The following is a 241,444-nucleotide window of genomic DNA, read 5'->3' on the forward strand; positions in this document are numbered from 1 at the left end:
CTCAGCCCTCAGAGGCTATTATGTTGGTTTTCCTGTAAGATTAACCAGTTTTAACACATGGAGATTTTATATTACTGTCAGATGCTCATCAGGACTTCCGGTGGAAGGGAGAGTGTACTTTGAATTGAACATAGGCTCTTCCTTTTCAGGTATAGTTGCAGAAACCAACTTTTTTCTTCATCACCATGCTGCTATTCCAAAGGTCAAGGGAGTTAATCACTACAGGTAAAATCAAATTAAAGTGTATAAAACTCCAAGTCTGTGCTTGCAATCTTATGTGGTACTAATATTGAATAATAAGTAACACATTAGACTTGTGCTACATTTTTGTTTGTGGGGGTTTTTTTGGTGGACAGAAAAAATATTTACGGTAATAATGACTGTGAAAAATTAGACTTGAAATGGTTGTATTTTATGGAGAAGGCATTCAGGAAATTGGATAGTGTTGATTATATTTACATCAATCTTCCACTTAAAAAAACATGTAAGAGCTATTACTTTATTAGTAGGAAAAAGTGAGACATTTGTCTCTGACTCATTTAAAACCCTCTAACACTGCAAAAATAATCCAAGTTAGATTCATTAGATCTGAATTCATATATAAAGAAGCCATAATGATAGTAAAAATGTAGCTGTAATATATGGTAATTTTAGACTGCATTATGTAAGATATGTAACTCTGCTCCCTATACACAAACAAATGGATTATATGCAAAGTGGTTGCATAACTTATTTATCTTTATTTTAAACTGCTTTGCATATCCTAAAACAATTTTGCAATCAGAATTGTCAGCCCACTAAGCAGCAAGGAGTTTGTTTTGTTAATTGCTCTTGTTAAACCTAATTACTGTTGGGTGGAGTGACTATGAAGGGGAGGAAGGCCCAAAGACTGACGGGGGTGGGGGGGGGGGCGGATTTTAGGAAGAGGTCCAGTGTTGGGATGTGCACGTGTGTGAGGGTGGCCCAAGGCAGCCCCGCAAGAACTACATTTAATCACTTCTGCGTGAAAAACTATTCCGGTTTTTACTAGGTCATCAGAGGCAGGTTCTTCCTTCTTCCATAAAGATGCACATTTTTATGTCTGTGGCTTTGCACCTGGAACATTTCTTCCATTCCATGAACAAGGGTTGAGCCGCAGTATATACTTTCTCAAGAAAATAACAAAGTATCTTTAAAAAAAGAGAAAAAACAAAGTATCTCCAGAGCTTACTGCAAGGCCTCACTCACAGGCGGGACTTGAGAACCATTTTTAATCCATTCACTCGGAGCACATTAATCAGCCATCTAATACACCGTGTTGAGTGCTGGGATTTAAAAGACGCCTGGGATTGCCACAGCCAGGCGGGTGAAGATCAGAGACAGGTCCTCGTTCAGTGCAGTGGGTTCATTGGTAGAGCACAAGCAGAAAAGTGGTATGCATGAAGAAATGGAACCCAGAGGCACAGTGTGAACTAAAAGCAAGGTGTCTGTGGCCATGCCTGGCCCTGGGGCCATTTTCAGCCCCAACTTCTCAGCCAAGCACATACTTCAATAAGCCGGCATTGTATGTTTTTGATCTTTGCTGGTAGAGACCCCTGAAATTTAAAATGTTTCCAAAAATGTCCAAAACCACATGAATGAATGTGGAAGTTTAATGCACATTAAATGCAGACCTTTTGTATTAGTGTAAACTAGTTGTCAATGACATAGAGGTCAGTAAAGGAAATAAAGCTTTGATTTGTTTAAATATATTCTGGGTATGACATCAAGACAAATTGGTGTCACTTGTCTGATGAATGAAAAGCTTTGTGAGAACGTTGAGTTAAGCAGTGAGGTACCTATGATTAGTCCTTTTGTGCTAGGTAAATGTGTTTACTTTTTTCCACTGGTATTTATACTAGTAAATGTGTTGCACCAGATAAATTAACTTCCTGAGTCCATCTTTCAGCTTGTTCTCCTCTCTTTGGAGCTGACAAATGGTTAGAGTTTGACACAGTTTATCAGTTAAGCCCCTGCTGGGTGATGAGGCGCTTGCTCAGACCACTGCAAAGAAAAAGTGTTCCCTGCAGCATTTCGTTCCTAGTCCTTCTGTCCTGAGAACAGAGCATCACTCAGGTACTGAATTCCGACGGCTGTGAGGAGTTTTATTCCTGTAGCACCTATGTTTTCAGACAGGCTCCTTATTATTTCCTGGTAGGATGACTATAAAATTGCATCAAATGAGACCCAATTGTCAATTTTATCAGAGAGGCCAAATCAAACCTATTTGGTGGCTGTTATCACCCTTCTGACACAGAAGAGTACTGAAAATGCCTTATATTTTCCAAGTACTGAAAAAATCACATCCCCCCCAAATGATCATAATCCAAGACTGTTTTGATGGGTCAAGACAGTAGGCAGGTGCCTTCTTCATTTTGTACCAATGCTTCTCTATTTAACATTCATTCATACAAATGAAAGGTGATAAACTGGAGTTAAATAACATAAGAACTTTGAAAGGGTCAAGTGGAATTTAAAGTTTTACTTTTTCACCTTTTATTAAAATATTTTTAAAATAATAAAGAGAATGGTGCAGCACACTCCATTACCCAGTTCAACAACTATCAGCTTAAGACCTGGTTGATCTGTCTACCACAGCCCCACCTCAGATGTTGCAGCAAATCCCAGAACGCATATAATTCCATAAATATTTCATTGTGTGTATCTGAAATACAGGATTTCTTTCCAAAACAACCAACGACACATTCTTGTTGATGGTTGGAATTACCATTAATTCTAAAGTTGTTGTTTTCTAAGGACACACTCTTTAGGCCACTGAGTAGTGAAGGTTTGGAAAAGGTGGCTCTCAAAAGATTTTTCAGCATAAAAAATATATATCCTCAGGGCCAAAATTGAATGGCAAAGATAATTTTGCTTCTTTGGTCAGTTCTGGAAGGAGAGCACACACATGCAGGCAGGCACCAAACTGGCATTTAAAGCTCTGTTGTCTAGATAGAATTATATGGTTTGGGGTGCTGGGTGAGACTGAACGCTTTGCTCTGAGTGGCTGGTGGTGGCAGCGTAATTAGTGAGCAGTCAGCTAGAAATAGAATCACTGAGGCATATACTCCAACACATGAGCACATGCAGATTTGGCAGCTAGCAGTGAGTTCACAGTGGGATGCTAAGTGTGCCCCGTGCCACTTGTTGAGCTTAACGCAACGTGCGGTTTAGTCACTGGTGTGCCCTTGAACGTGATTAGCTGTTATGACAGTCTAAGACCCCAGAGTTACTGATTTGGACACAGCCTTCTGTTCCACCAGTCCCCTTCCTGCCAGCATCCCTCCTCCTCTCCCCTCAAGCTTTGAGGAAGAAGGGAAAAGTAGAAGAGGAAAGGGGGTCCAGATGGGGAGAAAAGAATGCTGATAAGATCCTGTAGGAAGTAGGTCAGGTATTTTGGAGATTAGAGTAACGTGCTTCATCCCTGAATGCAGGAGCCTGGGACAAGTGGCACACAATTAGGAGGAATTAGAACAGCAACAAGTAGCTTGGATTTATCAGCTTTAATTGTCTATTGTCAGGACACAGCCCCCCTCCCGAGGATCATGGTGGCAGCCTGCCTCTTAATACTTCTAATGGACGTCCACTGTGGGATTATCTCCCCTACAGACAGAGCCTGTTCACTTATTATCTATCTATCTATCTATCTATCTATCTATCTATCTATCTATCTATCTGTCTGTCTACCTACCTACCTACCTACCTATCTATCTATCATCTCTTTCCTGTTCTTTTAAAAAGGAGCTGTTGGGAAGGCAGCCTCCAAAAACACTGAGCCATGGTTTTCTCTGTGATTCGTCCCCATTCTAGGCTAATGCGGTGCTGCCCTTCCGTCCCCAGGGGTGTACCTTAAGGGGGAAAATGCCTATTGAACATTAACCCCTCTGCCCCAGCTTCCCTAGTGAGTACTTGTAGGAAACAATGGGCTGTAGATGGAGACCGATAAGCCAGGGCTGATGGCTTCAGAATCTCACACTATCTTCATGTTAAAAGGTTTCCTGGCTTATTCTTAGTCAACGTGAGAGAGTTTGTCAAAAGATAAGGTGTCTATGAAATGAGGTTTGTCATTGTTTTACTGCTCCCTTCCCTTCCCTTCTCACCTCTCAACTCCTCCGGTGGAGAAGGCTGCATTTAAAGGGCCAGTCACTGTCTGGCAGTGAATTAGGTTAGTTTACTGTTATTCACAGCACCACCAGTTTAGCATTTAAAAGGACTTATGATAGGCATGTACCCTCCCCCCACCCTTTCTTAGCTTACCTGTACCTTAGGCCCAGCAGGTACTTGCTTAACAGTACAGGATGATTCAATATAGAGCTCTGGCCTCTCAGCTGGAACTCTAGAGAGCCAAATTTTGCCCTCTGCCTGAGCAGTGGCATGTCTGTGGGTTGGCATCTGCCAGGGTCGTGGTTGTCCCTGGGATCCAGATACCAAAAGGAGGGCCAGGAGAGATGCCCTTTCTGCTTCCTATTTGGTCCCCTGCTTCTCAGGAGGCAAGTGAGGTGCTGGCTGCATCTCGGGTCTTCCACTCTGGCAGGCGGCACACCAAATGTCCTTGGAGCAGACCTGGAGTGGGGAGGTCTTTCTGTCTTTAGACAGACTACTAAGGTCCTCCTCCCCCCAGCTCTTTGGTGGGGAGTTTAGGTGATTTCAGCCGTTATCCTTTATTCTGTCTGCTCTCCAAACTCAACCTGGCACATAAAACTCAAGCCGCTGCGATCTTGAAATGGTCATTCTCATAGTTGACAACCATTTCTTCCCTGATCCTTTGTTTAACATTCCACAGTTTCTGGGAGGCACCAGGCTCAGCGCAGGGCACTTGGTTCTGCCCCTGCCCACGCAGGTTCTCCCTGTCTCACCAAGCCTCCCTGGTCCACCTCGGATTTTAAGCCAACTTGCCCGTCTTTCACCTAGCTATGACCTCCCTCTTTACTTCCATCTTGAGTCCTCCCCTTTTCGGTGAGGTCTCTCCTCCCTTCTGAAAGGTGAGAGAAACACACATTTGCCCCATCTTCCTTCTGTTGGGCGGAAGCTCCTCTCTCTCTTCCCTGAATGAAGGGAAGGGGGATGAGAAAGCCAAGTTCCGGAGTTTACACCTTTCCTGTTGCTCTCTTTTCCTATCACCTAGCTGTCCATATCTTGCCTGCTGTTAGTTAGTTTGGACTTACTCCTTTTTCCCACTGATGTACAAGTAAGAGATCTTTTCTGGGTTCGGAAATGACCTGCCTTCTCACGTCCTTCCCCACAGCCTTTTCAGAAATTTGAATCCCTCTCTTGTCTGAATATTCATGGAAATAAAAAAACATGATTAGGAAGAAGCAGCAGCAGCATTGCAACCCTGCCTTGGTTTCCCCACATTTCACGTGGAAGTATTTCTAATTTTTGTTGTTATTTGTTAAGTTGGTGGGTGTCCAACTCAGTGACACTTAAAAAGATGTAAATGATTCAACAGAAGCACAACTGCCAGTCTGAAGGTTGTGGGGGGAAAGACATTTAGGTGTGGGGATAACGGGTGGTCCGGCAAATGCTGAGATCCCAGACATCGTGTGGGTTTATAAAGTCCTCTGGATGGCACTTCAAGATCTTGGTTCATAGGGAGGGGTTCTTTAATTTACTTAGTTTTAATTTCCCTCGTTTAGGAAGTCAAAACACTGACCTCATTTCAAAACACCCACAGCCCCCTAGGATCGCCATCCCAATGTTTAGGCCCTGGGTGTATATGTCCAAAGTGTGGGGTGGAGAGCTGTGTCGCCAGAAGGAAGCCTTGTGCTATTTTTAAATTGATGCAACACATTGAAACATATCATACACATATCACACCAATGACACACACGCCGCATTGTAACATAGCATGTGTCATACATACATTCTCTGTCACTCACACATACTTGCTCTTCTTGTCTGGCTTCAGAAAAGGAAGGCAGCCAGGAAGCAGAGCCCAATGATTTGAGTTCAAAAGGCTGTTAAAGTTTAAAAACCAAGTGTCCCTCTCCTTCTCAGCCTGGCTTCGAGACATGTGGGAGGGCTTCAAAGCCCTGGTGCCCCTCTTTTAGACCTCAGGCTTGCAGTTGGTCCCCAAATGTTTACCAGCATGAAGATGCCTAACTTACAGGAAGTGGGAAATGGGTGTGGGGGGTGAGGGTGGGTGGGTGGGTAGGGAGTGGGGAGAAGAGGGTGGGGGGTGTTCTCTTGATGTGGTTAGTCTGTCATTGACCTTGTTTGGGTATAGCAGGAGTTGAATTAGAAAATGAAAACACGTTTCATCTTGAGCACATTTCATCCCATTTTTTACTTTCCTTAGGAAAAAATAATCTTTTTTCCTCCAAGTGAAGTCAGATCTCCAGATTTGATACTCATTCTCCTTTCATTGTACAACAGTCTTCTCCTAAGGTCATCTGGCCCCAAAGTTACCATTCCCGACAGGGCCGGCCAGGACTGGTAGCTGACACTGAGTAACAAGGGCTGGTTGAGCCATTGGGATGATGCCATCAAAGGGAACAGATAGGTGGGGGTTCTGCGAGCCCAGCTATTTGGACCATTCATGATTTGCTGCTATTAGGAACACTCTTAATGAGAGAACTCTGCCTGAGAAATGCTGATTAATAAAGGTGACTGAGGTGGGGGGTTTTGCTCTGGTCTTTTAACAGGGATGGGAGTAAGATAGTGACTGAAAATGCACCAAATTATGACTTGAAAACAAACATTTTGAGACTTAAGTCTCCAGACAGTGGCAATCTCAGAGAGCTCTGTCTGCAGAGCATGCTCCCCCAGTGCAGCCTCTCCCCACTGCCGTCAGCATTCTAAGTGTGGTGCTTGGGCCTTCTAGAAGGGGTGAGTGCAGTTCAGAAGGTCACCCCCTCTCCTTGCCCTTTGACATTTTTGTGCTGGGCAATACCTCGATTTGACTATATGAACAGACTTTTCCTTATTATGGGGCAGGCTTCCTTTCCTTTATTGCTGCTTCCTTTTTTGCATCTTTCATTTTAATTTATATTAACGCCAATCCTTGAGTGTTATAATTGCAATTAAAAAAACCATTTGATGTGGCAGAGGGAGGGTTTACATTATTTTAGACAAGAAGCGAACACTGGAAGAATTTTATAATCCAACACTCTGTGTCTCAAAGTTTATTTTCCTTAAGGTTCCACTCGTGGCCTTCTCCTGCTCAGCCCGAGCACCTGGAACTGATTTTAGGGTTGCCCGGCTAAGCCCCACACTGGTATTTGAAGTCTGCACCCTCCCTAGACTCAAGCCCATTTCTCCACCTCTGAAGGTGAGTGCAGGCTGATATTAATTAACAGTGAGTTGATTCACTGGCATCTTCCAGTCATTGAAGTAAATATTTGACTTAAAATAGCCTCTTCCCACCTCAAATATCCAACTTTTTGCCTATTCCCTTACTCCTTCATGGTTGAATCACCAGTGCTTCTGTGGAATATGCAGCCTAAGAACTGAGTTTGATTCTAAAAGGGAAGTGAGATGCTCTTTCACATCTGCCGGCAAGACTGTTTGAACAGCAGTGCGGCCTGCCGTATGACTACGTTGTTTTTCTGTCCATTGTGGCGCTGACTCAGCATCAGTCAGTAAATCCTCTCAAGAAGCCTGGATTTCTCTTGTTTAATTATCATCTTGGAGCTTTTGGAGTTCTCTCAGGGACTGTTCACTCAGTGTTACACATCTGCCGGCCGAGAGCCCTGTTTCCTCTTGGTGTTAGCGTCCCCTCTGGCAAACTGTGCAATAACAGGTCACCGGGCTGTAAGCAGAGAGTGTGTTACTTATGTCCCCTAGTGGGAATTTAATTGTTCTGTACTGCAGAGATTGTGGAAGGACCTGAGACACAAAAACCATTTCCCGGCACATAATCTTTTGCCTCCCACCCATCTCCTCCCCAAAATTCTAGAAAATCATCCTGAAAAGGAGAAGTTTTAAAGATAAACAGACATGCTTTTATGATTGAGTTGGGATTTTGTTTTGCTTGGTTTGGTTTCTTCCTGTAAACAAATACTCAGATGTCCACTTCATCGTATGACTAAGTTGGTATTATTATGTCGGGACTGGGTGTGTATATGTGGGTGTGTGTGTGTGTTGGGACGTGGGTGTGTATGCACACATGTATTCAGAATGTTAGAAAAGACATTGCAGCCTATGGTGGAAGGAGAGATGGTGTGAAAAACAACCACCTATATGAGGCAAGCAGGAAAAGTGGGAGACTGTTGTCAGTGATCTAAGCAGGGACTGCAAAGGGGTGCCTGCTGTAAATGGACCCTTTGCATCATTGTTTCTCTGAATTAGAGGATTCCTTGCTGAAGGCACAAGACCATTGAAGGAAGTAAAGCATCTGGTTTGTTTTGTAATGAGAAGCAGGAATGCAAGGTCTACGCTCTTAATAATAAACAAACAGGACATTGTATGCCATCATCACAGGATGTCCTTCCTTCAACAAAGGACTGACTGGGGCTGGAGGAAAAGCCGGACAGGGCTCAGAATGACAGGGCGCAGAGCGAGCCCCACTAATTACTGCCTCCGTCTGCCCTCCACTTGGAGTGACCAGTTCAGCGTTCCCTTTAACTGGAAAGCGATTAATGCACTACACACTTACACACTTCTCGGAAGTCTGGCTGCGGGTTTCAGGGGGGGAGAAAAGGCAAAGAAATGTTACGCCGTGGGATGATAACTTTTTCCTATTTCCCTATTTACTAATTAGTTGAAAGAGGGAAGTTAGTCCTTCCAAATTTGAACACATTCTAGCAGGAGAAATGGAAGCTTACAGGTCTGTGCGTGTGTGTGTGTGTGTGTGTGAGAGAGAGAGAGAGAACGTGTATTTCATAGACGATAGACTGAGGGCTAGACGGCTACATTTTTTTACATTAGATGCAAACAATAATTTCACTTGATCTTTTCAGATAAGTTTTGTGTAACCTGTAACTGTGGATTTGAGCGGAGGAACTACAAAATTTTTAGGTTTCCCTTCATTTAAGGAATGTGCGCCCCCTAAAAAAGCCGCAGCAGGAAGGAGGGTGGTCTGGAGTATTTAGAATACAATACGGCCCCAGTCAACATCGAGGTTAAGTGCTTGCAAAGGGAAGCAGGAAGATTTAAAGTGAACGTTGAAATTCACACGCGACGAGAGGAAGCTGTCGGAGGCTCGGGATCGGGGGAAAGCGCTGGGCTGGGCCGGGCTGCGCTGGTCCAGGTGAGGCCACGCCCCCACTGCAGGCGCGGGTGTTGAGTCAATCAGACAAATGGGAAATCTGCAGCTGGGAGGGGAGAGCAGCCGCCGCGCTGGTTAACACAGACTGAAAGTGCTGCCGCGACACTCGGCCCTCCAGTGCTGCGGAGAGGCAGAGCAGCGCGCAGCACCTGTCCGCCGCCGCCGCCGGGAGCCGGGACGCGGGCGCCGAGCGGCCGGAGCTCAGCCGGGAACCGCCGAGGTGCGCGTCCGTCCCCAGCCCGCGAGGGGCCGCGGAGGGAATGTGGACTGTGTAGAGAGATGAGCGATATTTATCTCCGATGTTGGATATTTGCTTGGAAAAACGTGTGGGTACGACCTTGGTAAGGAACTTGATCTTCTTGGTAAATCTGAAATTGATCTGAAAACTTTTTTTTTTTTTTTTGCTAACGTAGTCGCAGTAGAAACCAGAAAGGCTTCTGCTTTAAGGCACTTAGAACTGTCAAACATTTATAAGACTTTTTCCTTATGAATCATTAACCCTTTCAGTTCTAGGCATAATTGTCAATTCACTGAAATTTCAGTAGTGGCTTCTGGCTGTTCCCATCAAAGTAACTATACCGGGCTGATGTAATTTTTAAGTTTTATTTTGACATTTACTTGGCATCACGACTGTACATGTTGCAACTAAATAAAAATATGCCGAGTATTTAAATCGTAACTGAGGGAAAGACAACTTCACTACTGACTTTTTTCAAAATAGCATCGCGTTTAAGGAAGAGCTAGAAGAATGTGGAAGCCACCCTGAAGGACTTACACAGTGTCGTTCTGTGTACAGTGCAAGGGGGACACGTTCTGACATGGAGATGATACCCACGTTCCTCTTTTTATCGAGCACGTTTATGTGGGAGAGCGTGGCAGAAGTTGTTTACCTTTTTTTCTCTCTGGAAAACGCTTTATGTGCCGGTGAGGGGAGACTCGCGGGAAGATCCTTACCCACTTACAAGTGGAAGCAGAGCGAGTCCTCTGAGTCTTCTCTACTTGTTATAACTTTAGTTACAGTAAACTGTAGCATATCAGTGACTTCTGGGAATTTGTATACTTTCAGATTTAAATGGAAAGTGCTATTTGTAGCTGAGGGCTCCTGAAGGAATTCTCTTTCGGGAATTCTGTTGAACAGTTTTATGTTTTGATTTTGCTTATTCAATTTGGCGTGAGATGCCCACAAGTCAAAAGACGCTGTGGAGCGATCTGCTCCCTCACCCATTTTTCCTCCTCTTTTCCTGTGGTCCGAACAATTTTGAAAGCTGCACCTCGATGATGCTGGCAGGATGCAATCCTTTCCAGACTTGAGAAGATGAAAGAGAGCATGCAGCAAAGGGGGGGGGGGGAGCAAGTTGTTTTGAAAGTTGTTTTGCGTCGGGAGCTGGTGGGAAAGTTCAGTCTTCCCCATTTGGAAAAGGCAGGCTGGGTTCCGCTCCTGCACCACACGCGCTTTCCATTTTTAGCTTCATTCACAGGCAGACAGAGCTCCTTCCTCTTCCTCTCCTTGTTTGTGACACTTTTCTGAGGCAGCTTTTCCACAGCACTGAGGGTCTGGCAGCCATGACCCCAGGCGTTCTGGGACACGGGACTTGAGCGCCCACAACATTTTTCAGCCGTGAGAGGTAAAGCCAGGGATTGTTCAGAGGTGATTCTTTTTATTTTTTTAAACCCAATCAAGTTGCCACATTCTTCTTCTTCTTTTTTTTTTTAAATTTTTAGTAGCATTCTAAAACCCTGCTTCTTCAAGGCAATCTTCTTTATACTGCTTTTTGGCTCTTACTCAACTGTACCAAGTACTCCACATCTGCTTTTAAACTCTTCAGACTACTGTATTAGTCATAGCCTCTCAGAGGGAGCCACAGGACAATGGGGATTAAAGGCCTTGCCCTTCTCTTCCAGGCTGCCCCAAAGTGTAGCTCCAGCACTGTGAGGTTTCACGGGTTGGCAGAGGGGACCGAGGGGACCATGAAAATGGACATGGAGGATGTGGATATGACGCTGTGGACAGAGGCTGAGTTTGAAGAGAAGTGTACATACATTGTGAATGATCACCCCTGGGATTCTGGAGCTGACGGAGGGACTTCGGTTCAAGCAGAGGCATCCTTGCCGAGGAATCTGCTTTTCAAATATGCCACAAACAGCAAAGAGGTAAGTCGCTGGTTTACTGCTGAGGAAGATGGGCCTCTGGGGCCAAGTCTCTCTACCTGCCCTTGAGGCCTCCTATATCCTTGAGGATCTGTAAGTACCAGTCAATAATTGATTGCTTGCTTCATATCTTTCATTGCTTTCTCTTTCCCCAAGTCAGTCCAGGCCCACTTCCTCAGCCCGCCACTGTTCCGCAGTAATTAGCAAACAGTTAAACCTTTTGGCAAGTTGACGTGTCTTGGCAAAGCCCAGCTGCAGCACGGGGTGGACAAAATTGTCCGTGAGCTCGGAGAAAGCCGCTGGCCACTCGGCTGCCCAACCCTAGTCCCCCAGGTGTACAGTAGCTTTGGAGGGAGAACATTCTTTCTTAGAAAAGAGTTTTCATGTTTCTTTTGTCTCCTTTGGGTCATTAGATGGCTTTATTCTTTTTAACGAGCCAGCTTTATTGGCTGGGTTTCTAAAATTATTCTCAAAACCCCGAGGTGTTTATGAACTGAAGTGATGGCATAAACCAAGAAGAGGGTCATGTAAAAGTGTCCTCTGTGCGGATGACTTCAGAGCTCACCACTGTTTATCTGAGGCAGCTCCTTGGCTCTGGCTGGGCTGGCAGGCTGATTCCTACTGGCCTCTGAAGTGGGTACACTCTTTGTTGTTTCAAAGGGGCTGAAAACCCCAACTTGGAATGAGCAAAGGATTTGTGTTTACCCTTTTATATAACTATTATAGCTAGGCATGATGTTTAGCTGTGAAATAACTTGCAGAACCACCTCTTGTTTTGAGCGTTCAGCTACCGCAGTTGCTCTCACTAGTGTACTGGGCTGAGTTGTAGGAATCGAGAGCTCAACAGACTTCCCACCACCAGCATGACCACAAGCCACTGTCGATTCTATTACCGCCTTCAGAGAGCAGTGAAAAGAGGATCCTTTGCTGTAGGGACCCATAATTTGATACTGGGACTGTTCACGATAGCTGTGGCAAATTACTCTCTTCCTTTTCGAAGGAACAACATTGGAAGGATCCAGGGAGCCTGTTTGGGAAATACTTGGTCTCTTTCCTGTTTGTGTCTGAGTCCAGTGTTTTTGGTAAGGGGGAGACACAGTTGTCTAAAATTAAATAGAGCAGTTCTACTTTGAGTTTCACTAAAAAGCACCCCTTTTCCCCCACTGATGGGAGAATGGAGGCAGATTTTATAAAAAGCAAAATTTAAATTGTAGCTGTATACAAACATTACTAAAAATGTAACCCCAGAGGTCAGCCTTAATTATACCTCTTTCTTCAAATAACACTCTTCTCAATAGAAAGTCTCTTAATATGTGGCCCCTGGAATCAATGCAGGATTTGTCTGGGTATTTAAAGTTTGGCTGTGGCTTTAAAGGTACAGTATGTTTTTTCCTGTATCAGATTCGACCAAACATTGATCGATTCCTGCCTTCATTTGTGCCATATTGGCCTGTGCAGCCCATTGGGACTGAAATAAATCTCTATTTCATGGGTCATCTTTGCCTTTTAATTCTATAGTGCTCTTATCCTTATTTCAGCACAGAGCTTAAGTTTTTCCACTTGTATCATTCAACTTAAAATCATACAGATAAATTTAGTAATGCCCTTGAATCATGTAGTCCAAGGTTCAGAAAGATGGTCACTTATCCAAGGTATAAAGTTAAAACCAGAACCAAGACTTGGAGAAAGCAGAGTCCGTCTGACTTCCCCAGCCAGTTAGTGCTTCTTGATTATGCTACACTGGCCCCTCTTGGTGTCACTGTGGTTTTATTTATAGTCTGAACCTATTTCAGACTGATCCTTCATTAAGCTCATTTAGTTCTTTTTTTTCTCTGAACATGTAACTCCCTTTTTCAGTATGTCCAGCATGCAAAAAAACATGCAGTGCCTATATTCCTTAAGAGGGTCTTTCAAAACTAAATAAGAGAGCGGGGTCTCTTAATCTATTTCCCTGTATTTTATTTAACTGAAACACTTGACTAAACTAGTACATCTTCAGTTCCTAATCTTGAAAGCAACCAGGAAGCCAAGTTAAGTATAATAACTGTATGAGGCTTACTCTGGAATTTGTACACATTTTTCTTCTTCTCCCTTCCTTTCCAAACTTTGGGAGAAAACCGCTCCCTTGAGGTGGTGAAGAGGGCTGTGGATATGGGCCATGAGGATGCAATTGCTGCAAACTGGTGCTCACCCAGAGACCTCCAGGGTTAATGAGCTGTTTACATTATCATTGTTCACTTAGTCCCACGAGCTGTGGAAATAGTCAAAAAAAAAAAAAAAGCTTTTGTACATGTAGTTTTCCTTTGACTGATTTACCTTGCCCTTTTTTAAGTAGCAGAAGATGTCACACTCAGTGCTGTTGTGCTGACATGCTGGGGCTTTTTGAACAGGACCATTTTTTCATTATGAATTTGTGCAGTGTGTCAGCACCTTTTTTTTTTCTTTTGGTTTAAAAACAAAACATACAAACCGTATTTCTGATCTTGACCCTCATTTTTAGATTTGGTTTAGAATCATTCTGCACCTTTAATGAGACTGTTCTTACTTCCTATTTCCAGAACTCAAACCAAATATAGACATACTATTCAAAACTTTTAAAACTTTTTTAACTGATGCATTATTCTATTGGGGGATTTTCCCCTTGTCCTCCTGAAATAATTTTCTATGAATATTTGAATACAGAAATATCCATTTAAGCATTTGTATTTGAGAAGCGGTACCCTGAACTGAAGTGGCTTGCATTCTAGAAGTGCTGTGGCTCTGAGCCTGACTCCCCAGTATCATGCGGTGATAAACAGCAGACAGACGAGGGGGACTGCTCGGGGGCCACTTTGACTGAAGTCCATTATTCACTGAAGCCATCTATAAAAAGTATCTCGCCACAATGTGCAGTTCCCTTTTCTTCCCACTCCCTTTTATTGGGGAGACAACGTACTGAGGCATTACCACATTTTCTTTTATACAAAGATAATTAAGGAGGAAACCTTCCAAAAACATCTCCATTCACTCCACCCCTTTTTTAAAAATGGGGTGCATTACAAGCTGAAGTCTTGGTCCATGACAGAGTTCTAGTCATCTCAGTGCAGATAATCCTTATAATTGTAATCGAATGAGGCATTTTATGGGGCCGGGGGGGAGATCACTAGTAATTAAAATGATATTAATGTAATCTGGAGTGAGGGTGCTCAATAATCACATGTAGACCTAAATGATGTTTCTGGTTAAGACCCACTACTGTGTGTGTGTATGTCTGAATACTCCCTATAGGAGGAAATTGCTTTAATAGCCCACAAACAGAACTTCTGTTCTCTTTGCTATTAGATTTTTGTTTCACACCCCCCAATCCACCCTAGGTTGGGAAAGCTTCACTTTGTCTAGAAGCCACAGACCTCAGGGTGTGTTCTGCAAACGAGACCGCTGACAGAGACAGGTCTGCTCCTGTGGTGGAGGGGTCGGCTCTGCATAGAACCATGACATCAAAGAGCTCCTGGGGGACAAGAAGGGTTGAGGCCAGTGTTCTCTCGCTGATAGGTTTATAGAAGGCACACAGCAGCCTGTCCCCAGCAGAATTCTTTAGGACCCTGGTCAGTTCCAGTGAAGTTTCCTTCCTGAGCTAGGTGAACACATTCTTGGTCTTTTCAGTGCTGTGAAATCTGGGGCACACACTAGGTTCCTCTGTATCGTGGACTTAGTCCAAGGATAGAGTGTTGTTGGCTAAGATGCAGGTCTAGCTGGATCTTTCTAGGGCCAGAGGGAGAACTGTGACCTTCCATTTCCCATTTTTAAAAAAAGCCTGATTCCTGCTCCCCTTCACAGCTACCTGGCTGAGCACTGTAACCTTAGAGCTGCAGCTCCTATGTCCTCTTTGAATAGTGTCTCAAGACATGAACTTGAGATGAAGCTGTTTATTGTGCATTAGAGTACTGGACTGGGAATGGGTGGAGATGACATTAGACACATAATTCCTTCCCACCTAAAAATTCTATGATTTTGTGTCTATTTATCCATATGTATGAGTTTGTATGTATCCTATAGCTTGGTGTATAATAAGACATTAAAATAATATTAAGGTTCTGTCCCACTTCTAAAGATATTCTAATTTGAGATTCTTTCATTTGTTTGGGACTTAAGGATTTTCGTTGATCTCTCTCTCACCACACTCCTTTCTAGTTGTTCTCCTGTCTTGCCTGCTGTATTGCACTTGTAAGATTATAGATGGAATGGGTTACTTCCAAATAGTGCCTTAGAGCTTCCCCAGCGATTTGCCCATATTGCTGAAATAGGGATTGGGTGGCTTGTGTCTTCTGCAAATTTCTAGTTGACTTCTTTTGGCCATAAGAAAACATTGTGTGTTTTTCTAATGTAAGATTGGTAGCTGAAAACCAAGAGATCCGTGGTTAAAAGAATGGCATTCAGAAGGAAAACCCTGACCTCAATGTAATGCTACTTGTTGGCAACCAGGCTCTGACTCCTAAGACACTGTCTGCAGGAGACTGTAATTTAAAACAAAGTTGATGAACCAGTTGAGCGCCTTTCCTAAAATTACTGCTTTAAAGTGGATATGTTGAAAATATCAACTGCTAATTATTGGCTCACCAACAAATGGCATTATTTGTTTTTCCTGTTTGTCATTTTAATATCATGGAATAATCACACAAAGTTGAATGCCAAATGATTTGCGTGCCATAAAGGTCAATTCCATGAATTTTTCAGATTAGTTAGGTTCAGTAACGCATCATAAACAGTGAGCCTCCAGACAGGTACGTCTACTCAAGCTTCAGTATGTATTTTTATCTGGGGACTGTTCTGAGGTACTCCTGTCCCCAGTAGCTGTACTGCCAACAAATACCAATAATGACAAACTGTTATTGAAAGGGCAGAGAGATGTAAATGAAGGCAGAGGAAGAGGATGAAATGAACATCTGCTTTTTTCACCTGTCTGCCAGAAATTCATGAAAGACCAAAAATAACACTCCAGTTCACCAACCTTGTTTCAACTCGTGTTAGGTGTAGAAAAAAAATTTTTTTTCTGTCTTTCCAGTCTGGGTATGTTCCAATGGCTTGTATATTGAATAGTACTTTTAAAAAAAAATTATTGGCTCATGAGTAATGCATATAAGAAAAACTAATGTACCCCTACCTTTTAGGTATGCTTATTCTATATGCATTTAAACAGGTTTGAATTCTTGACATAACTTAATGAAGTGTCAGTGCATATCATAACCAAAATTGTATATTCCACAGCGAACATTAATTGATTTTATATTTGGGCCTACCATTTCGGGTACACAGTTACACAGGAGCCATCAGATAAAAACTGGAAAGAAATGTTGTCTTTACCTCCTCTCTTGGTCCATTTCGGTGTGGTATTTAGTAACTAATTTGTAGGCTCTTTTGGATGAGAAGGAAAAAAATGGAAAAGTGAGTGAATAAAAACCAAAACAAAGCTGCTGTAAAGGACTACTGTGCAGAGGGGTTTTTTTCGATAGTGATGAATTGCTTCCTGATTCGCGGTTGGTGATTTTTTTTTCACCCCTCTTAAAGAAATTTACGATCAAGGAGGAACTGGCGTAGTTGACATGTTTCTTAAGTAAGGCTCTACAAAGTCAGAATTCGTGGTACATCCAGTCTGAGAAGGCCATTTCCTCAGATCTTAGAACCCACAGGTCTCAGAACCCACAACTGTCCTCAGTATAAATTCCATTTCAAAGGAGGACTTCTGACCACTGTTAAGTAGAACATGCTAGAGAAGAACAAAGTCACTTGAAAGATCTGTCCTCATAAAGAGAACTTACAAGCTATGAAAAAAAAACTCATCTGGGTTGAAAAAAATAGAATGGTGTTTGGTTTTTGGTTCCTTAGGCCTTTGTGGAACAACCAAAGAGCATTATTTTGGTTTCTGAGGTTAAAACTATTTTATTCCCCTCAAGTGCACTGTGTTTATGGTTTGAGGGAGAAGGAGAAATAGGAAACTAGGAGGAGGCTGAAATAGTCTAACCTTGACCACCTAATTCTGCAGTATCTGATTCCTTCTCCTAAAACAGAATGGTCACCCTCTGTTCTTCTAGGGTAAAAAGTAATAATAAATATAAAGGGCCCTCAGTCAGGGGAGAAATAATCCTCTAGACTATTTTAATGCTTGGTTGAGTATTCGGTAATGATCTGAGAGTTTAAAAATGGGCTTCCCCTAAGGTGAAGCTCATTATTAATTATATAGGTGCCACATCATAATTTCATCATTGTTAGTTGCATTACTACCTGACAAATCAATTCATTGAAATGAAAGATTGGTTGATATTTTACAGTTGAAGTCATTGTTTTCATGTTTTTACCTCGTTTAGGTTATTGGAGTTGTGAGTAAAGAATACATACCAAAGGGAACACGTTTTGGACCTCTAATAGGTGAAATCTACACGAACGATACAGTTCCCAAGAATGCCAACAGGAAATATTTTTGGCGGGTAAGTATGGAAAATTTTTCCAGATTCATTAAGAAAAAAAATAAAGCTAGAATTGCTGGGTCACTTCCTTTTGCAGCTTGTACTGGGCCTCACCACAAGCATTCAGGGTCCCCACGGACACAGCGTATTCTAAGTAGGTGTGATGAAACCAGCTAGATGTTTGGCCCTGGAAACACACCGTGTGTGTAGTTGGGGATGGAGATGGACTATGTGTGAATCTCAATTTTTGCAATTCATAGAGCTTTGTGATGAAAGGAAACAGTTTGTTACTTGCCTCAAGGGTAGGCTCATTTGCATTTCTTTGCAAGGAAGTAGTAATGAGTCACCAAGCCTTAGATTTCACCTCATCTTGATTTTTAGCTGAGTTAACTTTAATTGAATGGGAGCATAATCATAAATGAAATATCTTGAAAGTAAGCAACACCAAAGAAGGATAGGTAAAAGATAGCACTGGGGAATGGAGATGGACCTCAGGACTAATCCTGTTTAAATTTGCACTAAAACAGTCAGATTTGACAGTATATAGATTGCATCCATAACATCAGGAAAATGCTCACAATCATGCAACATGATAAACTTTCTTATAACATCCAGTCAAAAAGTCTGGCCAATACAATTTCCTTTGGAATATCAGGGTTAGAGAAGACCTCAAAGGTGAAGTAATTAGATGGAATCCTTGAGCAAAAGACCCTGAATTAGAAGTGAACAGAGAGGAACAAACCAAACGGCTTTCCATCTTCCCAAGACTTTCTGTGGGATATTTCATTTCCTCAATTAGGGAATAAAGATACATTCATAAAATTTAAAAGTAATTTCTTATGCATACTTGCATAAAAAGTACACAACTATTAGGGAATCATTATTTGAGTTCTTTTCAGAAACAGCTGCATGGTAACAACAAAAATTGGATAATACTTACTTTGGTCAGTATTTACCTAGAACACTTACACCTTTTGAACAAGTATCTTGATAAAAGATATACTTGGGGATCATTCAGAAACTGTTCCTATGAGAGATTTTTTTTAAGCCAAGAAGGCTTGTGTTTTTAGAAATGTGTTATTCTATTTTCCAAGCAAAAGTGAACTCTGAGAATTGTGTGCTTAACTATTTTTATTTAATAACTTTCTCAGGCTTAAAATGTATGACTTAAAATGGGCAAAATGGAAGTGAGGGTATTTTTGCCTTTATTGCTATACAGTCTTCTCAGAAGGGAGCACCATAGGGGTGTGTATTCTTGGAGTCACAGGTCTGAATTAAGACAATCTAGTGTAAGTGTCATTAATGCCTGGTCATTTTGACAAGGGCAAGAAATACCTGAGACCCACCTACTTCTGTCCCAGTTCCCTGGTTCATTAGAGATTCACTATAGGTAACTGAGATGCTGTCCTTGGGAGGATCGATTTGAATTAGTCTCTTACACGCAAAGAATATTGTAGGAGATAACTTCCCACATGTTGTTAAAAGCATCCTGATTTTGCTGGCAGGAATATGAACATCTGTTGTGAGTAAAGAAAAAGTTCCATGCAAATTACACAGTCAAAGAAGAGAAGGGATGTTCAAGTTGAGAAACCAGTGACATTTCTTGTAACTGTACTATGAGTCAGCACGTTTTTAATCGTCTTGATAATATATGGAAATGTAGTGAGGTGATAGGGAGCCGTGTTCATTTGACGTAGGCATTATTTTATTTTCTTGTGGGTGTGTGTGAGAGAGAGAGAGTGTGTGACTTCATGGCATCGATATTTCTGTTTTTAAATGAGGATACAGTAAATCGTAGCCTGTGGAAGGCTGACTGGAATCAACATACCCGTAGCTTTAGAAAGCAGTTTCCGCCCAACCAAGAGTGCAAGAGCGATGGAACCCCATGTTCCTGGAAGTTTGCACATCAGAGTAAACAAACTTGAAAACCCCTCTTCATAGCAAATTCGCCCAGCCTTGTTCCATTTTCTCTTAACAAAACACACCGCAAAAGCTCTCACAAGCTGCTTTGATGAAGCCACATGTATTTCCCCCTTCACAATTTACAGGAAGTTACTCTTAAAAGAAAGTGATTCTGGTGTTTACTGCCCGTGTTAAAGGGACAGAGTTCCTTTTTGTCTCTGATAACGTTTGAGTGAAATACAGAATCAGTTTATAGTCTAGCAGAGTATGTGACTAAGAACAAAGCCATAACCTGCTCTCCGGTTAGAGCAAAATTTATGCCATGAGCTGTGCCCTTCTCCGTGGAGACTGCAAGTTGCAAATTACCAGGTACTGATCGGATATGTAGAAAGAAATTCCTTAAGTCTGAAGAAAAGGTGGACCATCTTAAAAAGAGTGGGAGAGAAAAACTTCTTGTGGAAGGGTAAGAAGATTGTTTATGAAGTAGTCCCAGGAAGAATGTACATTTTAATTTTTCCTGTTCTTTTTACCTCTGCCTTTTTTCCCCGGGGTGGACTGAGTGCATCTGTTAACCAGAAGTCGTATTACTATAAGGCAGACTTTGAATTCTTCATTACGTGTTGCCTTTAAAGAACGACATAGTGTCTTCCTGTTCTTTTTCTGAAAACATATGCCTATGGCTCTGAGAGAGGTGTTTCAGCCAGCCTCTTCACAGATAAGAGGGTTTCCCTCTCCCCTCCTTTGGCAAGGCTGAACATGTTTATCAAGAGGAAAAGTGACTCCGAAGTAGACTGTCAGATGCTGGCTTCTGTCCCGGTGTTCACTTTGTTATGGCAGGTGAAGTTCACCTCTGCCCCACCCAGTGCTTCCACCAAAAGGCAAGGTTCCAAGTATTCATATGAACAAGTGTTACTTCTGGACTCAGAGGCTTGGGGGTGGAGGATGTTTGCATACTTTAAGCCTTGGGCGGGGGTGTAGGAAATGGCAAGTACAGAGGCCATAGAAAAAGTTGAGAGACTCGGTTTGACGTCTTCAGTCGGGTTGGTCTTCTACCCAATGACTCAAAGCATTAAAAGTCAGCATAATCAGAACTCAAGTCAGTAAGCATCCCACATTTGCCATTCGCTGCTGTAGCAAAAGAAGAACTCTGGCGGTTTGATTGGTCTGAGCAGCCAGCTCCTTAAATGAAATTTTGTGTTTCATTCTTCTGTTATTTTTCCCACATGAAAAGATGATAAAAAACTGAAATGGAAAGGTAACTGACAAAGTGTGCCTTGCCTGTTTCCGCCCTTATTTCTGCTGATTCAAGACCACTCGGCCAGACTGATTTTATTCTTTTTCTAACTAGGTGATAGGGGACCAGAAATCACACAGGGCGCTTGCTGGGGGCTGATTTTCTTCAACCTGTCTGTCTTTTGCTTTGGCCAGATCTATTCCAGAGGGGAGCTTCACCACTTCATCGATGGCTTTAATGAGGAGAAGAGCAACTGGATGCGCTATGTGAATCCGGCTCACTCTGCCCGGGAGCAAAGCCTGGCTGCGTGTCAGAACGGGATGAACATCTACTTCTATACCATTAAGCCCATTCCTGCCAACCAGGAACTTCTTGTGTGGTATTGTCGGGACTTTGCAGAAAGGCTTCACTACCCTTACCCTGGAGAGCTGACAATGATGAATCTCAGTAAGTGGATTATAGAACAAAAAAACAATAAATGCCAGTCATGTCAGTTCTGCCCCTATGAGCTAATAACATGTTGTTTAATTATATGGCCTCACCTGCTGGTCCAAGTAGGTGGCTTAAACTAGGCACTGAGAAGAAGGGGGAAAATTTTAGTGCCTGTTTCCCGGTATAGAACTTGATGATTTAAAAAATATTAAGAGCTGCTTTGAGTGTTTAATTCAGAAAGTGAAGAAGAAGTATCTGTCCAATTCTAATCTACCCAAGAGAAGGCAGGTAAATGTGAAGTAGAGATTGGTCCTGACACTGAGTTTGCAAGGTACAGCACCCCCCTCATCTGTGGTGTTTGTGGGAGCTCCAGATGTGCACTGACATCTTGTACAGGTGCACACTTGGTCATTAAGTTGTGGTCTGATGTGGAATGTAGGAGACTGGTTCTAGGAAAACTCACGGCTATAATTTTTCGTGTTACTCTAAATGAATGACAAGATTTTATATATCTTAGCTTCCTTCCTTTGTCACCTGATCAGTTATCATAGTACCTGCTTATCGCTTGGTCTTAACAAATTCTCAGTTCCTTAAGTTTATAAGCTTTTACTTTTTTATTTGGTTGAGATTGCTGTCATTACCTCTCTGCAAAGAGCTACTTCATTTTAGTTACTCTCAGGTCACCTCTGCAAACGACTTGAGAATTACCATAAAATCCCAACCTATGGCAACTATGATTGTGTGTTTTCAGTTACACTACTAAATAATAGAACATTTTTAATTAAAACTTTAAAGTAAAATGTGAAACCTTTGGGTTTAAAAGTTGCAGCACCTAAATGCTGACATTTTTGTAACTTTTGGTTTTGAAATCATTTCAAACTTAAGGAGAAGTTGCAAGAATAGTACAAAAAATTCCCAGGTACCCTTTACTCAGATTCGTTCATCGGTTTTCCTATTTTCTTTATCTGAAAGCTAAATTGTTTTAGTTAACACTTTTGTCTTTGAGACTTTTGGAATGAACATTAATAATAATATAAGTTAGAATTTTGACTTCAAAAGGAGGACCAGTTAACAAACCATTAATTTATTTTAGGGGTAATTCAGCTCTTTAGCTATTTAGTGCTCATCCCACAGTGTCTGCCTGATCTATACTTGTAGTTTTCTGAAAAATGAGAACCATAAAAAAATTAAGGATCTCCCGTGCATGATCCCTTTCAGATTTGTATGTGTGGTTTGTACACACATGCATGCAGACACAGGTGTACACAATGCATCCGTGAGCTTCATGAGGAAGGCTTAGTATGTTTGGAAATAAACTGGCTTCCAACATGGGCAGGAAGGGTGTAACCAGGTCCTGGCCAATCTTTTCCCTCATCTCTCTGCACTGCTCCCAAGAATCTGTAATGTCCCTGGTGCCGAGCATCCCGAGAGCCATTCAGCTATTTCACCACCTGTATGTGCTGAGCCCAGTGCTCAGGGCCTGGTGGTAAAAGGCACCTGACATTCCAGCAGGTAGCGCAGGGGGAGATGTGCTGCTTCTCCCAACCTCCTCGGCATGGCAGGTCACTTCCTCTCGAGGGTCTCCTTACAGTCCTGAGCTTCATTCATGGATTCAGAGAAAGACTCTTAATTCGTCTTTTAAACAGTAACTCCATTTGAGGTGATGCACCCCCGTGACTGTGCACCAACCACAAAAAAGCTTTTTTGGGTACGTCCCTGAGTCTCTGCCAATCAAAGAAAGATTTTAATGGTCCTGAATTTTTATTGAGCTTTGCACAATGAAAAGCGTTGCACAGCATTTTAAGATTCAATCCCTTATCCTTTGTGTTCAGAAGCAACATCCTAGTATGCTATGAAATGACACCTTTCTTCCCTCAAATGTCCCTTTTTGTTTATGCAGATTTTTTTCTAAATTTTCAAGTACCCTTCCATTGTCCAGTAATCATAGTAAAGAATGAGGGTTGACAACACCAGTCATATTAAGCCAAGACTCCTACTGCCACTCGTGAAACCAGTTGTCTTAGGTGTGGTAACTGATGATTGAGACTCTGATCAGGAAAATTTCCACTATTTCATCAGGCCTAACAGGTAGATTGTGTTGGCAAGTGAGTTGTTTTAGGTCTCCATGTTTCAAGCACAGTAAAGGTCTGTGCCAGAGTCTCCGTGAGGGCTTTCAGTTGCGGTGATGGTTCCGCCAGTGGAGTGTTGAGAGGTTAGAAGCAAACTGAGGCAGAGAAAAATAAGTAGCCAGAAATCACAAATGGGTATTTTTTAAAAAACAAAAGGAGTCGGAATTATTAACTCCTACCCCTCCCAAGTTTTTTTTTTTTGGTTTTTTTTTCTATCTACCTAACTAACCCATCTAGAAAACAGTTGACCAAATTATAGACTTCTAAATGTTAATCTGCTTTCTCAGTTTCAGTTGAAAACAGACTTTGTTTTGCCTACTGAAGAACTTCTAGGTTCTTTCTTGTAGTCGTGAGGGTTCTTATTATAGATCGAAAATGTGAGTCGGCATAATTAAGCCACTCAGAGCCTTCAGAAGCAGTTCACTCTTGAAATGACTCCGTCCGCCTACAGCCATTTAAGATTTAAGAACAAAAACAGATCTTGATTTTCTTTTTCATGTTAACTCAAGCTGCTGCTGAGTGGGAGAGTCAGAAATGACAGCAGCTCCACTGATTACTCAGCCGCTCAAGGATGATTTTCTGAAATGTACCTTGATGGGGACCGCACGATTTCTCCCGTAGAACATCTCAGGAGGGGCTAACGCTACCCTCTGGGTGCTGTGTTGGAAACAGATGTAAATTTGTTTGTGCAAAGGTGTAAGAAATAGCAGACATTCTTTGTGGATTTACTCTGTGCCGGACGCTGGGCTAAGTATTTTGCGTAGAAAATGAGGAATTCCAACTTTCTTGTTTGTTGGCCCAATCATTAACTTTGTTTCAGTTCAATAATCAAATTATTGGAGCGCTTACTAAGAACATCTAACTAAATAGAAGGGACTATGCTATGGATGGACTTAAAACGTCTTGCTTACAGCTTTAATTTGTTGAATTTTAGAATTAAGGAAGTATGGAAGCCACTGGAAAAATTAAGAGACTTAGGTGGAATTTGCCTCGTACAAAAGGCAGAAAAGTTATGATGGTGAAGTGTCTGTGTTTTTACTTTATTTGGGTAACATCTTCCTTTTTTAAATGGGGGCCGATGCGGACGCCTCCAAGTCATTCTTTCTCGGCCTCCATAAAATTCCTTCCTGTGGCTGTGAAATAGACGTCTTGCCTATCAGTTTCCCAACTTGGTTGTCTCTCTTCCTTTACCATTTCAGCTTTAAAAAACAAAAGTGACAATTTGAACTTCCTGCCTGCTGGGCCTCACTGAAAGACTGATATTGGCCTGATAAGGAGATATTTATTTTGGTTTAGTGGCTTCAGAAATCCTTCTCCCTCAACAAGCTTTCCATCACTGCCCCCATCACCTCCTTCCCTGATAGTGTCTCCTCGTGTTTATTCTGGGGCTGCCGGCTCACCGGGGAGTGACTGATAACAGCTAGCAGTAGATAACATTCTCAGAGGGGCTCTCCAACTGGAATCGAATCCCTCCAGCCTGTCAGCCTAGAGAATGGATTTGAAGAGCTCAGAATCTGGAGCTCCACAGAGTTCATTTCTAGACCTATTGCATATCAAGTCTGGAGTTCTTTTGCAGTTGAATCAAACAGGGTTTTTTTTTTTTTAAGATGAAGAATGACGCTTTTACAGAGGCTTCAACCTCATCCCCAACCTTCCCTCCTCCAGTGCCGGGGCTGTCCTGCCTCTGCACACGCAGCAGGGGCTGCTGCTGCCTTCCGCCTCCTCTGCCCGCTGGGGCAGGTGTTCACGTCCGAGAGATCGCTCTCCATAAAACCGAGCGCCAACTAGGCAGCATCTGTTTTACTTTTGATTTCCAAGGAAGGCTGAGCAGGGAGTTTTTGGTTTCCCCCTCCTCTGACTGGTGTTTTCCTGGGGGCATGGTTTGTTCTGTATGTTTGGAGGGATAGGGCTGGCGATGGCCCGAAGAGTCTGGAAGTGTCCTCGTTGCTGCTGTTCCTGAATAGTATGTTTACCAAGTCATAATATGCCGTCTTTTCGAATAAATGCTTTCATCTTAGCTGCCTGTTTTCTTTGGTGCTCTAAGTAATTGGACTGGCTCAAGAAGAGCCTGTTGTGGTTTGGCAGAGAGACTGGGTCCTGCCATGTGATTCCAAGGACAGCATTGCTGGGAGCCTGGTTAGACCAGCAAAGCCTTGACGAAATACTTGTGTTGTCAGCAAATCGAGAGAATGGGGTGGCATTGACGTGTCTAATCTCTCTATTAGGCACAGGCAGTTTAAACAGGGTTTTATCAAATTTGCATTGAACAGGAATGAAGGCAAAACTTGATGACTGCTTATTACCTGAAATGAGTCTTAATCTTTCACATCTAGTTTGCAGGGCGTGCTGATTTCCTCAGAATGACATCTTTTAAGCTGTGACACCCCCACCCCAGTATTTTTCCGCCCCATTTTGATGGAAGCTCTCCTCTTCTAGCTGGAGCAGCACTTTTCCGTCCCACGTTTCTTTGCTAGTGGAAACGAAATAATCCCAACGGCGCCGTGTGCCCAATCAGTGCTGCCAGTGCCCCGTGTTGCTGAGGAGGAAACGGAGCAGTTACGACTGAGTGGCCCTGAGCCCTCTTAGAATGAGAGGGCGTTGAGAAAGCAGGTGTCTCTCGCTCGTGGCCAGCTGGTGCTCGGGCTTTCTCAGGGAGAGAAGGGCTTTGGCAATGTCACTTCAGGTCTCTGCGCCCCTCTGGGTAACCGTCCTCTCTTCTTTGTTTCAGCACAGACACAGAGCCATCCAAAGCAGCAGAGCGCTGAGAAGAGTGCCCCCAAGTACAGCGTGAAAGAGATCCTCAAGCCGGACCCCAACCCCTCCAAAGGAAGGGACTTCTACCGTTCGAACATTTCACCCCTCACTTCAGGAAAGGACGCTGACCACTTCAGGAGAAACGGGAGCCCTGACATGCCCTTCTACCCTCGGGTCGTGTACCCAGTCCGGGCCCAGCTCCCGGAGGACTTTCTGAAAGCATCCCTGGCCTATGGGATGGAGAGGCCGACGTACATCGCTCACTCCCCACTTCCCTCCTCCACAACGCCCAGTCCCTCAGCGAGAAGCAGCCCCGACCAAAGCCTCAAAAGTGCCAGTCCGCACAGCAGCCCAGGGAACACTGTGTCGCCTCTGGCTCCCTGCTCTCAAGAACACCGAGACTCTTACCCCTACTTGAATGCGCCCTATGGCACCGAAGGTCTGGGCTCTTACCCTGGATACGCGCCTCCCCACCACCTCCCACCAGCCTTCATCCCCTCCTACAATGCCCACTACCCCAAGTTCCTTTTACCTCCCTACGGCATGAATTGTAACAGCCTGAGCACCGTGGGGGGCATCAACGGCATCAACAACTTCGGCCTCTTCCCGAGGTTGTACCCTGTCTACAGTAACTTCTTCGGTGGGGGCAACCTGCCTCACCCCACGCTCAACCCGGCCACTCTCCCGAGCTCGCTGCCCTCGGAAGGGTCTCGCAGGTTGCTTCAGCCCGAACATCCCCGAGACGTGCTGGTCCCAGCACCGCACAGTGCCTTCTCCCTCACCAGGGCCGCTGCCAGCATGAAGGACAAGGGGTGCAGCCCCACCAGCGGGTCCCCCACTGCGGGCACGGCTGCCACGGCAGAGCACGTGGTGCAGCCCAACGCTACCTCAGCAGTGACGGCAGCCCCCGGCAGTGAGGACGCCATGAGTCTCATAAAGAACAAGAGGAACATGACTGGCTACAAGACACTTCCCTACCCCCTGAAGAAGCAGAATGGCAAAATTAAGTATGAATGCAACGTTTGCTCCAAGACTTTCGGCCAGCTCTCAAATCTGAAGGTAAGCCTCCAAGTAGAGCGGTGTGATTGTCTGCTAGTGTCTGTCCCTGTGAGTGCATGTGCACCTTCGTGTTCAGCCCGCTTTCCACAGGCGATAAATTTCATTTTCGATAGCGTGAGATCCGGGCCGGGAATAGTTGATGTGGGTTTGACTTTGCTTTTTTGCCTCTTCTGGCTGTGTGGCTTTGGACAAGTTACTTCCCCTCCCCTGAGTTTCTTCTGAGTAATAAGAACATGGGGTTTGGGCTGGAAGATCAGTTGAAAGTCCCTGCTGGCCTGTGACTTTTTGTTTCTTTAGTGCAAACAAAACAAAGTGTTCTGAAAACCTCAGGGCTTTATTTGTTCTGTTTAAAGCCTTTATCTCCATGCTTTCCTTAAGTCTCTGCATTGTAAACGCCTGAGTCCTTGAGCAGAAATGTTAGGTCTTCCAGACAACTGAGAGCAGAGCTAACGCATGCGGCTTCTTCCCAGGTCCACCTCAGAGTGCACAGTGGAGAACGGCCTTTCAAATGTCAGACTTGCAACAAAGGCTTTACTCAGCTCGCCCACCTGCAGAAACACTACCTGGTACACACGGGAGAAAAGCCACACGAATGCCAGGTGGGCAGTATTCGGGGGTAGCACTTTTGACCTTTGTAGGAAGTGTCTGAGGGCTTGCCCTCCCCGGGTCCTGTAGCCCAGCGATTAGCCAACAGGAGAATTCTGCCGGGCTGCGGACCGATAGCCCTGTGCCTGCTGTGAGTGGAGATGGTGACGCAGCCGGTTCCAGTGGGCGGGAGATGGCAGGGGAAGTAAACAGCACCTCGTGGGCAGTGTGGCCACATCACCCTGTTTGCTTCACGCCACACCATCAGTGCCACAGGGAGGCTTCTCGCCTCCCAAGTTGCTGGCGTGGGCTTGTGAGCTTGCCCTTCCCACTGACGACTCTTAATCTTCTGGTCTCCCCCTCTCCCTTCTCTGCCCCCTTCCCCACACTGCAGGTTTGCCACAAGCGATTCAGCAGCACCAGCAACCTCAAGACCCACCTGCGACTCCACTCCGGGGAGAAGCCTTACCAGTGCAAGGTGTGCCCTGCCAAGTTCACCCAGTTCGTGCACCTGAAACTCCACAAGCGCCTACACACTCGGGAGCGGCCCCACAAGTGTGCCCATTGCCACAAGAGCTACATCCATCTCTGCAGCCTCAAGGTCCACCTGAAGGGGAACTGTCCCGTGGCCCCCACCACGGGACTACCTTTGGAGGACCTGACCCGAATCAACGAAGAAATCGAGAAGTTTGACATCAGTGACAATGCCGACCGGCTCGAGGACATGGAGGACAACATGGATGTGACCTCTGTGGTAGAGAAAGAAATTCTGGCCGTGGTCAGGAAGGAGAAAGAAGAAACTGGCCTGAAAGTGTCTTTGCAAAGAAGCCTGGGCAACGGACTCCTCTCAGGGTGTAACCTGTATGACTCGTCCGACCCATCCCTCATGAAGTTGCCTCGCAGCAACCCACTACCTCTGGGGCCTGTCAAGGTCAAGCAAGAAACAGTCGAACCCGTGGATCCTTAAGATTTTCAGAAAGCAACAAACGTTTTGTTTTTGTTTCTTAACTTAACACTTGGCGAGTCAGGGCACCGGTAGCAAATCGCTTGTACATAAACCCAGTTCCGCAGAGCTGTCCTGGTGGCAGGTGCCTTCCCTGCGTCTCTGGAATTAACGAAGGAACTCCAAAGTTACTGAAATCTCAGGGCATAAATGAGGCAAAGACAATATATATACATATTATATATACTTATTTACACCCTATCTATATATTTGAACCTGTGTTGTGAATATGTTTGCATAGCCTTCCCATTGCTAAGACTATTGCCTAGCCATAATTATTTTTTCAATGATACTCCTTCATAATTTATTATACAGTTTATCATTCAAAAAGCAATAATTAAATACGTTTACAATGGCTGGAAACAATTCCTTGTAATCTGAGTATACATGTTATATTTCTGTCTCGTGGCCATGCTTTGTAGACAGTTCCCGCACATCTGTCTAAGTGCCTGAGATTCAGTAAACAAATCCGTTGCTTCAGTCAACGTCCTCTCTCTGGGGTCCTGGTTGGAGAATGAGGTTTTGGTGTTGCCAAAGTGGAGCGGTAGACGTGTTCACTCATAGGATCATGTTGTCTGAACAGCGTTGGTATAACTCGGGTGTCTGTGTGCAGAATTACCCAGTGATAACAGCAAGAGAATAAAGAAGAAAGGGAGTCATGTATGTTTTTGTAGATAGTTCAGTGTTGTTTCTCCCAGCTACAGATTTACTAGAAAGGTCACAAGGCTTTGCCAACTGTCTCCCTTTCCAAAAAACCAGGGTCACCCCACCCCCAAAGTCATGGTACCATTCAGAGTGGCCATGTGACTTTTGTATCCCACCTTATTATCTGAAAATGTGAAGAAGACAAAATGCCATATTTAAAACCACTGCAAACCCTTCCGAAGGCACAGTGTGTGTGTGTGGCGAGGGGGGGGGGTCTGGAGGTTTGGGTCAGGGTCATGTTTTCATTGTTGGGGCTTTATTCTTATGTCAAAATTGCACAGACATGGTGCTCTACCAGGAAGGATTTGAGGTAGAAAGGCTCAGGCCACATTTGAAAACCAAAAACCAAAAATAAAAACGGGTATTCTCATTGTCTTGGGGTAAAAGCGGGTAACGAGCATTCCTATCCCCAACACATCAATTGTATTCTTTCTGTAAAACTCAGCTTGTCCTCAGTATTTGTGCTTTTACATTTTATGGTTAATTTAATTGAAGATGAAAGGGCATTGCAAAGTCGTTCGACAACAATTACCTCATTGAATGTGTCCAGTCGAGCAGGAAACGATGCCTTATCTCACGATTTGCTGCTCTCGACGAAACGAGTGTGCTCCAAAAAGGTGGAACCCGCGCCGCTCTGTCTTTCACTCTGCTTGGCCCAAAGGTTACATGTCAGCATTCCAGGTGTAGCGAAGAATGGTGTATATTTATAAATCTATTTATACCACTGTACCATGTGTATGTATAATATATTTATAACCACTTAAATTGTGAACCAAACCATGTAAAAAAAAGAAAGAAAACAAAACCCTTTCCGAAACTTTGTGTAACACTCGAAGACCTCGTGATCATATTGATGAGCTTGGGCACCCCTAACTCTTGTAAGAGACCCCCAGACCTTGGTGCAAAGGTGGGGATTGCATAACAACCAGGGAGAAGGAGAGAGATTGTTTTTCTCGCTGTTAGGAACGATCCAAGGTGGCTTTGCTTTTGTTTTGCCACATTATGATTATGCGGTTCCACCGAGGTCGTGGAAATAAAAATCCATGACTGCCCCTTTACCATATAAACGTTTCCTTTCCTTCTCACCCTCCTTCCCAAGTGGTTGCTGTGTCACTGAGCAATCTGGTTCATATGTATTCAGCATTTTGTTCATGGCAACTGCTGTCAACCTGCAGAATAGAGAAACAAATTTGGGATAACCTAGGGAAACCTAAGAGCCTTATTAATCTGTCCCTATATGTAGCAAAACTGACAATCTTCTATGGACCAATGTTTGACGAACACAGTCCTTAATTGCAGGTAAACCAAAGCATCATCACACTGACAGTGCCACCAAGGACCTTCTGTTCCCAACCCCTCCTTTGTTTGCTGCCCCCGCCCCCCCCCCCACTTTCTCATATGGAGGACTTTGAGCGAGGCCTGCGCAGCGGCTCCAGACTTCCTGCTTCTCTGCACTGTCTGGCTTTCCCTCCCAGGCCAGGCCTGCGCAGCGGCTCCAGACTTCCTGCTTCTCTGCACTGTCTGGCTTTCCCTCCCAGGCCTCTTACATGTGAAATGTTGAACCCACAATCAACAGTGGTTTGATTTGTTTTTCCTCAAAGTTAAAACTGACCAAAGTGATGGGCTTTTTTTCTTTGCTAGAACGACAGACTATCTTGTGTTTACATACGGTTTACGTTGTTATTTATGTGCAAATTGTCAAAATGTAAATTAAATATAAATGTTCATGCTTTACCAATGCTTGTCTAGTGTCTTGAGTGAGGGGCCAGTGAGCGACATCTTCACCACACCAAAAGGCGGCCCCAGAACCGGTTTTGGGCATGACTCCATTTGTCTCTCTCCTGTCCCCTCCACCAGGGCCAGCACATGGGAGTGATCTGACAAGTCGATCTGTTCTCTTTCCCGTAACTCAGCGGTGTAAGATTTTTCTTTAATTGTGAGCTATAAAAGCGTTCTCTCTGGAAAGCATCGCGAACATTAGCCAGTAAGTGGGGGGAGACTTGTTTACTTTGACTGGACTTTTTTGTTTTCCTCTGTTGATGTGCACGTCTCTGGCATGGTGGGGAGGTAAGGCAGGCTAGGGTTGGTTCCAGAAAGGCCTTCCCAGCCTTGTGCCAGTGTGTAGGTAGACCCAGCCCACTTACGGGTGGTGGGGGGGCTCTGGGGAGCTGTGAGGGGACACTGCCCACTGGTGATGTCACTTTTGCCTCAGTAGCTGGCACTGCACAGGCCACAGAAGGTAAGGTTCGCTGTGCCTCTGCGGAGTCTTCCGCTCTACAGCCTTCTAGAGTTTTTTCTTCACAACTTAACTTGGGAGGTAGGTTTGCCACTTGTGCATTCAAATTCAGGAAAGCTTCTGTTTTACCAGAAGCTGAGCATCATTAGTGCGAAACCCAGGGGTCCTGGCAGTGTGGCCACGCGGCCCCCAGGGTCATGGTGGGAGGGGACCTACTTGTGCACGGATACTCTAGAAATGGACCTGTTTCCAGGCACAAACCAATGTGAGTCTCACTTGATAGATGTGAATAGGAGATGCTTTTTAAAAAGTGTTGGTGCGCTCAGTAAAAAAAAAAAATTTAAAAGCCTTTTGCAAATGGTTTTCATGCTTGCCACGCCATCCATTGCTCAGTTCGTGGTTCCATGCGCATGCTAACAGCGTGCTCAGAAAATAATGCTCCTTCTTACATGTGGACACTCGGAACTGCCCAGTTTTTAATGTTTCTTCTTTATATTCACTTAAACATCTGTGCCAAGAACTTGAAATGCGGCCAACACGTAACTGTGGAGTTAAGAAAACCAGAACCCTGTTGTCATAAATGTGCCAAATGGTGCTGGTTGAACTACTAAATTCTACAGAACTATCGTGGTAATAATTTTTCAAAACAAAGACCAATAAGATCCAGAGAGTAACAGTTACTGTCATAGATCATAGTTCTTTACTTGGCAAAGTATGTCTTTCTTTCCTGGAGAGTTATAGATCTTGGGAACACTTGAGGACTTGGCTGTTTAATGAAACGTTACATGAAAAGACAATATTCACTGGGACTGCAAGTCTGCCGGCTGGCATCCACACAGTTGGATCGAGGCTGCATGCAGCAGTTTGTAAAAGGGCAAAAACAAAATGGAGAAATCATCTTTTTCTGAATCCTTAAAATAAAAGCTCTGTTAAATAACAATGCATTCAATTCTCCACTGTAATGGAATGTATAGAATATAGGGTTCCACAGGAGTTTATGGGCACAACTCTAGATTTGGGGGGGGGCGGTGATGAGGAAACCAATTTAGAACCTGTTCATTATTTAATCCTCTGTGTGTGTGTGTCCTTTTTAAATAAGAGATAATAGGAAAAGGCCAGAGCAGAGAAATGAAAGTAATGTAAAACCAGGCCTGTAGGGTAATCTAGTCTAGAGAGGAAGGCTACACCACAGCAGATGCTGGCAAAAACAGTGAACGAATAGCAGAGAAGTTACATAGGACGTGATCCCTGAACCAATTCAGAGGGCACTTTCCTTTAGGAGACTAGAGTTCTTTATCCATAACAGGTCCATTATCATCTTCTGGCCAGAAGAAATCAGATTATTCTGAACACTGGCCACCTCTTTGGAGCCCGTGTGAGCGTACATAGCAATGTGAAAATGACGTTCCAGGGCCCAGGGATAAGCCTTCCATCGCCTTTTTTCGAGTCCTCCGAACTCCCAATTCCATTTGCTCAAAGTTCTGCTGAGGGCTGCTCCAAAATGAGACATGATTCTAATCTCAATGCAGCCTTAATCATGTAATTTACACACACAAAAAAGAAACAAACTTAGCAAGACTTCAAGAAGTTATTTTTAACCTGATTTATGCAACTACTCTCCATGTCTAGCTTTACTATAAACTAGCAAATCCTCTCTGAGTTCACTTTTTCTTCCAGATTTCAAAGGAATGAGCCTAAGTTGCCAGGCACACATTTCCTGCTCTTTGAATTTTAGACAGAAGCTTTTAGTAGCATAAATGTGAATGTAGTCAGTCGCCTTGTAGTTTTCTCCTACCCCAACAAGAAAGCAAAGAAGTGATCGATTAAGTGCCAAAGAGTGATTTTGGTAAGAAAGTCCTCAGTGCGTTAACCAAAGTGCATTGTTTTCATAGAATTGTGGCAAAATTTCTCATCCAAGTGTCTGGAGGATTCACCTGTGGGTGATGGCAACCAACGGTCCTACATCGCTGGTGAGAGGCAGAGCAAAGGAAATGAGACGGAACCATAGCAGAAGGGACTTTAGTTTAAGTTACAAAGACCAGTACTGACCTTTAGGGTTTATAACACAACAGGGTCCTTTCCGTGGCAGGGGGTGGGGTATGGTTTCATTTTGGGGGAAGCCTTAGAAAGCAGTCAGGCTGTTTGGGAGCACGTGCTGTGCAAGATATTCTGGCAAGCCCTTCTTAGGTCTATGATTCAATGATTTCTATCAACTTACAAATGATCGTGCACCTGGGGATAAGATAGATACAAGGGTATGGTAGAGAGGGTCCCTTCATGTCTCTGAGGCCTCCAAGGAACTATATATATGGCTATATTGCATGTGTGCACATGGAATATATGAGCTCTGTCCAGAAGGCATCCAGTCATGTCCTATGAAAAATAGAGACGTTTGTTGAAGAAGATACAAGATACAAGAAACATTGTACATCGGACAATGACGCCTCTGCCCCCTTCAAAGTAGGCACCTTGGGACCTCACAGAGTTCTCCCAATTGCCATCACCTGCTACATTGTATTTCCCTGAATTTCACTGATGGTCTGACATCTCTTCCCTTTCAAAGGTAATTTTAATTTTGGGAAATGCCAGAAGTCACAGGGAGCCAAATCTGGGCTGTAGGGAGACTGAGTCACCTGAGAGATCTGATGTTTTGCCAAAAAACCCTGCACCAGACGTGATACATGAGTGGGCGTGTTTTCCTGTTGAAGCTCCCAAGCACCCATCGCTGCAGCCTCCTGAATCGTCTGAATAGTTTCTGTGGAGGAATGTTGGAGCTTAACGCAAAACTTGATGCAGATTTGTTGTTTTACTTGTTCCGTCATTTTAAATGCAATGGCCACACAGTACACGTGCTCACTCAATGGTGTCTACCACTCCCACTGACTAGTACGGTGTAGTCAATCATTGTTCACGCATGCACATTCCAGTCCACTCTCCTTGGCTGCCAGGTCACATCAATGCCACGCAAACCATTCCTATTATACTAACAATGTCTGGATTTTTTCTGGACAGACCTCGTGTATATGAAAGGCAGATCTAGAGGGCTTGTCTAGTTCTGAAGAGTCCATGATACCATGAAATGAACTATGCTGTATGTTTCATAAAATACTTTAAAATATAATCCACATTGAGTTCTCCCCAGGGATCCTGGAAAGGGGTGGAAAATGAGGCATGGTACCCCTCTCACCTAGCATCGGGCACAGTGCAAAGCAGCCTCCAGGCAAGCAGCCTTTCCACGCTGCTATTCCATGGGAAGGGAAGGGACCCTCTTCACCTCGCCTCCTCCCATCAGCATGGCTTCCCTTGGGTACTGCTTCTCATCCACATATGCAAAGGGAAACCCTGAGTCCCCTTCCATGAAACCCTTTTTTGCCTCCCCAGTCTCAGCATAAGTAGCAGACAGTGAGTTGTTGTGAGACCAGCCAACTAAGGATCACTAATGGGGTGACTTGATTCCTTCTATGGTTCCCTGGGCTACAGTCTAAAAAAACACCCAACCCGAGGTGGGAACTGAGACCATGAGCTCTCACTGTGGGAGACAGAGCAGTGACCCATGGGTTTAGATACCTAGATTTCCTCCTGGTTCAGCCCCTGGATACCTGTTCTCATTACACTAACAATGTCTGGATTTTTTTCTGGACAGACCTCATGTATATGAGAGGCAGATCTAGAGGGCTTGTCTAATTCTGAGGAAGAATCCATGATACCGTGGTGTCATGGTACTGTGACACCATGAATGAGCTGTGCTGTATAGTTCATAAAATATTTTTAGATATATTCCAGGTAACTGCATGCTCTCAAGAAAGCCCTGGAACTTCCCTGGGCCTCAGCTTCCTGATCCATAAAATAAAGAAGTCATCCCTAGGTTGTCTTCCCGTTCTTTCAGAAGTATTGTATCTCTCCAGAAGCTAAGATCCCATCGTTTTCTTCTGTTTCCTTTGGGTTTGTTTTTCTTGGAACTCTGAGTGTTGCTATGGGCAGGTACTTGTTATTTAGAGAGCAGATGTCAGAGAAAATGGAAATGAGGAACAGGATTGTATGGAAAGAACTATTGTGGCTTCTTTTGGCGAGAGAGACTGGGTTCACAAATGTCCTGCTAATTTGTGAGAACCATGAACTTGCCCCATTAATTTGCTCATCTGAAAGGAATCAAGATTCTTTAATGGAAATGATGGGTTGTGCTGAAGTCAAGCTCTGCTAGAACTCTGCATGAATTCTAAGATATTTAGTTTAGTGGGTTCTGGTTTTTATGGGTTTTTTGTGTGTGTGTTTTTAAGCAAAGGCATACTTGTAGGAAGACTGGGAAAGATTTAAGTTCATTACCACACACAAAAGGGGGGAGGAGAAAATTACTGGTAGCTACAGAAGAGAATGAGAATCCAGAGGAGAACCTGAGGAGATGTGGAAAGGAAACAAAACGGTTAGCAAAGCAATCAAGGCCTCAATACTGTTTTAACGGTTCAAGGTTTAAAAAAGGGAATAAAGAAAAATGAAGCAGAGAGAGGGAGGAGGAGAGAGGGAAAGGTTAAACCAAGACAGAAACTGTGAGTAGATAGATGTGAAAGGGGCTGAAAATAAGTGAAAAGTGAAAAATTGCTTTATGAATAAACCGTTAAAAAATAGTGAGTGAAAAAGCAATTGTGCTTCCAGTCATTACTGAATCACAAGCTCGTGGAAGCCAGAGGCTGACCTGAGCAGCAACTCCACGCTTAACCTACATTGCAGCAGCTGGTGCAGGGCCGTTCCCGTGGGCGGGCACCGTTTTCTACTTGAGTGTCAGTTTCATTGTGATTACCCTCCTCACGGACCCATGTGGGCCACCTTGCTGCCTGGCACACAAAAACCGTGACTTGGCCATTTCTCCAACCTGCTGACACTACAAGGCAGGTGACATCCTCCTGAGGACACACAAGGCACTAACAACCCCGGGAGTGAGGGCCAGGGGAAGATGAGCAACCCTTCTGAGGAAAGGAGAAGCGGGGAATTAATGAGGCCTGAAGCCCTGGCCTGTCTCTGCCTTTTTCTGAAACGTGATTTCATGCTCAGTGCTCCTTGTCACTCTCGGTGGTGTGTTCCCACAGGGACACAGGGTCTTCTGTGCCATGAGCTGACAGAGCACCCTTCTTGGGGTTGCTTCTGGGCTCAGGGCTAGCAAATGATATGCCAATCATAGCAGCACTGCCCCCTTCCCAAGCACACTTGAGGAAGCCCTGGAAGCGCTGGGAAGTGAATCAGTTCTATCAGTGTGACCTCGCCTACCAGCCTCCAGGAAGAGGAGTGAGGAACAGAAGTGCCCAGGCACCTATCAGAAGCAGGTCAAGCATCGGGAGGAATGGCTGGTGCAAACGGTTGCAAGCTATTTCCAAAGAACCAGGGTGGCTCCCCTTTTCATTCCAAGCGTAAAACATACTTCTGTGTTGGAACTGCTGGTACGCACCTAATTTTTGATTGTCTACTCCAACAGAAAGGAGGTAGGAAATGGGTAGTCACCAATTCCAAGATCATTAGCGTGGGAGTGCTTTGTGGGTCAGCACTCGCCCTCCCCAAGCACGCCCCTGTCTCTGGCAGACTCCAGGGAGGCAGGCGGCCCACCAAGGCAACATGGCCCAAGTAGCTTGTGAAGCAGCTAACCCCCATGCATATGGCTGGCTGTACAAAGAATGAGGTTTGATTTTAATGCACCTGTTTCATTCTTAATAATCAGGGTGAGACTGTAGTTCTATACATCTGGCCAATGGGCTGAGCTTTTCCTCAAAACACATCCTGGTACCTGTGCTTGCCGTTCCTGCAAAAAGTATCCGGCCTTGTGTCAGTGGAAAGTTTAAGGCAGTGTGCTTTCCTCCTTGAGTTTTTTTTCTTGAAGGAGGTAGGCAGGGCTGGGTGTTGAGTATCTCCCCCCTAGAAATGGGAATATAAAGCACGGACGGTGAGGAGAGCTGCCCAGATGCCCAAGCCACCTGAAGAGCCCCTGCTGGACCTGGAAACGGAGCTTCCTGAACTCCCTGACTGCTTCCTACGTGAGCAGGTCAGACAATGCTGCTGTCGCCAGGGTAGGGCCCGCAGGAGTCACTGATGTTGTTTGTACTTCAGGCAGGCTTGCCAAAACAGCAGAATTTTATAGCATTAAATTACTGTCTTTATGGGTCAGGAGCCTGACTCTTAACTAGCTCTGCAGACATTTCAGGAAAGAAAGAAGGAGAACAGGCCGTCTTGGAGAACTGTGGTCTACTCCGGCCCATTACTCTGAATCCACCCCACTTAGAACTCCACACAGACTCACAGGCCTCTGAGACCAAGCTCCTTCCAGATGACCTTTTATTGAAAGATTTTTATCACTCCAGGGAGGTGGCCAGTTCCTCTTCAAAGTGCCAGACTGAGTAGTGTTGTGTGTTAGCAAAAGGGTGGGTGTCAGGCTTCAGTGGCTCTGTGTCAGCCTCAGGTCAACAGTGTCCCAGAAAGGAAACCGAGGCACGGAGATAACCACCCCTGCTACCCTGTCAGAACAAGCCTCAGAGGCCCAGCAGCTGCAGCTGAAGGGCACGGCGGTCCTCAGAAAGGAGGCGTTGGGCAACGGCAAAAAATTCAGATGCTATTTTAGATAATGTGTCTGTGAGTTCATTCCACTTTAAAGCACAGGGCGTCTGTGTTTTCTACAAAGGAGAGGAAACATATAAATGGAAATATTTTCTGCTTCAAGGACACACTTAACAAATAAAACTTTGTTACTTCTGAGTTTAAGAAGGCAGGTTCTCTGATTTAAATACGGCCCCGGTACAGTGAAGCAGTGTACCTGGGCCAGAGATGAAAGTTGAGAAGGAGCAGTCTGCTCTACCTTTTTGTTGCAGGGCCATGTAATCCCAAAAGGCACGGTTCCTCTGAGAATTATCTGAGGACTTTCAGAATGCCCACCTGCTATACAGCTTTTGCGACCAACAGAAACCCTGCAAGATTTATAGTCAGGTTGCTTCAAATTGGTAGTTTTTGTCTTCTCTGGTTTTGAACTACACGTGGATTCCAGACTGAAACTTACATTATCTGAAGCAAACCATTCAAACCATCTTAGATAGGTTACAGCTGTTTCAATCCTCCCTCCAACGTTAGTGTGATAGTATAATATATTATTGTTCATCTATATAAAGCCTGAAGAATTATATGCTTTTAAGAGGATTGGTTAAAAAAAAAGGAAGGAAGAAATCTTCTAAAACTAGCTGTGTAACTTAGAGCCAAGAGAAGTGTCTCAGATGAAGCTCCAAGTCTTGTTCGCACTAGAGAAAGGAGAGTTTGGAAGTGGGAGGTGGAGATGGGCATATGCTCATACGCACTCTCGACCCCGGCTCTCCTTGAAGGGCACGAGGTCCATTGGGCATGGGGTTGGGGGAGGGGCTTCTCCAAAAGAGAAGCATCTGTTTCTGCAAGACCAAAAAAAAAAAGAAAGAAAGAAAAAGAAAAAAAGGGCTGAGGGTGCACAGACTTCCTTCCGTACTTGGGTTTTTCTCCCTTCTAAGGGGTGTTTGAAAGTTTTTCCTGTGCTTGTAACTGAGCAGAAACCACATCACGTCTTTTGTCGCCGTCTTTGCTCACCACTGGAGACCCTGGTGGTTAGAGAGGGAAAGTCCCTTTTGATGGTGCCTGTGGGGGTAGAAGGTGTTGGGGGCCTGGTAGGGGGTGGTGGGAGAGGGAGGGGAGGCATCATTAAGGTTTCCTTTCTGGCCTAGACAGTGCACCCACCCTGGCCAGGCGCTGACATCTTCAGAGCAGCAAAGCGCTTCATTTTACGCTCCTGATCCTTTCGAGGCAATGGGAGAAAAAGTCATCAGACAAAGGAAAGAACTTGTCGTTCAAGACCTGTGTCTCTGGGAAGCCCAAAGAGTGACCACCACAGTCTCCTCCATGTAGCCTGAGACCAGCTTGTGCCTGACTCCCTGGCACCTGTTCCCGAGGGGCAGAAGGGCGAGGGATGGGCTTGGGACACAGCCCCGTATTTGGTCTGAGTGGCTCCAGGGCAGTCTCCGAAGTAATGTTTCTACACTTTTTTAACCGTGATTTTTTAAAAACAACAAAACTGACCCTATCCTAGCCATTTTTAAGCATGCAGTTAATGCCCCCGAGTTCGGTGGCACCGACTATAGGCACACCGTCTTGCCACAGATCTCTAGAACATTTTCATCTCGCAGAACTGCAAGTCTGCACCCAGGGAGTAACTCCTTTTCTCCCTCTCCCCCTCGGCCTCTGTGCAGTGCCAGTTCTTCATCCTGCCACTAACCCTGAGCGCTTTTCTTTGGTTAAACCTATAGACCTAATTTCCATACCAAGGCCTGTTTCGAGTTCACGCACCAGCTGACCTGTTTGGGGAGCAGCTCAGATTCACTCTGCCATGAATATTCATCACGTGCTGTGCTCTGGTTTACAAACGCCTGTCCTCAGCACGCCAGCTGGGCTTCAGCAGTTTATGGAGCTGTTATTTGAACCACCAAACCAGTGAGGAATGAAAATAACAATCAACTCCTTGAATGTTTACAAGCCTCCCGGCCTGTTGCGCATGTAATTTAGAGCTGCCATCTTGTCTCCTCTCTCTCTCAGTGGAATGGAATGTCCTCTCCAGCAACTCGGTGACTGGAGGACTGTGGGGAGGAGAAGGCCCTTCACCTCCAATTTTCTAATGGAGCCTGAGCTGCAATCATCTCTGGGGGCAGGCTGTTTGGATTGCGTTGCCCCGCGACACTTCCTCCTACGAGTCAGTCCTAAACAAATCCTCCCTGTAGGCGGTCCCCTGAGCAGGGGCAGGTAGTACTCTCTCCCAATGAGCACAGTTTGTCATTCCCTGAAAATAGAGTCGTTCCTCCAGTCCGTCCAGTTTCCACCCCTAGCTGGTGTGGGGACAGGAGGAAGGCCGGCCTTTCCTCTTCTCAAAGCCACATTCCAGAGGGCGTGGTTCTGCGCCAAGTCACCGGCCGGCTGGCACTGGCAGGCGGGCGGCGCCTGGTGCCCGCAGCCACTCTGGAATGTCTCTGGTCACTTACAGCGTGACTGTGTCTCTCCATAAATGACACTGGCAAGCTTCAAGGCCCAGAAGGAGGTTGCCTTGTTTTTCAAGAGACCATGCTCTCCCATCCAGAACAAAGCCCCCGGCCTTTTACTTCTTACACAACGCGCTTCTTACCCTGAGAGAAGAGAAGTCCGGGAGGAAGAAAACACAGGAGTAGCTTCTGGAGCGCACGCCAGTCGTCCTGCAGACTCCACCAAACACCCTGGACAATTTGACCAGGCTGCTTACGGATGAGCTTTCTAGAAATTAGCCGGGCCCTTCTTAGAGTGACCTTCCATCTCCTCTCACTCTTACCTTGAATTTTCCCTTCTTTGGTTCATTTTCTTCATGAGATTAATGAAGAGAGTGGCAGACAAAGGTCCAAAGAACAGATGATTCATGAGTCATGTCTATTTTTGCCCGTTTTAAATGGCATTGTTCCAGTAGAAGAAACAGAAAGTAAAAATCTACCTTGCATACTGATTTGGGTGCTTCTGTAATACACTTAGAATTATGAGAAGAATGCCTCCCATTTAATTCCTACTGTGTAAGCAAGTTACTGTCACAACATTTTCTCCTATTATCCTCGCAAATGCCCTTTGAGGCCGCCCCATTTTGCACCCCAGGAAACAGAGGCCCAGAGAGATGGAATAAATTAGATGATACAGGGAAGAACCTAAACCCAGAGCATATAGAAAGTACCCCGAAACAGTAACTCTTCTTAAATAATGTGCTTAATGTCGCCCAATTAGTAACTCTGACTGGGACCTTCCCAAACCTTGTCTGATCATTTCTCTCTCCACCCCAGCAGGCTTAGTCCGCAAAATACAAGAGCTATAGTTTCAACTACACTCTGGGAGCCCAGCTTTATTACATATTAGCTGTAAAATGAGAGAGCTTGCTGAGAAGGTTCACTGAATGTAACTCACACAGCCTCGCAGTCTTCGGACCCATTTCCCCCTGGTGGGAAGAATGCTCGGAAAGTTCTCTCTACTGTTCTTCTTACCTTGAACTCCCCTTATCAGATTGTCTGATCCAGCATATGAATGCTGAGATCTGTGTGCTTGGGGCCGGGAGGCGAAAGTGTGTCTCAAACTATGGGGTTTTCATCTTAATAGAAAAAGATAAAATAGCATTTTTATTTATGTATTCACTCATTTGTTCATTCGACATGTCCTGGCTGCCTATTATACTTCAAACATTGGGCCAGGCTGGAGGATGAGACTCCAGTATGAATAAGAGCAAGACTCTGATTTCAAAGACTTACTTGCCTGTGGAGAGAGAGCTGTGTACAATTTGATTTATGTTATTGGCCTCTTTTAAAGAAATTACTTCTATTATGTTCTGCTAAGATGGATCAAGCTGAATTGGAAACATTAATACCTAACTTGCATTTTATAGCACTTAATTGTACAGGTATTTTGGGTTTCTTCTGCATCTAATTTACCTTTAACTCAAAAAGATTATTTAATTAAGAGCAGCGTACATTCTGACTGTATTTGGATCTAGATGTCCAACAGAGAATTCCATGTTCACTTTTACATTTGTTTTATTGGCTACAATATAATATCAATGAAACACATTGTTGAGTCTGGCTATGCCTGCAAGGAAAAAGTTTTAAATTTTTTTTATAAATCAGTGATAATTTAGGAGTAGGTGGTTGATTCCTTGAAATAGAACTACAGAATCATTTCTGTCTAGGTCTTCAGAAATGTGAATTTCTGGATAAGATTATAATAAACAAAAAGAACTCTAAGTATTTTTTAAACATTATGTAAAACACCCTGTGCTAAGAAGTCCTAGGTTTTACCTTTAACCATCCATGTGTCACATATGGATCCGTAAAATCGCACCAGCCCTGGCTGGCGTGGCTGAGAGGATTGGCTGCCTGCCTGCAACCCAAAGGGTCACCGGTATGATTCCTGGTCAGGGCTCGTGCCCGGGTTCTGGGCCCAGGGCCCCTACTGGGGGTGTGCAAGAGGCAATCCATACATGTATCTCTCACATCTATTTTAGGTGTTTCTGAAAAGATGTTTCTCTCCCTTTCTTTTCCTCTCCCTTCCCCTCTCTCTCTCTCTATAAATAAATAAATAAATAAATAAACAAACTCTTTTTAAAAATCGTGTCAGGTCATTATTTTATTTCAAAAGAATGCACCCCCAGAACAACGACAGTAACGGTGTGGGGGTTGGTGCCGAGAGATGGAGCGAGCACTCTCCTGGGCGGCGGGCAGCTGGGGGAGCAGGTGATCCCGGGCCGGCGTTGCTCCTGGTTTAGCCAGTCCAGTGACTTCCGCAGGAGGTGTAACCTCTCTAGGTCTGTTTCCACATCTGCAGAATGCAGCAGTTAAACCTGATGACCTCTATGCCCATTTCTACCATTCAGTGGATGTAAAAGCTTGCTGCTCGTTTAACACACCTGTATTATTAACATTAGAAGGTCTTGTTGAAGCCTCGGTCAGTGGCGCTCCCTTCTGAGCACCCTACCCAGCACGTGTTTTAGTCAGGGTGGCGAAGGAAAACAGGGTGGCCTTGCCCTGAAGCTCTTGGCTCAGAGTTTTGGGAGGTATTGATGACTCAGCACGTGGCTCTGCCCCCTGAGGACCAAGGCTGCAGGGGCTCAGGCGAGCTGCCAGCCCTTCAGGGCGAGGCCGGAACGTGAAATGTGGATCATTTAAAACCACTCAGATTCCAAGACTCTTTGCTCAGTCTTAGGAATGTCAACCTCCATCCTTTCGTCAACTGCCACCTTGGATAATTAAGCTCCTCAAATTGTCCTTGCATGTCAGTGCTCTGTGGCACCTGCACTTCCTAGTCCTGGTGTTGGGCAATTTACTTGTTGTCTTCCAACCCATGAACCCAATGACAAGCTCTTATTTGTTGGGGCTAGAGATGAGCATGAAATGGGATATTCTTCCTAGACCCAAAGCGTCTGCTCTCCCTGATCATTAAAGAGAAAAGAGAGAAGGAGCAAGGAAAACAAGCAATCCAACACTCTTCCCAATTTGAGGACAAGTGAAATGAACTAGCTCACAAACACCGGTGTCGATACTAGAGTCACTGTAGGCAGGCAGGGGTCTTAGAAAATTTGGAAAGCTTTTGTTAAGGTTAACACAGCACTTATTTGTATGGAAAGCTCTTGTTTTTAGGGGGTAGTGAGTTGTGCAATTGCAAAGCTATATAATCTTTGAGCTATGAGATGTCGACATAATTGTATTGAGATCAGCCAATCAAACCACACATTTCGCACTTCCAGGTTATAATGAGTGCTCATTAAACATCATGATAACAACGCCCTCCTTGTTTGCTAACAATGGGGCATTCTCTTCGTGTATCACCGGTGACAGCTGATGCAGCACAGTTGAAGTCTTACACTTTTGGGGGGGTTATTCCAGAGCTGCCATAGGGTCAGAGAGCATATTTTTCTCCTCTTGATTTTTTTCTCCTCGCTCTCCTCCTTCTCCTTTATTATCATCCTCTGGACTGAACTAGATTTCCTGAGGAAGAAATGTCTTCTTACTGGCCAGTCAGGCACTTTGGACGATGCCAAACTTTTCCAGGTCACTGGGACACCGTTGCGTGAACTGGAGTCAACACTTAACAAGTGGAATTCCAAGAGCTGGAGACATCTGTTTGCCTCCCAAGGTGACCAGTATTTTCTGAAGAGTTGTTTATTCACCTTGAAGAGGTAGCCCATGGGGTTATCTCTTCTCTGTGCCCATGTAAACAGAAAAATACCCTACTTTTGGAGCGTGTTCTAAACATCTGCTTTTAGTTTCCTCTATTTTATTGTGTTCGTGTTTCTGATGACCGACTGGTACCCTGTGATTTTAGGGAAGTCACTTGACTCTTGAATTACTTTTTTCCTAAAGTATGACTGGTATAATTAGGATCTTTCATTCATTTATCTGATATTTATGAAACCCAAACGATGTTCATTTTGTGTTGCTGGAGTCACAGGACAGCACAATATCTGCTCCTGTTCTCTAGACACTTCAATCATATTGAAAAGGTACACATTTATACACAAAAACAAAGCTAACAGCACGTGACAATCCATGATGATACAAAAAAGACAATGTTACGTGTACAATGGTATTCACTGCAGCATCGCTTGTTACAACAACATTTTGGAAACCGTCTAAAAGACTATTAATAGGGGATTGAGTAAACACATTATGATCATATATACAACAGAATACCACACAGAAATTTTGAAAATGGATGGGGTGGCTGCACCTGCCCTAAGCTGGAAGAGTTCCAAAATATGGCCTTCGGAGAATAAAGCAAGTGTGTGCTGTGCTACCATTTATGAAAAGAAAAGGTAGAAATATGAATGCAAAGTCTTACACATGCATTGAATATCTTTGAACAGATACACAAGAATCTGGAAAAAGTGAATGTCTTTAGGGAAGAGATAGAAGGCTAAAAAATGGGGTAGGAGGAAGACCTACTTAACCTTTAATATTCTCTAGCCTCCTTTGAATTTTGGACCAGGTACATATATTATCAAAAATTTAAATAAATATAATATTTAAAATGTGCCCTAATCTTCTGGTCAGCTCTCCACAGTGATGGCTGGTAAACATTACATGAGAGAAAAATAGAGAATTTTTTCATAGAGGTCTGAAACTTGGGGAGAGTTCTCTGCAAGAGGTTTTGAAATAATTCTACCATTCTGTCCCTTTCAAGTCAGTTCCAGTCGGATGCTTCTGACACATGGAGTGAGGCAAAAAAGTTTGTGTAACCTCACCCTCCCTTGGGCTTGGGGTTTCGGCCACTGTGTCAATACGAGTGTCCAAAAGGTAGTGGGGCAGCCCCGAGGGAGGGGCTTTGGAGAACATGGGGGAGCAAACCAGAAGTACTGTGGGCAGAAGATTCTTTGTTCCCTGGAACCCTCTCTGACTCCGTCACACTCATGGGTGTCCTCTGTCACAAGGACACATGTGGCCAACAAGGGCACTGGCAGCCCTGGCTCTTGTTATCAGGTAGGTTAGGTTTTTTTGGTTTTAAGTTCTTCCTGGTACGTTCCCAGAGAGTATGGGAACTCATCAGATGTTTGTTACCATCAATGACAGCTCTTCCTAGACTGGTAGAAGCTTAGCAGTAGGAAGGACTCCAGAAATTGTCCTCAATAGCCTCACTTTACAGTCAGGCCACGGGCAAAAGTGACCCACCCACAGGCACATCAGGCATCACACAAGAAGCTGGGACTCCACCCTTGGCTTTCTGAGTCCAGTGCCCTTTTTATGACACCACCGTTGTCATTGTTGTCCTGGGTGTTCAGCAGGGGCAATGGCAGGCCAGGACTGCTAGCTATTCCTTCAAAAATGACTAAACACTGAGGGCAAAGTCAACAAGTTGGGCTCTGGGCTTCCCTAAGTGCGGGCTGCTGAGGCAGGTTTCAGTGCAGGAGCAGGGTGACCGGGGTGGGGGGCTTCCTCCTCCCGGGGAGAGAAGGTGGGCGATCACACAGACCTCCCAGCAAACAGGCAGGACCAGTACTCTCCAGGATACCAAGCCCCACCCCATCGCCACCACAGAGCAGGTCCAACCTAGGAGTGTTTGCGTAAAAACTTCCACCCCAAAACATGCTTTACATCAATTTTTGTCAATGATGGGTTATATAAAACCTACAGTCTCAGATCTGGAAACCACACTTCAGAACTAAAGCAAAACCACACTTCAGAACGTAGGGAAGATAGACAGCTTTTGTCTCTTTCCTGTAGGAAAAAAGTAAAACCTCAGTAATTATCCTAACCTTAAAAAAAAATGTAAGAGCCAAATGGCCTCCTCATTTCCATACCATTTCTCTTTTTTGCTGCGTACGTGAGTTCCCTTTGTCTATATGATCAAGTTAAGTCTCTGGGAAATAGAGTTCACTGGGTCAGGTTGGCAAAGGAGGTCATCACCGCTGCCGCTGACCTCTAACCCAGCTGACCAATCTCAACTCTGTAGCTCTGACACCTCTGACTTTCCATGTTCTAAAATGAATTTCTTCTTTTATAATGCTTCAGAAAATGTACTCTGGACTTACAGTTTATGAGCACAAGAACCAGCTTATCTCTGTCTGGGCCATGAATCACTGCCTCTTCCCACCCATTTCCACAGACACCCGAGTTAATTCAGGCTCATCTAAGTCCTCCTGCTGTTTTCAGTGGGACTTCCACCACCCAGGCAGCATGAGTCAAAATGGGCCATCCCCTCATGCGACTGCTTGATGAATTAAGGTATTTGTTTGGAGCTGAATGTCTACAATGAAAACTACCAACCATCTTTGTTTTCTCATGTTTTGACATCCCACAAACGGAGCAGCAGGCAGAGCGCCTCTCTGCTCCTATAGAGGAGAGACTTTTCTTGACTATCGTTCGGATTTCATTAGAAGCTTTGCAAGTTCTACCCTACATCCAGTGTCCCAGGTCTTGAGGAATAAAAAAGTGTCAGCACATGAGCTAATCTTCATTCTTCGTCTCCAGCCACAGCTGCAGGGTTCTGCTTGTCTGCCTTTGTAAATGACTCAACTAACAGAGTGGGGAGAAAAACTGAGCGAGTAAATTATGCCACATCTTCAGGCTTTGTCCTTTCAGGTATTGGATCGGTGTTTAATTAGCAATTCAACACTGCACTTCCTTGCAGATGAGTTTGTGTTTCATGAGATCATAAAATTAAAGAGGTCTGCTGAGCTCACTTTTTGCCAGCCCCTGCCCCTGGCCTGACTGTGATGACTCTCATTTCTGACTCCTCTCTCCAAGACTTCCTTATGGACAAGGCCTCCCAGAAGGGGCAGTGTGTTCTCACTGCTGCATCTGTCAGCTTTGGATGCCTTCCTTGTCGGTTCATCCCCATAACTATTGCACTACTCTCTCACTCTCTTTTTGTCTTTTCTACACTTATATTTGCCAGACATGAGCAGACCATCAAGTTGCCACTAGCATTTACATTATAGTTTTGTTTTGGGTAATGGCCATTGTGTGTGTAGACACAAATAGTCACCAGATACCCCCATGGCTTCTCTCCTTCTCCATGTTCCCTCTTCTCTCTCTCTCTCTCTCTCTCTCTCTCTCTCCCTTTTCCTAACGCAGAAAGAAGGTGAAGAAAGGGAGGGTCCTCTTGTTCTGATCCTCTTGTTCAGATCTTCATTCTTCTGCCTAAAAATAAGAGTTATCGTTTACCAAACACTTTATCAATACCAACACACGGGACCCCCGGCAGAGGCGTGCTCATCCCCATTTGGCCACACGGGTGGTCTGTGCTGCTCTGCCTCTTGCCATCTGTTCGAGGCCTGGTCACTTCTCAGGCAATTTAAACACATACATACATACACATATTTAAGTTCAAACAAAATTCATTTGATCTAATTTGGATCTATGAATATTAATTCCCATTAATAAGCTGACACAGAGCTCAGAATAGAACACAGAAATGGTATATTTACCCAAACCATATAAGTTATTTTGATGAAGGCCTTTCCCATTCAGAATACTGGCCTCTATCCACCTGAAAGGGTTTCATAAAAGTTCAGGCCTAAAACTCAATTCTTGGCTTTTTGGTGGAGCCTCTCATTCAGAGTCACTTCAATTTTATTTACTCTATTTATATCATTCAAAAAGGGCCAGGGATCTTCTTTCCTATCCACAGAAGACTAGAGACAACAAATCAAAAGGCAGGGCCAGAGGAAAAGATGCCAGAAACCATCCCAGAGTGGGTAGCAGATAGCTGATAGCTGGAGAAAGGGAGAAGAGTTTTCGATGGGTGTAAATGCAAGACCAGTCCGTGGAGGAGAGTAAAGCCGGTCCATAGCTTCCCTGGCATCAAAGCAAGACAGTTGTTCATCATCGTGTCCCTAAGTCACCAAGACAAGGCCAGGATCAACTGTAACAAGATGAAGAGGTTGAGGTTCAAGATTTTCCAAGGAATTTCTATAAATAATAGTTGAAGTTTTATTGCCTGAAGGATATCAGTAACACCAACAGAGCAGAGATGACTCATTCCCCAAGGTTTCTAGATGGCCAAGTTTTACTTTGTGTATTGACATACAAGTTATCCCAGAGATAAAGCACACAGCCACTATTAAACTAGTTTCTGCTAACTGTAATTTTATATCATCCAGTGACAAGTTCTCAGGTTGTGACACATCGATTAGCCTTCACTTCATGAACCTCTAGCACATGACGACCATTTCAGGAGACCCTGACTTTCTGCTCACACAAGTTTCATGAATGATTCTGGCAAGAGCAGGAGTCAGACTATCACTGTGGTTATTTTGCGTACACAGTGACTCAGAATCTTTGGGGAGGGGGGCGGGCCCTGGACTGTACACAAAGATCCCTCCCTTTTTGCATAATGATACCTTACTTCCTGGACTATAAAAATATCATTTTACTATAAAGGAAGAAACTAGATTTGTAGCATAGTTTTGTGTAATGGTTTAGTTATATTAATTCCCCATGTTCAAAATGAATCAGTCAGCTATGAGCTGACTAAATTAAATGATAGATATCAAAATCAACAGAATCGCTTAATTCACTCTTTCAACTCACACACAATCAAAATATTGACATAATCCCCACCCCTAGTTTTTCATTAAAGAGCATTTTAAAACTTTCTGTTACGGAAATTTTGAAACGTGCACAAAAGTAGAGACAATACGTATAACGAACTTTCAGATACCCATCATTCAGCTTCCACTCTCATGAGTGTTTTGTCCATTTTAAATAGCACACCTTAGTGCATGCGCATGGAACTCCTGCCTTAATTTTCCAGCAGGCTGGACATGTTTGGGGCTGGCCTCCCTCGGAGCAGCGCAGCCTGGCATCCAGCCATGAGGTGTGATTGGAAAGCTGTCAAAGGCTGCCTACTTACACTCTGAGCTTCAGTGATGTAAGAACATCTCTGATGGATTGGTGTAGCCCTAACCAAGGCCAGCTGTTGAAAAAGGATCCTGGAATTCCACCCTATGCCCACCTTATCCTCGGTCACAAAACCTTCCATGCGGGTGGAAAAGGAGAAGAGGAGACTTTGCTTGGGGTGGTGGTGCACAATGCAGTGTGCCGGTGGTGTTTTGTTGAGTTGTACACTTGAAACCTGTGTGGTTTTTCAAACCAACGTCACTCACTCCTTAAATTCAATGCAAAAAACTCAGCATGAGCACGGAGGAGCCTGAGTCAGTGACCCAGACTTGGGTCTGTTTTATTTGAGGAAAAACAGGTCTAGATAGAACCTGTAGCTGGCATTGCAACTCCAGGGGGAGTGACAGTGTGTTTGTGTGTGTTTGTGTGTGAGTGCATGTGGGTATGTATGTGCCTCTGTGTGCTTTGTGTGTCTGTGTATGTGTATGTGTGTGTGTGATAGAGAGAGAGAGAGAAAGAGAAATATCAATGTGTGAGAGAAACATTGACTGGTTGCCTCTCACATGTACCCAACTGGGGACCTGGCCTGCAAACCAGGCATGTGCCCTGACTGGGAATTGAACCAGCAACCTCCCGGTTTGTGGGGCGACGCCCAATCCACTAGTCAGAGTGGAGACACACTAGTGTGTCTAGCGGAGACACACGAGTCAGTGCAGAGGACACATTTTAACATGAAGGGGACTGCAAGCAGCAGCAACACATCCCGACAGCTCTGCATCAAGTAAGAAAACCAGAGCATTTAGACAAAGGAAGCATCTCGGTTCTTAAAATTATCACAGGAAGAGACAGATTTATTGGCAGGATGGCGGCTCAAGTCTTACTGATTTTAATGTTAAAAGATCTGTAATCATTTTGTAGCTCAGACTGGTAAAGCAGAACATAATGGTCATAAGTATATAAAAAGAGAAGAGATTTTAGGGAGGTTTATTCATATCTTAATTATTATATCTATAGTGCGAGTTTGCAGTAAATTTTTATTTTCTTCCCTTTTCTTTTTTAAGTTCACTTTTTCTAAAATAAAAGTACATTATTTTCTGTTTAAGAAATATAAGGACAAGAGGAGCTTTACTTTTTAATATTTTATTTATTTCTTTTTAAAGAGAGGGGAAAGGAGGAAAAAAAGAGAGGAAGAGAAACCTTGATTGGTTGCCTGTTCACGCCCCAACCAGGTATCGAACCCTCAACCCAGATTTTTGCTCTGACTGGATGTCGAACTGGCAACCTCTTGGTTTGTGGAATGCTGCCCAGCCAACTGAGCCACACCAGTTAAAGCAGGAGCTTTCTTTTTTTAATCCAAATGTCCTGCTATAGTGGAACCTACTTCTTTTCTCATGGCAACTACACCCTTTTCTCTTTCTCCAGGTCCACACCATGGGTGTGCCCCCACTAGAGGGGGCACTCACTACCAACACTCATCTTTAAGAACTCTAGAAAGTGTGGGGTGATGGCCGGGTGGGCAGCTTTGGTGGCAGACAGTAAGTTTGGGGAGCAGGGAACGCAAAACGCCATGACCAGGGCAGATCAGGAGGCGAGACTGACGACAAGAGGAGAGGTGGGAACTGAGGGCAGAGTCGGGGCTGGTCACACTCGACAGCGGCTCTCAGACGGTTTGCACAACCACCCCGTGCAGAGCGTAGACAGAGTGCAGACGCCTAGGGCTCACCCCAGTCCTTCTTGGGAAGATTTGGGGTGAGCCACGGGGATGCTCAGGTGATTCTAACCTGAAAGAGCCTGCGGCCCTCGCTTTAAAAACTGCTGCACATGGTGAGTCCACCCACATGTGGAAGAAAACGCAAGTTATGATTTCATAAGATCACACTCACTTCCACTGGTGAAACACCCTACAGCAGCTCGCAAGAAACCCACTCCCTCTGGTTCCACAGAAACTTCTTGTGAACTTGGATGATGTAATGTGTCTCGATGGGCGACAGTGTCATGTCGATTCCGGCCCTACACGCTCCTTGGCTGACAATCTGAGGGCGGGACACCGTGACTTTGACACATGTCACCCACCAGCCTCTCCTGGCTACATGCTCACCATCAGGACACCTTCCTGATGGGGTCGTTATTTTCTCTTAGTGCCCTCCCTCTGCTGGGAGGGTCTTGCAGGAAGATGTAAAATGCTTTTTTCCAGCGTGTTGCTCCTCGACTGAAGTGTACAGAGCACATCATCTCTGCCGCACTGGGTAAAACCCACAGGAAGGGTGCTGCTGCGAAGCGCCTGCCACCAGGCCTGGCAGGGGGCCACAGCCCACACGCAGACTCTTTCCTGCTGCTCAGCCAGGCACTTCTGAGGCCTGAACTATGGCAAAGATGCCGAAAACCACTGACTATGGAGCTTGGAGGGGCCCATCCACTTCTGACACTGGGTCATCAATGACCTCTCCCTAGAATTCCCTGAGCACCTGCCGCCACCTTTGTCCTCCTGGGAGGTAAAGATGAGACTCTCATTGAGGAGCATCCACTCCAGGTGGAGAGCAGAGTCTTATGGAAAACAAGGTTATACACTTCTCCAGTGCCCGTACTTCTTTTTCAAAGCAGCTTCCAAGAACACAGTTGTTTGTGCAATTATCTTCTCACTGGGCAGTAGACCCCAGGGGCTGGAAATGGTGGGTGAGAAAGGATTGGGGGCCAGAGTGCTGACCACCTGGAGCCCTGTAGAGTTTGGGACTTACCCTGCAGACAACAAACTCACTGAATGTTTCTGAGTGAGAGAGTCACATGGGGCCTTCCTCCTTCCACAGAGAAGAACAGGCAGTGAGGCTCACGGATGGAAGGGCCATCTGCAGACAGTGGCCAGTGGAAGGCTCTTCCAAGAGGGAAGCCTTGACCTGGACCCCGGCCTGCTCCTCCCCAGGACTGTTGTAGCGTTCTGAGCCACACAGGGGGTGTGCAGCCACTTCTGCCCCGGGAGGGACAACACTCCCAGGGCTGTTTCTGATACTCCAGAGAAGGTTGCATAGATACATGTATAGGAATGTTTATATTCATACGTGTGTTCCTCAGCACATACACCACCACCTGGAAGTGCATTCCCTCCCCACGAACTCTTTTAGGACCTCAGGGTGCCCATCTGTCCCTAGAACGGCTCATTTTCCAAATGCACACTCCAATGCCAAGTTCATGAGGGCACATTTCCATCTGGCAGATTATCTGCCGGCTCTGGCTCCGTAGATGATTATGTGGCTATTACAAATACCGGGTCTAACAATAGCCACAGTAACAAACATGTTCCTTGGGGTCCACTGTGTTGATAAAATTAACACAGCCAATAACACAAGCTACACAGGTAATTAGGAAGAATATTCCGCCTCCCCCTAAATCCCATCTTCATCGTGTGAGTGTAAATCACCACTTGAAGGCTCAGCCTCCAGACCACGTGCTGGAGCAATGTCAGAAAGCCTCAGCAGTGGTATTGGGGGCCAGGGGCCGTGGGAAGTCACGGTGGAGGTCTCACCCTAGACGGGTGCTGTCCAATAGGAATATAAGGAAGACACATACGTGATTTTAAATTTTCTAGTAGCCACACTAAAAAAATGTAAAATGAAACAGGTGAAGTAATTTTAATATTTCATTTAACCTAATGTACCCGAAATATCATTTTACCATCTAATCAACACAAAAGTGATTAAGAAAATATTTGAGATTGTTTTGTTGTCTCCTTGTATGCCTCAGAAAGCTGCTATACATTACACTCACACAGCCCATTTCTCTTCGAACCAGCCACTTGCCAGTGTGGCTACAGGCTGCCACTAGTGGACAGTGCAGGTCGCACTCTCTGGGAACAGGCTGGTGTGTCCCTCTGCTGGGAACATCCCAGGCCAGCCCTGCTTTCTGGCACTAACCCCAGGAATTTAGTACTGGGAAGAAAATTCAGGGAAAATGCCCTCCACTCGCCCCTCCTTGTGCCAGCTGAGCAGAACAGACTCTCTGAGTAGAGAAGGATCAATGATAAAAAAGTGTTGGGACAGAGGGAGGAGAGAGGAGGCATGAAAGCCCTTCATGGGCCCAGAGAGTTTGCAGAGCTCAGTCATGCCAGCAAGACCCTGGGCAGCAGGGATGAGGGTGGCAGGCCCAGGCAGGACAGAAGAGGAAGAGGAAGTAAGGCAGGGAGGGATTACCGACTCCAGAGGCCTCCTTAGAGACAATTAGTCTACCCTGGGCTCACGGAGCTTGCCAAGGAAGGAAGGAGCCTCCAGGCACACCACGGACAGACTCGCAGGAGGGATAGAAGGAACGCCACTGAGCCACCCCAGGGGCTTCCTCAAACTTGAAGGTTTAGGTGAAGCCAGGCAACCAGGGGGGACAAGGCCTGCAGTAGGGTGGGGTGGAGGGTGGGCGGGGGGATTCTAGCCTCCCTCCAGCTCCCATCAATAAAATTTGAAACGACACATTGTCCAACAATCCAAATTATGCCAGCTGATTCCAAGTGATTAAATGCGACAGAGGTATGTAACAGAGTGGCTGCCGGATTCCCCCGTCTCTGTATCACTGAAATGAATCAGCCCTGAGACTCTGAGTAATGCAGGGCCGGGCACCGCACGCGGGCCGCTGTTTCCTAAACAGAGGGGGCCTTTCCCAAATCTGGCAGGTTTAGCCTGGGATTGGAGGCAGGTAAAAGTACTGCATCATGCACCACAACCACAAGATTTGCCTTCTGCTGCTGGTGAGGAATTTCCCTGCCAAAGGCCACGAGTGTGAAGGGACGCTTTAGAGTCAGGCCTTTAAAAAAGAAGGTAGAGTTCCAAGGTCACGAGGTATTGACCCCAGGGAAAGAGGGACTTCAGGTCAAATGTCAGCGCATAAACTGTCAAGAGGACGCACCATGCATGACTGCCCCCGCCAGTGGGCCATGAGCCCTTCTGCATAGTTGATCCATTTGGATAGCTGCCTATTTTCTGCCTAATTTCTGTAGAAATCACACAATTCTAGGCTTTGAGCTTGTAAAACGGCCATGTGACCGACGGCCAAGGAGACTCGAGACAACCTCGCAGAGCTGGGGGTCCCACCCAGAGGCCCTCCAGGGTGGTGGTAGCCGTGCACCCACTCCAGGCCAGATTGCATAGAAGCCACACATATGGTAAACAAACAGGAGGGAAATGTGTTCCTCCTGGGTCTGCCCCACTCATTTCTCTCCCACAGAGGAAACAGCCCACTCCTGGAGTTCAAAGCTTCCCACCCGTTCGGGAGGGAGCTGGGACAATATGTATCGGCTTAGTGGGCTCCCTCTACTCCAGTTGTGAAAGCCCGCATCCTCCTGAGCAATGGTGAAAATGAAGTCTGCCGCTGACAACAAAGAAGCAGGCCAAAGGCAGTCTAGCTCCAGGGAGCCTGGCCGAGCTGACAATTATCTCTTATGACATGGCATGCATTATGGTGACGGCTTCATTGCTGGGTATTACCTTCTATTAAAAAGTATCTTGAGTAAGATGTTTGTGGGGGCATCTCATTCACGCCTCAGGAATCTACTCTCAAATTTTTAGTGAAGTGTTGTTTTTCCTGGACATATTATTATTTTTGTTCTTGTTGTGGTTGTGATTATGTTAGCTGCTAGTTGACAAGGAGCTCTTTTTATTAGCCATTGCTCACAACCCCATTGCTCTGAGGTACACAGTATGGGGTGATGCTCATTCAGGACACAGAGAGGTCAGGCACCCCGAAAGGGTGTCTCCTGGAAAGAGCTCCTCCCCTAGACTATGGTGCTGGTACTTCACCAGGGTCAGGGATGCCACAGGTAGTCATCCCTCCCCCTTCCGCAGCCACCTGGCCGGGACCAGTCTTAGAAACGGTGAGCAAATGAAGAAAAGCAGTATGTGCAGAGTGGTGTCAGCTCCACCTCTGGGTGCAGCCCTGTTCCCCTGCCCTGGGTCAAGCTGGTGCGTGGGTCCCTGGTGCTCTCTGTATGAGTGGCCTGCCTTGCAGCAAGGCAGACGTGATGGTCTGGACTGGCTGCATCCCAGAATGAAGAGTCAGAGCTCGGAAGCACAAATGTCCCTGAATTTGTTCTCCAACTAAACACAGTGAACCGCTGCCACGTGGCTCTCCTGCCAGCACCTCACTCAACACGTCTGTCAGCAAGTGTTACCTTTACTCCTCAGCCAGAGCCGAGCATCTGCTGAATTCTGCCAGTGACATCTCTCAGTCACCCAGGATAAAACAAATAAATAAAAACTTAAAATTGTTTTTTTAATTAAAAAATCACATGCTTATTGAAAAATAAAAGACAGAGCTTATAAAGTAACAAATAAAAACGTGCTCCCCCCACCGCTACTCTCCATCCCTCTCCTCAGATGTAACACTGTTAGCCTTGGCTGGTGCAGCTCAGTGGATTGAGTGCTGGCTTGAGAACGGAAAGGTTGCCAGCTCGATTCCCAGTCAGGGCACATGCCTGGGTTACAGGCCAGGTCCCCAGCTGGGGGCATGAAAGAGGCAACCAATCAATGTATCTCTTGCACAGTAATGTTTGTCTCCCTTCTCTTTCTCCCTCCCTTGCCCTCTGTCTAAAAATCAATAAGTAAAATCTTTTAAAAAAAGAAGTAGTAGTTAGCAGGCTGGTGTGTAACATTCTAGACTTTTCTCTGCAACCCAGACATATTTTCTTTTGTTGTGATTATCATCTTTAACCCTACCCTTACCTTCCTTCTAATATACAATTAGTCATCAACTCCCACTAATTTTTCACATTTGTCCGATCTTTCCATCCCAATTCCCATTTCCTTACACTTAAAATATCAGTGCTCCAAAGTGAAACGGGCCAGGACTTTGAAAGTGCATGGCTTCCCTTCTTTGCGTCTCTGTCTGCCCAAATGAGACAACACTTACCTTTCGAGGCTGAAGAAAATGAGTAAAGTTGTATAGTTATTTCATATATTAAAACCTTGGTTAGGGGGAGTGGAGAGAAGAGGACTAGATGGAAGAAGTTGCAGGGATTAGCCGAAGAACGAATCTGTATAACCACGGACACAGACAACAGTGTGGTGATGGCCAGAGGGAAGAGAAAGAGGGGGCTGGGGGGCCAGAGTGGGGGAATGGAGACACCTGCAATAATGTCAACAATAAAAATAAAGAAAAAAACATGATCAGATTAATCTTTTTAAACACTCCTTCCATTTTGATAGTCTCTCGCTCAAAACCTTTGAAAGGCTCCCCTTGTTTATAGTACAGAAGGCAAACAGTCTTTAACTCACACATCAACTTCAGTTGATTGGTAGTGTCTGCTTGAGAGGTGGCCCTGGGCCTGGCGGGAGACAGTGCAGGGCTAGATTAGCAATGTCTGCTATGGGAGCGTAGGTGGGAGTATCTGCGTCCCTGACCTACCGAATCAAGGCAAGACTTACTTCATGTCCTCTAGCTCCTTGTAGGATTTGCTCCATACAGGTATCTTTCTCTCCCTCTGGACCAGTCCCATGATCTTCCGCACAGAAACCTCCCCCCAGGTATTGCAACAATTGGCTTACTTTCTGACCCAATGCTCAAATGTCATCTCCCCAAAGAAGCCAAACACTCCTTGTCACATTGCCATTATGTTTTCTTTATAGCACTTTATCTCTGTCCGACATGGTCCTGTTTACTTATCAGTTCCCATGTTTATTGTCTGTCTCCCTCAAAGAATCTGAACACCTGAAGGCAGGCACTTTCTCTTACTCAGCTGTGTGTCCCGAGAGCCTAGACAGTGGCCTGGTGCCAACAGGGGCTCAGCATCGTGTGCCCATAGAGAACAGAGATGTCTTTGATGACTGAGTCCTGTCTTCCCTAGCAGACCAAATTGAAGCCAAGTTCTGAACCTGATTTTCCTTAGTACTTGCCACGTGGAGCCCAGCCTGACATGTATAAATGTGCTCAGCAAAAGCTGGGTTGGCTGATGTCTATGGTCTTCAAGGGGGGACCCTACTAAGACATTTGGGCCCATGAACTGCAGCAGATTCTGCGCTCCGTGGCTGTAGGTCCCACCTGCGTCCACTTTGCCTTCACTCCGGCCTGTGATTTCTCTCTGGAGCTTCTCCTCAGTAGATTTCACAAAGTCACCTGTTGCTGTGTTTCCTGTTTCCCAGAGACACCCAATAGAGTGCTAGATACCTGTGCTATTCACATCTTGACTCTAATGCTTTTCTGTCTTCTGCTTTAGCATCATGTGTCAGCAGAAGTGAAAGTACATAAAGAACTTAGAAAATGCTGAAGTCTATGCCTCAGAGAAATAACACAGCCCTCGGAGAATCCTGCAGGACAGAAATAGTGGGTGAGTTGGAACACCCCATCCTGTTTGCCGATGTGCTCCCTATGTTTAAATACATGTTTAGTGGCCGTTTTCTACTCCCAGATGTATTGTTTCAATTGAAGTTTTTTCCTAAGTTTATTTATGCTGAGATAACAAAACACCGGCACTGAAAAGCACATTATGAAGGGAAATGTTTTCATGTTCTGCTACGCCAACAACTGTTTTCACTTTTTTTCATTTTTCCCTCCATTATCCCTGCAGACGCAGATTCTTTCAAATAGTTATAATAAGGCTCGTCTGAGAAAGATAAACATTTTACTGCTGAGGCCAGTAATAATACATGCAAGAAAGCATCAGATATTCTTAGTTTTTATAATAATAGGCTCACTTTTTCCAAATGCCTAGGTTTTAAATTGCTGGGCCTTAAGCCAATGCCAGAGGAATGAAATATTAAGGAAGAATGGAATGCCCAGTAAAGGACACCCACACCTTTACAGAAAGACATTTACCTGTTCTTGTTTTAGGTCCCAAAGGATCACGAAAGATAAACCACTTCCCTCTGCTTGCTCCCACAGGAGTGACTTCCATGGGGTTTGAATGCAGCCGAGCCTCATTATTTTCAGATTCCCTATTTGCAAATTCATGTACTTGCTCAGATTGATTTGTAATCCCGCAGTCAATACCACCGCACTCTCGCAGCCATCTGTGGACCGGCACCTGTGCAGAGCAGTGGGAAGTCTGAGCCTCCCGGTGTGCACGTGCCCAGCTGAGGCGGAACGAGGCGATGCTCTGCAGCGCTCACACTGTAAGCAAGTGACTTGTCGCCGTCTATTTAATTCCACGTGATTTGCCTCTTTGTACCCTTCTTAGTAATTCCACTGTTCCAAAGGGCCCCGAGCATACTGCTGATTTGCTGTCCGGTCCCAATGCAAGAAGGCTAGGACACCTCACAGAGAAACGTGTTACATAAGATTTGTTCAGGCAGAAATTACAATGCTGTTGACTGTGGGTTCAATGTTAATGAACCAACAATATATATTAAATAAGGTGTCTTGAAACAGAAACACACATCACACGAAGGTTTGTGTCGATCAGCTGATGAAAATGCTGGGACCAGAGGCTCACGGACTGAACTCCGCATTTCCCCAGCAGCAATGGTTCAGTGTTTGCGAATCCAGCGTTCCCAGAGACTTTGAAGAACATAACTGCCGCGGATAGTGAAAATGGACTGTGAAACTTTGCATGCATGTGCATTTTTTTGAGAGGGACATTGAAAAAGTTTCTGTTATTGCTTTAAACCTCTATCATCAGGAAAATAATGGGCCTCACTTTCCTTTTTCCACCATCATGGAGCCGGTGCAGCGGCGGCTGCTGGGGACAGGACTTCTATAACAGCCATTTCTGCCGCTGTAGGTGGGGTCTCCGGAACCAGAGGGAGCACAGAGCTCTTGTTAAAGCTGAAGGTGTTTATGCTCAAGATGAAACAATTCTATATGGACAAAAGATGTGCTTGTATGTACAAGGCAAAGAGCAACACAGTGATGCCCGGTGGCAAACCGAACAAAACCAGAGTCATCTGGGAAAGGAAGTGCGTGCTTGTGGAAACAGTGGATGGTGCCCGCTGAATTCCAAAGCAACCCTCCTGCTGAGGAATCTGTGTAATGCTGTGCCCTCATACACGTAAACTTAGTGATGCGTAAATAAATAAAAGTGGATTTGTTCTCTTGGGGGAGGGGGGAGAAAAGAAAAATAATGCTAGTCCTCTTGCAAAACCATTGGGTAACTCAGTGACTGGGTGGGTCAGCACCAAGACCTCACTGGCTGCCATCTTGATCTCTGCTCCTCCTCGGGAAATTTTAAAAAGGGAGTGGGGAGCGGCTTTCTAGGCCAAGCAAAATCAGCTGTGCTTCACAGGCTTGGAGTTGGGGTGCACTAAACCGGCTTGGAGGAATGGTATGTTCTGAGACTCTTAGGAAACCAGATGCTCCCATCTCCCTCCTGTCCTTAGGAATAGATATCCTTTTGAAAAGAAAAACCAGCATGTAAAACTTAACAATGTAGTAACAGCTGCTGTTCACTGAACATTTATTAGGAACTAGTATTGTCTCACACAACTCTTACAACCACTGCAGCAGAGAGGGAGTAACTAGACCTAATTAGTAGATGAGGAAACGGAGGCTTGCCCAGGAAACCCAGCTACGGCGGGGGCGGGGCTGGGCCCGGGGCTTGGCTGCGCGGGACTTCAAAGCCCACACTCCTAACCACTAGGTTCTACACGAGCTGCACAGGTGGGGTGGTGACTGTTTGCCCCATCCTCCACCCAAGTCCCTGACTATTAGGAACTCCAGTGTGCTCGGGGTGTGATTCACTTTGCAAACATCTGTCCTATTCGCTTCTCAGAAGCCCGTCAGCCACGGCAGAGAGGAGTATGACCCAGCACCCAGGGTGGTGAAGAGTAACTCTTTGGCTGTTCTCAGATCATGTTGAGGTGGCAAATTCTAGGAGTTTCTAAAAATAGCATTGGGACTTCTGCTTTGCTTGAGAAGGGATTATACTGACCTTTTCGCCTACAAGGCCCACCTCTTGAGGGTGACAATTTCACTGCTTTGCATGACATTTGGTTTCCCTCACATGTGGCTGGTAGGATTATACTTACAGGAAGTCGGAGAGAACCTCTAACCTCCTTCTGCGCTATTTATTGCTTTTCATTCTTTCTCTTCTACTCCTCACCCCCACTTTGGTTTCTCAAGTCCTTGAGACTCTTCTTGAAACCCCTCCCTGCTCGTAGCCACATTTAGTGCCTTGTGGGGAGCGTGTGCCATGGGAAGGAGAAGGGGGTCTGGTGACAAGGGCCTGACTTCTACTCGCTGAGCCGGGGGTTGTTCTTTCTGCTGGTCCCCGGGGCAGAGGAAGGACTGCCCCACCGTCCAGCCCCCGCTCTGTGGGGCAGGTGCTGCCTGAAGAAAGTCATTTAACAGCATCATGGGCCTCCATGTCCCGATCTATAAAAAAACGAGGTGCTCACACTTACCAAGTGCAAGTGGTGTGAGGACCAAGTGCCGTCGGTAGGCGCCTTGAGAGCAGCAGGTGAAAGCGTTTGTATAGGTCAGCGTTGCTATGAGCACGAGTCTTCTCTTTGGCTCTGAGCTTCCCTGCCAGTTCCACTCCACCGAAGTCACTCTTCAGGGAAGAGGAATGTTATCCTGTGGCTGAGTTACATGTGAACTAGAAACAACTCTCAGGACAGAGTCCGTACGTCTTAACTTAGGGTCTGTAGAGCTGCGACTTCTGCTGCTAGAATACCCACGTTAATGCTATAGCCTGCACATAAGCTTTTCGGACCTGTGGGTAGCGTTTTCAGAAACCCTTTTGACCCAGCACTGACGCCTTTATGCTTATGCAGTTAGACTTATTAAGACACTACCCATAAAGTAGAGTTAGACGGAAATGGAAATCGTACCCCAGTGCTCAAATCGTGGGCAACCAAAGTCATTGTAAACTAGTTCCCCCACCCTGTGGGGAAAGCCTAGCTTTCTCTCTCCTGTGCATCAGGCTTACACAGAGCCACCCTTGGGGTCCGGCTCTATTCCCAGCAAAGCTCTTTGCATGCTTCCTTCTTCCACCAAGAGCACTAACCCTGGGAGGAAATTTCTCATCAGGTGATTCACTCAGTACCTTTACCTTCCCAACATCTCTTGGGCAATTTTTGGCAGGATTACAAGAGATTCTGGAATATTTTCCACTATGATTTGGCTTTCAGACTGAGAGAACTGCTGGATTAGAGAGATTGTGATGGGATTATGGTGCCTACCAAAAATATAAAGAGCATGGGCTTTGGAGACAGAAAGACACAATCAAACCCCTATTATAATACATACTTAGCTGTGTGTCCTTGGGCAAACCTCTTAACCTCTCTGTGCCTTAGTTTCTTCATCTGTAAAAGTGAGTTCCTAGGTGGACATGAGGTTTAAGAGGGAGACCGTCTGTGTAATGCATATTCGTGATGCCAGGAAAGGAAGGGAGGAGTGGCTGTGATGGGTGGCAATTCTAACTTTGAGAACCTAATTTTCTTTTTTTATCACTTTGCCATGTGAATGATGCTAGACTCATGCCAGAAAACCCCCAAGTGGGCATTAATTTTTCTGGGACATGCTGGCCTTACCGTTTACTTGACTAGTAGGCCTGATGCCTCTTGTTGGCTCCGCCTCCCTGGTGGTGTTTCTCCCCTGAATTATGCTTCTCTCCTGCTTCCTGCAAACATTCCAGAATTCTTCAGGATAAAGCATCTGCTCCACAGTGCTGGAAGAGAATCAAATCTGCTGGCTGAGCCCACCCTGGCCACCCGCCTGAGCAGGGCCGTGGTCTTACAAGGTGGCAGCGGCAGCTTAAGGTGCTGCTCTGAATTGAGCAGGGCAGCGAGGCCGGCGCCGCAGGTTCTCCGCTTTCCAACTCCGCACCAGGCTGCATTCTGGATGCACGTTTGAACTTCTGTGTATTTTGACGCTGTCATTTAAAAAATCTAGCTACGTAATAAACTCACTAATTAAAAAGAGAAACGCCGCAGCATCTTCGGCCACAGCGGTAGGCCCCGGATCTCGATCACGAGCGCACAGCCTATGGCGTTACAGGCTGGACCCCGGGGTCATTGAAGAGCGCTTGAAAGCTTTTCTGGGCAGAGGGCTGCTCCTCCGGGCTGTAGGTCCAGATCGACCATCCATCCCCGCCCCAGGTCCCACAGCCCCACCTTGGGTGGCTCAGACGTAGAACCAAGCTGTAGGTTTGTTGAAATACCTTCTTTCTAGGAACTAAAGTGAGAGATGATCAGTGGTATGCACTGGGTGTCTGTGATTCTCTCTCCCCAAAGTTCCTATGTTGAAATCCTAATACCCAACGTGCAGTAGTGGGACCGTATGAGGAGGTGTTTCGGTGGAGTCCTCACGAATGCATCTGTGTTCCTACAGGAGACCCCACAGAGCTCCCTCATCCCTTCCACCACAGTGAGGAACCAGAAGTCTGCCAACTGGAGGGAGGCCCTCACCCCACCGCGTGGGCGCCCTGACCTGGGGCTCCCAGCCTCCAGAACTGTAAGCAGTAAATTTCTGTTGTGCATAAGCCACCCAGTCTGTGGCATCTTGTAATAGCTGCTCCAACGGCTGGGATGAGCAGCAATGATGAATCCTAAACTGAGCCTCCACTGAAAGAATATTGGTACGAGGATGTGTGATGTGTTTGGGGAAGAGAAATGCAGTACTCCACACGTGCATGCATACTGTATACATGTATGACAATCATTAGTTTTCTGATTATTTCTGTAATTTATTTCAGAAGAAATTCTGGAAAATACAAAAAAGTTCAAACAACCTGAAGCTTCACAGTCCAGTAAGAACCCTGGGTGCTGAGTGACAGACGGCTACTGAGAAGCACCCGTGCAGTAGAACGGGAAGAGTATGCCTCAAGCCTCATCCCTTACTGGCTCTGTCGTCTTAAATGAGTAATTTGACATCTCTGGACCAAAGTTTCATCATCTATGATGGGAGCACATTACACAGATGGATCCTGAGGTCTTTCTGGCTCTGATGGGATGCTGGATTCCGGGAAGGCAAGCGTCAAGCAGGACATGGAGAAGCTCTTAATTCTGGCAAGTGGCTGGGGCTTCAGGTCAGAAGATCATGCAGAGACCACGTGATCCTGAGAACATTGGCTTCACTCGAATATATCCCGGAGCCTCTTTAACCTTTGCTTGCACATCCTCCCAGGTATCTGGAGCCTGTTGCAATCACCTCATGTGTCAAAGGGCACCACTCAGCCTGGGCTCAGGGGAGCTGGGGTGATCTGTGGTCCTGTCACCAGATTCTAGATTCCCTGGAGTCTTAGGCAAGGCCTCCAGTGTCCCTAAGCCTCAGGTTCCCCATCCATGAAATGGGGGAAATACAGCTAGCTGCCTTCCCTAAGCCAACCAAAGTACTCTCTCAAATGAGCAAATGTGAGTAGATGCATTGGGGCAGGGAGATCCTAAAGCGTGTCAAAGAGATAATGATCGTGTGTATAAGTGAGTTTATCTGCTAAGTGAAAAGTAGGGCTTCGCTGTGGGCTTCATCCTGTGCTCAGATAGGGACAGTCTTGTCACCAAAATCAAGAACTCAAACATCAGCGAACTTACTAAACAGGTGAATGGGAAATAGGCAGTTTCAGAGCTTGGCTTTCGGTAAATGTTAGCATTACAGCCACAAAGCAGGCCGTGCTTCGAGAGCAGGTGGGAGACGAGAGAGGTTTCCTGGCCCCTGGCCTTCACCTTGGTCACTGACTCAGTGCGAAACAGCGCCTGCAGGGAGGGGGAGATTTCTCATCCTGGTTCACAGATCAGCCTGCGGCCACAGTGGAGGCAGCGAGCTGAGTTCACAGCAAAGGATGACTAAACAGTCTCCTCATCATTAATAACAATAATACTTGGCATTTATCTAGTTCTTTATGTTTTCAGAGTGCTTTACAATCATTAATTACTTAACTACCACTCACCAACACCCCGCCGTCTGCCTGCTGTGCTGAGCAGACAAAAGAGCTAGGCGGGGCCTGACTGTTTGCCAGGGGATTACAGAGCTGGGGAAAGTGAGGGCTGGGGCATGTGGGGTGAAGGCAGCGTAAGTGTGTGTTGGTGGGGGATATTCACGTCAGGGCCTAAATTTGGAAGGAGACAGTTATGAATCAGTGCAAATAGATTCGAGTGTATTCCTTGCAAAGGTTGTCAAGCACACAGGCAGGGGCATGATCTGCCCTTGAACAACTGGCTTCAGTCCTGAGTGGATAAGGACAGTGCCTCACAGAGGGCATAGAATTCCCCTAAAATCGAACTGCTCTGGCCCCTGTCAAGTAAGTTGATACAGGAAATAGTTTGCCTCTGTGCCCTGGGCAGTCCATTTAAAACCTTCTGCAAATTATGGGTTTTTGCTCTGGCTGGTTAGGTCAGTTGGTTAGAGTGTCGTCCCAATAACACCGAGGTTGTGGGTTCAATCCCTGGTCAGGACACAACCAATGAATGTATAAATAAATGGAACAACGAAATTGATGTTTCTCTCCCTCTCTCAAATCAATAAATAAAATTTCTTAAAAATATGGGTGTTTTTACTCTCCAAAATGTTCATGCATCTGGGCATTGTTTCGAAACTCCCAGGTTGTACATACAGTGAAGACATAAACTTGCTAGAATTGTTTATCCAACTTGCACTGGCTACACGGAGATTAACCTCCCTGCAAAGGGTTAAACACAGGGTGTCCCTGGACACACAACAGTGATGCTGATGGAGATGGAGATGGAACCTGGGGAGGTGAGCTTTCTCTCCCTCACTTGTCTCTGGAACTTTACGTGAGGGTGGGGAAATACAACTAAGCAGTTTGGACTGGGTGAAGCGGCAGAACCCACAAGTGTTTTCAATGAAGCTGATGTACCCATTGTCAGCTCCCCACTTACATGGAAATCTGATAACTGTTACACTGAGAGAGTAAAACCAAAGTCATGAGCCAAATAAGTGACCAGAAGAAAGCGATTAGTCATCTTTCTTCATGAGTGATCACAATACTTCTGAAGCTTCTCCAAGTATAACTTGCAATTTAGGGCCTTGTCTAATGACAGGGCCAGCTCTTCTTATTGATCTCCAGACTTCTTAGTAAATTAAATGGCAGGTACACAGGAGGCAAGGGACAGGAGTGTGGCAGCAGCCTCACAACTCCAGCTGTCAGAGTGGGATCCTAATGAAGCCTGGGGGGTCACTGGGCTGCCCAAACCCCAGGACTGAAAGCCTGTGGCTGGAAGAGTCTTCAGGGGCCTGTCCCTCGTGGTGAGGTATGCGCAATCTGCTGATTAGCCTGGATTTATGGCCCTCTGCAAGACCTGGGGTTGTGTCTTGTCAGATCTCAGGAACTGAAAGCAAGACAAGGGCTTGGCTTGCACTTGGCTGAAAGACCCAGAAATGATAATAATAATTAACACAGCTCAACTCCACTTGCACAATAAACAATAATTAATGCACAGAGCAGCCCGGGGAGGCATCTAAGTTTGGATTATGAGCCTTAGTTTGCAGACAGGGAAACTGAGGCTAGAAGGTTAAATGGCTCTTTCAAAGCCACACAGGGAATCAGTATCACACCTGAAATTAAAATTCGGGCTTCCCTGTGTCCTGGTCTGAGAGGCTTGAGTTACACCTGCCCATCAACGAAGACTTGACAACAACAAAGAGCTCACACACACACACACACACACACACACCCCAGAAATGACACTTCTCCAAGAGTTCAGGAAAAAAGATAGGTGACATGTGGGGTTGGCCTGCCAGGCCAGGCGAAGCCACCTCCTGCTGCTGGTGGACAGGCCCTGAGCCAGACAAGAAGTGGCCATGCTTGTCTGCCCTTCAGAAGGAAAGGCAACATTCCTACCAAATGTAGTTCATGTAGATATCATCAGTCTGCTAGACTTTCTTTCCTCACCACCCTTATCTTTGTACTTTGCTCCAAAGAGCTGATTGAGTTAGTTAATTGTCTAAAGAGCTGAAGATGTTTTCCCGATAATTCAGACACTACATGGAAATCACCCCTCCCCCTATTTACCATGCCCAATTATTGCTTCAAGATTCCAAATATTGCTCATACATTCAGTCATTCAAACTCATTAGGACTACCCCATTCATATACTCATATATCTTGATAAAGTCAACAAAGAATAAACAAAAAACAGCTGCCACGCCAATTACGTTTTCCAGGAAGATCATTTCTACTGCAGTTGCTAAACGGATACTGGCCCTTCAGTTGTCAGTGACAGGACCTCCATTTGAACTGGCTTCAATGGGGAATTCCAGGGGCAGCTTCAGGCGGAGCTGGACTTCTGTGAGCAAACAGTGTCATTGGCACCTGAGTGTCTCCTTCTCTCTCTCTCCCTGCCTCTCTCTAGGCATTGTCCCCTGAGGGCAAAGGAGACAGCTTGAGTTCGGGCTGATGTCCCGAGGTGGGGCAGCCCTGGAGGTGGGGAGTGGCTGGCGGAGACCCCTTCTTGACCGCACAGGCGCAGAGCCCTGGGGTTGATGGTGGTGGGCCCTTTGGACCCCCCGCCCCCGACCCTCTCTGAGGTTACTGGGTCCAGTGGATGTATCCTTCTTGTTGTCTAGGCCTAGGTCACATGCTTGTCCATAAAGCCTGGGTACAGGGATAGCCCCCCCCAAACCACTGAGGTCAAGTATGGGGGAAGAGTGGTTAAGAAAATCGGGGTGCTATTTGCAAATGAGGGAAAGGGTGTATGGCAGGTAAAGGCAATTGATTTCTCCTGTCTAATGTGTTGAAATTAAAAGTCCACATTTTACCCCATACACTAGCAGAATATGTTTTTGAATGCTCTTTTTAGTCCCACTCATAAAACCTGAGCTTGACCCTCAAATACCATTTATTGCTAAGGGACAACACCGCTTCAAGGAACTTAAACACAAATGTGCTTCTCCTAGGAGTCTGAGTGTCTCCAGCTACTCAGGGTGCCATGGTTGTGGCCCTCAGGACCACACTCCGGAGCTGGGAGAGGGCACCAGGGCAGATGGGAGGGCGGGCAGCATGCCAAGTCACCCAGAACCTGGTAAATGTCACAAGCCCTGATTTTAACATAACATTTGACAAAATGTTCTCCCATACACTTCTGCATCATTTGGTTTTCCTGAGGAGCACAGATTACTTTTGTAATTAAAAAGAAACCAAAACAATCCACAGAAAATAAAGATGTAGGCAAGAGGGCAGGATGATAAGAATGCAGCCGGGAGAGTGTTGGACTACCCCAGGTATGAATCCACACCCACAGCATGTCACTTAAAAGCTAGTGTTAAATTGACAGTGTCTGAAAGACGTCCTCTTACGGCTGAGCTCCCGTATCCCTGCCTTCTCACTGTCGGCAATGTCTCGTGTAGCCTGGATACCCCACGTTCTCCAGCCCTCGAAGGTCACCCCTGCCTGAATAACCCATGTCAGAAAGTGCATCTATGCCCTCTGCCCCCTCTCGCTTTCTGGGACTCCCTGGGAAACTGTCTTTGCTCTCCAGATCACCCTGGTTTTTCTTCTTGTTTTCACTTCTGCTCCTCCTGGTCACCACAAGCTGCCTGAAGGCACCAGGATAACAGAAGGGAGTCACAGAGCAGGAAAAACCTTCGAGTACCCAGCTGCCCCACAGGCCCTCCCGGCCACCTCCGGCTTTCCCTAGCTGCCTCTCACTGAAGACCCGTCCACCGCCGTGTGGCCAGGATAGATCTCTCTCCTGGAAGCTCGTCCCATGAATCCTAGCCTTCCACTCAATGACTTAGAAAAACAAAAACCCTGACGAAAAGGGTTTATTATAGAACAAAAGGACAAATTAACCCCAAGGGCTAACTCCTATTTTTCCCTAGAACGAGAAAATCACTCACAAATTAAAAATGGCAGTTTTGGGGTTTCAACCATGTCAGGGTACAGACTCAGCCTCCATACTAGGAAAAAAGAGTTGGCAAATTTGAAAGTAGACTTTTTGGTTCCCGTCACATTAGGATGAAGACCAAAAACAGTGTGTCCGTCCAATCTGAGACAGTGAAGCTTGGGAAGGACAGCCCGAGTCCTGGAAGACGGAATGAAGCTCCGATTAGCAGTACCGAGAACCCAGACCAAGCGGCAGTGCACCCCCACCCTGGAGGATCAGAGGCTTGAGTTGCGATTAGGAGATGGGCTTAACTTCAGTTTGGGAGGGAAACAAAGAGCTGCGGCGTCTAACTAATTACAGGGTTATCGGTGCCTGCCAGCCACGTGACCTACTGCTAAGTGACAGGGCTAGAGCCGGATGTTGCACCAGAGGCCACCGGTGAGGTCAGATCACTGGCCGGGCCTGGTGGAGGGCTCTCGGCAGGTGAGGGGCGTACAAATCCTTTCACGGGTCTCAACGTGCTTCCCTTGGGTTGAGGGGTAGGGATGGCTGACACGTAGGAGTTGTGTTCGAGTGTCTGAAGGACTTGAAACTCGCCCTGTGTTGTTCTGGTTGGGCAAAATTAGGCACAGTTGGTGAAAGCTACTGGGATGCAGATTTTTGCTCAAAAGGTCAATATCAAGAACTTGCTTGCTTAGTTCCCACGCGGGGGCAGCGGACGTCTCAGTGAGATCCCCGCCTGCCTGGGAAATGGCCTGGATGACCCGAGTCCCTTCCTGCCCAGGAGAATGAGTTCTCAAGGAAAACAATAAGAAGGCATGCACCAGCCCTCGGGTTACACGCAGGCCCAGTGCTAGGGCAGCAGTATGCGCAGGGCCTAGGGAACAGGTCTAATTTTTTTTCTCCCATCAGAAAAAAAATGTAGGGACCACACAAAAATGATTAAATTTTGCCTAAAAGAGACAAAGATGTTGACATGTTTAAAGTTACATTAACAATAATTTTATTGATATTACAGTGGGAGGGGGTGCCCAAAGCAATAGCGTCCAGCGTCCTTGAAGACATTGCTGCGGCCCTGGCTTCTGCCTGAGGCTGGGGTGCGTCCAAGTCCTGACTCCCTGGAGAGGCCCCCTTCTGGCTTGGGGTGACTCCAGCCATACACTGTTACAGCCCACCTCCTGACCTACCCAGTCGTGACCCGTTCCTCCCACCATTCTGTGGGTCTGGACATGACCTTTGCCTGTTTGAACACAGGAAGACCACTCTCCATGTAAGCGGCAGCCTCTGGGGCTCATTTTGTTGCATTGAAAATGTTGCTGGAAACGATGGCCTAGGATGGCAGGACTGGATTGAAAGTGGACTGACATTTAGCTGGTCTGCATGGAATCAGGAAGGATAACTTAGGAAGAAGTCTCAGAAAGAAAAAAATATGCCACGCACTTATTGACGTCCATCCTGCTGGACATCCTTCCCAGGGCTCTGTAACTGTGTTTCTTTTTAATTGTGGTAAAATGGACATATTTACCGGTTTTTAAATTTTTATTTATTTATTTTTAGAGAGAGGGAAAAGGAGGGAGAAAGAGAGGGAGAGAAACATCAATGTGTGGTGGCCTCTCACCTGCTCCTTAATGAGGACATAGCTGCAACCCAGGTATATGCCCTGGCTGGGAATTGAACCAATGACCCTTTGGTTCACAGGCCCATGCTCATTCCACTGAGCCACTCCAGTCAGGGCTATATTTGCTTTTTTAACCATTTGTTAATATACAGGTCAGTGACATACAGTGTTAAGAAACTACCACACTTTCATACCCCAAACATTTTCATCATCCCCAACAAAATCTCTGTACCTATTAAACACTAACTCCTCCCTCCGTCTCCTCCCAGTCCTTGGAAACCATGACTCTACCTTGTGTAGCTCTGAAGTTGCCTATTCTGGATATCACATATAAGTGGCACCACACATTTATCCTTCTGACTTCCCTCACTGAGCCCTGTTTTTCAGAGTTTATGCAGGTGTAGCACATGTCAGAACTTCACTTCTTTTTGTGGCTGAACGTTCCATCTACTGTTCACCTATTCATTTGTTGTCATTAGATTGTTTCCACCTTTCTGCTGTTGTGAAAAATGCTGCTGTGCACATTGGTGTGCAAGTATCTGTTCGAGTCCCCATTTTCAATTACTTTGGATATAGTTTAGTAGAGTTGCTGGCCACAGAGTGCTCCGTATCTAACTTATAAAGACACCCCCAAACAGTTCGTAATTGTGTTTTGATGGGAGTGCTCAGCCTCAGATAGCTTTCTCGAGTAGGAATAGTTACACCTCTGAGCTAGGAGTAGAGATGAATAATTGCAGCAGCTTGTCAGTGGGCCAGAGGACCAGAGAAAAGCAGGGCTGAACCTCAGACACCCTGCTGACAGGCCACCCCAGACACCTTCCTTGTCGGGGTGGTTGTCACACGGAGAGAAACCCAGGGAAGCACCTCACAAGCAGAGCTGCTCACACTGCTGCCCCTCAACCAGGCGGGCACAGCGAGGCTGGCCATCGCCCTGGACGGGGAAGCGGCTTCCTCAGACAGCGCTCTGTGTCAATGGCATTCATTTATATAGTTTTAAAATTACAAAATATACAAAGAGTGCGTGAGTTGAGATTAAACAATAAAATGCTGCCAAATGTACCACTCAGGTGAAGAAACAGAACATGACCCGGCTGCTTGAGCGTCTGTCTCTCTTCCTATGCACATTTTCATTCTCCACCTCACAATCTAGTCCACCGTTGCTTTCCCTTCCCGTTGACCACATACACATATAATCCTACATAATACATTGTCCAATTATGCATGTGTTTTTGAAGCTCCCCTAAGTAAAATCATCTGGTATGTATTTTTCAGTGACTTGCTTTTTTCATGCATCATTATACTTTTGAGACTCATTCATACTGAAATACATAGCTGTGGCTCATTAGTTTGTACCTCTGTGTTGTGGGTTCTGTTTCATACATATCCTTAATGTACTTATCTATTCTATGGAAGATGGACAACTTTAGTTACTTCCTACGAGTTTATTCTAATTTAGGTTTTTATCCTCGTGGTATTGGCACTAAATGATTTTCATTGTCTGTCTTTCCACATGTGTAGGCTGTCTCCAGACTGTAACCACGAAGTCAGGTACCAGCTCCCTTTTCTTTTGGTAGATTGGTAAACATTGGGTGGTCCTACACCGTCACCCATACTTTTTTCTGAGAACCACCTCTCTCTGACCCAGCAGTGAAATGTCTACACATGACCCCACCCTCCCATCAGAGCTGACTGGGCCACAGGCAGATGTGAGAGTCACACAGGGCCAATCAGATAATCTCTTGAGAATTTTAAACTGGTGTCAAAAGAGAAACTAGTGTCTGTTTCTTTGTGGTTGGCTGGGTAAAAGTGGAAATTTTGGAGCCTGAGTCTGCTGTTTTCCCTACCCTGTAGGTGGCAAAAAGAGGGCAGGGCAGACTAGGGTGCAAATGAGGACTGAGAGGTTGGATAGATTTAAAAGGTGGGGAGGGATGGTTGGGCCAAGAGCCCTAAAAAGCCATCCAGGCCTCAGCCCCAGCCTTTGCAGATCTCACTGGCCCTTGGGTCCTATGAGATCCCCTGTTGAGTCCCTATAATAAATTGATCTTTTTTGGTTTAAATTCACTTCAATTGTTTTCTATGACTTGCAATCAAAGACCTTATCTATTCGATTTGCTTCTTCCCAACCATTCAAAGGCACTGCAGAGCTAGCTGTCCAGAGACCCCTATTAACCTGACAAGGTTAAATACTTTCCTGGTGTAAAGACAGGAAATTCTTCACTTCCAGAAGCACTGTGTCCAGAGAGTTAAGCAATGAGGTGGATTTTTAGCTGCCGTGCCAGTTTTATGTCACCAGGGTATAAAGTATCTATACTAGTTAGTTCTTACAAACGACTGACTGAATTTGCTCTTAGCTTCCTAAAAAAAAGACACACAATAAAGATACCCACACCCACTCCGCACCCCCCCCACCCCCAGTTATTCTCAAGTGGTTGGAAGTTACCCATGAATAAATTAATTTTACAGATAATCCTCAAACCTGATCTAAACTCTCAGCCAATAGCTTCCTCCCTGCCTTTCACCAGAGGTGTTGATAGGAAACGAGTGGACTGTGAGAAGCTGAGTTTATCTCCTTTATTTTCCTCACACACCTCCAGTGGTGATGCTAATGAACAATGACACTGGAAAAAAACAAAGGTGGCAGGAGGACAAAGAGAAGACACAAAGGCTTGGATGGTTAAAGCACTAGAGAGACGGGCATTGTCTTGAAGTTGGAGGTCTGGGGAACACTATTGAAAGGTGGAGAAGAGGAACAACGGGACAGGAGGTGGGGGTAGCAGAGCTTGGTCAGGCCCGGCCACCCAGGCCCCCGGTCCACACACACCTCCCCAGCTTGGATCGCTGCATTTACGGGACAACACCTCTCAAGTTCCTTCCAGGTACTTGAGATCCTGAAGGTGCGGCCCTCATTAAATGGAAGTGAGGCGGGCTCTCCTTCCTAAGTTTGGTTTTGAATAAATTTTTTATCAGTCTGTGCAGCCCCTGAAAGCATTGGAGTTTTCATTCTAGCCCTCTGCCTGGTGGTGAAGCCAGGCCACACCCCATCTCACTTTAGAGGCAGCCATCGGCTTTGATGTGTAATTTGAGGCAAGCTCTCTTCTGTCTCTCTTTTCTTTTTTCATCAGAAACCACTGCACAGCCACAAAGGACGGAGAGCTGGCTGCTCAGCAGCGCCATCTTAGAGAGGGGTGGGGAAGGGTTCAGCTGCTTAAACCTCAGCCAACTGAATCAGATAATCCTTTGTTGTGATATTTCAAATGTAGCATTTCCAACTTGCTCTCAGAAAAGGTTAGGTATTCACTGCCCAGACCCTGCATTTGGCAGCTAATACCAGAACATAAGATTGCAAGCAAAGAAGAGAGCGGTGCTTCATTATTCATGGAAACGCTGCTGGGTGCTTCGGTTTGAGCGTTTGATGAAGAGAAAATGGACTCTGAACTTATTTTCCTTCTTGTGAAATCCTGACACAGCACTTCTGGTTTCAAAGGAAGCTGTATGAAAAGACCAACGGACACCCCACAAAATGAGACTACCTCAAAATCAAGTTCACTGACTAAATGGGATTTAGCTCGAGTTGTATTTTGAAAAGAATAAACCAGAAACGAGTCTCTGCTGCATGGTGCCCACTTCGATCCAAACAGTTCTGAAGTCCAGATGCAAGCTGTCACTGGGGCATCTCTGGAGAGAGCGTGGGAAGTTAAAAGTCAGTGTTTTTGATTAATTAATAATCATCCTCAGCTGTGCTGGCAAATGATAAAAACAAATTGTCTGCCTTTAAAGTGAGGGTGGAAGATGTGTGCTTCCCCAGAACCGAGGGGGAAGGAGGAAGAGCCCTGTTTCGGCCTAGTCTGCCCTTGACTGGTCTGCTGGTGGCTGAACAAGAACGACCTGCTGTGCCTACAAACTCAGGACTACAACCACACACAGCGTGAGCAGTCAGGGAGGAAGGTGAAGGAAGCCAGTGCCTAAGGGCTGGGCCCAGGTTTTCTTCTAGAACAACCCAACTGAGCATTTGCAGGATAACTGTCTCTCCGTGTCTGTCATTGTGAAAGTCATACAAGCGTGAGTCAGCGGGTTCCAGCTGAGTGAGTGTGTGAGTGAGTACTGGGATGGGGTGAAGTTTTATCAGTAGTTTAGAGGCAGAATGCATAGACCCCTCTCCTTTTCAAACCTACCACCTATACGCAAAGCTGTGACTCGATGTCACTCTTTCTTGAAGGCTCCACAGCCGCAGCTGGGTGTCTGCTCACTCCCACCCGAGCCTGGAACTCTGTAGCTATGTTTCCCCGTACAGGACCTATTACAGTCACCGGTCTCTCCCCCAGCGTGGTGATCTCTTCTCTTTCGGCAGCACCTGGTGCAGATTACTTGCTGGAGGAGAAAAACAACACGGGAAGGTGGAACCTATGGGTGGGTCTGCTGCTGGATGCTCTGCTCATTCTGTGGCTCCACGGTGGAGGTTCAATCTTCCCCAGTGACTGTGACAGTTTTGTCCTCCTTTCTCTCAGAACTGTGATGCAGGCTCTGATTAGTTTTCGCCTGGTCTACTCTCATGGTCTGCAAGGAATCCCCGTCTCCTACCTGCTTCTACTCAAATCCATCCTACACACTCAGCCCCCCTTGATTCTATAGTGTTCCAGCCCCGCAACTTCCCACGGCCCTTCATTCCTCACCAAATAACCTGAAAACGTTACTCCCAACAATTCAAGGTCCTTCACACTGTGGATGCAGAGTAAGGATTCCATCCTAACCTGTACTCCCCAAGGGGTCAGACATCCAACCAACTGCTTCTCTAAAAATTCACTCTTGACTTCCTACTTCCACCCCTAAGGGAAAACCCCACTCAGCCTTCGGGGCTCAGGTCAAATGCCACTTTCTTCATGCAGTTTTGATTTCATTAGGGATGTGATTTTCCTCCTCTTTATCCAGCGTTCTGCCCCAAGTCGATTCCACTCTGCATTAGAGTCTTCACGTGCCGGTCTAATTACTAGATTGGAAGAAGCATCTGAGGGCGAGGGCAGGAAGGCCAAGTTCGCCTTTGCCTCAGAGTCTGCAGGACACTGCTAGGAACCAAGCAATCCCACCTGCTGCTGAATTACGTTCAGAAGGAGCCATTGGCCAGGTTCTCCTCCTGCTGGGAGTCTGCAATCTCAGGCTGACAGGGGCCAGGATGACCTGGAAAACCCGCCACTCCAAAACAATTAAAGATTCACCTATATCATGTTTTGTACTGCTGCATAACAAATCACCGCCCATTTAGTGGCTTAAAACAATGACCATTTATTGTTTCACAGTTCTGTAAATCAGAAGCCCAGTGCGGCACGCCTGGGTTCTCTGCTCAGGGTAACACAAAAGGTATTGGCCCTACTGAGTTCTTGTCTTGGGGCCCTGGGGGGACACCGCCCACTTCTAGCTCTTGTTGGTGATAGAATTTAGTTCCCTGTGGACACAGGACTGAGGTCCTGTTCTGATTAGGTCAGGCCCACTGGGATAGCAACTTTCCTAAGTTCATGATATCATCATGGGAGTAAAATCCATCTGTAGAAAAGGGGAAAAACTCCCCTTTCCCTCCTCTGGTTCTTTTGGCTGATCAATAGTCAAATCAACAAGAGAGAGAGAGACTGCAAAAAGAAAATCAAATTGAATTTCATGTGCATGGGATCCCACACACATGAGAGTCAGGGACCCTGCACGCACCAGAGGTTCAAAGACAGGAAAGGAAACTGAGTGTACACGACATTCTGAGCTCAGATTGGGGTGAGGCACTTGGGGGCTTCAGAAAGTCCTCGCAGAGAGAGCACATGTTCAGTCATTGGTTTGCCCTGCTGTATAGATAGGTCAAAAAAGGTCATCTCTGACACCTGTTATTCTGAGCAAGGCTTCCAATTCAGATTCCTCTAGATAGTTAAGAGTGGGGCGGGGGGAGATACAGAAGTTTCTCTTGAGCCCATAGGATCTCTGATGCCTTTAGCTCAAAATAATCCATATACCAGTAAGGTATGTCCTGGGGTGGCTTGTTCTGAGCCCCCACACATTGTACTCATGAGGTATGCCCACAACAAAGAAGAGCAGGAGGTCTTGAGTCCATTTTAGGATTTGGCCTAGCACATCACCTTAGGCATCCATCTGAGGCATTGTGAGAGAGCCGGGCCAGATCAATTCTGTGAGCAAATGGTGGCTGGAGGGAGCACGTGTTGACGAGCACAAGGGGGGACTTGAAGAGAAGGGAAAACTTAGGAGTTTTTGGAAAGTTGCTCACTCCGCACAGTGTATGCAGCCATGGTCACGTGACCACTGTGTACACTGTGAGCAAGACACGACCACTGTCCTCAGGGAGCTCACAGGCCAGCGAAAATGCTAGCACAGTCACGGCGCTCACCTCGTCGGTTTTCGCCCTCTGGAGGATCGCTTCACTGCCCGGCATCGAGTGTCTAGAAAACCGTTGTTTCATTTGTCTGTTTTGTTTGGTGGGGGATGTTTCAGACCAGAGAGTAAATCTGGTCTCTATTACTCTATATTGGTCAGAAACAGAAGTCCCACCAAAGCATTTTGATCCTACAATCAAGAAAAAAATTAGAGCCTGCATTGCCATATTTATATTTGTAAAGTACATGCACACATATTTGTGAATATGTATAGTAAGTACCAGCCATGTTTATTACTGTTACTACTAGTAATAGTAAAGCTTAATATCCTTCATTTGTAGATTAAACCAGGTATAAATAGAAGTTAAAATATTTTCTTCTCGCATTTCAGTGGATCACCTGTGTACACTGTAGGTCCATAGCAAAAGGCCTCAGAAGTCCAGCTCTGTGAACTTTCTGTATGAACTGAAAAGCCTATCCTTGCTGTGAGTCACACTATACACACAGTCCTAAAATCAGACAGGAATAGAAGATTGACACACTTTGGCCGATACAAACTAAAGCTCAGGTTCTACAGAAACAGTTCTCCAAAAATAGAGATTGAAAACGTTTCATCCCATGAGGCAAAACTCCCGTTATCTTTTCTCTTTACCTCGGTCAGGCCTTATTTATAAATCGAAAAGCTCCCTGAGTATTAAATGTGTTCTCAGCTCTATATTAGGTAATGTGGGTGGATGCAAAAGATCTTTGAATACCAATGCCCACCTTGAGTTTAGCTGTATTTGCATCCTGCCTGCGCCTTGGGTGAAATGCACCCGTGGGTGGGCTTTGACCACTTGTACCTGAAAAAGGAATTGGGCACCAGGATTGGGCCTGCATTTCCTTTCTGAGACTTGAGAAGATGCCAAGAGACCCCGCTCCCTTCTTGTCTCAACCGGCTGTTTGACTGGGCCCTCAAGCTCGGCTCACAAAGCAGCAGCAGAGAGACAGCAAGGGGAGGTCAGGCTGGAGAGCCCAGGCGAGAGGGGGAGCTCAGGGTGTTAATCACTTTCACTGTGCTGCTGCTGCTGCTGCTGCTGCTGCTGCTGCTGCTGCTGCTGGGCTGGGCTGCAGGCCCCCACGCTGCAGCCCGAGGGTCAGTGTAGCAAACCAACAGGAAATAGAACGGTCAGCAGAAATGGTTAGAAAGAAACCTGTTCTTTCTCAGACAGGAGCTTTATCTCCACCCTGGCCCACAGCTTCAAAGGGCAGCTGCCTCACAGGGACAGTGTTTGACCAAATCTGGTTTGTATGTTTGAGATAAGACCATCCTCGATCCCTCAGCCTGAGTCCTAGAAGGCCCCATTCCCACCAGTCTCAAGGACCCTTTCTCTCCTCCTCCGGCAATTCGGGCTGTTCCGGCTGTCCATCCAGGCGGACTCCCGAGGAGGGAGTCGGGTCGGGAAACCCCGGACCTGTCCTCTACTTGGACAATTTTGGAAACCTTTGCATAAGAACAAATTGTACAAGCCTACATGTGTGAGGCTGAGGGAAGAAAAAGGGAAGAGCGTTTTCTGCTTATGACTGGCACCCTGTTATTCATCGGCTTGGGTGTTTCAGCTGAGTTTTGTGGATTAAGAGGCCAAGTCATGTCAGCACCAGAAACCTCTCTGGTCTCAGTCATATGTGCCACCCCACCTTTTCCCCGCAGCCCGTACCGTTCCTTTAAGAGAACCCTCCCTGTTTCGCACTTTCGGAGTGAAGCTGTTCTGAGTGGTGTCTTGGGTCACCAGCAGCTCCCACTGCCCAGCAGAAGCTGAGAAGAGGTCTGGGTGCTCCTCTGAGTCCTCCACCTTCTGACCTGGCCTCATTCCCTCAGGAGGGCAGGAGGCAGGACTCACTGTGAGAGCCGTGCTCTGTGTCGGGTGGTGGTGGAGCGTCCATGCCGCCCGACGGTGCAGGAAAGCAGTGTGGGTCACACAAAAGCCATGGGCGGCTGTGTGATGTGGGAGACAGTAAGTGCAATGTTCCCACACTGTCAGCCATGATGACACTTAAAAATGGCTGGTGGGCGGAGGAAAGTGAAAGAAAAAGAATAGGGGGAACAGAAACCAAAGTGAGACATGTAGTGAGATCAGGCAACAGCAATGGCCAACTCATGAACTGAGGCCAGGGACGGGATAGGCCTGGGAGAGACTCAGGGAGAGGCAGGTGAATGAGATTGTGGGAGGGAAAGAGAAATCAGACCAGGAAAACACAAGGCGACACAGAGAAGAGACATGATCATTTGTTGGAGGAAATGGCAAGTATTCTGCCAACATGTACACCAATGGAGAGTAGTAGAGGCCAGATCTAAGAACACCCCTGGGCGCAGCGCCTTCCAAGTCCCAAATACAGGACAGGTCCTCCCCTGACAGTGAAATCTGTGTCTTTGCTTGCTCAAGGCCTGACTATGTCAGGCAGAAAGAGCCTGGGAGGAAAGAGGGCGGATGTAAGCCGAGAGCAAAGACCAGGGAGACGCACGCATGCGGTCACTGCCCTTCTGTGAGCTCATCCTCGCGCAGACCTGCTCCAGGCCCTGTGGCTGATGCAGAGAAAAGAAGCCATGGCTTCTGGCCTCAGGAAATCACCCCCCAGGAGAAGGGACAGGATGTACACACACAAAGCAATAAATAGCAGCGATATTATTGGGATTGCTCAGGTGAACACGGTCCGAGAACGCTGGTTGAAAGAATAAATTAATAAAATAATAAAAGAAGTAAAATGCAGAGAAGCTTTCTTGACAATGTCCCCTTGTGGAGGAAAAATGCAAAAATTTAACAGTGATATTGGTTGAATTGGATACAAAATTTTAAGCTGGGCCCATAAGGTTGCCTGGGCTTGACTATAGCATAGTACAGGGGGTACAACTTCCCAATCCAGCCTTCCAGTAAGTTGGGTCTGCCTAGGAAGATATTCAACGTCTGCCTGAAAAGATGTTCAACTCAACATCTTTTTTTTTAAAATTGGTGCTCCTCGAAGTCAGGTTCAACACTAAAAGGCAATAAGGAAAGATCAGCTAGGTGGCCCTACAGGAGGCCAGCTTGCTAGCACAGAAGCAACGCTTGCTGTAGTCTGGGCAGATGTCGGAAGACAGTCTGAGATCAAAGTTCAGATGAATAGCTGGCGTTGGAGGGAGGCCAGGAAGGGGAAGAGGCCGGTTGTATACATGTGAGTCAAAGAGCTGAGGGCACCCAATGTGCAGCTGAGAAAAATGGAGAGTGAAGGAGAGACTAATTACAACAACTAACATTTATTGACTGCCGACTGCGTGCCAGGTGCTGTCTGAGCACTTTCCATACATTAGTTTACTTAATCTTCACTACCACTCTATTTAGTATTCATTATTACCATTTGTCCTTTACACATGAGGAAGCCCAGACACAGGGATCAAGCAACTACACAGCAGAGGCTGGCTGGGGACTCTCGTTAAATTCTACACAATTCTCTGAAGCCAGGGAAAACTCGACGTCTCTGTTCCTTCATGCCTTGCTTTGTTATGAAGCTACATTAACTTTAATTTCTGTAAACGTCTGTGATTAACCTGTAACCCATTTGCAGAGACATTGTAAATGACAAAGCCTTTGTGAAGAGACTGGCTGTGTTGTCATTCTGAGAGTATTAGCATGATTGCGGCAGCCTTTTTTCCAGAAACACTACAGGCTGCTCCCTTCCTTGCGCAAGACCGTGAAGCCATCGAGAAATTTACGGAGGCTCATCAGGGGCAGGACCCTCCTCTGTGATCTCAGCAGACAATGCCAAGGGGCTCTTGTCTCAAGAAAAGAAAGGTCTCTTTCTGTTTTCCCTTTACAAGTCTGCAAGGTTGGGGGAGTGGCACTCTTCCATCTTATAAGAAGGTTGCCCACAGAGAAGAGCAGTGAGGTTCTTCCCAAAGCTTCTCACACGGACCGAACCAGGGAACCCAGCCGTCTCAGACCTCAGATTTGGAGCCTGAGAAGGAGCAGATAGACAAATAGACAGCAAATACATCTGTTTTCACAAGAGCCTGTTGTTCTCTGTACTAACTGCTATAAAAATGACATGAAACTAGCCACACATTGGTTTTGGTTCTCGTGACTAAATCAAGGAATGGCATGATGGTGCTGTGTCATTAGAAATGAAACCAGTTCTTATACAAGAGAATAGGGTCGACATTTTAATAATCTGAACGATTTCATAGAAAAATCAAAGCTGAAACTTCAACACCCCAGCCCCGAACACCTGCTGCTTAAGTTTGGTTCTGAACCAGTGAAACTTCTTGTGACGAAGACACGCAATGGGCCCCAACTTGCCCAACGTGCACAGTGGCCAGGGAAGTCCTTCCACCTGCTCCCCTGCCAGGTGGGAACCTCAGCTCAGTCTTGGCTTTGGCAGGACGCACTGTATTTGGCACTTTCAGAAAACACACAAGGTACCTCACATTTGATCTTTATTTTTTCAACTATGTAACCATATATATTTTAGTATAAACAAATGACCTATGTAGGTATATGAATTTGACCTTCCCTAAAATACTGTCACCCACATATCTTCAGGCAAAGAAAGTGAGACTTGAAGAGAGGTTGATGTACCTAGGCAGGCAGAGTGAGGTTCTTCATCTATATCTGCATTGTTCCAGTTTGGCCTCTATCACCACAATAATGATGTTGATGTAGCAAACATACATAGGCTGCCTCCCCGGGATCTGTTTTCTTCTTCTCCCACCACAGAACCCACATTTTCCCTTGAGGGAACCTCCACTCCAGCTTCTGCCCCATTCTCTAACAGGTGGATATGCACCCACCTTCCAGGGGGCGCCCTGCCACGTGTAAGCCAATCAGAATACCCATCGCCTGGCCGTGGCGATTGGCTCAGGAGTGGGTTTATGGCCAGATGCAGGAGAATGAGGTCTAAGGAAATGTTTGCTAGAACTTCTGGGGAAATGCCCCCTCGGCCCTCCGTTGGGTTGCCAGAGGGAAAATCCCTCTTTTCCTGAACGGTGAACTGGAGAATACGAGGTCCAGAATTCCCTCAGTCTCTGCGTTACCAAGAGAAGTGCCAGCCTGCGGATGAAGGCAGCCCACAGAAGAAGCAGTGCTCTGGACAAAACAGCCACGAGGCTAGCCCGCTGGGGAGTGTATCCATTCTCGACTGTGCTCTGGAGTTTTCACGCTGTGAGACAACGCAGTCCCTGCGTTGGCTTAAGCCAGTATGAGTTTGCGATCCGTCCTCTGAGAATTCTTAACCGGCATAAACCACGTTTATAACCGACATCACTCCCAGCAGCACCTGCTTGTTGTGCTGGGTTCTCGGTCAACAGCACAAAACCCGTTTGACAAAAATGACCAATCCTTCAAAATTAATCAGCGTTTCTGGAGCACACCCATCTCTGGTGCCCGACTTTGTAGGGAGGACTCCTATTTTTCTGTTCCTAGGGTCTGGCTCCCTCACTTTTCTGCTCTGTGTTGAATCAGTCTAGGCCCATCTCCTTCCAAGTCCCTCCACAGGGACAAGAGACAGCTGCACTCTGCCGGGGGGGGGAACCAGCAGGGGGTGGGCAGCCAGCTGCAGACCTGGGGCATCAGCGCCATCAAGAAAAGTATGTCAAGAAAAAAATTTTGCCACCATGTATTTTTAACATAGTGTAAAATCAGGTGGGAGAAGGGGCTTTGAACAGCCAGCTATATAAATCATTATGTCACCAGTTCCCTTTCAGGACGTGGAATCCCAAGAAATTTTGGCACCCCTCTGAGGATCTTTATTTGCTAGTGGTTGACTCTCATGGACGTTCCCAGACTTGGCATCAAAGATTATAAAGTCCCAGGGGTCCGAAAATCTGTGATAACTGGTTTTGAGTAGAATTTGCAATTCTACTCAATCTCAGTTTCTCTAAAAAATTCTGTCATTTCCACTTCGATCAATATGACTAAGCAGAGTAGAAACTCAGGTTAAACAGTTAAAAGAATCCTGTAACTAACTACCCTGTGTAGAGAAAGAAAGCATAAGCAAGCGTTGGTGGGGTTAGAGGGGGGGGGGCTCTTCCTCCCCCTTTCCCTCACACCCCATTTATCAGCAAGACTTGCCATTTCCATACATGTTGTGACTGACTCATCCATTTCTCCCCATTGCTACGATGATTGTGTAATTCATTCACTCAACACATGTACGTTGAAGGTGTGCTGTGGTCCAGGCATAGCTCTGGTGGCTGGGAGAACAAGGCTGTGGCACGTGCACCACGTGTTCCAGCGACTCTTCTAGCTTCGGCCACTTGTTGGCGCCTTCTCACCAACTGCCCCCTGCTTTCTCTTTTGCTCTTTCCTCTGGTCTCCTCATAGTAGCCTACAGGATCTTTGTTTTTAAACAGTAAACAATTTTTCTATTTAGAATTAGCCAGCTGGACTCAGTTGAGATGATCCCAACTTTGTTGGCAACACCCAAAGCCTCATAGTTAGGACCAGTCAAACCTGTGACTTCTCTTCCCACCCCAGGCCTGAGCAGGGCGTTGACCTTGGCCTTGTCAATGTCCTAGAGCTTCTTCGCAGCCTGTGTGCACTGGTGCTTGTTGGCCTTGAAATCCACAATGAACACGACTGTATTGCTGTCTTCTATTTTTCTTCACAGTTCTTCACTGAGTCTGGAGTCAGGGGAACTTGGTGGTCAGGCTTGTTTCTCCTGGGGGCGCTCTTTTGAGGATGTCCATGCTGCCTTCGGAGCCACAGCGTCTTCACCAGCTGAGGGAGGGGCTGTGGACACCTGTCAGCACCGCTTTTGGTTGTCTTCAAAGCCTTTGCTTTGGCTTTGGGAGGGGCAGGGGCCTCTTTTTCGCTTTCAGTGCCATCTTTGTGAAAAGGCCTGAAGGATCTTTTAAGAACATCAATAGTCCCTGTTTAAAACCCTCCAAGGGCTTCCCGTCACTCCTGAATCAAAATACCAAGGCCTCCTTGGTCCTGCTAGGTGGCTGCCCACCTCACCTCAGGCCTCTTCTCACATCTCGGGCTTGCTCCTCAGTCTCACTGGCCGCCTTGCAGACCCTCAAACATACTGAGGGCTTTTCTCTCCTCAGAGCTTTCAGTCTGCTCTGATTTCCTCCAAAAACAGTGGCTCTCAAACTTTTTTGGATGATAATCCCCAGTCAGAAATGTGTTTTATATCACAAGCCAGCAAACACATCAGCCTATACAGAAAGGCAACACTAGTGCCACGCAACACGACTTCCGTATTTTCATGCCCCTTTGAAAAAAGTTAGTCAGGGCCCAACTAACCTGCAGTTTGAACACATTTCTCCCTCTGCTCTTTAAATGAATGACTCTCTTCAGCTTTTAACCTGTAAGTTAGCCACTCACAGGGGGTTTCTCTGGACCAATTTAAACTAGGCCCCTGATTGAGGTGCCTTCATCTGAGCCCCTGTCACTTCCCTTCACTGCCCTTATTAGTTATAAATACGAGTTTCCCCCATGAGACTTGCTCATTGTCTCGCACATCACACGGCTCCTGAAGGCAGGGACTTGGTCTGCTCCGCTCCCCAGTGCACGTCAGTCTCTGGTTCAGTGATCAGCACCCGCGTAGAACACACATATACATTCACTGACCGACTAAGTGATGCTGAGGTTTGGGTTTTAAAGTAAGCCTCTCCAATGCAAGGAACCAGGGCTGCTTGGAGAAATGGCTGCTTGTGGGGCGAGGTCAGGAAATTCACACGTAGTGGCAGAAAGTAAAGAAATGGTCAAAAACCGCAGGCTGGGGCACGTCAAAGGGACACAAGAGCCAACCTGAAAGAGCTTCCAACACACAAAGCTGGAACGCTTTGGGCAATAAAATAAATAACCTAGTATGAGATTGTAGCCAAAGCATTAAATGAATATCCACGAGAGTCTGTACTGATATAAATAAATGATTGTCTACAAAATATATGGGGAGAAGAGATAAATCTTTTTCACAGAAGAATTTCAAATAATTTTTTCATTGTATCCCTAAAACCTAGCCTGGAACATCACAAATGTTCAAAAGTGTGTGATGAATCGATGAGTGACTGTATAAACACACAAGTCCTGCTGTAACTCCACCTGAACTCCAGGACCACGGGGTCCCCCAGCGGCTGACAGGATGTGCACTTTTGCACATGGTGATGACGATGTTTGAATCATGTGAGCTCTTCTGGAAAGCACGTACAAGTTAGCATTGGCTTTGGCCCTAATGTTCATCCACAGGCACTGAAGTCATATTAGGACAGAAGCTTCATTCCTGGAAGCATTTCGTGATGTTATTAACGGACAGGTCTGCTGACAAGCAGGAGCCAATGGCATCTGCCCTGCCCCCGCCAACCACCGGTTAAACCCAGCAGAGCTCATACACTGCGGAATGGATGGTCAGAAGAGGCCTCAAGCTTTCCCTACCGTCTCAATGCGATCTCCAGAGTATAAGGGGACAGTCAGAGGGCACTGCACTTCCCTGTAGGCATCTACTGACACTCCCTCCTGCTCCTGAACAGTCAATATATTCTCTTGCCAAGGGAACCAAAATTTTGCCACTCTGCAGCTGCTTTTTGGGGATAGTGATTTTAAGCTTTTTTATGAAGAAACAAGACTTAGAGAAAACCTCTGACCTTCACCCCTTTCCTGCCCAAGAGTTTCAGACCAAAAAACCTGCTTCCGGAAGGAGAGCTTGGGTTGTTCACCTTGGCCTAATTTGAATTGAGTATGGAAACAGGAGGGCCTCAGGCAGGGGCCTGTTAGGTAAACACCTGTGTGCCATTGCTTCTGAGTTGCCTGGCGAGAATTTCCCTGCCTTGTCTGTTCTGCTCTTCCCCAACTACCTGTAAATGGCCCATTCTCACTGCCTCCCCTCCCACTTTTCTCCTTTGTCCAAAATGTCATATATAGCCAAGGTTGCCCCATTGTCTTTGGAATTTTTGTGTTTTTGTGAATTTCCCATGCATATGTATTCAAATGTGACTTTCTCCTGTTAATCTGTCCAGGAGACTTTGATTATTAGCCCAGCTAGAAGGACTTTAAAAAAGTGGGAGAAAGAGTATTAAGGGTTTTTTTTAGTGCCTACACTCACATATAATCTTGTTTATGAAACAAATTCAAATTTTGGTGAAATCATACCCGATTATGTACCTATTAACAAAAATAGGATAGACTATGTGTATTAATATGTGCTATGAATATGAAATAATCTCCAACATAGATAGAATGAAGAGGGAACTACAGACTAGCATGAAGCATACACTACACTGTGCACATCCCACAGGTTCAGACATGCCCAGCTGCTCTCTGACGCACACACAGAAGCTGGGGAACAGAGGGAGTTCCATGAAGGGTGCACAGGAGGGAGGAGGTTTCCACTGTACGCTCGTATAACCTTTCAAATTATACTTTTACAATGTATTTGAAGCTAAAAAGTTAAAATAACTCTTAAAAATGGTTACAGAGGAAGAAAAGTTTACAATAATCTTTCCGATTTTCGCTTGGATTCCCTTTGGGCTTTTTGCTTTCTGCAAGATCTGTAACAGGCAGGCGACTCCACCTGCCAAGACTTTGCTTTTAACAGCATTGTCAAATGAGGCTTGACGGGAGTACACAATGGGATTGGAACAGAAAGGAAGCAACACACAATATTGTTGATATATTGTAAACTAGAAATCAAATTTTTAAAATAAATGTTATATTTATTTTGTAAATAGTATATGTATCACATTGTAGTTTTGTTAAAAAGCATTACTTTGTTGCATGTAAACATTTAAAAATTATCTCCAGCCCTGACTGGTGTGGCTCAGTGGGTTGGGTGTCACCCTGCAGACTGTAAAGTTGTTGGTTCAATTCCCTATCAGGACCCGCACCTGCGTGATGCCAGGTCGCCAGCTGGGGGCGCGCAAGAGGCCACCGATTGATGTTTCTCTCTTGCATGGATGTTTCTCCCCCTTTCTCCTCCTTCCCTTCCCCTCTCTCGAAAAATAAATAAAATCTTTTTTAAAAAGAATGATCTCCAGACCATTAATAATGGATCATAGTAATACCCTAAAAACATTTGTAGAAAAAGATTTTTCAAGTCTCTTTGAATTAACACACAATAGATTTGGATTTGGCAGTTAAACACCAGAGACCTTAAATAAATAGCCAATCGATTCACTATAAATATTTCAAGATCACATTCTGCTTTTAAGTAATTTTCTCCTTTCTTATATTCCAAAGCAATATGGTTTCAGCTTTCAAAGATAACTACTTAGTTCTGAGGGAATTAATGTTTAAGCTATGTAGCTACAAGTATTTTGAGCTACGTAAAACTAGAATGTATTTGCAAGATGGTATATCAGTCACATTTCAGCTCAATTTTTCTTGCATAGATTTCACTACAAAGTTGTGCCAAATGTTAAACATTTACATTCAGCCCTGGCTGGTGAGACTCAGTGGACTGAGTGCTGGCCTGTGCACCAAAGGGTCGCCAGTTCGATTCCCAGTCAGGTCACTGGGCCAGATCCCTGATAAGGGGTGCAGGAGAGGCAACCACACATTGGTGTTTCTCCCCCTCTTTCTTCCTCCATTCCCCAGTCTCTAAAAATAAATAAAGAAAATCTTTTAAAAAACCATTTACATTCAGCTGCATTAAAACAACAAAAAAGCTTCACAGAAGCGAAGACGAAATACCTATGACCAGCAGCTACGGCATCCTCTGGGTTTTGGTGTAAATGCAGAATTTCAGGCCCAGCCCCACCTCCTCATGACAGATCTGCATTAAAACAAGAATCCAGGTGGTTATTCCTGTGCCTGTAAAAAGTTCCAGGAGCTTCTGGGCTAAGAAACCTTAACTATGTTCAAATTCAGGATGCACTACTTAGTGAGCACTACATGTAAGCCTTAGTAATAGAAACAATGTGACCTTTTAGGAGACCAACCAGAGTCGCCCTTATCGGAAAAGACTGTAATCCATGTTCCCAACCTGCACCTCTTATGAAACATCCTTCTTCTTTTCTGAGTCCATCTCTCCACTTCTTCCTGGACCATCTGTTACAGAACAGGGCCGAGGCGGGTACGATATACCGAAAGCACCCCCACTAGGTTCGCATTGTCCGCCACCGGAGGAAAGATGCCTCTCAATGCCAGAGATTTGTGAAAAGGAAAGGAAATGCTTATTTAAAGCTATACAGACTTACAGTAGTGACCCAATGTCTTCATTGAAATATTAAAGTCTTTTAGGATGCCCACAGATACACACAGCCCTTCTTTCTCCCTCTCCCCTAATCTGGGGTATCATATCGCAGGAAAAGAAGTAGAAGACCATGATTCAGGCCTCCAGCACCATCAGCTGGGTCATGGGCCAGGATCTCCAGTTAATCCAAAGCCATGTGGCACCCTCTCATGGCCCACTAGAAGTCCTTTCACCTCTTTTCATCTAGGCAAAGTCTCTGCTGCTTCCTAAGCCATGTAGCAAAAGGGAGCACCCCAAAGGCACGTGGTTCTTTCCTCCACCAAAGCTGCAGGGGTCCCCATCCTGGCCAAGGCCACGTGGTTCTCTCCTCCATGGCTGCCGTGTCTGAGTTTAAATCCCAAACCAACCTCCCTCTGCAGCCCCATTTCCGACTCCTCCTACAATCAGTTACACCTGCCAGCATTCCTGTATTATTCCAAGTTCACTGGGCTGCCATCATGAGTCTGGGCAGGTGTGGCCCCATGTCATGGAGCCAATCTTCCCCAAGCTCCCACGCAGGTGCTGTAACCAGGGGGAGCTGCCCCCTCAGTTGCATCTTGGGTGGAAGTCACTTCTATCCCCCTGGCTCAAAGCAGGGCCACAGCTATTTAACATATCTATGCAACCAGTTAAAGGTTATAGATGCGTTGTTAAATGATCATGCCAGAGGTTAGCTGCAAAGCTGTTGCTGTATAAAACAGCTCTGCACGTTCCTGCTCCATGTGTCCCTTCCCCCAACTCACACCTGTGAAGGGGAAGGGATGAGGACATCCTATATATCTTTCTAATATTTCCTGGACACCTTGAGTTCTAGACCGCATTCCAAATCCCTATCTGGGGACCCCTTCCTCCCGCAGGACCATCAGATCTTTCTCCACTGGGGCTTCCCTTTCACCAACGAACATGCAGAGGTCTCCCTTATGCACAGAACAGGAGCACACACACTTTCCTCTCCACTATGCTAGTGGCTCCGCAACAATGTCTCTTTTTCCTAAATTTCTCAACAGTAGTTTGCATGCAACCTGACAGCTATTGCCCAGCTCCCTGGAAGGTCTCCAGTGTTTAACTGCCAAATCCAAAGGTCTGGTCCCCTTCACGTCCCTAGTTCCCCAAAGCTGATGAACTCTTTCTTTAGCACTCCTGTCTCTGGCATTGGCTCTCCTTCCTCTCTTCATCCCCAGGCGTGGGCATTCCCCTGGGCTTAGCCCAAGGTCTTTTCTTTTTTACTGAGGGAGCTAAAATAACAGTAATGGTAATAATAAGTAAATAATAATAATACTTTTCCTCCAACCTTCTAAGTTCTTTTGGCTGGGCTAATAATTAAATTAACAGAAAAAGAGTAACAGGAGAAAATAAAATTTCTAATACATGCACGTGGGAACTACACATAAGCATGAACATCCAAAGACAATGAGGCAGCACTGGGTATATGAGACACTTTTGGATGAAGGAGAAGGGGGAGGGGCCAGGGAGTTACATTTCAGAAATGAGAATGGGCCCTGTAGTTGAAGAGGGGAAGGAAAATTCTTGTTGAGCAACTTAGAAACAATGGGACCCGGTAGGTGTCTAGCTTAGCAGGTGCTTGCCTGCAGCCCTTATTTGCCGTGCTTAATTCAAATTAGGCTAAGGCTGCATCCTAAGATCTCCTTCCAGCAGCAGGTTTTTCTGTCTGAATCTCTGGGACAGAAAAGAGGGGAGAGTCAAAGTTTCTTTCTGAGTCTTTTGTTTCTTAATAACCAGTTTAAAATCAGTATCCCAGAAGGCAGCTGCAGGGTGGTTCCTCTCGGGTCCCATCACTACCCTCAACTTCTGCTCTCCCCTCCCCCACCCTCTCCTCTTTCAAAGCTCACCCCCACACAGGAAACTGCCCAAGCAGTGCCTTCAGTACTGGCCTCTCCGGAGCTCCAGCAGTCTTGTATCATTTTCATTTATTCAGTGTTTAGTGAGCGCCTAAGATATGCCAACCACATTGTGCTCAGCCTCAGCAAACACAGCAGACCAGATCCAGCCCTGCCCTTGTGGAACTGACAGCTGCCGGGTAACCCGGATACTCACCTCAAGTGAGGTGGGTGCAGAGGAAAAGGACAGAGCGAACTAGGGGAGGGCAGAACTGAATCTAGAGCAGGAAGCAGGGTTTCCAGATAAAATACGAGACACCAAGTTCAAGTTGAATTCCAGATATGTAAGAAATTCTTTTCAGTATAAGTATGCCCCAAATACCGCATAGAGTGTATTTATACTAAAAAATTATGTTATCAGAAATTCAACTTTAACTGGGAGTCTTATATTTTTATCTCCTATATCTGGCAGATAGAAAGGAAAGTCCTGAGAAGTGGAAAGGATGAGTAGGAATTAGCAAGCAAAATAGGGTGGTAGGAGAGGGGGGGAGTTGGGGAGACAAGAGTAGTAGAGGCAGGGATATTTCATGAGAGCTTCACAATTCTGAGAATTTGAAAGGGGCTGGATTAGTAGAGCTGGATGATAAAGAAGAGGGAGAGTATTGGGGAATAAACTGGGCGGGGGGGGGGGGCGGGGGGCGTCAGATCTTGCAAAGTGTGCATTATAGTAAGGATTTGGAGTACCATAAAACCAAGTGGAAACCATTTCAACATTTCAAGCAGACTTGAAAATGGACCTCAAATGATTCTGGTAACAATTCCAATGTGGAGGGTGACTGCACACACCACCACCAAGCAGTCCTCCGGAGGTGAGCAGTTTAGTCCCACAGACTGCCCTCCCACCCGGCTCACTTCAGAGCCAGCTGTAAGCCCAGAACGTTGCCTATGCTTCTGACCCACTAGCTATGGATCAGGAGTTCCCACAAACCCCTCCTCCTTGGGTTCAATTAATTTGTTGGAGCCGCTCACAGAACTCAGGAAAACATTTTACTTACTAGACTACCAGTTTATTGTAAAGGGATGCAACTCAGCAACAACCAGACGGGAAAGACCCATGGGGCGAAGTGAGTGGGAAGGGGTGCCGCTCCCACCATTCTCCATGAAACCACTCACCCAGAAGTTCTCCAAACCCCCTCCTTTTGGTCTATTACTGAGGCTTCCATTGAGGGATGACTGATTAAATCATTGGCCATAGGTGACTGATTCAATCTCCAGCCTCCCCTCCCCAGAGGTGGGTGGGGAGGGGTGGGTTGGGTTGGGGGTGGGGATGGGAAAGTCCCAACCCTCTAATCACAAGGTTGGCTCTCCAGGCAACCAGCCCCCATCCTTAAGTGCTTTCTGAAAGTCACCTCATTGACATAACAAAAGGCACCTTGGTTGCTCTCATCCCTAGGAAATTCCAAGGACTTAAGGACCTCTGTGCCTGCAAGAGGGCAAAGATAAATATATTTCTTATTATATACAAATCACAATATCATAGGATCCGAGCTGAAGTTTTGATCTTTCCGGCTGCCAGACGGAGAAAGGAACGGAAGGGGCAGGAGTGGACGCAGGAGCTGCATCCCTGAGGCTACCGTGGCCGGACAAGAGAGGTCTGCCTCCTGGACTCCGCCTGCTCTAAACCTCCCCGCCTGCTGCTGCAGGGTCCTCATCTCGAAAGGCCGCTCTGAGCTTAAGCTCTAACTGCTAAGAAGACTCAGTGGCTCTTATTGCACACCAGATAAAATCTCATCTCCTTCGCTGGGTACTCATGGCTTTCTGTTGTCTTGTCAGAACCAAGTATATCCTTCCTGCCCTATCCTGTCCTCTCTCTGGCAGTAACTTATGTTCCAGCCAAATTGCACATCATTTTCTCTGAGCTCTTATGCATGTGACTCTCCCTGGCTCACTGTCACTCACTTTCTTCCCTCTTTTCCAAATATCTTGAAGAATTCCCCTTTCTTCATGCTCTAGTTCAAAAGGCTCTTCTCCAAGCCTACTCAGAAGTTAATAGAAACGTATACATTCAACAGGTGTCTGAATAAGGTCCTGTTACGTGTCGGGCACTGTGAGCAGTAAGGGGAGAAGAGAAGACGGTCTCCGGCCTCACATGGAGCTTACGTTCTACTGAGACCAGAGTAAGTCAAGGCCACTGCAGGACATGGGGAAGAGTGTGGACTCGGAGCTAGTGCTGGTGCTAGAAGTTACTTAACAGTCCTGTGCCTGCTTTCCCTGGGGGATATATGTCAGAAACTGTCTCGTATAGCTCTAAAACTAAATGAGTGTGAGACCGTGTAATGGCTTGGGCCCGGGAATGAAAAAAAATATTGGGTGGCCAGAAAGCCAAGTTTAGACCAGGTGGCCAGAAGGAATACCGATGAGCTGATTGCAAGAATTCCACCACCCCTCCACTTCTGCTCAAAAACAAACAAAAAAACTGCAGAAATTTATCTCCCTTCTATTTACTTTTCCTACCCTGGCATGGAAAATTCTAAAAGCCTGTCTTTGCTTGCAAGCCCGAGTTGTTCCCAGCTGATACAAGTAGCCAAGCAGAGCCAGCCCCAGCCAGTTCAGAGGACCTTCCTTTCCTCTGTGTTGTCTCCCTTGAGCTTGAGCGTAAGCTTAATAAAACCTGTCTGGAAATTGCTTTGGAGTTTCCTGGAATTCTGTCTTGGGAACCCAAGAAACCCAGCACTGGTAGCATTTCATGGCACCCCAGGTGGGCCCCCTTGCAGAGAGACAAAATGGGGAGAAGACAGGTAGGGCTCATTGTGTCTGAGGACCAGCACCAGAACCTCTGACTCAGCATCTGTGTAGCCAAAGAGTGAGCCCACCGCCAACCCTCCTGGCTCCTGTCCAGGCAGATTTTGTTCTCTGTCACGTTCTGTGTGTCTGTCTTGCCCTTGTGTCCCTGAAAGCGGGTTCAAGTCCCACTGCAGTTAGACTGGCCCAGAAGGGCTGACCAGCGGAGGGATTGCTGTCGTACTCTAAGCATCTGGAGTTAAGGTCCCTGAAATCGGGTGTTAGTGCCCCTGCAGACGTTTTGTGTTTGGTGAGCCTCTCGGAGGAACTTTGCTGCAATTTTGTAGACATCGGCACAGCAGTTAAAAGCCCGTAGGGTGCTGGCCACTTCCAGAGTCCCATGAAAGGATGAGTCAGTCATAAAATGGGGTAGACTGGCACTAGCACCCCGTCTTTCTGTCTACCTGAAGCAAATGCCTGTGCAACAAGGAACACTGTGCAATTGAGTAAAACCAATCGCTCACCACCCTTTCCCCACGGCAAACTCGGTTTAGGTTTTCAGCCTTTGAAAGACCTCTGTCCCATTGTCTGACAAGTCTTTATCCGTCTTTCTCACACCTGTCCCTTCTACTTTGTGCCAGCCTGGCTACTATAGTAGTCCAGGCGAGAGCATGGTTACTGAGACTAAGTGGTTGTTGACCACTTAGGTGGAGGTGCTAAGAAGTGAATGTACTCGGGGTATAGTTTAAGGTAGAATCATTGGGATTTGCTGGTGGACTAAATATGGACATGGAAAGAGGAATTAACGATAACCAGGTTAGAAATTAAAAGGTAGAATTTATTAAGATAGGAAAGAGTGGGAGAGGTACAGATTTGAACAGAAAGTCAAGTTCTGCTTTGACCAAATAAAGCTTGAACTGAGACAGATGCCAAGCAGGTGGTTGGGTGTAAGTCTGGAGCTCAGGGGAGAAGTTAACATTGCAGATAACACATGGACCACGTTGAAAGCCACAGGATGAGCAAACATACTGAGTGTAGATAGAAAAAACACTCAGAGCCTGAGCCCTGGGAGAGTTCGACACTTAGGCGTCAAGAAGAGAACCATCACCGGAAACTGAGAAAGGGGTTGAGGCGGGAGGAAAACCTGGAGGGTGTGGCCTCTGGAGATGAAAGTGTTTCATGAATGAAGGTGTGACCAAGTGTTCAACGTTTCTGGGAGGTCCAGCGAAATACCATCTGGTTAGCTCCAAGTCCATCACTCTCTCGGCTCCATTTTCTCATAGTGCTTTCTCATTGTAATTTTCAACTCTTACAGCGTCTAGTTATTTTTGTCTTCTCTCTTGTAGAGGTTCCTGAAGATCAGGGAACGTGGGTTCCTCTCAGAACATCAGCTGCCCTGTTTGCTCAGCAAATGGTTGAATAGATGAATCACACGGAATGCTACAAAACCTGGGAAAACACACCTACCACAATTAGCGACTGCAGCCCGTTAGACTGAGGTGCCCTGAATGCTTCCCTTTAATGCTAAAGAGTGGGGTTTGTTCTGCCTGGAATGAACAATACCCACCTTACATCTCAGATTATTGCTAATCACTATCTGTCTGGCATGTCTATGTCTTACTCTGTTTCATGCATGGTATAGTCCAAAACTACCTTTTTACCTGATTTATATATATTCCCCCACCCCCACCCTGGCCATCCATCACCTAAGCTCCAGTTGAAAACCTCAGATGTCATTGGTAACTTTTTAATCACACTTGCACATCAGCATCATTATGGCTAAGCTGACATTTCATATTACATGGTAATTAATTTCAAAACCACAAAAGGGGCTACAGAAATACAGGTACTCGACATGACCAAATCCACAGGGGAGGTGTGGCTGCGATACCACACTCAGGAAAAAGGCAGGGCGTGTCGTTTTTCCTTGGGACTGCATAAAATGGATTGGATATAGTTACATAGGTCAGAGTTACTGTCTCTGGAAAAGAAAGTTAAAAACCAACAGTTTTGAGTAACAAGAATATCAGCTGTCTTGTTAACAAGACATAAGCTTTCAGCAACAGAACTCATATTTGGGAAATGTGCACTAGACGACAGAAAAAGACAACGTGATCACATCCAAACCAAGTGCACCATCTGCCTAGAGATCAGAAGTGCCCACCATGGGCGCCAGCACCACAGAAAGCCACCCGTCTGCGCAGCCAGCCTCTCTGCCGGGCTCAGGCGCGCGTCTGGGGCTCCTGGGAGTCGCTTCCCTCGCATGGCACATTTCGGCTTCCTGGCTCTTCTGGCTAGCTTATTTGTGGCAGATCCCTGAGAACAAGCGTTCACATTTGACTGCTATCTATTCTCATATGTAAGGGCTGAGGAGGGGTTTTCTTCAATCCACTGGCCATTTGCCTTAGTTTTTATATGTAGATAGATGTTTTGTAAGCACTTACGGTTCCCAGTCCCTTCGCTAAATCTTCCTCTGAATGTGCCCTTGTCTAATTACAGCATCACTGAGCAGCCAGATCACCCACCCAAACTGGCATTCTGAATCCTGAACTACTGCAGCCCCCGTACATGGCTTGGGGTTGTATCAGATACTCACTACACACTCGATGAATGAATCTCACGAGTGACCCTGACAAGATGGGACAGATCTGGAGAAAGGCACGAATGGGCTACAGGTAATTTGTTTGGAGTCAGAAGATTGCGAGCTTCTTTCAAATAGAGTTTCAGAAAAGGAGGGATTATGCCTTATGCTATACATTCTAGGTCATTAGGATCTAATGATATATTGCAGTATTTCCCAAACTACTGTGCAATTTGATGTGGTACTAGGGAGAAAAAATTCCTGTAACTAAGAAAGCTTGGGAAATGCTGTATTAAGTGTTTCAATTTAAGTTTAGAACTTCTCAAAGCCTTGGACATGGCAATGTGCTTTGGACCCTGAAAGGGGGATATACTATACAGCTTTGCCAAACTTTTATTCAACTAATATTTAATATATAGTCCACCATGTGCTAGGCACAGTGCTAGGTCACAGGAATACAACACTGAGCCAAAATGAGCTGCCCTCTGCTCCTTGGGGGTTTATGCATAGTGTGAGCACCAAATACCACACAAATATTTATTATAAACTCAGTGAATGATATAAATGAAAAGTTCTCCAGTGGTTCCCAAGTATTAGTGTGAAAGAGATACCTCCTCCACTCAATATAAAAGACTGAAACCCAAACAGTGCTCGTGAAGCTTTTCGTGCACATGGTTCTAATTGTCTACCTTAGTCTGAAGAAACTTGCTCATCGAATATATTTCCCTTGCTAAAAATGCATTACATTTTCAGAAGCAAAGTCCAGAGGCAAAAGCAAGACAAACCACTCATTTATGAAAAGGTCAGGAGTAATAAATACCTCCAGATGCTTGACGAGAATAGCTCCAGCTTCAGGGACTGCTGAAATGACAGTGATGTTGAAACGTAAGGTAGGTATTGCGGTCTATGCTGCCCCTAAAATGAATATGGACTGACGCAAGGATCTGATCCACAGTGGTTCCTACTGAAAGTAGCAGATTTGAGTAAGCACGTCTTCATCAGCAATGCAAACCTGAACCAACTGCACTTGGTATATTTCTAAATGACAAGGTTCTTATTTTTATAGATATGGTGTTTTTAACAGGAAGATACAACGATGTTAAAGTGTCATTGAACACTCTCGAGTTAATTTTTTCTTCTTTTTATACACATTTGCAACTAAGTGCTAGACACGCCACAAAGAATCAGAAAAGAGAGGAAACAGTCTGGCTGTGTTGTATTTACCCTTGTGATGAGGGGGGTGGGGTAGCTGGGAAACTAGAGGAAAAGCTAAATTAATCGCGTCCAGAAGACACCAGCTGGTATGTCGAAGCTGCCGTTTCCAATCTTCAGATCTGTCTTCACGGCACTGGTCATTCCAGAATAATATCAGTTAACCAAAATTAAGTATTTAAAGACCTAAATACTTAATGAACCTTCTACTGACCTAAAAATTGAGTCCTTTTTCACTATATGGTTACTACACAGGGTGGGGCAAAAGTGGGTTTACAGGTTGTTCATATGGAAAATAACGTGTTAGTAACACAAGAATAAACTGTTTCAAATACTCAACTGTAAACCTACTTTTGCCCCACCCTGTGCTATGCCTACTAGATTCCACAATATTATATTTGCTAATTAAGTGTGCAGAATCAAATTCATAATGTTTGAGAGAACCTAAAGGATTCTTTTGTCAGACAGTTATACTGTAAGTAAAATTCTGGAATTACAAAGTATCATTTAATCCCCAATTGTCTGAAAAGAGGCACCTCCCTCTTCTCTCCTTCCCAACGCCCCATGGGTGATCCTTAGTATTTTCAAACCAGGAGATGACTGTATTTAGAAAACACTTAAGGGGATGTAAGAACTCAAAACAGGTATTTTGACTGATTGCATCCTAGCAATTAACTGTGAGTGGGACTGACTACTGAAGGGGACCGTAGTCCTACCACCCTAAAGCTGCCTTTCGGGATACTGACTTTGAGCTTGTTACTAAGAAACAAGTCTTCGAAATGCCCTTTGAATGTCCCCCCCTTTCCTGCCTGAAAGATTCAGGTAGAAGAACCTGCTTCAGGAAGGGAACCTCAACATAATCACCTCAAGCATTAGACAGGAAGGATCCAAGCAGGGGCCTGTTGACTAGATGCCCCTCTGTGTAGCCTCGTTTCTGGGTGGCCAAGCAAGTCTGCCTGCCAAGTAGGATCCCCTCTGCCTCAACTACCTGCCAATTACCTTCCTCCCTCCAAACCTCAGACCCGAACCCCTCCCTTTCTTCTTTGCCCCAAGTGACATATATATCTAATTTTGCCTTGCTCTTTGCAGTGTTCACGCTTATGCGAATTTCCTGTGCACACATGTTACAATTTTGGTTTTCTCCTGTTAACCAGTCTGTGTTGATTTGAATAGACCAGCTAGTAGAACTTGGAAAGTGGGAGGAAAAGTATTACCTTTTTAGCCCCCACGCTATAAATATTGTCACACTCAATTTTTTCCCGTCATACCCAATAGTCTACACTTCTCCTTCAACTATGTTGGCACATTTAACAGGAAACCCAACTTACCTCAGACCTAAATATCAATAGTATGGTAAGTAAATAATGAGACTCATTCTTTGGCATGATCCACATAACCCTTTAAATTTTTTTAAAACTTAGAGAAAAATTTACATCATATTACAGCCTATAAAAATTAACATACTGCAGAAAAATAACCATTAAAAGTTACTGTCACTCACTATCAAATCTTGTGTACTGTTTTACCAATTCCTATCTAGTTCCAGTGACGGGGGGAGAGGGCAATAAACATAACAGGACTAGTCCATTCACGGGTTCACTGCAGAACTGACTGGAAGACGTCTATGTATCTCCACGCGGTAAATACTGGTAGGTCAATTCTATTCAGTTAGTGCCAGGCTACTTTGGGTCACTAGATAAATGAGGTGTTTATCAATTCAACTCTATCCATGGTTAGAACTAAGATCACCTAAAGGCAAAACATTATGAAAGACAAGCAATTATCTACTTTATTTAGGCTAAACTTATTCCTGCCTGGTTAACAATGCCAATAATTTTAAAACGCATTTTCTCTTTCCTGGAGGAGTGGTTATTACCAAGAATGTGTTAAGCATACAGAGATCTGTGGCCATCTCCAACCCTCTTGTCTATGCTCTCTTGTATCCGCCATAGCTTCTCCCTCTCTCTCTAATCCTCACTGGAGGACATGGTTACTGATTTTAGAGGGAAGGGAAGGAGGGAGAAAGGAAACATCGATGTGAGAAAGCAACACCGATTGGCCGCCACCCACGTGCACCCCAACCGGATAGAATCCCCAACCTAGCTAGATCTGTGCCCTGATCAGAATCGAACCCACGACCCTCTGGTTTATGGGCCAACACTCCAACCGAGCCACACTGGCTAGGCCTGTTTTCAATCCTTACCTGAGGATGTATTTATTGATTCCGGAAAGAGAGAAAAGGATGGAGAGAAAAAAACATCGATAAGAAAGAAACATCGATCAGTTGCCTCCTGCAGGCACCCTGACTGGGGACTGAACCCACAAATTAGGCATATGCCCTGACCAGGAATCAAACCCATGAGCTTTTGGTTTAGGGAATGACGTTTTAACCAAACAAGCCACACCGGCCAGGGCCATAGCTTTTATTTCTTGGAGAAACTTTTATGACTGGTATGAGGCTAAGGAAATTTCAGTGAGTTCCCTAATAGGTTTATATAAATTTCATTTCCAACTTCTGTAAATAAAGACAAACAGAAAATTTGTTTAATTTTTTAATAAACCATAAAATTTAAATATTCAAATAAAAAGAAACAAAAATAGATATTTAAGCCAGTGCTAATTTCTGTTTCTATTCTCCCTCTAGGTATCAAGAGGCCTGACTGACCTGGGACCAGAGTAACAGAGTTGTGACATTGGTGTAATAACAAACAAGTAAAAATAGGCAATGGCCTGATAGAAACTTTCAAATCTGGAAGTAAAGGTCATTAGAAACCCCTGTGAGCCCACTGCAGAAACCCTGCAAGGGTCTTATCTGCAGACAAGACTCCTTCCTGTGCCCCCCCACTCGTTCACAGCTTCGCACTCCCCGGCATCTGGACCCTCTCGCTCGCTCACTGACGCTCACTGCAGTCTGTCAAAACACCAAGGGGAAAACCCCCAAACTGAATAGGCGGATAAACACTTTTAATGTGAACAATCATATTCAGATCAGCCTCTTTTGAAAAAATGCTAGTCAGTGGGTTTTTTATCCTTCAGTAACTCAAATATCATTTCTGCCTGCACTAAAGTGACACTTTTCACTGCGTTGACCTTAGCCAGTTATTGGCCACTTGCTTCCACTTTTTGCCGATCACATTGGTGCCCATTTTTCTATCTGATTGAGCCACATGCCTTCCATTCCAGAATATTTGATCTTTGACAAATTTTATCTCATTTTGTGAACAAGTCTGCTATTACTCACTGAAGGGAAAAAAGAAGCAGTGAGCACCAGCCAGATCTCACTTCAATATTCACAATTTTTATAAGAAAAACATTCATTTTTATTGTGCCATCTAATACCATTATGGTGTGATATTATGCCTTTTAGCGTACCCGTGGGTACACATTCAACACGGACAGGAAGCTGGCTCGGAAGAAGTAAAGTATGATACACAAGTACTTTCGGCTGGTAGAATTCCAACAGTGCAGTAATAAAGTGCAGCAGAATTTCCCCCATACTGAGTAAGAATCCAGTAACTGCCGAACATTTTTGGTAGAATTAAGGAAAAGCGACTACAGTCAGATCTGTAATCTTTAGACTTTTTTAAACTGGCTGCCAGGGACCACAGTGAAACATTAGATCTGAAACCAGTGAAAGACACTAGCCCAGAAAGGGATCAGTTTTTCCAAAAATGCGAAATTACCCTATACGGCTGCTGAGTATGCTATGATCACAGGTTTACAGTGGTAAACAACAGCAACGGTAAGTGATAACATTATTTATACCTTCAGCATGTAAAGAACACGTATTTAAAAACCGGCAGCTAGAAATTCTATGACAGCTCCTGAGACAAGTTACCCTATGCCCTACATTCACTCCATGCCAGTGACGACCAGTCTGAACAGTGACACACAAGAGTAAAAACAGTGATTTACTGTGTGCAAGTCAGAGAGCACTGAAAAAGTGACAAAACTGATGTTATTAAATGACAAAACGTATTTCGAAGCTTTATTTAAAAATCTCTCACTGTTCATTATCAAAGTTACAAGATTGTTTGCATACCAATAGACAGACTGTAAACATAGGAAATTTTCATTAAGGAAAGATGGGTTTACTGTAATTTGATCTTTTACAAAAATTGCTGCAAGTTATTGATAACAGAATTTCTCTTTTACTTTCTTAAGTCTGATTCTCTTGAAAATTAAACCAATGTTTCCACTCCCTCGAGCTAAAGTTCAACATGGTCACCTTAGGAAATACCCCTGTTTATTTGTTAATCAGAAATACAAATTGAGTGGCACATATTTCCATTTTCTTCTTAGGCCAGAGGTTTCGGCTTCATTATATTTTACAAGAAAACAGAAGACTCGCAGGGGTCCTGGGAAGCCTTTCATGTCGAAGCTGAGGTTTAATGACGGCAGTGGAGGGAAGCAGAGGTGATGCAAAGTAAGACCAGCCCGAGTGCCCTTATCAGACAGGGAATCTTTTTCCTGTTTGGCTCAAAGCGGCGTTTCTGGTCAGGTCGCCTCCACCGAACCTGATTGAAGCAGAAGGGTGACATGCTCTGGTAAATCCTGCTGAAAGGTGATTCCATTCAAGCCAATAGCCGATCCTTCAATCTGTTGGCTGTGGGATGATACTGATATGAAGAAAATTATCCGGATAGCTCAGATGTTCACTCAGCCACTGTAGAGGCGTTTCCAACATTGGCTCAATTCCATGAATCAACACTTGGTTCTGTTTTTCCCCATCTGTTCCAAGAAAGAAATCCAATAATAATCAATGTGACTCAAAATAGCTGAAGATAAAATAATCTGCCTTTTGAGAATCCTTAGTGAATTAGATAGATTTTACAGCTTCAACAGGCTAAACCTGGCCTGTCTCCTAAGCAGGAAATGTGGACATGCATGGAGAAAGTTCAGATGTTGCACTATGTATCACCCAAAACAGAAACCTGAGGGTTACAATGAATTCTGACAAAAATTCTGTTGCTATATATGAAAGTAATCATTCTTTCTTAATTACTGTGCTTACCTAAGATTGACGTTAATGAAACTATAGTGGAGAAAACAGCCCACTGTACCCACTGACCAAAATGTATTTTAGTTATACATTAAAAACTGTACTGTATGGCTGGTGTTTTGAAATCATGGGCACACGAAGTAGGTCAACACATATTTAAAATAAAAAAATAGATACATGAGTAGAAATCATCAAGAATAAGATCTGTTTACCTAAACATTTCAGGTAAATGTTTAATAAAACAGATGGGAGCTGTAGGTTAATTTTTAGTTGAGTTTTAGAGACATTATTGAAGAGTTCAAGTTTTAATGAGAAGGAACTTAGAGTCTGACTCAAGGATTTCTGTTTTAGAGTCATGAAACCTGATTGATTTTCGTTAACACCCATTTGCTAATTAAAAGGGTACTGCAATTCACACTTCTTTTAAATCAAACTGTATTACAAATGAAAGGTTCATTTTACATCTTTTACGATGATTTTGGTACGGTGTGCTGACGATCTTTAATGTAAACAGAAGCACCTAGGAAAAGAAAGGAAAACCAAACTCCTCTTTTGGAGGAAAACAAAGAACCTTCAAGAAAACTGTGTCAATTCTTTAGCACGATTCTTGGTTTGTCTCTTTTAGTCTCTTCAAAATACAACATTTCAACCTCTCAGCTTCCTGGAGACAGAAGACAAGAAAGAAACAGGGAATTCATGGAACCACATGAGAGGGAAATACCCTACTTTCCCCCTTTCACTCCATTCGAAATGACTTTCACATGCCTAGTGCTCTACTGTCTGGGCAAGGTGGGCTGATGGACACGGTGACAGCGCCTGAAACAAGAGACTCTTTTAAAGAAACATTCAGACTTCCTGTTAGAGGCAGCGCGCGGTCCTGGGACGTGACAGTCAACTGACCATGAGAGAGGATGATGCAAAAGCATGACAGAAAATCAGTTCCCCAAACAGCCAAAGAGAAGTTCCACACCTCTATTACCCCAAAACTCTGAATTGCTGTGTCATAGATTAAAACAATTTTGGAAAAAAGACATCACCTCATTACGCTCCTAACCTAAACAATGCTTCCATTGTTTTGTATGCTGATCTTTGCTGCATCTATGCATGCTTTTTACAGAGCTGTGACCGGGGCTAATACAATGATCGGTTTCTGTAACGACGACTATCATCTTCAAATAGAAGACGAGGCCAGATACAGGACACTAGAGAAAGCAGTGTTTAGTGCTTTGAGAAGATTTTTAAAATGTTGGTATTCAAATGGATACACCCTCCACTATCTGGAATGATTCATTCTCTGTAATTTCTGGACTGCCAAATTTTACTGTATTAAATCTTTCTTAGAATATTTGAAAACATTTCCGGTGTAGTTCTCTTTATATTCTTATTACATATTTCTTTGAAATATTTTAATATTCTCAGAATCTTCCTCCTACTTAGCACTGAGTCAAAAACGAAAGAGCAGTGGTGTAAGAGTAAAAGTTCCTTATCTGCAAAGTTTTTCCTTGGGCCAGAACCACTTTTGGATATTCTGAAACTAAGTAGAAGAAACAAGTCATGGCTCAGTGTCCAAAATACTGCGCCCGAAGGTTTTAAGTGTGGGAGCAAATGCAACATGGCACACTCACGCACAGAGCATCTGGAAGACAAAGGTCCAACGCTGCTACACAAAAGGATATTTGGAGTTCAAGTTATACAACTGAAGTTGCAGAACATAATAAGAATGATTCAAATACTCTGTACAACAAACCAAATAAATCACATCACCTATCACAAACCTTAATAGACACCATTGATTCTCTGCTTTAAATTGGGGCTGCTTTAGATCCGCAACATAAAAGGGTCACTAACTACATCTGACCAACGAAGGAAGTGGATCTAGCACCATCGTGTCCTTCAACGCAGTCTCTCTCCTATTCGTTGCTGTACCCCCGGTGCCTACCACGGTGCTCGGCACTTAGGAATCAATCAATAAACGTCTGCAGGGCGTGTGCAACTTTGCTGCTGGTAAAATACACTGCCAAAATCAATTTTTTAGAACAGTTTTTGATGGCTAGCACGACCATGTGGAAGAACCCTACATACAGACTGCTTTGGTGATTAAAGGAAGAAAAAGTCCACGTTTCCAGACCAGCCAGGTCTATGTGCTATCACCTAAACCCATGCTACCACGAGTGACAAAGCGTGACTGCACTGCTGGGGCAGAGATAAGTTCCCCTCACCTCTGTAGCTCTTCTGGCTGGTTAACAAGCTCAAACAATGTACGGTAGATTAGCAGGAGAAAATAAATTTAATATGTAAATTAGGGGAATTCACATAAAACATTAAAACTCCAAAGACAGTGAGGTAACACTGCGTGTATATAACATTTTTGAACTGAGGAGAAAAGGAGGGACAGTATTAGATTTCAGAAGTGAGAATGGGTGATTTATAGGAGGCCAAGGAAGCACATGGCAGCCAGTTCTCGGTAGGCAACTCAGAGACAGCGGAACACGGCAGGGCTGGGGCGGGGTTATCTACTCTAATGCCCTTGGTCTTCCTGACCAATGCTGGGGTGTAAATTCTCCAGGTGATTAAGTCAAGGCCCCCTTCCTAAAGCAGGAATCTAAGAAAAAGTTGGGGGGAGTAAAAAACACTTTCTGAGTTTGCTGGGCTTTACTGACTTCAGTCTGGAACAATCTGTATGCCAGGGTGGCACACTGTGGGCATGCTCGCTCCCTACCCCCACAATACATTCTGGCAGTGTCCGAGAGGATGAAATGGAGCAGTGCAAAATTGGCAGATGTTTCTTTTTTCCCTGACAGTAGAAAGGAAACACTTGATGATATTGCTAAAGTAAATAATGTTTTTGGTAAATATGTCTTTCTGTTTCAAAATGTGAGTCTAGAATTTAATACTTGGGAATAAGAAATATGTCACTACAAAGCAAATGACTCAAGAGAAAAATGTTACTCCACATTTCACCCACTCAGATTTTTTTAGAAGTTAGTCTGATGGTTTAAAGTAGGCAAGCGTTGAGACAGTAAGTGAACTAGTTCTACATGAAATTCTCTCTTACAAGGCAATTTTGGGGTAACTTTGATTCTGATATATTTTCAAACTTAGAGAAAAGTTGCAAGGATAGTATAAGAAATTCACCTTCACCCATTAACAGATTATATTTGCCCCATTTATTTTATCATTCTGAATTATTTTCTGATTTGAGAGTAAAGTGGAAACATTGAGCCCTTGACCATTAAATATTTTAGTGTATACTTTCTATTTTCAGAATAAAAAAGTTTAACTTTAATGTTTAATCCTCACCTGAGGATATGCTTATGTTACCACTGGTATTTAACTAATTATTAATAAGGAAAGGGGAGCAAAGGGACTTAGACACTGAGCTTCATAAACAGAGGAGCATAAGCCTACTTGGTAGCCAGGAAGCTACAGCTCCACACTCCAGGGGACCACAGCACTGTGCTCCGCCAAGGGGATTAACTCTCCTCCCTTCCCCCACTCAGGTACCAGACTGTTGGGGGATGCAGAGGGAGAAGCTTGACCAAAGAGGCCTGTCAGTCTAACTAGGGGGTATAAATCCATCCAAAGCCCAGGAAAACATGGGAAGTTCAACAGCAAATTTGAAAAAGCTTCTGTTATTTTCTAAGCTCAAGCTAATATAAACTCAGAATACAAAGAAGTTCTCTCTCTCCCTCCTGCTCAACCCCAGGTCACCTGTACTTGCCCTATGCACTCACACATCATCTCTCCATAGCCATGTGGCCTTAGCAGTCACGTGGCCAATGGCCATGTGGCCTCCACACACAGGCTTCAGGGGGAAGCCTAAATACTGCAGCACAGCAATGGGCTGCAGCTGGAAACACATGCTACGCCAGCTGCATACAGGACTATTCTGTACTTTATTTAATACAGGGCAGAGGCCTTCAATTCTGGCCCTGCTGAAAACCAGACTGGACCTTTTCCACGGTGAGACGGACAGAGATGGGACATTGGGAAGTCAGGAGGGGGATCCCCTTACTTTTACATCATCAATAAAGTTTACCACGAAATCCCATCCTCCCATGTGGGTCTCAGGAGATTCTTTTCCACGTGAAACTGCAAGAACTTGTTTCCCACCAATTACACTTAAAGAGAGGAAGGGAGGGAGAGAGAGACAGGGGGAGAAACATCGATGTGAAGAAGAAACATTGGTCAGTCACCTCCTGTATGCGACCTGACCAATATCAAACCTGCATCCTAGGTATGTGCGCTGACTGGTAATCAAAGCAGCAAACTTCCCGGCTACAGGATGATGCTCCAAGAGCTGAGCCACTTGGCCAGGGCAAAATACAACATTTAATATTGATATTGGAGGAATCAAAGTTGTGCCACCCTAAAACTGCCCTTTTGGGGATACCGATTTTAAGCTAATTATTAAGAAACAAGACACAGCTTGGCTGGTGTGGATTAGTGGATTGAGTGCTGGCCTGAGTATCAAAGGGCCGCTGGTTTGATTCCCAGTCAGGGCACATGCCTGGGTTGTGGGCCAGGTCCCCAGTTGGGGGTGGGGAGGAAGGGACAGGAAACCACACATTGATGCTTCTCTCCCTCTCTTCCTCCCTTCCCTTCTCTAAAAATAAATAAATAAATTCTTTAAAAAGCCAAAATTCATAAGACTCAGAGTGGTTGACCCTCCCATTTCCAGCCCCAAAGAGTCAGATGGAAAGACCTGCTCCAAGAAAGACATTTTAGTATACTCACCTTAGCTTACTTTAGGACAGGAAGACTCCAAGCAGAAACCACCCTCCACCCTGTCGCCCTCCTATTCTGAGTGGCCTGGCAGAAATGCATTGGGCATTCTTTTGCTGCCAGTTAATTGTCCGTTTTAATTTTTAGAATGTAAGACCACCGTTCCCCTCTTTTCTCTTTTGTCCAAAATAACATATATACTCAAATGTGCCTTGTTGTCTTTGGAATTTTCATGCTGATGTGAATTCTCCATGTGCATGCACTAAATTTTCATTTCTCCTGTTAATCTGATGTATGTTATTTGAATTATTAGCCCAGCTAGAACTTTGATGGTGAGAAAAGTATTTTTTGTAGCTCCCACAGTATAATACATACTATTATGTAATAATTTCAAATTTTATCAATGATCCCAATTATTTTTACTTCAGGCTAAGATCTAGTACAGAAACCACACACTGCACTGAATTTCCATTTCTCTATACTCTGGTCATTCTTAGTTATTCTTAACCTTGACAATTCCAAAGAGTACATGTATGTCATTATTTTATGGAATGTCCACATAGCAACTTTTAAAACTAATTTTTCATCTTCTAAATACAAAAAAGTCACTCATAAATCCTTTGGGTTTGTGATTTAAGGAAAAGGACAGAAACAAATGTCAAAGAAATGTTTTTCCTTTACGTAGAGATGGAATTCAATTCACTTAGATCATGTATCAATACAAAGACTATCACAATAAAATTTCATTTCTTACATGTATCTCATTTATAAATCCAAGAATTATGAAATAAGGTAAAATAAAAATGTACCATAGTTCTGTATTATCACCAATATCATCATAAAAACAAACTCAATTCTAAACTAGCATCTACTTTAAAGTACTTTAAGAGTTGTGGGACAGTTCAAGAAAAATATATTCACAATGATTTTGGTCACATAATTAGAATGGTAATAACTACACATAAAAGCAAAAAGGAAATTCACATTAGCCACACAAGTCATTAATGACAATTATGAACATAAAACAATTATGGTAGCTTGCTATGTACATATAGAAAATGACACCTGCATATGTGTGAATATACACATACATATACACACATGCACACACACAGTGATACAATAGCATAAATGAGACACGAAGGAGAAAAGGCCAGTTGTGCACTGACAGCTAACCAGGAGCTATGGAGACGGATGGACTGGAAGGCGGGCAACCTGAATTCCAACTCTGGAAATGAGGAGCTCTGTGCAGGCCTCCTATCTCTGAGGGGTTTTCTTTACATATAACATGAAGTTGTCTCTCTAGACCCCATGATTTGCAAATCTGGCTGATGATCAGAATAATTTGGAAAATTTTTAAAAATACATGAGCTGGATGCTTCTCCACATCTTCTAAATCAATCTCTGAGGTCAAGTTTGCTTTTAAACGGTCCCCTGAATAAATTTTATGATAATAGGAATGTAGAGTTTTTCTTCAAGCAAAGTGTTAGCAGAAACCCAATGCATAACACAGGCAAAGGGCAGGCAGCCTGGGTTGCTGCGGGGTTGAGCCGGTCTCTGCAGTCCTGCTGCTCACCGACTTCCAGCCCTGGCGGTTTCTGACGTCACTCCGTGGGTCAGCTGTAAACCACCGATCCAGTGGAGGATCACGACTGTGCCATCCAGTTCTAGCACAAAATTCTGTTAGGCCTACACAGCAACATATTTCTTTCAGAATTCGAATCAACATAATTCACTAGTTTTCAATTAATAGGCAAGTCACTTAACCTTCTGAGTCTGTTTCCGCCTCTGATAATGTGGATAGAGAATTCTAATCCTCAGAGTTGCATGGAGGATTAAACAGCATATCCAAGTAACAAAGTCAGCACAGGGTTTAGACACAGTAGGTATTAAAAAAAAAGTGAGTGACTCTTCCTCATTCCTCCCTCCTGCTCACTCCCTAAGAAGTGTCAAACATGTTATTAATAGTGAAGACAGGTCAGTTTTTAAAAGGTCAGGGTTTAGTAAACAACAAGTAGACCTTCATTGTAATTCTGTTCTTGAACACAGAGTTAGAGAATAGTTTTACTGCTAGTATGCAAAAAGCTGTGAGACTCTGGCCTTGTGTTAATATACTTGTATAGTTTGCATATTATTATTCAGTATGGCACATAAATTTTATGAATGTGTTAAGAAAAAAAAGAATGCCAATAACAAAAATCCAAAGACTCAAGCATTATGCAAACAAAATGACTGACATTTAAAAAAATTCCTTAAGCACCGTAAACCCTCTGGATTAAGCTGGCAGTGCTCTCAACATGTGCATTCAGCAGAGCACATCATGACAAGTCAGATGAGCCCTACTGTACTGTGATTATGTTGCTTAACAGGCCTTCCATAGGTTTTTTTTTTTTCTTTTAAATGAAAACTTTCTGGGGGAAGAGGTGGTACTGACTTCCAAAATCTTTGCTATAAATTTCAAAAATATCATTATTTGAGAACTCACATTATGTGATGCATCTGTCTTTTGGAGATGTCTATTAGCAATGGCTCAGTCTTCCCCAACCCAATCTATAACACATTTAATCCTTATTTTAAAGCTACCTTTCAACAAGGAATATGACCTAAATGTCTTTAAAAAGAGGTCACTTGAAATTCTAGAGAGATGCTAAATATGCAAAATCTCTATTCCAAGGGAGCTAAAGAAATAGCTGGTATATGTTCATGGGAAAATGCTTTTAATCAGAAAATTTCAGTTTAAATAAATAACTTTCTTTTTTAGTTCACACTCGTGAATATGCAATAATAGAAATCTAAGACCAGACACTGTAACTATTGTTTTTAGCTTTGTGGCTTCTCATTTACATTTTATATGATTCAGCAGAAAATGACTTGATTCACTCTTTTGGAATGCACAGTGCTGAAGGTAAAACTTCTAAACAACACTGAATACTTCTGAAAAAAGTTTAAAGCAAATCAAGAGATGAGCCGTTTGGTTACCACTGGTCTGAACAATTTTGTTCTGTCTGACAAATTCTTTAACCTCTGATATGTTCATTAGTAAAACGCCAACTAATTGAATCCATCGACATGAAAAACCACAGGCTGAAATGTGAAGTGCATACATCATGTTGAAGGATTTTGACTCAGCCTCAGCGGTAATAGTCAGTGAGGTCAGGTCAAAGAGGGTTAAACCAAGCCAGGATATAGCCAAAGGAATACATCAAACGCTGATTTTAAAAGGGCAATTAATCTTAGACAGAAATGCTTCCTGGGGAATGAGATCTCAATCTTAAGAGCACACTACATGATGTAGCAGTAAAAATGAACATATACAAGCTTACAGAGCTTTTATCCTATGATCACAAACAGAAGGAGAGTGCTGTTTATCAGGGAAATACAAACCCATTTAAAAATACTTACATTAACTTCTTCCGGAGCTATACTCACCAGTACAGGTCTTAATGAACATACAATATCACAGTTAATATATGCTACATATCTCTTTCAGTGTATATACTTTATATATTTTTTACTATGTCTGCCTATAATATTTCCAGAGCCTCGACTCTTTAACATTTTATACAAGACTTTCAAAACATGGCCATGTTAATTATTTGACTTCTGCTTACAATCTCTGTATTTCTTAATGAGAACATAAACCAAAATTTACACTAAAAAACAATCCCATGTAATTAGCTATAATTAGAAATAGAATACTGTATTAAATTAAGTGATTATTAAGACCATTTAAATAAATTAAAAGCCTCCTGACAAAATAAAAATGTGGTTAAAAGTTAGAAATTAAAACTTGAAGTTCATTTTCTGCCTTTTCCTCCAATACAACTTTGAAAATACAGATTCAAGTGTTTTGTTCGGCTACGATAAAATGACCCAGTAATTCTAGTTGGGTATAATAGGGCCCACTAATTTTTGCCAAGTGTGAATAGCAGAATAGTTTCATTTAAAATATGTGATAATTAAGATGTTTACATATGGCCAGACTGAGATTGCACAGGACTTACTCTAATGAAGAGATGACTAGCTTGTAATCGCCTGCATGTGTTACTATTTTGCTAGGGGAACTTTGTTTTTAGTGCTAAATATGAAATACTAATTGTGCCAAGTGTCTGTTCCTCCTTTTAAAAAGCCATGTTAACTCATTTGACTTACTGAGGTTTAGGTACAGAACAATAATTGAATGAAATCAGAGGCATCTTCTGACAGGTCCAGTGATTTCATCTTCATTAATGGAGAATTTAAAAAATAATCACTTTGTTATTTCTTTGATTTCAGAAGACATAGGTCAATCACTTAAATCATTAACAGATTAAATCATTAACAGATTCTGGATTGCCAGTATTAGCCCATGTTACCCATGTGTTGGGACAAAGCACAGAGATGAAGGGAAAATAAAGCAACCAAGGCAAAGAATATGATTCATTTTAGTTTTGGACTTTGATGACATAGGATCAATTCAAGAAAGAAAATATAATTATCAGGTTAAAATTGAGCCTCACCAGTTGCTTTTGTCCAAACTTGAGTACAGAGGATCTGTGCTCATGAGGGCTACATTTGAAGAGCTTCTCGAATTCCCACTATGAATACTATTGTCATTTTTGTAAACACGAAACATGTGTCCCATGAGGAAGAAACATGATGAAGAGCAGAGAGTGTGAGGATGAGACTGAAAGGGTGAGGCCCCCACTGGAGTCCCGTGACCTAGTCCCACATGTTGGGCTCCCTATAGCTCAGCACAATTACAAAAGGGCCTTCTGCCCTGGCTGGTGTAGCTCAGTGGATTGAGCGCGGGCCTGCGAACCACACGATCGTGGTTCGATTCCCAGTCAAGGCACATGCCTGGGTTGCAGGCCAGTTCCCAGCAGGGGACACATGAGAGGCAACCATACATTGATATTTCTCTCCCTCTCTCCTTTCCTTCCCCTCTAAGGATAAATAAATAAAATCTAAAAAAAAAAATAACAAAAGGGCCTTCTTCCAGGGACCTTCTTCTGAAGAGCTGCAAACTTCAAATACATGTGCGCTGTTGCTCAGTCTTCAATGAAAACTTTCACTAGCAGCAACAGTTTCGGACCTCTACCCATAAGACTTTTACCTTTAATATATTTTAACAAGTAAATGATAACAGAGCTGGCCACAGTAACTATGGAAATAAACTTAGTTTATTTCTTGCTTAACAGAGCCATACTTCTGGCATTTCTAATCATGTCCAAAAGTTAATTTCTGAAGAAAAAGTAACTGTCATGGAACTCTTGCCATGATCTAAGGTATAAGCAGCTACAATATCAGTTTATATTCAGAGTTCACCATACAGTTACACCTCTGTGCATAGGCTGGCCATCAACCAGTATCTTTCTTTGCAAAGTGAGTTTATCAAAAAACCAAGACAAGAAAAAACATTTACTTGTGAAAAATACTGCCAAAACCATAATAAAATAAAAAAGTTAATTGTAAAATCTTGAAATAATATGATTATAAAATCTCATTTAAACAAACTTTTCATTCATTTAAACCTTACAACCATCCTCCATCCTATAAGGCAAGTATTAGGAAACACCCTCATTTTTTAGATAAGAAAACTGGATGAAAGAAAAACAAATCCCACTGAAATGATATTCCAAATCAAAAAGTGTGAAGGTTGAAAGGGTTACCTGAAAGACAAATTCTAAATGAATGAAGAAAAAAAAAGAATGACTGAAATTGTAAAACCATTACTGTTCTTCCTCCCAAGCCCCAGTTCGGATGACGTTTGGAGATGTGCAGGTGTCCCGTTTTGGTGGGATGAGTTGTGCCACCTGAAAGGCTGCCTCCCTGGGGGACAGCACAATCATGCCACCAAAAGTGACTGCTGCTGGTCCGAACCTCAAACGGAAGGATCTGCCTTGGATGAGTAACATGAGATTTAGATATTTCTTTGCTCTAATTGCTTTATGTCTGAAAAAGTTATTATGACACCAAACAGTTAATTCATTTTACAGACACAATCTAATCTTGTTATAGGCAAAGAGGATAAATGTGACTCTATCGTCTTTTCTTACTTTTTGTAAAAACTATTCTGACTTTTCATTAGGCATATAAAAATAAAGCAATACAAGTCAGAATGCCTAAAAGGAGTATTACGGCTCCCCTGGCCTAAAGTTGTTAAGATTATCTTTCAATGTGCTGACCAAGCAAAAAATAGATCAAACTTAAGTCACTTAGTTCCTCAGTACTTTCCCCACATTTCTGACCTTACTGAAAATGTTCTGTATATTTATAGGAAATACACAGAAATTTACGGCTTGTCCATCAGTAAAGAGAGTAGGGTCTTTTAGATCAAATATTACCCCTTAAAAACCAGCCCCTGGGTAACTGGTGAAGGAATCTGCCTCTACCACGGTCAGATGGTGTATGAGCTGCTTCCTTCCTTTTCATCTAGTTCGTGCTTGCCTTTACAGCTCATTCTTCACTACCTACTCCAGAGTGGATAAAACAGAAATTCTATGTGCCTCCTACTGTTCTTTGCATATCTCTATTCCTATACATATCACATCTGTGCATCTTTCTGTCCACTCCAACTGGACCAAAGTTTCTTAAAAGCAGAGACTATGTCTTAAGACATCTTAATATCCCCAGTACCAGAAATTGAATGATGAATAATGAAATCTACAACACGAACTGGAAACCAAAAACTAAAATGGTGGTTGGGAAGGGTCTCAAACTATGTAAGTTCCCACAAAGTAGGGCAGAAATGGAAAAGTAAAAGGGCAAGTGGCCATAGGACTGTTATTTGTTGCTAAGAGAGATGCAGGGAATCTTTACTAATTTGCCATGGAATGTAAGCCTGTCTTTATACATACACTCCATTCTGAAATATCAGTATGAACTCAGGATTAAAATAGCGTAACTGTTACAAAGGACTGACCAACTGGGACTTTGAAATAAATTTATAAAAGCATGAATAGACATTTTAATTCTCATAAGCCTAACCTATTAGGTTTTATGCATTAGAAAAGTGGGAAATGAAATATGACTAGGCAAAGTTTACAGTTGTTTTGTATCGTTCCAAGTTAAAAAAAATTAAAAAGCTATGGGTTTTAACCTTTGTTGGTTTTTCCTGGTACACTGTTTTTAATAAGCAAAGGAAAAAAATAGTTTACTTCAGGTCTGGTACAGAAGCCTAGCTCTCTGAGTCATTTAAGTTAAAACTGACACCACAGAAAAAACTTACCTGAGCTCACCTTTGCTTACTTCCTGTTACCTCTAACTTGGGTAACTCCTTCAGTCACTCATAAAACAACAACCAAAGAAACACACAAAGCACCTCCAGTTGCTCCACAAGAGCAGTGACCTGAAGCACGTCCTCACGACTATTAGAACCTTCTACCTTCATGTGATGAAATGAAGGCAAAATTCCTTCACGCTGAATCATTTCTTTTAAGGAATAGCAGACAATGGTGCCATGTAACTTTTAAAAAGTACTTTCTCTATTCATCATGTGATGACAGCCAATTCCTATCCAAACACACCCAATCTCAAAGTCTTTTGCTTTCAACCTAAGCTGGGTGCAGATGTTTCAAAATGCTTCTTCATGTTTAACAATGCCACAGGTGTCCTGAATAAGACAGTAAACAGTTCTTGACTGAAATGGTGACTTGTTTTGGATATTCCCCACAGATCCTGAAATGACAGTTATTTTCCAATATGACGCAACAAAAGGAAGAGGCAAATAAAAGTTTTCCCAAAGATAAAATACTGGTGTTAGAAATGTGGCCTCCTCCTGGTAAAAAAGGTACAAACAAAAGTAGTTTGAAAGCATAGGTGCTATTTATATCATTTCAATAATGTGTGTGTACAGTGTGCATGTGAGTATGTGTTTCTGGATAAATACGAGCATCTGACAATTTGGATGCAAAGAAGACTGCCACACAAAGATATCCCACCTATAGCATCTGAAAGCACCAAAGAAGGAAATTTGAAGGAAAATAAAGGAAGTCATATTGTGTACTCTTCAGAAATAGATATTTCTGAAAATTTAGAAGAGAATAAAAATTTAGAAGAGAATAAAGAATCTTTAAAAGAATGGCCCGCTGCTTTGGCTCAGTGGACTGAGTGCCGGCCTGGGAACTAAAGGGTCATTGGTTCTATTCCCAGTCAGGGCACATGCCTGGGTTGCAGGTCAGGTCTCCAATAAGGGGTGCAGGTGAGAAACAACCACACATTGATGTTTCTCTCCCTCTCTTTCTCCCTCCACTCCCTTTTCTTTAAAAATAAATAAAATCTTTAAAAAAAGAATCTTTAAAAGAATAAAAAGCCTCACACATCTGTGTGCCTTTCCTGTGCAGGGTCACGCTAATCCCGCAGGTGTTACAATCTGGGTGCAGGAATGGCAACAGGGCATCGGTCGACCCACAGCGTCTGACGGCTTTTCATCTGAATGCCTTAATGTCACAGCCACCATTTTAATAAACTCAACAAGGGTGGTCATATACAGGAGCTCTAAAATAACAAAATGAACAAAATAAATACAGTAGCAATTCAGTTCCTAACATCATGCCAGGAAATGCTGCAAGAGAGAACTGTAAGTAGGTGAGATTAGGTATTGAACACAAAACAGAATAAGGAGTTAGGAAAAGGTAAATATTTCAGAATATTAAAGTAAATAAAAAATGAAAAGACTGAAAAAGTGAAAACAAAAATAAATGGCAGCATAATACACTGGAAAAACACAATGAACCAGGAGATGGAGACTTGAGGTCTAAACCTAGTTCTGTAATAAGTAGCTAAGAGACCTTTAGCAAATCATCTAGAATAAATTAAGAGAATGAACAAATAACTCAAAGGTTCTTTAAAGATATCAAACACAAAACTAATGCCCGACAAATTTCTTCTGGTTCTTCTCCACTGAGGTTTCTGCATCGCTCTATTTGTTGACAAGTATGCTGCCGGCTGGGGGACAGACCCTTACAGCAGAGCGGTTTTCCCCCCAAGGCTTTGAGTTTCACTGTTGTGTTTATAGCTTAAATTTCAATTACTCTTAATTGATAAAGGCATTTTTTCAGTGTTCTTTAAAATACTACAAAGTACTCAAAAAGTGAGAAAAATACAGTGCAGAGAAATGTACATGCCCTCCATGTACATCTATCTTGCAGAAGAGATGTAATTGAAAGCCAATGCTTACAGTGGGAAGAAGTATGAAGCTTACGGGTCCCATCTCTGTTAGCAATAAAAATGATTAATCTCTTAATTATACTTCAAATGGAAAAAACTAGTCTATATTCTCAAATCTTCAAGAAAGTAGCAAAACAGACATTAAATAGGCTTTTAAAAACAAACCAACCAACCCTTATACACAGCATGGAAAAAATAAACTGGAACAGCCAGTATCCCTAAATCAATAAAAGTTACTGAAAATATCCCATGCAAAATTTCTGTAACTTGAATTCAAAAATAAAAAGTCTATTTAATTATTTCTGCAAGAATACACAGGAAAATGAGAATACTGGTTATCTCTGTATTAGGGTTTAGTGAATAAGTTAGGAAAAAACTTTTTCTATCAACTCCTTTAAATACATTTTGATTTTAGAACTATATAAATACATGTATCAGAAAACAATTTTAAAATTATTAACTGAATATAAAACATAAAAACTTGGATAAACAGGACTTCACTAAATTTAAATATTTTATTTAAAATAAAATAAACAAACAAGACCCAGACTAGGGGAAAATGATTGCAAATCACGTCTGATAAAGGACTTGTAACAAAACAAATAACCTATAAAAGCACACCCTACATCATTAGTTATTAGAGGAATAAACACTAAACGCACCACGACACACCACTACACAACCACTAGGATGGCTAGAGGCAAAAGCGTAAGTTGGCGAGAACATGTACAAACTGGAGCCCCCGTACTTTGCTGGCAGGACCGTAAAATGGTACCACCACTTGGAAAAGTTTAGCAGTTTCTTAAAAAGTTTAACACAAACTTATCTTACTACCCAGCCATTCCATTCCTAGGAATCTATCTACCCCAGAATTATGAAAATATTTGTCCACTCAGTGATCTGTGTGGAGTGTTTATAGCAGAATTATTCATAAAAGAAAAAAGGTGGTAACAGTCCAAATGTATATCAACTGATGAATGAATAAATAAAATATGACATATGTACTCAATGGACTACTATTCAGCAATAAAAAGGAAGAAACTACTGAATCAGGCTACAAACTGGATGAAACCAAAAACATGTTAAGAGAAAAAAGCCAGTTGTGATTGTGTATTTCATTTATGTGAACTATCTAAAAGAGGCAAATTACAGAGACAAACATCAGACCAGAGGTTGTCACCAGTGGGCCAGGGGCATGCAGGTCAGCTGCAAACAAGCACAGTGGGACTACTGAGGCAATAGGAATGTTCTAAAACTAGATCACAGTGATGACGGAACAACTCAATAAATTCACTGAAAATAAAAGTCATTAAACTGTCAAAAAATATTTAATTAAAACCCTTACTGAAAACTAAAATTATACAGCAACAAAAATAGATGAAGATTTGAAGATAGCAGTATAATCAATTTCATGTTAACTATGCCATGATTTAATAACCATAAAGAATGTTTCAGGTAATGACACAAAGAATCAGTAATTGGATTCTGAGGATGTGTAAGGCTCCATCAAAAACCTTTACTATATAGTCTAGTAGAGCACACTGATGACACATGACAGTAAGATGTAAAATGTATTTATAAACTCTTAAACCAATAAAACCTGTTTGATTTCAATAATTGTGAGCAGTGGTCAATGATTTAATTTTTTAAGATCGATCTCTTCTGGCACTGGTTCTGTTGGTACTTCAGATGTTCCTCTCCTGCTATTTTAGACGTCCCGCCCCACCCGCCTGCCTGCACTGAGCTCACTCGGTGCAATTTAGAAGCGATAGATCCACACTGAAATGCCAGGAAAGGCAAGTATATTTCATTAAGAAAAACAAAGTAAGAAATTTTATTTTATTCTCTCTCATTCTTTAGGATGAAGAAACACACTGGAAGATTAAAAATAACGTTTACCAGAACTGAATTCACAAATGAGAGACCCAGACACCAAAGATATGGCAAGAGGATGATTTAAGAACAGCGTATTTTATTTTGCCAATGAGAGTCGATTCCTTAATTCCTTATTTTGTTATAGTGTCAATAATTTATAAAATAATACATTAAATTTAAGTGCTTCTGTTTCAAAAGATTTTTTCCTACAAGATAATGAAAACATGTTCCTGCAGTAGTACAAGCTACTTATAAATGCAGAATGCTTACATTACTGCGGTAGCAAAGAGCAATGAAAGAAATGCTTCGCGACTGCCTGGTCACATTACCTTCAGGAGCAACTGCAGAAGGACAGACTTCTCTGAGGAGATCTCCTAATGTATGCAGTTGTCCATCTGTGGCCACAGGACGAAACAGCTTCTGAATGAAAGGTCGTTCGGTCGTTGTCTATTTGAAAAATGAGGAAAGAATTCAAACAATTAAGTCTTTGCTGCTATGAACTACAAACTAATACAAGAGACAATTAAAGTTTGCATTAGACTCCTTCACATAACAGTAGAATGAGAAGCATGTATCACAAATGTGGAGTTGTTGCCCAAAGCGCTTCACATCAAGTCAAGTCGACCTAGTGACGAGGCAACCACCAGGCAAACCTGGAGTGCGCAACGCTCCAAAGACAACTGGCCCAGCCTCTTCAAAAAGGCTTCCAAAGGCATTAAAAAAATAAAACAATATAAAAACATTAAAAGAGATTGAGAAGATATAACAAAAAATATAAAAAATAAACCTTTACTAAATACTGGGTTGGAGAAGAAAATTTTAAAAATCAGCTATAAAAGACATTTTTTGGAATAACAGGAAATGAGGAATGAACACTAGATAATTTTATTGAATTAATGTCAAATTTCTTAGGTGTGATAATGATTAGAGGGATAATATCCTTAAATGTTAAGAAAATTTATGTTTAAGTGTTTAGGGGTGAAGTGCCAGGATGTCTGAAACTTACCTCGGAAAGGGAGGAGGGGAGGGGAAAAAGCAAATCTACAAAAATGTCAACTGGTGAATCTAGGTGAACAGTATGTATGGTCTTAATTGTTTTATTGTTTTAACGTCTCCGTATGTTTACAAATTTTCAAAATAGATACAGCATTTCCACTGACAACTGTTATTAGCACTATGTCATATTGCACTGCTAATAATCTCAATGTTTTACCTACTTTTAAAATTAAGCCTCACTCTCCTAAACCACCTCTACAGGAGCACGTCAGTGCTGGCGGGAGCCTCAGCAGGGCGGAGAGCGGAGTGGCTCTGGGGTTAGTGAGTCTAGAACAGACGTCTCGTTTATGAGCTGCATGGTCTTGCACCAAGTTTCTTTGGAAATCTGGACACTCTCTCTCTCTCTCTATTGTGGGAATGACTGAAAAAGTGCCAAGCACTGAATCAGTAAACAAACAAACAAACAAACAATAAAACACCCTCTTCCCTGTAACTGTTATTTTAAGATAGTAATTATTATTCCAAACTTCCTGGAGTGAAAAATTATAGAAATCTGTAAGTACAAAGTAATGCCTTATATGTTATAGGAAAATGATATCAACTATCTAGCCATCACAGAAAATTTTTGTTTTTATCCTGGAGGCATACCTCAACTTCTTTGACATAAGTGATAGAAATTTGGTAAAAAACAATCTGGTTTTAAGTACAGACATAAACTAAAATGTAAGAAAAAAGAGGCATGGTGTAAGTATGGGAGCTGCCTTTCTCAGCTCTACACTATACAGTCAGTGGGTACATAATGTTAAAAATGACATTTTAATAATACATTTGAGTGTTGTGGCAAGTATGAAAAAAAAAATAGAAAATGAAAACCTTGATCATGAACATGCATTGAATATAATACAATTCACTGCAATAACTGAATTCTATTTTTTGAAAGTATGATTGATATACTTTAATTTAGGAAGCTTGTACTTGTCACAAAGATGAAACTGAGAACAATACCACGCACAGTCAAGGACTAACTATGTGAAGATAATAAAGGTTAGGGGACTTCAGAGCAGGAGGATATGAGTAGGGGCCTGAAGTAATAATTTAAAATAGCCACCACCCACTTAGAGCTTTCTATCTTCCAAGCGCTGAAGAGGCTTTTAAGACATTTTAGCAAAGGAAGTGACGCTATGAAAGAGGCTCTTCCCCTGAAGGTTAATGGAAAGCAGCGCTGTCTACAATGACTTGGTTAAGAGGTAACATCAGGATGACCAGTGAGAGGCTGTGTGAATAGTGCAAGCTTACGTGATGACAACTGGGACTGTGTCAGTGGAAAAGGAGGGGCAGGTCTGTACCCCCAGTTAAAAAAAAAGCTAAAATGTATTATCCTTACTCTGACTGGAAAATACTAAGGTTTTTAGCAAAGTCAAAGAAATCTTTTCAGGATTCAATCACTCCCTACTTAGTGACAAAATTGTGTGACATATGACTCACTATTATAAATATATAATAATTATAATAGTAAAATATATAATAAAACAATAAGCCAAACTGGAAAAGTCAACTAGTCTTGGCTATGTTGTTGAAATCAAGACGTTCTCCTCTACCCCCACTCCTAGAAAAACGGCCTGTAGCTTCTCTCTCTCCCAAATCGGAGAGGTTATCACAAAGGTCTAACAATTTTTATAACGATGCTATTTGCTTGAAGGGAGCAGGGAAGCCCCAGCACTAGTAACATATCCTAAGTGAATTCTGTAGACTGGCAACCAAGCAAACTCACAAGAAAGGAAAGTGCTGCTTCTCACACAACAAAAACTTTGTTTTAAAAGATGAAGATCCAAATACCCCCAAATCTAATGAATATCTTAATACTGATTAGCGTGCCTTTAAACACTTATATTCTTATTCTTAAAAATTATTATGCTGGGAAACTGCAAGTAGGTATCTGAGTACATCATGTCAAACATGGAAAACACTCAATTCGGAGAGCCACCCCTAAAACAAAACCGTGCCACGACAGACCACGCATTCAGGCCACAGCGGTTCGTTATGGGAATGGAGGGTAAATTCATGCAAACTTCTCAACAAATCTCATTACACCTAAATTGGTGTTAGCAGAGAAAACTAAATTATACCAGGAAGTATGTAAAAGCTATCTTCCTTTTGAATATAGCAAGAATTTTAAAAATACAAAAAGAACACAAATTCTTTAAACTTTGATTTGGTATACATGAAGCCAGACAACACTAACAATATCAATAGTAATGTGAATCTTGGTCTTTCAGGCAAGAAAGCCACTATAACAGGAATGTAGCTAGTGCTTACTTAATCTAGCCATTTATTTGTAAATATGCAAACTACTTCAGTGACTTCCAAGAAACAGCATTACCCTCTCAGGAGAAATAGTGTGACTTGGTAAAGTCATCTTTGAAACTGCCCTTGTTACTTTAAAAAAATACATTAGTCATTTCTTAAATATAGCAAGTGGAATGTCAAACTGGGGTGCTACTGGCTGACTGCTCCCAATCTCTTCTTTAGTCATGCGCCCTCACCAATGAAGTGCCGTAACTTTTTCCTATATGGAAAAATCACGTTGATATTGGAACTACATCAAACAGAACCAAATTTGTCTTAGGTTAAATTTGTAACATTCAGTAAACCTTGAACACATTTTCTTAAACTGACAGTTCAAGAGTGACATACATTCTTACAGATTTCTGCTACAAGTACAAATCAACGCAGGCTAATGATGATATTATCAATTTCATACCTAAGAAATAAAATAAAGAGAAAAGATCTATTTCCAGTACAAACAGATTAGCCAAAGTTGACAACACAAAAAAATGCTGACTTACTATAGCACACAATGTACGAACTTTAAGAGTAACAAGCACAGTCACATCACTAAGGTCAACTCTGATTCTCATGAGTTACATAAGATACATAAAGTAACAAAGAATACACGGAATTATTAAAGAGCATAGTCTTTGCAGTAAAAAACTCTAAAGTCAAGTCCAGGTTCTGTCATTTATTATGGGACCATAAGCACAATTACCTAACTTTCCTGAACCTCAGTTTCCTCAACTGTAAAACAGAAATGATTATACACACACACACACCCATCTATACATGAATATGAATGGAGGTAATATCTACATTGCAGAGTTTCTGAGATAAAAATACATGCACAGCAAAATCATATTACACATGACTTATACATATGTCCTAACACAGAGATCACCATCACCATGATCAACAGTTTTAATGCTGTAATGGATATTTTATCTTAATACCATCCCAATTTAGCAGACATTTTATGTCCCTTCAGTTTTAATCTGTTTTCTCTAAGTTCACTTGTCTGTATGCAATTCAGCTTCTGTTGCTAATGTATTCTGGCATACGGCAAGAGAAAAGAAGGCAGTCATTTTACAACTATATTTTTAAAACTACTCCAGAAATTAACAGCCAGAGAAAAATTTATTAAAGGAAATACTAATAAACTGGGCCTCATGAAAATTAAAACAACCAAATAAAAAATCCTTTGCTCTGCAAAAGATCCTGTGAAGATGATGAAAAGATAAGCTTCAGACTGAGAGAGAATATCTGTAAACCACATATACATATAAAAAATTCTAAAAATGCAACAGTAAAAAAATAATAATAATTTGCTTCCAAAATGGGCAAAAGAGAGTGAACGTTTGGTCAAGATGGTGGCGTAGGTAAATGCTATACTCATATCCTCCCACAAATACATTAAAATTACTATTAAAGTACAAAACAACCATCATTCAGATTTCCTGAAATCTAGCTGAATGGAAGCCCTACTGCTAGGGATTTAAAGGACCAGCCACATTGAGACTGGTAGAAGGTGCTGGCCCTATACCCATGAGTGGCAGATAACAACTGGGAGGGGTATCTTGGCCGCAGAAGTCCTCCCTGAGGAGCAAATGGTCCCAGCCTTACATCAGGCCCCCCAGCCCACGGTTCCAGGAAGACAAGTCCCCATACTTTCTGGCTATAAGACCCAACAGGGATTGTGGCTGAGTGAGATGAAGGAATTCTGGAGTCCTAGGCAGATCCTCTTAAGGGTCTGTGTGTGGACTTACACAGACTCCCTCTCTGAGCTCTATCGCTGGGATAGCAGCTCAAAAGGCACCAGGGACACATGGGGAGGAACTAAAGTGTCTGGCATCAGGGTGAGAGCTAGAGGAGCAGCTTCCTCCCAGACAGAAGTGTTGGCAGGGGACATTGTTCCTGTTCTGAGTCCCCCTCCCACAGGGCTGGCTGGCAGGTAGGTGCTGTATGTCAGACTCCACCAACCTGGCTATCACTGTTTGCTCTGCCCTGCTGATTCCCTGAGACCCTGCCCTACCCAGCCTATGGGCCTACCCAAGCTGTTTCCAGTGGGTTTTCCATAGAAATGGCCTGTCTTGGCTCATGGCTCAGACTTTCCTAAAATCTGTCATACAAGCAGTATCTGGCTTCAGCATACCCTGTACGTCATGGTAAGTGGCCCTAGGCCTGACACTAGCAGCAACTGGTCTTGGTTCTCAGCTTGGCCTTGCCAGGGCACCTCTGAAACTAGCACAATTAGCAACCAGCTGCAGATCGCTCTGTAGCTCAAACCAGGTGGCCCTGGGCAGAAGAAAGGAGGTGGTTGACCTTGGCCTGCACTCCACAGGAGGCCCCAGAGCCAGAGTACCGGGTAGATCTTCAGACCATGATGAAGCACCACCCAACTACCTCTACCAGCGACACACTCAAGGGATGGTGGCAGTGGGCACCAGAGCCCCACTGATGTAAGTACTGCTCAGTGGGGTGAACCCCTGTGCACAGCTGATCTTTCATGGTGGTCAGAGGTCATTGGTCAGAGACAGTCCTTGCAAGCCTATCGGCCTGGGATAAATCCCTCCTGTTGACATGCAAACAGCAATCAAGGCTCAACTACAACAGAAGGGTGCACACAGCCCACATGTGTGCGGGTACCCTAGGAGTGCTCAGCGTGGGTGATTGGAGAGGCTGTGCCACTACAGAACAGCTACTACATCAGACCACTCTCCCAAGCCCAGGAGATGTACCAGCTCTACCTAATACATAAAAACAAACACAGGGAGCTGCAAAAGAAACAAAGAAATGAGACAAAGAAACGTGCTCCAAACGAAATAGAACAAAACTCTATAAAAAGAACAAAATAGAAATAAGCAATCTATCAGGTACAGAGTTCAAAACACTGTTTGTAAGGATGCTCAATGAATGTAGTGAAAACTTCAATAGCATAAAAAGGACATGGAAACCATAAAAAAGAACCAGTCAGAAATGAAAAATACACTAACTGAAATGAATAATTTACAGAAAATCGACAGTAGAGTGGATGAAACCAAGAGCCAAATCAGAGATTTGGAATATAAGGAAGCGAAAACCATCCACGCAGAACAACAAAAAGTAAAAAAGAGCCAAAGGAAATGAGGAGCCTCCGGGACAATTTCAAGCACATCAACACCTGCCTCTTAGGGTGCAGGAAGGAGACGACAGAAAACAAGAAACTGAAAACCTGTTTAAAGAAATCATGACAGAAAACTTCCCTAACCTGGTAAAGGAAATAGAAATGTAAGCTTAGGAGGCTCAGAGGGTCTCAAACAAGATGAACCACCCAAAGAGACCCACATCAAGACACATCATAATTAAAATGCATGGGTTAAAGACAAAGAGAGAATCTTAAAGCAGCAGTGGAACAGCAGTTAAGTACCCACCTGGTCGCTCTCATAAGATGTGTCAGCTGGTTTTTCAACAGAAACTTTGTGGGCCAGAAGGGAGTGGAAAGAAATATTCAGTCATGAAAAAAAGGACCAACCACCAATATTACTCCATCATTTAGACCAGGGCATAAAGAGAGCCTTGTAGATGAGAAAAGCCCAAAGGAATTTATCATCAAACCTGTATTACATGAAATACTAAAGGGTCTTCTTGAAGAAGGAAAAAAAGATAAAAAATATGAACAATAAATGGCAATAAATATATATCTATCAACAACTGAATCTAAAAAAACAAAATAAGTGAACAAGCACAACACAGATACATAGAACATTTTGACTGTTGCCAGGTAGGAGAGGAGTTAGGGGAATGAATAAAAAAGGTAAAGGATTAAGAAGTACAAATTAGTTGTACAGCAATGTAAAGTACAGCATACAGAATACAGTCAATAATATTCTAATAACTATGCATGGTGTCACATGAGTGTGAGATTTAAAAGATGTCACATAGTAAATTATATAATGTCTAACCACTGGTGTGTACACCTGAAACTAATATAATAGTGTATTGAGTTGGCCAAAAAGTTCGTTTTTTCCTGTAAGAAGGCTTTAGCAGTGCTTAGTTGTTGTTAACTTCATTCAAAACAATTATGTTACATTGTATTGTGACAGCTGTCATATCAGTGTGCATTAAAAAAAATTAGTAAATTTTTGTGTAGCCGTTTTAATATCGAAAATGGAAGAAGATACACAACATTTTTGGAATATTACGCTTTATTAATAACTTCAAAAAAGGTAAAAATGCAACTGAAATGCAAAAATGATTTGTGCAGTGTATGGAGAAGATGCTGTAACTGATCAAATGTGTCAAAAGTGGTTTGTGAAGTTTTGTGCTGGAGATTTCTCTCCAGACAATGCTCCACAGTCTGGTAGACCAGCTGAAGTTGGCAGGGACCAAACTGAGACATTAACTGAGAACAATCAGCATTCTACCACATGAGAGCGAGCCAACATACTCAAAATATCCAAATCAATAAAGTTACTGGTAAAAATGAAAAATGTGTCTTTTATTTTACAAAAAAAAAAACCAAACCAACAAACCATATGGACTTTTTGGACAACCCACTATGTCAAGAAACTGAAAACTAAAAAAATAATTTAAAAAATTTTTTTAGATTTTATTTATTTTTCTTTAGAGGGGAAGGGGAGAGGTAGAGCAATATCAATGTATGGTTGCCTCTTGCGCATCCCCTGCTGGGAACTGGCCTGCAACCCAGGAATGTGCCTTGACTGGGAATCAAACCATGATCTTTTGGTTCATAGGCCCATGCTCAATCCACTGCTCAATCCACACCAGCCAGGGCTGATTTAAATTTTTAAAAAATGGGCAAATGAGACATTTCACCAAAGAGGATAAAGATAGCAAATAACCACAAAAAATTGACCCATCATTAGACATTAAGAAAGTATAAATTAAAACAACAATGCAATATCACTACACACCTATCAGTATGTCTAAAATTAAACACTTGCAGTAAAAGCAAATGGTGGTGAGCATATGTAAAATGTAGTTTACATTTATTTTTAAAAGCATTAATTAATTAATTAATCTATAGAGGGAGGGGAAGGGAAGGAGAAAGAGAGAGAGAGAAACTCAATCAGTTGCCTCTTACATGCCCCCAACTAGGGATCTGGCCTGCAACTGAGGTATGTGCCCTGAACAAGGATCGAACCAGTGACCTTTTGGTTCACAGGCCAGTGCTCACCCAGTCAGCCACACCAGCCAGGCCTGAAGGAAGTACTTCAGTGATACAGCTGGTGCAAATGTAAAATGGTATAGTCCCTCTAGAAAGAATATGGTAGTTTCTTACAAAACTAAGCATGAATTTACTATATGACCTAGCAATTATACTCCTAAGTATTCCCAGAGAAATGCAAGTTTATGTTCTCAAAAAAAAAAAAAGGCCAACAAAAAACCCTCCAAACTTGTACATAAACGTTCTTATCAGTTTTACTCATAATATCAAAAGCTGGAAATAACCCCAATATCTTTTGATAGGTGAGTGGTTAAACTATTTGTGGTACATTCATATCATGAAATGCTACTCAGCAATAATAATTCTAAAACTTACTAATACATGCAACAACTTGTGTGGAACTCAACAGAATTACATTGTATAAAAAAACCCAAACTCAAAGTTACACACTGTATGATTCTATTTACATAATATTAGTAAAATGACAAAATTTTAGAAATGAACAAATTACTGGTTGTCAGAGGTTAGGGTGACGGGGAAATGAGGTAAGCAAGATAGGTAGCTGTGGCTATAAATGGGTAGCCTTTGTGATGGAACAAAACTAATGGAGTATGAGGAGGGTTTGAGGATTGCATTAACGCCATCTCCTGGGTAGGAGACTGTGTTATGGTTACAGATGATGTCACCAGTGAGGGAAACTGAGCGAAGGGTATACAGATCATCCTGCATTTTTTGTTACGACTGTATGTAAAGATCATACGTTAATTCATGTAAAGCATTTAGAACCACATGTAGCAGGGAGTAAACGCTCAGTAAGTGTTGTTACTGTTCTTATTAAATGTGACGACACTCAATAAAAATTTATGAAATGCTAGTATGTATTTTGTATTGAGTTGTAATACAAAACGTGGAAGATTTTAAGAAGATACTATACTCATTTTGTAGTCACTCTCTCACTACATAACATCACTATTAATTTTGTTGTTTTGGTCACATACATTATATCAACATAAAATATTAGAAATGTGCTTTTTGTTTAGAAAACAACAATTTTTAGATAGAAGGGTGCGTATCCTGCTCATTGACCATGGAGTCAACAACCATCAAGAAGAGGAAGAATCACGTCTGACAGTGAAGGGGGATTCTACTCACTGAAACCCAGTGATGAAGAGCTGTGAAGGAGGGCGAGGTGGGAGCCTGAGCCGGGAGAAGGGGGCTCGCAACCGGGCGGCAGGCAAGGTCTGTGTGAGGACCAGGTGAGTAGGAAAGCAAGAGGCAGACACAGCCCCTTCCTCACCAGCCAGCAGAGAGAACAACAGCAGTTTGTTCTCTCCCTCAGGAGGGCGCCAATGTCCTGTCCAACCCAAACCCTGTCCCCAAATCGCAAGACAACAATGACACTGTCCGAGATGAGGGGACCATCATTCTTTTCCGGAAGCACAAGGTGTGCGGGGGGTGTTTCTACAGTTGGGGAATGGCAGACAGTGTGTATTCTACCTCGATAACCCAAGAGACTATGAGCAGACATGACGTCATTGCATTAGTCAATGACAGTATTTTTAAACTACACAAAAGTGGAACAGCTTTGTTTAGGAGTGGCCTATTGCCAGGACATGCTCTTTCCAGGCTGCAATAGTTTGAAGAAAGTAAAATTCCAGGCAAAGTTGGAGCATTTCAAGCAAAGTTGGAGCATGAGTATATCCACAATTTTAAACTTCTGCAAGCATCATTTAAAAGAATGAATGCCGATAAGGTAATTCTAGTGGGGAAGCGAGTGAAAGGATGTTTCTAGGACAACCCGGATTTCACTCAGTGGGTTAAGAAATTCAGTGATGCTAAGAGGGGAAGGAACATGATCCTGTAAAGCACAACAACAGCAAGATGCAATTCCTCCCCTGACCCTGGCAAACAGATCTTCAACCTGCCAAAAAGACTCACCACGCAAGCTCCCCCACGGTGTAAACAACCCAACAGCAGGTGCAGCTAAATCAAGTCCAGCATTTAAACCAGGACCCACACCTTCTCGTCCCTCATCAGCTGAAAGAGCTTCATCCAGTAGCTCAGCATCCAAATAGGCTAAAGATTTGGGAACACAGGTCATGCAGATTAACGAACAAGCCCATTCACTAAAACTTGCCCTCGAAGGTGCGGAGAAGGAAAGGGATTTCTACTTGGAAGCTTGACAAAGACTGAGCTACTCTGCCAACAGCAGGGTCAGGAAAACGACAGCCTCATGCAGTGAGTAGTGGACACCCTCTACCGCCTTTGCGGAGCACAAGAGCCACCCCAAAGAGCGGAAGCAGAGGTACAAGCCCATGAACAGCAGCCCCACCAGCGTGAAGACTACTGACCCATCTTGGCAGCTCCTGACACTTTCATTTTGTGTGGGAGCTTTTCTTCTGGAGAACTGGAACACATGAGGCCTCAAGCTCAACAGAAACCGGTTGTTCCTAGTCTGCCAGGAACACCAACGCACTGTCACACACATATGCCAGCCACTGCACTCGGTCCCATTTCCTTTGCCAAGACATAGCAGTCGGCCATTTGGCAACCTCCCTGAGAGAGACCATGGGGTCACACACCTTCAGCTTCACCACATGGCTGCGGTGAGATGGGTGCTGCTCTCTTCATTTCTTTCCAGAACTATTCTCCCCACCCTGTGACCATCACCAACACCCCCTTGTTATCCTGGTGCGAAACAATGGTAATCTGATACATGGTATTTATATTGGCATTTCTGAACCCCGTGTCACTAAATGTCACACACATTTGTGGTGCCTTAATGTTTGCAAGGCTAACCTCTGAACATAAATCTGGTAAAATAATAAACTGGAACAAAGGAAAATAGTTACAAAAGATAAAAACATAAAAATTCAAAAAGGATGCAACCTTAAATATGCCTGGTAGATGCGTGATGACTCTTGAGGGTGTGAAACTTACAAACGGCCTTAATTGGAAGGAGGGGGTGTGCATGTGTGGTGGTGGCTGTGTCTCCTATAGACACAGCAGGCAAAACCTGATGATGATAAGGGGCCCAGGTTGTTAAACAGTTTGGAAGGAATCATCCTAGAAGTGGTCCCCAGGTTCTGGAGCTCCAACCAACCACCTGCATCACTGTAAACTGAACCCATAACATCATTTACTTCAATGAGCCTTAGATGGGCATTCTGTTCTTGGTTGGACTGAAGAAACAAATGCATTGATACTCTACATATGTTGTATTTTTTTTTAGGTGTAGCAGTAAGTTCTGATGTGATTAGCTCTTGTGTGTTTACACTTTGCTTTTTAAGTCCTCTGAAATAGTCAGAATGATCTACTACTTTTATAAGCAAAATTTATGTCATTCCCAAGAGCTGCTTAAATATATCAAAGAATTCACTTGTTAGATTTGTAGGTGTTTTTAATTTTTAAAAATCCTCACCTGAGGATATGTTTATTGATTTTAGAGAGGAAGGGGGAGGGAGAGAGAAACATCGACTGGTTGCCTCCTGTATGCACCCTGAAAAGGGAATCCGCGACCTAGGCATGTGCCAACCAGAAATTGAACCTGTGGCCTTTTGTTGTGTGGGAAGACACTCTAACCAACTAAGCCATCTTGTTAGGGCTGTTGGTATTTTTTAAAAAGCTCAGCTATATTGAACTATAACTGGAATGATCAATATCTATTTATTTATCATTAAAGAAAGTAAATATATTTACTTCATTTCATTACATAACTAGCACTATGTGTTTTAGAAGAATTAAATCTGGAAAAGGAATGAATTAAGAAATATCAAGAATTGAAGAAGATTGCTTTCAAATTGTTTTACAAAAATTGCTATATAACTAGCATAAATTGAACTGAAAGGCCTTAGAAAAACTAGATTTTACAATGTACAAGTCTAATAACATGCAAATAACTGTAAGCATGCTGTCCGCCAACAAAAGCTACCTCCATTAAAAATTCCACCAATTACTAGGGCTATCAAAAATCAGTGTATTTTCATTTGCCACACAATTTTAAATTAGTCGACTTAATTTTAAGTTTTTTATTAGTCAACTTATATTTATTATATTTGAAAAGCTTTATATACTAAGTAGTAAAAGCTTCATTAATACCAGAATGGTAACAATCATGAATACTAGTAAAACTTTTCTTATACATCCTTGTTAAAGAAAACAAAACCACAATACTTTACTTTTGAGAATAACATAGTTGCTGATATTCCATCAATAGTGGTGACAGGCATTACAATGATATAAAAATAAATTGCAATGATGTATATTTTATTTCATATATATATATATATATATATATATATACATACACACACACACATATATATATAATTGTTGTTCAAGTACAGTTTTCTGCCTTTTACTCCCATCCCAGCCCACCTCCTCAGTCCTCCCCACCTCCCTCCTGTTTCCACACCCCCTTTAGTTATGGTCCATGTGTCCTTTATGCTTGTTTCTGCAAACCCTTCCCTTTTCCCCCTGAAATTCCCTTCCCCTCTCCCATCTGGTCCCTGTCAGCCTGTTCTCCATTTCAGTGTTTTCAGTTATATTTTGCTTATGTTTGTTTTGTTGATTAGTTCCTATTAAAGGTGAGATCATATGGCATCTGTCTTTTACCACCTGGCTTATTTCATTTAGCATAATGCTTTCCAGTTTTATTTATTTCTTAGGCTAAAAAATATATTTGAGATTTCTTATGACAAAAGCATGCATATAATAACAAAAACTAGCAACACATATATAGCCTGTGTTAAAACAAAAATAAACAAACAACCAAGCTCATAGATACAGACAACAGAATGGCAGTTGGGGAGAGAGAGGTCAACTGTTCTTTTTGTTTCAACAAACTGAAACAATTTTCAAAGAGGACTAATCCTATTGCAGTCTATGATATGAATTGGAACTGGTGAGAGACCAGAGAATTGGGGAGTCCTAGTTTGCTTGAGAAATAATGAGGCTATGAACTTGGATGGTGGCAAAGAAAATGGAGAGAATAGACATAAGGGATGTGAATAAATGATGTGAAAATAGATTTGTGTCATTGATTCATTCATTTGTCCACTCTTACTTTAATCCATCTCTTTCATTGTATCAAGTACCTGTTAGAGGTACTCAGCAAAAAACTAGTTTCTGCTGTCACAAAGCTCTCTGACCAACCCTAAGTAGCTCCTCTAATTTAGCAGCTTAAAAATCAGTCCCACTCCCTGAGTGTTCACAGCCGCCATCGGGAACCACAGCCTTTCATATTCTGCCTCCTAGCCTGTTCCCAAAGCTCCTGGTCTCTGATCACATCTTACTTTCTGGACCCTGGTTCCACTCCACTCCCTCGGCAGCGCTCAGGCTCTCCTCTCTGGCTTCACTTCTTAGATTCACTTCCTACTTCCTATTTTGTGTTAGGGCTGATTTCATAAATCCTTGGCTAGTCTAGCCAAGCCCTGTGGTCTTTGCAACTAGGCACAGTTCTTGTGGCTGCCTTCCGCCCCCCAAACAGCACAGCACTCAGAGTCCAGCTGTTACAAACAACAACAACAAAAATAATTATCCTAATAGTAGTATCCCAGCTCAGGGACTCTGACTAATGACCAGAGAGGGCAGGGGTAAGTTATATCATAAATCTTTATTCATCAAACACTTACTGAGCACTTTCTAGGTTCCCACTATGCTTATGGGATGAGCACAGTGGTAAGACGAGATGGGATGAGAAACACACATATAAACAAATAATTGTAATACAGTATTCAGTTATAACAGAAATATGTACAAAGCACTAAGAGAAAATTTTAAAGCCCAAGCACATGCACGCATGCACACACACACACACATTCCCAGAATCTCAAGTGCAAAATTTACTTCTGGGCTTTTTGGCAGCTAGAGCAAAAACAAAAATGAACCTGCCAAAATCAAAACTGGTTACATAATTTCATTTTCTAAGAGAGGAAGACGTGCCTGTAGGTCGAAAGGAAAATATGCTGTACCAGTAGGTACAAAGTAAAAACATGCTAAGTGTGGCAGAATGTAATGTATTAAAACAGTAGGGAGTCTCAAAAGAGGATGAAAACAAAGGAGGGAATACAGAGGTCTTCAAGGTTTCAACTTAAAATAGGCAGTATTTTTTAAAATAGAGAAAGAGATAAGGCATAGTTCAGCACCAATCCTTCCCTTTCATAAGCCCCCTCCCCACTAAAATATTCCGAGGGCAGCTGGAACATAATAGTGTCTGTGAGAAATTAGTGGACAAAGGAAGAGAAGTGGGCTAAGAGTTTAACAATATAGACCTTGTAATGTCAAATGCAGTGGGGGACTGAGAAAGGCTTAACTGGAATCCCAACCACAACACAACTGACTGAACTATGGCAAATTACATCAATCTTTGGGAGTCTGTTTCTGAATCTGAGAAATGGGCATGTGTATCTTTAAAAGAGCACTGTGATCATTAAGTAAGATGAGATCCATAAATCATCTTATGCAACAGGTGCTTAACAATTACTAGTTCTTTTCATTCCTCCCTTTTAAACCATGGTTGAGTGTGGAACCACTAACAAAGAGAATGAAAAAAAAATTGGTGTTGAATCAGCAGTTCCCTCTGAAGTCTTGTTAATCAGAATAAATATGTGGCACAAATAAAAACAGGGGTTTACACAGGATATGCTCCCAGACTTTACCAACAGACACATGATATGGGCTTCAAACTGTCACATGCACATTTGGTCTAAGATATATTCATGCATGTCAAATTTTGCACCCCACGCTATTCAAAAGAAGCCTCATATTAAAATTAGCTTAAGAATATACACAATTACAATACCTCATTAAGTAAAAAGAACAGACCATTTTCAAATGAATGCTTTTAGACCTTTACAGTAAACAGTCCTTCTGGTTGTGGGAAGTGGGGAAACAGAGGGGAGCAGGGTGGGGAGTCTGTGCCACCTAATCAGACCACTTCTCTCCTTCATGTAAGGAAACAGGAGGCTTGAAAATAAGCACCTTCTGTAGCTGCACCAGCAGAGTCTGAAGTCCACTTTTAATATTCCCGACAACTCTAAAAAATAATAATTAACATTTGAAAAGCTGTCATTATTATAGTCAGGGACACTTAATCCTCAAAGCAGTAGTATTTTAATTGAGACTATGATTAAATGAAAGCACCCACCAGAATTATATCCACACATCTGGTTTGAAGTTTATGTTTTGTCTTATTTAACTTGTTATACTTATTGTAATTCTGTCTAGACAATGCCAAATGTACTTTGTCACATAAATAGTTAAGGAAAATTTTCTTCAAATACAGGCAACGGTTTGTGTCTTCATATCCTTTCATTGAATAAGATGTGTTGCAGGGAAACACCATTTTCCTTTCGGTCAAGGCCGAGATCAATTTGGTGCTGTTTAGGAGGCAAATCATAAAACAAGATATATCACTTTAACTTTTTCATATGAAATCATTAGTAGAGTGGCCAGAGGAGAAGCTTCCTACATAAATGCCAGACTGATTTTTTAGCAATAATTATCTAACTTTTTCTAAGGTTTCTTTAAAAAGATTTCAAAATCATACCAGGGGAATCAGTTTAAATTTCATTATCCATGAGAGCTTTAAAATATCTTTGCTAATTTTTCCAAAGCTATACTAAAAAGGTAGGCTAATATAAGAGAAATGTAATTAATAAACTTTTCTATTGAAGAATCAAATGACACTTTTATATACGGACACTTGCTATCTTTATGTAAGTTTACTTACATAAAATAAGCAGTACTTTAAAAATGTACAAATAAATCAAAGTAGCAAGAAGAAATAGCTGAGTAAAAGAGGTCATGACAAACTCAGAATTCAAATTCTGTTCTCTGGATGCGCAGTCAAGTGTCTTATTCACCAGAAAGATGTTTCTCAGCCTGGGTTAGGATGTAAAGAAGTTCTACAAAGATCCCCAGCCCTCTGAGCATGGTCTGTGGGTTTTACCGTGAACGCTAAATAAAATGTATAATATGGGAATGTTAATAAGGGTTTCTGACACAAAAAAAATGGCCTTGGATTTGGCAATGGTTTCTTAGATATAAAAACAAAATCACAAGCAAAAAAAAACAACAAAAAAAGCTGGACTTCATAAAAACTAAACATTTTTGTATTTAAAGGACACCATCAAGAAAGCTGAAAATCCACAGTATGGGAAAGTATTTGCAAATCATATACCTAATAAGAGATTAGTATCCAGAATATACAAAGGACTTTCACAAGTTAACATAAAAAAGACAACACAATTTAAAAAATGAGCATAGCAATTAAAAATATTTCTCCTAAGATGATGTAAAAATGGCTAGTAAGCACATGAAAAGATGTTTAATTAGTAATCCGGGAAGTACAAATCAAAACCAAAATGACATGAGCCTTCATACCCACTAAGATGGCTATAATTAAAATGACAGAAAATAGCCCTGGCTGGTGTGGCTCAGTGGATTAAGTGCCAGCCTGCAAACCAAAGGGTTGCTGGTTTGCCTCCCAGTCAGGACCCATGCCTGGGTTTCACGCCAGGTCCCCAGTGGGGGCAAGTGCGAGACAACTGATCGACATCTCTCTCACACATCGATGTCTCTCTCCCTCTCTTTCTCTGTCTCTTGCCCCCTCTCTATAAATAAATAATTAGTTAATTAATTTAAAAGCGATAGAAAAATAACAGTATTAGCAAGAATGTAGACAAGTCGGAATCCTCATACATTGCTGATGAGAATTTAAAATGGTGCAGAAACTTTGGAAAACAGTCTGGCAGGTCCTCAAAAGATTAAACAAAGAATTACCACAGTAACTCTTTTTTTTTATAATAACCCAGTAATTCCACCCCTAATATTTACCCAAGAAAACTGAAAATATATGTCCACACAAAAACCTGTATATTAATGTCTACGGCAACCTTATTCATAATAGACAAAAGGTAAAAAAAAATCCAATGTCCATCAATTGGTAAATGGAAAAACAAAATGTTATGTCTCCATAGAATGGAATATTACTTGGCCAAAAAAATGAATGTACTGAAAAATGCTACATTATTGATGAACCACAAAAACGTAATGCATGTGAAAGAAGTGAAACATAAAAGGCCACGTATTATACGACTCCCTTTCCACAGAATGTTCAGAATGGGGAAATCCACAGAGCTAGAAGGTAGATCAGTGGTTGCCAAGGGCTGGAGGAAAGGGAGAATGAGGAGTGACAGCTGAGAGGGTACGGGGTTTCTTTTTGAGGGAATAAAAAAACATTCTGGAATTAGAGCAGATCCTTGAATAACAGTGTTTCATTATAGTACTAATGAGATGCTGGGGAATTTAACTGGGGAATTTATTCTTTGTATCAATTAGCCTAAGATAAAATTGGTTTTATTACACATTGTTTTGCTTAAAGTTGCAGAACCTATCAAATGCATTAAATGAGGACCTACTGTATATAGTAGCAATGGTTGCACCAACTCTGTGAATATTTTTATTTTACATAATCAATGAGAGTACACTTTAAAAGGGTGAACTTTATAGTATCAAACCTACACCTCGATAAAGCTGTTATTAAAAAATAAATATAAGTAAAAAGTCCTCATGTGGGTAGTAGGGGGAGTGTTTCTGGGTTGACAGCCCAGAGTCATCACAGTTTGATTTGTAATTATCATATATGTTTGTTTAATAAGTTTTTCAAAACAATGATATTTCAAAAAAAGTTTTTGAAGGAAGTCAAGAGCTCCTAAACAATAAGGATCAGGGAAATATTCCTGTCCTTATCAGTTCAAAACATCAGAAGTTTTTCTTTAAGAAGTTGTATAGCATCATGGCAATTTTAAAGTTGTCTGTGGGAATTTAAATAACTTTGTCTTAACTGTTTAGCAAAACACATTTAAAATTTTTGTTCTGACACTTAAAATGAAGCCAAAAAGTTTTGAAATTACAAAATGCTAGTTTAAAAGAGGGAAGGTTTACTAAAATAGATTCAGAATTAAATAATAAATTAAAAGGCATTCTATCTTACCAAATACAGTGTCTGGGTCATTTAAAAACGTCTTTATTGATACACTGCTGCCCAGATTGTAGGCTCATTACGTCTTCTGTTTCTGAGCTTCCCCAGAACCCTCTTTCCCAGTCAGGAGAGCAAAGGGACTCCGCATCATCCTGCTTCTTCCTTATGAGCTCAAAGTTCTGATTCCCACCCACACTGCTGTGACCAACACCAGGAGGGCTGACTTTGCAGGGAGAGCAACTCTTCCTCTTGCAAATTCATGAGTGACAATCTGGATGATACAGGAACAGTGCTATGAATGCAGTCAGGGCTTATAGTACTGGTATCATAGTTCAATTTTATTACTAATTACATGGCCTATCCTAGGAGGTTTATTATTTATAATACAAGTCCCTATCTCCATTAAAAAAGCCGAAATCAAAATTTTGAAACAGAGTATACGGAGAGGGCTGTCTATAGAATTCAAAGTAGGTTGATGTCCCCCAACAGCATTTTATTTCAAAATAATCTAACATCCTCAATACAGCAAGTCCAATCACAGTTTCTTTTTCATAACAGAAGTCTTAAAATGGCATAAACATGTTATTTAGTACACTGAAGTGGTGATTTTTAAATAGGGTTTTAAGAGGATTGTATACATCAAAGATTAATTCTTGTGTAATTTAAGTAACAGTTTACCCATCTGAGAAAAAGAAGACTATGGAGAGGGGCTTGAACAGGCGGCATTCTGCCCCACAGAATTTGTTAGCAAAAAAGAAGATGCCATGTGGCTAACAGCTATAATCACTGCACTTATTTTAAAGTCCTCTTAGGAACCAGGTCTTAAAAGATGATAGACTTGGCCTCATGAACAGTTATCAGCCAAACTACAAAATAAGTGAAAGAGTATGGCATTCCGATTTAAAAGACAGTGCTTTACTGAAGGAACAATAAAGTTCCTTAAGTAAAGCAATATTACTTGTTCCAAAAGCAGCATCATTATTTCTCAGAATTAATTACAATTAAAGGAAACCTTCCTTATCACAGAATAATTACAGTAATATTTAATGTAACACTGTTAAAACATTCCAAAGTAATAACACTATTCATTCACATGTGCCATGGCTTAGGAAAGTATGGAAGTACAAAGTTTTAAAGACTTTAAAATGATAATGTGGTAGGGAGAAAAGCAAATTTGTTAGTTCTATTCCATTAAGGACTCCTCAAACAATGTAGAAACGAGTTCAAGTTACACTTTGATGTGCTGATCCTTTCTAAAGCTACTCTACCCTGTTTTATATGAAGCATCTGTCGCTAAAATGAACACCTAGTGAAGAGTATGAATGCTGCGTTACATGAGCAGACGTCAGAACTGTCCCAAGCTGATTCTAGTTACTTTAAACATGTACATTCACCGAGTCAGAAATTAACTATGGCTTACCTCTCAGAACAGATAATTACCCTCATCATCATGAAAAGGATTTTAAATGTAAGCTAATAGAGGTATTTTTCCTTTAGCAAAGTTCTGCTTTTAAAAGTAAACTTCAAGACTTTAATTAAAATAGGAAATGCTTTATTTACTATGTAGTAAAAACACTCTTTAGGTTAGCAAGGCAGAGAAAAGGTAGGACAGAAAGATGAAAAAAAGAGGAAGAGAAAAGGAAAAAGGGAAAGGAAGACTAAAAGGATACTGAAATATATTATTTCCTTCAAATTTTATACTAGCAGGAGAAATCCTTTCCTTTAACAAGAAACAGCCAATATACCTTTTACCTATGCTTTGAGAAATTTATATAAAATGTTAATAAACACTAACTTGGGTTTTTTAGTCTTTAGTTTTGAAAACATGCCATTTCTTTAAATATGTTAATTTTCTACATTTCAAATGTAATTCCACACAATGTTTTGAGCCCAAGTTTAATATGATGTAAAACATGGTTAAATGAAGTTAAATAATAAATATATATTAGTTTGATTTCTCACAGTTTTGTGTACGTTCCTAACTCAGCCACATATCTAATATACAAACCACTCATCAGTGAGCCCAATCATTTGAAATCTTCAGCTTACTAATTCATATCACAGCTAGTACAATTTTAATTAATTTGTTTTGAACACAATTGTGTCACGACATATGCATGCAGACAGGTGACTTCCATGAAAAGATCACACCCAAGGTAGACATATGGTCTATTCAAATATGGTTTCCAAATGTAGATCCAATTCTGTTGAACTTAATTATGATCAGACTCATCACTCCATTAACAGAGACCTCTCTCTGTCCCTACATTCCCTCAGCAATACACTCAAACGGTGGCTCTTTGAACCAGCACTGACCCTCCTTTAAATTTATGGCCTTTTTTGAAGCAGACCTTTGAGAGATACATCCTGTTTAAGACAAGATATACAGTACTCTGTGAAATGCTACCAAGGCATCAAAGTAAGATAATACAACTGAATGTCTAAACTGGGCTATATTTCTTAACTGAGAATTAACATTTTAATATATCACAATCTGCAAAAGAAGCACCCTGACTAAAGATGTGAGTTTCAAACATGTGTATAAATATCTGTATCTATATATAATATCAATATAATTCTAATACACATATATCAATACATATATACCTGCATTTATATCATCTCTTTAGTACTTGTCTCATTATTACTAGCAATCTGTGTGGATCACAAGAACGTATTATACAACCCCCCACAAATCCTTAAAAATTCAAAACAAACCCAAAAAACCAAGTATGACCCAACAACAAAGACATACTTCACCAAAAAGTATGATATCAGAATATGAAATGTCAAACAAAATTTTCCAGGATCAGGTCAGAAATAAAGAATAGGACACTGGCTTTTGTATTTGTAGTTGTTTTTTTCTTCTAATATTCCTAAATAATCATCCTATATGTCACCTACTTGAAATTATTACCAAGCAGTTGTTTTAAAAGTATGAGTAATTAGACCAAATGCAACTCTCATATTTACCCAAAAGAAGGAACCACTACTAAGAATCAAAGCCTAGTAATTCTGTTCTTAACAGACAGGTGTTGTGTGTTCTAGCATGTTATATGGAAATCATTTATGAGAAGGACAGAAAAAAATCAGAAGGTAGTTTTCACTATTGGAATAGATAAATGATTAAGCAAATTTCCTAACACCACGAAATTGTCGATACATTAAATGACCACCCTAAGGGGAACTATTTCTGGATGTTGGCATTCTCTGAGATGAAAAGAGACTGAAAAAAATGTGATGGTAACAAAAGAAACCAATTTGGTTTGAAGGCATGAACATTCTTCGTCTAGGAACCAAACTTAAGCTTGCAAGTGCCAAGACCTTACTAGGCCAGAAGTAAATCAGGAAGCTAAGATCCATGTCAGGGCAAGTCGGCGAAAGATGGGAAGACCGTGGGTCAATCAGTAAAGCAGCACCAAGATTCTGGCTGACTGTCCTCAGGTGTAGCTTATCTCTGGCATACACTGTATCACCAGGTTGACAATGCCCCCAAGAAATTCAAACGTTAACTGTAATGTGAGGTGCTTTAATAAATAATAATAAACCCAGAACTGAAAAATATGTTCTTAAAAAGAGGTATATACTAAGATCTTATTTTGTAATACAAATACTCTAGAGTACTTTAGGTATGAACAGCTCTATTTTCATTTTAGTCAACAGTTACAACTTTTTAAGCCATCTCACATTTATCCTGAGCTTGTGTTAAACTTCAAACTGACCAACTGGAGTCTAACTCATTTTTACTATATCTACTCATGGTCTCAAAGAGGTAGGTGAAATTATCAAAAGCAGAGAATGAGAAAAAAATACATACCAATAACTGACAGTAAGGTTAATCTTTACATATGCTAGAATACTATAAAAAACACTAGGCATCTTACTACAATCAAGAGTTTCTTCGTGGAGGAAGTTAATCTGGCTTCTAATATTATCCCACAGTACTACATGCTTAAACATGGGAGTAAAGTGCATTCTATCTCTAAGTTTGAGAGTTCATGTTTTAATGTGATAACCAAAAATTGCTTAACTGTTAATTAGAAAAAGGACATTTTGTAAATAGAAGAAAAGCAAAACCACATAATTTTAGCTATCTGTTTCAATCTCTTCACACTGAAGGCAGGATGTTATGTTTTTACTTTCTGTCCAGGCATCTTCTCTGTTCAAAGAGAAAAAGGACCAACGGCAGAAAGCAACCAGAAGGGTGGAGTGACAAGGAGCCTGAAGTGCCTGTCAAAAGTGGAAAAACAGTCTCAAATGGAAAGTTAAGATACAAAGGAGTAAAAAAATAAAAGTAATAAACTTAACAGTATATCGAACAGAATACTGACTAAGAGTGTGGGCTGTGGACCCACTCTGCCTGGAATCAAATCCCAGCTCCTCTGCTTACTAAGCTGAGTGGCCCTGGGCAAGTTTCAATGACCAATCTTTATCTCAACTACCACATCTATAAAATGGGAACAGTACTAGTGCATACCACAGAGAACTAGGGTGAGGATTAAATAAATGAATACGTGTAACATATTTAAAATAATATCTGGCACACAGTACTCAATAAACGTGCTTGTATTGTTTGTCTATAATTACCAGCAATATTTTTTATATTGAAAACACTGAATGAAACAATGACCTAGCTCAGCAATTTTTAACTTTTTTCACTTCACGGCACAAACTAATTATTAAAATTCTGTGGCATGCCAAAATATTTATTTTTTTGCCAATCTGACAAAAAAATAGGTATAATCTTGATTCATTCACACCAGATGGCTACTGTTGTCCTGGCTGTTCACATTTTCCTCTAAAGGAAAAGAGGTCAATGCCTGGCTAAATAGTCAGATATTGCATATGTTAAAAATTCTTGCACATGCTGGTTGAAAATCGCTGACCTAGCTTGGTGAAACAAATTAGCAAGGAGAAAATACTGATTTCATTTAATAACATTTTTAATAGTCTGGGATAATTTTGCATTATTTTTATTTTTCTAGACTAAATTAAGGAAAACATTTACTATCATATTATCTGTTATTTTTAAATTAATAAAGCAAGATTTTAAAAAGTTCTAATATTTGTTCTCATTCAACACTTTAAAAACAAAACAGCAAATCATGTGCATCAAAAAGTTCCCATTTCTATATTTGAAAATTGCTTAAAAATACACCTGCCAAATAAGCTAATAATTAATAGTTGCTTTCATTTTTCAAAAATTCACATGGGAAGCAATTTAAATCTAAAACCATCTCATAGCGTACTGGCTAGCTTATTTTTATTTATTAGCAAGGACAACCAAAACTTGCTGTGTTAGGCTGCCCCCTACAGGTCTCAATATACCAATTTCTTTTAAAAGGAGCCTATGTAAGGAATATCATTTTAAGTTTTAAATTAAGGATATTAATACTAATGTGCCCTGAATGGTATAGCTCAGTGGACTGAGTGCTGGCCAGCGAACCAAGGGGTCACTGGTTTGATTCCCAATCAGGGCAAACGCCTGGGTTGTGGGCCAGATCCCCAGTTGGGAGTGCGCAGTAGGCAACCACACACTGATTTTTCTCTCCCTCCCTTTCTCTCTTCCCCCCTCTCTAAAGATAAATAAAGTCTTTAAAATTTTTAAAAATATTAAAAAAGAATATGCATACTATCGCAAAGTATTATTCATTCATGTCTTTTTCACTCATTCACGCAGCAAAGTCTCTAAGAAACATCTATAAAGATACAGAGAGAAAAGAAACAATTCCCTGTCATCCAAGAATCCACAGGCAAAAGCTGCAGAGAAACAACATAGATTTCAACAGATCGATGGTAAAACACTCCAAAACAGCTTAGGAGATACCTACATCACACCACAGTGCTGCACACAGACAAACAGCGAGGCCGGAAACACAAGACCCAAGTTCCACTCCCGTCTCTGTCACCAAATATTTAGTTGAACCCTGGGTAAGAGTTTTGTGCAAGTTGTCTCATATCTAAAATTAGGAAGGTAAATCACATGATTCCTAAAGGCTTCTTTTGGTTCTAACATTCTATAATTACATTTGTCATAATAGAAGCTACAAGAAAATGTTTTAACACAAAGTTAAGAGAAAGATGAAATAGTTTCCACATGGTATGAAGAGTTGGAACAAATATGAACAAACCATGGAAGACTTCTTAGGGTCAGTGACATCTGAGGTGAGTTCAGAAGCATTGTGGAATCCCTGGCTAGTGTGGCTCAGTGGACTCAGTGCCAGCCTGCAAACCAAAAGGTCGCAGGTTCAATTCCCAGTCAGGGCATACGGCTGGGTCGCAGGCCAGGTTTCCAGTACAGGGCGTGCAAGAGGCAACCACACACTGATGTGAGTTCTCTCCTTCCTTCTCCCTCCCTTTCCCCTCTCTCTAAAAATAAATAAATAAAATCTTAAAAAGAATTAAAGAAGCACTCTGGGAGTAGAGGCTATTATTCCTAGAAGGAGTGAACACTGTAAGAAACTGAAGCATCAAGCATGTTTGGGGAACAACATGTGATGGTATCTAGTCGGAATGTAGCTGTGTTTTTTGAAAATCAAACTAGTAAGAAGCAAAAGGGCAAATGGTAAGAAGGAGATGAATACAAATGGTGCTGGTACATTACAACATACAATTCTAGGAAAGGATCAAAAGTGATTCCAAGGTACTGAGTCTAAGAACTTGAAGGACAGTGGTTAAGAAACAGGGAACTGAAACAGAAAGAATAGGTTATGTGAGTACCATATTTTGCCATGCGTAATGCAAACGTTTTTGCCTAAATTTTTGAGGGGGGAAAATAAGGATGCATAAGGATGTATGGGTATAATGTTTGCATGCCATGGATATAATAATCCTGTGTAAAACACGCGCAAAAATGTGGGTGTGCATTATACACAGCAAAATACAGTGTTGGGTAGTGACAGAAACAGATTCTGGGAACCAAACAGAGTCTCACAGAGAAGACTATGCAGAGACCAGATGGTGGGAGCTATTTGTTAGCTATGTTCCATTAGGCATAAAAATAAAAGCCTATAGGAAGCACGACAAGCCATCACTGTTGCTGATAAAATGATTCATAGCAAAACTGAAATGATTTAATTCAATAACACCTAATAATAATTCAGCAAATAACTGGCAAATTATTTATTATGTACCAGGCATAACACTGTATTAAAAGAACTACAGCCCCGACCAGTGTGGTTCCATTTGTTGGGTGTCGTCCAGCAAAGAGAAAGGTCATGGGTTTGATTCCTGCTCAGGGTACAAGCCTGGGTTGTGGGTTCAGTCCTTGGTTGGGGCACATAAAAAGGCAACCAATGTTTCTCTCCCTCTCTTTGTTCTTCCCTTCCCTTCTCTCTAAAAATAAATAAAATCTTTAAAAAAATAAAAGAACTACATACTGTCTTTATAACAAACACATAAAATAGTCTTATCCCTCTCTAACAGATGATCAAGTCGAGGTCCAGAGATGTGAGGTGAACGCCTCAAGTCACACAGTTAGTTGAGATATAAACTTAAATTGTCTAAAGAAAAACTTCTCTAGCTTAAAAATTTTCAAATTTTCATTTTATTAGGGAAACTATGTGGAAGTAAATTCCAAAGTAATCAAGAATATATGACTTAAAAAAGTAATCATCTCTCATTTATGACAATATTCATGTTCTTAAGCAATTTACTGAGTTAAAAACTTGATATTTAGAAATAACCAGAAAGAACAGATCTCTTTTCAAAAACCTTAGAAAATTCCTCAGTGTTTATTTTCTTTCCTAACTTTCTACAAAATCCACCTACTTAAATTTGAAGATTAATAATTATTAGAAGTGATGATGTTATCAGTAATGGTGGGATAAGGACCTTAAATATCCATTTCTCTGTAAGAGTAATGAAGACACTGGCAAAAACTGTCAAAAATCTGAACTTATCTACGACAAATAAGCAACGGCATGCGTAATTTAAAAAACTGCTCATAAAGAAACACCAGGACCAAATGGCTTCATCGGTGAAGTCTACCAATTATTTAGATTCAACACCATCAGAAGTGTTAAATCTTAACAAACTCTCAAAACAGGAGTAATAGGGAACTCAGTCTTATAAAGGGTACCTGTGAGAAATGTACCGGCTAATATCATACTCAATAGTAAAAGATTCTAAGCTTTCCCCTCTACAATAAAAAAATAGATGCTGCTTTTCCACTTTGTTTTGACACTGTTAACTACGGGTTCTGATGGGCAAGTGAGGCCAGAAAGAGAAAGAAAAGGCATTAAGAATGGGAAGGAAGCCCTGGCTGGTGTAGCTCAGTGGATTGAGTGCAGGCTATGAACCAAAGGGTCGCTACTTCAACTCCCAGTCAGGGGCCATGCCTGAGTTCTGGGCCAGGCCCCCCGTAGGAGGCATGTGAAAGGCAACCACACAAGATATTTCTTTCCCTCTCTTTCTCCTTCCCTTCCCCGCTCTCTAAAAAATAAGTAAAATTTAAAAAAAAAGGAATGAAGATCATTGGAAAAAAGAGTGAAACTATCTCTATTTGTAGTGACATGATCTACATAGAAAATTCTAAGGAACCAGTAAAACAAAATATTACTTGTAATAAATAAGCTCAGTAAGGCTATATAATACAGGATCAATATACAAAAACACTAGCAATGAACAATCCAATACAGCCATACCTCAGCACTTGTCACTATCAGACCTCGTCAAACCCTGTCCTCAATGCATTCTGATGAGCAAAAATGTTTCAGCACTTGGTGCTTGCTTGAGGCTTGTTGTGCTCACTAGAACTCGTATGAGTCACAATACTGCCCCTCCAAGTGAAAATGCTCTGACGCGCAGTACTCGTTGGCTTTGGTATTTGTTGAGTTCCAGAACAAATTAATGAGTACCGAAACACCACAATAAAACATCGTTGAAACAAACTGAAGACTTCAATAAGTAGAAAGAAACCCTGTCTGGCCCTGAGTGGTGTGGCTCAGTGGCTTGGGCACTGTCTAGCGGACTGAAGGGTTGCCCTCTCGATTCCCCGTCAGGGCACGTGCCTGGGTTGTGGGCCACACCCCTATTGGGGGCATGTGGGAGGCAACAGACTGATGTCTCTCTCCTTCCCTGTTTCCTTTCCTCTCTCTCTAAAGTTAGATAAGTAAAATCTTAAAAAAAGAAAGAAACCCTGTGTGTGTTCATGGATTAGAAGGCTTAATATTGTTTAAGATAGCAATACTGAAAAAAAAAGATAGCAATATCGCATAAATTAATCTACACATTCAATACAATTTCTGTCAAAATCCCACTTGCCTTTTTTGCTTAAACTGACAAGTTGATCCTAGAATTCATATAGAAATGAAAAAAATCCAGAATAACCAAAATAACCTCAAAAAAGAAAACATACTTCTTGACTTCAAAACTTACAACATAGCTATGGAATTCAAGAGTGTGGTATGTGGTATAGGACAGATATATAATCAATGGAGTAACAGTGAGAGTCTAGATATAAACCCACACATTTGTGGACAATTCATTTTTCAACAGGAAGGTCAAGACCATCTAATTAGGAAAAGAGAAGTCTTTTCAACAAATCATGCCGGGAGAACTAGAACACATATCCACATTCAAAAGAACAAAGTTGCATACCTGCTTTGCATCATATACAAAAGTTAACAAAAAATGAATCAAAGACCTAAATGAAAGAACTAAAACTAAGATTTTTGAAGAAAGCACAGGAGAAATTCTTCATCACCTTGTATTAGGCAATGGTTTCTTAGCTATAATTTAAAAGCATAAGGACCCTAAGAAAAAAATGACCTGGACTTCACCAGAATTGAAAACTTTTGTGATTCAAAGAACACTACCAAGAGAGTAAAGACAGCTCATGAAATTGAAGAAAATATTTGCAAAGCATATATAAAATAAATATTTAGTATCCAGAATATATCTTTAAAAAACCCTTACAACTCAGCAGTGAAACAACCCAATTTAACAATGAGCAAAGGTTTTTAAAGAGATACGTCTCCTAAAATATACAACTGGCCAGTAAGTTCATGAAAAGATGCTAAAATCAGTAGTCATTAGGGAAATAAAAATCAAAATCATGATGAGATACCCCTTCATATTCACTTAGGATGACTACAGCAAAAAAGATGTACAATAACAAGTGATGGCAGAGACATAGAGAAATTCGAACTCTCATATACTATCAGTGGGAATGTAAAATAGTGTAGCCAATTTGGAACAGTTTGGCAGTTCTGCAAATGGTTAAACATAGTTACCATATGACCCACTCATTACACTTCTAAGTATATACTCAAGAAAACTAAAAACATATGTGTAACCCCAAACTTGTACACAAATGTTCATAGTAGTGTTACTAGTAACAGCTCCAAGGACTCCCGGCCAAAATGGAGGCATAGGTGGAAACACTGTGCCTCCTTGCACAACCAACTTTAAAGACAACAAAGTTTTAGTAACAAAAACACAACCAAAACACAGAAAATTGAACTGTACCAAAGTCCGACAAAAAGGAACCATTCATCCAGACCTGTAAGAGGGGCAGAGTCAGCGGCTGGCGGAGAGGGGTCCCGGCAGGAAAAAGCAGCCGGATCAACCCAGGCACCCAAGTGATGGTTGGCAGATCCCAGGCGTGGGGTGGCAACAGGTGGACCCAGTGAGGGCACAAGGCAGCTGGCTGATCACGGTCACACTTTCACACACAGATAAAACAGGCAAAGGAGCAAGCAGTGAGACTTGGCTCATAGGCTTGGGCCCCAGCGACAGGAATTAAAGCCTAATGGCGCCGATTGGAAAAACTCTCGGGGTTGAGGTGCTGGGAGAAACTCCCAGGCTCCCAGAGAGTTTGTTGGAGAGACCCACAGGGTCCTGGAGGGTGCATAGGCCCACACACCCGGGAGCCGGCACCAGGGGGGCCTGGTTTGCTTGCAGGAAGCAGCAGAGGGGACCGAAATCCAAGAGAGCGTGGAACAAGTGCCACTGCCCCTTCTGACCCCACCCCCACATTCCCAGCGACTGGGTTGCCCAGTCCTGGTGAACACCTAAGGGTGTAAGTATGAAGGTTTGTGCCCCTCATACTTACAGGCATAAACAGACCAAAACATTATGGCTCAAGCAGAAGAACAAATCAAAGCCCCAGGGCCAATACTTTTACGTGACCAAGAGACAGCCAACCTATCAGATGCAAAGTTCAAAACACTCTCACATGAACAAGTATAAAGGACACATAGACAATAACTAAGGGTGGGGGGCGGAAATGGGAAGGAGGCGGGGAGCATGGGGCGGGGGGGGGCGGGTAGGGTTGGGAATATAAGACAGAAAGCTGTACTTGAACAAGAATTAAATAAAAAAATTATTTAAAAAATAAAAAAAAGTTCAAAACACTGGTAATCAGGATGTTTACATAACTGGTTGATTTTAGTCACAAATTAGAGGAATAAATGAAGGCTAAACTAATTGAAATGAAGGGAAAATGCACAGAAAACCAATAGTGATAGAAAGGAAACTGGGACTCAAATCAAGGGAGTAGACCAGAAGAAAGAAACAACCAAAGAGAAGGAATGAAGAAACAAGAATTTTAAAAAATGAGGAGAGGCTTAGGAACCTCCAGGACATCTTGAAACATTCCAACATCTGAATTATAGGGGTATCAGAAGGGGAAAAGAAACAGCCACGAGTGGAAAACTTATTTGAACAAATAATAAAGGAGAACTTTCCCAATCTGACAAAGGCAATAGACTTCCAGGAAATCCAGGAAGCTCAGAGTCCCAAAGAAGTTGGACCCAAGAAGGAACACACCAAGGCACGTCATAATTACATTCGCCAAGATTAAAATGAAGGACAGAATCCTAGAAGCAGCAAGAGATAAGGGGACAGTCACCTACAAAGGAGTTCCTATCAGACTGTCAGCGGATTTCTCAAAAGAGACCTTACAGGCAAGAAGGGGCTGGAAGAAGTACTCCAAGTCATGAAATCCAAAGACCTACATCCAAGATTGCTCTATCCAGCAAAGCTTTCATTTAGAATGGAAGGGCAGATAAAGTGCTTCTCAGATAAGGTCAAATTCAAGTTCATCATCACCAAGCCCTTATTATATGAAATGTTAAGGGACTTATCTAAGAAAAAGAAGATAAAAAATATGAACAGTGAAAGGACAGCAAACACACAGTTATTAACAACCACACCTAAAACAAAAGCAAACCAAGAGGACAGCTAGATCAGGAGCAGAACCACAGAAATGGAGAGCACATGGAGGGTTAGCAACAGGGGAGTGGGAGGAGAAGGAACAGAGAATAAGTAGCACAGATGGTAGACAGAAAATAGACAGTGGGGAGGGCAAGAATATTATGGGGAATATAGAATCTAAAGAACTTGTGACACATGGACATAAACTAAAGGGGGAATGGTGGGGGAGGGGATATACAGGGTGGAGGGGAATAAAGGGGGGAAACAGGACAACTGTAATGGCATAATCAGTAAAATACATTAAAAAGAAATTAAAAAAATAACAGCTCCAAAGCGAAAACCACCCAAATGTTCACCAACAGATAAACAAATACACAAAATGTGGTATACCCACACAAGGGAAGGCTTTTCAGTCATGTAAAGGAATAAGGTACATGCCACAAGATGCATGGACCTCAAAAATCTTATGCCTGAAAGAAGGCGACACAGAGAGGCATATGGTGTGATTCCACTTACACAGGGACAGAGAGTAGATGAGTAGTTACCGGGGGCCAGGGAAAGAGGGAATCGGGTGACTAATAATGGGGGTGGCAGTTCTTTTTGAGGTGATGAAAATATTCTGAAATTAGTGATAATGTTTACGAACCTCTGTGAATACATTAAAATCATATATTTTAAATTAAAATTACATTTGTTATCTAGCTGTTCTGTTAAATTTTTTCTTCAGAAATTCCTAAGCTCACACCTTATACTGCCATTCTAGTTGTTTACTGCTGTCTATAATAATTTCTTTTCAATTCCTGATCAGTACCTTGTGGTGCTGAAGGTGCTTAAGATTCCAGCTCTATACAATGGAAAATAATATAATAGTTATGCATGCAGTACAATTAAGACAGGCTTGTCTGATAACTACATATAACACTGTAGCTATTCTTGTACTGTTCTAATTACTGTCAAGATATGACCAGAGATTGATGACTAAAGTATGAAATTCTGTCAAATAAGGGGAAAAATGGAGACAACTGGACTTGAACAACAATAAAAAAAGCTAAAAATAAAAAATCCTATGAAGTAAAATTAGAAAAGAGATTAATGGCAATTTAGACTAGGGAAAAGGGTAAGAAATCAATCCAAAACAAAGCAGCAAAAAAATTTTTAAGGTAAATGCTAATGTTGAGGTAAAACCAAACAACAAAAACAAAACCAATACAAAACCACCCAGAACCTAAGCATATCACAAGAACCTAACCTTACAAGGAGGGGCTTAAGCTGATTAACTTAATTGGGATGGGATAATCACGTAAGAAATTTCCAGGACTCTCCCCAGTCCATAATCTGATCGATTACTTAATTTTTAAATTTATGGACACATTTTAAGTGTAGAGTTCAAACTGTAACAAACTGTTACAGTTTTAAGACCACGGCCCCAATAAGACATAGGACATTTCCATCACCCCCCACACAGCTCCCTCTTATCCTTTATTAATCCACCCACTTCCTACCCTTCCACTAGGTCCTACTTTCTGTTCTACAGATTAATTTGTCTATTCTAACTTCAATAATTCAATTTTTTAAGTAATTAAGATTCCAACTAATTTCAGAAAATAATTTTGAGAGTTAGCATTGAAATACAATGCAGAAAAAGAAAATTTTAAATTAAAGTTAAATGAAACCAAATAAATGGAATGTTGAACTCTATTTCTTTATTCCTTTAAAATTCAAATCATAATGCTCCAAAAGTCTCCAATAACTGAACCAATCTATGCCCATAGAGCATTAATCTCATATGCAACTGCTGAAGTGTCAATAAACATTTACCTTCTTGCAAAAAGGTATTATTTGATACTACACGCATGTGCACATACTATTTTGATAGATTTGTACTGTAGTCACAGTTCCACACTGCTCACTAGCTGTGTGTCCTCGATCTTGTCATAAACTTCTATCTTTTAGAAAAGATTATTTGTCCTATCTATACAAGAATGTTGTGAAAATCAAATGAGGTAGTATGAAAGTCTTTTACAAAATATAAAGTGCTATACAAATATGAGATGACTTATTTTTATACATCTCATATCATTTCGTTCTACAACTTTATAGCAATAGAAGAGAACGGTAGTTACTGCCTAACAGAAAATCCAGACCAGAATTCATAGTAAAAGTGTATGATTATGACCATTATGCATAACTTATTATACACCCCAAAAGACCATTGCTTTCATAGGTGACTAGGACGACCTAGTCTGTTCATCCAGTCTGTGTATTTATTGAGCACTTACTATGTGTACGGCATTGTGAGAAGCATAAGGACAGAAGCAAGGGTACAGAGGCTCAGCTTCTCAGTGCTCACTACAGATTTCTCCACAGCTGTTTAATAAATGTTTAAGATACTTGGGAAGAAGTTAAACTAACTTCATAAACTGACCTCAGATTAATATCTATACAAAAAGATGAATGAATGCTATGTCTTCAACTTGCAAGTTACTTATTATCAAATTATAATTGTTATCTTCACTTGGATCAGAAGTGAAGTTATTTTAATAACTGACTATCCATGTTATCCATACTTTGTCTTTAAACATGAGATACAAATTCTGTTTTTAAGCACAGATGTCTCAACATGTAAGTTAAGAATTAGACACCTTTCCTCAAGGATTACTGTTATATAATATTTTACATATAAAAAGACAACTATATAGAGGGGTTCTGGGAGCACAGGAGCTTACTGATTCCCCTTCTCCCCTTTACTCCCAATTCTATCTCCTACCCCAATGATTTTCAACTGGTGTGATGCATGAACTTTTAAAACATCAGGCAATACCTGACTATTTAATCAGCGGCACTGACCTCTTTTCCCTTAGATTGTCAAATTAAAAAATGACAACAGCCAACACAGCAATAGCCTTCCTCTATGAATGAATCAAAATTATAGCTATTTTTTGGTCAGATCAACAAAAACTGTATTTTCTGGTGTGCTGCGAAATTTTAGTATATAATTCATTTATGTGTGCCATGAGATGAAAAAGGTTGGAAATAGCTGTCCTAGCCAACATAGCAGATCTCCTGAGCTAAGGCAGCTGCTGGGGTGAGCAGGCAGGTGGGGCCTACGTGGAGGAGCTACCAAGCCCTGCAGATGATCTGCGAAAACCTTAAAATCTGTAAGAGCTCACAACAAAAGGCCAGATGGGGGCAAAGGTAGATAATGCTTTACTTCCTCATATAACCAAAAGAAGAATAACCTCCAATTTAAAAACAAAAAACCAGAACTGCCAAAAAAACCAAACTATATAGAAATCTGATAACCAAGGAGTTAAAAAAATAAAACATTCAACCAGACTGGTAGGAGGGGCAGAGATGGGCAGCCAGGGCGAAGAGGTTGCGAGGCAAGGCAGCAGCTGGAGGATCGGATGGTTTCACGTTCGTGTGGGGATAAACTGGGAGGAACAACTGGGGAGCGAGATAGACCGTGAAACCCAGGGTTCCAGTGTGGGAAAAGAAGGCTTCAAAACTTCTGGCTGTAAAAACCTGCGGGGATTGTGGTAGTGGGAGAAACTGCTGGTTTCATAGGGGAGTCCACTGGAGGGCCCCGAGGGGCCCTAGAATGTAAACAAATGCAGCCACCTGGGAATCAGCACAAGAAGAATGCAATTTGCTTGTAGGTAGTGGGGGAAGTGACTGAAAGCTGGGCAAAAACCCAGCAAGCGGCACTGTTCCCTCTTAGATCCCTCCCCCACATATAGCACCACAATGCAGCAAAGTGGGGTGCCCTGCCCTGGCAAATACCTAAGGCTCTATCCCTTGCAACATAACAGGTGTGCTGAGACAAAAAAAAAAAGGTCCAAATGTAAGAACAGATCAAAACTCTAGAAAAAGAACACAGTGACGAGGAGACAGCCAACCTACCAGTTGCAGAGTTCAAAACAGTGGTAATAAGGATGCTCATGAATGATTGAGTATGACCACAAAAGAAGTGGAGGCTATGCAAAGTGAAATGAAGAAAAATACACAGGGAACCAAGAGTGAAGGGAAGGAAACCAGGCCTCAAATCAATGATTTGGAACAGAAGGAAGAAATAAACATTTAACTGGAACAGAATGAAGAAAGAAGAATTCAAAAAAATGAGGAGAGGTTTAGGGACCTCTGGGACAACTTTAAATGTTCCAACATCCAAATGACAGTACTGACAGAAGGAAAAGAAGAGGAGCAAGAAATTGAAAACTTATTTAAAAAAAAAAGAGAGAAGAAAACGTTCCCAATCTGGCAAAGAAAATAGACATATAAGTGCAGGAAGCTCAGAGAGTCTCAAACAAGTTGGACCCAAAGAGGAACACACCAAGACACATTGTAATTAAATAACCCAAGAAAAGGAGAGAATCTTAAAAGCAGCAAGAAAAAAGGAAGAGAGTCACCTACAAAGGAGTTCTCATAAGACTACTAGCTGATTTCTCAAAAGAAACCTTACAGGAAAGAGGCTGGAAAGAAATATTCAAAGTCATGAAAAGCAAGGACCCACACCTAAGATTCAACAAAGCTATCTTTTAGAATGGAAGGTCAGATAAAGTGCTTCCCAGATTAGGTCAAGTTAAAAGAGTTCATCATTACTAAGCCTTTGTTATATGAAATATTAAAGGGACTTATCTAAGACAAAGATCAAAACTATGAGCAGTAAAATGACAAGAAACTCACAACTATCAACAACTGGACCTAAAACAAAAACAAAAATGAAAACTAAGCAAACAACTAGAACGGGAAAAGAATCACAGAAATGAAGATCACATGGAGGGATATCAATGGGGAGGGGAAGAACGGTGGAAAAGGTACAGGGAATAAGAAACATAATTGGTAGGTACAAAATTGATGGGGAGGCTAAAAACAGTATAGGAAATAGGCCAAAGAACTTCTATGTATGACCCATGGAAATGAACTACGGGAGGGTAGGCAATACTGGAGGGAAGGTGGTATAGAGTGGAAGAGGATAAAGGGGAAAGAAAAATGGGACAATGGTAATAGCGTAAGCAATAAAATATACTTTAAAAAGAACATACAACAAAATCTGAATATATAAGATGTATCATGTTCTTATGTGAGAAGATTTAATAAACCTAAGAAGGTGAATTCTATCAAAATTAAAATAGAAATGTAATGTAGTTCCCCTAATAATTGAATAGGAAGCTGCAGAGAATTAAATGATTTAAAAAGTCAAATGGAAAAATTAATGATGAAGAATAACTATGAAAAGGATGAAAAAGGGGGTGAGTTTTCCCATTATATATCAAAATAATATAAAAATAATTCTGGCATGAGAATAAACACAGAGTCCAGAAATAGATCCCAGTAGTCAAACTATTTTAATGTAAAACAGAGGTGGCATTTTCATCCATAAGAAAATGATAGTTTATGTAAGGAGTTAATACACTACGGCCTGAAAGCCACACTGCACCCTTTGCCTGTTTTTGTAAACCAAGTTGTACTGGAACACAGCCATGCCCATCATCTGCAAACTGTCTATGGCTGCTTTCAAGCTACAAAGTTATGCAGCTGCGACAGAGCCCATCTGGTCTACAAAGCTGAAAATATTTACTATCTGGCTCTCTAAAAAAAAGTTTGCCAATCTTTAGTTTATATAATAAATGATCCTATTACAGCAAGCCATCACCTGGAAGAAAATAAAGCTCTACCCTTATATTTCACACCATATTTAAAAATAAGTTCCAGATGAATTAAAGATTTACATATTTAAAAAATCAATCTTACAAGCAAATATAGGTGAGAAAACTATGTATAATCTGTAGATGTACGGGGAGCGGCCTTCTTAACAAAGAAAGAAATCCATATACAACTAAGAAAGAGATATACTTGGCTAAATAAAGAGTTAAAAACCTTTTTATATAAAGATACTTTCAAAATGAAGACAAATATTATAGTTGTGATTATTTTTATAAAGTGTTTTACAGAAAAATGGTTAGTATATACAAAAAATAACCTCTATAAAACAATATAAATAACCTAGAAGAAAATACAACACGAGGCAATTTACAGGAAAACAAATCCACATGGCCAACAAAGGTGAACGCACGCGCAGACTTACTAAGTATGAGAGAAATATTAACTAAAGTACTAAATATAAGGTAAAAGTGGGGTTGTCTCTCTACATGTCCAAGAGTTATTACGTCAGCTATTGCTGACAGAGATGTAAGGAGAGAAACATACTTTTGTGCCTTGTTGGTAGAAATCTGAATTCATACATTTTTGAAAAGTAATCTGGCAACATTTTTAAAAAGTTTATATACTCTACCTTTTGACTCAAAAATCCATTCTTGGGTATCTATACCACAGACCTAAAAGAATACATATGTAACACTGTTTACTGGTGATAAAAACTGGAAACAAATAAACTGGAAATTAATTTATCAATAAGGAATACTAAGCATGTTATACAGTATGAATATCCACTGAACATAATACAGACATGAAAAACAAGAAATTGAGTACTACAATCCAATAACAACAACAACAAAAAAAACCAATCTGATTTTAAAAATGGGCAAAACATCTGAACACATTCCAGATGAATCACAGACTTACATGTAAAAGTCTTTGTATATATTTCTCCAAAGATACATACATATTCAAAAAGCAAATAAAAAACACTCAACATCATTAATAAGCAGGGAAATGCAAATCAAAACCACAATGAGATACTACTTCCCACCCATTAGGATGGCTACTTAAAAAAAAAACCCGGCAAAAAACAAGTGTTGGTGAAGATGTGGAGAAAATGGAGCCCTTGCGCATTGTTAGTAGAAACATAAAATGGTGCAGCTGCTATGGAGAATAGTATGGCAGTTCCTTAAAAATTTAAAAATAGAATTACCACATAAAAGAAGGTTTTCAAAAAAAAGTATTCCTATACACATTGTAATAGTTAATTTTATATCAACATGGTTGGGCCAAGGTACCAAGAGATATTTAGTCAAACATTATTCTGGATATTTTTGTGAAGGTGGTTTTTATGAGATTAATACTTATTTTTTTTAGATTTTATTTATTTATTTTGAGAGAGAGGGAAGGGAAGAAGAAACAGAGGGAGATAAACACCAATGTGTGGCTGCCTCTCGTGCACCCCCTACTGGGGATGTGGTCCACAATCCAGGCATGGTGCCCTGACTGGGAATCAAACCTGAGACTCTTTGGTTTGCAGGCCAGCACTCAATCCACTAAGCCACACCAGCCAGGGCTAGATGAGATTAATATTTAAGTAGATTAACTCTAAGTAAAGCAAATTACCCTCCATAATGGGGGTGAGCCTCAACTAATCAGTTGAAGGCCTCAAAAATAAATCTCTCCCCACATTCTATTGGTTCTGTTTCGCTGGACAACCATGACTAATACACCCATGTTCACAGCAGTATGGAGTATAAGTATGAACATATTTAGTTCGTATTTAGTCACAATAACTAAAAGACAGCTGCAACCCTAGTGTCTATCCACTGATAAGTAAAGTGTGGTGTATATACATGCTACAACATGGATGCACTCTGACAATATGTTAAATGAATTAAGCAAGTCACACACAAAAACTTTATGATTCCACTTATATGAAGTAACTAGAGGACTCAAATTCACAGCTGTTGTTTATAGGCTAGAGTTTCAGTTTTCAAGATGAGAAGTGTTCTAGGACTGAATGCACAACAATGTGAATGTACTTACTATTACTGAAGTATACATTTATAAATGGCTAAAGATAGTAAATTTTATGTTACATGTATCCACAATAATTAAAAAAATTAAAACAATTTAAAGAAAGGTATTATAAATAACTCTAAAAAATTAAGTAACATGTGATCAGCTGTCGAACAGAGAACAGTTATTCTATCCTGCTAAAGATATTAAGTATTTTCTGCACAGTTCAAAATGTATTACAAATTACTTAGTGCTTCTTTTTGAAATAACAAAAAAAAAACAAAAGTAAAAGTGATAATATTGTTTATTGCCCAACTGGAGTCCTTCCTCTTGTCCTTTGGCCTTTCTGCTAGATGTTACCATAACTAAAGTAGAAAACACTGAAAAAACAGAATTATAATTTCTTACCAAAACCCTCGCAATACTGGAGAAGGAGGAGGAGGAATCCTAACAAACAATATTGTAATTCACCACACATTTCTCCTCACTTCAACTTTATCACAAAACAAGTCCTGCCCTGACTGGTGTCACTCAGTAGAGTAATTGCTGTTCTGTGGACTAAAAAGGTCAACGATTTGATTCCCAGCTGGGGCACATGCCTGGCTTTTGGGCCAGGTCCCCAGTTGGGGGCGTGCAAGAGGCAACCAATGGATATATGGCTCACACATCGATATTTTTCTCCTCTTTCTCCCTCCCTTTCCCTCTCTCTAAAAATAAATAAAATTAAAAAAATAAATGTAAATTAAAAAAATAAATTTAAATGTAAAGAAAACAAGTCCTGTTTATCAGCTTCATGCTTTTGTTTAAAACTAAAAGCATCCTCTGGGTTTATTTTCACGTCTAGAATAACATAGGTGCCCTCTGCCTACCAAGTTCTTCTCATCACTCTCCGACTACCTAAATTCCACCTATTTGTCACATCTCACGAGATGTAACACTCCATCGAGGAAACCCTCTCTGCCCTGTCAAACTAGATCCAGTTCCTCAGAGGAATTAGACTTCCACCTCACTATGTACCTCTCCTCCACAGTACCAATCACAGCTGTGACTTTGTATTTGCTTATGTGCTTACATGGCTGTTATGTGGTATTAAGCACTACCTGGATCCCTAAGCACAGCACAGGGCAGCATGCAAATGTTTTTGAGTAAATGAACTTACTGAATTAATGTATGGATAAGACAAACTTTTCTTATACAAAGTACACTGGTAGGTTAACATTTATAAATCCACGCTTTTTGGAAAATAAAAATAATGTGCCAAATACTCGTCCTGCAAGCTAAATACCAATGCCTGAGGACCTCACAGTCACTATACAATCTTTTTAACAGATATCTTCATTAATCACTATCTGTTTACATGTGCTATTCTAAACAACATTTTAGTTACATTTTTGAAACACTTCCTGCCATTAACCTCATCTCTAGAACATTGGCTAATACGAAGCACCTGGATTTCAGGCACACAAACCTGAAACTCACACACCAAACTAAACTGTTATGTAAATGACAGAAATGACACATTTTGGTCTGTAAGGGGTATCTAGACTACTTTTGAATTTATTTTACTTTTACCACTAAAACTCTGTCACTAGATTATAGTCATTTTGAGCCCATGATAATTGAATTATCATGGGCACATGAAAAAGAACCAAAGTTGTCCAACAGTCTGTTAAAAAGTTGGCCTTTAAACTATATCACCAGTTAGGAGATTTTCTAGGTTTCTATCAACTTTATTTGGTCGAAGTGGCTTTCAAAGTAAAATCGTATTTTGCAAAGTCTCACCTCGATCTCAATTCTAGCACTTCCATTTTTCATCTGGGTGCTACTGAGGAATTGACTTGAAAGTCTCTCAGCTTCAGTTTCCTTTCTATAAAATCAGATAACGATGCTTATAGCATCATAAGGCCCTTTTGAGGCTTCAAAAGATAAAATGGGCTTAACTCAAGCATGCTCAGTGCCCTTCCTTTCCACCCCTTGCTACAGAGGAATTCTATTAGGATTCTGCAAAGAAAAAAATAACTACTTTAGCAAAATTATGACCTTCATCTATCTTATTAAAACCTGGATTTTCAGGCTTTATTTGAATTTATCTTACTATCTTAAGGTTTCAAATAGTACAGGGATTTATGTCTAGCATGTTAAAGAGAAGGTACAGGTTAATCAAAATGCAGCCTAAGTAAAAGCTATATAAATCAATGGAGTATGGCAACCACACAAACAAACCAGCTGTGAAGGAGAAGGCAACAGAAATCTGTGTCACTGTTAGATCACATAATTAGGAAAACGGAAAGCAGAGCCCACCTTCCTTTGGTTAGGCAAGCACGAAGAACTAAAAATACAAAATAGGGTATGGAAAAAGCCAGGCAATGAACAGCTGGGAAAAACTAAGGCTCCTAAATTTTTATACTCACTTACCTATCTCACTTGTAAAATTTTAACAAATTCAAGTATGAACCAAACTAGAAATGGGTAAAGCCAACAAGAAAGTTATGTAAGTCAGTTGAAAACCTTAGGCTCTGTCTCCTATTTGGAAAAAAAATGCACATTCACCTCGATACAGGGAAGATCAGGCAGTAATCGGCACGAACGTGGGCCCCACCTGGCAGACACATTTCACCAGGCAAATTCTGAGGATTCTCTAGCTTCCCACTTTCTGTGTAATTATAGAACTTTATAAAAACCATTCTCTCTTTCATACACATTCTCTCTTTCTGTCCCTCCCCTCTCACATTCTCTCTCTCTAAATCCTTCTGTGTTGTGACACCACAGGAAGAGGTATGGACACAGCTAACAATTTTCCCCAGAAGAGAATGTAAGTGTGAAAAAGAAGATCTCCTTTCTGTACACCTGCACTGTTATTCTGACAATAATCCCTATATTAAGTAACAGTATAACACACTTTTCCTATAGGAGCTTAAAGTATTTACCATATAGAAACTCCAGTGCAGTTAAATACACATGCCAGAACCCAACCATCTATATAAGTGCTGGGAGGTATACATCTCAGATTGGTTCCAGAACTTGTGGGGATGTCTGCGATGTACTTTATTCAACTACTCCACAAATAAGACACTTTGCTAAACTCTGAGAATTCATTACAGCACATTACTATGGAGGTCGTGGTACAAAAGAATAGCCCCAAACTAACTATGAATTATTAAGGAATAATTTACTGAATTAACAAATATTCACAAATGCCTACTACATGGCAGGCACTTTTTAGACCCTGGACACACGGCACAAACAAAACAATTACTCTGCCTTGATAAAAAGATGAACTGGCTGAAAAGTATAAATTTCATTTTTAGTAGTCAGTAAAAGTCATACAGTACCATAAGGACTTGAGTCTGTGCCATATAGAAAGGACTCTTGTACAAACGAGGAATCTGCTCTGAAACAGGAGATTAAATGTGTTGTTTTTTTAAAAAGAGCATCACTGATAAAATGACATAAATTGGTCACACAGCTTCTTTCAAAACAACTGCCACCAGATGTACAAACTCCCCCAGCCACGCCCTTTGGTCGTACAGATGAGGACACAGAGGCCTAGTGAGACTGCGCCTGTGAAAACAGCTGTCGGTGTCAGGCCCCGGCAGAGCCGAGAGGCCTCCTCCCAGCTCCGCGCTCTTCTAGGAAACAACTTTCCCAGAGTAACTGCTTCATCCTTTCTGTCTCCCAATATTGACAACTTTCTGAACTCAGTGACGTTTACATGTAGTTACAAATGTCAAACTAGGACACTGAAATAAAAAGAGGTGAAAATTAAATGAATAAGGCAAAACGGTGATCTTGATCATGCATTGTTTTCTTAAGCAACCCTTCCAATAGCTCTTTTCTACCTGCTCCTACTCTTCTCCCATCTTTTTAGTTAATGTTAAGTGTTTTTCGTTCAACTGCCATAACAGCACTGCCCTTGTTAAAACCAGCATACATCTAAAATCAAGGAAACTGCTCCCTTTTCCAGTTCTAAATTATTTGATCTATAAAGCCTTCTTTCATCTTCAAAAGTATGTGATCCTTGAAACTTTCAATACCCCAGGATTCAATTAAATAAGTACTCATGAAGCACTTACAGTGGACAAAACCCTGTGCTAAGTCCTACTACACAGATGTTTTAAAAAACATTTGACCTTTCCTCAAACATGTTACTAGCATGTTGAGGCTATTAGTGCATCCAGCCAGGGTGCTAAGTAGATCAAGAACTATCTAACTTAGGCAAAGCACCAAACCTGTACGGGCCTAGACAGAGAAGTAATTCTCAAACTGTGTTTCAGAATTTCTATAAATAGTCACTGCTACAATTACGGGCCCGAGAGGAGAGAGTCAAGCCACCCAAGTCAACCCCACTGGTCCCCATCCACCCACCCCTTCTAAGCTCAGAGTCAAAGAGGGTTGTGGCTTAAAAAAAATGTGAATTCCACCCAGAAAACTTAAGGACTACTCTAAAATTCTATGATAACCTGTTGTTTTTAACCTATATTTTAATCACCATTATTTATGTCAGTGATGGTAAAGAAATTCCTTTAAGACTTACAGACTACAAAAGAAAAATCTTACCCACTACAAATACTATACTTAGTCCCTAAAACCTGACTCTATTTTGGCTTTTCTCTGTGAAATAACCAAAGCATATCACTACTGAACCTAGTTCGGAAAAACTCCCCTAAAGCTTCTTTTAAGGAACACCTAGGTGGTGAGAACATAATCATCTAATGTGAGACCATTCTTTACTCAGTGCACAACTAAGCTTCCTGCAGTCTCTCCTGATTTTTTTTTAATGAAAACACAGGAACTGTTCTATTTGGCCCCTGTGGAACAGAACAATTGCCAAAATTGTTAGGCTCCTCTTCTTGGCAGTGAGCTCTACTCCTTCTCTATACAGAGAAGACGAAGACTTTCCCGTGTGAGCAGAACAAATTTCCCTTCCTTTCCCTAACAGTTCTCTGCACACCTCTCCTCTGTTGGCTTAACCTTTACTGGTTAATTCCAATTCTGAACTGCCATGCCTCACCGATTATTTTCCTTCTTATTTGTTAGACACATTCTCCGATAAAATAACCTAAGAATCTTTTCTGTCTTAGCCATCCCAATAGTTCACTGAATGTTTTATGACACTGCGGGTGATCCACGGCTTATGATGCATTATCTTTAGATATCACTGAGTGATATTAGGAAGCAGCTTTATGGAAACTATTATTTTTTTTTACTGTAGGTAAGGTGTAAAGGATTTTGCCCTACCCCCGCTAAACAAAACTTGTTTCCTATATAACGCCCAAGAAGTTTAGTTTTCCCAGACAACCTAGTAGATTACAAAAAGCTAGAGGTCAAATTTGCAGGTCATTTTAACAAATTTAAGGGTTTCACTTATTCACAACCTATGTAATTTCATGCTGAATTGCCATTTTGTTTTTGTAAAATGTCTCAGATTCTTCAAGATGTGATAAAGTATAAAGAAACTATGGTATTTTTGAACCCACTGTGTAATAACTGTGCTTAACAAAGACTTGTGGAATTAAATTTTATTTTCCTATTAAAAAAGGAAGCAGAGGAGGAGTGTGACTAATTAGATAATGTGGTCTTATTCCATTGGGCATTTTTCTCACTTTATGAATCTGTGAACTAAAAGTACTCTACCTGTCATTATGTTAATGAAATCAATGAAAAGTAAGCTTAAGTCAGAAACACTTCTCATTCTTTGAGTATGCTGGGATTTTTGTTTCCTTGTTTTCATTTAGACAATTTGTTTCCTTTACGTGATAATTGTACAAAAAATTAAAAAACAACTATCAAAGCAACTGTGAATACAGACTGTCGGACACTGACAACGGCTACAAAGACGAGTCATGACGTTATCTGAGTGCAAATGCAAGTTCTGCTAGAACAGAGTTTATGTTTTTGGTATTATATTCCAATTCCTATTCTTAACTTCATTTTCATAATAGGTAACTTGCTTTCTACAACACCATTCATTCAACAAATACGTACTATTTGCTGTATGAGAAACATGTACGAGTTTTAACGTACTCTGCGGAAACATGGAGTTTCTGCGCCCCGTGAAAGGGCGCTCGATGTAAGAAGCACCTACCACCTACTCCACTGCAGGACAATGAAGACTCTCGGTTCTCCTGGTCTGTGGTCCTTGCTCACAGCCACCACAAACACTGCATTAGCAACAAGGTACCCCTGCTCCCAGGGGAGACACGGGGCTGGGTTACTGCAAAGCTCTGGTCACATGTCCTTCAACTGATCAATATATAACTCTGTTTTATGTGTGTTTTGTGTAAAGACAGCACTTCAGCACTGTGCCTGGGAGCTATTTTTAATATCAACATCACCAACAAAAAGCAGAAAACGTGAAAAATGCAGCACTGAGTAGAGTCACTTGTTCACAGTGTGAGAGAAGAAACAAGGTGGCGACAGCGAAGCTGAGAATGTGTGCACTGGGCAAATCAAATTCTTTGTCCTTCTGCCCAGGTCACGACATACAGCACTGCTGCGTGCTGGCTGCGGGGTTACAGACGAATTTTAGCAAGCAGGGAAATCTGCAAATACAGACTCTGTGAATGATGAGGACCGACTGATTAGGATTCAACTATTTCAGAGCAGTCACTCATTTGACTGCCTCCAATAGAAAGAAATCTGGAAAGTCCTAAGAAATACTATTCAGTTACTATGCAAACTTAAAAGAGTTTTGGACTAGACTGCTTTAAGAAGTAAGATGCCTGAGGCTTTTATAAGTCATTACTGTTAAAAATGTTACTTCCTACCTGATATATTCTAAAAGGGATGTAACGAAATCCATTTTCTTCTGCAGGATATTCCATGAGTTTCCGATTGATGGCCCAAAACTGGTCAAATCTGTCTGTAATGATAAATTATTAAACATGAATAACATTATCATTTAATACTTCACATGAAGAGATGAAAACTGTTAAACATTTACCTCTTAGAAGTTTTTAAAAGGGCATCAGCTGTATGCTATTCTTTTCTTAAGCTTATGATTCTTTGACTAAATATAAAGCAAGATAGAAAAAACTATTTTTACATTATTGTTTCTTCTTCCTAGCTAATTCACATAAACATTTTTTCTCGTAAGATAAACCCTAACAGATTATGACTACATGTGTTATCGAGGCAAAAGACATCAAAAACTTCAGACGGTGGACGTCTTGACAGCCTTTGTTCCACTCCTACTGTCTAAACTACAAAGGCAACAGCTTCGAGTGACCTAAATTCTAACCAGAACTTGGTTAAAGAAACAAAGTCAAAGTACCAAACACAGTAAACATGAAACAGAAAAAAAACCTGACAAAATTATAGGAAATCATTTGAAGCAAATGTGAACTGACTATTAAACAATACCATTTTTAAATTTTCAGGTTCAATTTTTTCCCAAAAAACCCACTTTACTTTGTCCATGGGTCCTTTATACCTGTTCCTTGATTGGACCCTTCCTCTCCTTTCCCCTTACTCCTCTTCCCCCTCCCCTCTGGTTACTGTCAGTTCGTTCTGTATTTCCGTGTCTCTGGTTCTACTTTGCTCACTCAAAGGCAAGGGGGGTGGAGTGGGGGACGGGAGAAATGGGGGGTGGGGGAGGACTGAAAGTGGAAGGTAGGAGTGGGCAGAGCAGGGGAGGGTAGTGGGGGGAAATGGGGACAACTGTAATTGAACAACAATCAAAAAAAGTTCACATAATAATTAGAAGCAGGAAAAAACCCACTTTACTAAGATATAATTCACATACCACAAAATTCATCCCTTGAAAGTGTACAACTGGGTGTTTTTTTAGTATATTCAGAGTCAAGCAACCATTACTAACATCTAATTTCAGAAAATTTTCATCATCCTCAAAAGAAATCTGTACCAATTAACTGTTATTTCCTTTCCCCTTCCCCCATCCCCTGGAAATCACTAATCTCAACTCTACTCCAGAAATTTCTTATAAATGGAATCATACAATATGTGGCCTTTTGCATCTGTCCCCCCCGCCCTCAGACTATGTTTTCGAGGTTCACTCATGCTGTAGAATGTATCAGAACTTCATTAGTTTTTATGGACAAATAATATGTAATTGTATGGAGATATCACTTTTTTTTACCCATTCATCAGTTCATGGAACATCTGGGTTGTTTCCGCTTGGTGGTTTCTATGAACATTCTGCACAAGTTCTTCTGAGGAGGCACATTTTCAATTTTCTTGTACATATACCTAGGAGTGGACCTGCTGAGTTAGAGGGTAACTGTTTAACTGCCATATGGTAATTGTGTCTTGAGGAACTGCCAAACTGTTTTTCAAAGAGACAGCACCAATTTACATTCCCATCAGAAATGTATAAATGTTCCAATTTGTTCACATCCATGCCAACACTTGTTATTGTCCATCTCTTCTATTACGGTCATCCCTAGTGGGTGCTACATGGTATCTCCTTATGGTTTTGATTTAATTTCCTTAAGGATTAATTATATGGAGCCTCTTTCCATTACTGGCCATTTTTATATCTTCTTTGGAGCAGTGTCTATCAAATCTTTTGTCTCCTTTTTAACTTTTTTAATTGTTGTATATCATTAGAGTTCCTTATGTATTCTGAATACAAATCCTTTATCTGATAAAGGATAAACATTTTCCCTGTTCTCTGCATTGCTGTTTAACTCCTTAACTCACCCATAATTCTATATCAAAATAAATTATTTTTCTCTCAAATCAAATCTCTGTACAGCATATTAACAGCTCCAGAATTTCAGATCAGTTTGGTATTAAAGCACATTCGCTACTACAATACTAGATTTGCCTCAGTTCAATTATCTGGCAATCTATCCATTCCCCTTAGGCCATCAAAACCCTATAAAACACAGTTTGTTTCTTCTTACACCCCTGTCCTAGGAGACCGTGGCAGGCTCTAGGCCTTCTCTACTCTCATTCTCAACTCCAGCCAGGGGGAAGGCTGGTACTACACTAAAACCGGTAGGACAGGAGATTGACTTAGAATCCAGTTAGTTTAGTAAAATTTCACAAATGGCAACCAAGGTCCAGGTTGTTATGAATTTAATACACAACCAAGACCAGACTCTTGGTCTTCTGATTCAAAGTCCACAACCGTTTCAACAGTTGGAACCCACAAAACTGCATCCTAGTGTTAAGAGGAGCCCCTCTGACCACAGTTCTTTCATATATGAATCAATTATTCTTTCAATGTTTTTTACTCACTGTCTCCTCATTAATGACCTCTAGCACCCACCTACAATGCATGCATAATACATGCTCTTGGGTCAAAGAAGGAGTAACAGAATATTATGTACTGAATTTTTTATTGGAACTTCTGGGATCTGCTCTGGCTGGTGTAGCTCAGTGGATTGAGCACGGGCCTGCAAAACAAAGGGCTGCTGGTTCCCAGTCAGGGCACATGCCTGGGTTGTGGGCCAGGTCCCCAGTGCAGGGACATGTGAGAGGCAAACACACTGATAGTTCTCTCTCTCTCTTCCCCTCTCTCTAAAAATAAATAAATAAAATATTTTTAAAAAAGTTCTGCATTCTATTCCTAGGTCTGCAACTACATAGCTGGTGTTCAGAAACAAATCAATTGAAAAGTCTACCCTAATTCACTCAGAGATGAAACCAAGGCATTAAATAGTTTCTAATGTCTCTTCTAAAAATAAAAGTTTATCATTAAGACATACTCTTTTCTTAAAATAAAACATGTTAAAAACCACAAGAAAAACTTTATAAAATGAAAGACTTATACTGTTCTTAACAGGGAAAAAGAAAAGAACACGTGGGCTAAAGCAGTGGTTTTTCAGCAGACAAGGGTTTGCTCCCCAGTAGGTCTGAAGACACTTTTGGCTGTCACAGTTACACACATGTATGTTACTAGCATCTAGTCGGTACAGGTCAGGGATGCTGCTAAACACCATACAATGCACAGGACAGCTCCACACAACCAAGAATTAACTGACTCAAAATGTCAACAGGGCTAAAGAAAGGAAAGCAATTACAAACATACAATAAAAAGCACAGAAAGGTTATTAGTAAAAGTTTTTACATACCCATGTGGCCAAAAAGAAACAAACAAACCAACAAACAAATCCTGGAAAAAGGAACATTATTGTGCCCATTATCAATTTAATGACTCAATTCCAAAGTCACCCTTCAATATATGCACTGCTACAATTTCTTTAAGCACCTCCACATGACAAGCACATTCAGCCTTCTCAGTTCTGGTGCTAAAAGGACACTGCAGGAGACTGGGGCTCCTGACTGTGCAGGCACACTGAAGGCCCCTTGCCCCTTTCAGCAACCTGATTTCCTACAGACACCCACAGGGGTGGCCCGACCACGGTTCCCCACAGAGCTACCACTCCCTCTGCACACCATGACACCTGTTACCGGTGGCCTGCACTCCACATTGTCCTGATGGCCCGGTGACGACAGACCACCTCTAATCAGGGTAAAATAGTAAATTTTCCTACTAATCCAGTGGGGAGTGAGGTGAACTTGACCTTCTCCAATAAGTTCTAAACCCAGCCTTGGAAAGGGGCTCCTTTTAAGTGTGACCTTTGTCTGTTGGCCACAGGGAAGCATATACAGTCACATTTTGGTTACTCTTTTATCGGAGTCTAATAATTCAGTATATACAACTTACCCTGTTTAACCCTCTGTGTGCTTTCTATCTCCAGACCGAATCCAGTCTGACACAACTATGTTTAAAAGGAATGACATAATAAAAGATCTGCAGTAATTAATACTAGCATTTAATCTTCTTATAAAAATGTTATGCTACTATATAAAAGTAGGCATTTTCTCAACAGTACAAAAAAACACTCCAGCCAAGAATAATCTTGTTAAAGGCAAAGTTATTAACAAGAAAGACAAAAATAAAAGGAATTCAAAGAAAATCAGTATTGAATCTGAGTGTATAGCCAAATGTTTTCACACTGAATTTTGTAATATTAGTATCTCTTCTATCCCCTAGTCAATAATTAAAGTAAAACTAGATATTCCTACCTTCCTGCATACTAGTGGATGAAGAACACAGTGACTTTTTACTAACCAATATTTTATATTTTAAAAATTAAAACTAGGCTGTTAGCTATTGTTAAGTGGTAAAATTGGTTATTTGTTTTACTAGCCATACAGCAGTACTGACAAGTAAAAGCAGCATGGTGATTTTAGCTGTTCATTAAACTATAAACGTAAGTAAATGTACATAAATTTCAACAACTTTCAAACTACTTTATATCCAACTCTAAAACAATAAAAAAGCATCTAGTGGGAGAAAAATTAAACCTATCAGCAACCTAACTTACTCAAAGAACGGAAATAGATCCCGGGCTGGTGTAGCACAGTGGATTGAGCATGGGCTACAAAACAAAGGGCCGCCAGTTCGATTCCCAGTCAGGGCACATGCCTGGGTTGCAGGCCAGGTCCCCAGTGGGGGCCACGCAGATGTTTGTACGTGACAGGCAACCACACATCGATGTTTCTCTCTCTCCCTCCCTTCCCCTCTCTCTAAAAATAAATAAAGTCTTTTTAAAAAAGAATGGGAGTAGAGAACTTACATACTTCTCGCCAGAGCTATTAATACTATGACTAATGAGTTGGTTTGTTTTTTAAACTTGACATTCATTTAGGAAGGCTACCAGATCAAGGATCACAAAATTGAAGGACAGTCCTATAAAAAGTCAATTATTTAAAATAGAAAAATATTAAAAAGGGATTCTTCAAAACCCTGGTGGACACCAAATTTTCCTTACTCTGTTGATTAAGCTTTGATACTGGTCTTAGAAGTTAAAAAAAAAAAATCCAGAAAAAATTTGTAATCAATGATCTCCCTAAGAAGCATATAAGAAATAAGGTTCATTACATGTTATTCTTTGTTCCTCATCCGAAACAACTGAAGGAAAACAGCAGCAATTTTAAAGGATGTATCTATCCTTTCACTTGAGCTCCATGAGAGTTAAGACCTGAAGATGAAAGAATTTTTAACATTCTTGCACCACAAATGATGTATAGGTGACACGGAGGACATCTCTGTCATGCTTCTCAGCCACAACACGGTCACTGGCTGAAACCCTCCAACTACAGAAAAGGGCCTCCACGTGCATACACTATCCACTTCCTGCCGTTAATGTCTGTGATGTCAGAAAGAACAGGTTTACAACACCCCAAGTATCGGATCATGACAGCACATAAAACAGACTTTAACTTTCCTTTGAAGAGAAAAGCAAATGGTTGAAAATCACAATGAAGAAAGCCACTCTTCACAAAACTTGCATTTATCAAATTATTCAAATCACCACAAGTAGTGGATAATATATATAGTATTCTGACCTGAAGCTTTCAAAATATGTAACAGACAGCACATCCAACTACAGACCTATTTGAATTAGTTTCTTCGTATGTCATACGCTAAATATCTTTGAAAAACAAAATAGGAAGGGAAAAAAGAAATAGCAATTACTGGCAGGGTGCCCGATGCAGGTGTGACCTGTGTATTTTGAAACTCATTTGTCTTCCGAGTCGAATCAAATCAAGAGAACCTTATGTTAATAGGACAGTGAGGCCGAGCCATGGCAAGAAGCGTTCTCTTACGACAGCACATCCACTGGGGCTCAGATGCTGCCCAACAGAACTACACTCACAGGTCTCTGAGTCCTTCTGTTTCAGGTTACAGAGGGACACCTGTGACGACACCCTAACCATAGCAAAGAAGCCTTCAAAGGCTTCAAGGGCCCCTGAAAATTCACCATGAAGACCGAATTAGGCAGGATCAGCGTGAGGGCCTCTACATTAAGACCAAGAGGAGTACCGATCCTGGAGAAGGCTAATCCTTATATCCTGTTCATAAACACTGATCTTGGAGGACTGCACCCTGGGGAACTCACTGTTTGACAGAATCAAATGAGCAATCAAAAGAGCAATTTTCCTGCAACCCAGGAAAATTCTGACCTTGACTACCACTGTCTCAGCAAAAGACATTTGTTTACTCCTTTGTCCTACAGAAGAAATGCTACAAGTCTGGAACACTGGTATCATGGAGAGTAATCAACATATATATTTATTTTTAAAAAGATTTTGTTTATTTTTAGAAAGAAAGGGAGGGAGAAAGAAAGGGAGGGAAACAACAATGTGTGGTTGCCTCTCATGTGCCCCTTACTGGGGACCTGGCCTGCAAACCAGGCATGTGCCCTGACTGGGAATCGAACTGGTGACCCTTTGGTCTGCAGGCCAGTGCTCAACCCACTGAGCCACACCAGCCCGGGCAACAACATATATATTTAGAGTGCAATTAATTCTCTCTGTATTCACTGCTACGACTTTCATCTCTCAACTGAATCACTGTACGTACAGACTCCCAATTGATCTCTGTCTGCCCTTCCACTTGTATCTCTGCTACACACATCCAGAATGTGCCTTTAAACACAAGCTGAAATGTATTATTAATGAATATACTTCCAATCACTTTTCTAATGGGTCATAAGGAATAATGCTTTATGATGTACTTTAATAATATGGTTATTTAAAGTTCAGTACTAGAATCATTATTTTAAAAAACAATCTACTGCACGTCCTCCTCATTGCTGGCAAATGGGACAAATTGCTCCCTGCCCAAACTCTGTGCACAAGTAACCACAAAGTCAGTAATAACATATTTCGATCCCAGGAAGCAGGTTCTTTTCAGCCGCCGCTCACCCTCCTGGAATACAGTGTTTCCCACATTCATCTCAGGTCTGCCTACCAATCTGCTTACTCATTAAGCTTCACGTTACCCTGTTTATCTTTTCTGTCCCTAGAAAACATCAAGCTCATCACCCTACCACAATTTTAGTGGCTTGAAGTCCCCCACTTTTCTAATCTTCATACAGCAGTTTTTTCTCACCATTCAAATCTCAAAAAAGTGTCAACTCCTCAGACATTTCCCTCATAATTCCAGATGAAGCATTATTCTATTTTCTTCTAAACACTTATCATTATTTGAAATTACCCTACTGTTTAATTATTAACTATCTCTCCCCCCAAACTAAACTATAAGTTCCATAGGAGTTAGGTATTTGTTTTCAGCCCTATAAAGTTCCTGGCACAAAGTACATGCTCAATGAACTTTTGTTAAATGACTAAATAACTAAACAAATGACTGATTTAGGCAAATGGAAAAAACAAAAAGTAGAAACCCCAAATGTAGCATAGCCCAGTGGAAAAAGCAGACACCCTGCAGCCCCACTGTCTGAGTCTGCTGCCTAACTTTGCCATTTACCTTGCAGAGTTTGGGGTCAAAAAAATTAGAGTGTAGGTCATGTGTATCCGAGGGATACATTCATTGCTAGTATGTGCTGAAATGCAAAAAACAAACCAACCAACCCCCTGCATATTTGCATATTTATATAAAATACATATTTTAAATTTTACTTAGTCTAGAAATTATTAAATGAAGAAATATGAAAATATAAAGAATAAAAATTTTTCTTTTCAAATAATGGAAACACAGATATTGTTAAAAGTTACAACCAAAAATGTCTTTAACATTAATCAGCAACTTCAATAAGTGGTTTTGCAAAATGTTTGTAACAGACATTGCAGACCGTGTTGCTGTGCTCAAGGCATAAACACTTTCCACAACACTTGCAAAACTATTTTGATAAGCAACTCATTTTGGATGCATAGCAACTAACACATCTTTTGGTTATAACACATGTTATAAACTGATAGCTTAGATGTTGTGACTTAACATAAGTACAAACATGTAGCCAGTTATGACTTTGAACTTAGGTACCCAATATATGTAACGATATTTAAGAAAAGAGTTTGTTTGTATCTCTCCTCAGGGTTTAGCATCTGGGTAAGTTTAAGCAGGACAGTTTTAAACTCTGTGTATCAATTTCCTCATCTGTAGGGAAGGAAGAAATGAGTAAATACATACAAAATACTTACAGTAGTTATCTGGCACAAAACAAGTACTATATGAGTGTCTTGTCTCTCAGGCTGACGAGGATACTAAGCTTCCAGATTCAGCAACAAGGTAAGCAAAGGGTAAAAACAAGTATGGGAAAGTGTTTCTGCCTGAACCTCATCATCACAGGATTGCTGAAGGGTTGAGTCTGGCTCAGGACCAAAGAGTCTGTACCATTCACATCCAATTGTATGTGAATCCCACCTCCTGGAGTAATGCAGTTGAATAACCTTTGCCAGATGTGGTGGGGAGAATAAGAGACATAACCCAATCCCGTTGCAACTCTCTACAAAGAACACCAAATTCCCTTCAGGTCCCATTTTGCTTCCTCCAATCCTTTCAACTACCACACAAGGCCCTATCTTACCATTCTGTAGGAACAATTTAGTTGCCTAAATTTAGTTACCTTTCATCAATTTCAACAGCACTAATCTTCAGCTATATCGTGAAATAGTGGTAGGGGCAGGAATGGTGTTCCAAGAACATCTAAGTCAACATCTGGGGTGTCCTCCGGTCTTGGCAGGGTGACCTGAGTTCCACTTCTATGACCTTTAAGATCTAACAACCATTCCATCTCCACCCCTTGCTCTCCTAACATGTCTTAAAATATTAGGGAACAGCAGAGTGGAAAAAAAAAGGATTTTCTTGTAAATCTAGGAAGAGGCTCACAGTTGTTATACCTTTATAGCACCAGTCTACAAAGGGAGCCAGTCAATACTAGTTACTTTACAAATGGTTAAAAAAATACTGCTGGAAACATAAATGAACCTAATGTCATGAAGTACTGAAAAAGCAGGCTGTAAATTTTAATTTCAACATCACAAGCCAATAAACCATCACTGCAAGTTACATCTTTAATGTATTCCAAGTCAATCAGTAACTGACTTATTTTTAAGTAGACAGAATTCAATTACTGTATTCCAACCAATTAGGAAGTTTATTTCAAATTTATTTTGAAATTGAGCCAGTAACAACATAAGAGATTCAGAATTCAAAAATTTCACAATGTAAAAAACCCCCAAAACCCCAGCTATTCTATGTGCTCATCTTAAAAATAAAAATAATCTTAAATTATATTGCAGTCTTTACTTACCCTGAAAGACAATCCGTAAAAAGTATCTTGTTTGCCAAAAAAGATTTACAGAGCTGTGGTAGAGTGTCAGGCCAAGACTAATTAACTATATGTATTCCTGTATAAATCACCTGTAGATTTATAACCAATAATCTGATTTATTACGACTGTAAATTGAGAAAATGTTTTTTCTCTTAGGCTAAATTACAGTTTACCACTTTCTCAACTCAGTCAGCCAGAAACAAATTTAAAGAATAATCAAGCTCATTTTCACTCACTCAGAGAGCATTCCAAAGTCATGAGACAAAAACAAAAATCTGTTTTAATTTCCAAGAGACAGAGAAATAGATATTCCATATATTCACTGTCTCTTTGTGGTTTACTATGCAGGATATTGTCTTTTCCGATGCAAACCCCTCATGCTTCTGGTGAGAAAATGTAAATGAGAAAATCCTATTAATAATTACTCATTGACAAATAAAATCCTTTTAGAGAAAGAGGAGGCACCAGTGCTCACTGGAGTAATGCAGTTTCTCAGCATTAGGTGCTCACTTTGATCACTTTGAGGAGCTTTTAAAAAATACTAATGTCAGGCTCCCACTCTAGACCAATTATTTCAGATTCCCTGGCAACTGGACTTTGGGAAGCTCCAAGACGATTCTACTATGTAGCCAGAGTTAATAACCTGCAGATATAATAGAAAAAATACTCTCATTTTTGAATCAGAGATCTAGGTTCAAATCCTGATCCCACCTCTTACTAGCTTAGCTCTGTGAACTATTTCCTCATTTTCGAAGTTGATAAAGCTTATCTAATTTTGAGGAATCACTGAGATAATGCATACGAAAGTATCGAGGCCTCAGACACTACAGCAATTTAGTCAGGGTAATATAATTCCAGGTCAATTCTGTTCTATTTCAACTCCATCAAACCTGTCTATGGCAGGAAGAGGAAAAATACTTCTTTTTAAAAAGTTCCCAATTTGCAAACAGTTCATATTACAAATATCCAGTTTACTTCTGGGCAAGGAAGGAAACAGAAGGGGTAGAAGAGCTGACAGAAGAAGTATGCTCAAACAAGTTTCTACTTTGTAGGATCTGCAGAGTTAAATCTATCCAACAATATGCTCCTATTACGTACCTGCGTGCTGAGCGGTCTAAAGACTAAAATACAAACAAAACAAACAAAATAAAATACTTGCACGGCAGGCTTTTTCCTTCACTCAATATGTAGTTGGGGAGGCCAAATTGACAAAAATAAAATCACCACAAGTGTTAACAGGTCAAATTGGTCTCTCACCTTGAAATTAGTAGTGCTTGATGGTTCAAGTTTTCCCCCGGCCTGCTCCTATCTCCTCAAATGCAGGTGACTAAATGACAGATACTAACAAGCACGTTAAAGGTTAGGCTGGTAAAGAAGTGGTACTGAACAAAACATGCTAGAGTAAAAAGTTGTGGATTCTAATTGTAAGAAGACCTCAGAGGTCACTTTTATTAATAATAACACACCTGAACAAAAGAACCTAGGCGTTTTGAAAGCCCAGTGTGGGTTTGACATGGTTTCCACAGCATGTTACAGGAGGAAACGGCAGCTCACAGCAGGCACCCACGTTTCACTGTGCATAACGCACTCCTGTGTGCACTGCACCCCCAAGTTTTTGGCCAAGCTTCCAGGAAAGAAATCTTTTGTGTTAATTTTTAATTCAATTTTTATTTATTTACATTTAGAAACAAAACTGATTATCATATTCCTGGGTACTACTTTGCAGAGAGGTATCACTGCTTTTTAGAGTTAAACTTTTAATGCATTAAGTATAAACTAACACTTATATAGAAATTGAATTAGTACTACCCGTGTACATTGCACATCCTTATTTTCTCCTCAAATATTTGGGCAGAAAGTGCACATTCTATGTGACAAAATGCAGTAAATATTTGCCTGAGCTCACTGAGCCAGTCGACTCTCAGGGACACCACCATATCACAGAAAATCTGCAGCAGTAATTCTATAAACAGAAACACTACTTGCTTGGTAAAACTCCAAGCTGAATCAGTTCAATAACTTATGATTAACAAGAATCTGGGGAACCATTCATGAATGGAATGTTTGTATTATCAAAAGTTCCTGAGTTTTATACTTCAAAATTCATGGTAGTGACAGGTATAACAATGAAGGGAACCAAAGTTCTGCCATCCCAAAACTCTGCCTTTTGGGATATTAATTTTAAGCTGAATTTTAAGAAACAAAAGATTCATAAAGAACCCTTGACTTCTTCCCTTTCCTGCCCAAGAGATTCAGATGGAAACATCAGGTCTAGGAAGGGAAACTTAGCATATTCACCTTACACCATTAGAGAGGCAGGCTCCAGGCACTGGCCTAGCAGCTAGATGCCCCCAGGTCCCACTGTTTCTGGGTTGGCTAGCAAGGACTTGCCTGCCACCTTTGTTCTGCTTTTCCTCAGCTACCTGCAAATTGTCTATTCCTTTGAAATCTCAGACCTCTGCCCTCCTTTCTCTTTTGTCCATAATGGCACATAAACTTCACACCACCTGATGCAATTGGGGGTCTCATTTTAGATGGCACCCCTGACTGTGCATTCATATAGTAAACTTTGTACATTTTCTCCTGTTAATCTGTCTCTGTCAATTTCATTACTGGCCCTGTTAGAAGAACTTAGAAGGTGAGAAGAAAAGTAATTTTTTAGTGACCACAGTAGCTTCATCTTCTTTGGCATTTATACAAGGCAAAACTGAAGAGTTAGCAGTCACTGCTACAGAAATAATATTTGCTTCAACATGTTCACTAAGTCATAATTTTTTGATGAGAACCAGGGAAAATGCACTGTGGTAATCAACTGAAAACATCACTCAATTAAGAACTACCTCTTAAAAAAAGACAAGGACAATGATGAGTGAAACTGAAAAATCATAGTTGAATTTTAGCCAGTAGGACTACTGAGGTGTTAATTTATTTTAACAACTCACTGATTGCCAAAACAAAGTTGATTCTTAAAATTATACGTACACCTCAAAAATAGAGCCCACTGAATATTTTGTAAACTACACTTTATAACTTCCCGTAATTAGTTTACTTTGGGTTAAATATTATTTTAAACATATTCAGTAGCTTTTAGTGATAAGTGATATACATAATGTATTCTATAAGGCACAAAAATTTAACCAGAATTTCCAAGAACTCTAAGTGTAAAAACAAAAATACAGGTTTTTAAAAAGATTTTATTTATTTATTTTTAGAGGGCAAGGGAAGGAGAGAGGGAGAGAAATATCAATGTATGGTTGCCTCTCGTGAGTCCCCTGCTGGGAACTGGCCTGCAACCCAGGCAAGTGCCCTGACTGGGAATCAAACCCTGATCCTTTGGTTCGCAGGCCGGTGCTCAATCCACTGAGCTATACTAGCCACACCCAGAAATACAGTTACTAAAATTAGAAATGATTCTACTTGTATTTGTCAACTTATTCACTTACAATTTAAATATCCGAATCTTACACAGTATTCTTTTGAGTGTATAGTAACATTCTTTAAGTGTAACATCATTCATTTGATTGATAATAATGGGAGGAAAACTTCTAAATGTAAAGCTTTTCCCCTTAACGAGTCTATGAGAAAATGTAAGACATGTATTAACATAAATAAGAAGACAGACTGAGAAAAACAGCCACAGATTCTTGAAGTTTAGTTATGAGTATGCCTTATGGTAATCTGAAATAAAGTGAACTCTTGTTGATTAAATATTTTATGGAAACTAACTCCAATTTAAAATACTTTATCACTGTTAATGATAGAAATAAGCTAGGTGTTTAAAAAAAAAAGGCCAGGGAATCAAAAACAGTCTGAATCCTAAATGGACCCTGTGGGAAAAAATGCTTAAGTAGAAAGCCACTTTGAAGATAAAAATTAGAACTTGACTAAACATGCTCCATCTTAGATGAACAAATGTATTTATTTTGTACTCATTTTCTTTAATGGGCTGTTTTTGGTGTTTGGATTAAAACCTTGCAGGTCTCAGAATGTTAATGAAAACACTAGCATATGTTAATATTTAAATATGATTTTCACATAAAAGAATTTCTGAATCTTCTATCATTTTCAAAGCAATAAGAAACATGCAATGAATAATAAAAAAATGAGCACTATTATCGAATTGCACTTACTTCTTTGGTTCAGGAAATGACACCATTAATACAGAGAATTCTGGCATCCAGAACTCATTCCCACAGCCACTAATCTGGACTGGTCTGCCTAGGCAGAGACGGAGTACACAGATCATCACAGATAGGGCGGGAGGTTGGGAGAGGAATGGCTTAAATTCCGAAGTTCTCAGTAAAGTAGTCACAATGTCTTTGTTAAAAAGTGTGTGAAATAGGAAACTGGGAACAGGTCACACACTGGCTAGCGTTAACTGCAGACCGCTGAGCTATTTTGCTCATCTGGCCACCCACACAGATAATGAGAAATGAAGGGTAATGAATGGTAAGGAAGGACGGGGTACAGACTGGGTAAATTTAAGTGAGAGGTAAGAGAGACATTAGTGTTACTGCCATTTGCAAAACTACATCAAGTGCCACGTGGAAAGAAAGCTAGAGAGGGAGAGGAAAGGAAGCAAGGAAAAGACAACACCTGTTACTTCGAAAATGTAATCACAGTCTTACTGAAATGGTAAGCATACAATTGATTCATTTCTCATCTAGTAGTTACCTCAGCAAAAATTTTATTTAAAAAATAATCCCCTTGTCCAGAAACAATTATGTCTAGGTTTACATATAACAAAGTTAACTGGTTAAAATAACTTTAATTTGTTTATATGCCAAATTTATTTTTTTAAAGAATATAGTTTCAAATATAGTCTAAATAGTCATTATAACAACTGAATGTACTAGTTCTCAAGGGCTGAACTGGTGAAAGAGATGAGAAACTTTATAAATGGGCTGGCCCAAGCTTCACACCTTCAAAAATATCTTGCAAGGCTGTTGTGGTTAACAGTAATAATTCATGTGAGATGCCTAGGATAGAACTCGGGGATCCAACAAGTGGTCACCGCTGCGCTAAAGGAGAAGCAGTTTTATCCCTTAACTACATCACCTCTCTTCTCAGCAGAGCTCCTCCAATGGGATGATTCTGCCGTTAAGGGTGTATTTGGCAATGGCTAGAGGCATTTTAACATCAGGATCCAGACTGGGGAGCAGTGTGCTACCAGCCTCTAGTAAGTGGGCGGGGGATAGGAACACTGCCAAACATCCTACGGTGCACAGGACGGCCCCCTCTCTTCCCCAACACCAAACAATAATCCAGTTCGAAATGTCTATAATGCCAAGGCTGAGAAATGCAGCTCCAGAGCAGTGGTTCTCAAACTGAATTTAGTCATCGCAATACCTGGAGGGGGGCTTGCTGAACTGCAGGCTGCTGGGACACACCCGGAGTTTGGTTCAGTTACCCAAGAGCGCATTTCTAATCAGCTCCTAGATAACGCTGATGCTTCTGGGCCCCTGTCTATACTCTGAGAAAACTGGGTTAAAGAAAAATGATGAGGAGCTAACTGACAAAACAAATATTAGGTAAGTAAATCCATCTTGGCTATTCTCGCTCTCTTAAGGAGAATCATGAAATTAAGTTTGAAACAAAACATTCATTCAAAAACAAAGTAAGTTTAACTCTATTATATGCATATATACATTGGCACATGTCTTGGCATTGATTTTTGAATCAGACACCAAAGTAACAACAGCAAAAAATAAACAAGTGGGATTATATCAAACTAAAAAGCTTCTGCACAGCAAAGGAAACCATCAACAAACAAAAAAGCAACCAACCAAATGGGAGAAGATAGTTTGCAAATGATATTTCTGATAAGGGGTTAATATTCAAAATATATAAAAAACTCATAAAACTCAAAAGCAAAAAAAAAAGAAAAAAGAGAAGAAAAAGAAAAAAGAAAAAACCCCACTCCAATCTGATTAAAATGAGCAGAAGATCTACAAGGACATTTTCCCTGTATGCCCACGGAGGGCATACAGATGGCCAGCAGGTACATGAAAAGATGCTCGACATCATTAATCATCAAGGAAATGCACATCAAAACCACAGTGAAATATAACCTCATACCAGTTAGAAAAGCTATTATCAAAAAGATAAGAAACAAAGTGCTGAAAAGGCTATGGAGAAAAGGGAGCCCTTGTGCACTGTTGGTGGGAATGCAAATCAGTGGGGATACTACAGAAATTAGTATGGAGGTTCCTCTAACATTTAAAAGTAGAACCACCACATGATTCAGCAATTTTACCTTTGGGTATTTACTGGAAATAGAAAATGAAAACACTAACTAGAAAAGATGTATGTTCATTGCAGCCTTATTTACACTAGACAAGATATGGAAACAACCTATGTAGTACATGTTTACAATGGAATATTATTCGGCCATTTGTGACAACATAAGTGGGTCTTGGGGGCATTATGCTAGGTGAAATGAATCAAAGACAAATACTGTACGATCTCACTAATATGTGGAATCTAAGAAACAAAAAAAATAAGCTCACAGGTTCAGAGAAAGAATCATAGTTGTCAGGGATGGAAGGGGTCAAAGAAATGAGTAAAGGGAGTAAATAGGTACAAATTTCCAATTATAAAATAAATCAGTCCTGAAGACCAAATGTAACACATGGAAACTATAGCTAATGATACTGGATTGCGTATTTGAAAGTCACTGAGAGATCTTAATAGTTCTCATTACACGAAAAAAAATTGTTTCTATCCATGTAATGGAAGTCAACTAGACATGGTGGTGACCATTTCAGCAATATACACAAAAACTGAATCATTATGTTGTACATCTGAAATTAGTATTAAACGTTAATTATACCTAAATCTTAAAAAATAAAACAATATTTAAAAATAAAAAACATTTAAGAATAAGTTAAACTATATATGCATATGTAGACGTTTGTGTAAATTCAAACATTAATTATGTTCATGACTCCCAAGAGTGAAAATCACTGATCAGACAGACGTTTGCATTTCTCCCATACAGTATACCATCTTAGTGAGAAAAGTATCTCAAACTTTCCCAAACTTAGAATAAAAATGATAGTATGTTAGCACAAATTTTTCAGTTTTTTAACTAGATCAAATATAAATAAAAGATATAATAGTATTTTTACTGTAGATGATTTGAAATTTTATTTAGAAGGGCAATACAAACTAAATCTTTGTATTCCCACAACACAAGCTCACCAAAAATATTTTTAATTATTCATCAGTCTGCAGACTGAAGTATCAATCTGCTCATACTCATTTATACATACATCAACTGAATCTCATATACAAAATGTTATTCCCAACTCTTGATGAACTCTGGGACATGTACCATTCACTATTAAGAGACTCTTCCCAATAAACTTACGTTAGTATAATCTGTAGTATATTATGAAATTAACTGTCTAAATGGCTTCATCAAGTTTTATTATCCGTGATGTTCACTGCCAACTACACCCAGAGCACTGTAAAAAGAGGTTATGATCCAAATTATTACCAAATTTATTCACTTAAATCATGTAATTTCCAACATCAGTATTTCTCCAGAAGCCTAGTAAAGTACCCTTATGGTTTTATATTAAAATGCCAATACATAAACTTTTGAGATTTCCATCATTATTTTTAATTACAGAAAGTGAAATACCGAGAGATTGATTTAAAACATGTAATATAGTAAAATGCTTGTTTGTTCCACAGTAAAATTTAACTGAATGCTCAAGCAGGTTATAAATTTGTTTAAGAAAATTCCTCAAAGTTGAGGATTCTTGAATGCCACACACACAGCTTCGGACTGAACCTATTCACCTTACTGTACTGCAAGCAAAACAACAGAAATGGCAAGCTGCGGTGTGCAAAAAGAAAAGCTCATGATGATTAATGGATACAGGGAATTGCCAAACATCCAGGATATAAAGGGCTTTTCCATGTCTCAGTGCCGTGTATCACTAGGAAGATTAAAAATAAAATAAAGATGGTACTTACTGTGAAAGTAAACAAATATGAAATTAGAAGCTATAGAATTTGATTCAAGTCTACTACTTTCTCCCATCTACTGGCACCAAAATATTAACATGTGACTCAATACATCCCCACATGAATGTCTCAGACACATTTCAAACTTTTGAACCCAAAGCTTACGTTCTCAATTAAGCTTTGTTCCCCATCCAAACCTACTCACTACCTAGTTATTTCACGTCACAGCATAAAACACCACTATCCAGCTAGCTGCCCAAGTCAGAACCCAGGAACAATTCTTCCCTTTCTTTCACCCTAAACTAAGATCCTATCTACCAATAGATTCCGTCAATTCTACCTCTGGGAAAAAAGACCCAGACTCATTGACTTTTCTCCCTCTCTACTGTTGTTACTGGTACAAAGTCCCTGTGCCCAATGCATCAAAAGGCCAAAACTCAAAATACCAGACCTTGAAGTAAGGAAAGGCTTAATGATTGAGAAGACACTAACTGAGAAGATGGGGAGACCTAATCTTCCAATCCATCACCTGAAAATACAGAGTTCAGGCTTCTTTCACGTGGAGGGAAGGGGAAGTGAGAGGGGCAAGAGGCGACTGACAACCACAGACACCTGGGGGCCACCAGGGGTCCAAGGAAGGTTTTGCAGGAGGTTCCTGCAAATCTTCGATAAACATTCACTATTTTTTTGTACATACTTTCCTTATCTCCTCAGTACAGGCAGCTTCTGTTAAGAGACTACTTTTGTAAAACACAAGCTGAAAGCAGAATTCCTCTAATGATCTGCATGTCTATATGCAAGACTAAGCAGAGGCTGTCAGCCTAAAGGCCATGGGAACAAAGTGGGCCAGAACAAGGTGGCGTCAGAGAGGCCAAGCATTTCCTTCTGGAGCATTATTCCCATCCTCGAGGCCACCATCCTCTTATTCCTGGACCTACTTACTACTAGTGCCTGATCATTTCCACCCTTGGCTCTCTCTTTCATTCTCCATTCAGCAGCCAAGACATTCTTACATCACATTCTACAACATCACTCTTGCAGAGCTGAGAATCTCATGTCTTTCTTTTAGTTAGCTGTGTTTCTACTACAACACCACACATATCTGGCAAGTTATCAATTGCCTTCCACCCAAGTCCTACTTAAAAGGGCTGGGAGAAAGGGGAAAAAAGAGAAATTATGAACACTACGTATTATTCCAAGAGGTCCTTCTGTAGTCAACTGTGAATAATCATCAGAATCAGGTATTTGAGATTACCACTTTATAGCCCTTGAATTTGAGTCTTGTGAGGTTTTAACACCTTCACATTCATAAGGAAACTCCAGCTTGCAGAGAAAAGTGACCTGTCATGGCCACACAACCAGTAAGAGCTGGCAAATAAAGATCAGGTCCAATGCTCTTCTCTGAGCAACAGATTCTCATTCAAGTATTTACTCTACTACGTGCAACTGATGAAAACAAAGCAATGTAATTACAACCCAACTGTCTCTGCCATACAAGCCTCCAAAGAGCTAGAACCACTGAATTTATCTTTTATATCATCTACCAAACAAAACTTTCAAAAGGCTATGACTTAGTATAAAAATCATCTTTAACTAGCTGCTTTGTCCTTTTAAAAATCAGTTTTAAGTTAGAATGATACACTAACACATACGTAATTTCTTTAAAACATAACTTAGCTCAGAGAGATGAACCACACTTTACAAACAATGTTTACATTAAACATATTTAGCAGCCAAAACTTGCATTTACTTGAAGGTCTACGGAATTCATGTAATGCCAAATTTTCTTGTTTGGTATATAAAGAAAATTAAGGCTGAAAACTAACTCCTACATTATAAATATTTTTAGAGGTTTCCTCAAAGTCTCTAGCTTATAAGAAAAACAGCTTGACATTTAATAGAAAATAGCCTGCACATGTGAAAACTGCCTCATAAATGATAAAAATGCTACTTTCTTTGTGTGTGTGTGTGGTCACTAACTCTGTTGCACAGGGAAGTTAAATACTTTTATATTTAAAATGAAAATCCAAAAAAAAAAAAAAACCACTGAAAGGCAGAGTTTGTCTTAAATGAGTTTTCTTGGTTTCAAAAGCTTTTCTTATTTCTCTTTCACAGAGGTCTGAAAAATTAAAATTAGCATTTGAAAGTATTCAAAAATTGTTTAAATTGTTGTTTAGTTATTATGTTCTACAGGTGCAGTTTTGAATAATAAAGTTACCATCTTCTGTATCTCAATATTGACCAATTTGCAATTATACTAACCAAAAAATGAAATATCTTTGACTTCACAAATTAAGAGAACTTTGTTTTGGATGGAAAATTCTTAAACATAAAATCTATTTCAGTAAACAAATTCAAACAAGGCACTTTTCTTATTTTATACTAATATTGAACTATTCACAGAAAGCTATTAACGTGACTTCCTTATAGTATTAGAAAGGAATAAAATGAAAGTCATTCAATCAATACTTATTTTGTCTACTCTATGTGAAAGACTGGAACAGGTGCTGGGGACACCCAAATGTGCAAAACATTACAATCAAGAGACATTCACACTCTCACAGAACACATAAAGTACAAGTACTCCAGGATGTGATGAAACACAGAGCCAAAGCACATACACACGGACAAGGAGTCACAACAGTACAGAAACGACAGCTCTGCCACCACGCATCTGCAAGCCCCACGAAGACAGGACCCACGCCTGTCCTGCTGCTGGGGGGTGACTACCAGCTCCAAGTCTAGAGTCAGGCACATGTTAGATGTTCAGTATTTGTTGGCCAAAAAATAGGGAAAGCTTCACACAGAAGGCGACAAAAGAGATGAGCAAAAAAACATAAGTAGAAGTGATACAGACAAAAAATATGGGAAAGAGCATTCTAAGCTGCCGGAACAAATGAACTACTACTACCACACCCACCTTTCACCAATGTCCCTCAATGTAGATAATAACGTTTTCTACAAACAACTTTCACCCAGCTAAAAATGTCCTAAATGAATAAACTCTCAAGGTCTCCAGCACCCACAGGATACCATAAATACGGTTTTGAGTGTATAAGCTGTATCATTATCAGTACGAAAAAAACCCAAACATCATAGCTACAAAAATAATTTATAGCTAAATATAAAAATGGAATAAAACATATTTTACCACATATCAGCTTAAGTCAAATTTAATAAAACTGAATTCAAAAGTAATTTATAAAATTTAATAAATATATGAGCTAAAACAAAAATAGGGCAAAAGAAATTTTATTCCAAAAAATATTACTGAAGGCAGTATTAAACTAAGTCTGATATATTACATCAAGTTCTGAATGTGTGACATTTTGAGTCATGCCTTAGGTCAATAATAAACATGAGCTGTTAGTTTAATCAACCTTATATGGGGTGACAAATATTTTCTAAAAGGGTCAACGATAATAAACATTTTAGGCTGTGGGCCACATGGTCTCTGCCACAACTATCTAACTGATAAGCTGTGTAGCATGAAAGCAGACCTAAACAATACATGAATAAATGCGCAAGGCAGTGTTCTAATAAATCTCTATTTACACAAACAGGTGGTTGGCCCCTTGTTTGCCAACCCCAGTTCTAGAGTCTCTAAGTGACTTCTCGATAATTATGTTTATCAAGACAGCTAGCTTCCTTTCAAAAACTTTCGCATAAACTTTATTAGTGTTTAATTAAAGCCTCTAAAGACACCTGGAAGAGAAATAAATATTCTCTTATTTCACAGATAAAGAAATTGAAACTAAAGGAACTGAGTGATTTGTCCTAAAAAGCTACTAGGTAGAGCTGGTACTCACAAACCAGGCCTTCGTTTTCACAACTCTTAACCACCACCCTCCCCAGCCAGCCCTTCAGTGCCCCAAATGACACATTTCAGTCTTCTTTAGAATCCTCTGCTGAATCCCCAAGCAATCTATGGCTGACTCCTCACATTCACAATAGAGTTCAAGAACATCATTTCAATTATTTACTTCAATTCCAAAGCCAAATTATTCTAAGATCCCTGTTCTCTTTAGAAGATTCCTGTCTTCTTCCATTGAGGCAGTCTTCTGATTTCACAAGTCTCCTAAAATGTCACTTCATCTTCAAATAGGTAGCAAGGAAAAGGGAAAAGCATATCTTAAGGGACTGTAAACCCTTTTAATCATCTCATAAAAATTTGTGTATTCCGTAATATTAAATGAGGTGAAAGGCCTTGTGCCTGCCTCTGCAATTATCTAGTTGATAAATACCACAGGTACAAATACGAAACTAAGGAGCAACTCCTTGTAACTCGGGTCAAATCCAAGAAACTTAAAAATGAGAAAATTTAATTTGCAGTATACAGTGTCATAAAATGCACCTTTGTATACTGAAGTCACATAATATTCTATATTTTGTGCAATGAAAGTTTAATACCTACAAACAACTCTTTGACATGGCAATAATATAGTCCAAAAGATAAAATCAGAGAACATCTTTCAAATTAATAGTTCTTTTTTGGGGGGTAGGGGGAGGCTTCTCTTTTATTCCCCTGCTGTCATGAAAGGGAACTTTATATTACACTAATGCCCTGTCCAAAAACCACCATGAAAAATGGACAAAATATAGGCAGTCTGTGCTTTGCACAGTAGCATGGGACTGGACAAGTGACTGCGCAGGATGTAAACATACCAAGTGATCTTAACAGTTAATGGGAAAAATTACGATTATTCTGTGAGCTTTAAAAAAACATAAAGAACTCTGATAATTATGAATGTATAAAAAATGAGAAAAATAATTAAGACTAATATTTAGTACACAGTAATTTTGCACATTAGAAGCACAAAGAAGTGTTTTATTTCTTTGGGGAAAAAAAACTTAAGTGTGTTTGAATAGTGCTTGCTTCCTTGACATGTAACTTACAAGAAAGCATCTTTCATAAACTGTGGTGATCTGCCCTAAGAGTCTGGATCAATTCTTAACATATTACCATTTGCGCTTTCAATGTTATGAAATATCTGTCCCTTTAGTGAGTTTTTTTTGCCAGCATCACTTCCTCTGAGATGATGTAATCGTCACAACCACTTTCCACATTTACGTGGAGAAGTTCACCTGCAGAATTTCCTGTGGCTGCTATCTAAACTCTCTGAAATGGCAGTAGTGTCCACATTCTCAGTTAGCCATGTCTTCTCTAATTCCCTTAGATTCTATTCAAATTTCACTCCCAGAATTATCACTTTTTCTTTCTACATTTTCACCTTTTGGGGCCAATTCTCTCAATTATCCAGTGACAAAAATTGTTTCATGGGTGTATCACTGGAGACAAGGTAGCATCACATGCTTTGCTGTCTGTGGATGAAAGTAACAGATGCATAATGATGATTCACTGGCAGACGGTGAAAAGTGACTGATCACTGATCACGATGTGTATGTATTGTTATGTAATGATTTGTGGATTGAAGAGCTAGCACTAAAGTTTGCACTTTATGTAATTATTCAGTTAATACCTACCATGGCACATGAAATTTGAAGCATATTCTTGGGAAACTGGTGGTGTATTTTCCTTTTTTTTTAAAGTTGGGGTATAATTACCATATAACATTATATTAATTTTAGGTGTACAACACAATAATTCAATATTTGTATATACTGCAAAATGATTACCACAGAAAGTCTAGTTATCATCAGTCATCGTACAAAGTTACAAAACAATTTTTTTTCTTCTGATGAGAACTTTTTAAGATTTACTCTCTTCACAACTGGGATAGTATTATTTAACTAAAATCGTGCATACTGGACTTTTGCAAAGCAAGGACTTCCTGTACACAGAACTGTTTGAAGGTACTGGAGGGCAACCAGTGCAGACAGGATTAAGGAGCTATGATCTCTTAAAAGATGAAGAATAAGTGAATTGCAGATTGTCCTCAGTTTTCCCTCCAGTGTATTTTCTAAATCCCAGCCAACAGAGAATCTAAGCACAAAGCAAGTCTTATAGTTCTAAGTAAACAGGGGTTGGAGTTCACGCCCTACCCAAATGGAGGTACTTTGGTATGCAAACAGAGTATTCAACTGCAATTCCAGAAGGATCAAGATTATAAGAGTAAGGGTACTTTTTCTAGAAGCTAAACACAGGGAGTTTCTACTGTGTCGTATGTTATGGGCAAAGCAATCAGTCTAATGCTGAGGAATCTGGAAAGAGAGAGATGTTGGGAGGGTACAATGTATGGGGATGACTAAAGGTAGCTTTTTTGTAAAATTTTGTGTCTAGAGACTGGAATCTAAACTTGTACTACCAACCCTAAAATATAGCCAATTATGGAATTATAGTTACTTTCATACTTTATACAGGGTTACTATGAAATCCAACATTGCTGTATTTACCATTATGTAATCCCATCCAGAGCTGCTTGTGATCTTTTTTCTGCATTTCATTTATTACTTGACTTTTGTGCTTTAAAGCATCAGCTTCTTTCACACAAGACATAAAATGAGCTTCAATTGCATCCTTAGATGGACAGTGCAGAAGGTCCTTTTCTGGAAAACCCTACCAAAGGAAAAAAATATTCATACATATATATATTAAAAACAGTATAAAATTAGCTTCTTAAAGAACTGCAGCCCTGGCTGGTATGGTTCAGTGGACTGAGTGCTGGCCTGCAAATAAAAGGGTTGCCAGTTCAATTCCCAGTCAGGGCACATGCCCGGGTTGTGAGACAAGTCCCCCAGTGTGGGGTGCGAGACAGACAACCACACAGTGATGTTTCTCTCCCTTTCTCCCACCCTTCCCCTCTGTCTCAAAATAAATAAATCAAATATTTATCCTTTTTTATTTTTTAATTGTTGTTCAAGTACAGTTTTCTGCCTTTTACCCCCATCCCAGCCTACCTCCCCAGCCCACCGCACCTCCCTCCCATTTGTAACCCCAGCTTGTTATTGTCCATGTGTCCTTTATACTTGTTCCTGCAAACCCTTCCCCCTTTCCCCTGAAATTCCCTCCCCTCTTCCCTCTGGTCACTGTCAATCTGTTCTCAATTTCATTGTCTTTGGTTATATTCTGCTTGCTTGTTTGTTTTGTTGTTTAGGCTCCTGTTAAAGGTGAGATCATATGGTATTTGTCTTTCACCACCTGGCTTATTTCACTCAGCATAATGCTTTCCAGGTCCATCCATGATGTTGCAAAGGGTAGGAGCTCCTTCTTTCTTTCTGCTGCATAGAATTTCATTGTGTAAATATACCATAGTGTTTTGACCCATTCATTTATTGATGGGCACCTAGGTTGCTTACAGCACCTGGCTATTGTAAATTGTGCTGCTATGAACATTGGGGTGCACAGATTCTTTTGGATTGGTGTTTCAGGGTTCTTGGTGCACTGTTGGTGGGATTGCAGTCTGGTACAACTACTATGGAAAACAGTATGGAATTTTCACAGAAAACTAAAAATGGATCTGCCTTTTGACCCACCAATTCCACTGCTAGAATAAATCAAATATTTAAAAAAAATAAAAAGAACTGTATTTCCCCAGATTTTCCAATATTTTTAGAAACTACCTCTTACCTTCCAAATAGAGAGATTTTAGTGTCATTCCAAATACTTTTTTAAATGAACTTAAAATATTTAGCTACTGGCATATTTTACACCTTTTCCAAATTATCCTCATATGATATATGTACTAGTATTATAGCTATTTTACAGATTAAAAAAATTAAAGCTCAGGAAGTAGTCACACTGCTTGCAAGTGATAAAGCTAGGGTCAGTCCAACTCAGATTTCTAGCTCTTAACTGCTATGCAATACCACTTTCTCCATAACACCTAAGTACTTAATGATTATATTTGAAAGTTACATTATAGAAAAAGATGTTGTTCTATAAGTCCTTCAATAAAGAGTCAAATAATAATGGTAGAAATAGCATTAAGTCATAGCCTACACCGTTACTATATTAATAGAAAACATTCAATTTTTAAGTCATGGAGAGCTCCTAAATAATTTAAAAACTTACAGTAAATGGTCCACCTACTAAGAGAAAAGGCACTTGGCTACCTACAGCAATTTCCTACAGTATAGTCTTTAAATGCAAATAAACAGTCTTATCCTCCTCTCTTCTCATAGAGTCTGAGCTAATAGTTTCTGCTGAGTATAAAGTGAGCCACTATATAAATGACCCACTGGTCACAGTGGCCTGGAACAGGAGGAGACAGGTGAGACAAATGAGTTATTTCTCCCAGGTACAAGGGATCCCAGATTCACAGTGCTCCTGCAGTCGAGGTCCATAAAGAACTAAGGGGGATGCTTTCAGACACAGGAACAAAAAGGCAAAGACCATGAGAAAATGAAAAATTTCATAAAAATGAAAAGATAAAAGAATATGACAGGCAGAAAGGCAAAAGTAAAAAATGGGAGAGGATATGGGTAGTAACATGGAGAGAGGGTCCCTGCCATAATTAGCTTTATAATCAGATGTATTTCCTTTGCTTCAGCTAGATTAAGGGGATTTGTCCTGGCTTCCTGACCAAAACAAAGAATTAAATGTACAAGATCTGTCCAGAAAGTATACAGCCACGTAATACCAACAATAGGGACATTTACTGAAAATGATACAAGATACAAGAAACATTGTACAAAGGACAACGATGCCTCAGTCCCCTTCCAAGGAGGCACCTTGGGATCTCACACAGTTCTCCCAATTGCTATCAGCTGCTCTGTCGTATTTCCTTCCACCTCACTTTACTTGATGGCCAGAAATCTCATCCCTTTCAAAGGTGATTTTAGTTTTAGTTCCTGCCAGAAGTCGCAGGGTGCCAAATCTGGGCTGTAGTGGGGCTGAGTCACCTGGGTGATTTCATGTTTTGCCAAAAAGCTGTACCAGATGTGATGCATGAGGGAGCGCACTGTCACGATAACTCCAATCACCAGCTGCCCATCACTTCAGCCTTCTGAGTCATCCCAACAGTTCCCACGGAGGACTGTTTAAGCTTAATGCAAAATCTGATGCAGATCAGTTGCTCTACTCACTCAATCATTTTGAATGCAATGGCCACACAGTACACATGCTCACTCAACAGCATCTACTGCCCCCACCGATCAGTACAATGACATAGTCACTGTTCACACATGCACATCCCAGTCTACTTTCCTTGGCTGCGAGCTTACACTAACACTGCAGAAACTGTTCTTGTTATATTACTAATAGCTGAACTTTTTCTGGACAGACCTCATATATATCATAACAATTCTATTCAAATAAATTAGCATTATGACAGTTGTTTAAGAAAATTGACTTTGTTACACTTGATCCACAAGTTTAGAATAGCTCTTTCAGATACTGTATAGTTCTCTGTTCTAATTATCCACATTGATTATGAATAAATGGCAAAAATATGAAAAGTTCATATTCCAAAGAAAATATTATTTTTATATAGTGTGAATTCATGACCTATTAAGCTTAAGCACTGTTAGAATTTGTTAAACTGTGTATAAGCTAATTATGGAAAAAGAGAGTTAGGATCTCTCAAAACAGTTTGGGAAGTTGGGTGGGGGTGAGGGGGTCTCCCACCATTTTTTTGTTTTGCTTCAGAGTAGGCTAAGCCTCTCAATGGCTCCTGTAACCAGGGAAAGTACAAAAGTTTTGCTTTTCTTAGACTTCCTCTGCTTTAAAGGTTTCTAAACTTAACCAATGCTGACACCTGTAACTGACAGCTAATACTTACAAATGACCACTCTTTATAGCAAAAAAGGGAGATTAATAGCAAAAAAGTATGGATATGCAAACCTACCATTCAAGAGAGAATGCTCTAACTCTATGCAGGAAGAGGGTGAAGTCTTTCATGAAATAAAGTCAGGGGGAAAAGGAGATATCTGATTAAGCAGCCAAAGCAGTTGAGTTGTGACAATGAATAAAGCGCCAGATGTCTCGGCCAAAGCCCTCTCAGCTCCTACTCGTGATATGCTTCTCTTTTCCATGATTAGCTAGGGATGGAGATGAAAAATATTTTCCCCTAAAATTTCACAATAAAATTACAAGCAGGCTCCTGATTCATTACATTTCTAATCTCTTTTTACATATATTAACAGTTGTGTATAAGTGCTTATCTTTTCAGTCCAAACAAATTCTTGTAAATAAAGATGAGTTTGACCAAGTTTACTTGCTTTCATGAATCTCCCATGTCAGAATGCCTAATAAACTAAAATTTTACTTTTATAGAAATGATCTGAAAGGTTCCATTTACTTAGATATTAACTGTGTCCTTTAATTAAAATATTAATTCAGACAGTCTGGAATATTTCCAAATTAGAGAAACCAAATAACACTAAACAACACTAAACAAAAACTACCTACAAGGTCAGTGGGGAGGAAAAAAGCCTTTCAATCTATTAATAATACTGCTGGAGCAAACAACAAAAAAAATGGAGCAAAACAACAAAAAATTTTCATTATTAGTAGAAAGTCTAACTTTGTATCAAATACACAAAGGCTGCCAATACATAGTGTTGTGGACTCAAGCCTTAACACTCATAAAAATGTGATTGTACTTGAATATGGGATGTTTAAGGAAGCAATTAAGTTTAAATGAGGTAATAAGGGTGATGCACTGATCTAATAGGACAAAGTGTCCTCAAAAGAAAAGACAGCACAGAGCTCAGCGAATGCTTACCAGAAACCAAACCCACTAGACCTTGACTTGATCTTGGACTTTCTGGCATCCTGAATTATGGAAATAAATTTCTGTTGTATAAGTCACCCAGTAGTTTGTTATGGTAATCTATGCAAACTGACATGCACAGAGCAATATAATTTCATTGTCGATTCACCTTTAGTCTAGACACAGCATTCTGACAGGGAAAAGATGAGGCTATAGTTTAAAAGCTTACTTTTGTAAAATATAAAAATGTTATGTCCACAATCACTTTGTTGTGTGTTTATGTGGAAATGGAAAAGGAGAATTTTCAAATATTTCTTCCGACGTATCGTTTTCAGGATGAGAAAAGAATACACTATGAAAAAGATGCTAACAGAAGTTAACTGTATCAGTGCTAAAATCAGCACTGAAATTTTTTAAAACTTTCTTGACTTTCTTAAATCTCCTAATATTACCAAGATCCAATCTACAAACTTCCTTGCAACCAATTACCTCCTTTCTCAGTACAATCTAAGGTATATCTTCCATCCTGTTTTTTATACCTTTGAAACCTAGCTCAGTTAATTATTCCCCTCTTTCTGTAACATTATCTTTGTAACTACTGTTTCCCATTAGTTGTTCTTAAAAATAAATTCAACCCCTAAAGTAAAAAACAATAGCCTTCCCTCAACCTCAATATCCCTCTGGCTAGAGCCCTCACTCTCTTCTTCCCTTCAGAGCCAACCTTGAAACTCAAGCAGCTGGAGTTCAGCTCTTTCTTACCTGTGCGATCTGGCTGCTAACCTTATCACTCCACTGAAACTGCTCTCTTCAAGGTCAACAAAGATACCTCTCAGTTCCTAACTGTTTTAAGCCCTCACCAAATACCTAGTAACATCTCTGACACTTCTCCTTGAAGTGTCATCCTCGAATCTGTGTTACCACACTTCCCATTCTCCTCTTATTTTTTTCTCACTCTCATTTGCAACAGACTATTTCTGGCCATGCCCCAAATGTCCATATTTTTCAAGTTTCTGGCCTTAGATCTCTTTGCTTTTTTCATTCTATATACTCACCTTGAATGAAGCCTACCTACTTCCATACCATGAACTAATGAGTCTCAATATCTGTCTCCAACGAAGACCCTTCTCATGACCCTAGAACCCATACAGCCATTAATCTAGTAGATATATGTTTGGTAGGCATATGAAACTTAACAAATCCAAAAGTAAACAAATTCTATTTCCCCTCGACTCCTCCTCCCTTTCTCCCACACCCACTCAAGTTCTACTGAGTCTACATCATAACATCCGGAATCATTCACTTTGACTTTTCCCAGTGCCACTTTCCCAGTACAAACTAACAGCTACCTGAACTTTCTGAGAGCCTCCTACCTGGTTCCCACGCAGTCTTTTCACCCTAATTTAATTCATTTTTCACATGTGGAGTCACAGTGATCTTCCTGAAATGAAAATCTGGCCTCCTCACTCAGCAGCTCTGTTCTACTTTTAGGATATGACCAAACTTCTAAAGTCTTCAGTCCTCTACCAACCTCTCCAGCACACCTCTCCCATTTCATATACTTCATCCCGTTTCCCCATCCCCTCACACACATTCTCTACTCCAGTGATCCTGAGTAGCTGTCCCCGCCCAAACGTTCTTTCAGCCATACTCTCTCATCTCGGTGCCTCTGCACAAACTATTTCCTCTGCCTGGAAATCCCTGTCCTTGACCACTTCCGTGCCTACCCCTAAAAATCCTCCTCAATCTTCCAGTTGTATTTTGAAATCACTTTTTCCAAGAAATTTCTTACTCTCCAAGTCCAGGTTAAGTCCGTATACCTGACTCTGTAACGTCGTTTATATTCTTGTATCACATTACTCTTAGAGCTCCACCTGGCAGAGATCATGACTGTTCTCACCTCTGTGTTTAGTACGTTGTGCTTCCTCTCTCAATAAACTTCTAAAACAGTCAAATTTATTGGAATATGGTTCACAGATAGTGAAATACAGAAATTTTAAGTGTAGAGTTATCTGAATTTTGACACTGCATTAACTGTCAGCCCAAACAAGGTACAGAATATTATCATCACCCCCAAAGTTCCCAATAATGTATTATTATGCTTATTAGATGTTTATAAACAAAACTGTCTGTTCAAGTGAAGGATATATTAGGAGACAATTACAGCAATATGAATTTCATGTTTACTTTTGTAAATACTGTCCACAAGAAATACTAGGTGGCCCTGGCTGGTGTAGCTCAGTGGATTGAGTGCGGGCCTGCGAACCAGAGGATCACGGTTCGATTCTCAGTCAGGGCACATGCCTGAGTTGCAGGCCAGTTCCCGACAGGGTACACATGATACATTGTGTGTCCTCGGCAGAGGCAACCATACATTGATATTTCTCTCCCTCTCTCCTTCCCTTCCCCTCTAAAGATAAATAAATAAAATATAAAAGAAAGAAATACTAGGTGAAGACAGAAAACTGCACCTGGCTAACTAAGCCACATAGGAATACACAAAACAGACACACCTCAGAAATGGACCTGCTACCTCAACTCACATCATGAGCTATCCACATCCGATATTCCAATTTTATCTAATTTCTGATACACGTCCTTTCATCACTTCCCGATAACTGACAAACAGCTAACCCTTTCAATATTCATTTCTACAAGCAAATTTCTAGTCTTTATTAGCATAAAGTACCATATTTTTATAGTATCTCTTACCCAATTATCATGTATAAACTGTATAAGCTGTGCTTTTATTAGGTCCCTATCTTTTTCATTTGCTACTAAAGAAGTTTGGGTTTTTGCTCCTAACACATTTTCCCCATAAGTCCTGCGATTTTTAACAGCACAGTCCTCCTTAGGAAAACATATTTGGCAGTAGAACAAAACTAACTGCCTGTTGAACTGGTGGGGGAAAGTCATCTTTGCCTTTTGCCCGATCTTAAGAGTGAAACATTCGTTGAAGCATCATTTACTGTGATTTTCAGTTGCAGGCTCTTCATATTTACCATTAAATGGAGGAAATTCCCTTCTCTTCAAAAGCTTGCAAACCATTTTGATAATAAACGGGTACTGAATTTCGTCAAAAGCTTTTCCTACATCTATTTAATATGACCATATGATCTTTTCTATCTTTTTCCTGTCGATGTGCTGAATCACACCAATTAATTGGTATTTGAAAAGTTGAATTATCCTATATTCCTGGGACAATCCCAATACAGTCACGGTGTACTGTCCTTTTATATACTGCTGGATTTGATCTGATAGTTTCTCGGAGAGTGTTCACATCTATATTCATAAGGGATACCAGTCAGCAATTTTTTTCTTTTAATATCTTTAACCCATTTTGGTATCACAGTTATTCTGGCCTGTAAAGCAAGTTGGGAAACATTCCCTTCTCTTCTATTTACTGGAAAAAGTGTGTAAAAATTGATATTTTTTATTCCTTAAAATTATAATTCACCAATGAAACTAGACAAGAAATTTTGTTTTGTGAGAAAGTTGTTTTTAATTAGAAATTCATCTTTATACATTATGGGGCTATTAGTATCTGCTACTTCTTATGTCAGTTTTAGTAAATTGTATTTCCATTGAATTTGTCCATTTCTCAAACTTGCTGGCATAAAGTTGTTCATACTTCCTACCATCCTTTAAACAGCTGTGGGATCTGTAACAATCCCATTTTTCAGTCTTGATACCAATCAAGTGTGTTTTCTTACTAAAGGAGAAAGTTTTAAATTCCCTCTAAACTCTCCTTTAGGTGAATCACAAAACAACAAACTTTAGTATGTTGTGTTTCCATTTCCATTATCATTTAGTTGGAAATACTCTGAAATTCCCCTTGTGATTCCATCTCTGACCCATTGCTAACTGAGGATTTAGTGGCCCTATCCTTTAAACAATTGTGGTCATTTATTTTATAGTACCAACATTATTAACCCTTCCTTAAAATTATATTACTCTGTGCCCTGGCTGGTATGGCTCAGTGGACTGAGTGCCAGCCTGCAGCAAACCAAAGGGTCGCCGGTTCTATTCCCAGTCAGGGCACGTGCCTGGGTTGTGGGCCATGCCCCTGGTAGGGGGTGCACAAAAGGCAACCATACATTGATGTCTCTCCCCTGCTCTTTCTCCCTTCCTTCCCCTCTGTCTAAAAGTAAGTAAGTCTTTTTAAAATTTTTATTAGTTTGTTTTAAATAGTCCCTTCTCTTTCAAAGTTGAGAGGTAACATTTTAAACATTTACCATTGCCAGTGCTCTCATTCCTACTTGTAGTTTCTTTCAGTCCTTTAAGATGTCATTCCATTGTCTTTTAATCTCCACTGTTTAATAAGAAGCCAGCCATCATTAACCCTACTGTTCTCTTAGGTTATTGGTTTTTTTGGTGGATGCTTTCAAAGCTTTCTATTTAAAACTGGTTCTTTCTCAGCAGTTTAATTATGATGTGCATGGCTGTAGTTTTTATATATTTACTTGCTTGGGATTTGCTGAGAATCTTTGACACACACTGATTTTTTTTCTACCAAATTCAGAAAATTAGTAACCATTACTTTTTTTTTAAGATTTTATTTGTTTGTTTGTCTGTTTATTTAGAGAGGGGGAGGGAGGGAGGAAGAGAGGGAGAGAAACATCAATGTGTGGTTGCCTCTCACATGTCCCCCACAGGGAACTTGGCCTGCAACCCCGGGCATGTGCCCTGACTGGGAATCAAACCAGCAACCTTTTGGTTCACAAGCCGATGCTCAATCCACTGAGCTACACCAGCCAGGCATTACTTTGTAACTGAGATATAATTCATATGCAATTCATTTAAAAGTCACCATTTGAAAGAGTACCATTCAGTGGTTTTTCATACATTTACAAGGTCGTGCAAGCACCACCACCTAATTACATGTTGTCATAGCAGTATCTCTAAGCAGTCACTCCCCATTCTGCCCTCGCTCCAGCCCTTGAAAACCATGAATATACTTTCTGTTTCTATAGATTTGCATATTCTGAACATTTCATATATAAATCAGATAATATGCAGCCTTTTGTGTGTTTTCTTTCTCTCAGCATGATGTTTCAAGGTATACCATGCTATGCTATACAATGCTATACTATGCTATACCATGTATCAGTAATGCATTCCTTTTCATGGTCAAGTTATATTCCATTGCATGAATTCACATTTTATTTATACCTTCATCAGCTGCTGAACATTTGGGCTGCTTCCACTTTTTGGCTAATATAACTAACGCCAGTACGAACATCATGTACCTGTTTGGGGGCTCACATGTTTTCAATTCCCTTGGGTAAGTAACTGTGAGTGCAATTAGTGGGTCACATGGCAAGCCCACATTTAATCATCTAAAGAACGGACAGACTGTTCTACAAAGTGGCTGCATCATTACATTCCCCACTAGAACATGAACATGAGAATACCAATCAGTCCACACCAACTGTCCACCTTTTGATTGTAGCCATCTCATTGGGTGTGTAGGAGTGACTTGTTAGGGTCACTCTCTGCATTTCCCTAATGATTGATGACACTGAGCATCTTTTCATGGCCTACTGGTCATTTATGTGTCTTCTTTGAAGAAGTATCTACTTAAATCCCATTTTTTACTGATATCAGGAATGAAAATGGAATATTGCTACAGATCCTACAGTTATTTAAAGAATAGTAGGAAATACTATGAACAACTTTATGCCAGCAAGTTTGAGAAATGAATAAATTCAATAAAATTCAACTTACTAAAACTGACATAAGTAGCAGATAATGAATAGCCCCATAATGTATAAAGATTGATTTCTACTTAAAAACAACTTTCTCACAAAGTAAAATTTCTTGTCTAGTTTCCTTGGTGAATTATAAATCCCTCCTTTGAAGAAATATCTGTATAAAGCCCATATTTAATTGGGTTATTTACCTTTTTATTATTGAATTCAGAGTTTTGTGTATACCCTGGATACTAGATCCTTACTAGATAGGAGTTTACCAATATTTTCTCCTATTCAATGGGTTGTGCTTTCGCTTCCTTTGCAGCATCAGTGTTTTTCCACTTTGATGAAGTCCAGTTTATCTATTTTTTGTTTGGTTGCTTGTGCTGTGTCGTACCTAAGAAATCACTGCCTAATCAAAGATCACAAAATTTACTCCTATATTCTTTTAACTTCAGTGCTTACATTTAGGTCTGATTCATTCCTACTTATCTTTTTGTAGGTGTCAATTTCATTCTCGTGCATATGGATATCCAACTGATCCAGTACCAGCTGTTAAAAAAGCTGTCCTTCCCCTTCACTAAATTGTCTTGATGCCCACCAATAAGTAAATATGCAAACTAATCGACAAATAATCAACTCTCACCTATATTCTTAATCTATGTGTCTACCCTATGCCAGTACTACACAGGTTTGTTTACTGTAGCTTTGAAATCAAGAAATGTGCCCTGGCTGGTATAGCTCAGTGGATTGAGCGCGGGCCTGTGAACCACACGATCGCGGTTCGATTCCCAGTCAAGGGCACATGCCTGGGTTGCAGGCCAGTTCCCAGTTCCCAGTTCCCGGCACGGGACACACGAGAGGCAACCATACATTGATATTTCCCTCCCTCTCTCCTTCCCTTCCCCTCTAAAGATAAATAAATAAAATCTTAAAAAAAAAAAGAAATGTGAGTGTAATCACTGTTTCTTAATAATATTTTTTTAGTTCATTCTCTCTTTTCCCTCCTTCTAGGACTCCAAGTACATGTATGTATGTAGACTGCTTGATATTCTCCTAGAGGTCACTGGGACTGTGTCCCTCACCCCCCTTTCTTTTCTCAGTTCTTCACATTAGATAATTTCTATGGAACTGTCTTCAAGTTCACAGAGCCTTTCTTGTGCCCCCTCCAGTTCATGTTAAGCCCATCAAGTGAATGTTTCATTTCAGATATCATTCTTTTCAGTTCTATAATTTCGTGATATTTTAAGTCACTGAGTTTTTGATAGTTGTTTTAATTCATTTTTGCAAATTCCAAACATGGGTTATCTTAGCAGCATTTCTTCCCCCTGATGTGGTTCAAGTTTTCCTGCTTGTTTACATTCTAGTAATAATTGATTGTATGCTGGACATATAAATACTGTCTTTCTTGTTGAGTTTTTTCTGCCTGGTGCCTCTCCATGATCCTAAAAAACAAAGCTTAATATTTTACTGTATTAGGGCAGATCCTGAGCAATCTTTATTCTATAATAGGTGTTGGCCAACTTTTTTGGTAAAGGGCTAGACAGTAACCGTATTAGACATGTGGGCCATACATTGTCTACACCAAGTGCTCAACTCTGCAGTTGTAGCCCAAAAGCAACTTATAAATAACTTAGCATGGATGGCTGAACTTTAATACAACTTATATTTATGGTCACTAGAATTTACATTCCATATAATTCTCATGTGTCACAAAAAAATTATTCTTTTGATTTTTTTTCAGCCATTAAAAAGTATAAAACCATCCTTAGGTCACAGGCCATACAAAAACAGCCAGGGGGCCAGGTCACAATCTGCCAACACTGCTCTGAAGTATGCTCCTTACTCCTACAGCAAGTCCTTTCTGATGTCTCAGATAAATGCCCAACATGTTAACTGTGTCTCCCTCTACTGTGGATGGGCTGGGATTTGTCCCACTCTTAATCCCCTAACTTGTACTCTGTACTGGTTGGTCCTTGAGGAATATCACTCATACATGAGAAGCCCAGCCCCCAGCCAAGTGCTCTTGGGAACCCTACACTTACACATCTGCTCCCTCTTCTCCAATACCTTGTCTAGCAAGTTCTACTGGCTTCAGCAGTCCAGAAGTCCAATCTCTGCATCCTCAGATCAACAGAACTTCCATGCCCTGGTTCAGTCCAACTCCCCATGATATAGCCAGGAACTGCCCTTAAGCTCCACTGGGCTAAATGGGGGCTCATCTTGTTTGTTCCCTTTCTCTCTAATGTCCAGTGCCTGAAACAGTTCTACTTCATACATTCTGTCCAGTTTTTTAGCTGTTTATGGCTAGAAAAAATCCAATCCAGTTACCTGTCATAGTTGAAAGTACCTATTAACCTCAATAAATATCTGATGATTAAAGTAATGACTTAAACCATATTTCATAAAATTTTAAGTACATGTGACTATTCATGATCTTCACCTCCTAGAGTGTGGGCAGAACCTGTGACTTGAATTTACCAAAAGAATGTAGTAAAGATCATATATTACTTCTGTGATTAAGTCAGATATAAAACTCCAGTCTTGCTACCAGACTAGCTCTAGGGGCTCTTTTTGCTGCCCCAATGGACTAACTCAAATGTTGGGAAAGTCTACATGGTGAGCTATTACAAGCAGCCTTTAGGTGCTAAGTGCAGGCTCTCACTGACAATCAACAAGAGCTGGCCCTCAGTCCTACACTCACAGTGAATTCTGCCAGCAAACTGAGTGAGCTTGGAAACAGATCCTCAAATCTCCAGGCAAGAATGTAGCCCAACTAATACTTTGTAGTCCTGTGAGATCCGAAGCAGAAGATCTAGGTAAGTCTCACCCATGGAAACTGTGAGATAATGTTTACTGTCTTAAGGTGCTACATGTGTGGTGATCTATCACACTGCAATGAATAACTAATATCATACACTACTGAAAGATACTATAAAACAGCCACCAATATTTAGAACCAACAAGCACAGATATCAGAAGCATCAGAGAGACATTTCTTTATTTGTTTGTTTGTTTGTTTATAGAGCGAGGGGAAGAGGAGGAGGAAGAGTGGGAGAGAAACATCAGTGTGTGGTTGCTTCTCATGTGTCCCCTACTGGGAACCTGGCCTGCAACCCAGGTATGTGCCCTGACTAGGAATCGAACTGGTGACCCTTTACTTCATGCACCCGTGCTCAATCCACTGAGCTACACCAGCCAGGACAGGAGAGACATTTCATAGTCTCTCAATAACACAGTAAGCTATCTCAGGCCACAAATCTCATAAAAAAATTCTTTCAAGAAAAATAAAACTATAAAGCTTATGGTAGCAGATACATATTTTCCAAAATTCTAATTTTCACTTAGAAGTTCAAATTTTGTCACTGACAACATATACTGTCAGTTATTTTACTGGCAATGTGAAGCTCACTTTGTTTACTTTCAAGAAACTGCCTGATAAATACCCAAGTCTAAATAACCACAGTTTGTCTATCAGTCACTCTTTTAAATAAAAATTGGTGTTTCATGAAAAAAGTAGCTTGTTCAGCTTGCAACTCAAAGAAGGGCCACAATGTTTGGCATACAGCAAGTGTTTTATGTGCACTTCCAATAGGAAATTAAAAATACATGTACTTAAAAGTCAAGATTAATAATAATTAGTAATCTGTACTGCTTCAGCCAGAACAGGCAGCGTGTGGCAGTGGAGACAATTACTGTGTGGTGCACCGCCTTGCTTTGGGCTGAGGTGCCAATGCTTACACCCACCAGTATTTTTACAGATCAGTATAAATGTCAACGGAGTGGAAAGGGCAAACGACATCTTAATATTATTAAGGAAATAGTTTGACAAGATTTTGGAAACTCTCATGGGCCCACAATCCCCTTTCAGAACCATTACATTACTCCAATCCTAACAATTCTGAGACTTTCCTATTGTTATTGCAACCCTCCACTCATTCAATCAATAATTACGGAGGGCTCAGCAGTGCCAGGTAGGTACGTATCCTAAAGCGTCCGAGTGTCTCTGTGGCACTCACTCATATACCCCAAGCTCCTGGAACAGGGCCTGGATGGCACACAACAGACTCTCAATATCTGTTGAATGAATGAATAAATAAGTAGCCATGATATATTTTAACATAAATTTCAAAGTCTTTTAGAGTGCATCCACACATACACACAAATTATTGGCATTACTTTTCAACAGTGGGAAAGGTGTGTTAGGACATATGGACCTCTACTCTTATTACGCTTGCAGTAGTTTTATCTTCACGCCATTCTGAACTGAAGTAGGTTCACAGACGTGAGTTTCACTTTGCATGGTACCGTGGAAAGCAAAACTCATGTGTATCAGAACCACATCCTCACTCTGTATGGTTCTGTGGTAACTAAAATCCTTGGTAACATGGTACTATGCAAAACACATTAGTGCAAATAACAGAGAAATAAATTCTGGTGACTCACAAATTCAGTTTCAGAAGACGGGAAGGAAATATCTTAAAAAGAATGAATGAGCCTCCTTCGGGCAGTGACTTTGAACACATCCCTATGGAAAGCAAATCGAGCACCTAAATGACTTTTCAGATTCCTAACATGCCTCCTTCCCATTATCCACTGCCATCTCGAATCAGTGCCTATTAATCCAATAATGGAGGTGGTTCAATCCTTCAGAGGTGTTTGTGACTTCTAGAAGGGTGAGGGGGGCGTGGAGAATCAGGGTGGTTTAAAGGAAAGAGGGACCAGCACTTTATAAAAGAGATGAAATTAGGTTACAATAAATCTAGCCTGGTCTCTTTAAAACTAGAAGAATTAAGATCTCTCAAAACAGAATTAGATCAATTACACAGACTTCTGTGTCCTAACCTTTCTCTCAACTCAACCGAAAAGGACTTACAGTTACCCAGTTTTGGGTTTTCTCCTGCCCTACTGCCATGCCCATATCTACTATGAAGATTTTGTTCTTCCTATTTGAGATTTATTTTTAAATGAATATCAATATCGCCAAATATTACAAATTTTAAAGGGCACTTGGCTCCAATAAGAAAAGGTATTATACATTAAATGTTTAAATGGTTCTGCCAAGGGTTAGGAAGAAACAGAAAGGTACTTTATAGATCAACACTAATGGCAACTTAGCAATTAAAATGTGCCATAGCAAAAGTAATAAACAGCTTCACTTAAAAAAATTCTATTCTAGGTCTACTTACTAAGTACCACAAGTGGGGCAAACGGGAAATGCTATTTAAACTATACCTTAAAATGTACTGTGATGTTCCAAGGAAGAGCTGAACTTGATGCAAGAAGATCAAATAGCAAACCAATTGGATAATGCCTAAAAATGAAAGAGTATATTTTAAGAAAGAATAAATACTTAAAAGTTATAACTACAACTCAAAAATAAATTTCCAGCATGTTTTAACATCAGTATCAGGGGACTTAAACCACATATTACAGAAAGGTGACATATTACACCATTTCTTGCCTGGGCTGGTACGGCATAACATTCAGGCACCAGGAGGTTTTTCTTCTAATCATTTCACTCCCCAGGGAAGCCTCAATGTACATAAGGACATTGTGCTAGGGCATCTTTTATCAGCTATGGGCGCTGTTATGTTGTACTACTGTAATACCTACCTAATCATCACTCTAGTCTTCATGTTGGGCAATCAGTTTCTTAAAGCTTATTTAAATATATTTTCAATTTTTAAAACAACTTAAAATTTTAGAAAATTTTAGGAATTTGAAAAGAACTGCTAAAAGAGCATGCAATTGCCTATTTTGTGGTTATTACTATAATATTAACATCATAGCATATAAATTTCCAATCTCTTATGCACACATATCTAAATATAGATTAGGCTTTTCCTTTCCAAACCACTATATTCTGCTTTTTTTCATATAACAATAAGTCAAAATTGCCCAAAATTGCCCAAAATTACTGAATAATTCATTCTGGAATTTGGAATCTAATTCCAAAATTAAAAAATAAATAAATAAATTTGGGGTCCTGACTGGCATGGCTCAGTGGGTTGGCTACCACCCCACAAACCAGGTCACTGATTCAATCCCTGGTGAGGGCACATGCCTGGCGTGCGGGCAGATCCCTAGTTGGGGGCATGTGAGAGCCCGCTGATGACACTGGATACGCGATCACACATCAGTGTTTCTCTCCCTCTCATTCTCTCCCCCTTCCTCTCTCTCTAAAATACATGAATAACTGAAACTTTTTAAATAAGAGGTTTCCTAATATTACCCTTACTCACAGTGAATAAAATTATTTAGCAATAAGAAAAATAATACAAACCTCACAAATTTCAATGGACAAACCTTATTTTTAAATCACCCATTTAAAGAATCTAAAGTAGCTTCAATCAGTAAATTGGAATTAAATTATAGTCCTCACAAAGGCAGAGAGAGGACTGCGTGGTGCTGTGTACGGTCAGCCCCACTGTTTCCCATCATCAGTGAATTACTCCTAGACTCAAGAGCTAAAAAATTTGAAAATACATCTTCCCTCAAAATGAGTGACCCGATACATTCTCTCACCAAGATTCAAATGTTGGCGAATACTACCTGTTTGCTTATGTCTACATAATATAGTTGTGGAAAAGCCATCACTCATTAGAGATTATACATTTATTTAGAATGTATTTAGGATGAATGCCCTGCTAGTAAAATAAAACAGTGAGTAGCTTTAGTCACGTGAGTTGTATTTCTTAATAATAACCCTTAAACTTCTGTTTGAGGGTCGGCATCTACTACAAATCTTTCATAAACAGAAATTAATACTGACGGAAATTTTGGACCACCTAAATATTAATAGGATGTTTCTCTTGAGGATATTCTGATACCAGAAAAAACTGGCCTCAATCAAAACCTAAAATAAAAATAATTAAAAAACAAAAAATATTAAAAAACAAAAAATACTTGTCTCTAGTGCAACCTTAAAAATATTGCACTAGAGACAAATTATAGATTCTATCCAATTGTGGTTCCTCTCTCTGAACTCTTAAAATTGTATAAGCTCTACATAATGCTCTGTACCTTTACAAAAGAGACCTTGCTTATTAGTCTTCATTTTTTTATAAGACTGTTTCTTTTAGGTATCCACAACTAAGTTAAGAATGAATGTGGCTATAGTTAAGTTAACACAGTGCTTTGCAAATTCTACACAGTCCTGCACATATAATTATAGAATCCCTTTAGCAAACTAAGCAGTGGATCTATTGAAGGGATTCACCAGCGATCCCATAAAATGGCTAGCGGTCCACTGTTGTGCATTCTCTGACCTTCACAAGGAAACTGCATGCACATTCCAAAGTTAAATAAAATATTACCTTAAAGTAATTGATAATGTCATATAAAATCAAATAAAGTTTTTAGAATAAATAATAAGTATTTGGGTCAGAATGACAGGTTAATGTAAGAAGACACATAATCATTAATTATTTTTTACCTTCGACATTAAAAAAATGACTATAGGTGCACAGAATCTGAACAAAGTGGATAATAAATAGCTGTGGATGCATAAATCAGAAAGCCACAGAATAGTGAACCCCCAGTATGCCACGAAGATCCAATGGACCCAATTTTAGGTTCCGAAATTTTTTTTTCTGAGAAGATTTATTTTAGGTTTGATACTTTGCAACTTTCCTTCTTTCTTAAAAAATCTTCCAAAAATCACAGAGAAAACTCACTCAAAAACAACAACAAAAAACCACTCCATCTAGTAATTTGCATATGGATCCACTGGACCCTTTTATAAATCTAAGATATATTATGGGATCTAGGTGATCTCATTTTTTCCCTCTATCTCGAAAAATTTTGACATTTCATCATTCTTGGAATTATTTCATCACTACTTAGCAATTACTCCCAGCTGTGCTAAGAAAAGACTAGCATAGTAAGAATTTGGAAGAATAATGACACGCCTGAAAGGATGATACAATAATGCACCCCTATTCCATTTTCTTACTGTGTGACCTAAAATATCACATCATAAACATTTTTTCAAAGGATGCAGACCCGATCTTTGCAGTATGCTCTTAGCTATCACTAATACAGTGGAAAATTCAAAATGTTGTATTTTCCACCTAGAATGGAAAAGCAAAGAAAGTTGCGAGGAAGATGTTACACAATGATTGGCTGAATCAAGATTCATGCGGAGACAGCCATACTTTGGACATGAGTGACAACGGTAAAACCAATCATTTCAGTGCGATCTCAAGGCTATGAGTCTTTAGATGATGATATACTAGATAAATTTTATGGAACTCAAGAACTAATGAATAAATAATATGTTTCTAAAGACATATGGCATTCTTACCCACTTGGTCATTCAACAGAAAGGTCTATTTGAATGTACAACTAGTGAGCAATTAGCTGCATTCAGAGGATGTTGCCCATATAATCAAAAGCAGGAAAATAAGATGAAAATATAAATCTGTTGTACTTAAATGCTTATTAAAATTTCTAATAAAGCTGTTACACACTATTCCTTATTCTCACCGCTCTTAGTTATTTAAAATAATGATTTAAATAGATACTAAGGGTTAGGGTGGAAATTTAAATATTACAATTTCTAAAACTTATTTAAATACACATAAGTATTATTAATAAAACATTCTAAAACATAAAAACTTAGGAGTAAAATAATTATTTACTTGTTTCTATTGTCAAATTACATGGCTCACGTGTGACTCAATGGGGATGTTTATGTCAGAATAATTTTGATGCGAGGACATTAACTCCAAAGAAAAATACTATCTTAATTAACTGGTTCTAAGATCGCTTGTTTCTAAAGAACCTATTAACATGCAAGAACATCTCTAAAAGAAAACTGGCAAAAATTAAAGGTACTGAATTTCTCTTATATTATAAAATCTGATTTATACCAAAGATTTCAAAATTCCTAATTTGCACATCTCCTCTAAACAGATAATCTAGAGAGTTTTTTCAGGAGAATCCTAACCCACAACATAGAAACCACATAACCCATAACTAAAAGTAAATCACAATGTAGCCATTTCTCTGTTAGGTTGTTACTCCTGCCAACATAAGCTCAATTTAATAGCAAAGGAAGTGGTAAGGACCTGAACCTGGAACACATCCCAGAAGAGGATCCAACCAGCTAAGGGTTTGATCTACTGCCCTAAAAAATTGATTGCACCAGAATATTCAGTGTTATGTCTATTTTCACATTTTATTCACTTTCTTTCTCTTCCTTAAATTGCTCTAGTCTTTTCTAAATTCATTCTCAAAATGAATATTTTCATTTTTCTCTGCATAATGTTTCTCTTTATCCTTCCATTGGTGCTAGACTACGGGATCCAGCAGAAGGAAGGCCTGATTGAGTGTGGCTGCCAGAGTATGCGAATGTCTCACACGAGATGGACAGCAATTTGAACACTGCACCTAAAATGCCACATGGCAGGCTCAAGTGTGACACTGCTGTTACCAAATTACATGTTTATGACTTTGGAATAAAAGGGGCATTATGTGTGCCAGACCCTGCACACACATACAACTGGCACACAGCATAGTAACAGAGGATATGGTCTGAGGTCAGCCAAGGGTGGCCATTCTAAACACCTGCAATCAGAGAGCAAACCAATGTGCTAAGGTCAGCAATGAAAAGAATCTTCCCCATATAGTAGAAGACTATTGTCCCATTCCATTTCACTGAGATGCATCCTATTCATAAGTTTGCCATAGGTTTAAATGAAATGCAAACCAAAATAAGTTTAAAATTGTAATTAGTTTTTCCTTACCCCACCTATGGTACAAACAACAGTAGACTAGCACTGTTTAACACTTTCTCTTTAAAACAAAAAAGATTTTATTTATTTTTTTGGGGGGAAGGGAGGGGGAGAGAGAGAGGGAGAGAAACATCGTTATGAGAGAGTAACTCAATCAGCTGCTTCTTGCACGCCCCCAACTGGGGACCAGGTCCAAAACCCAGGCATGTGCGCTGACTGGGAGTCAAACCAGAGACCTTTCAGTTTATGGGACACTGCCCAACCTACTGAGCCACACCAGACAGGGCAGTTTTACATCTTCCCAAGCCTATTCTTATGTACAAAAAAGTATAAAAATAAACAATAACCAAGGGACTACTACATGTAAAAATGCTAAGTAAACCACATTTCAAAAATCTGGTTTACAGAATAATTTTTAAAATTCTACAAATTTATAACCTTAGAAAAACAGAAGATGAATAGTATTTACAATAGAAGATGTTAAAGTTATTGTATTAAAATTTACTTTTGAAATCACATAGTACAGTATTAATTCTGCATCATTCTGTTATGTCTGTTTAAAATAAACAAAAGTATTTGGTTCTTTCTTTAAAAATTCAAAAAGTAGTTTCAACTTCTTTTCAGCAAGTCCTGAAAATAAGTCAATTTACATAAATAATATCCTACTAGAGATACTTGTTTTATAGTTGACAAAAGCAACTTTTCTAAGTTTTGTGCCTGAATGCTTAAGATCTAAACCAAGTATTAGGTTATACTACCAAAGTATTCTTTGGAAGAACCAAGAACTGTTCTCTTAAAATAAGTCTAATATAAAAGTAACAAACTTCGAACACATGAATTATGGTAACAAGAAACTTTACTCTTTAAAATGCAGTGTTAGAGCACCCTCTGCTGACTAATCAACTCAAATAACTCTAAAAATGAAAAAGAGAGATCCTTACATTTGACTTAGTACAGTACTTTCCCATTCCCCAAATAATTTTAAAAAGTTAAATAGACAAAAGACTGTAGAAGATAAAGTACTAATCAGATAAAATCTCCTTGGAATCTCTCTACAAATCAATGATATATTACATATTTGTTGCAAGTATGACACTGCTCTTAAACATTTTTCTGTTCTAATACAGAAAATTAACATAAGAAAGAAAATATAGAATTGGAGAAAAAAACAACTCACAAATGGAATATCAGCAGGTGTAGTGGAAAGAGCTCTGTACTAAGACTCTCAAAATCTGGTCCTACTTATTTATTTGAACAAGTTATTTTATTTATTTTACCCTTGGTTTCCTCAGTAAAAGAGACTAATTCACTCCCTAAGCAAACACTGATGTAGCATCTCCTACATGCTACTGCTCAAGGCACAAAGCCCCAGCTTAAGCATCTCACGTAGATATTTAAACAATTATAACAATAAGTACAAAAAGGAAAAGGAGTTTAAGAGGGAGAAGGAATATCAGTACATGCTCTTCCTTCCTTCTTTTTTTTATTTTATTTTTTTTTCTTCCTTCTTTTTTTTAAATGAATTGTCTAAACTGGTGTTTGATTTCCTTTCTCACCGAAATTTATTTGAAACTCCAAAGAATCAAGCATAAGAAAGATGCTATCACCCTACTCAAATAAATGCTTTTTAACTCATTTAAATACTTGTATGTTCTCAAAAGCCCAAGTCCTACAAAGTTTCAATAGTAGCTGCTACACAATTATCCTATCCTATGAGGCCTACTGCTTAATTAAACACCAGGTAGATAGTATATTTCCAGGAAGATACTTCTTTTTAACACAGTAGAAAATTACTATTGTTGGGAGCAAAGAGAGGAAAGATCAAGACAGCCCAGATGTCCTGGATTACATTCATGCCCCTGAAGTTATTCATTCCTTAAACATATGGAGTACCTAACAACACTAAAGTAAAGTTATATCCAAAGCCATATGTACAATGAGCTTATTAATAAGCCATAACTATACAAGTGATATCATGCATAAAAAGTTAACACCCCTAAAATGAAGATCTCAACACAATTACTTTCATACGAGCTCTCTAAAAAGGAAAATAATTTCACTCTTTAATAAAAGACATTCAAAGGGATACACACTGACAAAGCAGGAACATGATGTATGTAAGTCAAAAATATTACTCTGTAGAAACAGGGGTCACAGGTGCAATACAAATTATATCAAATACAAAAAATAGCCTCCACACAGGACAGATCAGAAGAGCAGCTGGATAACTTAACAATCATTTACTATAAAAGCTAATTTGAGGTTTCCCGTCTTTTCTAGATTTTCTCAATTGGGGGTGGCTTTGCACCCCACACAAAACACTATCACTACTAGAAGGAATGTTTACTAGCACCAGTGGGTAGAGCCCAGGGCTGCTGCTGCTGCTGGAAAAACCCTACCATACACAGGGGAGCCCTCGCACAACAGAAATATCCAGGTCAAAATGTCAACGGGGCCCTTGTTAAGAAACCCTGCTTTCCAGTAACAAAGCCTGGTGTCAGTCACATGGATTCTTACAATAATCTGTAACTAGTACACACAAATCAATAGTTATAATATCCAACTATAATACAGTTAGATCCGTCAAGAATATAGCTATATCCTATTGCTACGCACCAGCCATCTCTCCCCTCCCTTCTTCCCCACTGCTCTTCTGATGCGTACTCCTCTCACACTTCTTTTATGCCACTTCCCCTTCCCAAGCCTCCAATTCTTCTGAGAAATTGAAACGGAAAACACTTAATTAGCTTGCCTAGGGCTACAGTCTTGAGTCTAATATATGATCATGAAGCTCAGTAAATCAATTGCTTTGATTTAAATATTAAAAAGAAGCTTGCCATCCCTTTCTAGACCCACCTCAGCAGGGCAGAGCAGTGACCCATACATAACTCAGTACAAAACTTCCCCCTGTATATTTCTGAACCATTATGAAAAATCTGCTCACTCCTCAGCACAGGATGAGTTCCCAAACTTCCCTCCTGGTTTCTAAGTAATCCTTGGATTCAGCTGCACTGATTAAATACCTGCTGGCTTCCTCTTATTTAAGCCTCTTTTAAAATTCATTGTAATACTCCTAGATTCAGAGAGCAAGTCCATTGTTAACCCATTTCTACTCTTCATGTTTCATTTAAATTTTGATTCAGTCGGTATCTATATGGCAGCATTTCAACACACAGCAGCATATATTAGACCTTTTTCCATTGTCTTCTCTGTGTGATTTCTCCAGTTTCATTAAATACTTTTGGAAGCACAATGAACAAAACTTCCAATAACAGAGGAAGTGCAAAAGACACCATCTATACATGGATAAACACAGATTTAGGATTTATTTTCAATACATTTCTTAAAAATAATGTAATATCAAAACTATTTTCACACAAAAAGGAAATCAATATATTTAAATACTAAACCAAGGCTAGATAAGACGTGCGTGTGGCACAGAGATCACCTCAGTATGGCCATCGGTTTGCGAGACGCCACTGACGGTAATCACAGGTACACAAAGGTCTGCGGAGATTTTGGAGACAGACATGAAACTGAGTAGCGTCACGGAGTGCTTGTTCATAGAGCAGTTTTAAATACACTTTCCAAATCGCCCCCATAAAGAAATATATTATTATGCTATATAAAAATACATTAAAAATATACAAATCTGTCCAGTTGCCCACGCATCCAAGTAGAAGGCAGAAACACTTTCAATAAAAAAATCTAACAATAGTTCAAAATTTATTGGAAAAAAGAAATAAAAATAAAAAATTAAAAACTAGTTTAAAATTTACTATATTATATGAACTTTATAGAACTCTAAAAATATTGCAGAGCACTATACCTTAAGGTTAGCATATACTCAATGCTTAATAATGCAGAAGAATTCACTCACCATTTCAGTGGTGTGCCTTCATATTCAAACCACATCTCACTAATGTCTTCTTGTCTCATAACCTTCTGAAAGTGCTTTTTCACTTTGTCAGTTACCAACGTCAAATAACTTACTCTTGGCAAAAGTAACTGAAATGAAAATTTGCAAAACCATATTTATTTACTACATAAAATATATATATATATATACACTAAATAGGTTTTTGAATTTTAAGGAAAAACAACCATGTTCTTTGCATTATTTTGAATATTCCATACAAAGTCAACTGCTTTTTATAATAAATCAAAGGCTAAAGGTTTAAGATGTTTTAAAACTTCTTATGAGATCATTACTTTAAGTCCAGCTTATGGTATAAATGCCTAAAACAAACAACACAAATCTAAGTACATGCTTTCCATAATAATTTTCTTTAAGTAAAGAACAATGTAACCTGATGTCATACCATTTAGGACTTACTATTTCCACTAAATTTAAGTTAAAAATATGATTCACCTGAGTTAATAAAACCGTTCTGAGAAGATAATCAATTTAGTCCTAATATACAGCCTGACTGATTGATCAGGACTTCTCATCTGGTCTCTCGTGTTTTGATCATCTACCAGGTATTAAATTAGTTACAACAAAGAATATCAAGATAAAGATATAATCTGTCCTCCCTCATACGAGGCTAATATAGAGGTAAAAAGAAGAGTATTTTTGTAAGTACTTAAAAAAATACTCATGGCAGCACAAGGTCTTTAAAAGTCAAATGGAAAATTTCATTTGATGACCAACGGGGGCCCACTATGGTATCAGGAATAAAAGAATGGCATGTCGAGAAACAGCATTTGAGGAATATTCTGGCAGTTGTACATAAAAGACCAAAAGAAGATTGTAGACAGGAAATCTGTTAAGGAAACATTACGTGAAGAGATGGAAAAGGAGTGGAGAAGTGGGGAAGGTCTGGAAATCAGAACAGATTTTGCTGATTATTAATGAAGAAATCAAAGAGGTGTTTAAAGTGACTTTTGAGTTACACATGTAAATCTTTAAAATACAGTAAAGAAAATGCTCAAGGCATAATGCTAGTAGCCTGGTGACCCTGCCACCATCAACTAACTCACTCGACCCTGTCCTTATGAAGGTCAGGCCTTGGAATTTGGAAGAAAAGTCCGGGAGGGAACGCTGGGCTGGGCAAAGCCTCAGCTGGGTGACTGTGAAGGCTGTCACTGGTTTCCCCCAAGGAAAGGTACTTAGAAAATGTAAGAGAGCATTTTGGAAAATTCGTTAGGAGATAAAAGGAGAAACCTGGTGAGAATTCGTGTCTTTCCTCCTTTGCAGCAGTCACACTGGCCATTTCTAAGCTTCCGTTTTCTTTTGCTGATAAAATTGTTTTGACGCTTTTCTTTCTTCAGCTGCTTTTGTGAGTCTAACTCTACCTCATTTGTCAGGCTGCCTATGCAAGTTATGTCTTTGATCAATAAATCAAGAACCACTGGCTTGGGGAATATATACAAACAGAAACTGCCCTGGCTGGTATAGCTCAGTGGATTGAGCGTGGGCTGTGAATCACACGGTCACCAGTTTGATTCCCAGTCAGGGCACATGCCTGGGTTGCGGGCCAGGTCCCCAGTGGGGGCCACGTGAGAGGCAACCACACACTGATGTTTCTCTCTTTCTCCCTTCCTTCCCCTGTCTAAAAATAAATAAATAAAATATTTTTTAAAAAGGGAAATACCCTGGTTAAAAGAAGTGTTATTTAATCACTGGAGCTCAAGACAACAGGCCTCAAGTAAGTAATGTGAACATGACAGTGATCCCAGAGGCTGCAAAGAACAAGGGTGTAGGAGGCATGCTTCGGGTACAGAATAGATGGAACTAATACTACTAACAAGCTGTTGGACAGTATTGTGGATGCAACAGAACAGAAGGTCCCTTTTACAAACAACTAGAATGTGATTAGAAAGAAAAGAAAAAGGAAACTAACACTAGTGTAAGAAAAAGCACTAGTCATTTTACAGGAAGTATTATCACCTCTGTTTTATATCAGCTTAACTTTCCAACATCACATTCTACTACATAAATGGCAAAGAAAAGATTCATTAGAGTCAGAAAACAACAGCATCGAATACTGACGTAACATGGACAGTCTCTGAGAAATTAAAGCAGCATGGTAAACTGGCCATTCAAAAATAAATAAATACATATAATCTACCAGTTAAGCAACGTTTGTAAGTCTAGAACTTTAACTTAAAGTATCTGTTGGGCACTTAATAATAAAAACAAAAATAATCTGCAGAGAATGACGTTAACCTATGGAGGTCATAAGAAGGGAGATACCCTAGGACTAATGAGTATGGCCATCAGCTCCTGATTTCAGAGAGCACTGTACTACATCCCTAAGGTTTCATCAAAGTTGCTGAAAAATTCACAAATGATTTTCATGAAACAAAAACTTCTTTACAATAAGGAAATGAGGAACATTAAATGAATGCTCCATTAAGACAGAAATATTTGTCTTTTGTCCACTGCTACATTCCTAAAGCACCCAATAAAGATTTGCTGAATGAATCAGAGATGCCAAAGAAAGTGCAACGAAAGGCCAAAAATGACAGTTAATAAAGACTGCCCCTCTGTAACACTCTGTAGTCGAAACCTTGTTTCAAACTGGCCATGGGACTAGTCTGTAACTGATACAAATACCGATAACAGCTCTAAATAACTCTATGATTTAAGAATGACTATATTAGATACAACTTATCTAGTAAATTTTAAATAAAGTATCTAATAAATATTTAAACAGGTAAAAATGAAAAGAAAATAACAGCAAAAAGACATCACTATGCCTTATACATCTAGATTGTACCACTCATTTTTCTTAGAGGTATCTCATTGGTTTACTTTAAGTTCTTGTTTTTAATCCTGCTATACCTAGCATAAAATTTACCATTTCAACCATTTTAAGTGTACAGTTCAGTGGCAACATTCACACTGTTTTCAACTATCACCACCATCCATTCCTAGAACTTTTCATCATCTCAAACTCAAATTTTGTACATATAAACAATAATTCCCCCATTTTTATCTTTCCTCAGCCCTTGGTAATCACTTTTCTACTTTTTGTCTTTTGACTTCAACTATTCTAGGTACCTCACATAATTGGATCATAAAAATATTTGTCCCTCTGTGCCTGACTTATTTCATTTTTGCTCAAGTTTTCAATGCTCTTTAAGTTCTTTTAGTATAAAAAGGATTAACCCCCTCTGGGGATATGTCAACTATATGGAATCTAGAGTTCCTTACGCCTCCTTTTGCTCTTGTCAAATACTCAGTGACTATTGCACAAACTGATTCATTTTCTTCTATGTAGCTTGTAAAGAGAGCACGTCTTATCTAGTTGTGTAAGTTACTTATGTTTATGAAAAAGGTGCCTGTAATATTTGTTCATGTTAAATCCTACTTTTCTTTAACAATTTTCATTATAAAATTAGGGATTTACTTATTTAGAACAAAAATAGAATTGAAACATATTAGAATTCTGTTCCATTTCAATGTGTGAGGCATTGTGCCCAGCAATAAGGATAGAGCACTGCATAAAAGAGGAAGTTCCTCCTCTCTTGGAATTTACAGACTATTAAGGAGAGTAAAACTAAATTTAAAATGTGATAAATTCAAGGAGGACGTAAAGAATGTTCAAGAACAAGTAGCAAAGGAACATAACCTAATCTAGGGCCTCAGGAAAGGCCTTGATGGGAAGTCTATTTTGAAGCCACAGTTGAAAAGGCAAACACGAGGAAACCACACATGGGTCGCGTGGTTGTCTGGGCACACGCAGGGGTGAGAGAGACTGCTGCTCCCTCACTCCAGGCAGAGAACACTGCAAAAAGGCATGCACTGAATACAAAAAGGCAGGCCTGCACACATGAGGAACCATAAGAAGTTGAATATGACAGGAATGTAGAAGGCGGGGACAGAAGAGTGCTAAAGAAGCAAAAGACCAAATTATGAAGAACCTTGTAAGCTACATTAAGGACCCTAAAGACGATGAAAAGCCATTAAAGGTTTTGAGCAGGCAGGTAACAAGATCAGATAGGTGTTGTGAAAAGATTATACCAACTGCAGGCTAGACATCGGAAAGAGCACAGACTGAAACCAGGAAAAGCAGTCAGCACTTGAGCCATCCATCCATTTTTTAACAGTGGTTTGAAGTAGGCTGGTAGCAGTGGGAGGGAGTGAAAGGAACTGGGTAACTCTGAGAGATATTTCAGATAAAAACTCAGATGGACTAAGTCACTGATCAAATGATAGGGATATGGGAAAAGGAGGATTCAAAGGATGAGCTGCACATTAATTACCAGTAGGAGTAGTTAATTAGCCAGATGATAGGCCTAACTCCCCAAACAGTAAGGAAATATGGCAGATGAACAGGTTGTCTGGGGGTAAAGATGACAAGTCCAGTTTCAAACACTCTTACACCGAATTCCTTTAAGACATCTAAGTGAGGATATCCCCAGACTTACAGACCTAGAGCTCAGAAGTAAAAATCTTGGGAGTTGTCAAACAAAAACACTCAAGGCATAAAAGCAAGTAAGAGGTCTAGAAGGAAAAAGTAAAACAAAAAATAATACAGGCAAAGCACTGAAGAATGCCAACAATGAGGAACATGCAAAGGAGGGAAACATGGCAAAGAAAACCACACACACACACACACACACACACACACGACTTGGAAAGGTAGAAGCAAACCCAGAATATTAGACACTGGAGCAAGAAAGAATGGAACCTCAAAATGGGAGAAAACTGTCAATAATTCATTCAAGCAAATGAAAATTCAAAACCAGACTCTAGGTTCTGCAAAAAAGATGTCATCAGTGACTTTGGCAAGAACATTCTGTTGTAGTAGTAGTCAGAATGTAATCCCAGCGCAGTACATGGTGGGAGGTGAAGAGACAATGAATACAGACCAACTTTTAAATGTGTGGCTGGGAAGGGAAAGCAAGAGGTTGAAAGAGAATGGTCAACAGAGGGCTGTTTTGGAATAGGAAGGATTTAAGATAATATAAATGCTCATATGTAACAGGCACGAACAGTCCAAAATATGGCTCAAGAAGAACTCAAAGCCACAGAGCCGATAACTCTAAGCAAAAAAGAAATAGCGAACCTCTCAGATGCACAGTTCAAAACACTGGTGATCAGGATGCTCACAGAATTGGTTGATTTTAGTCACAAATTAGAGGAACATATGAAGGCTAAACTTATTGAAATGAAGGGAAATGCACAGGAAACCAACAGTGATGGAAAGGAAACTGGGACTCAAATCAAGGGAGTGGACCAGAAGGAAGGAAGAAATGACCAAACAGAAGGAATGAAGAAACAAGAATTTTAAAAAATGAGGAGAGGCTTAGGAACCTCCAGGACATCTTTAAATGTTCCAACATCCGGATTATAGGGGTACCAGAAGGGGGAAAGAAACAGCCACGAGTGGAAAACTTATTTGAACAAATAATAAAGGAGAACTTCCCCAGTCTGGCAAAGGAAAAAGACTTCCAGGAAATCCAGGAAGCTCAGAGAGTCCCAAAGAAGTTGGACCCAAGAAGGAACACACCAAGGCACATCATAATTACATTAGCCAAGATTAAAATGAAGGAGAGAATCCTAGAAGCAGCAAGAGATAAGGGGACAGTCACCTATAAAGGAGTACCCATCAGACTGTCAGTGGATTTCTCAAAAGAGACCTTACAGGCAAGAAGGGGCTGGAAGAAGTACTCCAAGTCATGAAATCCAAAGGCCTACATCCAAGATTGCTCTATCCAGCAAAGCTTTCATTTAGAATGAAAGAGCAAATAAAGTGCTTTTCAGATAAGGTCAAGTTCAAGGAGTTCATCATCACCAAGCCCTTATTATATGAAATGTTAAAGGGACTTATCTAAGAAAAAGAAGATAAAAAATATGAACAGTGAAAGGACAGCAAACTCACAGTTATTAACAACCATACCTAAAACAAAAGCAAACCAAGAGGACAGCTAGATCAGGAGTGGAACCATAGAAATGAAGAACACATGGAGGGTTAGCAACAGGGGAGTGGGAGGAGGAGAAGGGGGGAGAAGGTACAGAAAATAAGTAGCATGGACGGTAGGTAAAAAAAATAGACGGGGGGGGGGCAAGAATAGTAGGGGAAATGTAGAATCTAAAGAACTTGAGACACGTGCTTATAAACTAAAGGGGGGAATGGTGGGGGAGGGGGTGTGCAGGGTGGAGGGGAATGAAGGGGGGAATAGAACTGTAATGGTATAATCAATAAAATATATTTTTTAAAAAAGAGGAGAAATATGAAAGGCAAAAAATTAAATAAAAAATAATATAAATGCTGGAAAGAAGCCAATAGACAGAAGTTGAAAGTAAAATGAACAGAGATGGCAGCAGTGGAGACTATTAGAACCACCAGCTTCCTGAAAAGGCAAGAGATGGGATCCAGAAAACAGATGGAAGACAGGCCTTGCCTAGGAGGGAGGGTACTTTGGCCATTAAAATAGGACAGAAGAAGTAAACATATGTGAGTGCAAACAGGATTTGCAGACTTGCTGGCAGAAAATTAAGGGAGGTCCTATCATAGGCTATTTTCTTTGTGAAGTAGGGAGTGAGGTCACCTGTTAAGGGTGAAAGATGGTATCGGGGCTCAGAGAACAGTTATAAAGGAGAACGGAGACGCTTGACTAAGGAAACACGAAGGGTTTGCTGGGTAATGTTCAGGGTCCACTCAGATTGATGATCACGTGTGTGACTGCGATTTCCTCTGCTAACAAGTCACAAAATATGAATCTAAGTAAGCATGTTTTTACATTAGATAATCTAAATGAAAAGCGACAGTTTAAATGAATACAACAGAAACAACAAAAACTGAAAAGCGGCCTAGTTTGTAACAAATTTTCTTCCTAACATTCCCTGCCAGACAGTATATAATTCTTAATGATAGGGTATGGGTATCAAACTCATTTTCACCGGGGGCCACATCCGCCTGGCAGTTGCCTTCAAAGGGCCGAATGTGGTTTTAGGACTGTAGAAAGGTAACTACTCAACAGTTAAGCCAGAGCTCGGCGCTGCTGCCGGGCAGAAACAAGGTGCCGGGCCAGGAAAAAAAAAAGGTGGAGGGCGGGATTCGGCCTGTGGGCCCTACGTTTGCCACCTGTGAGAGGATGTAGGCTGAAAGATTTATGCCGAGACAACAAACCAAAACGCAGAAATAAACAGAAAATTAACGTGAATACGCTCTTCCAGCCCTGACCAGGTGACTCAGTTGATTGCAGCATCATCCCATATACCAAAAGGTTGTGGGTTTGATCCCCAGTCAGGGCACATGCCTAGGGTGAGGTTTCAATCCCCAGTCAGGGTGCATACAGGAGGCAACCGACTGATGTTCTCTCTCAGTGATGTACGTTTCTCTTTCCCTCCCTCCCTCTCTCCCTTTCTTCTTTCTTTCCCTTCCTCCCTCCCTCTCTTCCTCCTTCTCTCTCCCCTCCATCTCCTCTCTAAAATCAATAAACATATACTCACACAAGGATTTAAAAAAATGCCTTTCCAATGAAAACAAAATCCCAGAAAACCCTGAATAATAATTACTTAACTTAGAAGTTTTGTATGAGTGGTCATTTTAAAATCTAGTTTCTAAGAAATAAACTGTATGCATTATAAAAGTAAAGTACACTCCCACTCACTCGTCCTCACTGCACCTGAACACAAACAGACTTTTCGCATCACGGGGACAAGGCTGAGCTTTGAGAACATCTGGGGAAGAGGCACAGTGGCTCTCAGGCCGGTATTTTCACCTCATTTCATCCAGAATCTTTAAAGCATTATTATGAACCAAGCAATTAAATATACTTTCAAGGTTAATTTACAACCAAGACATATGTGAACTAAAACCATATGGGCACTAAAATGCTCACCTATACCTCTAAGACTAATGTTTCTGTATATTTTCCTATATGTATTAACTTACACTTAAGTGTACCATATGTGCACTGGGCAAAATCTGGAGTATGCTACATGATGCTAAACCCTAGTTTTTGTATAATATTTACTAAATGCCTGTAACCCCACGTTCTTCAAAAACTTAATCACAATCACTATTAGTTTCTTTGAAAAATTAGGAAGAATTTAAGAAAAAATACCTATTAGGTAAAACGCTTCTCTCGCTCCTACCTTTTGCCAATTTCAATTCAATCAGACATAGCTAGAAACAGCTAGAAAACAACTCACGTTCCAGTTCTCACAAGTCTTTTCATACTTACAGATTTATATATAAATAAGAAAAAACGCTGTATTTTTACTTGAATTTTTTAACTGTAGGAAGTGTGTCAAACACACCATATTCTGATTCAAAAGTAAACAGACTTAAATGATATTATTTCTCGGTCTTTGCCACTTTGACCAATTAGACACAAACATTCCTTTGTTTAGATACCATCAGAAAGCTACACAAGGTTAAGAGTTTTCATTAAAATACAAATCCCAAGTATGGAAACAAAACATAAATGATGTCCTAACCCATATTAGAGAAGGAAAGAAAAAAATACACCTAACAAATAAAACTCTTCTAAAATAAACCACAGCCACACTTTGTTTTTAACTATAGAAGTTTTGCTAGAGGCAGGAGAGAAAACTGCGGAGATCTCCAGCAGGCTGACTGCCCACAGCTCGGGCGGGTTCGGCAGCACTGCCACTCCCAGAGACGCCAGGCAGAAAGCAAAGGGCAAGCTCTACGGAGGTGAAACAGGAGACAGCCCAGCAGCACCAAGAAGTTTCCCGCTTTTCCAGATCATCCCGGGTAAATGATGTTGTATGTACCTGAGACACACCCCCCCAAAAAAAAAACTCCAATGACAACCAAGAATGTTTGCCTAGTAGGGGCTATTCAACAAACAGGCAAGACACTGTTATTTCTGACAGATGCTTTAGTTTAGATTGTATATGCACTAAGAAAAAGAAGCTAAATTGAGAAGATATTTGATACTCTTTTTTTCTGAACTGATAATACACTAACTCAAGTATCTATACAGCAATTTATGTTTTTAAATAATGTATCTTATATAATATATATTAGTTCATTAACATTTGAAAACATACACACATGTTCACTGATATATCTATATCTAAATCTATATCTAGATAGATGGATAGATAGATATATGATAAGAAAGTCAAGAAGGACCAAGAAGGTCTCAACATGTCAATAGTGTTTTTTCCCCTCTAGATGGTAAGAACAGAGGTCATTTTAACTTGATTCTTTTTGATGATCTGTGTTTTCTAATTTTCCACAATAAGCATGTACTAATTGTATATAAAATGTGGGAGGGATAACAGCCTCTAGGTTCTTAGCACTTTATTTACAAAAAGGAACAAACTTATTAAATACCCGGCACGCTTTCAACTATCAACAACACACTTACATAATATGGGTCTGCCTCCCGTTCAGTTATCTCATCCTGATACAGAGTGAAGCAAGTCGGAATTCGCCCAAACCACACATCTCGAAGTACGTCTTTGTCATCTGTCATTCTTCCAGTGGTTAAAGCAGTACATATAGGCTAAATTCTTTTTTCAACCAAAGCCAAACTGAAAATAAAATTAAGATCATTAATCAGATCCTCGCAAGGACGAACAAACCTGCTCCAAAACAAAGAAAGATTATATTAAAAAATGAATGCCAAATCAGTACAAAAATTCTAAATGCAGAGCTATCATCTATTTGAAGGGCTCATGGAGGTAACCAATTCAAACTTACGCACACTAATGACCCACGGCCAAAGTGAAACTGGAGATGGATCATTCTCTCAACCCTTATCTGAAGTGAACTCTTCCCTTATGCCCTACGGTCTCTTAAAGCCCAACTACAAAATAATCACCCCCACAATTATCCTTGCCCCATATTTTAACCTCTGCTACTCCAAAGAGTTCAGACTCTCTTCCAGGAATACATACACATGCATCTTATCTTGGGGGAAAAAAAACTTCTTTTGAAACCCTCTAGCAAAACTGGTCCCTTAAAGCCTTGCTCTCTGTCCTACCACCCTCAATGACTAGTATGTTTTTCTCTCACCTGTTCAAATCCTAATGACACTGCAAACCTAGTTCACAATCCTCCGACCCAATGAAATAGTAAAAGTTCTACTGTGAACACAGAATATTCCCTTTAACACAAATATAGCAATAAATCCATAAACTGAAATATTCTGGATATGGTAGAAGGACATGGCTTTTGACCTCTGTAATATCCGAGTGACTTCCAGTACTAACATCCTACAACTAGATAACACCTGGTATACTGTACGAGTAAATGCTGAAATAAATACTGCAGGTTCCCAAATACTGAGATTCAATAGCCTTCTACACACACACGTATATTTGTGTGTATATAAATTTCCTATCTTTCACAGGTGAGTTAATTTATGATTTATCACACTGTATTCTATAGAAACATTTTAAATAATCATATTAGCCAAATATCAACTATTAATATTGAATTATTCAAAGAGCTTTTCTCTTCCACTCACCAACACCAAGTACACCAAGACTGCCATAAACTAATTAACAAAAGAGAGAAAAACTCAAGTAAAGTTCTAACTTTGAATGACTATACTTAAATGCACCTTTGAGGTCAACTGGATCCAATGTCATCTACAGGTAAATAAGCTGAAAGAGATGAAAAACTCCGCCCAACAAGAGCACCAGTAAGTCAAACCACGGTAAGAACTCTGGTCACATGAACTAAGTCCAGTGCTCCTTCCAGCATACCAGTGTTTTCACTTCTTTAAAATATATCCATTAACAAAACTGAACTCTTGAGAGGCGCCATCACGTGGGGGTTCAAAAGGGAGAATGTGCAGCTACATCACCGGGACTCAAAACCTAGCTCTACCCCTTCCTATGTGACCTCAAGTACGGCCTTAACTTCTCTCAGCTCTCTCATCTGTAAAACGGGAATAATGGCACTTATCACATAAGATATATAAAAATTAAATTAATACATGTAAAGTAATTAGAGCAATGTCTATAATATAGTACTATAAAGTATATCTATCATAATTTACAAAACCAACAAAAAGTATGTCTCAAAAGATGTTTAAAATTCATAAAGATGTCAAGAACCAAGAATAATCAAATTCCTACAATGTAAGTAGGAATTATAAAAGTACAGGAAAACAACTAAAAATTATGCATTGAACATTGCATAAATAATCCTCAACATAAAGTCAATAAATATTTGATCATTTGATATGCCCAGCTCTGTGGCAGATGCTGAAGGCATACAAGTGATAATAATGGTGATAACAGCAACTTTTGTAAAAGCTTAGGCATAGCTCAGAAGGCAATGTATCTAAATCTATTAAATGTCCCATGCATGCTCATGTCCTTCCCACGGCTCTGCTCATGCTGGAGGTCCCCTGCCCTAAAGCAGCCCTCTACACTGTGTCCTTCCAACTGAGACGGCCTCCAGGACCCAGCACAAATACCCTTTCCTCCATGACTCCAGCAGAACCCGTTTCCTCACTGCCCCTGCACTTTCCTCTACTACAGCACTTATAAAGATTTTTTATCTGATTTCCAATGTCATATAATCTCCATCATACCATAACGGTTGTCAACAACTATTCCTTCCAACCCTAATATGTCCGTGGTTATAATGAAATGTTACTTTCAGAGGCCTTTCATAAGGAAAGACAGAGAGGAAAAAGTAAAATATTAATAATATCCTACAGTGTTCAGGAAAAATTTTTAAAAGATATGGAAATGAAAGAATAGGTAGCATACAGAGAGGCAAAAAGAAGATAAATATTACACTCAGGGCAAACCAACACTGACAAAGGCAGGAAATGAACAGAGGCGGTATGTGCAAACTCTCAGGAAGCTCTGGGTTGAGAGAAGTAGATAATGAAAAAGCTGGCATTGTGAAAGTCTTCATATCACATGGAGATCCTAGGCAAATCACTTTACTTGGCTAAACCTCAATTTTCTTACCTGTAAAATTCACCAAGCTATTCTGGGAAAAAAATCTAAAAAGTGTTTGATGTTGTATTGGACACTAAGTGCTGAGAAATAAGAGAAATAATTGTTTTTCTTCTTTTATTTTGGATTTTATTTATTTATTGTTAAAGAGAAGGGAAGGGAGAGAGAAAGAGAGGGAAAGAAACATCAGTGTATGGTTGCCTCTCATACACCCCCCACTGGGGACCCAGCCTGCAACCCAGGCACGTACCCTGACTGGGAATGAAACCAACGACCCTCTGCTTCACAGTCCTCTGCTCAGTCCACTGAGCCACACCAGCCAGGGCGAGAAATTTTTTTAATATCAAATCTGTAAATGCAAACTGAGCCTAGATCATAAAACACACCAAATGGAATATTATACACTCTCAACTTAATCCAATAAGCCTAGAGAGCTTGTGAAGTTTTAAAATGAAATAAAAACTGGTGACAGTACACAGAAGGAGATCCCAAGTTACATATAACAGAGCCAGGAAGTGATTTCAGCAACTATGGGAAGTAACAGAGTGCCTAACCTAAACTGATCACAGTGGAATGAGAGACAGATATGAGGTCTTTCCAAGGAAGTATGCCTAGAAGTTGGTGAAACTGGCTGAAGGACAAAGAACAGGACAGGAAAGATTTCAATGCTGACAGCAGGCAACACAGCAAGGTGAGTAGTTAGGGGGTTTTGAATCAGATCGACATGGGTTAAACCCTGACTTCCACCTACCAGCAGTGTGTCCTTGGACAACAACTCTGACACAGCTGAACCTCCTATCTGTAAACTAAAGATAATTCTAATTTCAGAGGGCTCTTGGTGTTTACAACCTGGTAACCACTCAATAAATACTATATGCATTTCATATATGGTTTCTTTCTGCTTCCACAGCCCCTCTGCTTGAACATCCTTTCCCTCTTCTTTTGCCAAACTCTTAATCCTCTTTTAAGAGTCAGCTTAACATCAGCTCCTTAGGAAGCTTTCCACTAAGCAACCGCCAATCTAATTACTATACTAGGCATGTTATAAGATGCAATGCAGAAATGTTTTTCTTATCTGTCTCTTTCCTCTCCCCACACTGGAGTGAGAGTTCCTTGACAGCAGAAACTGGATACCTTTGTATCCACAATATTAGCATAATTAGTATATAGCAGGCTCTGGATTTTTTGTTGAACTGGAAAATATGCATGCATATACATATATATATATATGTGTGTGTATATGCATATATATGTGTGTGTGTGCGCGTGTGTATACATATATCCAAATTAACTAGCTACTTAAAACACTTCCAACTAAATGCTTTTCCAAATCAGTAAAACCACACTTTAAATTCATCCTATTTCATAATTTTAGAAAAATACTCTCCTGTCTCACACAAACACCACACCATTACGAATCCATGAAGGCAATATTCTGGAAGCGCAGAAATCCCAATCCATGATTCAGTCTACTAGGAGTGAGGTCCTTGAGGAGCTACTTCTTGATTGCTGTATTCCCTACATCTAATTCAGGGCATAGACCAGAGCAGGTGCCCAACCAACAACAAATAGCATAAAGAATATGACAAAAAATATGATGTACAATTACCAGTCCCTTTCATACTACAAACCAATAAAGGCTAACCAATTATTCCCTGAAGCTGTTTTGCTGACAAAATCCCCAACTGCCTAGAAATTACTTAAAATATCAAATGCCTACTAGTAGTAAACCAGTAAATATCTAAAAATAACAATTTAGGCTGGCTGATCTCCCTTCAAATTCATGAATACTAACCTCAAAAGTGGGCCCTTAACCTGACCAGTGTGGCTCTCACTTGGTTTAGCACTGTCCTGCAAAACAAAAGGTCACCAGCAGTTTGATTCCTGGATTGCGGCCCAGGAATGTCTGGATTGCGGCCCAATCCCCAGTTGGGGTGCCGTGCAAAAGGCAACCAATCGATGTTCCTCTTTTTCTCCCCTTCTCTCTAAAAATAAATAAGTAAAATATTTTTAAGTGGGCCCTGAGTACTGCCAGGATTCCTACATTTTTCCCAACTCCCATTTATTCTCCCATTGTCCTAGATGACCATTTTGTAACTTCTCCTCAAATTTTTCACATCTCCTTCCTTACTCTCAGATAAGGCCTGGGCCTCTATTTTCTTTTATATTAAAACTACAGATCAGTGGTTCTCAACAGGGTTTTGATGAACAGCTCCACGCTACCCTGGGGGATACATAGTTCAAAAAAATTTCATCTACATCCAAATGTTGAAGGCCCCAGGCCTCAGCCTTTGAACCACACCTTTGGAACTTCCTCATGACTTTACACATTAATTATCTATTAACAATTTCCGTATTTATTTCTTCAGCTTGGACTTCTATTCTGAATTCCGGTGCCATATATACTACTCCGTGTTGACATTTCATTAAAAAATTTAGCATGTTGCAAAACCAAATGACTTCAGACTGTCCTCCCTCCCCTCTCTATTACTCTGTGGTCTTCCCCAAATCCCTAAGTGATAACTCTGTTCTTTAGTGGATCAGGCTCTAAACCCTGGAGTCATCCTTGACCCCCTCTTCACATCTGATGGCTCTAGGTTAGACACAAGTCAAAAAAATCTGCCATTTCTCACAACCTCCACTACTAGCACCTACCCAAGTCACTCGACCTTTAACCTGGATAAATGCAACAGCATGCTAATGGGTCTCGTTTCTGCCCTTGCTGTAGACAGACAACCTAACAATCAGAAAGATCCTTTCAGATACAAGTCAGATGTATCTATTCTCAAAGTAAAAACAAGTTTTTACAGAGTCTTACAAGGCCATATACGACTTGGCCCCTTTCTGACCTGATTACAGTCATACCTCAGTACTCGTGGGCTTCAGAACTTGTGAAACCCTGTATCCCTCGAATTTTGAAGAGAAAAAAATGTTCAGCACTCAGTGCTTGCTCAGGACTCGTCACACCTGCCAGAACTTGTATGAGTCATGCTGCTGTCCCACAAGAGAAAATGCTTCAAAGTTTGGTACTCGTCGGTTTGGGCACTCATCCAGAGTTCCGGAACGAACTAAGGATGAGTACCAAGGTTCTCTATCTACTTCTTCCCCCTATTGCTCACTCAGTTCCAGCCAAACTAACTGGTATACTGCTACCTCAGGGGCTTTGTGGATGCTTTAATGGCTCTTTCCGCCACATCCATATTGCGCACTTCTTTCCCACTTTCAGGTCTCTGCTCAAATAGCATCTCTCCTAAGGCTACCACTGCAATTTCCTGTGCACTCCACTAGCATTCTCCTTCACTGATTTATTTTTTTCTAACACTTCTCACCACCTAATATATATTTTAATTAATTTGTACACCATATCCCCCCACCCCCAAAGTGAACTTCACGATGGCAGGGATTTTTATTGTTTTGTTCATTGTTCTGTTTTGTTTATGTTTTGTTCAGTGCCTGGCACATAACAGGACTCGGTATTTGTTAACTTAATAAAGATAACCTACACGTTAAGTGTATACATTATTCTAAAAACTTATATTCATGTTATAAATACCACACTGCTCATTTCCCTCAATTTTAACCAGCACAACTTTGAGGATCAAAGCACATGCTTAAATCTAGTGCAAAATTCTAAAATACCCCTCCCTTAACTACTACCCTCAGCCTAGCTTTACTTTCAAATTCAAAATTCAACCAAGAAGCCCCTGTATAGAAATCACAAATAATTCTGTTCAGAGCAATGTACCCCCAGTCCCCGAAACTCTTGAGATTTTCCAAGTGACTTCTGAAAGGCCTCAAAGTTCAGTGCTATATGATAGTCTCTGGATTCTGATTCTTGGTGATGACCTGCGGTGCCTCCCCACTCTTCAGAAAAATCTAGAACCAATCCAGATTCCTCAAGTTCAGGTATGATTTGAAAATAATCCAAAGTATGATTAAAGTACGTAAAAATAGTACTAAATGTTTTTAAAATAAGACTGAATACCGCTAAGATAAACTGGAAGAAATGCCCACCGAATTCAGAGAGAATGAACTGCCTGTAAAATAACTGATTTAAATAACTATTCCACCAAAAAAAATGCAGGCTCTGACCTAAACTCAAAAGCCTGGGCTTCCTACCTGAGTGAGGAACAGACGTATTTCCCAAGACAGACCGCACAGGCTACACCCTCCGGCCAGCCCTCGAGATCCGGGGACGACGTCTGGCCAGCCCCACCTCCTTCACCCGCCACCGCCGCCCGGGGGAGCGCTCTCCTAGCCCGCACCTGCCTGGCACTTCCCCAACTCTCCTCCTTCGTGCATTTCCTTACTTTGTTGGGGACACACACATACAAGTACCCTACCAGAAACACCGGCTCCTCCTACAGCCTCCCCCACTGATGAAGAGGATCGGGCGCCAGGCTGTGGACCGGCAGTGGCGCAGGGCTTGACACACCGTCCCGCAGAGACTGGGGAGCCAAGAGCCCCCAGAGCCCGCGCAGCCGCAGACCGCACCAGCGCGGTGGTGGGAGCCGAGCCCGGCTGCACTTCCGCCCTCCGCTTTCCAGCACACACAAGCCGCGGCGCCGCCGCGGATCCCTGGAAGCCCACCCCAAGTCCAGTCACCCTCGGCGCCCGGAGATGACGTCAGGGGACCCCACGTGGTCCGCACTCTGCCCCCTGAGTTCGGTCCAACCTCGCGAGGAGGCAGGAGCCATGCTTGAGCATGCGCAGACGGAGTGGAGTAGCTTGAGTGTGGCAGGTTCCCCAATTACACCTTTTAAGAGGTTCTGGCGCCTTTCGCGTAGTTATCGGTGTTTGAGGAGGTTAATATAACAGTTCTGTAAAAGCAGAGAGTTTTAAAAATACTCAGACATTGCTTCTATGGATCTTGATTGCAGCACCCCTTTCCTGCCCTCGCAGAATAATTTTAATAAAACGTTGGTTTTCAAAGTGTATTTACATCCATTGACACATCCTTCTTTCTCACTTTGCATACACCACTATTCTTCGTGACTCAGTTCAGGTGTTGGAACAATTTTCCTAATCCACCCAATTTGCGTTAGGTGCTCTTCAGTTTCCTCATTTTTTAATCCCCCATGCCAGCATTCAATAAATGTTTAAGTAAACTAAGCTGAACATGAGCTTTCTTCCATGATTCCCATGATTTTCACCTTAGGAACCGAATTCTTCCTTAAAGCTTAGCGTTTAAGTAGAAAGTAGTGGTTTCCTTTCCTACTTCATCAGTTTCAAAATTACCAGAAAGGAAAGGTGAACGCGATTGAGGTCACTGCTCTTTGCAGGATGGGAATCCAGCAGTCGCCCGGCAGTCAACGGCCTCCGACAGGACTGCACTCTGTCTCAAAGCCAGTTTTGTGATCTGCGTGGTGGAGTTATTGTTGCTTCCAACTGCCTGCGAACTCTGCCCTCTATTCCCCGGACAAAATCACATTTGTGTTCTTCTATCCCTTTATTCTTACTCTAATGACTGCTATCATATGATGCTAGAATGGAAACCCCGAAAAGGCAGGGTTGAATTTCTATATATGAACAGCTGCAGACTGGAGCTCTACAGGTGGGAAATGGACTACTGTATGACATTGTAATGTTCTCAAACCTACGGTGCCATACACAGTGTGATATTATGCACATACTAGTTTAAGCTTCTATTCTAGTTGCCCAAACTGAGAATTCCATGCTCCATAGGTGATCGACATCAGAAAGAACGCACTCCTGAAGCAGCTATCACAATGTACTATTATTCCTATCTTGATCCGCATCCCATGGTTTGCTGGTTAGCATACTGAATGTCAGATGGGTTTTTATTTTTGTCTTGCTCAAAAGTATGATAAATGTTAGGAATGGGGTTTTATTTATGAATGTAGCAGTATTTAAGATATGTGGACTGACTAAAACATTTTAGAGATTCTTACCACCCTTGATGAACAGAGTAGAGGAATTCATGAAGTCCGCAGCTCAATCCCTAACTTTTCTTGTCCTTTGTAAATGTTACAGAATTCAGCCTCAAGAATGATGTTACATTGCCTTAAGAGAACTTTTCTTGCAAGGAGACAGTGAGCACTCTCCCCCTTAAAGGGCAGAGTCGGGAGGGTCTCATCAAGCTTACAGAGCTGGTTGTATGAACTGTTTTGTTTGATAAATGTCTAAAAAGAATGTAAAAGAATTTGATTTAAGATTGGCTTCCATTATAACCTCATACCCAGATGATGGGGAAGTAATTAATCCTCACTCCCCTCAATTTCTTTTGGGCTATCGTTGTCTAGTGAAAAAATTGAGAACTATACATGAGAAGTTAGTCTCAGTCAGTTAGCAAAATTGGCAGATGTACAGTTGACCCTGAACAACACAACCATTGGGGGTGCCAACTCCTGAGTAGTCAAAAATCCACATAAAACTTTTGACTCTGCCCAAAACTTAACTACCAATAGCCTACTCTTAACTGGAAGCCTTACAGATAATATAAATAATTCACTAATATGTGTTTTGTATGTTACATGTATAAAATACTGTATTCTTACAATAAAGTAAGCTAGAGAAAAGAAAATGTTAAGAAAATCATAACAAGGAGAATATACATTTACAGTATTTATTGAAAAAAATCCTTCTGTAAGTGGACCCACCACAGTTCAAAGTTGTGTTGTTCAAAGGTCAACTCTTTGCCCTTTAAAATGGTTTTAAAGTTCTAAAAAAATTTAAATGGTAACATATTTCACAACATTCAGATTTCTGGCTTATCCTAAAATCTGACAAGCCTGAGCCCACATGACCACATAGGAACTGTGTGCTGGAGTAGAGAAGCAGCCACCGCCTTTTGGGCTGGCATGCTCTATATGGTTTACTACTGTCCCCACAGTGTCACTTATTTGGACACAAGGGGGCACTAGAGGGACTGGAGCTTGTTTCTAATGCGCTGCCAACCTTGGTTCTTTGTGCATAGATATTAATGTTGAACAAAAGACCAAAACAACCTGTCCAGAAGGCATTATCCTAAAAAATTTAACACACATTTTATTGTGATCATGATGTAATTATGGTTCTAAGATTTTGCTTTTAAGGAATTTTAAGGACACATGCTTGAATGCTGAGAAAGTCTCATCATATATGGTACCATACTTAGTGTTTTCTCCTTGAGGTGAGAGAACATTTGGAGGATCCAAATATTGTATTGAGACTTTCCATGTTTACCAGTCATAGGAATTCCACTTGTATCTGTTTAACTGGCATTCTAAAATCAATCCAGGAGCTGGATAGACAGGCTTTTTTAGCTTTAATGATATAGCCTTTTATTCACTTTGTTATTCAGTCATTCAAACATTTCTTGAGTTCAAATATTATGTGCTTCATAGAGTGAAAATAGCTCTTAAACCACAGCAAAGAAACCCCAAAACTTAGGTGGATATTTTATTTTTAGTAGCAATAATTCCTTTTTTATTTATTGATTTGTGTATGTGTGTGAGAGAGAGAGAGAAAGAGAGAGAGAGAGAGAAATTTCTTGTTCCACTTATTTATTTGTGCATTTAGTGGCTGACTCTTGCATGTGCCCTGACCTGGAATGAAACCTGCAACTTTGATGTACTGAGTGGACATTCTAACCAACCAGGCTACCCGGCCAGAGCTTAAATATGTATTTTAAAGTCACAATTTGAAACACATTCCCTATGACTACCATGTCATGTACCATATATAACTCTATCACTGCTACAGATAAAATGTGGGTTTCTATTGAAAATATTGAGTTCAGTTACTTAGAACTTTTTATCTTCTTGTCTATACAGATGGATTCTATCAGAGTAGATTAAAACAATATGCCAAATATCCTTTGGAAATATATATGTATATATATATTCATAACTTTTAGGCATCAGTGTTTTAATTTTTCATTCCATAAATTAACACAATTCTAAAATTTTTTGAACTAGATGATTTGACTTTTCCCATATGAATATTTTTATATAAAAAGCTTTTATTAAAAACTGGGACAAATCAGTCAGGCAGTTTTCAACCTGTTTTTTCAATAAGGACAGAAGAAAAATAGTCTGGGAAGTATAAAAATTAAGGCAAATCTTTTTGGTTTATTTTTTAAATACATTTTATTAATCATGCTATTACAGTTGTCCCAATATTTCCCCCTTTGTCCCTCTCCACCTGGTGCCCCCATTCCCTCCAGCAGTCCCCTGCCCTTAGTTTATGTCCATGGGTCGTGCATATAAGTTCTTCAGCATCTCCATATCCCATACTATTCTTAACATCCCCCTGTCTGTTTTGCACCTACCATTTACGTCTCTTATGCCCTGCACTTTCCCCCATCCTTCCCCTTTCCCCTTCCCGCGGATAACCCTCCAAATGATCCTCGTTCTACAATTCCATTCCTGTTTTGATTACATTGCTTAGTTTGTTTTTAGATTCAGCTCTTGCTAGTTGTGAATTTGTTGTCGTCTTAACGTTCATAGTTTTTATCTTCTTTTTCTTAAATAAGTCTCTTTAACATTTCATATAATAATGGCTTGGTGATGATGAACTCTTCCAGCTTTACCTTGTCTGGGAAGCACTTTTTTGCCCTTCCATTCTGTGTGATATCCAGTGATCTAGGTTGTAGGTCCTTGCTTTAAATCACTTTGAATACTTCTTGCCAGTCCCTTCTAGCCTGCAAAGTCTCTTTTGAGAAATATTGTATTTTTTGCACTATAAGATGCACCCCGCCCCCCCCCCCCGGCAAATTTGGGAGGAATAATGGTTGTTAATGCTGCTATTGAGTTCTGTTTACATTTACATTGGTGAAGTATTACGTTATTTATGTTATTAAATATTTTACCACACTTTTTGCTTCAATTTTTTTTCCTATTTTCCTCCTCTAAAACCTACGTGTGTTTTATGGTCCAAAAAGTACAGTAGCTATCAACGCCTCCATCTTGACTGAAGTCCCCCAAAGTCTTAAAAAAAAAACAAAAAACAACAAACCCAACAGCATGAATCTCGAAGCACCAAAATAAAACCTTGCAATGACAGGTTGTTGTCACCAGATGTCACAAAAGGCCTGATGTAAAGCTCAGCTCTGCAGCCAGCACAGCCAGTTCACAGCACACTCAAGGAAGTAACCAAGTTTCCCAACCAGAAATGTCTGCTTACCTCAAGAGAGCTTGCGAAAGCCTAAAGAACTCTCAAAACAAAATTATTTCTATTTATAGGATAAAACCCACTCTCTAAACCTTTCCAAAACTGATAAAGTCTTTTTCAAATTCATTTTCCTCTCCTCCACCTTCTGTTCTTGAATTATAAGATAGTACAGCATAGCATAGGACATGGGCTCTTAAATCCCTTATCTGTATCTGCCATCTGTTACCTGTGGGGCCACAGGCAAAATTATTCAGCCAGGACTGGCTTATTGACCCGCCATGGTTGGTGCAAAATAAAAATGAGGGCCCTTCATTAAGAAAAAGAATTTCAAGATGGCAACAGCACAGTGTTATATCAAGCACTGTGCTCCCGGACAGATAGCTTGTCCAAGAACCTGACTGGTATGTAACTTCTCCACGTCTCCAGTTTGCTTGAGGTAAATTGAGGATAATGATAGCACCTGCTTCACAGACTAGTTTCGAAGATTAAATTGGATGATGCTCATAAAGCATTTGTCACAGTGCTTCGCACACAGTGAGCTCTCAATAAATGGGAGCTGTTGTTTTTATGCCAGAGCAATTGACTGTAGCACAGTTCTAAATACACCACTGCCCTGGCTTTACAAAATCCAATCCTCGCTGTCTACAGAGAAAAAATTTAAATTTATTGGTCTAATCCTAACCCAGTTTGCCAGCTTCATCACTTGGCTGGCTCCCTGGTCTCTGTCTGACCTCTCTCGCACCCTGTACTTTTGCTTACCCCGTTCCTTCTGTTGGAAACGCGCCCTCCCCAGGGCTGTAGGGACAACACAGGAATCAGAGTCACAGCTCTGACATAGAGGTGCTTACAATCGAGACTGGGAAACAGAATATTGCAGAGAGATTTGGCAACAATGCAAGACAGGACAAAAGGAGTGATCAAGGAAAGTTCATGCAAGTTCAGAAGTAGAGGTCGTGACTGAAAGGGCACTTTTGTAGGGCATTTCATTTCATAGTTTATTAATGGTTACTACTGATATGCATCAAAACCCATAGCTCTATGGATTGTTTTTCAAAAATAAAATTCATACTTTTACATTATTAGACACTAAACTTAAGAGAAGGGCAAAATATATTTTTGAATTAACTTTATTTTTCAGAGCAGTTTTCTGTTCACAACACAATTCTGGAGAGTTCCCATATACCCTGTCTCCACACATAGAATTTCTTCCACAATCATATCCTGAACTGCACTGGTATGTTTTTTACAATCAATGAACCTACAATGGCACATAGTAATCACCTAAGGTCCAAAGTTGACATTAGGGTCCACATTCTATGGGTTTAGCCAAATATGTAATGACACATACCCACCACTATAGAATCACACAGAGCAGTTTCACTGTCCTGAAAATCCTCTCTGCTCTGCCTACTTATCCTTCTGCCTCCAAACCCTTGGCAACCACTAATCGTTTGATGTCTCCACAGTTTTGCCTTTTCCAGAATCATATAGTTGAAATCATGAAGCATGTAGCCTTTGCAGAGGGGCTTCTTTAGTGGCTCCTTTCACGGAGTAACACAAATTTGAGTTTCTGGTATGTCTTTCAGGGTGCAATGTTTTGTTAAGTAAAATTTTAAAATTTTAAATGAAACATTTAATTGCACAGAGCTAAATATTTATATGATCTCTCTCTCTCTTTCTTAACAATATACTAATTGAAATTTGATACAGACTTTTTTCAACAACTCTGTGTTGGGGATCTCTCTGTGGGATAATTTGCCTACTTATACTAATTGCCAGAATTGCCATCCCAGGGATGGTATGTTCCTAAGGGCTCTCTGACTTTTAGGAACAAGCAAATAGTTTTAAATGCCTAATTTAAAATAAATTAAAGTACTTAGTTTAACTAACAGAATAATCTGTCATAAACATTCAACATATGTTGAATGTTTGAGAAGCTCATTTTATAATCCTTCCCTTTTCATACTCACCTCCCAACCTGATGGCACAGCAAGCCCCTGTCTGTCTCCATTAGCGTTATCACTGCCACAAACAGGACATGGTTTATTTTCATGTTTCTGTAAACACTGCAAATGAAGCCCTGTACTAACACTGCGTGTCCAAGATGCATTCATTATCTTGGGCTTTAAAGGACTGGCATGATTTAAGAAGTTGAGAAGGAAAGTTAAGTTATAGGTTTTAGGAAAACCTAAGTTATAGGAAAGTACTAAAGAATAATCAAAAGCAGGATGAAACACTTATGTTCACGCTGGGGTGTAATGAGTGGATTTGATTCTGATACTGTATGTCAGGAAGTTAGGACATTTGCCGTGTATACAAAATCTAACACGCGCACAGCATATTGTGTCCTGGGTGCAATTCTAGAACATGTTTCTAATGTCCTAACCAGAGTCTCAATGCTCACACAACGTGGGAAGTCCTCTTTAGAAAGTGCACCAACTCACAAATATTATACAAACAAAAAATTAGGTGATCTTAGAAAGGTCCCATTCTAGTGACAGGTCTTGCAAGTTTAGCTTCACAGTAAACTCACCTCTATTTGTAACCACTGAGAGACTGAAGTTAAGAAATAACCTTCAGGCAGCCTGACTCTTCACCTGTTTCAGGATCCAAGACTGCTCTGAGCCCAACGATCTAATCTCCACCATAGGAAAATGGTTCATCTCAGTTGTATTGGAGCAAAGGGCATAATTAAACAGGAATCTTTCATGTTCTGCCGGCCACACATTATTACTTACCACTTATGCACCCTTATTTTATTTGCTGCCTTATCCCAGGCAGATTTTCTAACAGTCTTCTTACCAATAGCCATAATTGACATTTCTGTATTGAGAGACAGATACAATAAAATAGCATTTTCTCCCCTCTTTCTACCCTTCCCCAGCAATCCATGAAGTGACCAGTGTTCTCACAAAACTATGTGCTCATTCACTTAATAGGCTTTTATGTGCAAGGCTGTGCAAAGTACTCAAGACAGCAAGATGCATCAGAAATTATTTCCTCCTGCAAGAAACTCACATTCCAATGTGGCAGCGGATGAGTAAACAAATGACTGCACAGTCCCTCACAGACTGTCACAGAACCACGCACAGCTGTCAGGGGAACCTAGCTTCCAGAACAGCCAGCAGAGAACACTTTGATGGGTGCTACATGAGAAGAGGGTGGGGGCCTGGGTGAAAATGGTGAAGGGATTCCCAAGTACAAATTGGTAGTTATTGTACAAAGTAGTCACGGGAATGCCAAGTGCAGCATAGGGAATATAGTCAATAATACTGTAATAACTACATATGGCACCAGGTGGTACTAGACTTAACAGGGTGAACCTTTTTTTAACTTATATCAATGTCTAACCACTATGCTATACACCTGAAGCTAATGTAATATTGAATATTAACTGTAATTGAGCCCTGGCTGGCATAGCTCAGTGGATTGAGTGTGGGCCTGCGAACCACATGATTGCGGTTCAATTCCCAGTCAGGGCACATGCCTGGGTTGCAGGCCAGTTCCCAGCAGGGGACTCACGAGAGGCAACCATACATTGATATTTCTCTCCCTCTCTCCTTCCCTTCCCCTCTAAAGATAAATAAATAAAATCTTTAAAAAAAACTGTAATTGAAAAAAATGTATTTAAGAGCAACTAGTGAAAATGTATAAAGAAATTGCAGAGGATAAATAGGATACAATAGACACGGAAGGAAAAGGCTGTTAAGCCAGGGGGTCTTTACCAAGGGGTACATGGATCAAGTTCAGAGGGTCGAAGAATTTCAATGGGAATTAATTACATCTTTATTTTCACTAACATTTAGTTAGTGAAACTTAGCATTTTTTAGAATTATAAATACAAGCCCAAAACTGGAGTAGTGTTAGCAGTACTTGTACCTTGTCCCCAATAGAAACATATGTATATTCAACTCATAGTATAATTGAGTCAGATTCTTAAAAGATCATTTTAACTCATCACTACTTTGAAATTACAGCAAGTATTAGACCCAGTGTGAGACCTTATTATTTTTTGTGTCAATAGAAAACACAACATGCTATAACTCAAATTTTTTTCTAATACTTTTTAATAAATACTTTATTTATTTATTTTTAGAGAGAGGGGATGGGAAGGAGGAAGAAAGAGAAACATCAATGTGTGGTTGCCTTGCATGTGGCCCCCACTAAGGACCTGGCCCTGACTGGGAATTGAACCGGCGACCCTTTGCTTCACAGACCCGCACTCAATCCACTGGGCTACACCAGCCAAGGCTCTAATATTTTTATAATTACATATAAATGTAGTTGGATCTCTTTGTAAGATTATATCTGCATATGCATTTAAGTACTTTATTCTCAGAAAGCCTCCGGAGGATTGACCAGACTAGTGGGTCCAAGGATAAAAAAGGACAGATGACAGCAAGTATAAAACATGAGGACTTGTTCAAGAATTCAATCACCAATGCTGTCTTTTCTCTCTCCTGACTCCAGATTCTTCCCCATTTCTCTCCTCTACTTTCTTACCTCCACTCCCCTAGTTTGGGGCATCTGTCTACTGCCTCTCCTCCAATCCATTTTCCACACTCCCCCAAGAATACTCTACTTAGAATGCTGATATCGTGCCACTGCTGTTTGGGTCAAAGAGGGTAAGGAAAGCCCTGCCCACTGGACCTTCGTTTTGCCTCTCCTTACAGTCCCCAGGCACCACGCCGTGGAGCCCTTGGGGTCCTTGGGACAGGGTTGGAAATCCCTCGCCTAAATGAGCAAGAGTGGCTTCCAACAGCCTCCACGGGGTGTTCAACAATATGATTATTACCCTTGCTTTTGTGTCCTTGTCATTGGATTCACTCTCCTGCTTGCATGTTAATTTATTCATTAATTAAAGCTTTCCTAAAGTGTTTTCTATTTACTACGGCGGGGGTGGTGGCTCCACGACAGCATTCTTACCCCAGGGGGCTTCTACTGTCCTGCCCCACCTTCCTTGTAGCTGTAAGAGGGATCTGGCTTCTCTGCCATAACGTATGTCCCAGGAGAAAAGACAATGGAAAGAATGGAGGTCAAGGACATTTTTGTCTCAAAAGTTTACTATTTTATTAAAGAAGGCAAACTCTCCTCGGGGATGTCCACCTGTATCTCACTGGACAAAATAGTGTCACATGGCCACCCCCAGCGGGAAGACACACTGGGATATCAAGTATTTCTGTTTGGATACAATTCTCACCTCAAATATAATTAGGATAATGTTGAAGAAGGGGAAATAGGTATTTGGGTGGACAGCTAGCCATGTCTGTTACATGACCTTCTCACTTAATTCTACTTTCTAAAATGGCAGTCCATTTAAGATCTGGTACTATAAGCTTGAATATAGAATATAATAACTTAGGTAATGGATATAAAACAGTCAATATTAATTCAGTGTGAGGAGAAGCAATTATACTACTTTTGCCTTACACTGATTTATTTAGGCAGAGAAATTAGCCCACATTGGCACGGATTGCTCTGGGTACTAAATATAGTAACTAATGGGCTAGATTTTCCCATGTTCAGATTACCCATATAGCAAGTTAAGCAGTGTGTGAATCTAGGTGATCAAACATTTGAGCACCTTTTTTATGCTATTACTACAGTGAATGAAATTATATCCTATGTTTTGAGTAGGAAAATCGACCTACACATCCCATTGCTTATAAACGACTTACATTTTATTCACCCACTTTAATCCTTTTTCAGAACATGGCCAGTGTGAATAAAAAAATTCAATAACATATAATTTGTACAACTTAAGCATTGCAAATTACAGGAAATATTGTTATTTCTATTTCTTCATATTATAATCATGTCATCTCTTGCCAGGTCCTTGCTCATCTAGAAGAATTATATAATGTTCTCAATCTACTATGAATGGGCAATGCTTTACCAGGGTGCTATGTAATTTATTATGTCTTAGTTGCAGGATGGGACTTCATCCAAGCCATTTGAAGTTTCAGCAGATTAAGTATGGGTGTTGTCCTCATAGTTATTTAGGACAAGCTAGGAAGAGTGGAGGAGTAATCATGAACTAAAGTGCAGCCAAAGATGAAGATAAAAACAAAATTTAATTTTTACACATTAGACTACTAATATAATGATAAAATAATGATTAAAACACCGTAAAGCAGCAACTTCTTTATTTTGTCCTCTAATCATCTACTATTATTATTAGTTGTATGTGCTAAAGTGATGTAAAACTCCTAAAGAATGTTTGGGTCCTATGCAACACCAGTATGCTTGCTTATTGATTGACCGGAGAATGTATTTATGAAAAATTCTAGTGTTAACTCCCAATTACCAGTAAATTCTCTTCATAGCTAAAAAGAATTACTTGAATTAAGGCCAGTAGTATAAAGGTATAACCATAAAGTTGGGTGACTTTTTTTAAAACAAGTACGATGGAGTAAAAAATATGTTGTCCTTCTTCAAAGTTGAAATGCCAGGAGGCTGCACACTTGTTGGACAGTAATGTACTTCATCAAAGCACCAACGAACTCCTTTGCAATTGCTTTTGAATCCAGTTAAAGAAACACAAGACAAAGAATTTACATTATTTTATTTTATTTTAAAATATTTTATATATTTATTTTTAGAGAGGAGGGAAGGAAAGGAGGGAGAGAGAGAAACATCAATGAATGGTTGCCTCTCATGTACCCTCTACTGGGGACCTGGCCTGCAACCCAGTCATGTGCCCTGACTGGGAATCAAACTAGTGACGGTTTGATTCACAGGCTGGCACTCAATCCACTGAGCTACACCAGCCAGGGCCAACAATTCACATTATTTTATAAATAAAGCTAATTTCTTATTCCCCTTCCTGAAAAATATACCTTATTTGGATCATATATTTTACTCATCATATATAACTTTAGAAAACTCTTCACTGTGTTAAAAAATTGTCCGTGAAAAATAAATTTTTGCCAATTAAATGTACTGAAATACATATAACATAGGATCATCTAATACATTTAATCTCTCCATGAAGAAATCTAAAACTGTGTGCACAGGCTTTATGTAGTGAGAAGTGTCTATAATCACCTCTTAATTAAGCACTCTCTCTAGGCATTCTTTTTTCCCCCCTCATTTGTTTCTTTTCCTTAGGCATTCTTAAGTTTGCTCAAGCATTGATAATAATAATGCACCAGTAAAGTAGATCATTTTTAGCCTGTGTCTCTAGGACTCAACTTTGGTTAATAATTGTTTGTAATAATAGCATCATCAGTTGCCATAGAGGTTCGATTGAATGTATGTAGGAGAACTAAATTTTGTGACTATAAGCAAACATCTAGGTACAAAGATATGTGTTGAGTATGAATATATAATTAGCTCAAAGCAGTATATTTGGCTTCAGATTATGCAGTGGAAATGTTTGTCCACTCCTAGTGTTAAAGGATTCCTTGATAAAATACATGTTTTAAGTCTTGTAACATGTATTTCTAAGACAGACTAGGTTTTAGCTGATCACTGACTTGTGGCCGACTTCCTGCAAGGATGTGATAAAAGTGACGCTCTAAGGCTGACTCTCTGACCTTGGCACCTTTTTTAGTTCTGCACCAGCTGGCAGAAAGGTTTTGAAAATCAGGGAGACCAGAGCACAGCCAGGGTCTAGCTATGGGTACCATCGTGGCAGAACTCTAAACAAAACCGTTGTGCAGATAGGGATTTTATCTGCGGCACTCAAAGGTCAGCTACTTGAAGGCAGGGACCATCTGGGTCAGACACGTCAGGCAGCCTCCAGCTCCCTAGTTTTATCTTAGGGTATTTCTAGACTCAAGGACTAATAGATTCTTCAATTACGAAGTAAACTTAAAACTCACAACTACTGAAGTATTTACTACCAAGTCAATGAACTAAAAATTTACCTGCTTTTAATCATGCACAATAAAATAAGTGTATACCTGTAGTTTGACATGAAATTTATCTTAGAATTGATTTATCCTATTCCTAGTGGTTTTGAAAGATTCATTTTTATTTCTCTTGTTTTGACAGCTCTATGACCGTGTCATTGTGTCACAAAATGGGGAACAAATGAAATACAACAAAATAATAATGGCATGGTGGAATATTTAAATCATGGTATTTAGAGTACATATAAAGTACATATAGTATTTGTCTTTCACCACCTGGCTTATTTCACTTACATAATGCTCTCCAGTTTCATCCGTGCTGTTACAAAGAGTAGGAGCTCCTTCTCTCTTTCTGCTGTGTAGTATTCCATTGTGTAAATGTACCATAGTTTTTTAATCCATTCATTTACTGATGGGCACCTAGGTTGCTTCCAGCACTTGGCTATTGTAAATTGTGTTGCCATGAACACTGGGGTATATAATTTCTTTTGAACTGGCATTTCAGGATTCTTAGGGTATAATCCCAGCAGTGGAATTTTTGGGTCAAGAGACAATTCCATTTTTAGTTTCTTTTTAAAATTTATTTATTTATTTATTTTTAAAATATTTTATTTATTTATCTTTAGAGGGGAAGGGAAGGAGAGAAGGAGAGAAATATCAATGTATGGTTGCCTCTCGTGAGTCCCCTGCTGGGAACTGGCCTGCAACCCAGGCATGTGCCCTGACTGGGAATTGAACCACGATCGTGTGGTTCGCAGGCCCATTTTTAGTTGCTTGAGGAAATTACATACTGTTTTCCACAGTGGCTGCACCAGTCTGCATTTCCACCAACAATGTACTAGGGTTCCCTTTTCTCCACAACCTTGCCAGCACTTATTGTTTGTTAATTTGTTAATGATGGCTATTCTGACTGGTGTGAAGTGGCATCTTATTGTGGTTTTAATTTTCATCTCTCTGATGGCTAGTGATGCTAAGCATACCTTGATATGTCTCTGGGCCCTCTGTATGTCCTCTTTGGAGAAGTGTCTGTTCAGGTCTTTTGCCCATTTTTTAATAGGGTGAAGTCCAGGAAGTTCTGTGAGTTCTTCATATATTTTTGACATCACACCCTTGTCCGAGATATCATTGGCAAATATATTTTCCCATATGGTTGGTTTCCTTTTCATTTTGCTTGTTGTTTTCTTTAGCCATGCAGAAGATTTTTATTTTGATGAAGTCCCATTTGTTTATTCTTTCCTTTATGTCTTTTTCTCTAGGAGAAATATCAGTGAAAATATTGCTGCATGGGGTATCTGAGAGTTTCCCGCCTGTGTTCTCCTCTAGGATTTTTATGGTATCACAACTGATATTTAAGTCATTTATCCACCTTGAGTTTATTTTTGCTTATGGTGTAATTTGGTGGTTGAGTTTCATTTTCTTTGCCTGTAGTTGTCCAAAGCTCCAAACATCATTTGTTGAAAAGGCTATTTTAGTTTTTATATTTCTGGCCCCTTTGTCAAATATTAATTGACCATAATGACTGGGGTTTATTTCTGGGCTCTCTCTTCTGTTCCATTGATCTATGTGTCTATTCTTACACCAGGTCGTATATGGTTCCACATAAATTTTTGAAATGTTTGTTCTACATCTGTGAAATATGTCACTGGTATTTTAATAGGAATTGTGTTAAATCTATAAATTGCTTTGGGTAGTATGGACACTTTAATGATGTTAATTCTTCCATTCCATGAACACAGTATATACTTCCATTTATTTGTGTCTTCCTTAATTTCTTTTTTCAGTGTTGTGTAGTTTTCTGAGTCTTTTACCTCAGTCTTTTCTGAGTCTTTTACCTCCTTGGTTAGATGTATTCCTAGGCACTTTGTTTTTCTTCTTGCTATAGCAAATGTCCCATAGTCTAAAACCTATGGGATACAGTGTAGGCAGTCTTGAGAGAGAAGTTCATAGCCATGCAGGCCTACTTAGAAAAGATAAAAACATTTCAAATAAACAACCTAACCCTACATCTACAAGAACTAGAGGAACAACAACAAACAAGACACAGAGCCAGTAGAAGGAATGAAATAATCAACATCAGAGCAGAATTAAATGACTTAGAGACTTAAAGAACAATTCAAAGGATCAATAAATCTGAGAGTTCTTTGAAGAGATAAACAAAATCAGCAAGCCTTTAACCAGATTCATCAAGAAAATAAGGGAGAGGACCCAAATAAATAGAATCAGAGCGAAAGAGGGGAAGTTACAACTGATACCACAGATATACAAAAGATTGTAAGAAATTACCACAAACAACTATATGCCAAGGAATTTGAAAACCTGGGTAAAATGGACAAACTTCTAGAAAAATATAATCTTCCAAAACTGAATGAAGAAGAAGCAGAAAGCCTGAACAGACCAATTACAGCTGGTGATATTGAAGCAGTAATCAAAGAACTCCTGTCACACAAAAGCCCTGGGCCGAACAGTTTTGCAGGAGAATTTTACCAAACATTTAAGAAAGAGCTAACCCCTATCCTTGTCAGACTACTCCAAAAAATCCAAGAAGAGGTGAGACTACCAAACTCTTTTTGTGAGGCCAGCATCATCCTAATCCCAAAACCAGACAAAGACACAACAAAGAAAACTACATGCCAATATCACTGATAGACACTAAAATCCTCAACAAAATATTGACAAACCACACCCAGCAATACCTCCAAAGGATCATACACCATGATCAAGTGGGATTCATCCCAGAGATGCAAGGATGGTACAATATTTTCAAATCAATAAACACAATGCATCACATAAACAAAAGGAAAGACAAAAATCACATGATTGTATCAACAAATGCAGAAAAGCATTTGACAAAGTACAGCACCTATTTATGATAAAAGCACTTAGCAAAGTGGGAATCGAAGGAGCACTCCTCGACATAATAAAGTATAGGGAACCAATCCATGTGGAATGGCAAATACAGCCCAGCCCTTTTGGAAAGCCGATGGGCACGTGGCAGCACACAGGACACAAAACCAATGGATCGGTTCTCCTGTGGGAGACCAGGCCTGCATTATACCTAGGCTGCTTTGAGACTTGCTCTTGCTAAAACTCCCTCACCCTGAGTTGAATCAGAAAATGCTTACTACGTATCTTTAAAGTAACTTCCTGAAGGCTGTGCTAATTCTCCCAAGGACTAAAGTGTAACAAGACCAATTACTGTTATTGTTCCCTTGCATTTGCAATTTTTTCCCTTGTTAACCTGTAGGAAGTAATCAGTAACATCCTTTCCTTTGCTATCCATAAAAAGTAAATACCTAAAGCAAACCTAAGCTAAATGAATGAGAACCTTCTTTGATGTACGCTATTAGAAAGCCAATAAAAGCTTGTCAAGGCACTCTGAGGCACTCTCCTCTTGAGAGAGTGGCCATGCTGTCCCTTTTCTTCCACAGGACTTCAGTGGTCCATGTGAATTTGTCTTGTCTTATCCACAACACCAC

General features: G+C 41.0%; 2 protein-coding genes and 1 pseudogene across 8 annotated transcripts; 2 read left to right on the plus strand and 1 right to left on the minus strand.

Moving 5' to 3' along the window:
• The first annotated feature begins 205 nt into the window (after positions 1-205).
• Positions 206-30,398, plus strand: PRDM1 (PR/SET domain 1). Of its 4 annotated transcripts, none has more exons than XM_037064961.1 (7): positions 206-225; positions 11,129-11,377; positions 17,716-17,835; positions 21,145-21,397; positions 26,240-27,324; positions 27,795-27,923; positions 28,304-30,398. In XM_037064961.1, the coding sequence occupies exons 2-7, from the start codon at positions 11,195-11,197 to the stop codon at positions 28,874-28,876; spliced, it is 2,343 nt and encodes a 780-aa protein (XP_036920856.1). In that variant the 5' UTR covers positions 206-225; positions 11,129-11,194; the 3' UTR covers positions 28,877-30,398. The 4 variants fall into 4 exon arrangements, with proteins under 4 accessions (XP_036920856.1, XP_036920857.1, XP_036920853.1 ...); XM_037064958.1 differs by lacking the exon at positions 206-225 and adding an exon at positions 9,131-9,567; XM_037064960.1 differs by lacking the exon at positions 206-225 and adding an exon at positions 10,737-10,851.
• A 69,566-nt stretch (positions 30,399-99,964) lies between these two features.
• On the minus strand, positions 99,965-225,622 carry ATG5 (autophagy related 5). 4 transcript variants are annotated; one of them, XM_037064964.1, is made up of 9 exons: positions 225,342-225,622; positions 219,092-219,162; positions 218,442-218,607; positions 209,017-209,144; positions 200,632-200,710; positions 185,448-185,610; positions 161,829-161,923; positions 117,070-117,187; positions 99,965-100,719 (listed from the first exon to the last, which is right to left on the minus strand). In XM_037064964.1, the coding sequence occupies exons 3-9, from the start codon at positions 218,547-218,549 to the stop codon at positions 100,583-100,585; spliced, it is 828 nt and encodes a 275-aa protein (XP_036920859.1). In that variant the 5' UTR covers positions 218,550-218,607; positions 219,092-219,162; positions 225,342-225,622; the 3' UTR covers positions 99,965-100,582. The 4 variants fall into 4 exon arrangements, with proteins under 4 accessions (XP_036920859.1, XP_036920858.1, XP_036920860.1 ...); XM_037064963.1 differs by lacking the exon at positions 219,092-219,162; XM_037064965.1 differs by lacking the exons at positions 219,092-219,162; positions 225,342-225,622 and adding an exon at positions 225,118-225,278.
• On the plus strand, positions 126,304-128,006 carry LOC119000129 (microtubule-associated protein RP/EB family member 2-like; annotated as a pseudogene).
• Positions 225,623-241,444: the final 15,822 nt, after the last annotated feature.

This window comes from Sturnira hondurensis, unplaced genomic scaffold (assembly GCF_014824575.4).
Source record: "Sturnira hondurensis isolate 20B ecotype Veracruz unplaced genomic scaffold, ASM1482457v3 Scaffold0015596, whole genome shotgun sequence".
Lineage (NCBI taxonomy): Eukaryota > Metazoa > Chordata > Mammalia > Chiroptera > Phyllostomidae > Sturnira > Sturnira hondurensis.

Coding starts and splice junctions, on each gene's coding strand:
- ATG5 (XM_037064963.1), bottom strand. CDS start 218,549: ATGACAGATGACAAAGACGTACTTCGAGATGTGTGGTTTGGGCGAATT. Junction 185,611..200,631: donor ACATCACAGTACATTTTAAG/GTATAGTTTAAA, acceptor TTCCTTTGGTAG/GGTTTTCCAGAAAAGGACCT. Junction 117,188..161,828: donor TCCCTTTTAGAATATATCAG/GTAGGAAGTAAC, acceptor TTTTTCAAATAG/ACAACGACCGAACGACCTTT.
- PRDM1 (XM_037064958.1), top strand. CDS start 9,526: ATGTTGGATATTTGCTTGGAAAAACGTGTGGGTACGACCTTG. Junction 9,568..11,128: donor AACGTGTGGGTACGACCTTG/GTAAGGAACTTG, acceptor CTTCTCTTCCAG/GCTGCCCCAAAGTGTAGCTC. Junction 21,398..26,239: donor GCTGACAATGATGAATCTCA/GTAAGTGGATTA, acceptor TCTTTGTTTCAG/CACAGACACAGAGCCATCCA.